Source organism: Apteryx mantelli, chromosome 1, assembly GCF_036417845.1.
Source record: "Apteryx mantelli isolate bAptMan1 chromosome 1, bAptMan1.hap1, whole genome shotgun sequence".
Lineage (NCBI taxonomy): Eukaryota > Metazoa > Chordata > Aves > Apterygiformes > Apterygidae > Apteryx > Apteryx mantelli.
In genome coordinates, this window is record NC_089978.1 from 101,223,743 (window position 1) to 101,452,872 (window position 229,130).

General features: G+C 40.9%; 6 protein-coding genes across 11 annotated transcripts; 2 read left to right on the top strand and 4 right to left on the bottom strand.

The window, feature by feature from the left end:
* Positions 1 to 655: 655 nt before the first annotated feature.
* Positions 656 to 48,683, bottom strand: PCP4 (Purkinje cell protein 4). Of its 2 annotated transcripts, none has more exons than XM_067289771.1 (3): positions 48,585 to 48,683; positions 33,977 to 34,028; positions 656 to 1,010 (listed from the first exon to the last, which is right to left on the bottom strand). In XM_067289771.1, exons 1-3 carry the CDS (start codon positions 48,654 to 48,656, stop codon positions 883 to 885), a joined length of 252 nt encoding a protein of 83 aa, XP_067145872.1. In that variant the 5' UTR covers positions 48,657 to 48,683; the 3' UTR covers positions 656 to 882. The 2 variants fall into 2 exon arrangements, with proteins under 2 accessions (XP_067145872.1, XP_067145871.1); XM_067289770.1 differs by having other exon boundaries at positions 48,547 to 48,654.
* Positions 48,684 to 64,292: 15,609 nt separating this feature from the next.
* On the bottom strand, positions 64,293 to 113,687 carry IGSF5 (immunoglobulin superfamily member 5). Of its 4 annotated transcripts, XM_013955378.2 has the most exons (10): positions 113,581 to 113,687; positions 109,968 to 110,046; positions 101,335 to 101,655; positions 99,986 to 100,294; positions 94,760 to 94,891; positions 94,214 to 94,238; positions 91,086 to 91,198; positions 89,224 to 89,300; positions 68,456 to 68,518; positions 64,293 to 64,483 (listed from the first exon to the last, which is right to left on the bottom strand). In XM_013955378.2, exons 2-9 carry the CDS (start codon positions 110,023 to 110,025, stop codon positions 68,483 to 68,485), a joined length of 1,071 nt encoding a protein of 356 aa, XP_013810832.2. In that variant the 5' UTR covers positions 110,026 to 110,046; positions 113,581 to 113,687; the 3' UTR covers positions 64,293 to 64,483; positions 68,456 to 68,482. The 4 variants fall into 4 exon arrangements, with proteins under 4 accessions (XP_013810832.2, XP_013810831.2, XP_013810834.2 ...); XM_013955377.2 differs by lacking the exons at positions 64,293 to 64,483; positions 68,456 to 68,518 and adding an exon at positions 78,189 to 79,539; XM_013955379.2 differs by lacking the exons at positions 64,293 to 64,483; positions 68,456 to 68,518 and adding an exon at positions 82,767 to 82,994.
* Positions 113,688 to 128,872: 15,185 nt separating this feature from the next.
* Positions 128,873 to 129,808, bottom strand: B3GALT5 (beta-1,3-galactosyltransferase 5). Its single transcript, XM_013955242.2, has one exon. It carries the CDS (start codon positions 129,806 to 129,808, stop codon positions 128,873 to 128,875), a length of 936 nt encoding a protein of 311 aa, XP_013810696.2.
* A 32,853-nt stretch (positions 129,809 to 162,661) lies between these two features.
* On the bottom strand, positions 162,662 to 221,044 carry LOC106494901 (SH3 domain-binding glutamic acid-rich protein). The gene is made up of 9 exons (XM_067298581.1): positions 220,694 to 221,044; positions 218,057 to 218,222; positions 216,456 to 216,523; positions 183,291 to 183,476; positions 176,466 to 176,546; positions 169,826 to 169,927; positions 165,195 to 165,224; positions 164,077 to 164,196; positions 162,662 to 162,783 (listed from the first exon to the last, which is right to left on the bottom strand). The coding sequence occupies exons 1-8, from the start codon at positions 220,781 to 220,783 to the stop codon at positions 164,119 to 164,121; spliced, it is 801 nt and encodes a 266-aa protein (XP_067154682.1). The 5' UTR covers positions 220,784 to 221,044; the 3' UTR covers positions 162,662 to 162,783; positions 164,077 to 164,118.
* Positions 194,655 to 220,011, top strand: LCA5L (lebercilin LCA5 like). The gene is made up of 8 exons (XM_067298573.1): positions 194,655 to 194,985; positions 195,922 to 196,289; positions 199,560 to 200,074; positions 200,836 to 200,973; positions 202,933 to 203,032; positions 206,863 to 206,972; positions 207,277 to 207,409; positions 219,969 to 220,011. Exons 2-8 carry the CDS (start codon positions 195,929 to 195,931, stop codon positions 219,983 to 219,985), a joined length of 1,374 nt encoding a protein of 457 aa, XP_067154674.1. The 5' UTR covers positions 194,655 to 194,985; positions 195,922 to 195,928; the 3' UTR covers positions 219,986 to 220,011.
* Positions 221,045 to 221,274: 230 nt separating the features above from the next.
* On the top strand, positions 221,275 to 228,341 carry HMGN1 (high mobility group nucleosome binding domain 1). 2 transcript variants are annotated; one of them, XM_067298545.1, is made up of 6 exons: positions 221,275 to 221,479; positions 221,928 to 221,960; positions 222,048 to 222,077; positions 222,176 to 222,226; positions 225,769 to 225,900; positions 227,846 to 228,341. In XM_067298545.1, the coding sequence occupies exons 1-6, from the start codon at positions 221,465 to 221,467 to the stop codon at positions 227,891 to 227,893; spliced, it is 309 nt and encodes a 102-aa protein (XP_067154646.1). In that variant the 5' UTR covers positions 221,275 to 221,464; the 3' UTR covers positions 227,894 to 228,341. The 2 variants fall into 2 exon arrangements, with proteins under 2 accessions (XP_067154646.1, XP_067154651.1); XM_067298550.1 differs by lacking the exon at positions 221,928 to 221,960 and having other exon boundaries at positions 221,276 to 221,479.
* The last annotated feature ends 789 nt before the right edge of the window (positions 228,342 to 229,130 follow it).

Consider the following 229,130-nt stretch of genomic DNA (forward strand, 5'->3'; position numbering starts at 1 on the left):
GGGATAGTGTATCTAGAGACAGAGAGTCTGTTACAATTTATTCAACCAATACTAAAAAATATAGGAAAAAAGAGAAAGGGGGTAGAAATATTTACTGATGATGTAGACAGTGAACAGTTTCATCAAAACAGAGAGTTTAGAGGGCCAATTTCTATTTCTAGAAATAAAAAACTTTTCCAAATGTTTCTGGAATTGGGTTTTGTATTTTGTGTCTGTTTTTTTCTTCTTCTTTTTTTTTTTCATAACAGTCAGTGCGGTCCTAGCTGTATAATTCTGAATTTTATCACCCAAAGGGGAAGGGCGAAGGCAATTTCCTCCCTTAAGCCATTTTATTGGCATAACTGGAAAACAAAAATAAACTGCTTGCTGCTTTCTACACCTCTTCCCCTCAAGCCAGCGCCTGTCTGCAACTTTTTACTTTCAGCTCATTATGGGAAAGTAATTTTATTGCCACATTTGACTGGCAGCTGGAATTCTCCAAATGAGGTAAGCAGGGCTGAGATGTGTGCTCTCCTCCCTCAGCAAAAACCTTGTAACATACGGTGCTGTTATGTCTCCAAGCTTTAAGTGAAGAGGAAAATAGGCATCTGGGCTGGGTTCATTTGTAACGCTGTGCTTGCTGGATTAATATGAAAAGACAGATGAAGGCAGACACTTTAATTACTTCATCCTAACTTTTTATTACAACATCAAGTAAAATGGTGAGTTACAGCAGTTAAGGGGTGTGAAACACCTGGGATGAAGTTAGCACAAGTTCACTGCTTAATATCTGCCAATGGGGTTTTAAATATTGAGAATTTCTGTACATGCATCTTCGTGTTATTTCTGATTTTCCTGATAAATCATTTCAGGATTACTTTGCTTTAAGGTGTGAGGTAGCTGCTAAGACTGGGACTCCGCTTTTTTCTTCTGGAATTTCCTGAACTGCGACTGTATTGCCACTGCCGCCCGTTCCGTCTCTGGCGCATCCATGTCTATGTCAAATTCCTCTTGAACTTTCTTCTGTCCATCTGCCCAGAGAAAATGAAACAAAACATCAATATGTTTTTCAAACAGTGATAATCACTGAACAGTACAGATGAAAAACCCTGCTCGTCTTTCTGTCACATAGTTGTGGGGATGGGAAGCGTATTCAGAAAAACCACTGGGACTGGTTTCAGCAGGCACGGCTGATCTCATCCCTTGCTTTCCTAAAGGCAGGGTCTGTAACAGCCAGTTTGTACCTAAGCACCGAGGAATGACATCCACGTGGTACTTGGCAGGCACAGAGCATCCCCCTGGAGCCTCAAGGAGAGGAGCCTGTCTGGTTAACGACACAGATCAGGGATCAAGTCAGAGGGCAGTGAGGGGCAGAAGGAGCCTCCTGTACAGCCCATCAGGTAGAAATTACTCACTTCCCTATATTTACACTATTCTAATAAAGGCCAAAAGAAAAAAATTTTAAAATCTATTAAAATCATGATAAAGACTTTTTTCCTACCCCACCTCTTGCATAAGAGGAAGAGATACTACTTCCTAAGGTAAATTCCCATCATTTTCACTTGTTTCTTGCCTTGTCCCCTTCAACACATACTGCCCTTCCTCTTTGACTCGTTTATGCTCCATCTCTGCTGTTTTGCTGCCTCTATGCTGCTTCCTACCCTGCTCTCCTGGCTCTGTTGTTCCTTTTCAGCTTTGATCCTTGGCTTGTGACCTTCCTTTAGTTCAGTCCTCAGTATTTAATCCAATTGCACTTGGCCTTCACACGGATGACCTGGCTAACTTTGCTGTATTTTGCTTCATCTATCTCCATGTTAGAAGTGCAGCCCTGGGGAAATGCCCACCCTTGCTGCAAAGGAAGCCTAATCTGGACTAGCAAGGAGAAACACACATTCACTCCACTGACCTACTCATATCACTGTGTTTCTGTTCTCTATAAACTTGTTTGTTAAACTGACTTATAATATGGTTATAGTCCAGTCCTGCAGAAAACATCATGCCAAAAGTCTGCAGACAGCTCCACTTAAAACAGCTGTAGGAATTCACCCATTTTGAACAACTTTCCTTTTTATTCTTGAGATTAATGCCTCCAGGATGCTCACCCCCCAAGTCGTGCTAATGAAAATCAAGGTAAATACTTCCAAATATATTATTAAAATGAAAAGGAACTTATTCCCTACTCTCTTTCTCCCTCCCACTAGAAAACAGGGATACCATCTCATGATTTCAGCATGAACACTGAAGCATTTCTTGCTTTTTCTTCTTCTTCTTGTTCAGAACTGATTTTTTTTTTGTCCATTTTCCATGATCATAGTCCACTCTAATCTAGGTGAATATTTGAAAGGCAAGGTTTTGGCATATTCCAGACTGATTTTACTTCAACTAAAATAACCTAATAAATGCAGTTAAAAAGTTAAAAGAAATGTTCACTTAATACTTCATTTTGATATATGTAAGAAGAAAGATAGAGTTTGGAGAGGAAGAACAATTTGAGAGCTTACAATAACTGATTATATGGTCTAATGCAAAGGTTAGTTACTCAAACTAAGACCTTATGGAACAAAATGAATCCTATTAATATCAGTCATACTTCCATAGCCATTACATTCAAGAATCTCTATACTTTGTGTAAATATTCATGGAAAACATGACTGCCTGAAGTACAGAAATACAGTTATCACCTTATTTTTCAGGGGGAAAGGGAGATGATCGTTGGAAGGGACTTGCTTGTGCTTTTAAGTCATTTGCACAGCCAAGGAGAAAACTGAACTGTCACATTAAAGCCATATTATAGACTGAAACTTATAGTTGCTTGTTACAGAAATGGGAATGTTGGTACCAGTTTCTAAAAAAAATAACTGTAACAGGACAACATATTTTGTGAAAATTTTCTGATTGCCAGATATGGTCTCCACACTGTGTGCATGTCAGGAAACAGAGATTCTGGAGAAACATTTTATTTTCTCATATCAAATTTCAAAATTACTTAGTATCATTGTGCTTGGTATTTTGAGAAGTTGATTTTGATTTGGTTTTGGGGGTAGTTAAAGGGGACTAAGACAAGAAATCACAGCATTTTATATGGAAACAAACCAAAAAGGACTTGCATCATCCTGTGAAAAACTATGACTTTTCAAGCAAAATATGCAAAAAACCACTATTCATTTGAACTTTTTTAAATTAAAAAAATCTGTGGTCTGATTAGCTCTAATAGTAACCACTTTTTGATATCAGTAATAAAAACTTCTGCTTGTCCACATGTCAGAATCTCTCCTCTATTAATAGGGTCCCATAAACTCAATGTTCTTCTAAGGAGAAGAATATCACTTCAGGAGAAATATTCTTATTCTTGATGTATTTTATCAAAATATTTATACTGGTTATGCAAGAAGTATTCAGTCAGCTCTGATATTGATTAATGTCATCTCCTTGCTGAATGCTTTTCATTTCTGTTGTAACACTCTGAGCTGCAGGTTACTCTCTAGCCTGTTACTAGACACACTTGTCAGTCTTAACATTAGAAAACAAAAGTGGAGCTTATGCATCACTTCTAGCTTTTCAGCATATAAACTACTTCCACTTAATAATGTCAGTAGTGAAAGCTAGATGGATGGATGAGTAGACGCAACTGGCTTCACACCTCACAAGGATATCTGGCTTGTATAATTCATTTCCTACAATGGCAAAATCTCAGTGGTAGGTTGGCTTGCAGTAGTTTGCAGTAGTGACTCAGCAATCTTATGTTAAGATTTTACAGATTTAAAAAATCCAGCAACTAGTATAATTTTTCTCAAAATTTCTATGCCAGTTAATCTTTGCCTGATGTGAATCAGCATTACTGCATTAAAGTCAATTGTACTACAGTAATTTACCATATCTAGAGATCTACCTGACTTTCTTTGATTTTTGAACACATTCTTGTTGAAATTGAAAACAAAATTCTTAATGAACTCTTTCTGCACTTCTCTTTTTCCAGTCATTAAGGAGATAGATGGTAGGATGAGAAGTTTCCAGCCAAGATTTAAACTCCTACAGTAAGAAATCAGATATTTTCAAAAGGGCTGAGACATTGTTATACAATACATATATCATTTATACATAACATATGACACGGCTGCAAGTGTTTTCCTCCCTTTCTATGTCCATCTTCCTCTTTCTGTATGCATGCATGTGTATATTTACACATTTGAATATATATAGAATATGTATGAATATATATAGAAATACACATACATATTTGTTTCAAAGGGTTGTAAGTCCTGTGATAAACTGAAAAGAGCTAGACAGGGTGTTCCATAAGTGTTGGGGGTGGATTTTCTTGCAGTTCTCCCTTAAACATTTCCTATTGATGACTGTCAAAACAAAGATACTTAACAGATGGATTGTCAATCTGTAGACAGAATCAAGTGGTGTATCTTCTTTGGCTTTGTCTATGCCAAGGGAAAAAGATACGCTTTTAACTTGAATTACTTTATTCAAATAGCCTACTGATGTAAAATATTTCACACCCCTGCTAACTATACTGCTTTGGTTTTACTGTTAGTTAGTTAACATGAGTTAAGAATTAACTCACTGAAGTACAGTGAAAACAGCCTGTACTCAGGACTTGTGTAGACTAGGATCACCTCATTACACCAATATGAGTGACAGAAAACCTTTCTGCACCCTTGCTACTACATAGACACCTATGCCACCCTAGTTTTTACTTGTCAACAGTGCGCATGCATCTCAAACATCCAGGCCATGAAGCCTTATCTGTTGGTTGAATGCTCAAATCATGATATTTATGCAGAAACTGAATTCAAGCCCAGACAAACATAATGCCTTCATTCACTGTCTCCCACTCCCAGCTTTTCTTTCATAAGGGATGGTTAGCTTTGACATTATCTGCAAATCCAGGGAATTTTCACTCTGAACAGGCCGGAACAGACACGTGCTCTTGCTCTGGGCTTGCTACTGGACTTGTTTTTTCATCCCTATCAGTGGAGGTCACCTATTCTGTTTGATAGGAGGCCACCTTTATCTAAGCCACCTTTCTGTAGCCATAAAAGTCAATCTGATTTCCCCCTCATACACACACACATGCACACGCGCGTGCGCGCACAGACACACACACACGCGCACTTTTGTTGGCATCTACACTTTCTAGTCTCATTTAGGTGTAGATTTTTCCACTTGTGGTTCCTGGATCCCTGAGGATCTCTGGCCTTCTTCCACAGGGCCACATGAGGCAACTAGTAGGAACAAGACTGTTGTCAGTAGACTTCAATTCACAGGCCAGGGACTGGCAATTCCACTGAAAATTTTTGAAGGGTCCAGAAATCAAAAAGGTTTGAAAAAGCACTGGCCTGCATCTTCCACTTCACAAGGGGATTTGGCTTCATTAGCACCTGAAAAAATAGAATTCCTAACCTCTCTCACTGAGGTTAGCTATGTCAAGGCCTTCCCTGAAAGATTTCTTCATGCTTAGTCCCAGTTCCCTCTCTTAGGTAACAACTCCCACCATCCCTACGTATGTGCCATGAAGAGACAGGGGAATCAGTAAGTGTCCCTGCTGGGTTCTACTCACTACCAACCAGGGAGGTGAACAGAACAGTCCTAGCCCTAGTCATGGGTTGGCCATGCAAAAAGTCTAGTATCTGATGAATTTTTCAAAATCGTGTGTTTAATGTGGATGGACTTTGAGCATGTGATGACTCAGGCAAATCTCAGCTCTGATGGAATGAACATCCAGGGGCAGAACAGCAACTTCTTGATGAGTCCCACCATGATAAGGAGCACCCTGTGCTCCAGCCTGGCTTTTCAGACTACTTTGCAGATCTAAAGATTGAGACAACTCGCACAGTGCAGATTTTACTTCAGCATGTGTAATAGACATCCCAGTAGGACAGCATGAAACAGCATCTAATTAGCTGTTTTCCAAATCTAACATCCTGAAAGTTCATTTCACTTTGTTGCAATTGAGAAAGATCTATTTATTCCATTTCCAGATGAAAGACCAGAATGTTTATCTCTGTAATCTACTACAGTGCCTGATAATCCTTTGCAAACACTGGATGGCTAATGAAACTCTGCCTGTAACATGGAAAACAATCAAATCGTACACACTGAAATCTACCCAGCAAACTCCAAAGAAATGGGGTGCAAGTGTAATTATTCATAAGTATGACTTCAGCTATTTCTTTGATTTACCTTTCAAGCACAAAATCACATGAATTATGACAACACTGGAAAATGAAAATACTGGTTATTCCCTATGGGCCAAGAATCTGAAGCAGTCTTTTGCTGCCTTAGAGCAAAGGGGTATGGAGTAGTCTTTCCTAAAAGTGTTCATGGAAGGGCAAAAGCTGGTGGGCTAGATGTGGGGGAAAAGAGGATTCACTCTTTATTCTCAGAATGTCTCCATCCTCCAGATGAAACAGAGATTGCTTGTCACCTTCGGGAAAAAACATTCAGCATGAAAAATTGCATGGGCTGGAGTCTCTAACTAGCGTTTCACACCTTAAGTGCTATCCTCCGCCCCTGCTCACCCGGCCCACATACAACAGAAATTAGAGGACTATACTGAAGATGGAATATACTCATAAAAATATGGAATATACTCACACTGCATTTTTCAAGGGCTAAACTGCAGCACTTGAAAAAAGACTAAATGAAATGTGACACAGAATCACTGTACTCCATAACATGCTGGAAGAGGTATTTTGCCTCAGGCAGGATCATTACCTCCCAAATGTCCTGTGTTCAAATGATTTCTCAAGCTGTGACAATCTCTATGCTACCCTGACCCCAAGCTATTACACCAGTCTGTCCAATGAGCCAGAACAGTCCCTAACTAAAGAAGAGCAAAACAGGGAGGAATGTCATGGGTGTTGACATTCATGTGGAGCACCATCTTCATCTTTATGTGATGGGAAGAGTTATTTCCACAGAGCCACCAGCCAGCAAGAAAAAACATATGGGTGCTTAGGTGTATGGATAATGTAGTACAAGGGCTGTATCTCAGTCCTTGCAACTGCCAGTTTGAAAAGTCAAGAGTTGATGTGGCCATTCTTCCACCTCTGGATTCAATTGATGGGTGAGGAAGTAAAAGACAGGGTCTGGTCTTTCCCTAGAAAGAAAGAAAGGAGAGGGGGGCTAGAGGGATCATCTTTGCCTTTTTCTTCTCAGGAGGATGAGGATAAATAACAGCAAAACTGACCTTATGGCTGAAGAAAGGAGATAGTCTACTTCACAACAAGAAAAAACTCTCCAGTCAGTTGCCAGGGCTGCACTACCTGATAGGTTGGCTTTTAGCCTTGCTTTAGGTCATCCTGGTACTCCCAAGGCAGGGTCTTAACTCACAAATCAGCTGAGAAAGATGGGATTGTTGGGGGAGTGGATGTTGCCCAAGCCCAGGAAAAGAGAGGAAGGTAACACTCTAACGGCATGGGGAGAAAAGCCTTAATCTGACTCCTTTTATTCTTATTTCCAAGCCTGTTCTTTTGCTGAGTAAAATGCCAAACAGAGGCCTCTGAGACCATCAGCTTGGCAACTGCAATTTGTTGCTTTCTGTGGTATTAGCAATTAAACACCTCTCAGAGCCTTGAGCACTGCACTGGTTTTGCTACCACACTAGCTTAGTGCATATGACTTGCTGCTGAGGTCTGGGCAGACAGGCTGATGTGAGGGCCTTGCCTTAGCACCCATCCAGTGATGAGATGATCCCAAAGGATTTGTTTCTGCAAGGTGTCTGCTGCAGCAAGGTAAATTGATGAAACCTCAGATTTCTGAAAGTCATTAGCACAGTAGCCTATGCATGTTGAGGGACAGACCTCCATGATAATACTGATGTGGTGCAATATTCCTGTTACCAAATACTACCTTACTGCACCAAGATCAGGATATAACTACCTCTTCTGAAGGACCAGGCTTCTGTCAGCTCTATCTGCTTCCAGAGTTAGTGTCTAGCACAAACCTCTTGGAGATTATTTATTTCACATGCGTGTTCCTATGATGTGAAGACACAAAACTCTATGAAACTGGGGTCAAACTTTCCTAGATTGCTGGAGTAATTTAAAGGCATTTGTTCTTGTGATATTTCTGGCTCATCTCCAGTTTTGTGGCCATATGTGAAAGACCAGAATCCCTAGTAGCCTTGGAGTTACATGCTTAACTAACATGCTAGCATAACATCAATGCAGTCCCAGGCCTCTGTCACACCCCAGTGTGACAGTCCTGTGGCCCTGTCATGTCCTCAGCCACAACAGGCACAAGCCCTTCTGTCCTCTGAACATAGTGACCATGGGACTATGCAAGAGAAGGCAGTTCTGCCTTCTTCCTCTTCCTCCCTGTATCTGCACAACTGACTGACTCTTATATATACAACCCAACCCAGATGTTCAGCTATTATGTGTTTAAGGACAGAAATTCCTCCTAATTAGCTCAGGAATAACACAATAATTTTTCTTCCTACTGATTAAAAATCCTGCAGAGTGAGATATTCATGTGGTGACAAGAACACTATGTTCATTCTTGATTCTTCACTTCATAATGAACTCAGACATTCAGGTGCTATCTTCAAAAGTCAAAAGCTGCCTGTTCTGTTTGACTGTGAGTACACAGGCACCCATGGTGTGTGTGTGGGAAAACGGGTTTATACAGGGGTGCTCATTTTTTCCATCGTCAGTTTTTCTGAAGGTGGTAGGTGCTGGAGAAGTGTAATGTCCCAAGTCATCTCTGAAACTAGAGAGCAAGCCCTGGAACTCAGAACTCTCCTGTGACTTCAAAAGCACAGTGTGAAGGGAAATAAAGGTTATCATTAGTGATGAGATTAAATGTAACAGCTATTTTTATCTGAACAGCGCCAACCAGCCCCTTAGTATCACTCAAAGCAAGCCAGCACAGAATTAACATCTTTCTATTAGACTGTACATTAGAGTTTGGTATAAAGAAGATGACTTCATTAGGCAACCAGAATCCTTTCTTTCTCAAATTGACCTTTACTTTTGTAATGCAGTGTTCTTATCTCAAATTTGAAAAATTAGTTTTGCTGTAGGAAATAGTGGTTGTTCTTTTATGAATTTAAAAATGTTATTTCAGCATGAGACTTTTGAAGTGTCTGATTAATCTTTTTTTCCTAGTTGTAATAATGTGGGAGAGCAGCAATATTATTTCTGACATAAGATAAACAAAGTAGCACAAAATTATGCATATTGTGTAAAATATAATGAGACAGAAGGAACAGTAATAAAATTCAATTTACAAAAATTATATTTTAAACTAATTCGTAGCCAACTACAGATGAATTTATTTTCCTCAACAATTAATACAGAGACAAATATTGTTTTGCTTTAAATGCTAATATTATTTAAGCAATCATTCCCTATCTCAGGAATAATTATATTAAAGTATCAATTATAGACTTTTAAAATGGCTTACAAATGCATAATTGATGCATCTATAGGTATGCAATTGTTAGTGCGAACCTAGGAGGTATTCTGGGCATGAAAATGGAGGCCATAATTCACATCCCCATGTGGAGACTGAACTTTGTGAAGGTTTAATTATGAACATGGCAAATTAAAATGGCCATCTCAGCTGTATAAGCTCATGTCTTATTAGCTAAAACTGCATCTGAGCAGTGCTAGGCTGCCTGGCAAATTCAAAGGAAATCTCAGGGAACTGAAAGGAAGCGGTGCTGGTGATCAACTGCCAGTGCCGTCTCTCCTCCATATCACTAGAGAGTGATGCTCCACCACTGGGGATAACACACTTAGCCAAGCCCCATCTTCAGGGACAGAGTGCCACGATCCTCCTCACAAGTGCAGTCCAACGTTCAGACAGTCTCTGCAACTGTATGAGCGTGTATCTTAATGTCCCAGTCAAGTTTCAAATGAGAATGGTTATGGTGTGTTTTTAATTTCCTGTGCAGTTTCCAGTTCTCATCTCAGAAAACACTGTGCCTTTAAAGAGCTTCACTGTTTTACCATGGAAAGAGCTGCATTTCAGCAATGCATGAAGCAAACCACCCTCTTGCCTCACTAGTCAACTGCTTGATTAATATATGATCAGCTTCTTTCCTATTATGGTAGCATTCAGGCGCTCCATGGCATAGATAGGAACCCTAATATGGTACACGCTTACAAATGCAGAAAAACATATTCTCCCCCCTTCACCTTCCCCCCCCACTACGACCTTTGCAAAAGTGTCTTCAGAATTAAATGTTTTAAACGATGAGGGCAGAGCCTCCTCGAGGCTGCCTCCCAGACTACGGCTAGGCCAGCAAACTACCCAGGGCCTCAGCACAGCTCAGGCACTGTCCCCAGCACCTCTGCACTGTGCCAGCTAGCCCTCTCCCAGGCTCACTCTCTATTGCGGTGGGATTGCGTGGCCAGGGGCTCTTCCTTGCGGGCAAGATGGATGAAAGCACCCTGCGTTTTTGAGGGAAAGAGAGTTTAGCCCTATTGAGTCAAGCCATGCTGTGCCACCCTGCATCAAAGTCAGAAAACAGTCTCTAGCCCATTTTATTTTCTAATGCAGAGGTAGCCTCCAGCACGTCAAGATACTGTGTAGCGCTAGACCAGTGGGAAATTGGTTCAAAATGAGTTGGTGTATGCTATTAATTGTGTGATGACCAATAGCATCTGAGAGTCCTTGCAAGGAAGAGGCGGAAGAGGGGTGTTCATCCTCAAATGTGATACTGCCTCCCTTGCATTGTGTAACAGCCTCACTTTCCAGGAATGCTTTTTTTTCCCCCTCTGTCTCTTTGCAATTTACAAAGGTAGCAAAGGGAATAAGCTCCAAGAATGGCAGTGATCACAACATGCCACACAGAAGCAGCAGAAAAGGGGGCTCAAATACATGTACTGCCAAAGTAAGATGAGCTGGAGAACATGGCACAGGTTACAGTGGAAAACCTGTCAATCCAAAAAAGGAGGGCAGTCAATCAAAAGAACTGTGGTAAGGAATCAGAAGGTGTTTCTGTTCACACACACAAAATGAAGAAAAAGGAAGAATGAAATTTTGCACTGCTCATCTTCAAAGTGAAAAATGAGGGCAGTTTCTAGGGATCATTGTATACCAGCAGAACTCTGTTAGCAACCAATGAGAGAGCTATTTTAAGTGTCCACAGTAACTTTTATAAAAACTGTTATAAGAGAGCCTGGGAAGTCACCGTGAGAAGATATTGTCCTCTTGTAAAATCCATCATTACGTTTTAATTATAAAGTGTTGAACCACATACTCATAAGTGGACAGTATTAGGTACAGGAACTCTGAGCTCTGCTATTTAACACTATACACTTATATGAAGGAGTCATTCCAGTACTTCCATACCTTCTATGTCTTATCACACGAGAACAAGAAATGCCTTCTAAATAAGATTATCTGTAAAAAGCACTTATTTTACTGCATAGATTAAATGCAAAAGAACCATCTTAAATTATATTCCAACACTGCAAGTTTTGTTGGATGAACATAGGCACTGTTGTGTGTTGATAATAGAATAATTACTTTGGCACTACTCTACCATGAAAAAGCCACTGCTTTAAGACAGGTATGTCCAGTGTTTCTTAACATCTTGCACTATATGCCAGCTTGGGGATTCCTGTGGAGGCAGCTGGGCCATTCTCAAAGTTTTAGGGATACAAGTGGAGCTTGCAAGGTTAAAGATGCTCAAGGAGGCATTTGGAGTCCTTTGGGGACACAACAAAATTGTCACTGGGTACCTGATCCAGCCCACAGGCTGAGAGCTGAATAATCTTGCTCTAAGAGATACTTTCGAGAGTGTATTTGCCAAACAAAGCTTTTCACCCCCTCCCCCTCTTAAAACCAAACACATCCCATCAGTAGAGCCTTAGAGGTACTATTAGATTGGCACAAGTGCGATGGATGTAAGCCCTAGTCTCCTGGAGCAGCTCCAAGTTAATTTGACCACAGTCTGAGTAAAGACTGGTGTTCTCTGATAGACATTGATTTATCTGTGCTAACCACCACTGCTACCTGCCAGTAAATCTTTCATGTTCCTGTGTCACATGGCTTTGTAACTTCTGCTCCAGCATCCAGATGAAGTGCTGGGTCGGTGCGACCTCACGAGAAGTAGTCTTTCTGAATGTACCGTATAGTGAAATTCTCTCACAAAGGTACAGAATTTTAATTTCTCTGACTCCTGAAAGCTGCTATCCCAACTGTAGCTTTCCACCCTACAGTAAAGAAATTCTGTTGCAGGAGAGTTCTAGGAAATTTCCACTGTTTTCTTTTGCTTGGGCTGTTATGTGAACAGAATCATTAGTTTATTTTGAGTTTGTCTTGTCTCCACCAAACACAGAAAGTCACATTATATGTTTATTTCCCCTGCAGGCTGGTTTGCTTAGGCAGAGAGGGGCACCTTGGGAGAATGCATGACAGCACTGATACAGAAGTTAGGGGGAGACGGATAGAGATCCTGTAGCAATATGGATCTGAAAGAGGACAAGAAGGATTTATACAACTGGAAGGTGTTGTCAGTGTATGCCAAGAGCCATTTGGAAAGCCTTGTTCTGTGTTGTGCAGAAGCTCATCAGGTCAAACATGTAAAAATTCAATTCTAGATAAAAAGCTCTGTCCAATTCCTGAGAAAAATTCATTTCACCAAACTTGCAAGTGTTTACATCTGAGCTAATCAGCAGCTCACTTTAGAAAGAAATCTACCACCCAATGGAGAAAAACAGGTACTCTGAGGGCGCAATTCATCTGATCTACTTTAGGCATCTGTTGTAGGGTAACATGAATCTCACCCTTGAATCCCCTTGCTATATTTGCTAGTTCTCCATTAGCTACGAAGGGAGCTCAAGGTAACTCGCTCAGATTTATATACTGATACTTAATCAAATGAATCACATTCCCGGAGTCTGAGTGGTGTTTGAACTACACATTGTGGAATTCCATATGGACAAATTTATCTGCTATTACATCCAAAAATCCTTCTCATCAAATAAATTATGTAGTCCTTATGAAAGGTACTATACTGAAAACTGTAGCAGCTAAGAAACCTTATTTGCTTCAGGAAGGAAAAGAATAAAATAAACAGAGCTAGTGCACGTCTCACACTACTCCATCTGTGAGCTTCCATCCCATTGCTAGTGTGGAGAGAACAACTCACCTTCAGTAGAGGGTCAAAATGAGCATTTGTTCCCTCTGCTGAGATTGCCACTGGAGCTGCCAGTTGTGTGGCTGATCTGGTTCCTTTCATGTTCCCTCAGGAGCTGACTGAACAGTCTGCATATATTTCTCTTTTTATAGACACATATAGTGAACAGACAAAAAAAGCTTGTATCAGCACCTCTTACTCTCCTTTCAATTTATTTCAAGCATAGTTAATTTTTGCTCGTGTATGTGTGTCTGGGTGTTATGGAGAGACTATTTCATGCACAAAAGCCATTTTTATTTTTTTTCAGTGTACATCAGCAAGACTTCTTATATTTCCCTAATAAGGGATTACAGTTAACACCACAACAAGCAATATCAAATACTTCATATGAACAAGCAGCCAAATGACAGTTGCTGTGAGAACTGTAGTTGAATTTGCAAGCTACTGCAAACACCAAATCTTTGCTCTGCTATTTAGCTAATAATGAGCCAAGTGATGGCTGCTGCCATTCTGCTGAAGAGTGGAGATGGCCAAAAGGAACTTTGCTGCACCTTGCATGTGTCAAAGGCAGCTATCACTTGACTGCAGGACTACATAAAGAAGAAATAAAATGCATGCTCCAGGTGGAGAGTCAGATGAGCTGGATGTGCTGGAGAAGAAGGGCATGTAGTGATGCTTTTTTTAAAGTTATCAATCGCAGTGCTTCTCACTGCTGATCTGAGCCAAGGAATCAAAGGAAGGCCCCGACTAAAAGACTATATCCCTGCATGGAGCACACACAAAGCCATAGTGACCACCTCCCAGTACGGCTCCCCCTACACAAATCCCCTCTCTTTCCTTCCAGGCTCCTGTGCAGCACCTGAGGGTGAGGAGAAGGCATGGCTTCTGCACAGAAATCTTAATTGATGTGCACTCAATCCGGAACACAGGTTTTACAGGAGAAGGATACAAATAGGTTTTTTAAATGCCAAAGCAGGTAAATTACTGCTTCATCATTCCTTAATGGAAGAAGTACACAAATCATTCACTGTTAACTTCTTTTTGTTGTTTTTTTTCTTCCAACTGTAGAAACTCATGCTAAAGCTAATAATACGACTAGTGGCTGTGTGACAAAATATGAGCATAGCTCTGCTCTTCCACAAATTTCCTCTTGCAGAGTAATAGAGAAGACCTTATTGGCACATAGGACAATTTAGTGTTTGTAAGAGGGAGTGAAAAATGGCAATGAATAGATTCTCTGAAAGAGTGGGGGATGAATCCAGAAGGACAAGGTGTCCTTCTCTGCAGCTTGTTCATTACTTACAGAGAGTTACCGTATTGTGAGGCAGAAGCCTGGAATTCTAACAAGTCAATACCAAAGCTCCGTGGGATTTCTTGTTCCTGACTTCAGTGTCTGTATTTATTGAGTGAGGACTGATTGTATAGGGTAATGTAATTTTCCAAGCCTTTTTAAAGTAGCAAAGATTAATGAGCAAGGTGAGGCACCAAAGGCACTAGGCAGTTCTTCAAAACCTGCTTCTACTCTTTTTTTCCTTTCCCCATCTCATAAAAAATAAAATTCCAAATCTTCCAGGTCCTGGGCACTGACTCAGCAACATCTTCTTTTGAACTTGATGTTACTTCAGATAAAGGATGGAGGGGTTGTTCTCCCATAGGAATCCAGTTATATGTTCTGACAAACATCTGACTAAAGCGTAGATCATTAAGGCTGGGCTGCAGTGGGCTTATTGTCAGGTTTGAAGCAAGAAGGAAAATCCACCTTTTTATAGCCCATGTATTGATTAATCATACCTACTTTCCTTTTTTTTTATGTTGGCAAAAGCAAGTATGGCTGTTCCATTAAGTCCCAGGGAAGGGAGAAGGTGGGCCCATATTCCCAGACCTTTATATTTATCAGGAAGCTGTGGAGCAGGGAGCGGGAAATGGTCTTGTTATCCTGACAGATGGTGCACTTTGCAAACCCACACAGTACGCTGAGGACACAAAGAAAGGTTGTATATGCTTGAAGCACAATGTGTTTCTGAGCTGCCAGTGAAAGCCAAGGTGGCTATGATGAACCACACTGCTCCACAACCTAAGCTGCTTTTCAGCCCCCAGAACTGTAACAAGAGACTTCTGTCATCTGGAGCATCCCCTGCCTCTTTCTTCACTGGATGGGACCAACCTCCCTTTTCCCCTCCCACCCCAGACCAGCAGCACCTCCTTCTGCCTGGCAGCCCCAGCCTACAGGGTTCAGGTATGACCCTCCTACAAGAGTGCCCTTAGTGCAGCCCCATTCACTCTTATCATAGATATACATGGACTTAAAATGGAGGAAGAGGAGAGTGAGACAGCAACAGCGATCTGTATGCGAAGCACTCCCCTGTATGTCTGTGACTGGTGTTGTCCCCCCTGCAGATCTCTCTGCCTTGTACTGAAAAGACTTGCAGTGACAGTAAGACAGTGACAGAAGGCATCAAGCTGTGTAGGGCTTTTGGAAGGTGGTGATTGCACATGTTCACTTACTTGTGCATTTTCTTTCTTAATAAAAGAAAATATTGTGTATTTAGAGCGTGGGTGGGAGGTTGATCTCCTATCCCATTCCTAAATTAAAAAAAAAAAAAAAAAAAACTTCCAGGCAATGAACTGGGAAGTGCTAGCACAGTAAACTGCAGAATGGTTCAAAGGAAACTCTTTCTTATAAATATATGGTCAATGTTTCATATCACTAGGTCACCCTGCTATTCAGAAGGTAATCGAGTGGTCTGCTTTTCAATGTAAAATGTTGTAAAGTAAAAAAAAAAAAAAAAAAGACAAAAAAAGCCCCAAGCTGTACCTTTGTTATAATGTTAGGCTGTCTAGAAGAAAAGGAGGGTTTCTATTCTGTCTTTGTTTTCACCTCACTAAGTTTTCACCTGATGCCTTTTAACAACCACTATTTAAAAATGATTTTATCAGGAAGGGTGGGCATTGATTTAGCAAAGTGCTGCAATTGCAATTAGAGAGTTATTAAACCCAATGCCAGCTAGTCTAATTAACATGAAAATCTAACTGAGGCCAGGGAATAAAGGTTTTCCTCCTGCTTAAGCTGTATGTTTATTACACACATAAAGTTACATTAAAAGAATACTAAGGTTGCAAAGTCAAGCATGCAAAAATTAGTAAATGACAAATTACAGTGATAACATCATGCAATTAATTCAGTTAATTTTGCAGAACAACTTTAATTCCAGAAAATTCCGTTTCAAATTCCTGACTCTGCAACCTTCATATTGTTAGGAGCATGTTTTATTTCCTAGATTTAAAGAAAAAAAAAAAATTCCTCTACAACATATGGACACCCACATGGTTCCTCAGCACGACTGCTTGGAACTGTTAGATCCACCACGCAGACCTCTCGTTTTAACAATTTAGCTGATAGCAGTAGTAGGCTGTTGTTCTCTACTTGAGTTGGTACAAAATGGGATGAGTTACATATTTTGCCAGTGGGTTTCATATGGCTGACAGAAAAGGAACAATGAAGCATGAAAGATATGGGGCTATGGGTTTCATTGCTCATAGGTATCTTCAGATCTGCTGGCCATTTCTCTTTCACCTCCTCTATATAAACTCAGGCCTAGTTCCATCTTTTCCCTAGTCTGTATCTTCATCATGGTTCCTAGCAGACTTCAACATGCTGTTTCTTTGTCCAGCTATTCCCAGTCCCCCCACCTCTACCAGGTTGGCCTTAATCTCAGAAGTTGACCTCAGCCCCTTCCCACACTAGATGGCTCCCAGCCTCCTCTGGTTCTCTTATCCCAATTCATGTTCCTCACTCCCAGTCCCAGTTTCCATTCACAAGAAATCCCAGTCTCTCCCTACTATTTTGGAGCTCTAATTTTCTGATGAGCCTTACTAACCCCCTCTGTCATTACATCGTTTGACTTCCCTTGGTCTAGCTTTTGTTGCCTCTTGATTCAAGCAAGGAGCTACATTTCCTCCTAACCAACTGGGCACACAGAAGGGACAACCTCTGCTCTCTCAGTTCCAGTCCTCAGCCAAGGTGTAGCCTATAGAACCTTGCAGCAGCAATTAAAAAAACCCTGTAATTTTCTCAAGCCCTGAGAGGACAGTGTTAGTTTAGTTGTCTTGGTGTTTAGCATTTGGCTCCATGATGTTGAGTCTTCATAATTTTGTTAACTGCTGAACCAAGACGCCACTGAATACGTGCAAACATGAGTCTTGTCTATCTAAATGTTTATAACTTGGCCAAGTTTGAAGATAGAAAAGTCACATACTGGATGGTATATCTTAAATTTCTGTTCAAAAAGACAAGGGCTCAGAAGAGCCCCCCAAAAAGGCCACCAGAAATTGTTTTTAATTGCTAGACATTCTACCCTTTTATTCAAGCCTCATTTTTGAAAACAGCTGGAATGACTTTGCTGAACCCTCTAAAATAATTCTGCTTCAGGCAGGCAGTCAATATGACAAATTTCAGTCTAAGCAATTGGATTTTGGCAAGGCTTTACAAAACTGAAAAGGGAGCTTTTAACCAGCAGAGTTCAGCAGCTCTGTTAATCGGCCTTGCCACCAGTCCAGACCATAACAAACAAAATACATGTGTATAATATGAATAGAAAAGCATAAACTAAATGAAATAAAGTTAAAACTTCTGGACAGCTGGAAAATCCTTAAAAGGAGTCAAAAAGGGAACGTGAGTGTTCTTGTGCTGGGGTTTTGAGAGTTGTAAATGATTTCTCAAAGTTTTAACCTCAGAAAAAAACATGAAATGGTTTTAGTCACTTAAAATGATGATACAGAAGACAAAAATTAATCAAGGTCTCCCCTATACATTCTGTGTTTGAGAATTTCTCTAGTGCTTACCTCTGCTGCTCATTTAAAACTTTTCTAGAAAACACTTGCTCCTGTGTGAATTTAAGCTTTGACAGATACTTTTTAAGTTCTGCTTGGATTTATAGATATGGCAGATTGTCAATAAAGCTGATCAGAAACAGCATCTTAGCTGACACACATGGTTGACCAACCTCAGGTCATTACTCCAGCGTATGTTTTTCTAATCTGTATAGACTCATTTTTCCTTCCCCTATTTCTGAGGATTACAAGCCCCATGAGCTTACAAGGTCAGCACCTAGAAGAAAGACTAGAAATTTCATGCCTTTCCTCTGCACAGAAAAACACAAGCTGGGCTAGTGTAATACAGGCCAGTGTACACAAACTAGCCTAATACAGGATTTAAGTCAGGACATAAATCACTACCTGACACCTGAAGCATTGGCATACACAGAATGTGCAGTATACGGCACATGCCAGAACTAGCCCCAGTTGCACTAACTAAAACCTATCCCTTTCTCCTCACTGCTCAAATATTAGACCTGAATGTAAACAGAAAAAAAATAATATTTTTTTCTTCTCTTTTCCTCCAGAAACCCAATGTTTACTCCCTCCTTCCTTCCCAAGCTGACAAGGAAGAACAGAAAGAACTTGAAAGCCTTCCTGTTTCCAATCCTGCTATTGTAAAGACTGCTTTGTCTCTTTCTTAAACGAGGCACTCTTCTTCCAGATATTTCTTTGTTGCTCCCTTACCTGGGCCTTTTCTAAATTTAGGGTAATGCTGCTGTCTGGGAAACAATAAATGTTTTGTGAGACTGCAGAGAAATGAGAGACTTGAGGTGAGGGTCAACCATGACTCCAAATTAGAGCATTAGTCAGTAACTCTCTTTTAGTGAATGTATATTCTTTATAAAGACACAGACAGGAACTTAGCTTGGGAAAATTAGACGGTTTGAGGGAGAAGAGGCACTTGACCTAACTGAGCTGAGGAGACATGAAATTCTGTGGAGGAGGAGAAGGAATGAGGAACAAGACAGAAACACAGCATGAGGGAGACAGTAAGAAAGCAAGCCAGAAAAGAAACTGCCTGTTGAAAAGACAAAAGGAAAACTTCAGCTTTTATGGACAAGGGAAGAAAGAAAGGAATAACTGATCTATCATAGCAGTCTGGCCTGCCTAGCAGAAAGGACCAGTAACTTGGAATCATCCCAGGGCATCCCACTTCATTGCATGCTTCATCCCATTCCCATGGGCGCATTCACTCATTGCTTCTGAGAATAAGGGGTCTCACTGGTGGAAAACTATCTACTTATCCAAGATAATGACTGGTAAATCCTTCAGTACAGGGAAAACCTCTAAGTCCTTGTGTAAATCAGCAGACACCACCAAAGCCAGCAGAGCTATGGCAATTTGCACCAATTGAGGATCTGATTCTCTGTTTCCTGTTGCCTACCTCAACATATGCAACCTCTTCCAACTGGCAATAACCAGAACAATTACATTTTTTTCACCAAATACAACTGACTTTCTCCTGAAGCAAGCCACTGTAAAAAAATAAAAAATAAAAAAACAACAGATGCTTTCTTGGACTGCCTGAACTGAAATTCTATGCTGTTTTTTTGTTTTGGTTTGTCGTTTTTTTTCTGGCATGCTTGGTCAAGTTTATCAACTGTTTTATCACATTCAGGCAGCATCACTTAAAACAACAAAAGGTATCCCTGACACTGGAAGAGGATGCTGGCAACTCTAGACTGAATCACTCACTAACTCAGCAGTTATACTGAAATGTTAAGTTGTGATGAACAAAAATGGAAGCTGTGCTCTCAACCTCTTGCTGCTTGGCCAGAAAACTCACAAATACACAGCTGAATAGAAGCAGCTGCTCTGTATCTCAGCTCAGGCTAAATTAGATGCTAGTTTCCACTCTGTAAGTTCAATTAAAAGAATTCCCCCTAAATATGCTTTATAGTACTATATAATCCTGGAGAACACTACTTACAAGCTTAGACAGTTATTGTGATCTTCTAAGAGTTTTGTGAAGCCTGAAACCAAGGTCAGATTTATTGTAGTTATAAAACCTTTCCATGCCAAGTTTTAAGTAAATTTGGATCTACTTATACTTTGGAGAGGAAAACAATCACTTCTTAGTGATCTTGCATAGTGCCAACTCCAAAAATCAAGGCAGTTGTGGATGAGTTTACATTTAGGTTTATTAAAACCTGAAACTTAGAACCAAATGGAGTGGGAGTTACAAGCTCACACAAACAGAGAAATAGGGGAGAAACTACAAAGAAGCACTAGTAACATGGTATCATCCCTTGATGTGGCTGTCTTCACCAATTTTTATGTACAGCATCTTCTACTGCAAAAAGAAAAAGAACAAATAAAAGGAAGAAAATAAATGTTCTTTTTCCAAATCACTCTGGACCACAACCAGTCCACTATGTAACAGAGAAAGTGCTAATGTTAGCAGCAATAATCTTCTTAAAGTGATGAATAAAGACCAAAATCTACACTAATTCTGCTGCATCTGAGAATAGCCTCCAGATTGCATTGCTCAGAAGGTCTGCCTGTGGCATGGGAGGAACAGAGAGAACAGCCAAAAATTAGAGTTTCTTTTTGAGGTTCTTCCATAATGGTGATGGCTCTTAGCTGAGAGACCCCAAAGGACTCCATTTTATGACACAGTCTCTTGCTTTTTATATATGTGGTGTATTGTTCAAAAACCATAAATACATAAAGAATGATTGTGTTGCTTTTCTCTAGCATAGGGTATGAGCCGCAGTTTGAAAGAAGTCCCATAGTCAATGTAGACTAGATCCATCAGAACAGCTCTAAATCATGACCAGTCTAGTCCCACTGTGCATATGACAAAGAGGCTTGTCTGCCTGTGGGCTGAGCGTATACAGTACTTTTAATAGATCCTTAATCTCCAGATTTCTTTGCACTGGAATCTGACAGAGCTATTTCTTTCACCTGAATTCAACAGAGAAAGGAACTTAAGCCAAGGGCTTAAGTTTGTCTGAGATAAGACAAACTGGTGCTGATTGATAGAATGATGCTCATGACTCATTGGCAAAGCCTGGGTCCATGAGGTCCACTGAGAGCAGCTGCCACCCATTAATAAAGGGGTCTGAAACCACATCTTCTATCTGTCTTCCTAGCTTCTTTGATAACAGAAGCCAGGAATGCTTTTTTCCAACTTCTTCTGGGTAGCAGAATATGTCTTTGCCTCCCAGAGGCAGACCTCCCAAGAGATATGCTAGCTTTAGTTACCAATAAATTTATTGTAAAGGTCACCCAGAAATTTTTGCTAGTGAAAAATACAGCTGTTTGCTTTATGAACAAAATCATTAGATGAGATCATAATACACCTGTGCTTTCCACTGTCTGCTAGTAATTAGTCTGCTGGCTGCTAGGCAAAGAGCAAGCTGCTTCAGGACGCCAAATGGCCTTGAATCCAGCTACCTCAGGCTGTCTCTAGACTTCCTCCCTGTTTGTGTTCTGAACCCTGGTCATCTGAGGTGAAGGGAAAGGGAGGAGATCTGGTTCTCATCTGGGCTATATAAACATTCATCTGTATAAACGAGGACATGGAGTAGTGTTGCGCAACTCCAACATATCTCAAAATGGAGCACAAAGTTAACTGGAACTCTGTATACTACATGTATACATCAGCACCAACACCTCATCTCAAAGTTATCAGAGCTGGTACTGTACATCATACTGAGTCTTTGCTCAGTGAAATCAGTATGAGGCCAGAATATTAAACCTATCTTCAAGCTGTATTAATCCCACCCCTCTTACACTGCTGCTTAGCTGTGCCACATGTGCAATAGAACAGAGAATCCAGTCCAGAATTTTCTACGTAGCTCATTCTTATTTCCTGCCCTGATCATGGTCATAAATTCTCTGAAGTGTCTATTGGGACCTCAGCCCCGAGGCCTTAAGGCTCATGTCTCTTTGCCTTAATGGTAAATATCAGTTTCAGAGCCTGTCATTTGGTTGAGTCTCAAAGCCTTTATTTTAACCTAAGACATACCCAGTGCAGTCTGCAGTGATATTATGCAGATATGGCAGTGATGGGTGCCATATTCAATGTACACATTGCCCTGATGGAAATGGGGTGAAGTTTTGGTGTAACTGCAATAGATGTGAGTGCCCTTTCCTTTCCACTTTGTTTCCCTCCCTATGGGAGTAGCATGATGGAGCAGAAGAAGCTTATGGACTGTGGCTAAAATGAGGCACACGCTGAAGTGTGTGGAGGAAAGAATGGAGGGGTGGGAGGAATGAACTAATGTCATCTTCACACCTCAGCAACTTTTGGCCTGAAGTAATTGTTTAAAATAATTAAATTGCTGAAGTCAGAAAAATATTATGCAAGGTGCTGCCAATTTTAATGGAAATGAAACTGCTTTACGAACAGCGAAATATAAAATTATTAGTGAAAATGATTTACATATGAGAGTGTAGTGTTGCTTAGCTGGAGAAAACAGTGCCTATGTAAAGCAAGTACAATTAACAGAACAATCCCTTAAAAACTACAAACATAAAGCAAATGAGTGATCAAAGATAGCCTAAGCCTCAAACTACAGAAGTCAAATGTCCATCAGAAGTTAATGCACTATTAACGTGCAGTAAAACTAAAGATGTTCAGGTGAGGGGCTCTGTCCTATATTTTGTGTCTGAAAGAGAGACTTTTTCTCTGAAACGTTCTCAGAGATACCTACAAAAGTAGAAATGACTTAGAGTACAAAGGTGATTAGAAATCCAAAAGGCTAATTCTTAGCTCTGTCTGGCTATCAGTATGAGATCTGAAACTTAGATTAGAAACTGTGGAGCCAGGATAGTTTCTTTTGAATGAGTACAGACATGTAATGAATTCCAAAATCCTACAATAATGCATTGTTTTTCTGGCAATTAGCCTGGATTTTAATTAGTTTGTACTAATGAATACATTTGTACATGTCCATTCTTTATTGGTAGCTTTTAGAGGAGCTGGTAAATTGGTCACTGTGGAGTGCCAGTGTTTCACTAACACCTAAGATAATTAATGCTTTCCATAGCTAGAGTCAACCAACAGTCTCGGGGGGCGGGGGGTAGGTATAAATTAGAATGAAAGATGAGATACTCAAAATACAGCTAGACTACTCATACATCAACCCACCGTTAAATAATGTTAATGTGAGACCCAAGATATGCTGAGAGCTGAGCTCCAGTCTCTGGACTACCCACAATATCTCCCAGGAGCTCCCAGAGCACCCTGCTCTATTTTCCACTGAGACTCTTGGAATGCCTTTTCCATATCTAGTCATATTCAAGTTTCTTCTTTTCTTGAAAATTCCTCCTTGGAAAATATGTATTTTTCTCAGTCCTTCCTATTCCTAATGTATTGCAGACTGGGGAAAAAATGAACTAATACTGAGTGCACTTGAACAAAGCAAATGCCCTCAGATCCAGTATTTTAGCTAACAAAGACCTCAAGCCAGCAAATATTTGGATGTGTTCACATGCAGGTTTTCATATAGAAAGTGGCCAGAAGACTGACACAAGGTGACCAAGATCAGCGAGATCTAAATAAGGATGGAAGTCCTTGAGATAGGATCAAGGTGGAATTAAATGCCCATGTCCAAAACTGACATTCTGAAAAATCCTGTTGAGCATCCACTTAACTCTGGAGACACAGAGGCGCTATAGGACTTTTATTCTAGTATTACCCACAAATTTCTCAGTCTTGACAGGGTTGAGCAAATCAGAAGCCATTATATACCTATAGCCTATTTATAGCCTCAGATTAGGTTGCAGAAACACCTAGCTCTCCAGTGAAGCTCACTCCAGTAAGTATCATATCACAAAAGAACCTATTTCTCTCTATTGACAATAAATGGAGCTTTAGGTCTCTCAGATATTGATGCATACAGCCAAGTAAGAGGAATTTAACCCCTAACCTAAGAGATGGAGTTTACCACTATAAATCCTAATAGCTCCTGCTCACCATAGGAACCCAAGATGTACGTGGGTTGAAGTGCCCCTTTGAGACACTTTTCTCTTGCACTGTGCAGGGAACCAAGGCACTTTACATAAGGTCCTGAAATCCATTCGGAAAGCCAGGCATTGAAAGTGAGGTGTTGCACTGGTTCATGTTGTAGTATCTCATTTCTTTTTGAAGTTTTAACTACTCTTTGTTTTGGTCACTAGCTCAGCTAAGGACCAAACTGTAATCATGTTTGTAACACTCCTGCTATTCTAAATTCTGGTGCCTGCTTGCACAGGGGAGCCTGATAATACCAAATTACAAGCTAAATTTCGAGCATCAAGCTAAGTGTATTAAGCCAGCTGTGTGCTATAAATTAAAATCTTAAAAACCTTCAGTAGAAAATGATTAACAGTTTATTGAATTACTAACAAGCAAGGAACTCATAAATAGAAAAGCATTTTCATTTAATTTACAAAACCAAGCCTGCTGGAAAAGAAAAAGAATAGAACAAAACAGAAGCTTATCACATGAAGTAAGGCAGTCAAAAAGAAAAGCAATGTTTATGCAACAGAAAATCGTAGTATCCAGTATTGTGCATTGATTGTGTTGCTCCTTCATTTTTCACTTCCACTGAATTTGAAAATATGCTGCTGAGCTGCAGTCACCTCTCGTAGCCTTTTAAACATCTACTAGAGTCTGGGGACACAGAGAGACAGATCTTTATGTGGTGCAGGTCAGTCCAGTTCCATGGACTTTTACTGGAAGTATGCTGGTTTACATATGCCATTGGCTCTAGTCCTGGTACTGCTTCCAAACCATTCTTAATGATGGCAGGACAGATTGATTTCAAAGGCAACATTATTGCTTTTACTGAGGTCACCTAGGGATTAATATGGGATCCTTCATATGGATTCATATGGGTTCCTATCAGCAGCAAAGTGAAACTACAAGTTCCCCTACTCAGAGCACTGATGACAGCATGGTTTCAAATGAGTGCACATTTGTAGAAGTAAGCCAGCACATGTCAGGTATGTGCCAGTCACAGAAAAGAGGTCTCATTCTCCATGGTGCAGTCAAGCAGCACATGAATAATTACAGACTGATTTCCAAAAGAAATATGGGACTTGTCAACAGCGTAATTTCAGTTCTGCCTTTCCTCATTAACACTTGATGGGAACTCCAGCATACATATGAGTCATCTAAGAGGCAAAAACCATCAGCCTCACCAAAGCTTTATTATTTTTTTCCTAATTTACAGCTGGCTTTTTTTCTAATGTCCTAGCCTGAACTTTACAAACCAGCTTCTTGGAAAGCATTAGGGCTCCTAGCACCTTTCAGGTGCCCAAGCACCCCCCTGAGATGTGAGAAGAATTAGGCACCTCCTAAGCACCAGATTCCCAAAAGCTGTGGGAAGCTGGGCCCAAGTCACGCTGTCATTGTAAGGACAAAGGAACTGAGGAAAAATCTCACCAAATAGGGAAGTGGTGGCAATCAGCTAAGGGAGGAAAACAGGAGTCCGAAAGGCCAAACCCAGAGTATAACAAGGCAATGGCAGTCTGCTCTAACATCCAAAAACCTCAAGGAGAAAGGAGCATGTCAACACCCTCGTGTAGGTATCCTGAAGAAGCTTGGGCCTGGGACTTAAATGACTTAAACTTTAGTTTTACTGCCAAGTGTTATTCTTCCAGGCAATTTCACTGCTCTTCCATGTCCTCACTGAGCCTGGTTTGTCTGGCAGCACTGTAAGCTTCTCTGAGGTATGTGTGCCACCTAACAATAGGGCCATGATCCTGCATTACTACTGAAACTAAATTACAAGTGAGCATAATTCATGATGATTTCCTTGGGCTGTCTCTCATCTCAGTGCTGCAGGATTGCTGCAGCTCTGCTGATCTTCACCTGCTGCAAATGTGCAAAGGAGCAGACCGCATTAGCGACCATACATATCTATATAAACATGTTCACTTCTCTTCCACATTTTCAGAAATGCAGCTGCATTTTTGGATGCACTCAGCTTGTGAACATCACATGTAAGCAGGCACACACACGAGTCTTTCAAGTTGTATGCAGGCACTGTGGGTGCAACAAAATTCCCATAAATTAATCAAGTTTTTCTTGTGGCAAGCTGGAAAGAAAGAGACCAAGGCAGAAACTGTTATTGTTATCTCTATTTTTAAATACTTGGAAGACACTCAGTTACTATGGTGGTGAGCACCATATAAGTACCTAGAGAGATATATTTGTACCAGGAGTGTTAAGCGTGAGGTTTTTCCATATCAAAGGTGCCAGCTTGCTGGAGATTCAGGGGGCCTCTAAGGAAAAAATGGTAGAAACATTTTGAAATCATGTCATTTTTAAGTCCTTTAAAAGAGAGTTTAAAAAGCTGAAACAGCTCTTATATGTTGTGTTGTTTTGCCACCCCCTCACAAGACTTCTGCATTTAATTTACTCTCCTGGCAATATTTCATCAGACAGGAAATCATTCTTTTCTTCTCCAGTACAGTTCTTTTAGAGGGGAAATGACACAAAATAATGTGCCAAAAAAAAGCTACATAATTAACACTATGCATCAACATACAAACACCCTTCATATGTATAATGCTATATTCTTTACATCAAGAGATGGACTTATTTGGTAGAATCACAACAGTAGTTACTAATGATACACAGAGTGAAAACTTGCAGAGAAGTCCAGAGGCAGGACACTGACCAGACTAGGAGTGCTGCTGGCTCTGCTAATTGATGAAACTTTTAATATGATGCTTGTTGAGATGCTTCTACTCAAACATTTAAAAATGGAAGCTCCTCTCATTACCAGATGAAATGCAGCAATAATACACAGTACCAAACCAGACATATCAGATAACAAAAAAATAAGACAGTATCTCCTCTATTGCAAGTATTATTCATTTAAGTTTAAATCAAGTGTATTCATTATTTTAAACTCCATCAGACAATCCTCACCAGGAAACCAGATGGCCAGTGTGCATACAGTCATGAGTGGGGGATATGTGAAGTTTCAGTGCAGAAGGCATCTATTTGATCTCAAGCAAACATAAGAAATTGTTGTTTTGAAAGCTTTTGTTGCTAGACAAACATCAAAAGTGGTTGATATGAAAATTTTTGTGACTGATCCTTGATTGTTATTACTCCCTCAAATAAATAAGCACACAGCATTCCTCTGGAGAGAGCTTACACACATCCCTAGCCTCAAGAAATGGAAATTCACCTAGGAGAGGAAATGAAGTTCATGCATAATTCCCTTCTCTTCCTTTCAGCATCCTCTCCAGGGAAAATCTGTGAACAGAGTGCCTTGTTATTAAAGGCTAAACCTGTCTTTAGCCAAGCCGTCAGCTGCCTGAGGGGATGACTGGATTCCTTAATACACTGATCAGTTCAGGGAATGGAAGAGGTATAGTCCAGGAGAGGACATGAAACATGTTTGGTCTGGTTCTGGGTAAACTAAGTGTGACAGTCCCCGAAAAAGTGTCTGAGCCTCAGCAGATAAGGCTGCCTGTTTCCCCCCAACCCCCCCACATAACTATGCCTTGCAACAGGATTAGTCTAGAACTGTTTGCTTTGAGTTTTTCTCCCTATTCTGACCTGAAACAGTCTGAGCTATAGACCATGGTGTTGAGCTCGCCCAGGATTTTTACACCTTTGTCCGAGCCCGAGCAATCCATACATGACCAAATACAACATAAATAACTATGCTAAGAGTTCAAACACTTCTGTAATCAGGCTTTGTGAAGGTGTTACATTATTTGACGGTTGCATGTACATCTAAGAATGTTGCTGAGACACAGACTTCCTATTTTAAGAGACATACAACAGTTAATTCTTGTCTCATGCTTCCTAAATCCCCACCGGTACTAGAGGGGTTGTACGAAATAGGACAGAATGTGGCTCTGGACATGCATGAGAAGAAATGGGAGAGAGACTGGGTAACTGACTGGGAGATCATTTGTAAAGCACCACTTCCAAGGGGCAAGCAAATATTAGCAGACCACTATGGTAAAAAGAGTCAAGAGGGCAAAGTCACTTGCTCCCAACACTCAACCTAATATTCAGGAAAACTTGGTGTTTAATTAGTTTCATGCAATGTCACCTTTCCTGACTTCTAAATGGTGCTGTGTGGTTGAAATGCCAAAGATAAGCAGTCTGGAAGGTTTTTTTTTTTTTTTTTTTTTTTAAAAAAAAACATTGATTCAGCAAGTGCTTACAAGGCCTCTTTCATATTTTGCCACACAAGCAATGTTTTGTGGGAAAGACAAGATGCATAAAGCATTGTGATGCTACAGCTCACTGTCCTCCCTTGTGACTAAAGAACATGATCTATAGACCTAGACAGATACAGCAAAATATGTTCCATGAGTTCATTTGAATATTTATACAAGTTAACTTCATGTGTGCTCCCCTTCTTTTTGAAATCTTTTTCCACAAATAAGTTTATTTGTAGGGCTGTTCCCCAAAACAGTACATTTTTACATGGTCATTGGAGAATCTTAGTGGAAAATTAATTTTGAGTTCTTACCACAAATATTTGTACTAAAGCATACTACAATAATGATCCTGGGCACTGGCCAGGAATTAAAGCTCTATTGAGCTAAGCACTCTGCATAAATAACTGAAGACGATTATTCAGTCTGCTGGACCTAGAAAGATTTTTATTCTTCTGAGTGCAGTGTGCACAGAGTGCAGAATTTCCCAGATTCCTTAAGCAGATAAAGTTGGTAAATGGACTGTTGACTACACTGCAAGATGTATATACCTCTACCAGGAAGCCTCACTGAAGAGATCACTGTTCTAACATACATGATGAATACAGCATGGCAATATTTTTACATTTACTGTAAGTGTTTTCTAGAAGCATTCAGATTTAAGCAAGTTCAGACTACTCCATTTTAGATGAAAAAGATGAGGATAAACAAACAATAGAGTTCATAAAGTACATTCTCATGTAAAGCTGTCCCATGGTGTACCCCATGGAGAGGAGAAATCCAGAGCATTTATTCATTTATACTTTCCTGACCACCCCAAAGCAGAGCTCATATACCTACAGGACAAACAGTCAAGAGTAGGGAGTAGAAACTGAAAGGAATGACTTCCCTTTTTAAGTACAACTGACAATTTTGTTTTTACTGGGTGGGCCTACTCCACCATGCCATGTAAGTTTATGCAAAGCCATTCATTTTAATTTCACATAGACCCAGAAACTTATAGAATTTGTCATATGAAAACACATACATTCTGCAAATATTCATAATGCTGAATGGTAGATCTGATATTCTGAGAGAATGATTCACAAACACATCAACTAATAATCACATACCTTATGTACTTTCAGAAGAAAGGAAAAAGGAAAAAGGATGCTTCTAAGTTTGAAAACAGAAATAATTGGTTCTGATGCAATTTCCCCTGCAAGATGTGCTAGGTTGTAAGGAGCTGGTTGTATGATACTAGCTTTTAAATTACTCAGGAAAACCGCAGGACAATATGAAACAGAATGAGAAGTGACAAGTGCTAACCTACAAAGAAATTTTGTGACATTGCCAAAATAGTAAGAATAGGAAGGGTATGCTCATGGAGAATAAGTAGCACTTCTTTGGCTCCTGCTTTTGCATAGGGTGCATTTGCAAACATGATGGGCCAGACTAATAAAAAACAGATGAGCAAAAGGGAAACAATACCTTCTTATCCCATACTGAATCCATGTGACCAAGTCAGATTCATATGAAGGGGGAGGGATGTGGAGATAGAAAATCCAAAGGGAACACAGCAATACTACCATAGAGAAGAGCATTATGTTATAGTAGAGATGCCATTAAAATTTTGAAGGAGACAACTGGGAGGACAGTACGAAACCATGCCTTTACCAGCTTCTCCTGTAATGCTCCCATTTAAATATGTCTCCCTCTGTCAGGTCTTTGCTAGGCTTCCCAAATTTCTTTCTGGCTGAGACAAGACTTGATTTGTATTTCCCCATTGCCAGTGCTGTGTGCATTACTTTAAACCACCACAAACAAGCTTACTATGGTTGATACTCAATGGATCACAACACAAATTACGTAAGATTGTTTTCTTGGTCAGTTTATCCTCACTTATTTTCTTCTTTGGGCAGACTGGGGGACCATATCTGTTGTGAAGAATTGTGAGAAATCAAAACTTGCTGATTTTTCAAGGAGCACAGGACTCTTAACAGAGGAAGTGACACTTTGGGGCATCCACTTCCAGTGTAAGTTGACAAATTATGTCCCTAATGGGACACCCAGGAAACTGACTTGTTCTGCAGGTAGACTGAAGTCCTTCAAGACCCCCTGAGGTCTTTGGCAGCTACAGTTACATAGCTACAAGCTGCTTTCATGCAGATGCTTCTGTATGGATAGCATTACTGCTAATTACAGTCTACTACAGTGATTTCTTTAACAGCCCTTTAACTAGTTTTCTCCCAGGAAAACCGATCTGTTTCTCCTACTCTGACAACAGAATGAAATTGCACAGACTTCCATGACAGCAATAGAGTACATATTGGATGGAAAAGCTACTCCATAATATACTGTGCCCACTAATGCTGTCAGGAGCTTTTCTATCAACTTCAGTAGCCTTTTCATCATGCAACTGATATATCATGATAGTGCATTTTAATGCAATAGTCCCTCTTCCTTAGGAAGACTTGAATCATCATCTGGTTTTGATCATAACCTGTAAAAGGACAAGCTACAGCTTGTTTAAAAGGTCAAGATAGAGAAATGTCATTTGGAGCTTGACCAGCATCCAGAGAGGTTACTGAGAACTTTGCTGTTAACTTCAATGTGACTGACTGACCTGGGTGATTGTTCAGTATAACACAGATACAGCTTCAAGAACTACTGGGCTTGCTTCTGCACAAAAACAAGAAGATACACTGGTGTATATTATATGAAGTATTCTGGAAGAGAATCCTGTCTGCTAATGCCCAGTGGTCTGAAAGAATAGAGGGAGTTTTCTCCCCCCACTCTCCCACCTACCAGTCTGGAAGAATATTGAAGAAAGTTGAAGGAAGGTATCCATTAATGAATAATGGTCCCATGTAGGTACAGTCTATTCATCTACATGATAACCAGTAGAATGTGTATGGGATTTTTTCCTCCCATCACAAGTTCTCACATTCTGGCTTATCACTGCTGTACATACATTATCTCAAGCTGCACATTGTGCCTAGTGCAGGACAGACTTTTCTGAAGCTCAGTCTCTCCCATTGCTCATCTCCTTGAGCCAATGAGCAAAGTACTAGGACAAGGCAATGCCAGTTCAAAAGAACTTGGGACTGTTCACACACTTGTGTAATAAAATCCTTCAGTAGAAGTGAGACTAAGAGGCCCCTGCTGCAGTGGTAACAGCTAAACAAGACTAAGGATATCATGTTGCTGTCTGATGAGGGTCAAAAAAGAACATGCCTTCATAAGTGTCTACTACCACCACCATAAGAGGAGTCTTCAGACTGAATTCCCCTGAATGCTTTACAGTGACAGCAGTGCCATACATGTCTTGAGGGAGAGGGCTGATTGTCATGGTCATAGTTTTGTTTTCTCCATTTTTTAGCCAGCTTAGAGGTGGGCCTAGAATTCCTTTTCTACAAACAATACACGAATACGACTTCATCTATAGCAGTGTCTCCACTGCACAAATCAAAAATCCTGAAAACAGAGCATCTTTATTCCAATTGTTATTAAGGTTCATTTTCAGCAGCTCTTCCCGATTTTATGACCAAGAGCAAGGGCAGTGACCAGATACAAAGCTTCCCTCTGCAAACTGTTTTCATAGCACCACTCCTTTTTCATACCAAAATGAAGTGGTTTTGGTTTGGGTTTTTCCTCCCCTTTCAGGAGGGGGAAAGCTTCAATTTGACAGGGACATAAACATTAGAATTTGCTGATAGTAACAACCACAATGGAAAATATAAGACATTGACATAATGTAGATTTCTTGCCAAAAACATGTTATGGAAAATCTATACTCCGTGTACGCAAATTTATAGCACACCCCACTTTCCAGAGGAATAAATCACTTTTTGCTTGAATTCTAGACACAGCTAATAAGGAAAGAGCTATGTTTTCCGCATCTTTGATTTAGAATTCAATCTCAGGTTGAAAGTTCTGACTGATACCCATAACTGACATTGGTTTGTCTACAGTGAAAAGGTATCCCTCTGTTTATAATAGAGATAGAAGTATGCCACAACTAACCAGAATCACATATTTGAATGATGCAGCCCTTTCTCAGTCAGAATTCCCTTTGAGGAAAGAAAGCAGAATGTCTCTAAAAAGGCTGCAGGATCAGTAAGTCTAAACTGAACTTGACAGGACAATTTTATTTGTGATGAGATTCAAGGTAAAATGAGCTCAGTTCATAATGTGCTCAAACAGTAAAGAGAAAAAAAATGCTTTTCAGCTGCCCAAAGAATGGGTGGCATAATTTTGCTTGCTTTCCTTTTTTGTTAACTTGAGGATTCAAATGGTTTTGCTGTCAGAGTACCTTTGTTCTTAATAATTTAAGACACTAACAAGCCAAAATATTTTTTTTCTACCCTTTGTGTTTTATATTACTAACATCTACTGATTTCATTTACTGTAACTTTATGTAAACAGCTCTGACGGGAACGTCACCTCTCTAATAGGAAAACTAAGCATAAAGATATCTCTTAATGTCTTAGGATGCATTGCCTCAGGGGGCCCAAAAATTCTGTTCAGACCAACACAAAAGTCAAAATGTTTATCCAGAACAACTGTTCAAATATCTCATCTCTGAAAAACCTGGCTCTGGACTTTTCAGAGAAAAGACTTGCATTTTCCTGCTTTTCACTAGAAAAGATGGACTACAAGACCAAGTTTTGATTAGAACAGTATATTTGCATAGTTCAATCCTTGTCCTGTTTATGAATGTCTACAAACTGATGCTGCCTCATATTCAGCTGGGTCTATAATTAAAGTTGATCAAAATGTTTTCCTTTGAAAACTGTTTCCCATGGTAATGGCATTTTAATCAAATTTTGATCATTTGTGTGTAAAATGTTTTTGCCTCCTATAGGAGGAAAATGAGATCTCAACTACAAAATTGCGATTGTCCCTGAAAGTTCAATTTGGCTTCTTTCTTTGGGGGGGAATAATGTTTTCTGATTCTAATTGGTTTATGCCATTCAAGGGGCAGAAATCGGTTCCTGCCTGCCACTTTGTTAGAGTCCATACTCCCTGACTAGATCAAGAAAAGCAATGACTCGCCCTTTAGAACACTGGAGTGTGAGTCCTGATTCACCCCACCTACACGGAGTGCCAAAGTTTGGAGCCTGTTTGACCCAGAATCTTTCCCTGGAAGCTGCTCCCAAACCAGAAACATTTGTACTCTGTCCATCAGAGAAAATGAATGGCACCAGAGTGAGGGCATCAACTGCACTTCCTGCCTTTGTCTTGCAACAAAAAGGAACAAGTATCCTGGGACATGGGCCATGTTCCTTATTTCTTCTGGAAAAAAGGCAGCAGGTCAGATTACATACATTTTACACATTTTTACCACTAGGAGTACTCTGTTTGAAACAACCATCTATTTATTCAGTGGGGGAAAGAAAGGGATCAGCCTGCCTGTCTCTACCAACTCTTGAAGGAACTCTATGCAAGTGACTCCTAACTTCGGTATCTCAGTTACGGGCCTAACATTAGGCAGGATGGATCAGGCCACAGAGACTATGTTTATGAGCAAGATCTTCGTAATTAGTTTACCTTTATTCACCTTCCCCATTCACATAGTAACTATACATGATCTTGCTCAAAATATTTAAGTCTTATGTTTTTTTTCTCATGCATTTCAAACTGTGTCTGTTCTAGCCTCATTTGCACCTGCATTGACTTCTGTAGAATTCTTCTGTTTACCTTAATATGAGCTCAGAATCAAGGTCTCTTAGTATGTGGTTTGAACACAAACTGAAGCCCTTCCTGTTTTTCAAATAGATACAGGAGGTAAGAGATCAAGCCAAGGCTCTTGCTGTCTGACAACTGTCATTAAAGATTATTTTGATAATGGAAAACAACTTAGATCCATATTCCCCAGCAAGAAATATAATCTGTCCTTACCATTCTCAGCAGATGTTTTGTCTTTTCCATTTGTAGCTCCGGTTCCTTGTCTCTGGGAGAAGAAAAAAGTGGTTAGAACAAACTTGGATGCACACTTTCCCCCTTAGAATTACTAGCAGTTACAGCCTCTCTTCAACCTTGGATAGTCATTCACCTTCATGAAAAATTGCTTTGAAACACTACCAGTCAGAATAGTAATGCTTAGCACCACCTAGGCATAGCTGTATAACTATGCACATACAATTATTATCTGTTAGTGATGGAGTAAGTGTATTCAAGTTTCCATCAGAGCAAGGGTACGAGCTACAGTAGTACATCTCTCCAGGTCTGTCATGAATCATTTCCATGATTCAGTTACTTTTTTGGTCAGAACACTCATCTTTCTGCCTTTGTCACAAGCAGAGAGAACTTTTCACTTCAGTTCAGTAAGTAAAATATAATTAAAAGATGCAGTAATGGAAAGTTGTTTTAACCAAGGAATAGCCTCATGGCTTTCCATGAAACAAATTGTAATTTAAGTCTCTTTACTAAGTGATAGGTGGTAAATGCCAGTGCAGTCCAAATATAAATATACACAGTGACAGAACTGTATTAGTGTGGTTACACTATTATGCAACTTATTAGCTTAGGAAAGGCCACTCAATGAAAATTATGCTGCATCCCCCAGAGACAGCATCTCACAGATGGAGATAAAGTACTTTAGTAAGCTAGTATGGTAAAACTTGCATTCCTTATGCAAAGTTATTCATACTTGTGTGTATTATTGAAATGGATTAAAGAATTTGGCCTCTAGGGTTTCCATCTGAAAAATTAGGAGTATTAAATTCAGTGAATAAATCCAACTGCATTGAGGCAGAGGAAGCACATCCTCACACATCAGGAAAGCTAACAGCTGCAGCAGCACTGCAAGCCAAATCCTTTGCACCATAATATGGATGGTCATGTCAATTTTCATATGAAAAATCATATAGGCATATATACCTTTAAGGATTTAGTCTTGAATGCTTGATTAAAACTCTACTGTCCCTTCATCTCCCACAGTGGTTGCATTTTCAGGGTATTCTGTGTATATGGAACTAATCATGACATTAGTACAAAACCTTCACATATACTCTTAATTCTTACTGTAGAAAGCTAGAGGGAAAAAGTTCTTCAGTCCCCTCAGAAGAATAGCAGGAGAGCTACATATGGTCTACAGAGCTTCCACATGCCTGTGGTGAGGTTTCTCATCTCCCTTGAGATAGCAAATGTTAGTGCATATCTCTGCTCCACTGGCTCTACCTTCTCTCACACTCTGTGGAATAAGACACAGAGCATCCCTACAGAAAAGAGTTCTGAGCCCATAACCACAGCTACTGTTTCCCTGTGCAATGGAAACATTTTTGTTTCTCCCTGGAGCCTCATTGCCTCAGACAGGAGAGAAAACTTTGCAAATAACATCAGAACAGAAGGGAGGTCTGACAGGATAAAGTTTTTATAAAAGCATAACTTACCAACAGCCAGAAATCAATAAACTCACCCAACAACCAGCTTGCCAAAGATATTAACCTTTATGCCTTTATTTAAACTTTGGTTAATATTTCAATGCTGGCTGGCTTGCAGGATTATTATTAGCAGCTGATTCCACATTTGAAATTAGATTTCAGTGCAAGTTTGCCAGGACCTCCTTAAAAAGGAAAATACAGGATTTTTCCTATCTAAAAACTGTAACCATATCACTTTTTCCTATTTATTATTAAATGTTTTTTTCCAGGTTGTTTTATTTCCTGAGGGTATCAGGATGTGCTGTTTAGCATTTATGAAAGCTTCTCTTTCCTCCCTAGGCTACACCTGTCAGGGTCAGCCTGCTGTTGATGGAGTGCTAGAATAGGGATGCACGCATTTATTTCATGTCTCAGGATTCAAGGCAGTAGGGGAAAGTTCTCAGACAATGAATAAAATCCTGGTGCCATTAAAGTCAATGAAAGTTTTACTATTCATAAAGCCAAGATTCTTCTGTACATCTGAAATCAGTCTAAAAGTGTTACAGCCATCTATTTGATTGGTGACCACTGAATATATAGAGAATGAAGCCTGAAAGTCTGCCAAATGAGCTTCTGACACCTTTCCTTCCATCATGTGTATATCTTTATCTAAAAGCACTGTGCTGTCTTCCCAGAGATTGCAGTAGATTTAGGCAAAAGTGAAAAATCAGTCTCTCCTTAACAAGGCATTGAAATTCTTGCGAAAAAGCCGTATACTATGTGATCATCCACCCACAAAGCCTTTAGCCTTTGATTTTAATTCACTCAGTGGACCTATTTTTTAAAATAGTTTAAGATGCTGGTAATACTAGCACCTGGAGCCTCTTGCTTCTTTCATTACCTTGCATGATGCTTCTACAGGCTGCAAGATAAGGCTTTGCTTTTTAATGCTTTATTCAAAGCATGGGAGGAATAAACACTGGGAGAAATTGGGGCTATTTTCAAGAAGTAATGGAATAAGACACTTGAAATGTTGCTAACAGATACTGTCCTCATACAACAGACCAAATTAAAATCAATGAAATAAAACATTAATTTCTGGGGTTTGTTTTTACACAAATAATCTACAGGTTGTTGACCACATTTAAAAGACAATAGTCCAACTCTTGTTTCTTATAACTTGTAGCCAGCTTCTCTTATTCATAGCTTCTAAAACTCCTCAGCATTTTCTAATGCAAGTACTACTGTCCATCAGAGGATAGAAACATTGAATAAGCTTTCAACTAGGCATCAAAGAAGAAATATTAGGGCCAAAATGAACACAAGTGCAAAACCATAATGATTATACAGTAAGATAGGATAAACAGTTTTGTTGCTATGTTGTGTAGGAGGAAACAGTTGACTGCTTGGGTTCATATTAATTTTTAACTCAGTGGTTTTGCAGAATAAAGGCACATCATTAAAAGAGTCTCCAAAAAAAAAATCAGAGTCACTCCAGATTTGTCAGAGGAAAGAAGGCTACTGCCATATGCCAAAAATCACAATAAGAGAAGAATAAGTTTATTTTCCTGCAAAATTCAGTGCTATACACAGCAGCTGTTGAATGTGGCATGAGAGACTGTACTAAATTAGTCCCCCTGGTGTACAAACTAAGGTCAGAAGTGAATTTTCAGCAGGAGGACTTTTAAGAATGTTAAATTACTGCAGTAAGCTTTTCTACTCCATTCCTCCAACCCCTCTTGCACCCCAAGCCTAATTTTTGCCTTTAATCTTACATTCTGTTCCTGTCTTGAGATTTCCTGACCTTTTCAATTATGCTCCCAGTTAGCACAGTGTTCAGGATTGTAGCCAGGTGTTGATTACAAAGGTTTTTTTTTTTTAAATGAGCCGCAGAAAGTCCAAAGCTAGGGAAGTGAAAGTGCCAGGAATCTCTAACAAATGGGCCCTTACAGTAATCACATTACTCTGCTTCATCTGAGTGTAGGGCCAGCCAGGTATAGCACGCTATATCCCAGTAAAGCAGCAGCTGCAGATTTGCAGAGGTGGAATGTTTCTACAAAGAACAAAGCAGCATCCAAGGGTAGAATTAAGAGAATAAAAACAGTAGAAGTTTTTTTGTAAAGTTCATATTGGAAACAGCTACTGTAAACTTGACTAGTCTGAGAATAAAAACCTAATTTTCACTAAGATGTTTTAGGATATTCTGTTCTCACTGACTGCAGAGGAACAGCAGTGAAATTTGTGCATATCCTAAGCTTTTCATAGACCTTGTTTTGCTTCAGGGTCCAACTCCAACAGAAAAGGCATGATGTGTATGACAAGGAAACATGTTGGTGCAATACAGCACAAAGAAAGGTCTGAGCCTTTGGTCAGCAAGCCAGCTGCATGCCAAGCCAGCCTTCTTCTGTGCAACCAGGAGTTCTCTAATTTGTTTGATAAAATTTATATACTTCAGAGAAAACTGTTTCATAAGTATCTAATTTTTTGTAGCCTTCTGCTTTGAGTTCAACTGCTCTAGCCTCAGAAGGAAGAGTACTGAAAAATGTTTTTACAAATTTAGATTATAACTTTTCTGCAGATAAAAATGTCACTATAAATATCTGCTTAAGGACTTTCCAAGGTTTCCAACTAAGGAAAGCTTGGAATTTCCCTAGTCTACAACATAGTGATAAGGAGATAAAAGCAATTTATACCTGTCTGTTTCTGTTCAGGACTAAATACTTCCTGTTCAGTGCCTCAAATTAGGACAGTCGTAGGGGATTTTATCTAGGAATGAAGAAGGAAACAGAACTCTTGCAGGCCTATTTTTATTTAGTGTTGGTTGATCTTTGAAGATACTGAGAGCTTTCAATTATTGAAACATGTCCCAGTTGAGGTTTATTAGACTATGGGCATAGGTAGATCCCAAAGTATACTTTTACCATAACTGCCTGAAGCATTATAGTGCATTTTTCATTTTCACCTAGGCAGAATTTTGATGATATTGCATTACCATGCTTACTATTTCATACACAGTGAAGACAATGAATTAGAAATAAATATGGAACAAACACAGAAGATCCTGTTCAGATGTGGGACTTCCATATTTCACACAGACTTTCCCCTGTAGTTTGTCCAGTATACTATACAACTCCCATGATGCTGAGAACCCAAAGAATCTCCCATGCTTTTTAGCACCAGATATCTTTCTGATTCTATTCAACAGCAAATTCATAACATATGCAATTTAATTGGGCATTGAGGGAAACATAGGGTGTTGATCAATCAATAGCCTATGTGTACATGCCATTTGAAGATAATTATGTGACAAGGTGATATCCTGAGCTGGCTGAAATCAATTTGCAATTGCTGTTCTTTCACACTCTAGAAGAGAACACAAGCCTTATGTCAGAAGTTAGATGAATATCCAAATTTAACTAAGAAGGGCAAAAACCAAGCAGCTATGACCTGAAACAAGTGAATATGTTCTGCAGAATTTGGTATTTCAAGGTTTTTGTATATTCAACTGGTATTCAATATGATTAACTTAAACTCTTTACTGGAGATTTCTTCTTGTTCACTGTGTTTAACAACCTCTAAGGTCACAGAATCACAGAATCACTGAGGTTGGAAGGGACCTCTGGAGATCATCTAGTCCAACCCCCCTGCTCAAGCAGGGTCACCTACAGCACATTGCACAGGATTGCATCCAGGCGGCTTTTGAATATCTCCAGAGAAGGAGACTCCACCACCTCTCGGGGCAACCTGTTCCAGTGCTCTGTCACCCTCACAGTGAAAAAGTTTTTCCTCATGTTCAGATGGAAGTGTCTGTGTTTCAGTTTGTGCCCATTGCCTCGCGTCCTGTCGCTCGGCACCACTGAAAAGAGTCTGGCCCCATCCTCTCGACACCCTCCCTTCAGATACTTGTACACATTGATAAGATCTCCTCTCAGCCTTCTCTTCTCCAAGCTAAACAGGCCAAGCTCTCTCAGCCTTTCCTCATAAGAGAGATGCTCCAGTGCCCTAATCATCTTTGTGGCCCTTCGCTGGACTTGCTCCAGTAGTGCCACATCCCTCTTGTACTGGGGAGCCCAGAACTGGACGCAGTACTCCAGATGTGGCCTCACCAGGGCTGAGTAGAGGGGGAGAATCACTTCCCTCGACCTGCTGGCAACACTCTTTCTGATGCAGCCCAGGATACCATTGGCCTTCTTGGCCACAAGGGCACATTGCTGCCTCATGCTTAACTTGGTGTCCACCAGCACTCCCAGGTCCTTCTCAGCAGAGCTGCTTTCCAGCAGGTCAACCCCCAACCTGTACTGCTGCATGGGGTTATTCCTCCCCAGGTGCAGGACCCTGCACTTCCCTTTGTTGAATTTCATGAGGTTCCTCTCTGCCCACCTCTCCAGCCTGTCCAAGTCTCTTTGAATGGCAGCACAGCCCTCTGGTGTATCAGCCACTCCTCCCAGTTTTGTATCATCAGCAAACTTGCTGAGTGTGCACTCTGTGCCTTCATCCAGGTCATTGATGAAGAAGTTGAACAAGACTGGACCCAGTCCTGACCCCTGGGGGACACCGCTAGCTACAGGCCTCCAACTAGACTGTGCCACTGATCACAACTCTCTGAGCTCTGCCATTCAGCCAGGTCTCAATCCACCTCACTGTCCACTCATCTAACCCACACTTCCTGAGCTTGTCTATGAGGATGCTATGGGAGACAGTGTCAAAAGCCTTGCTGAAGTCTAGGTAGACAACATCCACTGCTCTCCCCTCATCTACCCAGCCAGTCATTCCATCATAGAAGGCTATCAGATTGGTTAGGCATGATTTCCCCTTGGTGAAGCCATGCTGACTACTCCTGATCACCTTCTTTTCCTCCACATGCATGGAGATGGCTTCCAGGATGAGCTGCTCCATCACCTTTCCAGGGATGGAGGTGAGGCTGACTGGCCTGTAGTTCCCTGGGTCCTCCTTCTTGCCCTTTTTGAAGACTGCGGTGACATTGGCTTTCTTCCAGTCCTCAGGCACCTCTCCTGTTCTCCATGACCTTTCAAAGATGATGGAGAGTGGCTTAGCAATAACATCCGCCAGCTCCCTCAGCACTCATGGGTGCATCCCATCAGGGCCCATGGATTTGTGGGTGTCAAGTTTGCTTAAATGATCTCTAACCCACTCCTCCTCCACCAAGGGAAAGTCTTCCTCTCTCCAGACTTTCTCTCTTGCCTCCAGGGTCTGGGGCTCCTGAGGGCTGGCCTGACCAGTAAAGACTGAAGCAAAGGCAGCATTCAGTAACTCTGCCTTCTCTGCATCCTTTGTCACCAGGGCACCCACTCCATTCAGCAAAGGGCCCACATTTTCCCTAGTCTTCCTCTTGCTGCTGATGTATTTGAAGAAGCCCTTGTTGTCCTTGACATCTCTAGCCAGATTTAATTCCAAACGGGCCTTAGCCTTCCTCGTCGCATCCCTGCATACTCTGACAACATTCCTATATTCCTCCCAAGTGGCCTGTCCCCCTTTCCACTTTCTGTATACGTCCTTCTTCTGGTTGAGTTTTGCCAGGAGCTCCTTGCTCATCCATGCAGGTCTCCTACCTCCTTTGCTTGACTTCCTAGGTCATGTATTGAATTGAAGCTATAGCATTTCCACACAGGTGGAGAAAAAAATACTCTTCACCACTCAACCACAACCTGGTCAAGAATTCAATAAGGACCACAGATATTATATTTAAGATAGAAAGTTAACAGGAATAGCAATGATGCTGCAGAAAGATTCCTGTTTACTGAAGCTGCCAAGAGGGATACCTTGCCTTTAAATGATGAAAGCAGAATTTTAGTGCCATTGGGTTTTTTGGAATAACATATCAAAAAGTATGAAGATGAAGAGATGGGATGGATAAAGGGTGTACTTCTGGCAAGGCATGCACAAGCTCTGCTGTTTCACTCATTCTCTCCTATTAAAAGTCTTCTCAAAACTGGTCTGCAATAGAGCTAGATGTTAAATCCCAAACCAATTTCTGTAACATATAGCCTCATTCACATCAGTAACAGCGAGTCACCTAAAGAACATCTGCAGAAAAAAATGAAGAATCCTTTAGAAAAGCTTATATATAGTTACAAGAACTGTATTAGAAGGTACACAAGTAAGCTTTCCTCACTGCTGTTTTTGCTTCCTTTATAACTTCTTCCATACTACAGATGTGGTACTGAATATTAGTGAGATGAAAGCATCCTTCAAAAACCTACCTTTAAGGTAACAGCATGAAGTACGGAACATCTAGCCAGTATTTTGACTGAATGAAGGGCAAGTCTGGTAACATGTCTTGTTGATATCTATCTTACACACCAGCACAAGAAATCACAGATCACATCTGCTGACCAGCAGTAAGGAAAAATATTAACACATACTCTTCAGTACAAAGGTATCCACTTCCAGTTTTGACAAAAGTCACTTACATTTCTTGTATACAAGTGACTTTCTGGAGACTACCACTTTTCCTTCACTGTTCCTACCTTAGGATTTCCATTCTTTAGGATGTAGCTTCTACTCTTGCCTACGTGACACCCTTCCTGCATGTTCCTTTATACAATGGGAATTCTCTATAGCCATTTTTCTGCTGTCTTATGTTGCCAGGGCAGCATAATGTTGCCAGAGCAAAGGTGCCAGAATCCATCTTTAATTAGTAGGTGTCAAAATTAACTGCTCTCTGGCACTCTGACAATTTCCGTAATTATCTTCATCAGTCAAGTAGTGTTCTACTTGACTAGCTCTTGATTGTCCTTAATTTTATTAAGAATCTCCAATAACTATTTTTATAAATTAAAACTGCATAGGTGGGCTGAGATGTACTGAAGTGATTTAAACTGCAGTGGCTAAAAATTGGCACTGTGAGCCACGCTACTTGGCACTTTCATAGTCACTGAAAGCATATGAACATGCACATTGACAGACCAGTAACCAAAGTAACATTTTTCAGAAACTAACATGACTGTAGATAACTACAGCAGATTTTCCTTTTAGGCACTGTGGGTCACTGCCCGCCCTTGTATCACAAAGGCCTGGGCATGGTACAGTCTCCTGCTCTCCTTTTATTTCCCCAGTGGCACACCTAGCCTCACCAAATGACAAGTTGCAACATGGTGGAACCAGCTGCCAAAATACTACCTCTCCAATAACCATCTTCCTAAACAAGTTCCCTTTGTCTTTCTATAAAGGGCAGAATCTGGCCCTCAGCATTTCAGGTTAAATAGGCACCTAATGAAAGAAGGTGTCTACTGAATGCTGGAAACAGGCAGAGAAGAAGTCAGTCTGGGATGCAAGAATGGTTCCTCATAGTGTTGTTTTTAAATATTCTAATAGCACAGAGGAGAAACTTTCATTTTCTCCCACTTTTGCAAATGCTGTGCTGCAATTTATAAGTCAGCAGAGTGAGAACCTGCTGATTTTGTATTCAAGTTCAACATAATGTTCTAAGCAGAATATTTACACCGACACCAAACGTAATCAATGTAATTAGCAAAAACAGCTTGCTTAATGCTTAGGTTATTAGTATATTTTAAATTTAAGCATTATTAAGCAGATATTTCTCCAAAGACATTAATCAGAGTTTGAGGGAGGGATTAATGGAATCTTTGAAGTTAATTTTGAAAGCAACAGTAAGGATGTATTCCCCAAATCCTGTTAATTACTGTGCCAGGCATGACAAGTAATCCTTTTTCTGCAAGAAACAGGACTCAATCCTGCAAGAGTTATTTACAGAGGTAACTCATATGTGGACAAGTAGTTGTCTTTTACTTATGCAGATAACTAGTGCACTAAAGTTGGAACCACAGCATGGTACTGTGAAATTTAAGTTGCCTGTTAGGTTTCAGTTAGCGAAGGGCAAACAGGGTAAAAAACTACAGAATATGCCTTCTTACACCACTTGCCAAAAATTACCTCAGCTTTCATCTGGACACGGATGACACAGCCCATATCTTAATTACACCGAAAACTGATAAAGAGGAAACATCAAGATGACTCAAGAGGAATATTTCAATTATATAAAAATTGATTAAGCTAGGTGGCATAAATGAAAGTGACTGAGGTTAAGATAGTCTCCTTTTTTCCTTTCCTCTCTAATTTTTATCTATTTGTAGCATCAGACTTTGCAGTACAGTTCCAGAAAGGGCTGTTTTAAGCAGGAAATCTGCCTTAGAACTCATACTTCCCAGTCTAGCCTAATCTAGCCACACCTTCCCATCCCCAAGGTCTCAGCTGTTTGGATACAACTGTTTGCAAGGCCATACAGAAAAAAAGAGCACTAAAATTATTCAAGTTAAAAATAGCCCTTCAGCAGACCTGTGCTGAAAATAGAATCATTGAAATAATCCAGGTAAGAACTACAAAATTTGTTTCTTTGGATTATTTCAGTAAGATAGTTGCCATCTGATCCACAAACAGCTGCACAAGTCAAATGGAACAGCCAACACACTGCAAAATGGGGAGGAGGCACTGTAGTTCTGTTGTGGGAACCAAAGAGTCAAGTGAATGCTTGCTCTCCTGAAAACCAAGACATGCCATGCCTTGAAACATTCTACTTTTCCTTTTGTTTTTCCTTAAAAAGAGAGCAAGAACCATCATACACTCAAGGTTTGCCATTCCACAGGGAGTGCAGAAAATGCAATGTCCCTAACTCAAAAATAAAGTAAATCCAGAAGAAATTGTATTTCAGTCATAGAACCATGAAGTGCTGGTTGGAAGGGACCTCTGAAAGTCTCTAGTTCAACCTCCTCCTTGAGGGAGGAATATCACCAATTCTGGGTCAGATCAGCTCTGGTTTTGTTCAGCAAAGTCTTGCAAACCTCTAAGAATAGAGAATCCACATCCCCTCTGTGATATGTGCTAATTTGTTGCATCAAAGTGAGAAACAGCCTTGGGAACATCTTGTATTGTGGTATGTACTAATTTGTTACATCAGCGAGAAACAGCCTTGGGAACATCTGTGGGAACATCCTGTGGTGGGGGGCATGTACCTCACCTGAGATAACTGAGTTGAGCTAGCGAAGCAGCAATGTTAGTTTAGATAGCCTAATATGGCACACAATGCAGAGGAAGACTCCAGCCTTCATCCCCACGACCACCAGAGGGCTGAAGAAGACCCCCTAGCAACAGCCGGCGCAACCGCAGAAGTTACAGGAAGTGCCCTGTACACCCGGAACTGGAATCACATATAAGGAGACTGTGGGGGGGGTTGCGCACACCATTGGTGGAGCAGGAGACTCCCCGGCCGCCCAGCGCTGTTTTGCTTACTTGTGACTTGCTCAATTATTTTATAAATTGGAATTTATGCAACCCGGCCTGAGTGGTTGTCAATTTGTCGCGTTTACCTATAACACCCTCTGAGTGACCTCTTCTAGTATTGCACCATCATCCTGGTAGGAAAGTATTTCCTTATGTCTCATGAGGACATAAGAAAATGATTTCAGCAGTTGATTTTATACTAATTAGGACTCTCCCAAAGAGCTGAAATTGTAGATGGATAAAGTTCTGGACAAAAATGATCCGGAACCTATGAAATTGTAATGATACAATTTTATTTTAAACTAAGTAATTTGATACATCCAATTTGAAATATATTTTGTTTGAACAGACCCAAAGCAATTTTTCAAGTCAGTTCAACATGGATCTGCATCTCCCTATGATGTTGCATTGTCTACTAGCAGTCTTTACTCTTCAATGGAGCAAAGTGTAGAGCTGAATGGGTATCTGAAAGGGTACACCCACACAGTCAAGGACTACCTAAACAGTTCTTGGACAGAAGCAGTCTAGTCATGTTCAAACAGCATACCTAAATTACAAGCCTTGACCACTGGGGCAAACAATATGGACAAATAACAGCAACCAACAGTAGCATCGGATCAGGAGCAAAACAGCTTTGGGGGGGTTAGGAAAAATGTTTGGATACAGAGGGTATTCTGGGTCCTAGTATTAGGATCCCCAGGTAGGAAGAATGCTCTAAACCAATTAAGGGGTCAAGCTCCTTGCCCAGGCATAGTATAACTGATTACTGATAGTGTTTTCATAACAAATATTTACTTTATATTTCATTCTTCCAAACCCTTCTGAAAGCCAGGGTAATTTAATTTGCTGAGATATAAACCCAGTTGTAATCAAGTTAGAGGCTGCCTTCAAGGGACAGCTTGGTTATTAATGGCAGAAGTCCACACTGACAAATTGCTTCATATCTGATCATACTGACTATCATTAAGACAGACTGAGCTTCCTCCCAGACTGCAGAGCAAAAGAAGTTCTGGTGTTTTTGCTGTTGGGGTTTGTTATTTCCAGTTCTACAATTTAAATTTGTTTTCACTTCCTTACTGTTTTCCATACATATTCCAGAAACAAACAGAAAATATTGTAGTCAGTTACTTTTGTTAGACTTTGCTAGCAAGTGACCAGCCAGGATTTGTAGAGGTATTTGTTATGGCAGTTTCCAGTTACCATACAAGGTAACTTTCTGCCTTCACCCTGGGGCAAAGCCTTCTGAATCTCAGAACAAGGGCAAGACAAAGCCACAAGGCTGTTCATGCATCACTACTCCTCAAACCCTGGGCAGCCAGTCTGCTCAGAGAGCAATTCCAAGCAGCCTCAGAGCCATTTGCAGTTATGACAATAACTTCTTTAGGGCTATTCCAGTAGCAGGGGATCACTGGACTGAGAGCATACTGCAGCCTTGGCAACGCACCATGCCCAGGGGCTGCACAGAGGTGACAAATCTTCTATCTTTGGCTCTGTGCCATGAGGAGATTCATGCAAGGGGAATCCTGAACTGGCTGCTGAAGCTGCCTTTATACTGGGCCTCACTTGACAGGATTTATCTCATTGTTCAAGTCTGTATTGAAATGGACCTGCTGAGACTTGGGGAGCTGATATGCTTGAAGTCCTACACAGCTCAAAAAAAAGCTGTCTTGGCACTTGGAGCCTAAACAGCAGCCAAGCTGTTAGAAATAACCCCACCACATTAAAAAAGAAAATGGACAGGGTGATGCCAAAAGGTCACTTTGATTACCAAGCATCAGGGACTGCATTCTTATGTGCTCACATACAGAAAGCAAAAGAAAAGCCAGCTCACCAGCTTCATCTGAGATCTGTCCAAAAATAGGGATTTCCCACAAATCAGAAGCTCCCCAGACCCTGCAGCTGTTCAGTGAAATTGATGCTCCTGTCAGCTTTGTTAACAGCAGAGAAAATAAGAACGCAATTTTCACTGAGCTGTTCCCATGGTCACTGGCCCCAGGACAAACCCAAGTTCATCTGGCCTACAAGTAAATATTCTACAGCACATGTAGTGCCCTAGCCTTGGAATGAGCCCAGGGGAACTTGGTCAGAAAGATTCAGCATAAGTTCCCACACCACACTGGTTTTCAAACAATGCATCTACCTCCAAACTGTTTTCTAATGCAAATTTGGTGAAAATTTGCAAGTTTCTTTACTCTAAACAGTCATCCTTCACCACTCCTTCTGTCTTCACTGTCCCATTATGTATTGAGCTCCATTCTGCACTTTGTTCCTTGCATATGAAGTGAAAGAAAAATGTTATCCAACTAGACATTTTCACCTTATTCACACATGGACATGACAACCTGCTGTTAGAAATGGACCCTAACATTTTTCCAGAAAATAAAGTCAAGCATTCATTTAGTTAATATTCTAACAGCTAGATGTCTAATATCTAACAGCTGTGTCTAGATAGAAAATAGGTTCCTTGTAGAATTTTCCTGGAGAAAGCAGTTTAACACTCATTTCTTCCTTCTTATATCCAGCTGTGCTGTCTTGACACACTGCAGACAGACAACATCTACAAATTTAAAAGGTTTACATGACTGCAGAAGTTGTTGCTAGAATTCAGATTTGCAACTCCCATTATTTTTACCATTTGCAATATTAATGCTTGATCCTCAGTTCTGCATCTGCAGATCCATCCTGTAAGTCCAGTTACAGGATACAAGTGCACCAAGTTTTTAGACAAAGCAAGGAATAGCAAAGGCAGCATTCAGAACAAAAAGCCCTGTGAAACAGTGAGAGGGTCTCCTATAATCTTACCCAAGAGGCTCATTCAGCTTGGCTTGGATATTAGTACTGCCCCATGGCTTGTAAAATGAGCTGGATTAACTGAAGGAAGAGTGTGATAACCAGCCAGGTCTTTAACCAGAATGAAGTTGGCTAGCCTCAGGCATTTGGCTGCCCTGCATGAACTGCATGTGTGTGCTGGCACATGTATTTAAAGTTGCCAGCTACAGTGTTTGCTTTCTTTTCCAGTGGTGAGTGTACATCTCAGATCTAAGTGCAGTCGTGATGAGTACAAAGCAGCTATGAAGCTTCATGGCTTGGTTCCCCCCCACACCCCTCCCCATCATGTGGTCTGCAGGAAGCTGCCTACTCAGCCATCTCCAGCTGCCTAGTGCATTCTTCCTTCCCCTTTCTGTGAAGTTAATACTTGTAATTTGCAGCCCTTTCCATTATCTGTTTCCCTTCACCTCACATTTTACTAATACATGTTTGGAATTCAAGAAGCTGGCTTTCAGTGTTATTCAGGTTTCTACCCTGAACACTACAAAGCATCTCTTCCACAGATAAAAGGAGTTGCTGGAACAATTTCTGCTAATGTTGAAATCATACTAAAACCAGCATCCTGAATATTAAGTTGTTTTCAGTTTAAAATACTAAGTCATGAGGATTCAAAGGGAAAGTACATTTTTTACAAGACAAAGGACAGCAAGAGTCCCATTACTTGAAGCATTCAAAACTAGAGTGTAGAAAGCACTAAAACCCGAATTAAAGATCTGGGTGTGTCCCCCACCCCCACCACACACACTTTTAAGTGAGACTGTTCAGTCCCTGTACCCCCACCCCACTTGGGCTTGAACACTCAAATGTATTTGCATGTTTAGCTAGTCATTGCACTCTGGTTCACCTCAGGCAGGCCTCTCTCCCTCACCAGATGAATTATGTTGCATCTGTATTATGGTGTCTACACTTATCTTGTTTGGAATTGTTTGATCCCTTTTAAAGAAAAAGCACTTTGCACATCCAAAGGCCAACTCCCCCATCCCCAGTAGGAAAGGGGCACTTTCCTCCAATCAGCCCAACCTTGCCCTGTTGTTTGATGGCTTTGCTGAAACACATACAGCTTCTGAGATGCAAAGATACTGCAGTATGTGGGTAGTGGAACCAGTCAGGCATGACTCAGCTGAATGCATCTTGCTCAGAAACACCAGTTCACTGAAGCCAAACTCTGTGGGGGGAAAAAAAAGCTATGAAACCTGTAAAAGCATCCTCACAAGTCTTCCATCATATGGTCCCAAGTGTTATTAGGTCCAGTCTCACTAAAATCCTTAAGAAATCAAGATGTCATCAAGTCTATGCAGCTTTGCCTCATCTATCTAGTTATCAACTCAGCACCAATTTAGGAATTATCATGGTTTTGACAGACTTTTCCTTGAAACTTATCTTCTCCTTCAGTCAGTATGCCATCAGCTTCCACTTCAATGCCTGGGAGTCTCTCTAGTTTCAGGTTCATTTAGCATCTCCAGGGCAAGATGCCAAGGTACCCAGACCAGTAGCGTCAGCTGGGTAGCAAGGCTTATTTTGGACATCACAGAACACATGGAGATGCAGAGCAGTGCACCCTCAGGCATTAGCAGTGGGTAGCCTGTTTCCCAGTGCTCTGCTCAGTGATTTTGAACCTGGGCAGACCCCTAGCTTCCATGAAAATTCTTCCACCACATACAAAAATATGAGGCAGTTTCTGTGGATATAATGATGCCTCTCATCTAGGTCTACTGATTCCTACTAAAGATGCCAATTTAACAGGACTGTTTCAGCTGTCTCATTGATTTACTCAGGAAGGGCCTACTTCAACTCTTGTCAAGATTAGCTAGCTTTAACAAAGCAGTGCACTGAGAGGTCTGTTTCTGTTGATAGGCTCAGTCAACATTAGCTTGGGTATCTCTGAACTGTGCTGCATCACCCCCAGAAAAGATGCACCTAGAAACCCTAGAATACATCCAAAAATACGCACATACCTAGCTAGGATCCCTACAGGTCTTCCTTCTCCTTTGCTCTCAGAATACTCTGAAGTTATGCTGTGATTCAAAACAACTTTCCCCTGCTCAGGTACCCAGCAGGGCATGGTTCTTCCAAGTTTTAACTATTATAAACTGAGCATTTGGTTCTCATTTCTCCAGTTCCACTATTTCTGCTTTCTAGTCTTGCTGGCACTGTCTGGCCTGCTGGCTCCACAGAGCAGCTAGAATCAAACCAGCCATCCAAAGCACATAGTGATAAATAAAGCTGGTGACAGACCAGCTCTACCTCTCTGCACATTAGTTAACCTATAGCTCTCCTACATGATGACTCAGGGTAACCCTTCTCACCAGCGTGCTCTCTGATCAGGGAATCTTTAGAGTCCCCAGAGTCAGACGGAAGGATACTATCCTTCAACTTTATTTTCTTCTGTTTCTTACTCTTTGGTTCAAGAAAAAAACTAACATCATTCTGCCCATTGTCACACTAATCAGTATCAGCACAACCATGGTTTAGGATCCTGTTTCATGCACTACACACTAAAGGCAATAATGTAAGAACATTCATTGTCTGTAAAATAATGCTTGTGTCTTTGAACACTAGTTTAGCTGTAACTAGCCTTCAAGACATGTAGGCAAACAATTCTCATTTCTTCTTTCCTGAAATTTGTGTTTATTCCTCCAAGTTTCCTGCAGCTACTGCAAAAACAGGGCCAGATTCCACTTGATATAAATTCATAGATCATGAGCTATCACCAGCTGAAGACCTGGCATACAGAACAGTTGTCCAGCTTTATAAAAAGACCCGAGTAGAGTCTAGCCTGGTCTTAGAGGAGGCAGACATGGAGGATGGGGATAAATAGTGAACCCAAATGCTGTCATTAAGAGTTAAGTTTTAAAATCTTAACTTTTCTGCAGCTGCTTAGCTCTGAGCATATTCCATGAAGATGGCCATTCGTTTTCCTACTAAGTGGCCTATACAATCTGCCTTTTTCATCTCTATTTCCATGAGAAAAGAAAAAAGTCTTGCTGCTTTAGGAGGAGTCAAAGAAAGCAAAAAGGATTTTGTTATGTTTGCTTTAGCTTCTGCTTATCTGGCACATCTGTTTGTCAACCCAGTGTCCAAAGAACTAAGGAAAGATAAGCAGAGCTCTATTTCTTAGAAAAGAGAGACCACAGGTTATTCATCTTCCTTAAAAGAGCCTAGCTCTTGTAGAGAAAATGTTACATGGCTCAGACTGATTTTAAGCCTCTGCTGCAGCTGACAGGAAGAAGAAAGGCTATCTTCTCATGCACACAGCCTTCTCCCAATCCTCTTCAGCTGAGAAGTGGGTCTCATGATTTATGTATCCAGCCTCAAAGCCTAGGCACATTAAGACAAGATCTCTCATATCAAACAGTTACAGAAGAGGTAAAACATGTAAACAGAGACATGTTTTCCTGGTCATCCCTAAAAAAGGCAAGACCAACAATAGCAAGTGTTGGCCTAGAAAAAAATCAAATCAATATCAATTCAAATCAATAAACACCAAGCAACCTTTTATCAAAGTGCCTGTTCCCACTGAAGTTAACTGCAACTGTAGAACACATTTCAGCATATGAAGAATCTAGTCAGTGTTGAAACTGTTGGAAGATGACCCCTGCAAATTTGCCAATGCACTACAAGTTTAAGGACATTTAACTGGAAATTAATATGCCTTTTTGACCAGGTATAATACTCCATTAACCCTCTACTGCAGTGCAAGATAGAATCTTCCTGTTTTATAGACGCATCAGTTCTTGTTTTTTAAGTTCTTCTTTTATAGGGAAATATTAGTGTGCTGGGCTTCAGCTCTCAAAATTCTAACTGCCCTTTAAAAGTATTAAGTGTTGTTTGAATCTTTTGGCATTATATACATGCCAAGAAAACTAGTGTATTTCTTTCTAAACAGTACACCTGCCAGCTTCAAAATTAAGAAGCAATTCAATTCCAACCTAACTTTTAAGTGATATGTTATAAGATGCCTGATCCCACTGAAACCACACTGAGGGAAGGAGTAGGCAAAGTGACAGATCTAAAACTTATTGTTCTCCCTTCCTCCTTCCCTCCCTTTTGAGCTGCAATTTGCCACCCAGCTAATAAATACATGAGATAAAATTAAACTGATGCTCATGTGCCTTCTCTGTCCCACCCCCATCCTACAACAGATACAGAATTTCCTCCACCAACCTGCCATGCTCTTGCTGCACTATTCAGATTATACAGTTTTGTACTTATTGTGGGTATAAACTATTGGCTTCACTGAGGTTGACATTTGGGGGTCTGTCACAGCAGCACCTGAAAGATGCATACAAAACTGAGTCCCAAGAAGTCTAGCTGGCTCAGGAATCCCCTGGATCGCAAGCACCACACAAGAGAACACTAGCTCCTTTCAACAAATTTGGCATATTTCCCCCTACAAACACCTGCTCTTTGGTTTAGTGGTCTCAGGTTTATTTGTGTAGAGTCTCCACTTAAGTGTTTTAATACACCTAGTCCTAAGCATCAGTTCAGTGGAATATATTCAACTGAATTCAGAAGAGCAATCCAGGAAAAAATCCCACTTTTTCTATTTATCTACCTGAAATAGGTGAGGCAGCTTTGTTTTCAGACAGAAATTTCACTATATGCCTGTTCTACTCTTGGCCACGTTAAGACCTCCATCTTTGATAAGACTAAATAGCTGCTGTTCTGACTTGGATCATGGCACAAACTTGCTTGGCAAATGGATTGGCAGGGGTGGCTGGACCTTAAATGGTCTTCAGGAGATAGCTGGCTATGCCTTACATCACATCCCTCTCCTTCCATAATAGCATCCTGGTGAGAGGACTTGCGCAGAATGAAGCAGACACTCTGTTACTCTGCCAGCCTGGAGGCATCACCAAACCACTAGGCCATGTGGTATTAATAGTGCTGGAAACAGCCACAGCAGAAAATGCCTTAGTGATTAGTTCTGCCACCACTGCCCTCCCACCCTTTCTTCCACCCAAGGACTGGTGAAGCTCAGATGTCAAGAAAAAATCTTTGGCCCCTATATTAGGCCATGTCACATTCCCAGTGTAGCCCCCACCTTTGGTGAGTTGGCTGCCTGGATACCTTCCTCCCACTGAAAGTGATCTGAGCTCCAAGATAAGGACTCAGTACTTCAGGCTGCAGATGGGAGTGTTAGGTATGCCCCACAGGGTTTGAGGTGACAGCTCATCCCCCCAGGAGTGCTCTGCGCACCCCCATTACAGGTCAAGAACACCCTTCAGGATTGTTTAAGGTAGGCACAACATAGCAGTTGGTACAGGATTCAAGAGCCCCGAGGGAATATAAGTGAAAGGGAAAGAGCTTGCTGTAGCTCAAGGGAGAAGCAAGACCTAGGGTTCTTTGGATTCAAAGCCTGATGCAAAATATATTTATGCAGAAATCAAGCTCCCATCTCATCCTCCCCAATTAAGGGACTCTAAGAAATATTCCAGAGTATTAAGTAGAAAGTATTAATTACTAAGAATACTCCACAGAGTCAAGCACCTAGCTGCCCTCTTCTCCTATCCTCAGATTACATATTTCTGACCGCTTGATGCCTGTTCCAAAAGGAAAGCCAGAATGTTGTCTTGCTACTGTCCAGCAGCTAGGCTCCCCAAGCACATAAAAGCTGCTGGCTCAAACCCTGCTCTGACATCTTATGCAAATCAGGCCTGGGTAAAGCATTTCCTGTATCCAACTGCCTGCAGTGAGACACATCAGCGCCCTCAAACAGTATAGCACTTGGTATGGTTGTACAAGGTATTAAAGAAGTTCTCCCCTTAAATCACAGGTGCCTGAGGCATGTGGGTTAATTAGGTAGGTTTCCTGGATAGCTCTCCTGAAATTAAGCACCTAAATAACACTTTAGATATTGAAGGTGAACTCCTCCCCCACCCTAGCAATGCTACTCTGATTCTTATAATAAAAAGAAATAAATGCATCCAATGAGCTAATGCCATTCTGCACTGCTTCTTATGCATGTGCTTGGGCTAAATGCTTCATCCCTGAATCTGTGGAACAGCACCAGGGCTGCTGTTTCTGTGTCTGTAACAGCACACTGTTTACATGTATTCCTGCCCAAGCCCAGATCTGATTCTTAATGACAGCAGAATTATATTTAATACTGTAAACAAGTGTGGTCATAACTGTTGTAAAAAATGATTGTGTAATGAAATGTTTCTGTTGAACTTTCATGCCAGAGGAATAATGTCACCACAACCAGACATCAGCCAAAGTGTCACACAGTTCAATGACTGTTAAGATGACAGGATTCCCTGAGGTGGGTCAAGTTCATGCCAGTTTTGAGTCTAGAGGTTCACTGGTAGAACTACTGGTTGTGAATAATTTTGGCATTTTTTTAGGAAGCCATTATCCAGGATTACTTCCCCAAATTCACATTAGGAGACCAGAGATCATTAATGGAAGAAGGTCTGGAAATCTCAGAGGAGCTTACTGACAGTAGCTGATACTTTATGGCTTGGCCCTTCTCTCTAGGGTCACTGGAGCGAGAGGGAAAATACCTACTGATCCAGAGAAAGAGCTCTTTCAAACAATTATTCGAGGACAGATTTTCAAAGCTATTTCAACACCTAAAAAATGCATTTCAGTATACAGTGAGGTTTGAGACATTCCTGCGCAGCTGAAGTGAATTATCTCCTTCTAAAAACAAGGAGCATCAAGCACTAAGCAGGTTTGGACACTAGAAATACTTACTTGAGGTAAACTTATACCTCAAGTTCCTTGTAACTAGTTAGAGCCAGATTCTTCCCCTGGTAGACAGCTTCTTAAACATTTGCAGACATAAAGGAGAAAGTGTAGTTTCTTTGAAAAAACTTCTTCATCCTCCCTGCAAATAAGTTAGCCACTGGAAAAGAGAAGAGTAGTACAGTCAGACTGATGGCTACTTTCTATTATTCAACTTTCTCCACCAGGTTATTAGTAACCATTGCCATGAAGAGAAACTAAATAAATTTTGCTTGACACAGTAAAATAAGAATCCATGCACTTTCAAGCAAGTAACTTGAGGAATGTCAAAGCTCTCTTCAGAGGTTTCTACAGTGAATTAAGCTCCACGCAAATCTTGACAATTATAACAAAATAGAACTATAACCCCCCTTTTACTGTCCCAACACCATTCATTTAGAATAATCTCTCCATGGCTTTAAATGAGCCTCTTTTCAAATCACCCTGTTTGCAGATTTTCTGACAGATTAGGACAAAAAAAAATTTCAATTACAGTATTACAAGTGCAATTTACCAAGACCCCCATCCAGATACAGCAAACAAGTCTAAGGAGTTTGCATTTCGCAAGTCTTTTTTGCCATCAGTTTAACCAGTGTCTTTGCACTGAGGTGGTCTGGGGTGGTCCAGTTGCTTTTATCTAACTTTAGGAAAAAATATTTGGAGTAATAACAAAGAGGCAAGCAATAGAAAGTAGACTTTTGGAGCCATGGGTGATAAACTCTCCAGTATCATCTGCTCAATGACAGTAGCACTGAAAACACTGATTGTAGTGTTAAGTGACACATACGCAAAAAGCTGAGTATTGCACCAGAGAGAAGGACAGCCCCAGCTCTGAGGATTTGCAACGAAATACTGTGAGGCACATGGAAATTATGAATAGAGAATACCAATGCTGATAATAGTGATGTTCTTGATGTTCCCTGGGACTTTTAAGAGCCACAAATTTAAACTAAGGGGCAGTTACTGAGTGAACACAGCCTGGCACAGGACTGTAACAAAATAGTGCCTAGCACTGTTTCAACAGGTACAAGAGCATATCACTCCTCACTGGAGTTTTTTTCCATATGCTACCTTTAAGTAGAATACTATCGCTGCATCTCACAGAACCTTTCAGCTACTGTGGGTGGCAGAGGGACAGCTGATGTAGAAAAGCTACTGCATTAACTCTGTCCATCCAGTCCAAATGGAGACACTAAACAGCCAAAGAAGCCCTGGAGATTCTGGTGCATTAAGCCTTCACTGCCTGATCTCAGCAAGCAGCAGGAAAGCAGAATAAGGATTTCCTCTGCTTTCCTCATCCAGCCTGAACTGCTAACCGAAATCTAAGCATCACCTCACACACCCCTTCACCAGAGGCCATTCTACAACTGCTCTTTGCCTCAGGTTTATACTTAAGTCACTCATTTAAAATACAGCAGAGTGCAACTCCCACATGACAGCTATAGTCAGAACTTACTGTGGCTCTTAATTTTAGCCTGGCTGCCAAGAAAGAAATACCAATTTGTCAAAGAGGCAGCTGGTCTTTTATAACAGGAAATAACCTCCAGAAATAGGTGCTGGATAAGACAATTACAACTATCTTTACTGATTTGGGATGGAAGAGTCGCACTGCAGAATTTGGGATTCTGCTAACTGAACCTGCCTGACATTTGACTGCCTACATTTTCAAGTAGCAGTCTTACCTGACTACACTTAGAAATATTGGTTTTCCCCCCTGCAAACACTGCAGTGAAAGTTTTCAACTTATTCATAAGTACATGGTGATCCTTTCACAGTCAGTACTATTCACATTTTTCCCTTACTCATCATATGGGAGGCTGTAGCTATAGCTTTTCTCAGGATAATATTTCTGAAGTTTGTATCAACAGCCAGGCACAAACAGAGCATTTTTTCAAGTGAGTTTCAGTGTTTAACTTTCACACAGGTAAACTATCAAATCCTCTCTTCTGCATAGCAAGCCATTAAAAAAAGCATAATTTAAAGAGGCATTTAATAAATGCATTTCCACTGAGACACATTCTTCCTTCAAAGCATAAAATAAGCCAGTATTTCATGTTTCAAAGAAACACACACCTGTGGAGATGCATTTACTAAAACATAGTTAGAGAGTGTGTATTTCAGATTTCATGTTCAGCAAACAGCTGTCTCACAGATCCACAAGCTGAGCTAGGAAGTACAGCAGTCTCATCAGGTTCTCAATGCAGCCACAAAGGCAATAAGTGCTTGGACCTTTCCAGCTGCACTTACAAAAGTAAATATAATATTTAACACCAAGTATTTCTCATACTCAAAATCATCTGTTCCCATTAACTCCTAGAGTTAATTCAGTCAGTTACAAACAGCTGTGGCCCTCAGCTTTCACTCCTAAACAGGTTCCTAGGTATCCACTCTAACCCCCTGTGTCACTTTTTGGAGAAAAAACCGGCGGTGCCCCCTCGCACCGGTGGCGCCGCTCCCGGCGCGACCCCCGCCCTGCCCTGCCCCAACGGCCGCCCGCTCACCTCGCTCATGTCGCCCGGCAACGGCAGCCCCGCGTGCCCGCCCGCGCGCGCCCACCGCCCCAGCAGCCCGGCCGGCACAGCGCTCCCACCGCCCCGCACCGCCCTTTAAGAAGCGGCGCCCCGCGCCCAGCGTGGCCCGCGCGAGCCAATGAGCGCCGCGCCCGGGGCCGAGCCCCCGCGCCCCCACGCGAGGGGCCGCGGCGCCCCCTGGCGGCGGCGGCGGGGCGGCGCCCGCCTGTCCGCCCGCCCGCGGAGCCCCCAACGGCAGGGGCGAAATGGCGGCCCCGCGGCGGGGGGTCTGTGAGGGGTCGGGAGGCACCCCGGCGGTGGGTGGTTTCCATTTAGTGGGAGCTTCCCGGGGGGCACGGCAGTTGTCAGTTGCCAGGCTTGGAGGAGAGAGTACCAGGCCCTCCGCTGCCTGTGGTGGCTTTTCTCTGCAGCCTCCTCTCTGCCTGCTGCTAATAAAGGTTCAAAAAAAAAAATTTTTTTTTTTTTGACCAGATACGGGCCCTTCGCTGCTGCTGCTTTCTTTGGGGTTTGGTTTTAATTCTTCCCCATCAGCATACACAAATACTTCACAATCCCTGACATGTCTCCCCCAGAGCTCAACCTGTTGTCTTCGCTTTGTACTCGCAGCCTCCCGCCCTTGCTGTCAGCCACCTTGGCTTAGGCCACCTTGGTGACCTGGTCTCTGCCCCTTGCCTCCCCTCGTGCTCCCCTGCTTTGTCCTGCTTCAGTCTGCCTGCGGAAATCACAGAGGAGCTCAGCCCTCAGCCGGTCAGCCCGTGAGCCTCAGAAGGCACCTGCGTGCGGCTAAAGGCCTTCAAGCGCCATGTCACAGGCAGGGGCCTCCGAGTGGGGGAGACTGTGTTGTGTAAAAACCTGTAAATAGCTTCTTCCTGGCAAAGAAAGTGCCCAAAATACGTGGCTAATGATTCACGCCCTCCTGCTCATTTCCTCTCCGTCCCACTCAGTCTTGAATCCCCTTAACTGGAGGGAGAGCCGCCTCAGAGGGCAGGTGTTGCTCGCACGCCGAGGCGAGTGCCCCAAGCCCATCCTTGGGATCTGTTCAGGTGCACACTCTCCCTCAAAAAATAAGAGTTACAAATAAGAAGGCTGCTGCTTTATATATTAAAATATATTGTATTTCTTCATTAGTTGCTTCCACAGGTATATGGAGGAAGGGTCCTTTCGGTAAGTTTTTTGAACAAGTAATTAAAACAAAAGTTTGAAAGTTATGCAGTTATACTCCAGCATCCATCTTTTGTTGGAGCATGATTACTATATACAGAAATACACATTTGGATGCTCTGACTCATCTATCTGTGAAGAAATATAGATTCAATTTGCTCTGGGAATGCATTTCACTCCCTCAAATTTTTCGCAAATCAATAAAAAAGTTACGCATTATTTTGGAAAGCCTGAGAAGTTTGCCAGCCTTTCTACTTTCAGGGACTACCTTGTAATAGCTTCTTTTTTTTTTCAAAATCTGTATTCAGGGCCAGTGATAATAGAGGCAGTGCAAGAAACTTTGTGAGACCCTTCTGGAAACCCCCTTTCCCCTTCAAGTTATTGCCTGTCTGCAGATGCACAGACACTGCAGTACGACCCATCACTATACATACAGTGATGGAGGGGCACACAGAGCCAGGCCACTGCATTTACCACCGCCATGGCTTTCAGTCTGCTTCTGGGCAGGAATAAAATGCTAAATTGTGATTTATTCTTGCTCTGGAGGAACTTACTGGCTCTTGACAAAGTAAGTGATCACTGATGTGATTGCTAATCTAAGCCAGCCTTTGAGGCTTTCATGGTTTTGATTTTCAGTGGGAGTGTCTGGGATCCCAGTCTTGCAGATGCCTTCAGGAGAGTTAGAGAGGAAGGCACCATTAATGTGAACTCATACAGCACTGATCCAGCAGGGGGAGGAGGGCCTTCTTCAGCCCTTTTAAACACAGTGACATATTTGCAGTGTGTATAATTATCCAACTAGTATTTGATCTTCTTTCACCTGAACCAGTGCCATGTTTGCCTATGTGCATATATTATTAAAATATAGTTCACAACATGAGGTGTTGGGAGAAGAATCACCCCACCAAATGCATGGATGTGTAATTTTTAGGTTTAGTATGAGTCCTGCCGTTCACAACTTGGGATCACAAAGCTGCAGGGACACTGCTTTTTCTGAATTTGAAACCTGCATGGTGCTTTCTTTTTCTCAGGCTTCTCTGGATGACTGGTAGTAACAACAGAGGGGGAAGGTCCCATTTAAAATCTCATCTTCAGCCCTCTTTTATTATGGTAATATTCTCAGTACTTCCATGGGCAACTGGCAGTTTCTAAAATTCACATCAGTGGTCCCAGGTCTTCTTTTGAGCGGGCAAGTGAGCAATAAGCATGACAAGAGTTCATGTGTTGCAGTTTGTTCTACAGCTTCAGTACAGCACAACTTCAGTGTCAGTACAGCGTAAGGACCAAAACTGAGTATGATGAAGTTCAGCCCCTGAAGAAGCTTTTCATTAGGTGACAACATTTTTTCATGAAAAGTAGTTGTGGGTACATTGCAGCAGTATTCATATTCTGACAGGAGTGCCATTGGTCTGTGAGCTTATGGGTACAAGGCACAATGATAACACAGATTATTGAAGGGTTATTTCTTCCCAAAGGAATCATAATCACAAAGTAAGTTATATAAATAGCTGAGAGAAAATCTTTTTAGTTCCCACTGACACTGATAGGAGTCTTTCTATTAGTTTCAGGAGAATTCAGTTGGGTCTCAAATCCTCATGCTGTTGACCTCAATGAAAAAAAAGACATGCCAGGAGCATAACAGTGTCAGTTTTCATTCTGTGCACAAACAGAATCCGATAGTTTCTCCTGCATGCACTTCCTCAGCTAGTTCCATGAAAACAAACACAAGTACTGAGGAGAAATATGATAATAAGATGGGTCATATACATAAGCCACCACACATCCTCCCCAGGTACAGCAACTAGCTGCATCAGTTGCCAGTTAGCCAAATGGGTGGCAAAGAGTAGATGTTCATTTTGTAATTGCATGTATGGTGTATGTAGGCGATGTATGACATAAAAAAAGAATTTCTGTCTGAGAGCTGGTTGCTCTCTTCATCATCAAATGAATGTGACAAATGCAAGCAGAAACTCTAGTGGTGATATTTCAGGTTGTACTCTGCTGTGCACAGAGAAGCATGTTAATAGAGAAGGCTCTTTGCAATAAATTCACCAGGGGAGCATGTAACACTTTTTCTCTTGGATACCTTCTGACCTGTTTTGTGGAGTTTACAGCCTCCAAGAGAGGCACACTGGTGAGCACACTGAGCTGCATCTGGGAAAGCCCAGAGGCACCATGGCACCTGGCCCCGTGCCTTCAGAGCAGCACTCACATCTGAAGGAGGTCCCTGCGGTCCCAGGTCGGTACCTGAGACCAGGATCAACACAAGCTGGCATTTTGAGGAATGAGCTGCCTAGTAAGAGAAGTGGAGCAGGGTGGAAATCCCTCCCTTCTTTGTGTTAAGAAGAATCACCCCTGGCCCCATGTTAAATTAGAGTTCACAGACAGATGCTGGGTTTGCAACTTTCTAATACAGCATCAGGTGTAGTCTCTTCTAGAGCAATGACACTGGTGGTGACGGTAGTGTCCTCCTTGTAATAGCTTCCTGCTCTGAGGACAGCTTGCATACACTGCAGTATACAGTCAATGTGTAAAATGCATAAGCAACCTCAGAGTGAGCACAGGACTCCCTTCTCCCAGAGGAAAGCCCCTGACCACAGACTCACAGAGACACATGTCCTTTTGTTCTCTCTCTTCTCTTTCCATCCAAATAAATCTTGTTCCTTGCCTCCCAGATTTGCATAAGTTACATTGGAGGGGGGACTGGAGAAAACTTCCACAGCCACCCAAAACAGTCTCGGTAGATAGATATGCACTAGGGTTTGAAATATTATGTGTTTCTCCTGTTTCTTAATGTAGGGGTTACTGAACTTAATAGTTCTTGAACCTACACACACACACACACACACACACACACACACACACACACACACTTTGATCTGGGATGCAACCTGCATTCTGACATTTTCATCTATGACTCAGTTTAGTTTGAGTTATCTTGAGTTCTGGAAATGTAGCAGCAACTTGAACTTTTCAGAAGGCTCTTAGAATAAAAATGACCCTAAAATTAGTTTCGTTTTTATTCTACCATTTATGTTAGTGCGTGGGATCAGGTTTCAGTTTAGAGGTATTCTTTCTTTGGCAGCCTTTCTAACCTATGGAAAACTTTTACCTTAAAGGTGCCCCAAAGCTCAGCTTTTACTTGAGTGCACAGCTAAGTAGAAACACTTCTAAATTGAGAAAATGCTCTAAGCTGTTCTATTTTCAAGACCTGTTTTATTCTGAAAATTGACTATTAAAGTGCCACCTTTTTATTCATCATGTCTGCACTCGGTATGTGTTCAATCTTGTCTGCTAGCATATGACTACAGTTTTACTGCCTTTTACTCCCACTTACCTGAAAGAATCAATACAGAGAAGAGAATCTGAGCTGGATTCTGGAACAAGTGTTTACAGACTTCCAAGGAATTTCAACTGTACTGTAGGACTGGAGGCAACTCTTCTGTGCAAGTCTGAGTAATGCATAATTGGAGAACCATACATTGCATGTATGTAACAAAAGAACTAATTGTATGTTTAATCTTTATAATTGGCAATTCAACATAACTGCACAGTTTTGCTTCACTTTAAATACCACCGTTGAAGGTGTCTAGTAAGTGAAGTGGTTTTATTAGAATTGTGGTTAGTTACGAATCACTCTAGAGGAGACAGTAATGGAGTTTAGGGGAAGATAACTTCTTAGGCTGCTGGATTTTGCAATCAAAATTTGATTCAAATCAAAATTTAAAAAAATTGAAATGAAAATCTGATGGTGCCCTGAAAGGTGTTCCATATTCCATTTGTGTAAAGCTACCTTTTCTGTATAGATTTAAATTTTGATTGAGACCAAAAAAACTGAAGAGTTTCAAGGTCAAGCACAGTACTTGAGACTGGTATACTGAAATGAAACCTATACTTCTTTCTTTTTTTATACTCTGTGAATTTAAAAAAAAAGAGATTAAACAATTTCGCACAAACTTTCTGAAAAAAAGTCCGTGTAGCAACTGAAATCCAGAATGTTGATTTCAAATGGAAAGCTTTTGTTTCAGAAAGCTGTGTGCCTTTGAATACTGGAATATAGAAAGGGATATGGAACATGGCTTTAATTACAGAGAACATGCCAGAATTATAGACTTCAGTTTGCACTTTCATAGTAACAGTTTTAACAAGCATAGCCTGAAATACTGTATCATGTGTGACTGGTCATTCATACATATCAGCTAATTTGCCCAACTGAAAAAAAAAAATTTAGAAAAAAGGGACTTTCCAAAGGCTTAACTCCCATTAGTATGTCTTTTTACCTTTTAATTAAGAAGCTAATGGCTATGGGTAGCTAAACCACAAAATACCTTTGAAGATCTGAGCCGTAGGGCCTTTGTTGCAATCTAACCTTTGTTCCCATGCAAGAAGAATGAGTCAATGGTTCCAGCAAAATCTCATTGCTGTTGATGTCACAAAAATATCAAATATAATTTGGAAAATTTGAATCTTTTCTCCAGAGAGTTGCATGACATGACTTACTGTACAGCATGAGTCATCTCCTATCCTAAAAAAAACAAATATAAGTGTCAATTCTTAAGTCTGGCCAAAGAATTTTCAGGAATGTAATTAATAAATGAGTTGTTAAGTTTGGAATAAAGAAAGCCATTCCCAGTTTAAGTCAAATCCCATACGCCTTTCAAAGCCTGAAGAGTGCTGTGGGTTTCAACTCTTTGATTTGCTCTGTTATATAGAGGAAAGAGGATTTGAAAATGTATAGTATTCAGATGTTACCTGGCACTTACCCATGGCAGTTAACTTTTTAATTAAAAGGTAAAAAGATGTATTAATTATCGGTTAACAATTTTCAATCTCTCTACAGACAAGGGAATTAATGTCTTTAAAAAGATCCACAACAATTATAACTTGCAGTGTGGAGAGAGGAGGAAGCTTAAAGTATACGCCTTCCCTTACTTCACTTCAATGACTTTGGAAAAATTAAGGTTAAGGACAAGCTCTTAATGATCAGCATGTCTTTCTGTCCCTTTATATTAAAAAAAAAAAAAAGAAAAAAAAGAAATCAAACCCTTTCACCCCAATTCTCAGTAGCATCTTGCAGAAATGAAGAATTTATTTCCAGTAAGAGCTGAGAGCATTAGGTGCTTAGTTCCCTATGTTGAGGTGAAATAAAACATCTAGGACAAAGTCATCATGGTTGGCTCTTGACTGTTGCACAGGAGACAGGGTTCAGGGAGCCCTTTTCCCCTTCTGTCCTCCCTATATGTTTATTCTACTCAGCAAATGGATTTAGAAGGCTCCCAGCTTCAAAAGGGCTGCAGTATATTGCAGAGATAACATCACTGGCAGTATTTACCTCTGCATGAAACTCAGGGATCATAGTCTTCTCTCCTATTTGATCTGCAAGAAGCTGGTTTGACCAAGAATGAAAGGCAGTGATACAATATCCCTTCAGTTGTGCGCCACCCAGAGCTGTTAGTGTAATTGCTCTAGCGACTGGATTTCTTTTTCTTGGTCTCTGAAACACCATAATGGTGAAGTTTGGAAAAGTTTCTGTCCTGTTTGCTTTTCATCATTAGACAGAGCAGAGGCTTCAGAACAGCCTCTGCTGCTTGTGTTGTAGAACTCCCAAATTTTGTCAGACATTTTACAGGGCAAAAAGAGAAAGTCAAGCCATTCAAACCCTATCTTTCCACTTGTTCTAGGAAACTTTTAGTGCAGTATTGTCAGTAATTATACAAAAAATATTCCAGTAAAAGAAAGTTAACTTCGCCAGATCAAGTGCTCCATAATTAGCGGCTGCCAAAATGAGGATCCCAGTGCAACTCTGCTTCATCTTTGCTCTTCCCTCATGCAAATATATCTTGGGGTTCTTTACTTTCTCAGACCTTAGGGCCGTAGGATCCTGCTGTGCAGGATGGACCAGTTCATGGCATGAATGAAGACTGAGTAGTTAGCTGGAGAGGGAAATGCTTAAAAATGTCAGGACTCGCACATAGAAAGGTCCTTAAAAATAACAAGCATTTGTCTCTATTGTAAAACATCTTCCTTTTTAAAATATATTTATAGCTTGATAGCTGAAACTTTGGAGTTCTCAACCTCAGCTTCTGGTGCCTTTTGACCCTTACATGCCTAGTTTCAAAATGGAGCTAGTTAACATTAACGTTAACATTATATAAAAGATTGGCTGGAGGTGAGAAAAGAAATATGGATCTGATGCTCCAAGACATCACTTCTAGGCCTGTTTCCTACACTTAGCTTTTTCACAGGATGCAGTTTGTACTACTTATCAGGATAAAGGTATTTACTTACCTTTCAGAAATTATGCTGGTCAAAGGTAAGATCAGCACTTTTTAATTTCTGAGCCATGAAGCACAATAGCCTGAGACAGACTGTGCAGGTTTCTGGAAATATCCATTTAATAATGGGAATGCCTCAGATACCCAAAACCAAGCTCTTTAATGTCACCAGTTCTGTGTCACTGAGTTAAATCTCTCTTCATAGCAGTGGTTAGTTGTTGAGAGAAGTATGAGGTGTGGAGAAGGAAGGAGACAGGTAAGCTATGAGAGAAAAAAACATATTCAGCTATGCACATAATCTAAAGACCTAACCTCATAAATAGGTATAGCTGGTTTGGCTGAATTTTTTTTTTTTATGAAGTTATTTGGATTTTTTTGAAAAAAAGGATAAAATGAGGATGGAAATAAAAGCCACTACCACCTGACTAATGGGAATGGATGACTCCTCACTAAAAGCATTTCACTTTTAACACAGAAGAAATGCTTAGTTCTGTTTCCTTCATCCTTCTTCCATAATGTCTATGTTACCAATAATACCTCATTTAGCCATTTCCTATGAACTAATGGTGACATTTCAGTTTAATGGCTGATGACTTTTCTGTGGGCCTTGTCCACCTTCTGTCCCTGCTAGAAAGTGCTCTTTCTCTGACCCAGTATCTCCAATTCAGGTATTATTAAGTAAAGGTTCTTGTAAAGGTCAACATAACTCTGAAATAGATTCATACATACAAAAGAGACATGATTCTCTGTCCTGACTCACTACAATGCCACTTTATTCAGCACTGAGTTATCTTGGGTGGCATTTCCAAAGCACAGTAAGAAGAAAGAAGGCTAGCTTGGCCTGGAGGGGCTGGGCTCTCTCTGCAGACTGTGAAGGGACAAGTTTCTTTTAAGGGAAATTCAGGACGTAACTGATCACCCTGACTTGTGTCTTGGCAGGGTGTCTTTTTCACTCTCTCCTTTGACTTTCTAGTAAGCTGGGGAAAAAGAAGCCATCCTAAACTCTTGTTAACCTTTGTGGATATTCCTCTAAGGACTGGTCCAGAAACCCTTCCTCTAAGAGAAGATGATCTTCTCCAGATGGCAATGGGAGAGGATGAGCACAATGGTCAAGCCATGAGATCCCCCAGTTCCAACCTCACAGGCTGTGACTGACACTGTAGAGCTTTTACAAACTTTTCCTTGTATTTTCCTTCTCTGAAATGCAAACTAGATCATGCATAGCTTGTTTACCACTTGCTGCTGCACAGATATTAAAAATAGCTGCATCTTGTTACTTAGCACTAGAAAAAAAGCACGGTTAAATTTTAATGCATTCTTATGTAGTTAGACAGTTTGTCCTCATGCAGTTCCAGGGGGATAAAGCATAGAGGGGTTTAGCATTTACCCTGGTACACTATGATTTGACTAAAACAAAAGCCCCATATCCCCCAAAATAATCAGAAAAAATCATTTAGAGACAATTAAAGGTAGTTTTTCCTCTACAGTGGACCTGGAAGAGTAGTGGAGTATGGGCTATGGCCCATGAGGACTAGCTCTGATCTCAGCTGTAAAATTTGGTAATTGTCCTGTATTTGTATTTTTTCAGGGATTTTTTTATGAATAAGAAGTGGATTCATTTATATAAATTACTAGAAGGAGTTTGTGAAGGTCAGTGGAATTTAATCCCAGGTTCTCTTAAATATTTAGTTTATCATCTCTTTGTATTTAAAGTTTCAGAAGCTAAAACTTTAATGATGTTATGCAACTGTAAACAGATGAGTTCATCTGATATTGAGGAAGGGTATTAAATAACATACCTCTTAACCAGGAAAGGCCAATAACTTGCTAGCTGCTCTAACAGAGGACATTGCCATTTTGGTGAGCATTAATCTACCTTGTTGGGTGTTTCAAACAGGTTCATAGGATCAAAGAATAATTTATGTCAAAAGGGACCTTTGGGGGTCATCAGGTTCCCCAGCTTAGAGGAGAGCCAGCTTCAGTTCCATCCTTATGTTGCCCCATGAACAACTGTGAAATAGAGCTTTGGACATTGGCAATCCCACATAAGGAAACTTAGTGCAACTTTTTGATTTAGATTTCTGAACACCATATGCAAGGGATTCTGACCTAGAGCCTGAAGACTTTTTTTTTAATATTAGCTTTATCAATAATGCATTATCTTGTTGCCAGGTGGTGTGAAATGAGGTATGTAAAAAATACTTTTGTACAAATTTGAGGTAAGTGAAGAGAGCTTGCCTGTGTTCAATAAACTCTGTAGAGTTCCTAGCTCCAGCAATTTGTCTGTCTATGCAAGGACATCTCTGTGGTCCAAACACACATTACTAGGGTTTCTGCTGTCATCTGGTCACAAATTCTTTCTCAGATGAAGAACTGGCATGTGTAGTTATTCAGTTGTGGAGCTGTTGTCTGGTGAACATGGCTGTACTAGTCTTCCACTGGAAATGCTTCTTAGTGCTGTATCTCTAGAAGCCATGGCCCTTCTCAGGCTTTATAGTATGCCAGATAAAAATAACTGCTATTCCACTACTGCTAAAGCACAACTACCATGCTCTCTGCGTCTGGCAAGCTCTGGATCATGAAGATATCAGGAGAATACCATGGATGAGGGCACAAGTCTTTCTGTGGTGTGCTGCGCTCCCTGTCCATCTATCTAGGTTGAAGCACAGTATTGTCTATCTGGGAGCTGTTGTGTGGAAACACTCAAAAGACTCTCAGCAAAATTTAAGTTAACCCAAACTGAACCTGACTAAAGTTTTCTGCCTTTTTTTTTTAATCTGATAACTAGAAATGTTATGCATTAGAGGACATCTGCAATCTGTGAGCAGATTGTCTCATTTCTCTCCTTACTGGTCCATTTTTTTTCAGCTGTACTGATGTCTCTTACTAGCCCCTGTGCCATGCTGTAGCTGACCACATGTGGCTCCATTTCTAGGGGGCCTTGGAGGCAGAAAGCCTTTGAATCTGGGGCCTGAAGGCAAGGGCTGCATAATGTTGGACCTCTCTTACCCTAGCACAGCAGGAAAACCCTTTCAGTCCTGCACTAGTCTATAAGGGTGACTCAGTATCTTTAATGAATTATGAAGTTTTACTTCCTAAAGGGATTTTCTGTTGTTGTTGTTTGTTCTTGAGAGCTCGATTTCATGAGGCAGTGATCAGGACAAGGCCTGAGAAGTAGGTGAAATCATATTTTATACATATCCTCGAGCTCTTGGGTGATACCCACTAATACCTCATTAAGCAGGATATTTAATTGCACTTTCAGTTCTTCATCTGTAAACAGTTGCCTCTGATCCACTTAGACTATGTTTAAATTCAATATGAAACAAAGCAGTGACTATATACTATCACTAATCTATGTACCATGTATCAATGACTTATGGGGTTCAATGGGAAAAGGCAATTATGATTACTATAAAACTAAAAACAAGTAATGCATGATTTGACTCCTGGGAGAATAGGCCAGAATCTTGTCTCAGTCACTCCAGAGGATATTCAGAGTAGTGTCTTTAAACAAAATGCTTTCAAATGAATGAGGTTTGATTTACAACAGCAGAACAAACATGAGAGTCAGCTTGCTTCTACTGCTGCTGTTATACTATTTTCTGAAATGTACCTTTCCCTCTCCTTCCCTGTTTTCCTCTCTCCCTCACTGCCACAAAAGAGGTGGAACTATTTTGGATCGGAACTATTTTGGATTGCTACCAAAAGCTTTGCCAAAATATGTTTCTTGCTAGTTTCAATTGGTGTCATGCAAAAAGATGTGCAAGTGCATAAACATCCCAAGTCTAGCCCATTTCCCTAATAGATGTTTATTCCCTTGGTTCCATTATACATGTTTCTAATTTAACAAAGTACATGACTGATGCCTAGAGAACAAAGTAGCCAGTATGTCCTTTAGAGTTTTCGTATTATAAATTGCCCTGGCCTTAAAGTTCATCCAAAAATATACCTGACTGTTGAGAATCACTGCACTGAAATGCCAATTCTAACCCAGGGGAAGGAATCATTAATTGGGGTAATGAAATTGAAAGCGTGATAATAGATTTATTACTTAAAGTGTTGATTATGCCAATTGACCTTTCGGTTGGATCTTTAAACTTTCATAGAGGCCTCTTGCTCCTTGACAGGAAAAAAATCACAACCTTGTGCTAGCAGATATATTCATCTGACAACTGTTTGCAGAGCAGAAAACATAGCAAAAGAAGCAAACTGAGTTCAATGAACTCTTACCTATGAGGTCTCCAGAATAACATCAACTCAGGAAGAGTGAACTGAATACTCTGCACTGTACACCTATGGTAGGAAAAATAGTATAGTTACAGTCTAGCACTTACATGTAAATAGTTGCAATTATAGGCAATTTAGTTGATGCTTTGAATTAATGTGGCCAATGACCCACCAGAGTGTCTGAGGGCAGTGCTTCCCTAGAAGAGAAACACACAGAAAATGGAATATGGCATGCAGTGGTTGCTCACTGTGAACTTTTATCATTAAGCAGTTAAAAGGGGCACAAGGGATGTCTGGTGTCTGCTAGGAAAATCCTATCCAGCTGCAAAATTAACGAATACAAGCGAATGAGTGGCTTAAGTAATGTAACATGGGTAACCATAGCTCATGGCTCTTCTTACAGTTTCCACTTCAGAGCACCATCAATGACTTAATAATCGTCTGACATTAACTGTACCTACCCCTACCCTATCAAAAGGTATTAGCAGTTGAAATTAAGGAATCTAGGGCTTTTTAACTTATTAGCTATGAAGCTGCTGAGTGTAGCAATACAGCAAGAGAAGAAAGAAAACCTCCCTGAGTTTGGTGGATGATCTTCCCAATATCCATTAGAAAGTCTTCATTAATTATTTCTGATTGGGTTCATTGCAATAATTGAATAGCATCTGCAATGCAGGGCAAAATTTGTCAGCTGTCTGGCTATTGAGGGTAAAGGGATATAGACTTACTTTTTACTATTTCTGCAGTGCCATTGCGGCTGCTCACAGCCAAGTGAGGAGACAAGGCACCTGCTCTGAGGCATTTGGGTTCCTCATTAAACAAGTAAAGCTATGAGATGTGACAACAAACTGAGGGCAGTGGGGGAGAAAGGAAACATCTGCAAACAAGGGAAAAGAGAAAACATTTTGGAGAGAAATAAAACATCATTTGCAGTAGCGTGGCTAGGTATGCATAGTTCGGAGGTGAAGTTGCAGCAGCTGCTCAGCAGCAGAGCAGTTGAACTGTAGAGGTTTCCGGACACAGGAGCAGGTTTTTTTAGGCATCTGCTTGGGGGCTGTACCACAGTGAGATGGGAGTTAGTGGCTCCGGCCTTTCTGTACTGATACAAACTGGTTATTCAGGGAGCACAGGTTAATAAAGATAAATGGCTTGTTGCATTCTTCCTTGTATGACCGATTGGTGCTTCCATATTAAATGACAAAGTGAGCAGCTGCCCTGCTTCCCCATGTGGATAAGGACACTTTCACCTGCATCCAAAGAGTGATTCAGGGAAGTGGCAGCGTGCTGGTTGCTTCAGAAAGAGCCCTCATGGCAGGATCACTCCAGGGTCATGCAGTGCTTTGTGTCTCAGTGTGGGATTGCACTGAAATCTCCAAGTATTTCTGTTCCTGTATGGATGGAAGGGGGTTCTCTGTGGTAACATGCAACCAGTGGGAAACTACCGAAGATGTACTCGCTGCTTAGTAGCTGACTTCTGTAAAACAAGTTTTAAACCTGTCCTCAAAATAATCTTTCTTGCAACCTGAAGAATCCATACAACTAATGGGAGATCAGGGACTTCTTTGCAGCTGGAGTAACTACTGAAAAAGGGCCCAGCTGCAGCACACCATGCAGCAAGAGCAGGGCTGCTGCACAGGGCAGGCATGCTGGGAGCAGCCAGCGCCAGTGGGGCAGGCAGGGGCAGGCTTTTTGCCAACAAGGGGTTCCATGGGACCAAGAAAAGAAGAGCAGAGCAGCTCCAGTGACGATGACCAAGGTCAGCCAAAAGTCCAGATGACTGAACAGGTCTACAATGACAAGGCAGGTTCAATGTCAAGCCAAAAAGTCAAGTCAGGTTCAGGGTCAGCTGGGTGCAAGGCCCAGCACAGCATGCCTTCAGGGTAGGTAGCTGCAGCTCCCGAGCCATCAGAGAATCACACAGAATTGCTGAGGTTGGAAGGGACCTCTGGAGATCATCTAGTCCAACCCCCCTGCTCAAGCAGGGTCACCTAGAGCACATTGCACAGGATTGCGTCCAGGCGGGTTTTGAATATCTCCAGAGAAGGAGACTCCACAACCTCTCTGGGCAACCTGTTCCAGTGCTCTGACACCCTCACAGTGAAAAAGTATTTCCTCATGTTCAGATGGAATTGTCTGTGTTTCAGTTTGTGCCCGATGCCTTGCGTCCTGTCGCTCGGCACCACTGAAAAGAGTCTGGCTCCATCCTCTCAACACCCTCCCTTCAGATACTTGTACACATTGATAAGACCTCCTCTGAGCCTTCTCTTCTCCAAGCTAAACAGGCCAAGCTCTCTCAGTCTTTCCTCATAAGAGAGATGCTCCAGTCCCCTATTCATCTTTGTAGCCCTTCGCTGGACTTGCTCCAGTAGTGCCACATCCCTCTTGTACTGGGGAGCCCAGAACTGGATGCAGTACTCCAGATGTGGCCTCACCAGGGCTGAGTAGAGGGGGAGGATCACCTCCCTCGACCTGCTGGCAGCACTCTTCCTGATGCACCCCAGGATACCATTGGCCTTCTTGGCCACAAGGGCACATTGCTGCCTCATGCTTAACTTGGTGTCCACTAGGACTCCCAGGTCCTTCTCGGCAGAGCTGCTTTCCAGCAGGTCAACCCCCACCCTGTACTGGTGCATGGGGTTATTCCTCCCCAGGTGCAGGACCCTGCACTTCCCTTTGTTGAACTTCATGAGGTTCCTCTCCGCCCACCTCTTCAGCCTGTCCAGGTCTCTCTGAATGGCAGCACAGCCCTCTGGGGTATCAGCCACTCCTCCCAGTTTTGTATCATCATCAGCAAACTTGCTGAGGGTGCACTCTGTGCCTTCATCCAGGTCATTGATGAAGAAGTTGAACAAGACTGGACCCAGTACTGACCCCTGGGGGACACCGCTAGCTACAGGCCTCCATCTAGACTCTGCGCCGCTGATCACAACTCTCTGAGCTCTGCCATTCAGCCAGTTCTCAGTCCACCTCACTGTCCACTCATCTAGCCCACACTTCCTGAGCTTGTCTATGAGGATGTTATGGGAGACAGTGTGGAAAGCCTTGCTGAAGTCTAGGTAGACAACATCCACTGCTCTCCCCTCATCTACCTAGCCAGTCATTCCATCAGAGAAGGCTATCAGATTGGTTAGGCATGATTTCCCCTTGGTGAAGCCATGCTGACTACTCCTGATCACTTTCTTGTCCTCCACAGGCTTGGAGATGGCCTCCAGGATGAGCTGCTCCATCACCTTTCCAGGGATGGAGGTGAGGCTGACTGGCCTGTAGTTCCCTGGGTCATGAGCACAGGTGCACGAGTGGAGGCCTCAGATGGAGCTTCTCACTGCTCTTTCTCACAATTTAGCTTTTTCCACAGAAGTCTAATCTCAGGTTACAGAGCTTCACCATATCCGAGTTAGATGTGTCAGGGCAGCTAGAATCTGTTGATATGCTCAGGGCCGTGAAATGTTCCTTACGAATGCTGTCAAAATTGCATATGAAATTGAAGTCATTTCATTAGATCTTCCAAGACCTCAGATATTAAACAGTGAAAATGTATGTGGGCTGCCACATATATCATACCATATCCTCCTCCTCCACCTTGTACTCCCAATAGTCTCTCATCTTTAGTACATGTATGTTGTAAACATGTTTAATACACCTAATTAGTCTTTATATGTTAGAAAAAAATTGTAACAAATGGAAACCTTGGAAGGAATGTGTTTGTTTCTAACACTGGACAATTCTACCCCATAAGAAAATGTTTTTAATTTTAAAATAGTTACCCCACTGAAATCAGCAATGGTTTTGCATGAGAAAATGGAACAGAACCTTGATTTCTGATTTAATATGAAGTTATAAAATTTCCTCAGATTTGGTTGCACAATACAATATAGAACGTTACAATTCTTTTCAGGATCTTAAGGAGAAATGTAATCAATAAGATGCTCAAATTACTGACATTTTCAGTGCCTTACGCTCATGGGATGATTTTTTTATATGATCTTCACCAAAACACTATGAATTTGCTATTGTGGCTGCTCAGTGCCATAATAAAACCCTGCCTCGCACTTTTAAGCTTTGTGCAATTCAGCTATAGATAGCCCCTGTATACTAGAACCCATGATGTAAAGATCGTATACAATTTTTACAAGATGAAGGACTAATTTTATTTTAACCTATCTTGCAATGGCAGGTATTCTTCAAAACATATTGCTCTCTGTGTTCTGCTTGGGAAGAGTCACATGTGCCCTACTGCCAGGCACAAGGACATTTTGGTGATCAGCAGTCCCATCCTTGCCATCCCTCTGTTCTCCCCCTCTTCTGCGAATCTATAAAAGGACCAGGGAGAAGTAACTGTTCCTCTGCTAGCTCAGATGCATAGCCTATGAATTCTGATGGATCACTACAGACAGTGCATCTCTAAGAATGTCTGTTACTTCCTCTTTGAGTTGTTCATTTCACAGATGAAGACTAATGAAGCACTGATCAAATTAGAAGAATCTTTTCTGAGTTTGGACTGATGTACTGCCTCCTCAAAGACAGTTTTGAAAGGCTTGGCTGGTAACACAGAGCTTAATGAGCATGTCTCCAGAGGATCAGGGAGAAGCCTTGCAAATTTCCAAGAGGCAGATATCCACAAAAACGGCTGCTAAATTTGCTTATGCTCTAATAAGCAATCTCTGTTTTGCATGGTTTGAGTGTGGTTAACTGTTCAATAGGAAGGAGTAATGCAATCCAAAATCCATATGGCTGGTTTTCAGGTGGGAATTGCTGCCCCACAACTCTCTTGGTGTGGACTAGCAATCATCATGAAGATGACTGGATTCTGCATAAATACAAGAGAAGTGCTGAGACAAACCTAAAGTTCATAATGTTCTTTTTAACAAATTGTATGACTTTGGAATAAGACCTGGTAAATGTATTACGTCCTCAAGGGAGATTCATTGACTGTCCTTTGGAAGGACAGTAGGGTAAGATCTAAATAAAACTCTGTATCTGCAAGAAAACAGTATGAGGCAGTCCTAACATCTTCGTGTTGATTTTTTTCCAGCAAGCAGCTACTAATTTGGTCCTGGGATGGACAAGGGTCCTCAATCAGTAAATATTCTTGCTGCAGTCCTTTAGGAGTTTAGAATTAAGGTGGGGAATTTATGCTGATACAGGTGCAGTGATCTGGCTGCTGAAGTCACTTTCACTGAAGTTACAAATAGGCCTGATTTCTTTAAAAGAGGTAATACAGCCTGGTAGGAGTGGTAGTGATGGTTGTCAGAATCCTAAGCTCAGATCTTTTCATACCTTGCTACCATTTAAAGGATTAGCACCAAGAGCAGGGACCAGCCACCCATTTGTTGGTTGCTGAAAGCAGCAAATGAACAAGATCATCAAGGCAACAGGCCAACCCAAGGCCATATACTGGCACCCATGGCATCTCGAGGAAAGCATCTCCTGGGATGCACAGAGCTATGAGCTCTCCAAGGACTCAGAGCCACTGCCCTCCAGGGAGACGTGTATGGCAGCTCGTAGATTCTTTTGAATCCTCATTCAAGTGGGAAAGAGAAATACAGCCTGCCACCACCTTTGAAAGACTGCCAGCCCTGGGGCAGAAGGTCTGACTCCTGACTCCTCCCTTTGCCCTTTCACAGTAGGTCTAAAATGAGCAGTCACAGCACTGGTATTTGCAATGGAGAGCCCCATGGTGCAGGGACCAAGCAAGTGGAGCTGTGACCACAGCAGCAGTGTCCAACTGTAAAGTTATCAGGACTCAGGGGATCAATAGCACAAAGAGGTTGATCCAAGGTCACAGCAGCCCCTGGGCTTTTAGTGATGAGAAGTTAATGAGATGAGGCAGAGCTAAGATGGATCTGGTTGACTTGTCTAATAAAAGCATCTCAATATTTTTTTCCCCTGGATTTTGGCATTCTTTTCCCAAAACAAAAACAAACAATGTTTTTCTGGAACATGATCTGAGAAAAGGCACTTAGTATAGCCTTCATCTGAGAGAGTGATCATGCCACAGTAGAAAATAACCAATATAAATAACATCTTTGTGACGTGAGTTCTGCTATAAGATCTTATGCCGAATGGCACTGAAAGCTCCCAGAAACTAGTTCTCTGAACTAAAAAGGAATACCCTATTGTAATATTACTCTGAGCCATCAAGAATCCATATTCATCTAAATAAATATCTGTACTAATCTATCTTAAATAAACAGTGATTTCTAGAATAATGCAAAGGATTTATTACAAACCTGTACCTCCCAAAGAGTAGAGAGCAGGAAGAGAAAAGGGTGTAAGAAAACTTAATTCTCCATGGCAAAAGGACAGAAACTTTGTTTAGACTTGTTAGACAGACTATGGCAGTGCATAGTGTTAGCAAAGCCCATCTTTACAACAAAACAGGTAATTTTTCCATTAGCTGAAGTGATTTGATGCAGACATGTTAGTGTGGACCTGATGTGGTTTCTTTTTGTCCTGACTCCACAAATAGCATTTTGTTTAATTTCCTTTTTATTGACAAGCTTCACTTTCAAATGAGGTTAATATTAACATGTTCTTTCTCTAACTGGTTATATTTAAATACCTTGCACTTAGGGGGGAGGGGAAGGCTGAGTGACTGACTGTCTTTTGCCGTTACAATGGCAATTGCTCCCTTCTTCACATCTCAATTTTTTCCCAACAGCAATTCAGAAAGTCTGTATTAAATTTGCATAGTGTCCTCCTGAAGTCCTATGAGGTGAGATAATCAAAATATACAGGCATCAATGTGTGTAAGTAGGCAGGACAAAGTATACAGGTAGAGATAGTACTTTTTATTGGATCAACCGGTATGGCTGGAAAAATAAAACAAGCTTTCAGGCATGCAAGCCCCTCTTCAGGTCTGAAATAGAAGCAGCAATTTTCAAAGCTAAATACAAGCTGAGAGCCAATGCTCAGAGGTTAATTAAATATGTATCAATTAGTCCTTCATTGAAAGAAAAGGTATTTGGTAGCTGTGGAGAAGGGATGATAAAGAGGGAGGAGAGTGAGAGAGAGAGAGTTAAAGAGTGAGAGAGAGAGAGTTAAAGTTAAACTGAGCTACTTATCACCTAGGGGGAAAAAAGAGGCAGATAGTTTATAGCTTGGGGAACAAGAGTAGTTCGTGGTGAGTAGGAGGAGAGTCTAATCATAAAAGTCACATCTAGTGAGTGCGTGCTTCTTCATATCAATTGGCTTTATGACTTTCAGTTCTCAGCCTCATCTTTAGAAGGTGTTTTTGGAGGTTATTCTGAAAAGGAGGACTAAGATGCCAAAGGTATTTTGTGAGATGTGTTCCCCGTTTGGCAGCTGGGGGAATTTCCATTACAGCTTGCCCATAGGAGATCATTTTGGGGCAAAATAGTTGCTTAGTTTCACTTACACAGTTACCATGAGGGCACTGGGTAAATTTAATTGTATTTCTGGGAATGCAGGTGTAGGATCTAGAGAAATACAGGGAGGGAGGGTTGGGCCCCATTTTAAACTGTCAAGATCTATTCCTGTGGGTAGGGAGGGAAGTGGAATAAGATGAGTTATGAGCAACACTTCAAGAGGGCCATACTCTGGTTTTAGAGGAGTTTCTGTTGACGAAGCTTGTAAGAAGCAGTGTCCTTCCTGCCTCATACAAGATCCTTTTGAGAAAAGAGCGAGTGAGGCTGGTCAGCTAGTGACCAAAGACTCCCCATCTCTGGCACTGGGAGGCACAAATACTTGGTTGAGAATGGTATATTTTGGGTTAGCAACACTACATACTATATATTCTACCAAATAAATATTTGAAAATAGAGGTTCAGTTCAAGCAGATCAGTAAGAAACCAAATGTTTAGTCAATGCTGTGAGTACCCTTTGCTAACAGTGCATCTGTTGATTATGCTCAGCCCACAGAGACCTGAGGTGCTTTTTTATTGTAAAAAGAAACTTCTACATGAGTCCAGTGTTATTTTTAAGTGGCTTTGTCTTCAAGTAGCCTGAAATTTCTGTGAAATATAAAACTAATGGGACAAATTCAGGAAACTTTACTGTAGAATGAAATACTGGATATTTGTGATTTTTTTTCCACACGTACATGTATGGAATTCAAATTAGAGCATTTTGTAAAGAAACCTGGAAGGGTTTTATATTATCAAACTTTTCACAGTCTGTAAGCAGTAAAAGAACTAAATACTTCTAGTTGACTAAAATGTCTCTCAAGTCTTATTTATAAATCAGCATGCATGGGTACAAAAGATTGGTGTCTCCATAAAGTGCTTGAAATTCAATATTTTTTACTCTACTGTGTCTTCTGAAAGTGCCTGCATATTTTATATTCCCCGAGTGCTAAAAATTGTCTCTGTATTTTATGTATTGTTGTTTGTAGAGCTCTATTTGCAAACATAGCTAACTGTTAGTACTGGAGATGATATACAGACTGTATAACATGCCTGAAGAAAATAAATCTAGAAGCATAGGAATGCTCCCAACTATAAATTTCAAGGACTCTGTAAGCATTTCTTAACTTCATGCTAATTCTGTTAAGAATATACCATAGCTGTGTGGGATGCCTTCTTGTAGCTGGCAGGAAGGAAAATAGCTCCAGACTCTGGTTAACATGCACGTTTCCATGGTTGTGGTACCTCTTTGTGCAAAAAGCCTTCATTCATTCTAGTCAGTGGGATGTGCAATCAGTGGAGTATAATTCATATTGCTGCCGTGTGCTATCTACTGGCAAATGGTCCCCAAGGCAAGCATGGCACTCTGGAGCACCTCCAGCTCCCAGGCAAGGTGCAGAGCCGGAGGGTGACCTGGCTGCACGTGGCTGCTGGCCCGCTGCGGCAACCTGGATCTCACGTCAGCTCATTCATTCCACAGCAGTGCCAGGAGGTGCTTTTGCCTGATCACAGCCTAAAAAACAATTTGAGAAGCACTGCTGCTGCACTCAGAGGAGCCCCAAGCACCAGGTAGCATGGCGTGTAACTCTAAAAGAGGCCTCCCCAGAACAGGAGGCACCATATCATTGATAACAATGTCCCTCTTTTGATTTAGAGCATCTAGCCTCTTGCCCTCATCTTCAAAACAGTATTTTTTGATTAATGAGGAAGATTATAGCTTGACTGGAGAAAATGTTTTCTCTAGTTCTAGGTTCACTAGTATGATACAAATAATATCAAAATTAAGCTTGAAATCAAGGGCTTTGAGATTTACAACATGGAATAGTTTGATCTCTTTTCAAAGTATTTTCTACTGGGAAACAACTACCTTGATGCAATCTTCATTTCTGTAACACAGGGTTATTTTTCTGACAGAAGGAGGCTTGCTAACTTTGCATGTGTGCAGAAAGCCAAAGGTTCACGTTTTTTATACCTGAGATACAGACTAGTGTGGGCATTCCTCTAATAAAGTGGATTTTTGTTTGTTTTTAGGTTACAAATTTACACTGAGTTGTACTACTAACTAGCAGATGTTGGCAATATCAATACTTACACCAGAATAAGGCTGATCTTTCTCTCAGTGCATGGTTATTTTAAAGAAAGAACACAGGTATTCCACAGTATAAATTATTTGTATTTTCTCTGTATAACATTACTGTTATTTACATACCATATTGTTCAAGAGAATGCATTTCAAAACTCTGCTTTAACCAAACAAGACAGAAAGAGTGGAGACCGCCAGAATTTGAAACAACAATTGCACAGGATGTGAACTGGTTTCAGCGCTTGTCTTGCCAGTTGATAGACTGACAAAAAAAATGTGACCAACAGTGCAAAATCTGTCACTATTTAATGAGATCCCAAATGCTGAACATACAAAACAACTTTTTCCTGAGATCAGGGTTTGGATTTCTTATTTTCATTGCACAGAATGTCACTGAAGAAATAATTGTTTCTACTTCTTTCATCATTCAAAAAGCACATGCATGGGTTCATATGAAAGATTAATGTGCAAAACACTGGATAATTCAGAATGTTTTGAGTGGCTGGAAAGGAGAGTATACTGGAAAACAGCCTTCTTTGTGAAGGAAGTTTGCCTTTGTGTAAAAAATTAATAAGCTGAAATTTTTATGTGAAGTATAAAATTTCAGCCAAGACATTTCTGCTAGAAATCATTATTTTTAGTTTGGGAAGGCACATATAGGGTTCCATGTGCCAGATCTGCTCTACTGGCTAGGTTACCTAGCCAGGCTGTATTTCCCACAGTCACTGTCCACTCCATTCTTGACAAAACAACAGGGTGCAGCATGATATCACCAGCCACCATTCTCTGCGACACACATCACTTGGCTAACAAACTCAGCCTACAGATAAAACAGAGGCATAAAGCATTCAAGCAACAACTCTTACAAGTCAGGAGTTTCAAATCCACATTTTTCAACTTAAGATTTTTGCCTTTCAATCAGAACAGGGCTTTTTGGTGTATGGGTGATTGCTTTTTACTTAACACTGGAACATTGTTTTAAAAAAATACTTTAACAAAAGAATGTATTGAAATGAAAAAAACTTATTTCTGATCCACAGATTGTTTTGTTAGAAATTTTGAAAGAACCCTGATGAAAATTTCCCTTGATTTTATTACAGAACAGAAATTGAAAAGTGTTCTTGTGAGCTTAAGATGATCAGTTGTACATAAAGTAAATTTTAAAAATGCAGTAGGTACTGTATTAACCAGTATTATTATTAACCAGCTTTTCCGAACTAATAAATCTCTAACAGTGACAGTCCTTGACCTTGCTGTGGATGACCAAAGATGTCTGCCCAATAAGGAGTTTTGCTGGCTTCCCTGAGACCCAAAGCATGGATTCCTGTTCTTCTAGAGTCTCATGGAATTCATTGCCTCTGAATTTAAGGTTGTCATTCATGTCCATTATTTTGCTGAGATATTGTATGCTACATGGTGAAGGTTGCAATTGTATTCCATTATCAAAAAAATAAACAAAAAATAACCTGTAGCTTAAACTGACAGAAGAGGTGATGACCTTTCTTTGTTGTAGGAAGTCATCCAAACGTGTAACATGCAGCTGACAGAGGACTTTCCTGGAAAAGTACATCCTAAACATGTGTCACGTTTCTAATTTTCTTTGGGCTGATCGGACCATCAGTATGTCTTTGAGGTCGCACCTGGGGGAGAATAGAAGCAGTTACAGAACTAAAAAAAATCCTAGGAAAGTAGGGCTGCAAGGGATCTCAGGAGGTTACCTGCCAACCCCTCACCTCAAAGCATTATACTAAAATTAAATCTATCATTAGCAACCCACTCAAAATCCAAATACAAAGAGGAACAGCAAAAAAAAAAGAAAAAGAAAACACTTATATAAGCTTCACGTGCAACATGCCGATGGCAATTCTGGGAATTCATTAATTGGTTATATGCTGTCTGAGAAATGCTTGGGTACTCCGCAGTCTGTATTCTTTAAAGCAAAAGACAATGTTGGACATTCCTCCTCTGTTTTTCTTAACAAAACTACCTGATAAGCTATAATAAAAACTAAACAACTGATGTTGCCTTCTGAATATATTAAGAACATCAACAATAAGTATGCCAATATTTCATGTATCTCAAAGACAGTTTTCAACATCTCAGTGTTTATTTAAAGCAGGCTTTTTTTTTAAGTTCCGATAATTAGCCTGGTCCTACTTGAACCCACAGCAAAGAGGGTTTTCAAACTGACCTCAGTGAGATCAGATTAGGGGAAATATCCAGCAGATTTGAAAACCTTATTCTCATTTGCATTCAGTGCAATGGATTTCCAGTCCTAATTACTTATGCACTTTTACAAAGTATAACTGCAGAGGAAAGAACAAAGAAAAATTCATTCTCAGATGCATCCAAGAAACATATGCTTTGGATATTTAAACCTGATAGCGGGACCTCATGTAGGTAATTACAAAGTAGCTCCAAGAAAATGAAAATTACCTCCAAAGCTATAATCCTGTGTCTTCACATAGCTTCCTAAATGAAACACTATTGTCAAACAGCTTGCTGTGGCTGGCCCAAATGCTGATTTTTGTCTTCCTCCAAGTACAGGCTATCTGCTGGCTGCTGTGTTCCTCACAACTTCCCCACCTTGTCCCAAGCCCTTTGATATTAATGGAAATCTCACCATCCTTCCCAGTGGAAATTTTTATCAAGCCCAAGCTAAGATTTGGTTCCCAGCTATTGACCAAACTTCCTGTATTTTGTTTCTCAAGCATTAATCATGTACAGTCTGTATTGCTTTGGTATTCTTCCAGTTTTTAACATCTTAAATAATGCATCTGGTACATATACATTATTGAATAAGCCATAGAGGAAAATGTTAGATAACACATGTGGACAATACTTCTCCAGTATTTAGTGGGTCCCAGCACCTCAAGGAAAACCATGAGATAAATATAACTATCCTAGTAACATTTCATAAGACAGATGCTTTCTGTTTTAAACACAACTCTTTTTTTTTTTCTTTTCCCTGTTTTGTTGCTAAAACATCCTGCTGTTTTCTAAATTTACCCTTATTTATCATTTCTTTCGGCAGAGAGGAGTGGTGCTCTGGGAATTAACAAGATTGCCTGTCTCTGCTTGAGACCTTTTCCAAGATCTCTCCGCTGCTCTCTGCTGCTTTTAATTTCTTGCAGTTCAGCAATAGCCCAAAGACCTTGCTGGTGCTCAACAGAGTTATCACTCCTTCATTTCCAGAGCACATGAGAAGTTTCCCAGGAGATTAATATCTGATGAGATTTGCTCCATTAATGCGGAACAGTTGTTTTTATTTCCTGATCCTTCAATTATAGGTCTGTTAAGGCAAGCTTTCTCACTAGGGCAGAGGTTTTGAGATACTTGCAACTTCTGCTACCTTCAGAAAATAACAGATTTACCAAAAAAAAAGGAAAAAAGTTGGAAAAAGCTGAAGGCAAGTGTTATGTTTGTAGAAAGCATGTGTTCCCACATACTCTGGACTGTCCTTTGAGTATAAACCACACTGAACTGGTTAGCATACTGAGTAGCCAGAAAGTTTCAGAAGGAGTTCAAGAGCACCTCATTGAACACTCCCTCTGAAATTTCCTGACATATGTAAATACTTGAATCCCATGTTTACCAAAATATTGGCGTAGGAATATTTCCAAGAATTTGTTGCACAAAAATATTGTATTGCACCCAGATTTACTGAAGGAAAAGACGCTCAATAGAAAGTGCATCAAATAATGCTGTCATAAGAAGCAGTGTTTATGACTGTTAGTAGTCAATACTTGGTTTGGGTTTGCATATGATTTTGAGTAAGGGTTGCTGGCAGACTCTCACACCAGCTGGGTCTAGATTGCACCACTCTTCCCTACCTGACAGTACTGGGGTGGCTGTAATCCAAGCAAGCTTGTTTTGCCTTAAAAATCTCATCTGCAAGAAGAAGCCATCATAGCCCCTGCCCTGTGATGCCCTTTCTCCTCACCACCAAAGGAGGAACTGAGCAGCACTTGCTCCTGTTACAGGCCTGAGGCGCAGATTGTGCCCATAATTGACCAGGTTCACCTTGGCCCTGCATCTTTTACGGTTATTTGCTTTAGCACAAATGTCCTGGGTTAGTCGTATTTTATTCTCACTGTGCTCTGATATCAGTTAATGAATAATTTCATGAATTTCAATCAATTCATGCTGTGTATTGGCCCATTTTCTGTGGAGCTTTCTCTGAAGTAGCATAGCCTCACTGAGGTTACAGTTGGCTTAGTGACCTGGAATTCATTTTATCTTGCTACCGAAGATGCCAAATTCAAGGCAGTTACAAATACAAAATGCAGAGGAGCAGAATCACAACAGCCATTTCATATTTAAACCTTGATATGCTACTACTGCCAGAGCCTCTGCTTGGTTTTGATTTCAAAGTTGCTTCTTCTTCAGATTAATTCAGTGCCCTACTAGTCCTGTCAGTCCTAGTCTGAAAAAGTGGTTTCATTATTCACTACATCTTACATGTTGAAGGCAAAGACAGCTCTAATGGTTCGTGCAGAGCCCAACACTACAGAAGCAAGTTTCTAAGATGATCACCTCAGTCAGGAAGAAATACCATCAGCATCTCTTTACATAGTTTTAAGTCTCTTTGTGTGCTCAGCTAACCATAGATATTTAAGTTACATATTTCAAAAGCTTTCTGTTGACTTACATCTGCCCTGGATGATGTTTTAAATGGATTAGTATAAAGGGATTATTATGCTGGCCAAAGCTTTGCATGGTTTGTTGGGTTTGCTTGGGGAAAGATGCCCTATCTTTCCATCTCTTTCATCTCTTTAGCCCCACAAAAAGAGAACTAGCAATACACAGACAAATCAGAAGGTAAAATAATATGTTTATCAGACAATTTCAGGGTTGAATCCTTCAGTAAAGTTTTGGATACTGATTTTCAGTCAATGAAAGAGAGAATTCTGCTATTACAAGGATGTTGTAGTCACTTTTGCATCCTATATGACATCAGTGATATGAATGATGAACACACATCTGGCATTGTGAAACAGAGTTCTGATCTTCAAATTGATTTGACAGATGGCAGCTCCTCAGACACTGATGCTACGGAAATGTGTGATAAGCTGAAGGCTTAGTCCAGGGCTAACTGTGTTAGAACAAATTGCTGAAATTAATGTAGGAGTACTTCCAAATATGTCTGCATGCATCACACATTTTGCTAACTGTTATAACAAAAAAATCATGGAAGCACAGCTGTATTCTGTTTTACAAGGTTATTTTTTCCCCTTCTCTCAATTTTTATTTCTCTCTCCAAATTCATTTCACTGACAGGAAAACACCCACCCAAAAGCTCTGGGTACCCTCAAACTCATTCAGATGCGTCATTGCTTCAAATAGCAAACCAGTTCCTGCCTATAAACTTTTCAGTATATTCAGCATATTTTCCTATCTATCAATAGATACACAAACTTGCAGTTCCTTTTCTTTACACACACAGGCATTCATGCACACACACACAGAGGTTAATCCCACCCACACAACTTCATTCCTCCCCTTTTTCCACAGACACTTGGAAAGATTATGCTTCAGTCTGTAAACTACACCTGCCTTTTCTACATTTGTATCATCAATATTTATTACTCTCTTATTCAAGATTTGCTGACCAACGACTATCATAACATGACATATTCTATAGTACATTTCATCAGTAAGTGTAAAATTATTTGCTGTCATTGGTTTATATTTCTATTTTATTGGCCTTTTAATTTGATTTTGATAGCTTAATTTTTCTTTTTAAACAATCCACAGAGTCAGTGCAGTTATATACAGTGCAATAAATGTAGCTACAATTAGTCACTCATTTTCTCCCCAGTATAAAACCACAACCACAACTAAATAATATTTCCAGTTTATAGAGTGCCATTTAGAGTAGTTAAGAAAAAAAATAGATCTGTCCCCATTAATGGAGCCATGACTCACTTCAGACTGAAGAGGAAGAGTGTGGCTGTGGTGGCAAATCCAAGCCTCATGTAGCTCTGCTAAAGTCAGCTGAATTACACCAGGGATGAATCTGGCCCACTATAAATGATCACTCCCTTTTAAGAAATGATCATCTGATTTATCATAAAGACATTTATGGCATATTAAATGGACTAATTACCAGGCTTGTGTAGGAGACTGTCCAGTCCTGCAAGATGCTTAGTACTTAGAGCTCCTTTTGTACCAGTAGGACTTAAAAAAATAATGCAGTTCCTCACAGATGGTCCTCAGGACCTGGCAGAACTGGCCCTATGGTCCTTGCTCAGGCTTAGTTGTGTGTGAGACTGACCCAAAATCTGCTAGAGTCAGGGGAAGGATCACATTCAGTGCACTTGGGTTTTGGAAGAAGCTCTGCGTAATGGGTCAGAGCATAAGAAACAGCCCCTGGATGGGACCTTAGTCCCTAACAACCGTTTGGCCTGCAGTTCAGCCCTCAGACTAGGAGCAAGGATTGCTACCCTGCCATTGCCGATGGTAACAAAATATGCAATTAAGCAGAAGCCTGTAACTCTACTCTCCATTTGACCTTTTCTTGGTTAATGTAATCAGAGTGAAGACCTTCCAGCACCCCCTGACTGATGCTCCTGGCCTCCTCTTCCACTGGCTGGTAATTTTTTCCTCAGCTCAATAATTTAGTTCGATATTCATCATTTTTTAAATGTCTTGCACATCTTTTTTTTTCCCCCTTCTTCTTGGCTGAGGCACTAATTTTCCCTAAGGTGATTTGCCAAATCTTTTGTTCATGGTAGGAATTGATTGGTGCAATTGCTGGGCAACATTTATCTTCTGTGAATGTTTTGCATTAGTTTCTGATTCAATGAGGTTCGATGGTGAATAGCTGACCTAAGTGGTTTTCCATTGTCATCTTTTACAATGAGACCCAGCAGATATCTCAGGGCTTTGTACCAGGTTGGATCAATGGGCAAGGACTTCTGAGGAAACAAAATCTTTGATACAAAAACTTCCTTAATATTTCAAATCATTTAAGATTGTACCTTTTTACATGTGGAACAGAAGGTACCAAATTTGAAGCTGATACCCTCAGAGACCCTAGAGAGATGTCCTAATACCTGCAGCCTATGCTTGCTAACCTTCTAGATGCTGAAATTTTCAATCTCTTTTTCTCCTGGAAGTGGAGTGATGTGCTGTGTGGTAGGTACATTCACCTCCGTCCAACCAAAATGCCAAGTTGGAAAATCTTCATTCACTGTGACTGCTCTGCTTTCAATCTTCTCCCCACATGCATGAACTTGTTCTGATTTTAAGCTCCCCATTAAAATGTTGCTCACTTTGGACCTGTTTTCTGACATGTTGCTGTGGTTAATCCTTCTTGCTGATCCCATATGGTGTCAAGGAAGCCAAGCACAGAAATCTTAAGTTCTTTGACCTTGCAGAGGTGGAGAGACTAGGATTTAAGTCTTCAGTCTGTCTGACTCTTTCCATCAGTAAGCCAGGCTCCTCATTCCCTCCCCAGCCTGCTGCTGAGGGAGGACCTTCACTCCTTCTGCCTCCATGTAAGCACCATGAAGAAGTTTGCTTATTTTTCCTGCTTATCCATGGAGAGAGAGGCAATTTGCTGGCGTCCACCCCTTTATGACCTCCCTGACTGTGGAAAAAAAATCTCTGGGTAACTCCTCTCCCTTTTGATTTTTTCCCCCCATTTATCATTAAAAAAATCAGAAGAATAAACAAGAAAAACCCTTGGGAATGTTTCTACCAGGCAGGGAGAACCAACTGAGAAACACAACATTCTTTGCCCAGAAAATGCAGTGGCAGGAAGGCAGGTAGTTTCTGAACAAGTCATTTGATTCAGTACTAATCAGCAAACAGTTAAATGGCTTGCCATCTGATTTCTCTTACTTGACAAGAAATATATTATCACAAAAGAGCACCACGGTGTTTATTATACAATTTATTGGCAACAATGGTGACTGAACTTTATTAAATTGCATCCAGTAACACAACTCTTTGTCAGGAAACTTCTATTATGCAGTTACTGGGGAAGGTTATGAATGTAAAAGAAAAACACTTTTTGTCTGGAAAATATTTCACTATGTTTGTATATAATCCTATAAACTTAAATCACAGACTGCAAATCCACAATCTTTTAAGGTAAACCTTTCTCAAGCAATATTAGCAGTTCCCTTACCAGCTTCTGTATATACAAAATGGGGGCACCACAACATACTAAGAAGCCCTGTTCAAACTGAGAATTAATTTCTCCTCACAAGCCATTTTTAGATTGCTAAATATTCCTCCAACATGTTGAAAAATTATAAACAATTTTTACCTGTAGATTATCTCTTGATATTTTTTAAAATCGTGCACACTGTTACTGATGCAGCTAGAATCCATCTTATCAGACTTGTACTAAACATTGTTTGGAGACACCTGGTTTAACAGAAATAGTCTTTGCTGTGTACTTCTGATGGATTTCACTGTTTCCATAGCCACCAGGCTGCAAGAGACCGCCTAGGCCATCTGTGACAGTGTGCTCCTTTCCCCCCCCCACTGATGTGCTCTCTCCCCCTCAACCTGACCTCCCTGTAAACAGCACGTATGTAGGGGCTAGTTGAGCATGCACCAACTAAGGCCCGTCTAGCATGCAAATATGACTATGAGTCAATCATCTCCCCCCATAAATAGGGGGCAGCCCAGAGCCCATTGAGCTCTCCTGCACAGCAGCGGGCTGCACTGCAGAACCTCCCCTTGAGCAGGGATGCCTCTCAAGGTTACTCCTCGAGGTTGAGAGATTCCTTACCCACAACAGATCCTCGGTAGAGATTAACAGCAGGCTGAACTTTTGTGAACTTCACAAAACTTTGCTGAGTTATATCTCTGACTAATTGCGCGCATAATCCCTTAGACATAAACCGTTGACCAAGTCTGAGACTAGGACTGGATCCAGCCACATCTAGGCTCCTCTCCGAAGGAGTTTAGAAAGCAAGGGGATCCAGTCTGAACCTCGTGACTCAATGGGAGGGTCTCCTTCGCACACACTCCTTTAGACATAAACCATTGACCAAGTCTGGGACTAGGACTGGATTCAGCCGCACCCAGGCTCCTCTCCAAAGGAGTTTAGAAAGCAAGGGGGTCCAGTCTGAACCTCGTGACTCAACGGAGGGTCTCTGTTGTGTGTGCATCTGACCCTGTCCTTCATGCAGTAAATAACTGAGTGAACCTTGCCAATCAAAACTCATTAAATCGTTCTTATTTACAACTGAACTTCAGTAAGTCGCTTACTGCAATAAACATAGTGCTGCTTGCCTCTTACGAGTGAAGTGCATCACTCCTTTCGCAACACCATCTAATATAGCATTCGACATGAAGGGCTGCACCTACATTTGTGTTTCAGCTCAAATCAGGAGCATGCTTTTGAACCCAGACTCCTGATGGTCCCCTCTCACAACACTTTGGATCTCCCTCTAGAGCCACTTGACAGTGCCCAAAGTGAATCCATTTCAGATGAAACCAAACTGCACGATGCCCTCCAGGAGCACATCCAGTGCACATCAATCGTTAATGAGCACCCAGTCTGAGGGAGAAGACTACAACTAATTGAAGCTATCGTCTCCCCTTGAAATGTGTGCAGTGCGGATGCCTCGTCCTCAACACCCACTGATTTGCTCTTCTGAGCTGATCATAAAGTGCCACACTCCATGTGAATGTAGATGTAGCCAGTGCCATATAAACATATCAAACTCTGTCTAAAACTGTTGTGCATGGTTAGGGAGTCACACCGAAACTGCCTGGTGATTTTAGGAATGTTTGAACCCTCAGCTGTTTTGTGTATGCTTTTCAGCTTTGCGTTAATACTACTTTGTTTAACAAGTAATTAGTGTCAAACATAATAACTACCAGCCATAGATACATCATTACCATTGCTATTTTTACTGTTATTATTTTGATCATTATTTTAATCATTGATTGAATACTTTCTAAATTTCATTGTGTGCCAAAAGAACTAGACACACTCTGTTATGATTTACATGCAATGTCATCACAAGACAGATCTCTGCACTGTACATGTTGAAACAGCTCTTCAAAAATAAATGAGATATCACTGTGTTGAGCTGGAGAACTCAGTGCCACATTGCTGATGCTTTCTCAAGGGAATATTGGCAAAAACCATCACAGAGATGCTAAAACTATTTTACAAATGTATGGCATAAATTAGGATCCACATTGCTGTTGTGCTAGAAGCTGTGAGTCCAATGTCACACTTCAAAATGGAGGTAGCTGAGAATAGAACAAGTCGGGGAATAAATGCTGAACTCTGCTTCTTTATGCTTTAGTCATGTGGAAAGGGGACAAAACTCTAGAGTGGGTGTTAGCTTTGTGCTTTCCCTTCCATCATTTACTGCTGAGATATCAAAGGTCTCTAAGATCGTCGGGAAGTTCCTGACGGAAGGCACTTTTATAATGTGGAAGTTCAATTTGAGAATACAATCATGAAATGATCCAGGGAAAATGCACACTTGTTTACTGTGTTTGCAGTAAATGTGCACTGGATTGCTGTGGTTGCCAAGGAACCCAAAGCCCCACCTTCAGCAGTGACTCCATCTCATACCCACATCTCCTCCAGTCTGGCAGCTGGGGAGAACAACAAAACATTGCAGAGCTCCACTGTGGCGAAGGCCCCTATGTAACAGCTGCCCAGAATTATTACAGTCCCAGAGCAAAGCAAACCTCCACATTTATAATGGGTTGTATAATACACACAGAGGTGAATTCTCAAGAGCTGAGCCAGAATTATTCTGGCTGGCAAGGCTAGAAGGTTTAAGTAATGATAACAAGAGGGCTGGGGAGGGAGGAGGTGATGTTTCAATCGTAGGAATGATAAAAAAACAATTGCCTTTATTTATGGCAAGTCTGTCCCAGCCAGGGCTATCCACCACACTTGGAGAAAGACTTAGCTGACATTTGGAGGAGGAAAGATATGAAATGGATAGTAAAGAGCAGGCACAGACTGAGGAAGAGAAGCCTGCAACTTGGGCAACTTTAGCCTAGATGAGGGGGGGAAGACATAGCAGGGAGTTGAGGGAAACAGGTCTGTGGCGAAAGCTTTATTAAATCTTTTATCCAAATATTCTTTCCCCCTTCGCCCCCACCAAAAATCAATTTAAATGTGAGACTAACACCCGGTGGTCTTATCCTTATAAACAGAAGGTCCAGGAATGCTGAAAGGATCATTCCACTTATCCAGTTAGACCTGTAATCGTCTTTTAAATGTCCACGTGCACTCCAAATCTATGTTTATAATCTGTGTATAGTACAATACACACTGAGGTTGACACACTGTGTGAAAAATGTCAAGATCTCCACATTACAGTTACCTTTGATACGGAACTGGCATATGAATCTGGATCAGGGACAGTAAACTTGGAAGTCATTGGGGGAAGAGAGACAATTCCTGTAACAAAAATATACAAGATTATTGTTATTCAGTGTCCACCACGACATGAACCACAGGCCATTCAGGAATGCAACTAAATATGATTTAATACTAGAAATGCCTTGTGAGCCCAGTTCTATCTAATGAATATGCAAGGAGCCCATCTAGGACCAGTAGAATCAATTTATCCATGTTTATTTTAGTTTTCTTTTTCTTTAACTGTGTTAAGCTTTACAAATACCCCTTGCTCTTGAAATCCTTCCACTGCACTTATTTCGTCACAATTTATTTGTTAGAGAGAAAGGGGTGTATGCCTGGATTATAGACTCTGCACAGTAATTTTATGCCATAAAGTGTTTGATTTAGTGCTTTGAAAATAATGTGGTTACACATGCAAGTGGTGGGCCAAGATTTGGTGGAGATTTACATTTGCTATAGAACAAGCCTTGTGCTTAAAGACTAGAATTTATAATGCCTTAGTCATTTATCAGTAAAATCATAATTCACTAATATATTTTTACAAATGCAGTCAGCAATGAGGAGAAAAGCACTGCAAAGGACAGTTGCTCAGCCATGTTCTCCTGTGGAAAATACAAGCTGCTTAAAAACTAGGCTTTTTCCAACCCCTGCCCCTCCAGTTACTTACATATTCTACCTTGTCACTGCTTGCAGTCATTATGCAGTTCATCACCACTGATGAATAAAATTCATAAGAGTCATTGCTGTAAATGTAAGCCCAGTTTCTTAAGGAAATGAAGAATATCTGCTTAAGCTCAATGTGGGTGTGCATCTCTACCTACTTCAGCAACATTTGAACTTGTTGAACAGTTTCAGAAAGTCTGACATATTCAAAATGTTTCATGAGAACAGGTGAGACTTTGGAAACCAGGCTTTATTGCTTCTGTTTTTCATGGAATTATTTGGATTGGAGGCAGAGGAAAGGAGAGGGAGGGAAGCTGTGTATAAAGATCTCCTTCCTCAATTATGTGTCATGTTATGGAATAACTGATGGAGACAATATTCAGTGACATTCAGCAGAACACATGGGTACGATTTTTCTCACCCATGGCTCTGTCTTCCCCCAAAATATGCAAATAGTCTCTGAGATAGGAAACCAAAGAATTGCCTGCAGTGCCTGAAACGTTATGTGGATACTGATATACCATCCTGAAATATCATTACCAAAGGGAGTACTTTTTATGATAATGTTGCACAAATGAACATGGCAACAACTTATTGCACAAAAATATGGTTATTGTTCAGTTACATGGGTAGCAAAAAACTAGTAAGAAAAAAAAAAAGATGATGGATGAGCTTGAAACTTTCACAGATTCAGCTGAAGTTTGAGAAGCAGCATAAGTCCCAGGAGTTAACCAAAGAAAAAGAACTTCTTCAAAAGTGCACATATGATGTCTCCCGTGTTTCCTGTGGACTCTTTTGCTGTTTTTCTTTTCTTTTCTTTTTTTTTTTTTTGCAGTCCAACTGCAAAATACTGCCTAAATAGCCTTTCATATGGGAATCCAGTACTCTTACCCTCTGGTCCAGGGAATTTGGAACAAAGGCATTAAAAAGAAAAAAAAAAACACTAACATTAAATTCAACTGCAAAGAGCTTTGAAGTTTTCTCAGCAGTTTTGAAAGACCATGTTGTAAAAGATCCAAAATTCTCTGAAGAGGTTCAAGCCAGGCACAAGTACACCACAACGTGCTGTGAAATCTCATAATTTAATTGCTTGACATATTGTCTATAACGCTTGTGTTGAGAAGCAGTTCAATGCTATGTGATTCCCTGACTTAGACTCACTTGGGATGTGTTCTGTGTACTTTGGTTCCTCTGGAATGTATCCATGATTTTCATTACCATTTCTTTGGCTGTTTTGCAAATGTCCACTATTTTTCTTCTTAGCCGAAACTTTTCTAGAAATAAAAGTACCTATCATTAGAACTTCATTATAGGAGAACTCTTGAGTGACAGCAGAGAAAAACAGAGAAAAAGGGATATGTCTTACTCCTGAAGAAATAGATGCAAAATATTTCTGGGCTTTCCAAGTATTTATCTGTTGCAAATTCTGTCCTGTATAAATATTATCTATTCAGTTCTGCTTAGAAAGTTTCCATCACCTGCTTTATCAGAGAGCAGGAAAATAAAATGAGAAATCTGCTAAGACTTGAAGTCTCTGGTCCAGATCATAGGTTTTGTAGGAAATGAACTTTGATCTCAGATTCTGAATTACAGGATAGTCAGCGGCCCAGTAAGGGAACACCAGTCGGGTCACCTGCAATAACCCATCATCTTTGTAAATTGAGCTCACCCAATTGCAAAACAAAGCATATTAACTCACATCACCACAGTTCACGCCCAAATGATTTATCTGTACACTCTGAAGTTAATCTTTTACTTTGGAATTTCCTTTACACATGAACATAGTCACAGTGAAGTTAATAGAACTTCCTTGGTTAAAGCTACACATCTCTGGATTTGCGGAAGTGACCTGCGTAACTAGACACTAAAAAGAGTGTATTTGTTACTCATGACTGTTATGCTACAAGAGATGTTACTATTCACCTGTTCCTACCACGAACTTCTCCCCAGTATAGGCCCAGATCCATCTTTGTCTAGGTTTTTGGGGTGGCAAGTACAAACTGATGGCAGGATTGTGGCAGTGCAGGAATTTGTAGGTGAACAGTGAAATATTTTTGGTTACCAGTATTTGTGAAAACTGCTGCATTTACTTTTTATGTTTAGCATAAAGATGCATAAAGCTTCAGATGGGCATCATTAATGCACAGGTAGATATGATGGGCCAGCTACGATAAGTGGGGTCTTTTTTGTTTTGTTTTTTTAGGAGATAAACATGTTAAATACCACTAAGAAACCTGTTAAGGTTATTGAAAGATAAGAGCAGTTGTTTAGGAATACCACCTCCGCATCTTAGATGATACTGTACAGCCTACTTTATCTGATTCTTAGATTTCAGCAAACTCAGTGTAGCAGCCAAATCCAAAGCAGTTACAAAAAAGCGCAGGAGGTACAAAAAGCTGGTTAGATAAGTTAAAGGTAAACGTGGCGGGGAGTAAAACAATACATCTTTGGTCTCACTTTTTCTTTCTCCTAGTACACGGTGGCATCTGAAATCCAGAGAATCTTCATTCTTTTTACTTCAGATATGTTCCCTCCACCCTCCGTCCCCCCCCAAAAAAGCACTACACCTACAAGACCTGGAAGTAACTGTAACTAGTTTCTGTGATTTCAGCAGCATTATTTACACATGCTGAAACTTTGCAGAATGGTCAACACTGAGTTCCTGAATCCAAGCTAAACCCTAGAGCCTGGACTCATCCCAGTGCTTAAGCATTTGCTTAACATTAAGAGTGCAAGTAACCTTTCTGAAGGCAGTAGGACAACCCATGTTTAAAGTTAACGGGCAAATAAGAGCTTTACTGATTCCAGATCTAAAAAACACACATTATGTCATGAAGATATAATTTTATTTACCCCAGACCAGATTCAAAGAATATGGAGAAAGTAATGTTAGGGCCTGTTCTGGACCTGTTGGTGCTGCCTGACAGGAAACACTGTGCAGACCTTCTGAAGGCAGCAACAGTGCGCAGGACCCCCAGGAAGGACATGGACTTGACCATACCAGTCCCTGCTGCTGGGCAGATGCTTCTCCACACGTTCAGTTGGTTCTGCCATAGCAGGACTGATCCTTGCAGCAGGCTTTTGGCAGAAACAAGTTAGAATACAAGTGAAAATGCTTTGTAGTGCTTCATTTATACCAAAACCAATAGGCAAGTGGTACTTGCTTTTGGCCTCCAGTTCCCAGCTGACTTAGTTCTGCCTATTTATATAGCTGCACTTGGTAACCTGATCGATTAAACCTCACAAAATAAGAAATCACCTAGAAGTTTACTGGTATGGCACAGTATAATTAACATCATTTCCTCAGGAGAAAATAGGGCTTCTTTAATTTCCTTATTTTCCTTTGTATCAATAAAGTACAGTATAAATGGAAATCTGTCAACAGGCCTTTACAAAAGTTCCCCGAGAGGCCATTAATGAAGCTAGGTATTACTGAAGTGAGAGGCAAAGTGTTGCATGGGATTGCAAACCCGTTAGATTAAGAAGTTAAACACCCCATAAGCTGTGTATGAATTTACAATGCTCCCTAAAAACTTAGAAAAAATAGCATCACATAATGAATAGGATCTTAATACTGATGACTGTGGAGTGGTGTTTTTTCACATGTCCCTGCCTGCAATAATGTACAGACAGCTTCGTTTGCAAGCGAGGCTGGTACTCACTTGAAGTTTTGATACTCATCACCGGGGTGGCTTTTTTTGTTGCATTTTCTTTTTTGTTTGTTTTTTTTACCGTGGGACACTAATGAATTTCCAAGAGCCGGGCACGGCGGAGCTGCTCGCCAGCCCCTCCCGGGGCCAGCTGGTGCCGGCGCGGCCCCGCGGCAGCCCGGGGCGAGCCGCTGGCTCACAGTGACCCCCTGTGGGCACTGCTGCAAACACCCGGCGCCCGAAAACCTCCCGCAAAGAGCCGGGTTTTAAGGATTTGCTTTGCCCATCGGCTTCAGAGAGGAGGGGGGAGTGCTTGCCCGCTTGTAGTGCTTGTAGAATCAGGGGTGTCGTCGTTACGCGATTTGGGTTTTTTTCACCCAGGTTATTGTGGGAACAGAAGTCGCAATCCGCTGCGGACGGTGGCCCTTGCTCTTCGCCCCTCGGGCCTGTCCCCATCCCTGCACACAGGCAGCCCTCTCCCAGGCTGTGCATGCCAAAATGTGCCAGGTCGCACAGCAGGGCTGACCCAAAGGTCAGCAAATATGAGGCGATGGAAGCTGGCACATCCCTTTCACCATCCTGCGGCAGCCTGAAAGAATCTAGTTAAAAGAAAAAAAAATCCCACCTTATTCAGCTTACCTTATCTCATTTTGATATGTGGAGCCTGAAAGAAAAAATGGATCTGTTTAAAATGCAGGAAAATTAAATATGCCCTACTAGAGAGCTCCTCTTAGAGCATGCATTGTGGTCCAGTTACCACAGGATCATCTCTCCTCCTTGTTTACAAAATTGTACAATATCCCTTTAGAATAGTTTACACAAAAATTGGAAATTAGGAAAGTATCTGACAAATACAGTATTGAAGGTATGCTTCAACAAAGAACCTCAGCACGGGAACTAAATGTCACTGAAAGTTAATGTTCCTCTGAAAAATACTACCCCCGTGTAGTTAATATGCATGGCAAACCTAGTGGGCCACTGATTACTTTGAAAGCAAGTTATATGAAAAACAACAAGGTGAAAGTAAGAAGCATCTTCAGGTCACTGGTCAAGAGCATGATCTATCTGCTCAAATTGTCACTTACAGGTCTTTGAACCACACCAGAACTTAGTAGTAGCTTTACGTCTAATTTAAGATTTTTTCTTTTTTTTTAATGCACAGAGCAGCTGTCAAGATCCACTTACCTTTCTTCTTTTGGCAGAAGCAGCGTATGACAACCCCAATGATAAAGATCAGAAGAATAAAACCAACAAGTGACAATACGACTGCAAGTACAATAACCCATGTGCTTGTGCCATCTTCACTGTAATCACTTTCTGTTAAATTAAATGGAGAAACATTGTACTGTCAGAGCCTGGAAACATCCTTTTTCACAATATTTACCTTTTCTGTGAGAAGCTTTTAACTGCTTGTTATTATTTAACAAGGAGGCTGTGTTTTTCCAAATGACAGGATTCTGTATATATGGATGGTGCCCAAAAATTTAAAATTTTTCCAAATGCTAATTACTTATTGCAGTTGTAACTTTCCCCATAGTTACTTCTCTTTCTGAAAAATACAGAGGTGTAATCTTCCTACCTAAACTTTATTTTGTAGATATTCTGAGTCTCCCAGCATCGTTTAGAGACCTTTGGGGTTGGCGAGAGGGGTTAAGATTCAATTTAGATGTCTATATTGTATTACTGTACTGTACTATTTCTGTACTATATTAAGCATCTTGCCTAGTTGTTCTAGAGAAAATAGGTGTTTTGAATTATAATGCATTTGCCCAAATGTGTATGTCTCCCCTTGGATAAGACGAACAGCTCTCAAGAAGTGTCCATTTCTCCCCACTGGCTACAATGATAGCCTTAGGTGACTAGGGCAGATGGAGATCTCTATCCAGTAGATATGATCTTCTGATGAATCCCATACTGGGATTTCTCACTGATTTCAGCAGGTGTTTGATTTTGGAATATACTTTGTAGGTCATCTGTTATCCACTGTAAAGAGCAGTGAAGAACAAAAACTGTAGGGTAACACAGTTTGGGGTGTTGCAGCTACTAAGCTCTCTTCACTCCTGGTGTTTTCACAACATTAAAATATTCCTTTGTCTTTGCTGTAATCTACAGTATTAAATGAGGTGATTTCAAAATAATTCAATGTCTTGCTGAAACTGGTTGCTATGAATAAATGGTTTTGCTGACAGAGCTGCCAGATGCAGGGAATTTAAAAAAATACCCTATATTCCTTACGCAGCTGGACGCATAAAGAAAATGTCAATTTTGATTGTCATATCACCCTGCCCATTGGTTTTGACCAAATATTTCAGGAGCACTTCTAACTTGGCTACCCTTTGAAAAGCCGCCCAAAAATCACTTTGGCAGTTGCTTAGAAACAAACTTCCAATCTGAACTACAGGTGTGAGACACATACAAACTTGACAATTCCCATTCTGTCATGCTGGGTTTATGCATGTCACGTCCTTGCTAGAGGTCTCAATTAAAAACTGCAAGGCAACATTTACCTGACAGCCTCTGGGAAAGGTACAGCAGCAACACAGATGATTAGTAGCTGCACAGTGTCACAGCTATTCCCCTGATGTGTGACCCAGAGTATCTGCTGCTCTGCTAACGACAGGGGATAGAGAAGAAAATCTGTTCTATCTACAAATTTGCACAGTTTTATATGCTTGGGGTTTGGAGGCTTTGGACTGCAGAGCCTCTGGCAAGCTAGGACCTGTGTTAGGATTCTGAATTCTCCAAAGCTCAGGTCTTTATGATTAAGCAATTCGTTCCAGTCTTTTTCTAATCCTAACACACAATCAGCAGGTTTTAAATTTCTTGTGACAATTAGGGAAAACAAGCACTCAGTAACCTGCAGACTAGTAGTTAATTCTGTAGGCTATAATCAATTGTGATTACAATTGTTTATAAACTTGTTCATAAGATTTTCATCCAGAAGTACTGCAACAAGTACCTATAGTTTATTATATGTTGTTCTGTAAAGCATAGGAATTTCAAGATAGTTAAAATATGAAAAACACAGCTCTCTTAGCTATAGGGGGTAGTTTAGCCCCAGCATGAAAGAAGAAGCCAAATGCTCCTTCTGCACTGGACCACACCTCCAGGCTGGCTGCCAGACCAAGGTATTTTGCTCCCCATCAGGCTCAGGTTACCTACCAAAAGAGACTCTACAGAGCAGAAGCAAGAGGGACAGGATACAACACAAATACCCCCAGGCTGTTCTGCACTGTAATTTTTATCCAATTTTGGGATATCCAGAAAGAAACTGGGGATGTGACCAGCAGGTATGAACGCATTGGCCACCAGCTCAACATGTAAGTTAGGGCACAAGAGAGGGACTCTGAGAGATGAAGGAATTAAACCCCTTTTAGCTCCACTTGTAAATCCACACTGAGTTACATCAGGTGCTAAATGTGGATGAAGCCACTTTCTCATACTATATGGCCCATTCTCTGCTGCTATCCTAACATTTAGCTTCTCCCAAAGCTGCTTAAGAATTTACTAGAGCAAAGAATCTCTAGAAAATGGAATTTTCTCTGAGACATGCTGGTGACCAAGGAGAATGAGACTGAAACAAAGCTGCACCCCACTTCTTGGACACTTTGGAGCTTTGTGGCTAAGATAAAAGCAAAGGAAGATCAGGCTTCTGGCTGATTCTCTAGTCTTCAGCTCCTGCAGTGCAAAGGACACATGAAGTCAACACTGAAGCCACAAAAAGCTTAAGCTCAACTAAGGGACTCTGCCAAGGACCTCATGTCCCAGTAACAGCTCTGTGACTGCTTCTGCTGTGATAACTCGATAGGAGTTCCCAAATTTGGGGCTCAGCCAAACTGAATTGTGAATGAGGAACCTCTGGAGAGAGGAGTGACCAACACAAAAATGCATCACGTTGCTAACTGTAAGAAGAGGCCTGAGATTAAGACTGATCTAGATGTGCAGGAAGGCAGGACATTCACCTGCCAGGTGATGTTGGTTTATCAGTTAGTGACTGTGGAAGAAGGCTTATAAGTTTTTTGGTTACAATGCTTTTGGCTAGACAAGGACTGCTCGTGAGGAATGTGGAGAAGTGAACTAGATGATTTCTCAAGCTTTTAAGTGAGGGCTGAAATCGATATTACTATAGTTTTGGGAAAGATTCCTTTGATGTTTGAAGCTAGCCTTCTTCATTCCTGACAACATCCAGCTAAGGGTGAGTCTGTATATGAAAAGTCAGAGAAGTTCTGAGATTTAAAGTATGATATATGTTAGGTACCTTCCTCTGTTGCAAATGTCACATCTTTATTTCATTCTCATAGTTTAGAGATTTCCTTTTCTCCTATCCTGACAAATTTTGAGTGTCTGCTGCTGCACAATGATTTTTCCAAAGAGAAATGAATGATGGACCTATACAATCACTAATTATACACTAATTGTGCTTCATGACATCTGTTTTTCTCCTCCTCTAATTTACAGTGAGTAGCTATGGAAACTGAGGGTGGATACCTCTGTAGTTCACAAACGAGTAGGCAGGGGAATTTATTAATTTCCTCAGGATAGCTCTATTTTGCTTAGTCAGTAATTAGGAGCATCTGACTACAAAAAAGTCATATTAAAAATGATGAAATGACCTTTTTCAATTGCATTACAAAGCATGTACTTCTGAAAGGACTTGCTAATAATGACTAATATGTAAAATAAAAGGTTACTCAACCTCTTCAGTTGTTTATATGTAGAAACTTCTATACCATACTGATCATCAATCTACTATAAGAATGTCTTCATACATGGTGTATTCACCCATTACAGAACAAGAATCAGTTCATCAAGAAAAGCTGTCAGCATGATTATTGAAGTTCTCAACGCTCAGCACTTCAAAAAAAGGAGTGTAGATTTAAGGTCCTACTCTGCACAGAAGATACCTGGGGAGCCACTGTAAAAACCTCCATATAAATGCATTTTCCATACCACAGCGTATGGCTGATAAGAAGGATGCCATTATAAGATAGGCTGTGCCACCATAGCTGGCAGTGCACCCATAACCAGCAACCTCAGCTCCTGGGACAGGCTCCCGACCATATGATTAGTGGTGCAAGCTCAGCTTGCCCTGAGACTCTTCTACCTTATGACTGAGACTCTTGGCCAGTCCCACCAGAGAAAAGCTGTGAAGGACAAGGTGGTATCATCTCCTCATCTGCATTAAACACTGCTAACCCACAGGGAAAAATTTTCTCTTACTTATTCTTATTGTATTATGGTTTCAAAAAGAAAAGCATTTTTCATAGGATTCTGTTAGATTATGAGGTAGATCTTTATTCATAGTCCCACTTGCTTTGTTTCACACTGACAACATAAAGCAGATAAAAGTCATGCTTTGCCTGATGAGTGTCCTAATACTGTGAATGTGTTAATCTGTGGAATTTTTTGTAGGATGTCAAAGATTAGCCAAATCTTGTGTAGGAGGCCAAAGATTAGCAGCGTTACAAAAAATTGCTGACAGCATTAGCAAAACTATTTAAGGTTATCAAGGGTCTTGGTAATAGTTCTTGAAAGATTTATTTGACATTTATGCTTGGATTAAAGCCACCTCAAATTTCCTTAAATATAAGGAAACAAAAGGCAACCTAATACGCTGTCCAAAGAATTTCATATATGTTATTGCATATATCCATATTCTTCTAGGATGTGAAAGAGACTGTATCAGGAAGAAGAGAGCAGGCCAAATGGCTCTTGGATCTACATAAACCTTGGGATACAGCATATGACTAGAATACTACCCAGCCCCACTTGGGTGTCAAGCTCGGTGCAGCTTGGGGTTGTTACCAGCAAATTACAACAGCTCCATCACATCTGCTCAGTGCTCATAGGGAGAACTTTCTGCTTGCATTTGGAGAGCTAATGCAGAATCTCTTTTGGGTTATGTGTAGAAACTAGGCGTGAAATCCAAGGTTTTTTGAAGTCAGTGGTAAAGCTGGTATTGAATATAACAGAGCACAGTTTCACCTGAGGGTTTGGCCTTGAGCAACTGAGGTCTAAAACTTTATTTTCGTATGTGGGACATGCCATAATCATGATTTAGATGTTTCACATCTAAATTCATTAGATGATTTCTTGTACAAGGAACCGAGGCCAGTACTGTTAGCAATGAATCCATAGTAGGAATCAGTGGCAGATCTTTTGCTTCATTCATTCATTTTGTTCAGATTGGTCCTAGGTAGGACTTTCTGGTTCATAGGACTTGTATCAGTCCTCTCACAGTAGTGAATTTAACCCTACCTATGTATGAAGTTGTGACAACCAGGTCTTAATTCTATCACCTCTGCACATCTTATAGTATTTGGTTTGCAAATAAAAGATTTTTCAAAACAAAACAAAAAAGCATAGTTCTGAGAAAGTAGCATAGACAAAGTATAACAAACATCCACTTACCTGTAGTAGAGTTGAGAAAAAAAACAGTTACAGTTGCATTCTGAGGGCTAGGGAGTGCTTCTATATCAGCTAAACAAGTCAAAATCTCAGTGTCCGTTGGAGTCAAAGTTAAGATGCTCATGGCATTGTGAAGGCCATTAGATCCTTGACTTTGCTTGGTAACATACCTCGACTTATCTATGAAAGAGTCATTTGTCATCCAGGTAATGTCTGGAGCTGGAGCCCATCCTAAGGCTTCGCAAACAATTTCAACTGTTTTGTTCTCTTTTACTGTAAAGGTGCTATTTTTGATGAATAAAGATCCATTAACTGTAGGAGGGAAAAGATATTTTGTTCCTTCAGAATACTTGTATGCATTGCTTTCCTACTGATAATTTCAAATCTTACCTTGCTACCCAAAATTAGCCATGCCTTGAGTTATGAATTTAAAACCAATTATTATTAACACTGATGTACCATATGCATGACATAAAAGTGCAGCTATTGCAGCTTCAAGAACACGTTATTGCCTAGTATCTGTAAAACACTAGACTCAGCCTTCAGTGCCTTTTCAATAAAAAGCAGTAAATTATACTTTTTAGTCATACTGATATATTTCCAGCTGAAGGACAACATAATGTAATAACTGTGTTTCTCTGTAAATTTTAAGCATGCTTTTGGGGTTTATCAGGAAAAGTTTACAAGTAGATGATGAGGTCTTCTTGCTGTATGAAGCAACTCTGACAAATGGACAGTGTCTGGTGGTTAGATTCTGCTTTGCTAGATGCATTGTGTCACTAATGATGTTTGAGGAGGAAGAGGTCTCATACACAGGGGCTTCATGCACAGGAGCTTTTTGTTGCTTGGAAAAGGTAGCTTACAGCAGCAATCAATGAGTATCATCTTGTGTCTCAGAGGCTTTACCTCTACACTCCATTAAATCAAACTCAAATAAGCTGGCTTTAGGACTGTGTCCTAAATCAGAAAGTAGAAGGGAGATCTGCGCTAAAAAGAGCAGAATATTGATGAAAGATGTTTGTATGGGGTAGTGCATACTCTCCCTAGCCAAAAGATCATGTTTGACTGACTGCTAGTGGGCCTGATATAGCCTTCAGGCACTTTTACGAAATCCAATAAAGATTAAGGGGACTCAATGGGAAAAAACAAGGGCAGTTCAATCCTCCTTTAATGGCACTCTGAGGGTGACTCTGAAACCTGCTGTGACAGTAAAATTAAGTCAAGGAGGACAGGAGACAAAGAATGTTAAATAGAAGCACATACTCCTTCATAGACATAATTTGGACAATCCATCAGAGGATTTCTTTAAGCACACTGTAATAAAATAGCTTTCCGTTGGTGGCTATACTCACCTTGAACGGAAAGAAACGCAAAGGTACTCTCGTTAGCTTGCTGGGTGCTGCACTCTATTTTACCAGAGTCACTCAGCCGTGTGTTGTGGATGATCAGCTCTGAGGTAAACCCATCACTGCTGGTGTAATTTTGAGATGTGAAGCGGTCTGATGTTACAATAGCTCCTTGAGGATTAACCACAGTGAGGACAGGACTTCCATTTGACAACCAGATGAGAATTACCCATCTTAACGACAAGGTACAATTAAACCGGGCTTCTGAACCAGCAAGGACTGTCACATTAGTAGGGCCAGTTATAATAGAAGAACAAAAGCCAAGACCTGGAAGAAAGAAGAAAACACGCAATCTGTAACTACATAAACACCAACATCAGCTAAGGCCTTTGGCTTAATTTTTATGGTCAGCAATGTAAGGGGATAAAAAGCAAGAACATCTGGTTCAAATGACATTATTCCCTGGGAGCAGTGGGATATTAAGCACTTAGTTATGTATCAGGAAAGGCTGTTGATTCAACTATGCTGGCACTTTCCCTCTGACTTTTCCTTCAGTACTTGATCCTTTCAGAAGGAGATTCATATCTCATTTTCAACAATGCCTCACAGTAAATGGTTAAAAGTTATCTATGGTAAAATGAAACTGCAGCTGAGCAGTGTTAAGCACACAGCAGTAAGTTGTGGGCAAATGCTACACAGGCTTGTTATAATGGATCCCCAAGCCAATCTTTGTCAACCCAAGAAATATAGGCTTGTATAAATTTAAAAATCTTAACGTATTTAGAGATGGAAATGTACAAACAATCTAATCTTTCAGCTAACCTCCAGATGAGATTTTTTTTTAAATGCATTAGATTTTTTGTCTCTCTGCCTCCCATTCCCAAATCACTTAATTTTCTCTTTTCACAGAGTCACTAAAGGCCAGACTTATCATTACTGCTCAAGGAAAATGCTTTCACCCTTAAAAAGGAAAAATACATGAGTTTTCTAGACTTGAAGTACATAACAGAGTATGTAGCAGATCCCTTAACTATGTTTTCCTTCCCCATACCTCAGATTGCCAGTGATTCTTTTCTACCCCCTTCCATATGCTTTCCCCTCCTCCCTGCTTTTCTTACGCATGATTCAAAATACATTCTCCCCTGTCTTCTCTGGCTTTCTATTAACCAGATCTGCTGTAATTCATGAGTTTTTCTCTTTAAAGGTACTGTTCATTTGGTTAATATTTTTCAGAATTCAGAGCTCAGCTCTAATGAAGGCATTTTGTTTTCTTTCCCTCCTCAGCATACCCAGGGCCTCCCATTGCCCTCAGTGGAAGGAAAGCACAGCCATTGCCCAGGCAGAGGGTGGTCCCCTGTACGTGCAGAAGCACTTGCTTCCAACAAGCAGAAAGTGAAAGAAAGACAAAGGCAGAGATCATCTTTTCAAGACAGCAGCTGTGACTTCAGTCTGTGAAATAGCCAAGGGAAATAGGTGCCATTTTGAAAGTGAGCAATTCTTAAAGCATTTCTCAGAAAGAGGGCTTCATATATCCTTGTCTTCCCTGAGGGACAAACCTTCAAACATGAAGAATGATCTAGGTTACTGGCTTGGCATCTTAGGAATAGTGTTTGAGAGCAGCACTGTGTGAAATTAGGAACCTGCTTCCCTGGATCTTCATACTTTGTGACCTCCCTGTGGATTTTGGCTCAGTTCCCCTGAACACGCTATGTCTATGTGCAGTAGAGCAAAGGCAGAGGTACTATCAATAGTTTTCAAGGAGGAGAAGTTACTGACCAACTGGTCATAGGATCACAGGATAATTCAGGTTGGAAGGGACCTCAGGAGGTCTCCAGTCCAATCCCCTGCTCAGAGCAGGGTCAGGTCTGAGTCAGATCAGGTTCTTGAAAACCTCCAAGGATGGAGCCTGCACAGGCTCTCAGGGCAACCTGCTCCACTGCCTTATTATCCTTATTTTGAATAAGTTTCTCCTCATATCCAGTCTGAATCTCTTCTGTTTCAACTTATGCCCATCGTCTCTTGTCCTCCTGCCATGTATGGCTGTGAAGAGCCTGGCTCCATCTTCTTGATAACCTCCTTGCAGGTCCTGGCAGGCTGCTCTTAGGTCCCCCGCAGCCGTCTCTTCTCGAGGCTGAACAAACCCCAGTCCCTCAGCCTCTCCTCACAGGGCAAGTTCTCCAGTCCCTGACCATCATTCTGGCCCTCCACTGTCCTCGCTCCAGTTTATTGATGTCTTTCTCATATTACCACAATGGTAAGTTATTGTAAGCTGGTCATTCTCACTAAGGTGCTGCAGCCCACAACCCTGCCAGCTGCAGGTGGAGCAGAGAGGGAGGGACACAGTTGCTGAAATCAGAAAACTGCTGATGCTCTGTATCTCACGGGTGCAGCTCTTTCACCCTTCTATCCCAGGGCTGCTGCCGCCTCTTCACCTCCCTCTCAGCCCAGGTCTGCTCCCTCTCAGCCTTGTGCAGGGTCAGGGCAGGGGTAACCAAGCTGGCACACCAAAGGCAGGCAGAGGTCCCCTGTACCTCGCTGTGACATGGTTACACTTTGACAGGAACACAGAAAGATTTTGGTGGGAAGGGACCTCTGGAAATCTCTAACCCAACACCATGTTCCAGGCAGGGCTAACTTTAAAGTTAGGTCATTTGCGCAGGACCTCATCCAGCCAAATTTTGAGTATCTCTGAGGACATAGATTTCACAAGCTCTCTGCAGACCAACCAGACCTGCTGGAGAGGTCTACCTCATCAGTAAGTCTTTCTTTCCTTACTGGGAAATGTTCATCCAGAGGAAGCACAGGGACTGCCAGTGTTACCCTGATGATTCAGGCTATAGTCTGCATAAGTACAGCAATTACATACTACAGTGCATGGTAGTGTAATTAAAACCCTGTGTCTGCAAATTTAGCCTGAGCATAAGCGTTCAATTATTTTCTAGGAGAGAGAAAGTCTGAAATGGCTGTTATTCCCTTGCTAAGACTATTGAGAACAATGAAGTGCTTTTTAAAGGACCCAGGTTTTGTTCATTTTAGGTAGTTTATTCATTAATGGATTAATTTACAAATTACTGCAAAATTCGTATTTCATTCAGTCATTAGCTGGCATGAGCAGGAGAGGATATGTTTTATTGTTTCACACAAAAGAGATGTTTAATACTTGTATAAATGCAACCAGACCCCAATCTCAGTTATGATGTTGCAACCAGAACCTCCATACACACACCCAAGGCATATGGCCCATAATCTCATTGTTCCGCTGTCAACATCATTTTCTAATTTCCAGCTCACATTTAATCCTAGGCAGTTTATATCTACTCAGGTTTGTGCCAAGAATTGTTCTGTAATATAAATAGCTACCCTCTTTCCTCCCACCCTCTGCATTTATTTACAAATGAGAATCTTCTCATTCTTTGTTTTGCTGGTTTATACAAGCCTAGCCCTCCTTGTCTCCTTGTATGATTGACTCTGAGTTCTGCCATGCTTACAAAAAGCTTTAAAAAATGTTTTTCACCTTTCTGGGTTTGTTATCTTTACCACGCACAGCATTCTTGTAAGCATATCTGTGTGTGAGCAATAAAACATTAAATCAAAAGCAAACTCTGCTTCTACTGATAATTAATAAAGCCAGACGATATAAGATAAAGCATATTTCAGTTCAACTTCAATGGCTCATTTTTTCCATTAAGTTATTCAAAGCTCTCTTGAGACTTGTAAAGGTGAACTGTAATGCTTTAAAACGTGCAACAGCTTGAAGATTACCTCAGCAATCAAATCTATATACATAGCTTAATGCATTGCTTTATAAACAGTTAATCCAGAAAAACAGCTAAAACCCATTTCCTCTTTTCTATTTGTCACTTTCTGAATGACAGGGATTCCCCACATGTCTGTGGATGGCATCATTTCCAGAACTACAAGTTTTCTAATTCTCATCGCATTGAGAATTACACTGAGAGCTCATTGATGAGGTGCATTCCAATGAGACCATTCTTCATTTAGTATGATCCTTTTCCTGGTATTCAAAATTAAATAATCGTGATTTCTATTCCTAAATGATATTACTGAGGTTGAGACACTGTCCTAAATTCAAATGAGTCTTTGAATTATCTATTTTTTCTTGAATCTAATTGTAACCAGCCTTTACAATACTACTCCCTGTACGTCCCATGGGGTCTGTAACATGTTGACATAGTGAACTTTTTGATTTTCACAGCTTGTTTGAATTCTTCCTGACTGGTTGAAGCTGACATAAACAGCTATCATGATGAGAGACAGAGCCATACACAACCCTTCTTAGAATTAACACCAAATTGTATTTAGCTGCCCATGAACCAGGAGCTGCATAGCAAAGCATGACAGTATTCATTCACACTGTTCCTATTAATGAAAACTGATCCCTATGCATTTGTATTTTATTTCTTAGCTTGTGTAAACATTTTACTTTCTTAAGGAGACTAATGGCTTGCTATGACTCTGAATAGATGATGTGACTTTCAGTACACTGCCTGCTGTTAATCTGTCTTTTGCTATGAGATCATGTCTGTGAGTTCCATTATAGTCCTCAAATTTAGACCTAAACATGAATAATCAGTGATCATCTACCATAAAAATACATGACTCATATTGTATTTGTCTTGTTCAGCCAGTCAAGACAGTACAGGCAAGTAGGTATGAATTATTCCTTCATTTATCTAACATAGTGATTTTTAACAGTGCACAGGTATGGTAAGATCTACATTTTCTTCCACCAACTACATCTGCTAGGAGCAATGGACAGCCTTCCACTGACTTCTCTGAGCTACAGAAGAGACCCATGAGCTTTGGAGGGATCCTATGGGGCAGGAGGATTGAGGAGTGGGAAGCAGCTCAACCTGGCCTCCCTTTGGACCTCTCCAAAACACCAGCACAGCCGAAAAAGGAGCCAAGATCTGGACAAGGTTGAGGAAGGGCTGTGCTAGGCTCAGCAGTCTCTATTTGTAGTCCTATGTTGTCTCTGCTGTAACTGCAAGCTGACCTCCTTAGACAGAAAATTCTGAGAAAAAAATGCTCTAAGTACCCCAGCTCTCTCATCGCTCTGAGCGCCTGCTGCCTTGCTGGCACACCCTGGTACAGAGTGGTTTATTTCGCGTTCCCTTCTGTTAGTTTGGAGCTGCCTGGCTTCATGAGTCTTCTCCTCCACCTGCTGCCCACACATTTCCAGTGGTTGTAACCTTGCCTCTTTATCTTTTTGCTTTTATTTTTTATCTTGCAATAGCACACAGAGTCCCAAACCAACAGCAGGTCCCATTGTCCAACACCCATACAAACACCGATAAAGTAACTTGTGTAAGGTCAAAGAGGACATACATGACAGAATGGGGACCTAGGGCCAGTTGCTTTCACCCAGCGCTATAATTCCTCTCTTCTGGGCCTTGCTTCTCATGCAAAGGAGTAAATTTCAGTGCTAATTTCATTTACATGCTGCTTGAAAAATATCTTGCAGCTAGTTGCTTTTAGACAAATTGAGGCCTCAGGCTAGATTTTCATTGCACTCTGCAGGAATTATGTGTTCAGCTCTTAACAGCTGTTTTAACATCTGCTTCCACACACACAACCAGTAAGAAATCCCATCCAGACAAATATCTCCCCTGATGCCTTTACAATAAGGGAAACTTTAGGCTGTCTACACGATCCTGCATTATACCTTTACTTTTGAAGAACAAAGCTGAGTTAAGACACCTTTCCTGTGGCATGTCATTAAATGTTTACGAAGGAATAACTACTGGCCAAAATTTATTTAATTGAAAGGTGTTTATGGTGTTTCAGTTGTTCAGCCTTTCCCAACAGCATCCAGAATGTACATCAGCTCTTTTATGAACTGTTTGTTCCCTCCTCTGTCACAAAAATTCACTGTCATGGCCATCACAGTGGGTTTTGAAGAAACAAAAGCGCTTCTCATTTACTGTTTTCAGGGCTCTGGTGGATGATGCCTGTACTGAGAGAACCTCATTTGCCAAAGAACCACACTTTGTCACCAGCATTTTCCCTTCCCTGTCTGAACTAACTCTCACTAAGGGACCACTTTTTCCTGCTGAAAGTACAGCAGCAAGGGATTTGAGGCTACCTTTGCCTCCCCTGCTCTCCTCAGCTGACTCTGTCTTTCCTGCTTTCATATGTGACCAGTTTGGATGAAACACAGTGAAAAACAGGATGGGCTTATCCTTTTGTCCTAATGATACCTTTTTCAGCCTCATTATAGTATTTCAAAATACTCTCCTCCTCTATATCCTTATCTCCCTTCCATAAATTGTGCCTTTTTATTTTATCCTTCACTCTCTGTGTCTAGTCTCTGTCCTTCTCCCTTCCTCCTCTGCTCCTTCTGTTTAGATTTCTACATTTTTTTCCTTCCAGTCTGCTTTAAATTTCTTTTTCTTTTTACTCCTTTTTCAGTCCCTGTTTCACACACCCCCTTGTTTTATGCCTTCCCTGCCTCATCGCTTTCCCATTTTTTCTCCCACTGCTTCAGCAAGGACTCTGCAATAAATTGTTTTGGATTTAGCAAGATTTTTCTTCAGCACATCTCAAGTTTATTTCAAAAACCAACAGCCCTGAAGCTAAGCTTTTTGAAAACCAAAATAGGTTTGAGCTGGGTTGTCAAAGTCTGCAGAGAAAGACTGGTTTGTTTGCTTATGTTAACAAGCCTTTTAAAAAGCTTATAGGATGTTTCTGTCAAGTAGTACCAATCCACTGGTACTCCGCGACTCATGATCCCACCCACCTGTACACAAACCTCCTCTCCACAGCCCATAAACGTATTTTCCCATCTCTTCTCTGATTCATTGTCTAACAACTGTCCATTGCAGCCCCCCCCAGGCCTGCTGCCAGACTTGTCCTCTTCCTCCTCCTGCCGCGCTGTCTCTTGTCTTCTGTCATGGGGTCCTCGGGCCAGGAGCACCCCATTGCCACCAGCAATATCCCAGGGGCAAGGTGGGGCAATATAACACCCACTTCAGTTGTACTTGATTAAAAGCACTAGTGAAGGGTAATAGAAATCCTCCAATCCTGCCCTGCTGCGGATGCTTAGGAAGGCAATGTAAGAAGCAGAGCAGGTAAAAACTGAGGCTTCCCTGTTATAACTTCCCATTGTCCAAAACTGGGAGATTTAGGGACTGCCTGAGCCAGTGATTGCATCTGCACCACTGGATTTATCCTCCATGAATTTGTCTAATATGTTTTTCAGCCCATTTATAATTTGGTATCCCCCATATCAGGTGACCATGAGCTTCACTATTTAATTACATTCTGTGAGGAAAAACACATCTTTTGGTTTGCCTTAAACCTTCTTTCTGACAGTTTTACTCATTGTCCCTCCTTCTTTTTGTTATGAGAATTTGTGAATATGTATTCTACCATTCACCTCTATATAATTAATTATTTTAATAAACCTTTACTATTTCTTCTTTTTCCCAAGCTGAAAAAAATCTCTCTAGTGAAGCTTCTCATCATAACTTTGATTACCCTTTTCGCACTTTATACCTTTCTCAGGCCTAATTTGTTCTTTTTGAAATAGAATGGCTAACACAACATCCAGTATTCAAGATATAAGCTTTCTGTAGATTTATATAATGCCAGGTTTCATTACATTTCCCTTGCTGAAGACACTAAGCAGTGAAATTTTCTCTCTTTTTCAGCGTGTTGTTCACAGTCTCCAAGATGTCTATTCTTTTCCCCACTAGACATCTTTAGTTAAGTGATGCTTTGCATTGAATTTTTTCCACTCCTTTAATACTTATTCACTGGGCATCGTGACATTTTCTTGCAAATCTTCATAGTCTCTTTTTGGATTTGGCTGCCCAGAGTAATTCTCTACCACCTGCAAAGTCTGCCACCTCACATTTCACTCCTCTTCACTGGGCTGTTTAAGAATTTGTTGAAACCACAGATCTGTGCACAGCTCCACTGGGAATACCACTCTGTGCTGAAAACTCACCGTTTATCTCTGCATTGTGTTTCTTTTCACCAGTTATTAAGCCACGACAATACCTTCCCTCTTATCCCACTGCCGCTCTTTTCTTTCAGAGCCTGTTAAAAACTCAGCTATGCTATAACAAACAAGTGAGCCCCGTCTCCATTACCCAACTACTTTACTTTATATTCACATTTTCTTTAAAGCTCTCTCACTAAGATGTCTTTTATGTGGATTCACTTTGAAATTCAGGCATGTGGAATGCAAATTGGAGGCAAATGAGCAAAACGATAATTTGCACATATTGCTGGAAGCAAAATCAGCTACTAATACTGAACTCTCATGCAGCGGCCCCCTCAAGACCCATCCTAAAGCAGACAGGAGGAGGATGAGCATAAGGAGAGGGAGGAATAAGCAGGACATCCCTTCTCATTGGAAGTGAGAGGGCAGGTTCCCCATCACCTCCCCACCCCATCCACTGCTCATTCCTGCTTACTCTAGCCCACTCAAAGCCATGAGATCATTCAAGCTTGAAATGCAAAGTTATCCATTTTAAACACTTTAAATGATTCCCCTTTGGGACTTACTGTTCAATATGATATTGCCAGTAACTGCCATTTACATGGCTTTAAAATCAGTTCACACATTTTGTCCAAGGTGGCTCATTTCACAGATTATGAATGTGTCCTACCTGTTAGCGAGGCAGTTAAGATGAAAGGAAGTAAAATGAATTTCTGGAACCTCTCCATGGGAGCATTCTCTCCTGGTCCCTAAGACAGAAAGTCACCAGCAGTCATTGCATGCTTAAAAAGAAGCTGAAGGACATAACCTATTGAGAAGCTCAGTAATGACCTGCTGCTTTGCATTTTATGATAAAATGTGACTTTGTGTGACCTGTATTACAAACAAGTGGGGATGATTAAGCAAGGCAGGGTTTGGAGGGAAAGTGGTATCTTTTATCAGAACAGCTGTTTGGAAGGAAGTAGATGAGTTTCAGTACACAGACCTTTCTTCAGCAGAGTACCCTCCCCCTACAGACCTCGCATCTCTCACGTCCTTAGTTCATTCTGGCTATTACAATGCTACTGCTTCAGGATTAACTATGTCAAGGGAAACCCATCTACATCATTAAATTTAATCACAAACAGCTGGGAAAATAATTCTCTTGGATGCCCACAATTGCACACGTAGTGCGGGGACACTTTCCACACTGCCAGCAGCATCCTGGCCAACTAATGAGCCCTGGGCTCCATCACTTACTGTCATACAGAGCAACTGCACTAGGCGCGAGCCGCTCCTGTGGGGCCGGAGGGCAGCAGACCTCCCTATGGAGGAGGGGTTGTTACCCCTTCCCAGAAACTGGCACTGAAGCAAGGCCTCCCACACCAGGCAGCTTGCTTTCTGGCCACAACAGAGGAGGGAGAGGAAGTGGGAATATATCCCAGTGCATCGCTACACCCCAAAAAAGTTGTTTTGCAATTTCTTCTAAGCATTTAATTGTAAAACTAGAATGCCTATCTGTACAACCCAGGAGACTCCCTCCAGCTTGCACAAGGCACTGCTGATGGAGGGACTAATTGCTCCATTTGTAAAGGGCAAGCTGATGCCCAGCCCTGTGCAAGAGACCCTGCAAGGGGAGAGAGACCAGCCCTGACCTCTTCTGGACCATGAGTTAGGGAGTAACAGCTGCAATTATTTACCTGTGCCACGTCTCCTCACCCCTGGGAGGGACCATTACCATCATCGCTGCTGCTGTGGGCAGCATCACTACCCAGCCAGGAGAAATGACTCCTGCCATCCCACCTTGCTCAGAGCAAGGGTGAGAAACACCAAACCTCCTCCCATACACCTGGCCTGAGCCATCAGATTTAGAAAGGCTGCTAGTGCAGCAGAGGGGTCCCAGGACTATTGCTCTGAACCTGACTCAAATCCCAGAGAGTTTATTGCACCCCCAAATGAAATACCAGCAGCTTTCAAAAGCGGACAGAGATAAGGGATAGAGATTGGGTGGGAGCCATCACTTTACTTCTGCATTTTTTGTTTTTCCAGTGTTTGTGATTCACTTCTGTGCTATTATTCTCCTCCCCCTCAAAATATGTGGGAGACAGCTTCACTGTGTTGCTTGGTTTACAAACTTCTTGGCTGGGAAATTAAGATTTGTGTTCATGAAAGGCACACAGGCCAAAGGATGCCATTTCCTGGCGCAGGCCAAATTTCTTGTCAGGTAAGTGTTTTTGTTTTCAGAGGTATCCTTTGTAGGTAGCTCTGTGATATGCATAAATATGAGTATCACCACAGAGACACTATGAGTTTCCTGCAACAAGTGTATTTTTTAAATCTCCCTTTTGCTAAAACCAAAACTGCATTAAGGAACAAAACACAAAAGCACTAACCCAGCTGTTTTGCTGCCCTTGAGCAAGCAATCTTTTGCCCCCTTTCGCACTATGATCCTGCATTAATTTCCAGTGGTATTTTTGCGAGAGCAGTGGGAGGACGGGATGGCCGATTTTTGTAGTGAAGGGGTAGGTAGCTCGCAGTAAGAGGAGGCCCCTTACAGGAAGGCCCAGGGCGGCGCGCCGGCCGCATGCAGGCAGAGCCGCGCGCTGCAGCCGGCCCCGGCAGGCCACACAACAAAAACGCCTTTGTTGCCTTTCCGAAAGCATCCAGTTGTTGTGTCAAACTGTCCTGCAGTTCTGCTCGCTAATCAGGGTTTGAGGCAGGGCGTCTCTCCGAGTTAGGTGGGGAAGCTGTTAGTGGCCACCTGGCAGGTTGTTTTGCGCTTTCTGTTTCGCAAGCTTTCCGTTCACCTGCAAAACCTAAAGGGCAGCCCTGCTAATCAATCGGCATTTTAAGCAGAGTCCAGGCACTGATTTTTGTGTGCGTGTCAGGCGAGGGAGGGTTAGTTTGTAAGCTGATTTAGTTTTGCTTGATGTGTTTTGAAAGATTCCATTATTTCCTTGTCTCGCTTTCACATTTTGTGTGCTAAGGAGCTTTTGTACGGGCAGCCAAAAGGGGAGTGCTGCAGTGCGGAGCTGAAAGGGATTGCTCCTTCCTCTCTCACTGCATTAGCCTGAGCACATACACAAACCAGCCAGTGGTATTTATGTGTTATTATTACCTATTGCTTTAACAGAAACAGCATAAGCAGATCACCAGGAAACAAATCCAAGGTCCATGTCCTGTCCTTTCCTAGGAGGGTACAACCGCAGGCATGCGGGTCTAGAGAGGACCCCTTGAGCCAGTACTTCACCAAAACTGGCAACCATGGTCTGTAATCCCATTTATTGATCCAGCTGCACGAGTATCAGTTGAGCTGGAGGAGTTTTTGTGGAGAAGAATAAACTCGCCTAAACCTGCAGCTGTGGGTAGGACAGAGCCCATGCCCAAATTCAGTCCAAAATCAGTAAATAATTTGGGGAAAAGTTAAATGAGAAGGGAAAAGAGCATAGAGCCCCCATAGGAGCAAACTTCACATGACACTGACCTGAAAAATATAACTTTTTAGTTTACTTTTTACATTTCAAAAATGACTTTCAAAGGGCAGGGAAACATCCAGTTCCCAAATGAAACAGAATATTGTGCTTTACGATGAATTAAATACCTGGGGTTTGGCTTGAGCTGCTTTTTTTGTTATTCGATTATTTTCTACTTCTCCGCACGTTAATGTGCGATTTGTGTAAGGAACATCTAGTACCAGTATAAATTCTGCTCATAAGCTCTTGCCCTCAATCTGAGCCTTTTCCTTCTCTTTTTATCACTGGGAGCAACGAGACAAGATTGCCCAAAGCTGTTTGAGATGCTCCTTTCCTGGGGGGGACCAATTTGGTGCCCAGGGTGCTCGGGGTATTGCCTGAAATCTGATTTTTCTTTCCAGCAGGCTTCGTGCTGCAGGCTTCGTATGAGGGATGGAGTCGCCAGGGAAAGCTGTGCGGGTGGGAGGCCGGGGCCGGCAGGTGCCCGCACTGAAGCCGAGGTGCTGAAGGAGGGGGCCGGCGCCATCCCACTCCCCCGTCCTGCTTCCCCATGGCCGCCCAGAGCTGGCCGCCGCGGGGAGGCAGGGGTAGGGGAGAGGGTTAAATACTGTTTCAACTGTGGCTCCTCATGCCAGGAAATGTGGTAATTACTCCAGAGCAGTTACCTGGATCACCTTCCCAAAGGCTCCCTCTAACCACGAAAATGATTTTCAAAACCTCCCTTGTTTTTCGGATTCAGAGTGATCCTGTTCGTGCTATTCGCTCTGTGAACGCAGGGTGAAATTAACAGCATTTAAAATAATTTAAAACCCCGCCGGGGTTTAGCCTTACCTTTTCACCTGGAGGAAATCTTTTCCTGCAGCGCAGGGTTCACCCCGGGTGTGTTCGTGTGAGCAAATACCTACTTTCTCTGGCAAGGAACTCCTCCCGCGGACGCGGGCGTGCGCTCGCTGAGTGACGCTCCGCTCGGGAGTGGTGATACCGCTCAGCCAGGACGTCTCAAGGAAATTAGGCGGGCGAGTTTCGCTCGCCCTGACTTCGCAGCACGGCTTCACAGTGACATTGCGGAGGCGATAAGATAAGGTTCTATTTCCGCCCCAAACATGCATATTCCTGTGTTAATATTTAACCTGGCCTGTAGAAAGAATCACAGCTTGCCAGTGACATGCTCATAGGAGCAAACTTCACATGACACTGACCTGAGAATCTGGATGGGTGAGGACACCTAATGTCTTAACGAAGGACTGCTGCGCTGCGTCACTGGGACTTGAAACGGCCTACAGCGCCAGCCACAGCACTGATTTTATTTGTTTTATGACTATGAAGTTAGTGCATTGATAATGCATGCTAAGGGTCAAGCTCACCTTGCTGTTATAAATGCACAGGCAGCACAGGGGTGAGCAAGGCTGAGGCCATCCGGGGGTCTGGTCAGGAGCAGAAGGACACGGGTTTGGTGGCAGGGCTGGGGACAAGGCTACAGCACAGAAACAAATCCCTCCGGGAGACAGGGCCATGGTGGGGCTGGGCACACACTGCAGCACTGCTGGGCAGGGACCGATGGCCCCTTTTTCTGCCACTTTGATAATAATCTGTGTTCACCAAAGCTGCTGTACCACCTTGTGAGAGATGTTCCTCCGATGGCTGTCGCCTTTATCTTCCCCTGAGAGCTGAGCTACATCTTCTCGTTACGTCATGATTGGTCAGCAAGAGAACTAATGGGTTACATCCGGAGACTTTTATAATGAGTCCATCTGCTGGGAAGCTTCAGCTGTGAAGAAGGAACATATGAGTTTCCTGAACTAGGCATGGTAACAGTTCTAACAAGTAGAAATTAATGTCACCCTGACTCAAAATGAAAAGCTGCAATTCAGCAAAGGGAAATGTGACATTTTGTTTGGGGGATTTTGATTCATTTCCAAAATGAAATTTCAAAAACTTTCTGTTTTATTAGAAGAAAATGTCACCCTGACTTGTTAAAAGAAAAACAGTGAAACCTGCAGGAAGTTTTTTAGACCAACTATAATTTTTTCTTTTTACTTCCTTGCTTTTCCAAACATTTATTTTTTTTAAGTCTAAAATCTCACACTCTTGCTCAGCCAGTAAATCTACTTTCATAATAGTATTCTTAAAATAACTTCTATGGATAGTTTGATTTTCATCCATACCAGACTAGAGGAAGAACAGGGAAAAGGTCTAATAAGCAGATGCCATCTCTGGTTGCCCAAGTAGGAAAAGTGCAGAAGGTTTAAACAGTTTGACTGGATCTTCAGTAAGGTTTCAGGGAGGCATTTTGAATTCATAAAATAGCTTCAGAAATGGTAGTAGGTGCTTTTAAAGCTTCTACAAAACTGTTAAGAATTTCATATAATCAGTTTTGATCCATTTCTTCATCTAATTCCCTTCTCTATTTTTCTCATTTTCCTCATGGAATTAAATCTGGCAAGAGATGTCAAGGACAACAAGAAGGACTTCTTCAAATACATCAGTAGCAAGAGGAAGACTAGGGAAAATGTGGGCCCTTTGCTGAATGGGGTGGGTGCCCTGGTGACGAAGGATGCAGAGAAGGCAGAGTTACTGAATGCCACCTTTGCTTCAGTCTTTACTGCTCAGGCCAGCCCTCAGGAACCCCAGAGCCTGGAGGCAAGAGAGAAAGTCTGGAGAAAGGAAGACTTTCCCTTGGTGGAAGAGGATCAGGTTAGAGATCATTTAAGCAAACTTGACACCCACAACTCCAGGGGCCCTGATGGGATGCACCCACGAGTGCTGAGGGAGCTGGCGGACGTTATTGCTAGGCCACTCTCCATCATCTTTGAAAGGTCATGGAGGACAGGAGAGGTGCCTGAAGACTGGAAGAAAGCCAGTGTCACCCCAGTCTTCAAAAAGGGCAAGAAGGAGGACCCAGGGAACTACAGGCCAGTCAGCCTCACCTCCATCCCTGGAAAGGTGATGGAGCAGCTCATCCTGGAAGCCATCTCCACGCATGTGGAGGAAAAGAAGGTGATCAGGAGTAGTCAGCATGGCTTCACCAAGGGGAAATCATGCCTAACCAATCTGATAGCCTTCTCTGATGGAATGACTGGCTGGGTAGATGAGGGGAGAGCAGTGGATGTTGTCTACCTTGACTTCAGCAGGGCTTTCCACACTGTCTCCCATAACATCCTCATAGACAAGCTCAGGAAGTGTGGGCTAGATGAGTGGACAGTGAGGTGGATTGAGAACTGGCTGAATGGCAGAGCTCAGAGAGTTGTGATCAGTGGCACAGAGTCTAGTTGGAGGCCTGTAGCTAGCGGTGTCCCCCAGGGGTCAGTACTGGGTCCAGTCTTGTTCAACTTCTTCATCAATGACCTGGATGAAGGGACAGAGTGCACCCTCAGCAAGTTTGCTGACGATACAAAACTGGGAGGAGTGGCTGATACACCAGAGGGCTGTGCTGCCATTCAGAGAGACCTGGACAGGCTGGAGAGGTGGGCGGAGAGGAACCTCATGAAGTTCAACAAAGGCAAGTGCAGGGTCCTGCATCTAGGGAGGAATAAGCCCCGGCACCAGTACAGGTTGGGGGTTGACCTGCTGGAAAGCAGCTCTGCCGAGAAGGACCTGGGAGTGCTGGTGGACACCAAGTTAAGCATGAGGCAGCAATGTGCCCTTGTGGCCAAGAAGGCCAATGGTATCCTGGGGTGCATCAGGAAGAGTGTTGCCAGCAGGTCGAGGGAGGTGATCCTCCCCCTCTACTCAGCCCTGGTGAGGCCACTTCTGGAGTACTGTGTCCAGTTCTGGGCTTCCCAGTACAAGAGGGATGTGGCAGTATTGGAGAGAGTCCAGCGAAGGGCTACGAAGATGATTAGGGGACTGGAGCATCTCTCTTATGAGAAAAGCTGAGAGAGCTGGGCCTGTTTAGCTTGGAGAAGAGAAGGCTGAGAGGAGATCTTATCAGTGTGTACCAAGTATCTGAAGGGAGGGTGTCGAGAGGATGGAGCCAGACTCTTTTCAGTGGTGCCCAGCGACAGGACGCAAGGCAACGGGTACAAACTGAAACACAGGCAGTTCCATCTGAACATGAGGAAATACTTTTTCACTGTGAGGGTGACAGAGCACTGGAACAGGTTGGCCAGAGAGGTTGTGGAGTCTCCTTCTCTGGAGATATTCAAAACACGCCTGGACATGATCCTGTACAACATGCTCTGGGTGACCCTGCTTGAGCAGGGGGGTTGGACTAGATGATCTCCAGAGGTCCCTTCCAACCTCAACCATTCTGTGATTCTGTGATTCATTTTCCTGTTTCTGCTTCCTGTGCTACATGAAATACGGGTCTGTGTCCCTGTGTCCGAGCCCTCCAATGGCACACCTTCGCTCTGCTGTGGGATGCAGAATGACCCGTCCATGCCCTGCTGTGCTGCTCAGGTAGATTTTGCAGCCTTCACAGGCACCACAGCAGTGTTGGTTGGGGGGCACCTGTGGAGGCCACTAGTCCAACCTCTCACTCAGAACAGGACGATCACGGCAGCTCTGTCCAGCCAAGTCTTGTGAAGCTCCAGATATGGAGGATCCCACTCTCCTTAAGTGATCTGTCCCAAGGCACCACCTTCCTGGAGGAGGGATTGGCTCTGTCATCTTTCTAATTGCCCTTCAGGTAGATTTAAACTGCTATTAGATCACCCCTTAACTTCTTCTATACCAAATTAAACAAGCCCTGCCCCTCAGTATCTCCTCACAGGTCCTGCACTCTAGGCCCCTGGCCACTTGGCCTCCTGCTACTGAACCCTCTCTAGCTTCTCCACATCCCTCTTGAACTGAGGGGCACAAAAGCGCGCACAGGTTTCCAGTTCTGGCTAGTAGAGGAGGAGAATAATGTCTCTGAATTTGCTGGCAACGCTTCCCTGAAAGTAACCTAGTATGTGATATATTTGCAATGAGAAAGCAGTGCATATTCAACCTGGTGTTCACTTCACCCTGGTCACTTCATCAGGATTTCTACCCTCTGTCATTTTCCAGCTGGTACCACTGCAGCCTGTACCTTGGGCCTGTTGCACCCGATGTGCAGAACTTTGTGCTTCTTCACATCGGATTTCATGATGTTTCTGTTGGCTCAGTCCTCATATTTATCAAGGCCCTTCTGGACCTCATGTTGCTGCCTCTATGCTACAGCTGGGATTACAACACTAGCTATTCACAGATTAATCAGCTATCTCTTTACCACACTGCAGTCTATCATGCTCCATAGTTCAGCCATATCCTTAAACTTGTACGTGCACTAAGCTGGACACAATACCCATTATGATTTCCATGAAAGCCAGGGTATTACCTCACATTGAAAGAGGAGGAAACTTGTCAACTAAGTGATTTTGAAAATTCAAATGGGACTATGATCCATAAAGGGATGCTTAATTGTCACTCCATTAGCTACATCCAACATAGGGTCCTCAGAATCCCTGTTTAGCAGATAACAAACATTGCAAGTCTCTGCAGGCCTAAAGCTCCTTGGTGCTGATATTTCTGTTGGTGAGCAACAAGGCCATGGATCATGCATAAACATTGGGGAGGCTTTTTAAAAAAAGGCATTCTCCCAGCTTCTTTTTTTGAGGGGAAGGTCCCTGACTGGTTGGACCTCAGAAAACAGCCACAACTGCACAGACTGGTATTTTGCTGTGCTCTGGCCCACCTTTGACAGGAAGAGTTGAGCAGTGGTCCCCAGTCTATCCTTACTGGTCCTTATTGGAGAGGTATGAATGATTTATAAATTAGTAATTACCAGCTGATGTGCCTTATCACATAAGGCTGGCTGGGCCATATTGGCTTCAAGCACAGATAGCTTGGAGATGCATCTCCATCAGAGTCCATCATTCTTCTCAAATCAGGAGAACTGGCAAATGCAAAACAGACAAATTTGAATATCTGTGGGCAGTCTCCTCTGAGTCTGGCCACCAGGGCGAGCACAGGAGGTGAAGATAAAATGGTTGGCAGCCATCCTGGAAGAGTAGGAGTCGGGGAAGGGAGAGGATCTGGCCTCAGGACTCTGAGCATTGCTAGGTTTCTCAAATCAAGCTCCCCTGCTGCATGTTGGGGCACCATTGGGCTGGGAGGAGGTTTTTTCATCCTGAAGACCAGTAGCACCTTGGTGAGGGATTGTCCTGAAAAGTTGGGACTATGAGTTAAAAGCTCCTTGGGTTACAGTGGTCTGAATACTCGCATTTCCCACCTTGTGAGAAAATAGCCTAACCACTGCAATGCGGAATACACAACAGCATGTTCAGAGTAAGCAGTTTTTAGCTGTGAATCTGTTTCACAGAGGCACCTCTATCTGGAGAAGAGATAACGCTTCCTGTGAGAACCTCTCTTTGGTACCTCACTGGTTTTGCTGTCCCCGCAGGCAGCCTGCTGGCCCCAGCCATAGGCATTTCATTCCCAAAACTCAATGTAGAGAGGACTGCTGTGCCTAAATCAGCACTGTGAAGCCCGCGGAGGGAACTGGGTGTATTGCAGCCTCATCCACTGTGCTTACATCTTGTTCTGGATCCGATCCGAGCACTAAGGCAGTTAGGGAGTTGTCAGGAGAGCACCTGTCACCTCCACCCACACACTAGCTGACTTGGTTTCATCGGCTGAAATCCTCCTGGATGAATGTGATGCACAGAGGCTGGATTCAAATGTCCATTTTTTCCCCTGGGGGCTGCTTAGACAACCAATAAATATATTAATATTTTATTAATTACTTCTCACTGCCCTGGTTAGTTCCTTCCTTACTTTGACTTTCATAATGAGCCTCTTTTTGTGATGAATGCAACCACTGGCATCAGTAGGATGTGCTTGGGATAAGACATTACCCAGCATGGGTAAGGAGTCTGAATCCCCAAACACTGAGAACAACGTGCACATACAAAATTACCCATGTGTATGAGTGTTTGAAAGATCAGGTCCTAAGTTTGCAAGCCTGATGCAAATGGAAAATGATTTTGTGAGTCATCAGCCTGACTACCAGGCAGATTCCAACCTCCCACTCTGGTTTCTCTAGACTCTTCTTTCCAATTCTCCCTTTTTCTTCTGCCTATAAGTAGGAGGATTTTTCCCTGTTTTTCTTTTTGTTTCTGGAACCCTTTCAAAGTCCTTTTTGTGCACCATATAGGTGCACAAAAACCTATCTTCTATAGGTACCAAACTTGAAAGCTGCTGGAGCAGCCCTCGACATTTTTTGTTCTTGGATGTATAAGTCTGAAACATATGTCTGTATAGCTGTCCCTCCAAGCCCACACTGTAAGACTCTGACTGAAATGGACTTTTTGAGAGTCACTTAATGCAGGCTTCTAACATTGCTGCCATAAATGTAATTTTTTTCCTGGAAGAATCAGACAAATTGTCATGGTGGAAACTGAAATGCATTTAGACACCTTTGTTTGTAAATCACTTCTAATGAGTGAGAATGCAGCAGGGGAGATAACCAGTCACTACACTTCCATGCTGTACATTCGTTTATTTAGCTGAGTCAAAGAAAATAAGATCAGAGGAGGCAAGTGATGAAATAGCGGAGAACAGGTGCTTCCCCCTCCAAATTGGAGTCATAACTCACAAATACACCATTAAAGCTACTTTGAGCTCAGTGCTAGAAGCAGGAATAAAATTCTTTATTTTCCCAAGGAAATTGGCTTGAAAAATTACAAAGATTTTGAGAAATGACTCCATATTAAGAAGTAAATATCCTATTGTCCAGTGGAGAATAGAAGATTGGAAATATCTAAAAACGGCCGAGGTAAGAGACAAGCTGACCTGGTGACTGAACTAACTGTCTCTGCCGTGATGCCACCCTACTTTCTAGCAGCTGATCAGGCTAAAGAGGTGCTAAAGGCATTACTGGCTCTTTATTTTGACTGCAGAGGGATCTGAAAGACTGGCTTAGACTAGACGTGCTGTTTTAGATTGCAAAAATTGACTGAGACCAGTCCTACCAATAGTTCTTGTTCCTCTGAAGTATTAAGATGCTCAAGTCCCATTTATCTGACAATCTGGGCGGGCTATCATACCTGTTTTTATCCCCTTCCCAGGAAGGCAGGTCATCTTTGTCTTGATCTAAAGATTCATGGAGTGATGCTACTGGCTTTTCTTCCAGCTCCCAGGCTGGCCTTGCGCAGACCACTCGACAGCAAGTCTTCACATAAATCTTCTCCTCCTTCAATCTGGAATCCTCAAGTAGAAATGTCTGTGGCCTGATTTTTCACAGGACATGTTGAAAATCGTCTCACTGAAACCAGCCAGAGCAGTAGCTCCTCAGCACAGCTGAAATAGTGGGTAATTCTAAATGGGGCACCTGTAATGAAATTCCACGGATTTTTAGGCAACTAATGATCTTTTGGTGTCAGGCCTGAGGAAATCCTCAAAAACCTTATAACACTGGTATAGCTCATCTGATTTCTTCATTCAGATTTTTTTCCTCAGTGTTCTCTTGCTTGTTATTATAAAGCCACAACTCTATGAAGAATTACTGTGGGTCCTTGATCAGGTTGGCTTTGGAAATAATCTTATCCCAGACTTTCACACAGGAGGCCGTGGGATTAAATACTTTATAGCACATTTGAATGAATATCCTTGTAGTTTTTATTTGGCCTTAATAAATCTGCACTTCTAGAATGTAGTTCTCTGGTACTTCCCTGCCAAGACTCTTTCTCAGCTGCATTCCATGTTTCCCCTTTGGCAGATGCATTCTTCCTCACCAGCACTGAAATCAGTGATGAGTTTTTGCTGGTAAATGGAAAAATGTCATAATTCAGGGAATGCAGATGAAATAGTTCAGCATGGAGCCCGGACAACAATAGGTAAGCAAGAAAGTTTATCACAGAATGAAGGAAGACACAGCTTTGGTGCTCTTAGGAGGAGTGTAAATCTAAGAAGGAAATTTTTAGTGCTCTCTAATATATCGGTTCCCCTAGCAACATTTTCTTTTGCTTTAGAAATGTTTTGTCTCTGGTCCAAACAGTTAGCTTAATTGCTTTGGTCATCATTCAGTTTATGGAGAGGAACTTTTCAATGTATTATAGTGTGCCAAGAAAATGTAAACATCATTCTGTATGCTCATTATATGCACTATTACATTTTTCATTATTGCTTAGGGTCGTGATTTTTGACTCCCTCCTGAGCTTTGTACACACAGCCAGATTCTTCAGGGAGTTCAGGCAAAGTGCAAATGTATCCAGAGCTCCTTTAAAACTGGTGTGCTCAAAACCCGTCGAGCCATGCACAGTAAGTCCAGCTCTGGACATCTCAGACAAATTGCGCACAAGTCTTGCCAGTGATCTGCGCACACAGGTGCTATCCCCAGGGCTTCCAAATCCCACAGGACATCCTTAAGAGCAGCATCAGGAAAACTGCCATGGGAATATGAAATTATATCCTTTCTTTCTTTGCTGGTGATTTTGCAAACTTGCCAGTTATGAGAAACATGAATACTTACGCCCCTGAAAATAGAGTATTAATGAATATTCCCTAAGTGGACTGCAGGCGTGATCCAGGCTGACACGGCAATGACAAGATGGTGGATTATCACCACGAGAGTAGACATTATATTGGAAGAGCCTTTTCATGAAATACATTCCTATGACTGACAGCTTACTGCTGCCTTTGGGCATTCAGTTAAGATCACAGAGTAGAAATGGCAGGTGTTTTTGCTTCGAAATATGTCTCCTAGGCACTATATCTGTGATATGGCCTGTGACTGAAAGATGCCCTTTTGCAAGGAGTTAACCCAACTCCTTGACAGAGGTAGTTTCCCACAAGGCATGCAGGCCCTGGCTGCGGCATAAGGGCACCTGGTCCCCAAAAGGTGCCGGGGACCTGGCAAGTGAGGAGGAGTGAGGAGGTGCTCGCACCCCCTTGCCCTTTGGCACAGAGCTCGCGCTGCGAGTGCCAAGCACTGCCATTCTGTTTTTTCTGTTTTTCTGCCACCTCCTTGCCCCCTGCAAGAGTAAGCTGCATTGCTCGCTGACGCCGTGGCTGGCTCCCACTCCTGCCTTGTGGCTCAGTTCACTCTTCCTTTTAATTCCCTTGTCGAAACTTTACTAACAGAAGCACGTGTAAGAGCTGCAGGTCCCTTTATGTACTAGAGTCAAACATTTACTTACAGCTGCTGTTCCAGCAATAACAATTAAATTAAACATGAAGGGAACATAGCTGCCTTGGCGATTTACAAGCTGGCGGTGTAAATCACAACACGTAACTAATTGATGACATTCTGCGCCTACAGCTGTACGCCGACGTTCTGTAAGTGCAAGGGATGCAGTGATTCCTAAGTGCTTGTGATGACGAAAGAATAGGCAGCAGATTACCCAGGCTGCTATCCCTGCATCCAAAGTCATAAAGGTCAGGTTAGGTTTCAGTAGCCGAACACAGGGGATAATGTTTAAATAGCTCAGTTTGAGAGATTCTAGGATGGGACTAAGATTACACCCCTCCCCCCCAAAAAAATGTATTTTTGAATTCACGAAACATAAGGCAACAACAAGGCTATTTCTAAACCACTGAAATTGTTCAATTACATTCTTCATTTGAAATGTGCTTCAGTGAACTTTTTGAAAGCATAGCCTTAAAATCGCTGTAATATTAGGCTTTGAAAAAAATCTCTGCTTGCTCAACCAGAACATGTGCAAAATTCAAGTCCGTTCTTTCAGATTGGATCTCCTGTGTCCTGCGTATCTTTAAGTCTTATGACTCTGATCCTTTCCCTCTGCCAGTGCTGTACTATTTGTAGATACTTTTGGCAATGTATTTGTGGAATGAATATTCCACAAACAACAAACGAACAAGCAAAATATGCCAGAAAGGTAAGTCAGGAAAAAAGATGAAACAGAAAGTAAAAGCAGAAAGAGAGAGGTTTTCTAGTTACAATTTTTGATTCATCTCTGCTCATGTTTGACGAACAATCCAACCATCTCTATTTATTTGGCATTTCTCTTCTGAGTGCAAGTAGAGCAGTGCGGTGCTTTCAGCTCTGAAGGAGCATGCCAAACGACAACACTCAAACAGTGCTGGCTGTTGTGACACAAGCAAACTACTTCAGGCCTTAGATTTACATTATTTCGGGAACTTGATCTTCCAAAGGTATAAATTATCATTAAAACTGCCTTTTTTTATCCACTTATTTGCTATGGTTATTAATAATATTATTCTTGACATTCTTGTCATTTTGAAAAAAAAAATTTGTTTCGGATCACAGTCTATTTAGCAGGTTTTGTTCTATTTTATTTTATGCTGCCTTTGACTTAAAGTGTACCATGTGTGGACCATTAATGACAGCCCTGGCTAATGTAACAGGAGTGCAGATTTAATATTTGTGAAAGCGTTCCAGTTCTTGATCACTTCGTCTTTCACGGAAATTATGTATTTGTTTAAGGAAGAGGAACCAACTACTCTTATTTTAGAATGTGTACACTACAGCATTTTAGAGAAGAGAAGAAAATTCATTTTAACTGGAAAAAAAGTAAATCTCCTTTTACTTGACTAAGTCCCAAAATGTTAATTACACTCACAACTGAAAAAATAAGGGAACACACAGAACTGTGATAACAAAATATTTTACTAAAATACCATACATTCGATAATTAGCTCAACATTCCCATGTTCTATGCAAATAATGCAAACATTGTCACACATTTTTTGTTAATATTATATAGTATTCTGCACAAATTCAAGAATAGCAGCACTCCTGGCAGATACATTATGCACAGTTAGCCCTTTTGTTCCATTCAGCTTTTACATAAGGCAAATGTTTGATTATAAAAATCTACTCTGTATTCTCAAAAGAGCCTGGAGGGTCTACACTTGTTCAGTAATATTGAATCAGATAGGATTTGATCACACATCTTTCATGGATATTGTTGAAAATCCTAACCTAAATTAAGAATATGTTAGTTGATGAGTTAGGATTGTGAAAATGTGTTCATTTTTCTGTATTCAAAAACTGATCTTGTGTGATGAAATACACATTAATCAGGTCTGTTGATTTTTACACTCCTAGCTGATAAATGAGAAGCACTAGAGTAACTTTCAGAGTAACTTTCCAAAGCTGTTTAGAAAAACCTGATTTAATGATCTTCTGACCCATGAAGCATAAAAATGCTAGGAAATGGTACCGCTTCTGCAGAAAAACTGCCAAAACATTGTGTCTGGATTATTTTATTAGCCTACAAATTTGAAAAAATATATGTGTATGTACACACACAACACTGCAGGATTGTGTTTACAGTCCTAGATATATTTCCAACCTTTCTATGATCGTCACTGGTAGGAAAATATACATAATTTGGCAAAAGGCCACTAATGTACAGTTGTGATTGTGTTAGAAGTCATGATCCATGGCCTAAGCAGCAAAAGCTAACTTCATTAGCTGATACATTTAAAATGACTAGCATAGTGGCTTTGTTTAAATAAATGAGTTGGTCTTATGTGCAATCAGCTACTTTTCTTTTATCACCTTTTCCAGCAGTATAATCTTATATTTTAAGTAATTAATTATTCATTTACTATATTCTTTTTCAGGGCAGCCTACTGGATGGAGAGAATTAAGAAATCCGTTTCTAATTTATATAAGAACAAAGAAAATCATGTATCCAGGAAAATAATGTACAGTAGTCTAAACCATTCACTTGGGGAACTAACTAGCCAAAGGACAGGCACAAGATTTGTGAATCCATAACGTTTCAACCTGTACTCATTTGCTGCTTATTGGATGTTTAGTGATAATTGAAGTGATTCAGATAAGCAGACCACTAGATGCTTAACAACATATATTCAGTAGGAATGACATACTTTGAATGAGGTAATAAATGGATAAATGGCAATCTTCCACAGGTCACTAGAATTACAAGTACGCTCCCTGGAAACATCCAGACTGGGATGGTTTGTTACAAGATCCCTGAGAACCTTGTTCCCAGTGACGGAGTAGCTATGAATTTAGCATGGCCTTCTGCCTCAAAAACATCAGGGCAGCTTCTGCAAATGTGATTAACAGAGAATAGCACATCCTCCCCATTAGTAGCTGTTTTCAAGTAGGTGGGAACACTCCTGAACCAAAATAAAACCCACAGTCAAGAAGGCTAGCAGAACCTGGCTCTCAAAGGTGACTTTTGTATGATGATAGAAGGCCACAAACAGCTCAGCCAAGGCATATTTTAATGCCATTCAAGAACAGCCATCCTTTGGGGTAGCAATACAAAACTCTCTCCCTTCAAGCAGAGACTTGACCCTTTGGCCACATACTCAGCCTGGCAGAAGACCAGCAGCTGCACCATCCCCAAAGCCAAGTGCCACCAGACCTCTTGGATCTCAACGCCTGATGGAGGTGGGCAAGTTAACACATCTATAGGTAAATAAGTAATTATTCTGCCAAGATGCAGGCTCTCTGCAACTGCACCATTGAACTGGTGCTGCTGGCAGGTGTAATGCTGGCACCAGGCACAGAAGTGGAAGTGTAGCATCCTCTATGGTGTGCAGAGGGAGGAGAGACCCATGAGGGGCCGTGGGAGTATTTCTCTCAGTACAAGAAGAGGCCAAGATGAATATTAGGCCACTCGGTGCTGTCCCAGCTCACAGACCCTTACAAGGGCAGGTGCTAGGAGAGGCCAGAAAGCATTCCCTTACTGCTTAGCGTTTTGCTATAAATTTAAGAGGTTGTTAGCTTGTACCTTGGCTACAACAACAATGAATGGCAAAAAAAACACTTCTGCAGGTTACATGGAAAGAAAAGTGATTAAAATGCTGTCACTAGGCTTTATAAGTCTGACCGTTCTTGCCTGCTGAAGGCAGCAGCAAAAGTAGATGTGCTACAGCAGGGCTTTGAGGCCAAGGGCAGATGCACCTACAAATTGGGATGGGAGGCAGTGAGATGCTGTTCAACCTGGAGCAGGGCTCCCCACCTCATGGCACAGGGTACACGCTAGGGGAAGGGCAAACACCTCCTTCACCCACCCACCTGACCACCCGGATAAGCCATGTCCCTGCAAACACTATACACATAGCTATTTCCTCAGTGGGAAACTTACTTAAAATAAAGCAGAACATTCTTCTGCCAGACAAACAAAAATGATTTATTTCATCATCAGTTGTCAAAAATAAGTGCATGAGCTCAGGTTGTTCTACATCAGAAGGAAATATACAGCATATTTTTACTGTTATGAAACACTTCTTAGGTTGGGGTGTATTCCTGCTGAAAACAATTATCCTGCTCTTCAGATACAAGCAAGTAAAAAGGGATACTTGGCCAGTACTTACTAAGTTCAATAAAAAGAAACAATAAGAATAAATAAACCCAAAATAATAAAATACCTTCTCCTATATCAAAAAATAAGTCAATGAAAACCTCAGAAGACTGCAATATCTACATCACTCTCTGCTCTTTTCTGTGCTGGATCTTTCCATGTGACCCCCTCAGAAAAGACTCAGGAAATACTGACCATACTGAACTTTTTCAGCCATCCTAAGTATATCTACCTTTATTCATATTATCCTTCCTGCAGCTGGAGGCGTGGGTCGTGCTCATGTCCCAGCTCCGCAGGCCTCAGGGAGGCGAGAGGTGGCCAGGACCAGCACCTGGGGCCAGGAGACCTAGGTGCGCACTGCAGCCCCTCCTGGGTTGTGCAGCATGCCTGCACCACCCTGCAGGCATGGCTAACGAGAGTACAGGGGGCTTAAATAGTGTATAGACCTCAGTGTCAAACAGAGGTCCCTGTGCAGCACACTGCTCTTTAACTTTTCATATGTTACCTCCATGCTTTTTACTGCATCCAGTGTATATACAGTATATATTTGACTGACAACATATGTGAAAGTAGTATACATCTCCTGGGTTTGACTAGTCAGGGCAACCCATCAAATAAAATTCTATATAAAATTTCAAATTAATTTTCATAAAAAAATATTTCATACATAGTATAGGCATTCAATACTTATTTGCTACTAAAACAGACCTTTTGTTTGCCTGGAAAGTAAATCAAAAGAAAAATAATAATAAAAAAAAAGTGCTGGAGAGTACTTCATAAGCCATGATTGTATGAACTTCCTCCTCCATCCTCATATACCAGATGTACTTTCCACAGTATTTACTGTAAAGACTCAATTCCACATCCCTTGAACCCACAAACATCACGCTGATTTCATGAGTCTTTGGTTGCTAGTGAAACAAGAAATGAGGCTCCCAGTCTTCATTACAGGAGAAGAAATCCTCCTGTCTTCTCCCCTATGTACACCCTGTTCCTGATAGGAAAACATCTAAACCAGATGTACTGTCTAGCTCATTGTAAGAGACTCTAGTTTAGCTTTGATAAACCATTTACAGCAGCTTTCAAGCATTCAAAATGAGCCACAAATGTGAAGGGTGTCACCGGGGTGTAATCTAAGGCAATAGAAAGGAACAGTACACTCTCCACCAAGCTTGGATCCAGCTCTACCATGTATCATTTGCAGAGGGAGACGTGCCTAGGGAAACAAACGCAGCAGCCTTACCCATTCACAGGGTGGCCTGCAATACCTAAGGTCACCCATGGTGGTCCCAAGGGTGTTGCATGGGCCAATTCTTCTGCCTGTGCAAACAAGCCCTATGGATTTGAGGAGGAACCTATGCCTCTACACCATCCTGCTTGCCCAAAGCTCCCTGCAAGGGCAGGGCTACATTTTTCTACAACAGCAAGGAAGAGTCCTGACAGCTACAAACACCTTTTCTTAAATGCCTGCACAGATGTGTGCAAACACAGTAATATGCCAAGGGGAACAGGGAAGAGGGTGCAAATTTTTCCTCTGAGTGGAAGTACCTTGACTTTTAGTTTGGCACTACAGAAATAATCTCATTTCTGGAGTGGCAAGATTTGGAGAGTTGGTCCATGCTGAGGGCTGTTCTGTGGGCCTGCATCTTTCAGAAAAAAGAAATTTTTAAGTTATGTAGAAAAGGGATGCAAGGAGGCAGGAGCGAATGGGTGAGAAAGACATTTGCATGTTCTTAGGCAGAAGTGGAGGTTAAAATAATCATTAAAAAAATCTGTAACATAATGGGTCTAGAGTTGAGAGCTTTGCTGAAGTAAAGAGCAGCCCTGTTAATTCTGAGCATTTCAATTTGTAATTTCAAGCAAGTAAGGTGCTAGAGCACTCCATGGCTTTTTTATGCCACTAAGTCATTCCAATAGCTCAACTGCTCAGATGGCTTTACTTCATGGCACATCACGATTTTCTTAAAGCGAGAAACAGAGAACTGAATCCGTTCTGGAAAAAACGTCTGCTCTGAATGAAGCTCCTCCAGCTGAATTTTTAATTTGGCAAGGCACAGTCCTATGAATACATCCTCCAGTTTAATAAACGGGATGCTCTCTGAAATGTTATAGATCTCACTAGCAACGTCAGTGGACAAAACATAGCCTGTCCCTGAACAAAATGGCGGGTAGGTGCCTCCTGGATATTCTTCATTACTCACATACCACTTGCTCCCTGTTTTCCGTATAGGGTACTCATGCAGTTTTAAAAAGCCTGTGAAGAACCTAGTGCTCCTCTTTTTTCTTAAAAGAAGCTCAGTGAGGTAAAACACATTGACAAACACATCTGTGTCAGTTTTCATCACAAAGCCGGACTGATAACAAAATTTGTGAATCCATTCAATTCCCATCATGGTCTTTAAAGTCAAATTGTAATACGTGTCTGTAAAATTCTTTTGAATGACATCTTTGTATTTTTGGCTTTCAGCAACAATATCAGCCTGCTCGCTGTGATTCACAGTGGTTCCCAGGAGGAAATACGTTACAATGCGTTTGCCGGCGACTATTCTCTCCTTGCCCCAGGTTTGCCGGATGGCCATCCTGGCATCGACATGGGAGCCCGAGGATGTCACAAGCAGGACGAGGAAAGGGGGATTCTTATGGCAGACTGTATCTGGGAGCAGCGAGAAGTTTTCACCACTTCTCCTAAAAGTCCGTAGGGGGAATATATGATTTTGACTCTTTTCACAGAATATACACAACTCAGTCAAACTGACGTACAAAAACCATAAGCTGGCACAGCTGAGCCCCATGAGGCAAACAAACATATTGAATTTCTTGAAATCCATCTGAAAGAGACAAGAAGGAATGGCATATTAAAAAAAAAAAAAAAAAGGTTCCTTTCAGTGCTGTATATCAAACTCCCTGCTACTGCACAGGGACTTAAAGCCAGGTCATCTCTGATTGAAAGCTGCCTCGTTCGGGGCATTCACCCACACATATACCCTTGAAAATCCACACGAGAGGGGCCGCTGATGCCAAGTTGCTCTGGCCGATGCTGCCGGCTTCCTCACCATTTTCAGCGTGTTACAAACCATGACTTTGACCCACCGGCATCCTCACAAGCCAAATAGCGGAGAAACAGCTGATACATGCCCTGGCTAGATGTGTGAGGGTAACAGTAATGGTTTGAAATACCTTATTTCTCCATTCATTTGAAAAGCAGCTGGTCCCGGAGCCAGCAAGCCCTGGCCGATTGCCAGACCAAACCGGACCCCTAAGTTCTTCCCATCTTCACCTTCTTCATGCCCAGCGGGGCTCCTGCACTGACCCAAAAAACTCTCCTGGCCTTTCTGCTGAAGGAGCCATAAGTCACCTCTCTGAGGTCAGGTCAGCTGCTTGGAGAAAAAAAACAAAACAAAACAATAGGTCAAATTAGGTTGTTGTTTCCTCTTCTGCTGAGTTTAGGTGACTCATTAGAGCGTGCTGAGGTGAAAGAGGGGGCCTTACCCCCCACACCCCTTCTTAGGTGAAAGAGGTGGTCAATTCGTTTTGTAACAGATGAATGTGCTGGGTAACTGGTCACAAATCTAATATAAAATTTGAGAGAGAGAAAAATGATCAAAGTAAATCCAAAAAAAACCCCGCAGTACCAGAAAAATTACACATCTTCATAAATTAACTTGGTGAGAAAAGTATAATGTTTAATTTACTCATTCCATAACCCCACGGGCCCAACAACTCCTTTTTTTGAGTACTAGGACGGGGGAATCTTACTAGGGAGAAGCACATTCCCTTCCACTTCTCCTGCTTCTTGATGGATCTGGTTTCCCATCCAAATACTATAGCAAACCAAGTTTACAAGTCTCAGAGCTGTAGGTTTCATGGAAATTTGATCTCTTCAAATCTTCCAACCAGGAATGTTCTGCCTGGACTCCCCAAAACCATGTTAGTGTCCTTCTGTTGCTCAAATTCAGACATAGACCCACAACTTCTTCCCTTTCCATGCAATGAAAAGGTTTTGCATGACAGGCATAAATGCATTTTAAAGTCCAAGCAGCAGTTCCTGGGACCAAATCCAGCTCACTTTGCCCATAAGAATAGTCCTATTAACTACAGTAAGTATTCTCATAAGCATTAATCGAGTAGAACTGAAGCACTGGTTTACTGTAGTTCATCCCACAGTGAAATGTATTTTTGTAATGATTCACTAATCAGTTTTGAGAATATATATAATTTTCACGTCTTCTGCCCCTTATGTTTAACTTAGCCTATTTTTAGATTGAATATTCTTCTTCAGATCTGTTTTTTCATGTATGCATAGCTCATAGTAGTGTTTGGAGATTAGCTTAAAATTGTTTTAATTATATAGAGATATGAAATTTTGTGTGTGTGTGTATAAATATATGCATATACATACATGTATACATATGTATATATGATAGTATACCAAAATCTGCTCTGCAACTGTTCTTGCTTTCTTCAGTGGCTGGGAGGAGCGTATGAATATACCAAAAATGGTATTTTCAGAAAAGGATAAGGCTCTGAGGTTGACAGCAAAGCTGCAGAAAGGATTCACTCCTGTCATCTGCTCTCGTGAGACTACTCAAGGGACTCACATCTCAGCAGCTGAAATTGTGGAATACTCCCAAGCAAAAGCTTTTGAAATAACTAAGAAAACAGTTGAGAACAATTTCCAATGTAAACCTGTTGAGACTTTTTCAGCAACACTCAAGAGCAAAAAACCATAACATAATGTACTCATTTTACCTGATTTCTTCAGCAGTATCAGACTAATGTGACTTCACTATAGTTACTTCTGACTTTTTTCCAGGTTCAGTAACTGCTAAGGGATCTAAGCAAGCAGAGGCCATGTCCCAGCAGTGAGGTGCTCCTGCAGCCCTGGAGCATGGCCTGAAAGCACCTTGGCACCGCTCCTGCGCAAGACCTGGGCACCCACCATGTTCCTTGTCTCCCTGATACCCTGACAGTGGTGGGGAGGGCGTCAGCCGAGCACACAGCCCAAACAGCACCCACGGCATCCTCCAGAGAGGTCCCTCATCTAGGCGACTGGGAAGGGACCAGTCTCCCAAAGGACATCCTGGCAAGTACTCACCACACTGTCTCTCAATAGCCAGTATCTTCCTTTTTCAGTCCATATATGAGGAAGTATACCTTACACAAACAGATAACCACACACAAAGACACGTACCCACACACCTCAACCAGTACCTTCACCATGTCATCACTTTCCTTTGATACTGGCAATGCAAATGTTAGTAAATTTGTGTAAATTGTAATGTGCAATTGTAAATTTTGCAAATTGCACATACAGCAGGCCCCCGTCTATAGTTAAAGTTGAATTCTACCTTCTGTTGTAACATTTCTATTTCCCTTGTTTTCAGTTCACTTTCTTGACAAAATTCCTTTTGTTTTGCAATGTTTCCCAGCTGATTTACAATTAAAAAAAGTGATTTGTTAAATTAGTGAGTTCAGCCATTCTTGAGTAATTCTGCCATGAAATAATTCGAAACTTTGCACTCTGGCTGATTGTTAATAGCAAAGTCTATACAAAGTTTCAAGCACTCATCTCAGATGATGCACAAGCACAAAGAAAATCCTTTTCAGGATGTACTCTGCAGATTTTACTTTGTAAGTACCCTGCTGATTTATTTGGCAATTGCTGTACAGTGAGGAAAAGATGTCAGGATCCTGAATTTTCAGTTTTTATTCTGTTCTTTCTGAAATTAAAATTCACAATCCGGCTAGAAAAGTGGAGAGATTCAGCCTTGTGTTGCTGAACAGACACAGAGACATCGAAGTCATTTTGGGCAACATGTTCACTAACACGAATAAAGAAATTAGTAGAAGGGGTTTTGTGAGAAAACAGAGCCCATTTTGGGGATGGGGGGGATGACCCACTCCATTTAATCTTGCTGCCACCCCCCTGCACCACAGACCCTGACCAGCAGCTCACGCAACACCAGTTCCCATTTCTTCCCCTGTTATAGCTCTGGTTCCCCTCTCCAGATGAATTTTGTAAGCACCTCAGGTGTGGGCGGGAGCGAATGCGGGGGTCTGACCTTGTGGCCCCGTCTTTCATCTTTCCCCTTTGGCTCTCAAGGGCAGGGGTGCCCCAGACCCTGCCGGAGGCCAGCGGGCGTATTGGTGTCTCAAGCACCCAAATTTGGCTCTGTTGTACAAGGTAGGCCTTTGCTGAAAGATTGCCCATAGAGGGGGTGACAGAGAGAAGACCAGCTTCTTCTGTCTGAGGCCACTTTTAAAACCACCACCTTCCTTCTTGCTGTCAGGTGAGCAGGGAAGATTTAATCCATCAGAATTAATCTGACGCCTCCTTTAGGTCTGTTAATGAGTACAATTATTTAAACAGATCAAGACTACGTGGCACCAGAAAAAGCAATCTGGTCCAAGGGGGAGAGAGGTAAGTAGGTCTAGAATCCTCCTGAGAACAACAACAACAAAAAAGCATTTAAAATATCAATTTAAAGAAATAAAGTTTTCTTAATTATTCTGGGGCAAAGCTATGATCATGCTACCGAGTTCAATGGACTTTCAATCCTGACTTTGCCTTGACATCAGACAGCGAATGACCCAAAGAGCAGACACCCAAAATGATTTTGGCCTGCTGCAAGAATCGCCGCTTGGTAAAACAGAGAAGCAAGCAGCTGTTCCAAGGCAGGCACAAAAAGCAGAGTCAGAACCTCAAATATCACACATTTAAAGTCAGCAGGGATATTCTGATTTTCCTGTCCTAATGATCAAAGGTAGCGTGCGCCCTGGCATGAGTGCTAATGACACCTGCTAAGCTTTGATTTTCTTTGTAAACAAAGCCCCAAAATTGCTTTCTGAGAGGCTCAGCAGGACACAAAGAAGGATTAAACATGCATAGGTAATAAGAAAACGTCAAGTACAGCAGGAAACATTTTTCTCCCCCAAGTTCAAGTGCTTTGGAAGAGCAGGGACCAGCCTGCAGCTCTAAGCTCTCACGGTCCGCGTCTCTGGCAAGGCAGTGAGTTCGGCAGCGGATGGGTCACCCTTGACGCGGGGAGGGGGACACAGTCACTCCTTGAGGAGGCGGCCGGGTCTCCCCATTAAGCCAAGGCAGGGAGAGCCGCAGCTGGCGCGCAGACGAGGCGCTGCCCGAGCCACGGGCACCGCTTCCGACTTAAAGGACTGAACGCAAAGAGCCACGGAAGACCAGTGATAAGGCTGGATGTCCCCTGCGCGACACTGGGAAAAGTCTTGCTTTTCACTTCGGAGGGGACTCTCATGGCCACACGTATTAACAGTGTCCTCATCCAAACTGAAACTCAAGGGTGGCAAGCAAGAATGACGGAAAACTAGAAAGGGTAAAGGATGGGGGGAAAACGTCTGTCTTTGTCCTTACTATTAGATCAAAGAAAACCCCTTTCCCTCCTGCTGCCTCTCACCAACCTCTGATACTGGTATTTTCTCTCCTTGCCAGTCTGTGGGTGAGTCAAAGCAAGACATTGTTCCTGTGCTTCGTACATGCCAGTTTCTGTCATTTAAGCATCGAGTTGCTAGGCACTTTATTTACAGCCAAATCCTTTCCCTCTCTTTTCCCCATGAGCAATAGTATTTGATTCCACAAGCAGCAATTGTAATGGGATTGCCACCAGGAGAAGATATTACTCATGTGAACAAGAGCAGTTGATTACGCCCCCCGCCCCCACAAAAGAATGCCTTTTTTTTTTTTTTTTTAATAGAAATTCAAAGAAGATTTCTGTTTTTCCATTTGGGCAGATGCAGTTGCAGACTAAATAATCTGAGGGAGAGCGGGAAGGAGAGAGCGGGCAGTCGCAAACGCTTTCTATGTGGTAGGAGCACATGCCAACCCCACAGGTGCTACCAAGGGCACTTCAGCTCTCCTGTCTCTTCCCTGCTGTCTCTGTGCTAACCCAGCCCTGCCATAACGATGTGTACAGGGGGTGGGGGGGTCCAGAGGGGTGCGCCTTTAATATTTTTAAGGTAAGCCTTGGGCTCTCCTGAAGGGTCAAAATGTTTTACAGAGGGGGCAATGACTCCGTGGGGCGGTTGAGTGATTAACCCATCATCACAGAATGAACCAGTGGCGGAGCCAAGAAAAAAATCCAGGTCTCCTGCCTCCCCCGGTGAGGTCCTAACTAGGGCACCCAGTTACGTGACTGCCGAGAGAAAGGAGACCTGGGCAAAGCGCTCAGGGAAGAGCTGTGTTGGTAGCTGCTGCCAAAGCCTAATCCTTCAGATGGTTACATGTTTACAACTTTATATATACGAATAGTTCTCTGTTGATGGAAGTGATTAGTTAGACAGTAGATATAAAAGGGGTGTTACTTATTTGACACAAATCCTATTGCGTCACCTGGTTTATGCTCTAACATGATGAAACTGATGTCCATGTAGCTGATTGACCCTGTAATTTTAACAGCAAATTGTATTGCCTTTGCATAAGGTTGCACTGACTTTACTACTTTGTATTTTAATAAGAACAGAAAACAAATATATATTTTTTAATATGGAAAATAGAATCAAGCCAAGTTTTTAATTAAATAGTGCTAGAAAATATAGATTAGAGCAATACGTTAAATTCTAACTTGGTCACACATAGCATATGATAGCACATAGCATAAATACTGGTACAGTTATAACAAGCAAGGAAACGTTTCTCCCAGCTACCAAAGAAAAACAATTACAAAAAAAGGACTGTAAAATATAAAATTGGTTAAAATTAAATAACAATTGGTGTTTCAGTCTCTAAAAATTCCTCTTACTTGCCTTGAATCTCACCATGCTCATACTATGACACGGATGGTTTTAGAATAGCCACCTACCTAGTGTAACTCTTTTAATCTTGTTATCACTGCAAAGAAAAGTTTTCACCATTTCTTCCTCTAAATAATGTTTTCTGTATTACACAAGGTAATATGTTGGTGGTTAACTACAGCTGTACCATTGCTGAAGAGCAAGCATATGTATATAAACATAACCTTAACACCACAGCTCTCTCAAAGGTAACACAGAGGCATACAAACTGTTTAGCAGGTACTATTCACGTGTTGAAAGGTTGCACCTCCACTATTACAAAGGACAGAACAAAAGTTCAAGTTCTCATCCGCTTAAATATTCAGTCTTGCCAGCTCAGATATAAACTTTTTAATTGTTTTTTTTAAGATTGCTTATAATGAAATATATATTGATATCAATAGGATGTATGAATGTCTGTATTGTCCAGGATGAAGCAATATGATTATTACCATGTGTAAACAGTGGGGTCAAATCGCACAGAAAAGACTGTGGATGATTAAACTCATGTACACAGTGTTTGAAGGTGTAGTACAGTGCACCATAAAACTAAGACTATTGTAACGTCCAGAACTATGTGATTTTTTTCTTTTGTTCAGTGCCGTGCCTGCTGCAACTAGAGAGACCCAAAAGTCCCTAGAGAGCCCTGCCTATGTGTTTCTGTGGGGCGTCAGATGGGAACCACAGTCCTGTGGTTGAGATTTCCATTACAGGAAGGGCTGCAATGGCCCAGGCCAGAGGCCACGTGGTCACTGGGCTCTGCCTCTGACAATATCTGGGCAGCCGATGCCTAAAGAAGAATAAAAAACAGGACAAGAGGCACAGGGACCTTTGAATCAGAGACTGCATCCTTGTCTTTATTAAAATATTCACCAAGAGCCATTAGCTCTTGATGTACCTTGAGCTCCTCTATCCAACCATGATGTTCATTTGAAAAGTGAAAAGTGAAAAGTTAGACAACATCCTCAGAGCAAAAGACACTTTTGCTCTCAAGAACAGCAAGAAGACTGGCAGGAAGCAGAATTGCTTCCATAATGTCACAGGAAAGAAATGCTTCATCTGAAGAGTTAAAAGAAATATATTTCCAGGAAGTTTAGCCAAGTGAAGAAAGCTAACTTTCATTTTAAAATATCATTGTGTTTTTCCAAGTTTTTTCCAAAATTCTCTTGGTGAAATCCTAGCTCTAATAAAGCCTGCTGAAAAATCAGTCTGGATATTTAACAGGGCTAGATTCCTTTTTCAGGATGGAGAGAAGTTTTACAGTAAAGGTTGCCACATAAGCCGTTAGCCATCCTGTTGCAGAGTTTGGAAGAAAGGTATAAAAGTTGTTGTGAGTTGAATTTCGCTTCTGTTCAGTGCAATGAACCCACATTGGTTTATGCTGGACAAGGCTGCTCTGATTCATCCTGTCCTAGACAATCAGTTATCTACGGTGTGATCAGGAGTTTGAAATACAGCAACCAAAACAGTAATGGTGTTAATGATTCATGAGGCAAAATTTTTAAAAAGTTAAATATGCTTGTTAACATCAGTTAGTGGATAAGATAAGCGGAGGATAAGGGCATTATAGGAAGAGAGGTGGGAGCATTATAAGGAGAGAGTCTATTAGCATTAGCTAAAAAGACATGTACGTCTTCATAAAGAAAAAAAGCAAAGAAAAAAACCTTCATTTAAGCTCTTGCTGTCAGTACTCCAAGAGCCTGGCTCTCTGAGCTATAGAAGCACTGTGTTTCAAAAACTATATGTATGTGCTTGCCTCCTCCCAAAACAAATTATTTATTGCACCTTCATTTACATGTAAGTGCTACAAGTTGGATTGTTCATTGTAATGAAAGAGAAAAACCTGAATATGGGAATATTCAGGATAAGGGTCTTGCCCTTCTTCCTCAGCAACTATCTGAAGATAGATAAGCAAGAAGGAAAAAGCAATGCAGAGAAGAGAGCTCCGCAGATTGTACAAACATTGTGCAAAACAGGAAAAATTAAAATTAATAAGGAAATTCCATTGTCACTCTTAAATCCTTCATAAACAAACTCATCCTCAGCCCTGCCAACACTACCATGGGATCAGGACTTGTCAGGGCATTATCTTTCAGATGGTTTATTTCCTTGTTTTAACCCAAGGCAACCCTTGCACCGAACAGGTGAGCCTGGCCCTTGCACCATTCGATACCCTTCCCCTTTCCTTCTTGGCACTGTGCTTTCTTAGCATTTGGAGCTGTATTTTTCCCCTATCGATAAAACAGCTTAACTAAGGCTTTGAATGTGCATGTCTGTGAAAGAGACAGTCTGGTACTTTTGAAGGATAACATTCCTGGGCATCATTCCGCTTTCAGGCGGAGCAAAGACAGCCCAGGGATAGCAATTCGGGCTCTTCGCACTGCCTCAGCCCCGTGCCAAACGCTAACCTGAAGGGCTGCATCCAGCTCCCCTGTTTGATTAGCAGGGCAAAGGCACAGTGCAGCCGAACAGAAATCCCACTGCGGGGGACTGGCACTGGCAAATCCTTTGCAAATAGCTGGTTGGCTTTAAAAGTGCTGACCATACATGTCAACATTTGCAGGATCAGGCCCAGCTTTCTTAATTGTTTATCTATATCTCACAGATTTTCTTGTTTTTAAGCATTTCTTCCAAGTTCAGGATAAGCAAGGAAGAAAACATTGCTCTGCGCTTGTCCTAACTGAGCCTGCTTTTTAGGTTGGAGACAGTTACAGATACCAAAAGGAATCTCAGCTTTAAAATACACACTAAATCCTCTGAAAAACAAGATTACTTATTAACAGTTTCATGCCGTTGAATCAGCATATTCCTTGTGCCAATTAGTCAGTGCAAAGTATCTACTTGCCTGTTCTACTACGGGATGGTAGGTGCAATCCTGAGCCTCCAGAGAAACTCCAAGCCGCGCTAGGGCCAAATGCCACTCAGCTGGGCTGCCTTCATGGCGAGTGACATCCCTGAACAGGGAGGTCTGGACTTTGATCCAGATCTTGTTTCCTCAAAAGAAGCCTCGCCAGAGACTTCAGGCAAAGCGGGCTCGCACCTGCGGTCTTTTTATTCCTTGTCAAAAAGAGCCCCATGTACCAGCGTGGGTGACTCTCCTAACAGGAGGATGGAGATGGGTGAGTTTCCAAAATCAGTAACGTAGGTTCAAGCGGGCGTATGCGCATGACCGGACTCACCCGCACGCAGTCCTACCTGCCCTTGGAGGCATTTGCACGTCGGAAAGAGCCTGCACCTCCTTCACTCACATTTCTGCAGTGCATCCTCCAGCTTGGTGAGCCATGTTGCACAGGAGCTGCAGCGAGTGGGCTACAACCGCCGCCGGCAGGCGCAGGCTGCAGTTGCTTAACTCTTCTCCGATCCCCACAGGGTCGAGTGAGGCGGTCCGTGGTAATCCGTGTCTCCTCGTGGACAAGGAGCAAGGGAAAGCACCAATGCGAGATGCGATGGTGGTAAACTGAGCCCTGTGCCCGCCTGGCTCTCTCTCCCTCCCTCCTCCCTCTGCCTCACTCCCTCGCTCATAGGTAACAGGCTAGCAGTACCACTGCGGCATGATTGGCAGGGAAAGGAAAGTTAGGAACTGTCTACAAATGTTTTTATTTTGCATTCGGGGAGGGAGGGGGAGACAACGATCTCCCCGGCGCTGCGATTAGTACAGCCGGAGCTAAAAATCGTGTCTGAGCAGAGCTAACCCTTCGTGGCGTGCAGAGCTGGGAAAGTTCAGCTCCACGCTCTTAATTAAAAGCGATACTGAAAGCCTTGATTTTCACAGCAGGAGAGAAATCTCCTCTGCTAAAAAGGCAGTATGAAAGCACCCTCTGGGTCATGGGTTTTTATCTTAGGAGGAATTGCAACCTGCTGAAAAGGGCAAATGGGAACAAATATCACTCCTCTCCCAGGGACGAAAACAGGCATCGTGGGGGCACCCCTTCCCAGTCTGTATTCCCCACTTTTCCCCCGTCACTTCCTCTCTTCTCTCCTAGGATCCTCAGGGGCTGTCTGAGCCCTCTGACAGTTTACTGTTTCAGCACTAGGTCAGGGAAACCTGCTTATTCTGTCCAGGGCTCAACCCTGGGCAAAGGTAAGCCTGCGCCTTGGGGTTGTTCTCAGTCTGGGCGAGATGCTAGATCCGTTTCCAGGACCATGAGCTGTATTTCTTGGTGCAGGCTGACAACTGTAGTATTTTTATCTTCATGTATAGGCAAGGTGTCTTCAAGTGATGGCAATTAATGACAGAAAGTTTCACATGGCAACATTTACTAAAGCAAATAACTTCAAGCAAATACATTTCTTTCCTAAGGGCAGCAAGCTCAAGCAGAAATGAATACTTGAAAATAAATGTTATGGATTAAGCAGCCTATTTAATGTTCCCACTAACAAGCCTGGGATTTTGAATTTCTAGTGAGAAATATTTCCTTTGATTCATCATTGTCATTTTGAAGACAGTTTGTTCTAGTGTGGCATAAAAACCAAGAGACAAATCAATCACTATGGGCTGCTGGCAGCTCCCTTTCTCCTCCCCCTCCATTCCAAAGATATAGATAGATGGATATAATGAAGCAGACATACAAAATGCTGTTTACTTGTTCTACTTTGCAGGGGAAATAACAAAGGAGAAGTTCAAAAACCCTTCCAGATTTGCTGCACAATGGACTTCTAGAAATGTGGGGTTTTGCTTTTTTTGTTTCTTTAAGGCAAAAAACAAACCCAGATAGTCTCACTTTCCTATAAAGAGGAAGCACTAGTTGAGTCATCCAAAATGCCTTTATCTTTCTCTGCATGCATGACTACTCTCTCTGCTGTGTTCAAAGTTCCTCAACTCCTACAAAAATCCAAGAGAAACCAGACACATGAGTTTCCGCAAGCAAATTTCATGCCCTCCTCCTGGAAGTGGGTAGGATCAGTGGAAAAGAGGAAACCAGCAGAGCGCTGGGACTCATTTCTCTCCCTGCATAGCTCCTTTGCCTGAAAGAAAGTCGCATACTTGGACACCCTTGGGGCAGTCCTAGCCAAGGAGTGTAAAGACAGGGGAATTCATTGCAGTTTCACATCAAACCTGTTTCTGCTCCCTTCAGCTATCCCAGGAAGAGGTTAGTACTCCCAGGCTGCCACGTGAATTTTAGCAGTTTGTCTCTCCGCAGCCTTTAATCTACCCAGCTGTCATTAATGCCAAAGGGACTTGAGGGCATTCAGTCGCTGTTAGGACTGCACACGGGAAAACACACTTCAGTTGGAGATTATACAGGCTAGTATCTGGGAGGGGGAAGAGAAGAAGGGGAAAATCTGAAGAATCTAGCCTAAACAAACCTACTTTCATATATCTCCAACTCAGGATTGCACTTATTGCTCAAGTCCATCCCTATGTCAGCAAAGCATTTAAGTACAGTAATATAAATATGCGCCTATGTTTTATTAGCAGTCAATCTAAGGCAACATATGTCTACATGAAGCCAGTCCTCAAAGAGTGAGTCAGGGCCTAAATCAGTATTGTAACTGAACTAAAATAATTTAAGTCTTCTCTAAAAGCACATAGCTTTAACCTGTCACATCAAATGAAAATTATATACTTAAACTATAATCTTCCCATTCCCTTAGTAATCAAAAGCAGCTAGATGAAATTAAAAAAAAAGAGCATGGATGCTGCCCAGCTGGCTAAGGGGCAGATGGAGCTCTCAGAGCCAGACATTTGCCTTGAACCAAGGAGTGTTTCTGCCTTCCAAACGCAAGTCACCCACTGAAGTCAGGTGTCCCGATCCCCCCCACCCACATGCCTCCTTCCTCCTTCGAACAGGAAACTTGCAGCTGGGAATGCCAACACTGTCGGTGGCTGATATTGGCACCTGCTCTGACGAGTAATGCTGGTTGGATGTGGCCTTGCTAAGTGACAATTAATAGTTGCACGTATGAGCTTGCTGCAGCATAAGGCAGGCAGACATAATGTCAGACTGCAAATACTCATCAGAGATGCCATTGTTTTGTTTGGGTTTGTTGTGTTTGTTGTACGCTTTTTTTTTTAACATCAGGAAAAAAATGAGTGGGAGCTCTCTCCTTGGGTTATTCTGGGTGCATGTGCTGATACAACAGCTGTGGGTGAAGGAAGAGAAGTACTTGCAGCTGAAGAGAGTAACTGATGTACAGGCTGGGTGCAGGGTACTGGGTGTTTTAACAGCTTTATTATTTGATTGCAGTGGCAGTTTGCAGACTTTACACCTTAATGCAAAATTAAATTCAGTTTTTCATGTGGAAGTTTTTCAAGATCAAGGACTTTTCTACATCTAATCTATGCACAGATTTTCTTTCACTCAGGGCTAGGACTTTTGCTGAAATAACAGCATCACTTCTTCAATGGGCACAGTTCACGTTATAAAGATACCAACAGCAGCACAGATTATTCTCATATGAGGAGAATCAGTACCAATAAAGCCCACTTGTACAGTAGTAAAATGGTTTCCACCATAATATTTATAGGAGTATAATTTTACTGGTTCAAAATCACATCTTTGGCAGATGGCTATTATCAGCATGAACTCTATTTGTAAACTGGGCACATCTGTTATCCCACTACACATGTAGTTTTATCTATATAACAGCATCTGCGCTGGGTAGAAGAGGGAAGGTGGGGGTTGTGTGGGGGTTTAATCATATCAAAATCATTAAAGCACTGCAATTACTTGTGCAAACAAGGCCTTAAATACCTATCAAGCTGATAATATAAAGGGGTAGCCAGTGTTATAAGTTATGTACTATTGTCCGCAGCTGGCTCCTGTACAGATCAGTGCTCCTAGGGCATCTACTGAGAATAGCTGAAGCTATGGTAATGTCTTGTAATGATGCAAGCGGAAACACATGCTCATAAAAAGTCCCTGAGTTGTTTCTTTCATAAATATTTAACACTGAGGGGTTGGCTGCTGGCCATGTGCAATGGAGAGTACTGGGAGCCCAGGGCAGAGACTCCTGGGCTGGTGCGAGCTCAGGGCCGTGCTTGCAGCTGGCACAGCCCAGCCCCAGCAGCTGAGCAGACCAGGAAGCAGCGCAGCCAGGCCCAGACAACTGGCGACTCTCTGCAATTCTGTGTTTAATTACAGGAACATAGATTCATCGACTGCCAGGCCAGCAGGCATATTACAAACTCCTTGCAGGATCTCTTGGATAACACGTGCCAGAGAGCACCACCCCACGACTCTTGCATGAACTCGGTGGTGTTTGGCTGAACTACAGTTTACCTTTCAGAGAGGAATTCCAGCTTCATTTAAAGACTGGGAGTAACAGAAAAACCTCTGCTTCTAGTGATAAGCTGCCCAAGCAGTTAACCATCCATGCTGTTATTTTTTTTGCCTCATTTCTTGCTATGCTTTTGTCTGCTGGAGATTATGTCCTGTTCAAGGGAGCTCTATTATCCCTATATAAGTAAAAATAGACTGTGATCAAGCTGCCTTTTGATTTTCTTTTGAATAAACTTGCAAAAAAATTCCCCATAGTCTCCCTAAATTGCAGGTGGGTCAAGACAAGGACTGCACACATTCTGTGTCCTCACAGCATAGGAGGCTGTGTGATCCTGACTGTGGTTTGGGGGCTTATGGTAACAGAGACTTCCTCACTGTTACCATGAGGACATGTTATCCAGCACTCCAGTAATGCCTGCAGTTCCCTCCTGAGCTCTTTCCAACATGCTTAGATTTTTCCTGAAGATGCTAAAACTGTATGCTGTTTGCCAGTACTGGTCTCACTGACATGAATGCTAAGTTTACGCCACCTCCATTTTGCTCTTCGTATTCCGCAAGATGATGCCCAGATGTTCGTCATGGTGTCGTGGAGTTTGGCCGCTTGCCACTGTGACCCCTCAGACGCCGTCAGAGTCACAGCTGGCTGGGACTCAATGGTTTGTCCTACAAATGTGTCCTATATACAGCACTCAGATCACTCTGTCCTCAGTCTTCTCTTTGATAGGCTGAATGATCTGAGCAGAATACATGTCACATTTGCTGGCCTGTTTTCCAGAGTCCAGATCCTTTTAACTTCCTATCCCTTCCACATCCCTCTTGGAGAGACCAGGGTCCTACTAAGTATCCTGCAGGTGCTCTGCCCTGAGGCAAGACAACATCCCCACATTCTTCCTCATATAGCGGCTGGAAGTTGGAGTTGGACCCATTAAGCCTTTAAATAAGACATGGTTTCCTAATAGTGCAGGTTATGAAACGTTGGAACCATCTAAAAGATACAAAACAACCTCTTCCTTGCCACCCAGGGTGTTTCAGGTTGCTTCTGGAAAGAGCCCTGCAGCACATCTCCGTGGGGAGCAGGCAGGAGGTGCAGGGGACCATAAGAGGCTGGAGGTCATCCTGTCTGCCCTGGGAGCCTGTGACCCTCTGAATCCTCCGTAAATGTCCTTTTTCATGGTAGGTAGGCTCGCAGCAGGCTCTGAACACTGCTTTAGGACAATGACGATAATCAAATCATATGCTCCAGGGCCTCAAACTGCAGGAAGGAGGAAAGCATTTTTTTTTTTACCTCTGCCCCCTGCACAAGTAGCTGGAAGTAGGGCTTAGAGGGTTTTGTTCATTTCTCTTTGCCTTGCCTGTTGGCTTGAAGCATAAAAAAACCCCAAAACATCAAAAAATTAGGCACAATTAGGTGCCAGACACTGGGCCAGAACAGTCTCAAAGCTGCAAGATGTGGGCCTTGCTCATATGCCCTGCTTTCTGCTGTTCACTAGGTGGTCAAGAAGGGATTTCTGCTCCCAAACCAAATGCCTGACTGGGGGTCAGGGAACAGATGGGGCAGACATAAAGGCTTTATTTTTATTCTGCATCAGAGGTTATGACTCAGTCGCCACATCTTCCCCGCATCAATCACCTGTCTTCTGGCCACTTCCTGAACTGTCCCACCCCAAAGAGCTGGTTATTCCACTTCTGCCAGCCTAAACTAGCATCCAAAAGCTAAACAGGGCACTAGCTTCCTGCAGGACATTAATCTCCTAATGAATGTTATCAGAAAGGTGAGCCCAGAGCATCTCTAAGACACACTAAAAGAGCACTGATTCAGCATGAAACACAAGCTATGGCTCCTCTCCTGCACAGCAGTGCTGGTGCCAGTGCCTACCTTGCATACAGCAGTCCAGTGGCTGGGTGCTGCTTCAGAAGCTGAGAAACCTAAATGCTATGTCCTCAGAGAAATCAACAGAGACATTTCCCCATCTTCCTTTTCCCAGGAAAGGGCAAGGGACATGGTCAGTATTTAAAGACATGAACTGGCCTTGGGGCTGGAATACATCCAGAAGCAAAAGCTGTGGATAGGGGAGTCTCACAAGTAAAAACACGGTATAGTTACACAACAAAATGAATGATAGCTTGGAAGGCACATTCACCCTAAGGAAAAATCCTGAGCCTTGCAGAAAGTAGGTACACAGACTGGATACTTCAGTCTTTCTTTGTCTCCCTTTATGGCACCATATTATTTCGTACCTGTCAGTAGTGAAGCATTAATGAAAAACTCCAAAGATTCACAGTAGCCAGCGTGGAGCTGTGCTGGTCAGAGGAGTGATAAACATTAGTCAAAGTGGACCCCTGCCTTTGGGATGCTGGTTTTAGGCTCAACGTCTGGCAGCTTGTGCTTGGAAGTCCTCACTGTTTTGAGACTGTCCGTCACCTCCCCACGCAGCCCGGGAGGACATGACAAAGAGCAGGAAAACCGGAGCAGAGCTAACAAATCTTTGCCCGCTGAACGAATGCTGCCACCTGGACAGTAATGCAGTCCCAGGGAAATAATGATTGAAAACCAGGTTTAATATAACTCCTTCTCCTTTCCCTCCAACCTATCTGCCTGCAAACATTTTCTCAGCACTGACTGATCTCAGCTCCATTATCTGGTACATAGCACGAGGTGAAGGTTTTGATGGAACTTGATTGCAGTGCCAGAAAACTAGTCATTCAGTTATGGCTCTGAGAAATGGATCCCTCTGAGCTGCTGGGTTTGTTTGTTTATTTGTTTGTTTGTTTGTTTATTAGCAGCATGACCCTTTACTGGGGTGGTAAAAGAACAAATGCCAAGAGAAAGGTATCCAAACAGCATATTTTTGATCTGACTCAAAATGAGGGTTGTCGACAGGAAAGTTTCAGTTCGTTTGGGTTAAAACCAAGCACACCAAAGCCTTCATATTTTAAAAACAGAGTATTATTATCTGGGTTTTTTTGTCTCTTCTCTGTATTTTAAAGAAACACCAATATTTCTCAGAGGGAAAATAGTTCATGTTAAAAAACACCTTTCCAGAAAGCTTGCAGAATGATTTTTCCCAAAGCATCAGCAGAGGTGAGAGCTAGAGACACAGAAACAAATTTACAAGCAAGCACTTGCTCTAAATATCACCTTTGGTTCACCGAAGTGCCAGGAGGACCAGGAGAAGAGACAGCAAAGTGCCGCCATGCGTGTGAGCATACCAGGTGTCCACGTCTCCGCCGGCACTGGGGCAGACGGGCAGGAGCTGGCTGTGCTGGGTGACCCATCCCTGGGACCTTGTGTGGCGGGAGCTGGTCTTGCAGCCTCGCCGCTGGGAGCACCAGGAGGGCCGGCTCGCCAGTGCGGCTTTTGGGCCACCATTTGCAAGGCGAGATAAACATACCTTGGAAGCAATTGCCGCTCTGCTCTGCGCATGTCCTAATGAGGGCTACGTACAGCCAAGCAAAGGCGTAGCGTGTTGTTTGACAAGTTTAAAATTAGGGAGCTTGTCCTAATGAATTGAGTGCACCTTAGCAGGTGGTTTTGGCACAAGCCGCAGGTTGCTCATTGTCGTTAGGACGGATGGCCTGATTTCACCAGCCTACATTAGAGCAGACCTGCCAGCAGAATTGCACAAATGTGACAGAAATCAAAATCGGGCCCAGTTCAAGTCTTCACACTTTTCACCTGTTTTTCAGCTGGCACTGAAGGCAACAGAGCTATATCATTACAAGTGCATCAAGATTTATACAGGCTGTGGCACCAGCCCTTATCCTTGATTAAAAAAAAAAAAGGGGGGGTACTAGAACATCAGCAAAAAAGGCTCCTACACATTTTTGCTTCCAGAGCAGAATGCTCCAGCCCCAAGTGAATGCAACAGGCTAATTTGCTGTCAGACACAGCCTTGGTATAAAGTGGGACACAAGGGAAATCTGACACAATATTACCTTCAAAAAGACTGAAAACTCAAAAAAGATCTCCAAAAAGCTCAACAGAAATGAAATCATTTTTGACATCACTCCTCTCTGAAATATTTCAGCTTGATTTAAAAGTAAGAATTCCAAGAAGTGAAACCTGTTTGCCACAAGAGAAGACCATTCAGTGAACTTCCTTAAAACCCTCCTACTGATTTTATAAAGCATGGCTGGGTAAGCGCCTGAAATAAAATGATAACTACTGCACTTACATTTTTAGGTAAACCTTGTTTGTATACAGCCATCAATCCATCTGTTTACAAAAGTCTGCTCTCCTACACTGTCAGACTTTTTCTGTTACCTGGGAGGTATTGGTTGCAGTGATTTAGTAAATTGAGCAAAACCACTGGCTCCACTAGTATTTATCAATGTCTTTTAAATATTAATACTTAAAGAACTGTGCAGTTTTTTCCCATGTTGTTGTTTTCTTTTATCCGTAGTTGCTTTTTTCAGATGAATGACACTGAATATTGGTAGCCAGATATCCATCTTCCCTGTAATTTCCTGGGTATGTAACCCATGCCTTACTTTTTCTAGAGCAATGGCTTCCTATTTTTTTTTCTTTTTTTGTCTGAATGCCTTATACAGTACATGGGGGGATGAATTCAGTGATGAGGAAGAACCCCCCAAGCCCCTGGCATGCACAGCAGGGAGATGAGACCCTTATTGACAATAAGAGACCTGCAAGCACCAAAGCGCAGAAGCTTCCCTTGGACACCGGTAGGTTTGGTCTGTACTTCACATGCCAGTAAAACACTCCTTGCTCTTAAGATATGTCTCCCTGGGGCAGGGATTTCCCTGTTTGTATATGATTAGCTAGTGTTTGCAGCGCTTGCCTTAGATACCGGAAACCCCAAGTTCATTTAAGAGCTATTGAATAAAATAAGTAAATAGTCACTGGGCCAGGACTGGACCTTGCTCTCCTCTTTGCCTCATCCAAGTAAGAAGCTCGAGCACTAAGCCTCCTTGTCGCGGTTTTTCTCTTCAGCACTTTGGCTCTTCTCTGCATAATGGCAGCTCCGTGAGCCTAGGTCTCTCCAGAGCTGAGATTTGCAGGAATATTTGTTTATATTCAGCCCTTTTTCAACTCTGACCCACAAAAGACTCACTTGGAGATACCGATACCATGGGAGTGTATACAGTATTCAGTTAAATATTTACATATTTATTTCTTGTTGCTCACTTGCCAGATATCTCTTTATGAAAGACGCTGTTTTATCATTAAAAAAATTTTCAAAATTCTGGCAGACGTTTTCAACTTGCTCTATTTATAAGCTTTTTAGCCTATCTTTAATTTATATTTGCCCTCTCAAACCCCCTTTTTCCAGAAGAACAAACCCATGATCAGCCCCAGGTCAGGGCGTGTTGTGCCTCCGAAGGCATTCCCACAAAAGGAGGTATCAGCACCCCCACAAGCTCCCGCCGAGACACTGCTTTGGGTGGTCAGAGCAGGAAAGTCTCTGCGTGCGAGCTCACCCATCTGCCACATAAAGGCCTCTGCTAAGAAAGCTTATTAATCTTTAGCACAGTATAATGAAGCATATATGAGTAAAAAACATATCCGCTCCTTGCTTTCTATTGACCACTTAATCAGCTCTCTGCTTTTTCCCCTTCAGTGGAATTCAGGAAATGGAATTGTAATTAAGAACAAAACAAGCTTCTTATTTGGACGCAGCCCTCATATTAACAACTGCAAAACATATTCCATAACATTTACCTCAATAAATTACTATTTCATGGTCAATTCAGCAGGTTCGACACGCACGGCTCAATAAAATGAGCTTTGGCTCAGAGCTTTGCCTAACAAGGGCATTCAGATACGTACAGATACTAAAGACACAAACTCCTTCTGCTAATATTATTTAAGAGTTTTAGAGTAATTAAGTATGTCAAACTCACATTTTCCCTCTCTGGTCCTTGGTCTCAAAAATGTGTCAATGCTAATATTACAAGCAGCCTCCTTTTCAGTGCCCGCTTGAGCACAGAAAAGCTTTTGTTGTGCAGATTAAACCGCGGTCAGAGGCCGCTTGGACTGTGAGAGCCCCTGCACTTATGGCCATGGAATACCCATAGCAACCTCACTGCTTCAGCATGCTGGAGGTCTACTTAGCAACTGCATAATTCTATAGGAGAACTGAAGATAAATAAAACACAACAAAAACATATGGTGATGTAGCAGTGCATAATGAATGCCTTAGAGAAATGTAAATCCAAAGCATCAGTATTGAACTTATTAAGTATAAGTAAATATATTAATAATTATATAAAATAATCATATAAATATATATTAATAATATATATTAGATATAGATAAATTTACAAAACCATCCAATCTTTAAGCAGTTAAAGACTGCAGTGTCTCTAGCTCAGTTATCTTACGGGTTCCTCTTAAAGCATCAAATTTGAATGCCTGTATTTCCAGCCTCCCCAAAATTTTGTAAGTACATAGTGTTGCACAAGCATGTATATTCTGGGTGATAGGAAGGTGATCATGAACCCATGCTACTAGTTATCACAGAAAAAGGCATTAGGGGGGGAAAAAAAAAAAGCTGATGCGCTTGCTTAGATGTCTAAAAAGATCCTTAATGACAGAACTTTTCAAAACTATATAGGTCAGCAACTTCAGATCTAGCAAGTCTAGATCTGTCTTCTTTGGTATGGGTGGATGACTGACAGGTTATATTTTTAAACTGATGATAATTTAATGCCCTCAAAAAAAAAAAAAAAGGCGAGAAAGAGTGAGAAGAACTGAGAAGCCACTGAAATTTCAAGACACTGCAGATTATTTCCCAGGAAAATACCCCATGGACTTCTTGAAAGCCAGAGACCGAATGCTGCGCGCAGCCAGAAATGCCAGCATGTCCCCTCAGACACATCCATAAGCTCCCGCCAGATTTTCTGGCACTTGCATGCCCGTGTTTCACAGGAGGATTTTGGGGCCCTGCAGAGTGGCGGCTCTGCCACCTCCAGGCATGGCAGGGGCTGGCCATCCTGGTTTGCAGGGAGCTGGAGCCTGATGGCCCCAGGCAAGGCACTGACTCCCCCACCTGCAGGGGCTCAATGGAAAGCCAAAAATCCTGCCCAGCCCCACAGCCCTGCATGCTTTGGCTGGTCCCATGTGCCTGCCAAGCCTGGGACCGCAGTGGCCGTCCCAAGGCTGCTCCTAGGCACCCTGCAACCAGCACTGTATTTTTCTGGCCTTTCCTCTTCTCCTTTTTCTTAATTGAAATGTTGCAAAAAAGGTGAACTGTTGAGGTTAGAATAAGCTAGGGGACAATGTTTCCCAAACAAAAACCACTTGACATTTAGCAAAATTATATTTCTAAAAGCAACTTCTCCTGACATCTCTGAGTGTTTGGGTATATATGTACAGTTACATACTGCATTTTTCCACTGTATTTTGAACATTAACCCATACGCTCTTCAATGAACCTACTACACAGCAAATTAGTATGAAATGACTATTTCAGGATCATCTATCAAAAAGTCTACCACTTTCCACCCTACTTTACAAGTCAGCTGCTCCACCGTCAAGTCCATTACTACCCTAAGGAAAACAAAACCATCCATCTACGTTCTCATTTCCCTCGACACCAGAATATTTTCACACATTGCCCAGTAAGCTTTCATGCCATTATTGTAAGCCACAACAACAAGACAGACAAAATAGTCATTGGACTAATGCTCTCTTCTTTATGAGGAGTAGGAAACAACAATAATTTTCTTGTACACCAACTGACATGAGCCTAGGAACTAAACAGTTTGTCTCTTTACTACCCTTATCATTTGCCAGGAGATGTGTGGAGGCTGCAGAGCACTCATGCTTGGGAACTAACTGCTAGTCCCTTCACTTAGGAGCAGAAGGATGCACAACAAATAGAGCTGGCTCAAAAATATAACACTCTAATTGAAATAAAATTGTTTCAGCCTACTGGAAAATGTTTGGGGTCTTAAAAGAGGAAATTGAAATAAATGCATTATTTCTGGCTTTCTTTTGAATGTTTTCCTTTGGTTTTGCTGTTTTAAAAAAAGGTCTGTTAAATGCTGATTTAAAAGAAAGTAGCTGTTTTTATAAAATTTCGTAAAATTTGAAAAGGTCATTAATCTTTGCTTTTGTGAAACGTTTTATTTTCAGTAAAACTTCTTTAAAAGGAATGACTTATACAAAAGATTTTAAATGACTAATCAAAAAAGAGTCACTGAGGTCATTATTTTTGCCCAAATGGTCTCTGGGATTTTTTCTGCAAGCCAGCTTTGTCACTTAAAGTTAAGAGCTTCACTCCAAACTAATGCTTCTGTTCTGCTCCCCTTTCCATTCACATTTTCCCTCTGATAACTCCATTTACAAACAAGTTCTTCTGACCAATTCCAGTGCTTCAGTTTTCTGCCATCCTTGATTGCAGTGTAATTGGCATATCAGTATTTTTTTTTATATGTCAACAAGTATAACGCTCTCTTGGATTTGTCTTTACTTGTCTCCTCTAGGTTAGGGCGAATTTACCAGGCACGTACAGTTCAGGAGTGATTTTCCATTCACCTAATTTGAGACATTAGTAACTGCTAATTGATAACACTGTAATTTGATCAGAATTTGGTTATTGTAACCCTTCCCTGCTGTTTTCTGGAGTGTAACAGCGAGCGTTATCTTGCAGCCACATTCTGCAGAATCTCCTTGCTTGACTAAGGCTTAATCAAACACAAATGACAAGTCAACGTTCAGGAGTTAAACCAGCTGTTCAATAATTAATCTCTTAATGCAGCGTTTGCAACAGTGCTTTCGAGGCTGCTTTCTTCCGTGTGCCTGTTTACGATGACTTCTAATTCGTGCGCTGGGTCTGGGCCAAACAGCAGACAACCTTGCAGCGCCTGGCACAGCTCCTCCACCCCAGGTGAGGCAGAGGCACTCCCTGGGTTTCCACCTCAGGCTTCGCGGCTAATTCAGAAAAGAAAAATGCCACCTGAAACACCCTCCTTTAAAAGTTGCTGACCTTCGTCTAAGGTATGTCAAAAAACCCTGCCGCCAGCTTTTGCAGCCCCATCAGGCTCTGAGTGCAACTGTTAGATGGGCCTGTCTGTAACCCAAATGCCCCTTCACGAGGGGATTACATCAGCACACATTTCGGAATCCCACCTGCTGACACTGGCGGGGATCAAGTGTCTGCGAGGCTCTCGTGCTGTTTGAACATCAGAGGCAAGACCTCAGCACGCTCCTTTAAGACATTGTGCACCAAAATACCTATGTTTTCAGTGTGAGTCACTTGAGGAAAGATGTTGGTGCCGATGTTAGGAATAGTAACAGTCAAGTTAAGATCGCTAGAGGGGAAAAATATGTTTGTAACAGCAGTATTGCAGAATACACCACTAAGGATATGTAGCATTGGTTGAATTCACTCTCTTAAGCTATCTCTATAAAATGGTAATACTCCAGACAGCCCTAGATAACAGATTTCCATCAGTGAAACCCTGGTTGCTAATAGCAGCAAGTTTCTCAAGGGAAGCTCCCAGCTACCTTGCAAAGTCCTGCAAAGCATCGTCTGCATTGCTACACAGAAAACCCATTCAGTGGCGTAAAGGAAACCTATCATTCCCAGTGTCTTGCAAGCTGCCTCCTCTGTTCAGGTTATAAACATTTTCAGATTCTTCTGGAAATACATGTGCTGAGATTCCGTTTTTCAGTATGCCAAACAACCTGTTCTGTACATTCAGGATACATTGTCTTACTGTCAGTCACTTCTCCTTGCTTTATTTTGCATGCAATTCCTCATAGCCTGTAATGCATGATGCACAGTCTACATCTGCCAAACCATCGTATTTCCGCTTCCTCTAGATTAAGTTTCTTCTCCAACTTTACTTCACGTTTTCTCTGACCCTGATTAAGAATCAACTGTATCAATATTCACCCATTTTGCTCGGCTAAACAAACCAAGGTCCTGTAGCCTCCTCTTGTAAATTAGACAGTCTAAGCCCAGATATCTGTAATAGCTTTTCCCTGATCTCACAGTGCGAATTCATCCTTTTTGGAAGAGGGGGTCAAACATTATGTAGTATCCTAAATGAGGTGCCACTACAGTGTTATGCAACATTACTTGGTATTCCCTTTGCTTCTGAAAATAGCTCCTCTAATACGTGTAGTGATCACATTTCTCTTTGCCACTGTTGCATAGCATTACAGTTTCATGTCCATTTAAGATGAACCAGTGTGCACAAGCCTTTCTCCTCCTATATCATTCCCAAGAGACAAGCTCCCAGCTTACAGCAGAAATCCTTCTTTGTCCCAAAGCGCATGATGTGGGTATGCTGAACTCTTGAACTGCAGCTCATTTCTGTTCTTCGAGGCCTTTCGGCCCAACCTGCTGCTCTCCTGCCCCCCTTCCCACCACTTACTCCTCTCACAGTTTTAGGCATGAACATACAGGGCTTGTGGCTGAAGGATCTTTAACACCTCTACCACTGCCTGGTGGGGCACATTGCCCACATGCCAGCATACAGCATGGGGGTCACTGCCCCATCGAGCCAGAAGCTGCCAGCCCTGCACTCCTGGCAGGCTCCTCTCTTCCAGCTTCTCCTGGGATTTCCCATGGGCCACGCCAGCTGCCTTGCTGAAACCAGCCTGAAGGCCAGCTAGAAGTCAAATATCATTTCCCTTTACTTCCTCTAGCTTTCAGCAAATTCTTATTAGAAGCACATGGACGCCTGTACCAGACCCATTTAGGTTGACTACGGCCAATATTAATGCAGCACATCATGTCATTAAAATCCAGCAATACTATAGTCCTTACAGAAGAGTACTGCAGCATACAGAAAGCCCAAATCCTCTAGCACCCAGTGCTCCACCTCTGACTCCCGGGCATCACTCACATACAGTGACTCCAGCAGCTGCCTCTTAGCCCAAAGCGAGTTTGCCTCTGCTTACTTCCTTGCTTTTCTTGCTTATTCTTCCCTCTGCTCCAGACCAGGTAGGAAACAGCAGTAAGTTAGTGTCGAGCTTTCACATCTGAGGTGCTGCTGCTGAATTAGCTAGGTGGGCTGGGACGGCTTCCCTCTGTGGGAGTGCCTGGATGCAATCCTGTGCAACGTGCTCTAGGTGACCCTGCTTGAGCAGGGGGGTTGGACTAGATGATCTCCAGAGGTCCCTTCCAACCTCAGCGATTCTGTGATTCTGTGATTCTGTGATTCTGTGAGCCCTGGAGAAGCAGCCCTCAGCAGCCCAGCTCTTTCCAGCAGGCCACCCGACTGCCCCACACATGGCCCTGCTTTTCTCTGTGTCCATCACATGAGCTGGAGCTCCAGTCGGGGGGATGCTGGAAGAGGATGCATCTGCTTTATTTGCTTGTTTGGAGCTTATTGTGCAGACAATTTGCTTTTGTTATAAAGAAAAAGAGAGAAAGAGAGAGACACCCAGGGGGGATAGAGGCTGGGCAGCAGGGAGGAAGGCAGCTGGTGTCCTCATGCTGCCCAGTGGCCGGGCAAGCCCAAGAGCCACTGAGCTCATCCATGGCGCAGCGGGGAGAGGCCACCAGCGGGGGCCTGAAACTGCTAAATGTTGCTGCCCTCCAGCTGTAGAGCTGGGGCAGTCTCCGACCTGCAAGCATGCAGTATTAGTTACTGAGTTTCGGCATATTTAGCCTTCTCACTGTCAGAACTGGCCCTTTCCTATTTAGAGATTACACCCTTTTGGGCTGGGTATTTGTATGCTCTTATCAGCCCAGGCCTAGACAGGAGGAGCCTGGCACTGACTTTTGGCACACTTGCTTTAAAGAAAAAGACACATTCTAGCTAATTTTGGCCCCACCAAGGAGCCACCACAGCAAAGAGCCAGAGGTTTTCTGCAGGAGGTGACTCCAGCCATGCTGGGGACCAAGGATCTTGGTTTGCCCTCAAATTTTATTACTGAGGGATTCTGCACTAGGAGCACTGACTGAGACTGATTACTTTATCAGGGTAACATGATTTTAAGGCTAAGGCACGGCAATAGCAGAGGTGTCCAGCTGCTTGGCATGCTGCTTTGGTCTGCCCTCCTACGAGCTTGTAGGCACTGGAGGGGGATTTTGTCACACACCTGCACACAGATGTTCCTCAGGCATGATAAGACACTATGGAGAAAAGTCAACGGATTTTCTTCTAGCCTTACCTCTCAAATGTTGTAAAGCTTCAAGGTCAGAAAGAATAAAAAAATTCCTTGGAAAGCTAGAAATGGGGATGGGCAGAAAAAATGGAATTCATCCAGTATCCCACCTTTAAAGTCAGTGGAGCTGAAGCAACCATGCTTTGCTAGCAACTGCATAGAAATAGCTCTGTGCGGACAGTCAGCTGGGAATCAGGTGCTCTGGCTTTGACAACTGTCACAGCTATGTTTACACATTCCCAACTCCCTTGTATTTCAGTATTTATAATGTAAATTATCTCCTGTGCTCACTGGGACTCTCCTATTAACATGATCCCTCAGAGCCTACTATTGGCATCTCCCCCTGGATATCATTATAAGCTCAAGCATAGCAGGCAGCAATCCTTGATGACTGAAGAGGAAACCCACTCTGAATATTACTGAACTGCAAACACCCAAGAAAGATAATTCAGTCTGTCTTTTCAAATGAGATTTTCTTAGCTGACTTTTTTCGCTACATATTTGTTTGTTTGTTTGGGATGCTGTGGTGAGAAGATAGATAGATTTGATTGCTACCCTATGCTTGGTGATGCCTGTGCACAGCTGAGTACTGACTAGATGAGAAGCTGAATGCAGTCAATGTGCAAGTGACTGGGAAATGTTGGAGATATTTCTCTCTCTTCACAGCAAGTTACAATGAAAATGGAGAAGGGTGAACACTTTTTATAGAAATCTCCCATTGAATTTTTTTTATTTTAAGAAAGAAAAATTAAAATAAAAACCCTGGAACTCTAAAATGCCATCCTAATAGCACATATATTTCCCTCTTATTGGTCAGGCTCCCTGATCATCTTCTGGCTGTACCTTGGCTTTCCCTGCAGGTAAGGAAAGGCAGAGTGTGATTACAGCTGGGTGGCCTCAGTGCAGCAGGAGAAATGAAGTTCCTCTGGTCAAAAAATGAGAATCAGCCTTGAGTGTTCAACTTGTACCACTATAATGTCAGCTTAAAGTACAAAACATCACTATTGTGAGCTGTTGTACAGAAAGGTTTCATTGTAACAGTGGTTTTGGATACAATATCAGACACCAAGACCAGCAGGTTAAAGCTAACTAGTTTACTTGAATTTACAGAATAATAATAAAGGCAAACAAATATCATCACGATTCCAGTAAAACAGCAATAAACCCAGTTATCCAGTAATACCAAGCTAGGGTTAATATCTAGGCATGCAAGTACTTACAGAACCACGGACACTTGGAAAGCTTTCTGGAACAAGACCATGGTGTCTGTGGGCGAGTGACTCAGACCAGCCGATGGGCTCGGGGAATTCCAAATTCCCGGGTCAGTCGGATCAGTTCCGTCCATTCACAGAGTCGCAGCAGCACTATCTGGACTTACCAGCCCATTATCACTTTATCATATCCTTCAGGGTGTTTTTTCCTCGTGGGGTTTTGCAGCTCTTTGTGCATACAGTCCTTTGTCAGATTTTGGTTATATCAGGACTGTGCATATTTTGGTTATTGGGGGGTTGCCTGGCATGTGATTACAGCATGCGGTAATATTAGCCTAGAGTTGCATTATAGCTGTTTATAGTAGCAACAAGATAATTTTTATTTTAAATCTAAAAGAAATGGGCTTCACCAGCTTCCAATTTCTAGTATCTGTGCTCAGAGAAACTTTCTTTCCGACTCCTCTGCAGCTCGTGATATCATTCAGATGTCTGACTGGGACCAAGGAAGTCTGACCTGACCAGGAATCCCACCCTGCTGTGTCAGAGGGGAATACAGCTGACTCAGCAGGTGCACAGGAATCTGCTCATCCCCAGGAGACAGATGCCAAGCTGGATGAGGTGAAAGCAGGAGGAACGCATAAACACGCAGCCGTGGGTTTCTATAGGAAAGTGTATGTGAGTGTTAGATGGATCATTGATGGGCCCAGGGAGACAACAAACCATCCCAGACAAGGTTTCTGTTTTGTCTTTGATCTGCCAACACCATTTGGGTGCTAAGCAGTTAAGAAAAAGTTCTTCTAGATTCTGGCATTGTTTTCTGCCTCTAGGCTTCATTTTCTTGACTCACATTTTTCTTAAGGATTACATTTCTGAAAAATTAGAGATGATAATGCCCTTTTTAGGATTTTCACACCTATCACCAAAATCACAGCTAGCTAGTGGGGTGCAGTGGGGGCATTTTATGTGACATCCTTTTCTCTCAGTTAGTTACATAACAAAGAATTAGCTTCTGCAATTTCAGAAACACATTAACTTTTTCAATAAACTTTCTTTATCTAGGAACCCCAGAAAAGTTCTCTTCATCTTCAAAATATATTGCTTAGTAAATGTGTAAGCTCTATGAACCTGTCTTTGATCGAATGAATATAAACATGCATGTGCTTTAGAGGAGACCTTGTGACATACATGTGTGTAGATACATGCTTAAGTTCTGAGAGGAAGGGGATGCTGACCCAGTTGGTATCCCCAAACAGACTTTTTTCAACCCTGATTCTGATCTAGACCTGTGAACAACACAGGGGGAAAGTGTCCATTTTCTCAGCCATTTATTCTGTAGGCTGCATAGCAGTAGAGTTAGGTGAAGAAATATTTGGAAAGCAGTAGAGACATGATGTAAAGGAGAAGGCAGTTATGATAGCTAACAGGTAACAATAATCCAGAAAAATGTAGAAATTAACATTTTTGCCTATGTGGAATCAATTGCTCAGAAGCACATAACTTTATCAAAGAAAGAGGATGCAGTTTTACTTTCATCTTTTGACCAAAGAATTACACAATTAGCCAAGGGTAAGCAGAGGACATTCTGTTGATACTTTGATTTTATTCCCATAAATTTTGTATCATGAGTATTTTATCACTTTCACGGGGAAAGTAAGGTGCAAAGGAGTTAACTGAATAGTCTACAGTCAAAAATGGTTTTGGCCAAGCTGGCATCAGAACCCAGCTTCTCTTAAACCTGTTTATTGTAAAGACAACTTTATTCCTTGCAAAACGTATACCCTGAAAGGGAAAGATATTGTTCCTCAAAGAAGCTGTGATTACTGTAAAGCAGTTCCAGGTAGTCTCAGAAATTCATTCCTAGTTCCTCTGAGATAAGGACTCTCGAGGTCTCTCCCACTTTTAGTGACAGAAAGTCTGATCCACATGCAAAACCATCGGTGACATGCTCTGAAGCAGGGGAATACACTTCAGGAGTCTGACATCTAATTTGTATTCTAATATCCTTGACCTGTGGTTTTAAGCATGCCATTCAACTTCCACACCTTATTTCCTCAAGAGCAAAATCAAGATAGTAATTCATTAGGAATGAGAGTCTCATCTGAGAGTTGCTGTTTCCTCTATTCACCATATGCATGGCAATGACTTTGTAACTGGAGGAACAGCAAGCATTCTTTGAGATATTTGACATCAATCCCTAAACTTTCTATTTGTCTTCTTAAGAAATCATTATCTTGAGTTTTCAGCTTCCCAAACCATTTGTCAATGTAGTTCCAGTCTTCTGAAGTTTTCAAAGCGCGCAGATAAATAGTCTTAGCTCCTTTAACACTGATAGTCTCACAGTAAACAGAAGACTGTTAGCAAGTCTTATTATTTGGAAGGCAGGTGGAAAGATGTGGTGGCTGGAAAGGTGACCAGAAATGCAGACTGAGGGCTAGTGCTGTATTGTCAAAACTACCTTATAATTTCTCTCCTTTCCAGTGAATTAATTCTTCTTTGAGTTTTCTTAGAAGAAAACCTCTTAAGTTGGCTCAAAAGTGCTCTCCTGCAAGCGACAGCATGGCACAGACTGCCTTCTGGACCTGTTATTCAAATCCCTTTATGGCTAGCAACGGACTGAAACCTTTTCCATCACAAGCGAGGCAGTCTTGTATCCATATTCCAGCCACACAGAGTATTAGAGACACCAGCAGGGAATGTGGCAGGAGTTTTTTCCTTTTTCTGATTTCTCTTGTTCTTCATGTTGTGACCAACTGCTTTGCTGTTGTTCAACATTCACCTTTTCTTTTGTACAGTTTAAAAAAACAACTGCTCTAACCCCCAAATTTGCATTGGGCATATCCTCCTGTGCCAGAACCACTGTGAACCTTTACATATTGTCTGGACCTTATCCCAGAGCCAGCTATGCTCACCTGTGGTCTGACAATTTCCATGCCTGCCTTGTACTTTTGTTAACTAAAAGCTGTGCTCTTAATACTTATTTTCCTAGAAAACAACCCATTGACCTAGCTACTTAGTTACTTCGTGATGGTACTTGCAGTCACTTCTTTTAAATCTAAGTAGTCTGTTACATTTCATAATCAATTGTCTTAAGGTGTAAACAGCCACCATCCTATGTCATGTATGGGTCTGTAGGAAGCGTAGCTTGAAACCTTCCTTCTCTTAGCTTATTTCATTATACTAGAAGTTTCCAGCATCAAGCATCCGAGGAAAATATTTTACATATTTAAGTGTCAGAAGAGGTAAAATGCTGTTTTGTATTTAACTGTGGTGCACCAGAACAATTTTGCATCTAGTTTCCTGAAACACATGAAATGCAGTTTACCAGACATTCCCTGTTTACTGAATGTAGTTTTCACCCAGTAGAAAACAAATGATAAAACAATAGAGACAGTATGCTTTTAAAAAGCACTTAAGTCAGTAGCTCAGGTATTTGTGCTACTGATTTTCATTTCAGCTGTAGTCAGAAGAGATTTCATTCTTTTACTAGTTGCGCTAAATCACTACAGAAAGTGTTAAGCTTATGTAAGCAGAATTAGCATTCGTTATGGCTATAATCACAGGGCATTCTTACAGAGCAGCAGTTAGCTTTCAGTTTATCCTCTGCATACTCACAGCCTCCTTTCATCGGGCAGAAAAGATGATCAGCAAATGCAGAAAAGTATTCCCCCAAGGAATGTGCCAAAAGATCTATTTCACAAGTGTGACATTCATAACATCAGCTATCCCATTTGCATATATTTCTCTCCACACTTAGACTATCTTACGTCACCAGTGAAAGACCGGTTCAGTACGTCACTTTGGTATTTGAGATTTAGCATTCCTAACATTCCCTTGCGAGCTTTCCAGATTATGCCCTCTCGAGAACATGGTTGCCATATTTCTCCCTTAACAAGTAATACCAGAATATGCAAGGCGCGGTGCTTCTGTTTCAAGTCTAACGCCTTTGGGCCTGCCTGATTAACCAAGTATGCTCAGGCTCTTTGGTCTGTACATCAGCAAGGGGAAAAGCAGAGCCTACGGTACCTTGGCGCTACTAAGCCCAGACAGCTCAAGAGCATATCAGGGCTACTATGAACATGCAGACTAACACGCAACACATGCTCAGTGTGTTGGATTTATTGCATTTCCAAAGTGATTAACAGTTTGGCTTTCCTGTTATCTTTCTTGTCCCTGAAAGTCCAGCCTTTCACTCAGGATTATTGTGGCTGTGACTGCCACCCCAGTTTGGCTGCCAGTGAGATAAGGAACATTTGCCCAGGGAGGAATATCACCTACAGAAACATAAGAAATGGGTCAGACCAATGGCTCACCTAGTCCATTACTGTGTCTTTGAAAATGGCAATAGGCAATGCTATTCATGGACAACACATGGGTCTGTCCACTATATTCAATTTCTTCTGCTCATAATCCCCAACATCCACAATCATTGGATTAGGAATGTTAGTGGCCACATCCCAGGCTTTCATATCAGTTTATGAGCCTCTTGCTCCTAAAATTGTCTAATACCTTTCTGAGCCTGCTGACATTGTCAGTCTCCACGACCTCCTGTGGCGACAAATTCCAGAACTTCACTACCCACAGTGTAAAAAAAGTATTCTTTCACCTCTTTTAAACTGACCTACTAATTTGATCGTGTGTCCTCATTTTAGTATTGCAGGATTTTTTGACAGTTCTCATTCCTCTTCTCCACTGCCTTCATGATTTTTGTAAATTCTTTGGCTTCCTCTCCAAACTGAAGAGTGCCAGCCTTTTTAGTTTCCTCATAAGGCAGTTGTTTCATCCACTGGAACTAGTTAGCTGTTTTCTTTGTACCATTTCTTATACCACTACACTTTCCTTGAGATGCAGAGACCAGACTGCACACAGTGCTCAAGATGTGGCCTCAGCAGGGCTTCATAAACCAGCAAAATCACACTATCTTTGTGATGGTTCCCAACACTTTGCTGATTTTTGGCTGCTGCTGCACATTGAGCTGATGATTTCAGAGAGCTGTCAGTGATGACTCCAAAGTCCCTTTCCTCAGCTGCAGCTACCAGTTCTGAGCTCAGCATCATCTGCAAGTATAGCAACAGGGTAGACAGCACTGATTCCTCATCCATCCCTTCCCAACAATCTGCAACTTAAGATGTATCCTGAACAAAAAATGTACCCACGTGTTCAGTAAACTTCCACAAATTTTTCTTCCATTTAATTTGCCGTTATTGTCCAAACTCATAGTATAGGAAATCTAAACTTGAGAATCCAGTCTCTTTTTGAGCAGGGTTAAATATAACTTGCTGTTCCTTTGGAGATTGTTTCATCTATGAAGCTACAAGCTATTCTGGCAATGAGCATTTCTCATCCTCTCCCTTCCCCTATAAGCAATTATATATCTCTTAACAAGCAATTGGCCAAGATACTGAAATCCAAGCTCCATCCTCCTTGGTGAACTTCTAGCCAACAGCTAGCGCATGAACATGGATTAATTTTCCCCATCTCCCTGGCCCTGTGAATACAAATGTATCCATGAATACTGAAATAGCTGCAGTTGAAGGGACTGTGATATCTCTTTCCTTCAGCAAACATTGTGTATCTTGGCAGTGCAGGGTCTTCTGTAGACAGACTGGAGATGGTCGATGCAGGAGGCAGATATGGGATAAGCAACTATGCTTTCCATGTTTGAAATGAATGTGTTAACCCTGGACCTATAGCGTAAAAGGGGAGAAAAGGCTTTATTTTCTCTTCTCATTTTGTGTGAGCTTCTGATCATGCCTGATCTGATTGTGCCTCACTGATGAGAAAAGAGTGTGCTCATGTATCTTGTACGTCTTGTAGGACGTAAGCAAATGCACAGAAAACAGCAAAAACTTCAGCAGGAATGCAAGACAGGCTGAAGGACTTTGTATAACCTACAACTGTAATGATGGAGAAAACTTAACTTTACAGATGTTAGCATAACTTGCTGGGGTTAAATGAATGCTTTTGCAAACCAAGAACAGATGTGACACAAAATGCATTTATTTAAACTGCTGTACAGTGGAAATCTCAATCATTTTCAAAAGCCAGCTGAGGGAGAATTAACTCACAAAGCTTGTATACAGGAAGCATCTTTGCAGTTTTCAGTGCTGAATTTCTTTTTCTCTGCATACAACTTCACTGAAGTGTAGTTATATGCTGAGTGGCAGCAACACGCTTGGCAGTATACAAACATGGAGAAAGACATGGTTCCTGCCCTGAGGAGCTTACAATCTAAAATTTGACATGGACAATACTATTCCAACATATAACAATCAACTGAAATATCGTCAGATAGAAGAGGACCCAGTTTAACAAGCAATTGTAATACCAAATATATATATAAAGGCCAAAGGTAGGACTGAGTGGTGTCTTTGTTCTGCTATATTTAAATCCTCATACGTGTGCAGGCATGAAAGAAAATGACAGTTTATTTGAGAGGGTGATTTTATTTTCTCTGGTGGTACTGCTCCAGCTTGTGCTTCCTGAAAAGAAAAAGAGAAAATAAATCAGAATTTAGCACTCCTTGCATGACTTTGCATGTCTGAACATCAGACAGCTTTATGCTGAATTAACTCCCAACAACAACAGAGGAACCCTGATTTGGGAGAGGCAGCATGGAAGAAACGACAGCTTTTCTATCCTACTGAGGCACTGGGTATTCACATTAGCATCTGTATGGTTGCTGAAACCTATGGCCATTTACCCCAGAGGTAGAATTAGCTGGGAATTTGTCTAGTTCTAGGAAGAATATATCACACCATGTGTCTGCAACTGGGAGAGAGTCATACCACCCAAGGGATAATCTGCTGGAAATTCCAGGTTTCTTGCAGGTAAACAATTTTTTCATATTAAGTGATTGTTTGATCTCTATTTCCATGCGGAGGAGAAGAGACAGTAGCTGGGAGAAGAAAACCTGAAAACTAAATTTAAAAACACATGCTGACAAAACTTTAGTAATGCTGGATGCTCATACATCTGGACAGGCACAAATTCTGCCCCCCAGATGTTTCCTGTTCTGTGGTTTTACAGTCACTTTAGGCCTAGTTTCTAAGGCAATCAGAGTAATAAATCATAGTGTGTCATGCTGCTTCTTGGTCTCCTCTCCCTTCCCCCGTAATTTTTTTTTTATTTTTTTTTTGAATGTTGGCCAATTTCAACCAAATTTGAGAGAGGACTTCATTTCAGACATGAAGCTCCTAAAAATTTCAGAGAAATTAGTAGCTGAGTAAGAGGGTGAAGAGGTGAATTCTTACCCCAAATGAAGGTGAAGCTGCAACATGAGTCTCACAACTAATGGCTTTTTTTGGCCCGTCAGGTGGGCAATTAGCGCATATTTACTGACCATTCAAGCAGTACACATATACTGCATGCTGCTGTGGCCATACTTAGGGGACATAACAGGGAGCTGGGGATGTTAAGGAACAGGCCTGAAGCAAAGGTCAGAAGTCTGGCAGGGAGATGAAGGTTGTAAGAGCTGCGAGGAATTGATCAAGGAGTCTGCAGTGGTGGATATTAGGGATCACAGACACAATGGTGTAGGAAACTTTTCTTCATTCATTCTAGGGAAATGGGGAAAACTAACAGACTCTTTAAGGGGAATAGTTATGACTAACCACTATGTGTCAAATACATAAAACTTCCTTTTTTGGGATTTGGTAAGTTCTTTCCATGCTTGTCCTCACAGTTACTGCATAAAACAACAATATGTACAAAATTTTCAAGTTGATGTTTCTTTAAGAACATTTAGAAACTGTGCTGGATACCTTAATAGTTACCTGAAAACCTTTTCAAGAAAGAATGTGTCATAAGAAAGTGTACTAAGACTCTTCTTGCTCCTCTGTCTCCTCCATCTCTTCCTTTTCTTCTCCCTCTTCCTGCTTTTCTTCTTCTTCCTCCTTTTTTACAGAAAATATTTCAGTAGGTCATGTAAGAACTGAGGAAAAACTGAACAGTCCTCTTCTTTTGCAACTGTTATGTTTCTAGCAAATGTCAATTTTATTAGAGCATAAAACAAAAGTAGAACAGAGGAGTAATGTATACAGTTTTTATTCTTAACATGACAAGGCTCTAGCCTCATGGAGTTAGCAGGCTGGTGTTGGAATATAAAGATACCTTTCTTAGATAATTTAGAAGAAGGTAGATGGTTAAGCGGTAAACAGATGTTCAAGATCAAAATGAGAATATAAAAATATGTGTAAATATGACACAGAACTCAATATTTGGAATTAGATGCTTTCTTTGAGCAGTAAGCAAGTCAAGATTCATGCCACAGGAACTAGACTCTTGACAGATCATTGAGAGTCAGAAGATAAGGCTATGTTTCTGTTTCAAAAGTTCTTATTTGTCATAAAGGAGAAATGGCACAGTTTAAAGCTTAAAGCCCCTGCCTTCAGCCAACCAAATAATTTTAATGAAAACACTGGAGAAATATTCAAGGCATAAATTTGCAAGCCCCGGCAAAGGAGAAAAGTATATAAGAATTTGCACCTGGATCTTACAAATCTTGGCAGGGAAAATATATCCTTCACCTAATTACCTAATTTGTTAAAATGGCTCTTACACATTCAGAACACTGAAAATGTAATCAGCATGGTGTCAGTTAGTGATTTTCAAAGGTATACGTGTCTTGGGAGCTCTTGGCAAATTTTATTAAAGAATCTGTGAAAGACAATTGCTCTTCCATTTACAGTTTTAAATAATTAAAGGCCTATCTTTGTTCCAAAACAATAGAACTGTGATATGACCAATAATTATCGTAGCAGAATATAGTACTAGTATATTCAGCATCATGAATAAGAATTTGCTAACTTTTGAGTGAAGAGATGAGACTGAAGAGGAACTACATGCACACAAACAAAAGCTGAAAGCAAAATGTCCAGACAGTATACTATACCCCTGCTGCTGCATGTTCTTCCTTGTTTTCCTACATGAAAGAACATATAAAAGAAAATGGTTAAAAGACAGATCAAAGAAATAATATCAGAGGTCATATAGGTAAAACACAGCAGAGATTAAAATGCTGAATTTAGGAAAATTATGTGGATTTCAGTGGATTTACTTTGGGCTACTGTCCTCCAGAATAACTCACAAAGCACATTTAAGCCAAGCTTCTACTTTGCAAAAGGGCTATAAAGTCATGGAGTACAATCCCCTTTTCCTCAATTACTTCCAATCAAATCTGCTTCATTTACAAGCAAAGTATTAGGGCTTGGGTTCTGATTGGCTTTTCAGTTTTTTTTTTTTTTTCCTAATTATGTGGCCCTCAAAATCAAAGTTAAGTCAGTATTATACAGAGTCCTAACTGTGTTGTAAGTCACTACTCAGAACCTGGCTTGCTATTCTGTTGATGATTTATAGGCTGGAACAGATGCCTTGGCTCAACACTACTAGGGAATAAGAAATAAGGCAAACTGACTTTAGACTATAGATTGAGCAAAAGTGATAAAGTGGGATAAAAGAGAGAAAATATAAATGTACAGTGCAATAGAATTCAATGTCAAATACCAAACTGCTTATTGGAGGGAAGAGCTAATCTTACACAGGAACTCAAAGAGAAAGGGCAGAAGGAATGGTACCACACAGAAGGCTATTAGGAATTTGCATAGAATGAGGTGGGATAGGGAAGTGAGCTGCAGTGCCAGAGTTGATATATGGCCTGGAGAATTGCTGAGCTAGGATATAGACTTGCATTACAATATGATTTTTGAAGACAGTTCTAAAATAATTTGGCCCTGTTCTCAAAGTGAGCTTAATCTGTACTGGAAACTAATTTAACTGGGACACCACTTAAATAAGTTTCTACACCCAAGCTAAAATCTAAAGTTAAAAATGGATAGTATGAAGAAAGCAAATATATTGCCGTCACATCCAGCGACCAGCAGAATCAGAGCCCCTGCTGTGCCAGCTTTGTAGAAGGTCACAGTCTCTTCCTCAAAAACCTCAGAAATGAAAGGACAGACAAAGCAAGAGAAAGGGACACTATATCCAAGCAAAATGGCCCCCCAATCTTCTCCTCCAGAAGATGGGGATTAGAGTTGAAAAAGAATTAGGAGGAAGTGAAGGATGAGCCTGATGAAGCGATTAGGGGAGGAAGGTTTAAGGTAAGTAAAAAATTCATGAAGAAATTTTAGTGCAGCTGTCCCTGCTGACACAGGCTGAAAACTATTCCTGTTACTGCAGCATCTGTGACTTTCTATTTGAACACTTGCTCTGGGCTTTCCTGCATGTACGTGTGAATGAGGGGCTAGAGCTGCTGAGTCCAGGGCAGCCTGAAATGCTGTTGACAGATCTAATGGGAAGGGCGTGAAGAACAACCCGTCACACCGTGCGCTTATCCCTGATGCTTCCAGGAGACAGCTGCTGGCTTAAAAGATTTGTTTTTCAGAGGGTTGGGGTCTCTTGCTGGCTTCCTCAGGGTCATACCAGCTTGAGACAAAAGCCTGGAGCTTCTGGACTTCTGCATCTCCAAGCAAGTGCAGGAGGAAGCAGCAGAGAAGGGCTGCAGCCTCTGCACATACCTACATTGGCCATTGGCTGCCATTCCTGCTCCTGAGACATGGGAGGAGCCTCCTGAAATTGGGGCCCCTCCATGCAGCTCCACAATTGAGACTGTCACAGTTTATTTTCTCATCTGTCATATGCTCATTGGCAAACACTGAGATATCTTTACCTTGCCAAGATTCTTCTAGAATTGCTCCACAGGGCGTGCATTTTTCTTGCAGAGTCAGTGGAGAAAAAGCAGGCTGGATTACACCCTACATCGGAGAGTCAGTTTCAAGTTTGTTTGAAACCAAGTGCTAAGTAAGGCCAAATTGCCAATGCTTGATTCACCTTAGTATATTAATTCAGGAGCAGAATGTAAAACTGTGATGTGTAAATTACGGCATTCTGATTTGAGAGTTTGTCAAAAGAGTTGACAATCCAAATAGGACCTGACTAGAGTTCAAAAGATGCAACAGTTTTGCTGCAAACCACAGAGGGCCAATGATAAAAAGGCCACCCTTTCAGAACACAATAGGCACAGACCAGCTCTTAATAAGCTAGAAGAAAAAAAGACACGAGTGAGGAATAACACCCTGAAAACAACTATTCAAGGTGGTCAAGCAGCCAAACAAGATAATTCTGCTGGGCTGCAGAATTAAAGAGAGGGAAATACTGAAAATCTTATGTTGATGCTACATGTATCCTTTAGAGCCTAACATCCAAAGAAGGTACTTCAATGGCAACCTCACAACCTTTAAATGTATAAATTCATAAAATCTTGGCCAGGTAAGGAAAAGTTATTCTAGCTTTCTTTTATAGGGGGAAAAATGAGATACAGACACAAAAGGCAGAATTCATCTCACTTTAGCTGTCTCAAAGTAATTCATCTCATCTAAATTAGTCCTCTGCATGCTCTCTGTAGTGAATGAAGATACCAGAATTTCTAAAGAATGATTCATGTCATCCCAAGAGAAGTGACAATTGGCATTAACTGTGGCAAGGCAGACAGATGCCACATCACTGAAGTGATTTGTCCTCTGTGACATGGGAAGTGGGTGGTAGAACAGGAAGAAAAATGTTTTTTGCAAGTCCCCAGGAGCAACCTTGCTGGTACCTCACTGCCTGCAGTCGTGAGTACCCTCTCTGAGTGGGACAGAAACAGAAACAGTATTTTTTCCTCCCTCTAGGAGCTATTATACATCTTGTGGCATAAAGAAGGTGGGTATCAGAGCTAGATGATTTCAGGAAGACTTTTTCTCCCCCTTAAACAAGAACACTTGTAAGACTACATTTCAACACTGCCGAAACTGTGCAGGTGAAAGGGGAGGATTCATAAGACTAATCAAGTTTTATGCCTTAATAACCATACAAAGTTTTGTTCAAGCACACTGTCTTGCCTGGCTTCCCTTCCTCTGCCATAAAACTAAAAGACAATATATTTTCCACTTACAGATCCAACCTACTCTCTGTGAAATGGATCAAGGTGCTTGTTGTATAGGAATGGTATTGCATTATGTCATTACAAAGCCTCTCATACACAGCTGCTTGACACATTTGCAGACATGTTCCAGCACTCTGTTCTCATTTGAAAAACATTAGAATAGACTGCCAGCCAGAATGGCATGTAACCTAATCCAGCCAGAGAATGCAGTGCAGTTTTATCCAGAGCTTCTCTTAAGTTTTGAGCAAAAAGGCACTTGATGGCATTCATGAGCTGGTGAAATTTATAGACACATTGAAAGGGCTTGGAAACTATTTAAGGATAAATTTCAGTTCCCACTGACGGCCAAGGGCAGTGTCTCTCCTCATTGCCACACAGGATCAACTTTGAAATTTTAAATGGTACTTTCCCTGATGCCTGAGACTTGCATGAAGCTATATGAAAGAATGCATTTCCAGCCTAATGCTTCGCTAATTGTTAAAATGGGAATCGGAAAAGGCTTACAGAGGGAGGTGCTTCTTCTGGAAGAACTTTGTAGCCAGATGAAAAAAGCAAAACAAAACAAAACATGTTTGTTGTGGTCATTAGCGAAACAGATGCTGCATTTGTGACAAATATTTCACAGAGAGAGTCTGAGCTCCAAACCACAGCAGAAAAGAACAAGTGTAAGTAAGTGCTTGATTCAGTAGCAGGCCTGCCTCTTTGGGAGGAGAGTCACTTGATACTGCAACATCAAAACAAGCCCATTCTTAAATGCCAAACTGGCAGAGCATCAGGAGACATAAAGCAGCCAGATCCCTGTCTCCAGATATAGGGTCCATTTCTACTCAGTCTCTAATGGGGCTAGAACCTGGCTAGTAATATAAATACCTCACTGCAGAAGAAACCTGTACACAACAGCATTGGCCCTTTTTGCAGGCTCCAGCTACGCTTCCATATACCACAAGTACTTTACTGATGTTAGCTCAGTGCAGGAGAATGTGAATGGTATATTTTGTAGATATTACACCAGGGAGTTGATGAAGCAACTCAGATGTTTTCTTCCAAGAACCTTTCACACTGCAGTCTGAGATCTGCCCATGTGGGCAGAAAGGGTAACAGTGGTCTTCATTTCTGCACTGGCCAGAGGTTCCTTCATGGCCTGGAGAAGACACTGTCAGGTCTGGCTTGCTGTGATAGCAGTCAATGCCAGTACATGATGTGTGCTTAACAAATAGATTTATGAGCACTACACATGCTGGTCATTGATAGCAGCAATTTTTCCATACAGATAGGACTCAGATGTCTAGTTCTCAATTCTTCTCCATAACTAGAGTGCAGCTCCAAGTGAGCATTAAAAAAAAGCATTCAGTAAAAAGCAGAAAAGAAAACTGTTAAATAAAGACAACCGTTGTGATTCAAGGTCCAGAACAAAGTTTCCTGGAGTTTTATCTGGGTTTCACATCACCATGATATCAAATAAATGCATCCAAAAGACAGATGAGGCCACTCTGTATTCAGTCTTCCCACCCTGCGGTACACAAGGAGGACTTGTGGGTTTATGTTTCATTAGCTTACCACAGGTAAAACCCTCATGTCACAGATGGAAAAGGGAAAATTACCTGTTGATCTTCTGATGGTGACTGAGCAGACTGAGCCTCTTCATCTGCTTTGGCTTCTGCATGTGCCTCATTTACTTCAGTGGCATCAGACTTTTCAGTCTCCTGGCAGCAAAGAAAAAGTCATTGTTAGCCTCAGGACACGTGATCAACAATTTCTTTCTATACAGTCTTTTGATTGCATGATTTTGGGAGGTGTTTTTCTAATTTTGCTTCAGCACTTAAATGAAAATATTCCCTTTTGGACATTTTCCTGTCAAAGGACCACTGGTTGGTATATGTAAAGCATGAATTCAAGCCCCTTATTTTCTTTTCGGAGCAGAGTAGATTCCCTAACTTTTCTGTGGAAAGTTTAATAGAAACTGATGCTCACCCTGATGGCACATTCGGGCTTCAGGGAAAAAAGTCTTTTTCACCAGCATGCATTCCAATTAAACTTCATCAGGAAGCTACAGGGAAACAGATGTAATAAAGGATTTCATATACAGACTCTTAACTTTCTTGTTTAAAATTATCATGTAACTATTCCTCAGTTCACATACCAATCCAGCAGATCTATTTCTCCCAGCAACATGAACAAGCAACTCCTAGAAGCTCTTCATTTTAAGTCATCTTGTACTTTCAGTTAGGTAGCTGTGAAAGGTCACACTGGACCACACACTGTGTCAGATAAAAGGAGACCTAAATGGCCTTGAGTGGAATAATAGGAACGGGATGAAATGCAATAGCATGACGTTTAAAGTCACGTTATTAGGGACAGGTAGTTCTGGGACAGATATTAGAAACAGATATTTCTGCTGTAATTTGGGACCTCTTTAGTTGGAGATGATCAAAGAAGAAAAAGATGGTTGAATTTTAATTAATCACAGAATAGCTGAGCCATCAGTGTGATGCAACAGTGAAAAAGCTAATAAATGTGATCCTCAGATGTATCAGGTGAGGTATATCTGATGGAGCTAAAAGCAAACATTAATGTCAGTGTATGAGCAAAGGCAAAACCTTCTCAGGATCATTCTGTACCATTCTTGTCACCCAGGCTCAAGAAAGAGAAATTCAGATGGGAACAGGTGCAGAGGGGTGTTACAGGAATATCTGAGGGAGTAGAGAGTCTGTCTTATGAAAGAGTGACAAAAAAAGCTTCACTAGTTAAATCAGGTGAATGTAAGGCTGTGAGGGGATATGATGTCTCTCTAAAAATAGATCAGAGTAAACATCAGGGAGGCACAGGATAAGGAAGAGATTGAAGTAGATATAAAATGGGTACAAATCAGCTGTAAATAAAAATAAGCTGAAAATCAGAAAGAAGATTCTAAACATCAGCAGTGTGCAATTTTAGAAGAGCTTTCTTGTAGAAGAACTGGAGGTAAAAGACCTAATTCATTAAAGGGGAGCCCAACCATCTCTGAAAGGCACTACCCGGCGTGGTTGCCTCCAGCATCACAGAATTGGGCTCCAGTGTCTGTGCCCTCCCAAGCCCTACATCCTATGGGCAGAGTGGCATGTCCCTGAACACAAGAGGAGCTCCTTTCTCATCCCTGAGACTGAGTCCTTACAATTCATCCACCTGGAAGGTTTGGGTTGTTCTGCTTTTCCATAATTTCATCTCTGCCTCTGCAGTCATACAAAAGCCCTCAGTCAAGATCCTCTGTTCTTTAAGCTTCACAAGTCCCCCTCCTACATCATGTGTGTCCTACATCATGTATGATTCCTCAGCTGGTATACTTATCCTGCAGAAGCATCACACCGGCATAGCTATCTGGCTTATAGCCCTCAAGCAGACTTGGTCAGTGCTGGCTCTGTGATCTTTGCCCCACAGTTTGCCATGCAATACAAGACGTTCTCCTACGGAGATGTTCTGCTAGACTGGGGAAAAAATGGTAGAAACAAGGACAGGAATGTTTGGAAGCAGGTATCATGGTAGGGCAAAGATAGACAAAATACTTCCATGGTTTTGTTTTGTAAGGTTTGGTGCCTCTTTGGCAGTTTTCTCCTGAATCAAGGAAAACATGCTTTTTATGTAAGAATCTTGTTAAAAGAGATTTTAACAGGCTCATAAGGCTCATAAACTCCCCTTCCCCTCCCCAGGGGATAACAAAAAATAATAAAGAACACTATTAGCAAAAAGTGTCAGAGAAGCGAGTCAGGCCCTCCCAGGAGTCCTTCACAGTGCTGCACTGCCCCTTCCCCTGCTATCAGCAAAAGCTTCTGCAGGGTTGCATGGTGAACTGTAGCAGGGGACTGATCTAGATTAAAGCTTTAAAAAGAAAAACAGTTCTATCTCTGGCAGCTTGCACACTCCACAGCTGCACAAACGTTTTTGCTAGCACTTGGAGGATGCTTGAGGAGGGGAAAGAGCAGCTGCGAGTAAGGGGAGGGATCAGGAGGAAGGTGGGTCTATTTCTTTACCTGGCAACCCTGTGTTGTTTCAAGTGTACATGAAACTGCAGGCTCACTGCACTCTTATGCTGGTAGCATTGTTATTAAAACTAGATCTACAGAGACATTTGTTTGGTTTAACTTATCTTTTACCTTTGCCCCACGAGCTAGCAAAGAATTTGAAGATAAGAATATGTAGTAATACAGAAATATATTGAAACTCTCTTGTGCAACATTGTGTTTATACATTGTATGCTTAAGCAAATTATAATTTCCTTACAGATGCTTTCTCTGTAGCAGTTCCTAAAATGAATAGTGTTCATGAAGACTAGATTGGTTGGATATTTATTTTCAATATATATCCTAACATTTAAAATCCCAGTTCTCAATATTTTTGGCTAAAAATACACAAAGAGTGATGATGGCATTTTAACTAAAATTTACCATCATGTAAAACTGTCTGAGATGAATCATAAACTTACTCAGAAGATAAGGCAAATAAAATTCATGGCTGAAAGAGTTAAACTCTAGAAGCAGCATGTTATCAGCCAGCACACAGACACATACACACACACACAGAGTTTTCACTGATTATATGGACAGTTGTGATATTTGGAATATCAGCATTATACTATACTGAGAACAGTCTCAGACTGAGCATAAAAGTGATGGGGCCCTAAGAAGAAACGTACCCAGCTTTAAACCACATTGTGGCATCTGAGACTGATGTTCATTAGCCTAGATTTAAGAAGTACATTGATTATAACTCAGTCCTGTACCTGTATACTCTTGGCACATCGTTGTTCATGCCACTAATCCAAGATTAACCAAAATCATTCAGAAATCCATCACTAACTTGAGTGATCTTTGGGTCAGGCATAAAGTATAGTTGCCCTCTAAATCCCAGTCTGACATGAAACTTTTTGTTTATTTAGAAGTTAGAATTAAATAGAAGTATTTAAGACCAGGTATTCCTTCAAGTGAGAAGGTATTCCATAGTAATAGAATAAAGAACTTATTAACACAAACACTATGCCTGCTTGTCCTCTTGGGGGTATAAAACTGTGGTGCTCATTGCTGCTAAATGATGCTGAGGGAAATACGATAACCAGTGTGATGGGGAGGCTCCAGGAGAGAGAGAAGGGGGTGAGCTAATTGACTCTTCCTGAAACACCAAAAATATTGCATTGATTTCTTACAGTGTCACTAATTTTTATGGCCAAAAAGCACCCTGATAATAATAATAATAAAAAAATAATAATAATGTATTTGGTATATAGGAAGAAAAGTGTGAAGAACTCTGCCTGATTCCCACAGTGACCTAAGCAAGGACTCAGCATTCGGAGCTTAAGCCTTTTCACCAAGAGCTACAGCACTTTTCACATGCCACTCATGCATCTAAATACTTTATTGGATTGGGACCAGGAAAACAGTGGTCAACACAGTAACTCATTATTTGTACTACAGTGCGTACCTTAGCATAGGTCACAGTAAGGCTGACTGTCGGGAGAAGTGCCTACTTAGGGAGCTGCCTCCAGCCTGTTTTCCAGCCAGCCTGGTTAACTTTGACGTTGACTTGCTGGTTCCTATTGAAACAATTAAAGCTTTTTTTTAAGTAAGAGGATACTGTGCACAAAGACTAATTTGCATGTGTGCTGCATATCTGGTAAGGATCTCCTCTATATCCATGTGTACTCAGAGCTTCTTTGCATGTGTCTGTCAGTCTGCACCTTGGTGGCAATTCTGATGTGTCCTGGACAAATCAGACTTACTGCTTAGCTTGGACAAATCAGATTTACTGCTTAGCTTGTACTTGCACATTAGGACTGACAGCTCCTGGAGCCATCAGAGCTCCACATACCTAGCAGTGGTGTCCAGTGTAGGTACCTTTCTTAATGAGGTCTGGTGGCAAATTGTAGCCACCTATGCCAGAGAGAAGTCAGGGCTACAAAAATGAGAATCTGCAAAAATGAAACATGTATTGTGCACTTAGCAGACTGATGTGGCAGTTAATTTAATTCTCCAACAACTATTTTGTTAGAAAGTTAGAATTTGTTGAAGGAATGGCAAAAGGTTCCTCTGCTTGTTCTGGGAAATAGGCTAAAAACAGTGCTGGATCAGGATCCTAGTAGGCTGTGCAAAGAAACAGCATCATGATCATTAAAGAGTGTACCTACTGCTGGCACAATAAGATTCAAAAGATGGATGGAGAAGGGAAGAGAATCTTCTGAGGCAGGAGCGGTCAGTATAAAAAGCACACCAGCTTCATATTAATCTTTATAATGCCTCAGTGAGGTAAAAACACCTATAAGGCAAAAGCTTACTGACTTGTTGTGTTTTCATACTTTAGAGTTTGCTTCTTTTGTAAATTATCACCATATTCCAGGAAAAAAAAAAAGATTTAAGAAGGGATTAGTAGGAAACTCTGTCATATCTGTCATCATCAGCATCTCTTCCACACCTGACATACTTTCGCAGATTCATGCTGCTGGCAATGTCATGAACCACCCTTTGTACTTCATGCTAAGGTTGAATTGACAGCCTAATGAAAAGAAAACAGAAGCACCGCAGCAAGGTCACTTGTATGACAAAGCACAGCCAGACTGGTATGCAGTCAAGATGCCGAGAAACACCTCTGCAATAAAAAATGCTAAAACACTTAATATTTCTCTCTCAAATTCAGGAACAGATTCTGTAACGGGCAGGATGTAAATATACTTCCATTCTTTACACATATTCTTTAAAAGCACTCTTATTTATTCTATTTTCTGGACTGAAACAATCCCCAACACTGCCAATGCAGCAGTTAATCAGCATAAACCATTCTTGTTTGCTACCAACAGCACGAGAAGTTATCTGCCTGGCAGATTGTTCTGAACTTATTATTTTCAACATTTACAAAGTTGTCACAAGTTAGAAACTGTAATAGCCTCTGCTGTCAGGTAGGAATGATTGAATTCTAAAAAATTGCTACTTTGCTTCACAGACATACTACCTAACAGAACCTTGCATGAAGGAGCAGATAATATATGAAGTGAAAAGGTGGAAAAATGCAATTTTCGTTATCTCACTGATTCTCCACATATCTTTTATAATGATTATAATATGTAATACTTGTAGGTCCTTTAAGACTTTCATGGCTTTGTGGATGTTAATTAAATGAATCCTCACAAGACCCTTGTGAAGCAGGCAAGCAATTTTAATTTCCCTTGGTGGGAGATGGGACAGCTAAAGTAGAAAGTTCAAATCACTTGCTCCTTATCACACAGGGACATGGTGTCAAAGACAACATTTACAGCAACAGCGGATCTCCCCTGGGTATCTCTGCATCAGTAGATCTCAGGGCACTTAGCAAAGGCTCATTTGCTCATTTTTCTCTCTGCTTTTACAGAAGAGGAAAAACAGAGGCATTTACAATGGTGTTTTACTCTACGCTGCTCCACAGTTGGTGGCAGAATTAGACTAGAAAGCAAATCTCATGCTCCAGAGCAGTTCTTTAGCCATGTCACACAATACAGCTATCAGTCTGACTCACCACTCTCTTGATTAATTTTGTTGGTTGAATCACCCATGTTAAAGATGGAAACATTTGATTATGATCTGACATGATCTCAGGATAAGAGTTATAAAATTTCTAAGTAATAACAACTGTGTTAAAGAAAAAATACATTGCTTTCAGTAAAGGAGAAAGCCAAAAAAGAAACACCTCTTTCTTTTGCTAGAAATATGTTAGAACATTGTCAAAATACAGTGGATGGAGAAGAATGGGTAGACTAGCCAAAGGGATTTCATGAAGTCTTGGGTAAGGCCTTAACTTATCTCCTCAAGGCAGAGCGTATGAACCCCAGAACAGCAGCCTGGGCATACTCAGGTTGGACTAGGTCCAGCATCCCTCTGTTGGCAGGCAATACAAACCCTATTTGCTCAAGGTTTGATGCAGCTAAGGAGAAGTGAATGTCTCCTGTAATTAATACACCCTATAAATTTCATTACATTGAAAGCTGCACATGAAAAAATACTGCTTTGTGTTCAATAAAAAATCCTCAGCTGAACACATGGCAACAAGCCTGTGCTGAAAGAAGGGAAGAGAGAAATACTTCCTAGTACTAAACCAGCCACTGTTTTGTTTTCTTACGAACACTTTGCTGCGATAGCATCTAAAGTAGTACTTGGCACTGTCCCTTATTTGACATGCTGAGTCAGTGCCTACCTTCATCTTTTATTAAAATCAAATAAATGGCCCCCATGGAAGGATAGCAGTGCATACCTCTGTGCCTGGAGGAGGAGCAAGACCCAGGAACGAATAAATAATATTTTCTTCTTTAGCAGAGAAAAAGGATTCAAAGTCCTAAAAAAGGAACAAACAAACAACAGATAATCAGTAACAAAAATCAAACAAAAAACACACAAAGAAAAAACTAGTTCAGGCAAAGCTTTCTTACACTGATGAAAATGACTATGCATTTGTGCAAGTGCTTGCATTATCCAAGCCCCAGAAAGAATATTCAGGTAAAGGGAGTTTCATGCTGGTTGGCAAAATGAATAAATAGGCAAATCTCTCCAGAGATTTACACTTTAATTATATCACACCTATGTTAGAATCATATAAAATTAAACATCTCATTTTAATGTGCCTCAGCGGTACACACCAAAGCTAAGACATTTCCACTTAAATGTTATAACAAATCTTGTTTTGAGTAAGAACCCAAATTAGGCCCTGAAAACCCTGGGCAGCTTTATGGCAAATGAAAGGCAACAATCAGCGTAATAGCACAAGTGAAATGGCAATGAGGAAACTGTTTATTTTATAGGAAGGCACTCTAGTTAGAAAATGCAATATCATTTCAGACAAACTTAACCAAGGGCTGTGTCGTTCCCTCTGACATGTATATATGAGGCAAAACATCTTGTCCATATGTGAACTGCAGTTATAAATCACATGTTATAAAAAACATAAATGCCCATTTTCTCTTCAGTGCTAAAATAACTGAAAAGATGGGATGAATGTGTCCTATCCTGGTACCTAGAGCTTGCATGGTCTTTACTGTACTCATCCTTTCAACTTTCCTATCAAACAGGGAAGCTCTGCTATCGCTAGTTTGCTGCTGGGCAGTTCACGACCCATATCTTACTCCGGTGAGAATCAACATGCATTTAAGAAGTCAGCTGAAATTCTGGTGGTAAGTGACCATCCCAGGATCACACAGCAGCTCTGTGTAGGACAGGGAATGAATGCAGGTCTGCTGAATCCTAGACTACTGCCTTGACATCTTTATCATCTTTTCTCTCATCCCAAATAACTCCAAAAATAGAAGCCTATAAATAGTAAGGTGCTGAATTATCCCTGAGACTTGTTTGTAAAGCTGAGCTAGGACTTGAATTGTTTTATTGGGCTGTTGTAGCATTTCCAAAGAATAAACGGTTGGAGAATGGTAATCCTAGGAACAGGCTGCAGTGGATGGTTCAGAAGCCACCTTAATATCAACAAGGCTGGAATAAATGGCTTTTCAGTCCAGTTTGGAAGGGGCATACATAGCTTAACAGATTTATCTGTGGAACAGATTGGTTTTCACAGACATAGACCTAGTTACAGGAGCTGGGGGCTGCCCTGGCTGGGGGAAGCCCGAGAACACATTTTGGCCTGAACAGGCAGAACATCCCCTGGTGCTTCAGCCACTCTGGAAACCATCCATTTGCTGCTTTCATTTTGCCCTGTGGTTTTCCTTTTTATCTAAACCAAGTCTGCCTTAAGTATTTAAGAAAGCCAGTGTCTGAAGTTTAACCCATAAACTTTGGAGGACTACAGCAAACAAGAGCACAAAGATTTTCTGCAATTCGAAAGGCAAGGTCTGGAATTTGACACGGGCCTTTGACAGGCCACACAAACACCAGGAACTCTTGTGTCCTCCTGCGCACTGCCTACTCGTATAACAGACTAAGCAAACTGTGGCAGAGTATATCAATAGCTGGGAAACAAGGACAGGATCATAACAATGAAGGGTCAAGAACTGGGCTTACTATTGTATATGTCTTGTTAGTTCCTCTCTAGAGGAAAAGCAACAGGCTGCAAGTTGTCCCAAAAATCTCCAGAGGCACATAGCCATGCAGGTAACCAAACCTGAGGTCACAAGCAAGACGTGTGAACGAGCAGATGAACTTCTTTTCAAAGGATAAGCTTGGATGTAAGCTTCCAGCATATCAGGTACTCCTTGGCAACAGACAGTGCACACTGATATCCCACAGTAAATGTGTGATATCACACTAAATAAAAGGTCATTTACCCTACTTACACTGAGGTGAGCTATTTTATCATTTACCTGGGGTAAAAGCATGCTTACAGTGACCATGGAATAGTTATGCATTGTAGATTTGCACTCTTGCTTTCCTTATGATGACTTGTTCAAATCTCCACTCACTGAATCACTGGTTAATCGAAAAGAGTTCCCAGGACAGGCAGTAAGAGAAAAAAGGAATAACAATGTATTTCTGGTAAGCAATAATATTATACGTATATGAGAAGACGGAAACACTAAATGCAGAGGGTGGTGGTGTCATTTGCCTTTGGAACTAGTCTATGAAAAATGTAGCAAAAATATTTGCAAAAAATACACACAGGAGTTTTTCTTTATGATACCAGTGCATATATACATATACAGTATATGTATCATCCTTTGTATGACCACTGGGGAAATGCCAGACTGTAAATTTCAATTGGACATTAAGAAAAAATTCTTCCCAACCTAACTAGTGCAGCGCCAGATCAGACTGAACAGAGAGGCTGTCGAAACACCATCCTTGGAGATTTTCAGAACTTGCCTGGCCAAAGCTTCAAACATCTTCATCTAACTTTAAAGTTAGCCCTCCTTTAAGCAGGAGATTGGACTAGAGACCTCCAGAGGTCCCTGTGATTTCTGTATATTTGACTTCAGCAGTTACACGAAGCATCAGGTAAAGATTACATTTAATAATTCAGAGATTCTTTAAAATAAGATGTACATGGGTAGTTGATTCTATAGATTTCAGCTCCCAGAGAAAACCAGAAGTTTACATTCTGTTCCTTTCCTAGTTTTCTAATTTCCTTTGCTAAGCAAAAGCAAAGACAGGAGATTAACAGAGTGCTCAATATATTTAGGAAGTGACACAGACACAGACTTCTGTCTAGACACGAGCAAAGAAGCAGCTTAAGAAAAAGATCAAATATGAACATAATTGCCAACGTTGATGGTTTAGAACAGATACTTGAAACTGGTAGTATAGCCACGCATAAAAAATGATTCCATTTCTAATCTGTGTCTACAAGTGACAATACTAAAGATCCAAAAGAAAAACAAGATTCATGCTATTTATAAAACAGCTTTAAGCTTCTCTGACCCCATGGAAAAGCAGCTGATGGAGTATTTTCATAAACGCATCCATAAGAAACCTCCATTTTACAGTACAAGGCAATAAGCAAAGCAGCTCTTCCGTGTCAGACAGGAGATGCAGACGCTTTTATAATATCAGCAGAAAAGGAGATTTTCAGCAAGGCTGTACTTACCTACTCATTATGTCAATCTATTCCAGCACAAAAAGTAAGTCTCTTTGCCCAGTATCTCTCCCCCACAAACTTTCACTGAAGTGGAGAAGAGAGGATCAAGGACCATCTCAAAGGACCACTTTTCCAAGCCAGGAATGACTATACCATTCCTGACTGATGTTTTTCCAATCCATTGCTAAGGATCTTTAATGACATAATGAAAAAATCTCCCTAATAACCTGTTCCAGTGCTTTGTTATTTTTCTCATTAGAACAGATTTTTTTCTGATGTCTGACCTAAACCTCCTTTGCTGCATTTTATGCCTATCACATCTTGTTCCAGCCCCAGTGGGCAAGGACCAGAACATATTTTACAAAATCATAGAACCAAAAGATAATTAAGGTGAGAAGAGACTTCAGAAGGCCATCTAGTCCAAACTCCTCCTCAAAGTGGGGTCAAAATTGAATTCATATCATAATGAACTCCTCTTTGCTGAAATGTTTTAAATACTTGAAGGTTGTCATGTATCCCTTCCTTAGGCATAGGAAGGAGATCTTTTATCCTGCATTTTCCTCCCCAAGGTCAATGCTCCCAGGCCAGCACACTGCTACCGTGTATATACATGCACATGTGTGAATGGGAACTGAACATATAGGAGGATCAGTGGGAAGTGAGGTGAGGGAAAGGAGAGATCTCAGAAGAAAGAATGGGCAGAAATGAAACATAACAAGTCCTGATCTAAAAACAAAGGACTACTTGGGAATGAGGAAAGAAAGGATTTGGTAGGAAGGAGAATGAAAGAAAGAAAATGTGTCATAGAAAAAAGAGGCATAAGGCGCTTGACTTGTTTAGCATAGCAAAATGAAGATTAAAAGAAGACATGATTCCCATCTACAAATACATTGGGCTAGAGCTGTTTAAGCTAAAGGGCAATTTTGTCATACAAGGAAATGGGTAAAAACTGGTTGCCTATATCCAGGCTGGAAATTCTAAGGAGGTTTCCAGCCGCCAAGAGAATGAGACCCTTGAAGAGTATACTATCAAGAGTAACACATTTTAATGGGACTTTCATGACCTCAGGATACAGGACTGAAATCCACTACCCAGGAAAATCTTTGCTATTTTTCTAATGTGGCTGAAGGCAACAAAAGTGGGACACAGAGGAAGAGTTAATATATATTGAAAGCTTTCAAGTAGGGATAAGCAGTGCGTCCAATTACTAGCACAATAACTGACGGTTTCGGGTTATCCTTTCTAAATCAGTAATTGCATTATTTCGGGCTATCCTTTCTGAATCAATAACTGATGATTTTGGGCTATCCTTTTTCAGGCTATCCTTTCTAAATTAGTAATCACATTATTTTAATGGATGTTACTAATCTAAGAGCTTGTGTGAGGAAGTAAATGTAGTTTTTTTATTATGTTACTGTCTCAGTCGTTACTATCAAACCTTCGTAGCGTGACATATATCATGTAAACCTGAAACAGTGTTAAACAGCCCTGGTTTTCAGAGTGACTGGCCTGTTGTACCTATGCAGGTTACGCAGGGAAGTAGGATGCAGATCCCCAGCTTTATTCCACAGACACTCTGTGGAAGACGTCACATCCCTCCAAGGAATTTTGCACTGGTCTGCGAGCCAGTGGCCATGTTCTCAATGAGCCCACATAATCCCACTTCACATTCATTGTGCAGCTCCCTCAAGGCACCAGTATACCAGGGAGAAGGGTAAGGATCATGTATTGATATGCATCTCCCTACCTCGTTTATCTGGAGAGTGTTCTGAGATGACAAGCCTCATGCTAAAAATGAATTTTTGCTACGCACCCACTGGGATCCTTAGATATGAGCTTTGAGAGCTGGGCACATTAGAACTCCAGAGACTTTCAGGCTAATTTCAAATTTGCTTTAGTTTCAAACCAGTAGCTTTCTCAACAGCTTTCTCAACTCCCTTCCACACTGAGGTGTCTTTGCAAATGATACTTTTTAAATAAAATTTATATTAACATGGAGATTATTTGGCTTCCTGAAATAGTTTCACACATTGAGTAAGAACTGTATATTTATCATTTATTGGCAAGGCAGACCAGCCACAATGCTTTGTAAGGCAGCTGCTCTTTAATTCACTAGCTAACCGCTCCAGGGAATCTCAGAAATATTTATTGCCACATTGGTTGCCAGGAAATCCAGAACAAGATATATCAAGTGATACTCTTTACTGGTCCGGATTAGATGTTAAAATGCACATGAACTCTAACCTGCCAATTTCTCTTTTAAGATTCACATGAGAAAATGAGAAAACATTTTTACTCTGTTACTCATATACTAATAACTTTTGCTCTCAGAACAGTGAAGTTAATTCTGAAAACTTAGTGGCATGTAAATCCCTTCTCTCCCAAAACAATCTATGCAATAGTTCACACTGGATTTGTGGAGTAACACAACTGGACACACTATGTGATACGCATTTCAGAGTACTTTACGAGTTCATTTCAGAGATCATATTAGAGTACTTTCCAGTTTGTATTTTCATCCAGACTACGAGCAGAAAATTACCTCAGAAATCTCTTTTGATTCTTGATCCTGATATTTGTGTTGTTACAGTGTTATCTTCCACTGATTTGTACAAAATCTCTGCAGAGAGATAATGTGCCTGTTACCAGCTATGTGTACTGTAAATATAAAAGCACCTGATGGAGTTTACAATTTGTTATGAAGCTGGATATTTCCTGAATAAGCAACACAAATTCAGTAATTCAAAAGCCATACACTGGAACTATTCCAGTCAACTATATCTACTATTTATTTATATTTGTAACACAGTGTAAAAGGAAAATGCCTACTCATGGTCCTTGGTGCCTCAGACATTCACTTGACTTCCTAGCAGCCCGGAGGACTCTGTGTGAAACAGAGCAACACACACCATGCAAAATTAGCTGAAAGTTCAGGAAAGGAAGTGCAATCCAGCTAGAGAGAGCAGATCAACCTTGCTGTGAACCCCACTAGTCTTGAGTAGCTCAGTATTGTCAGACCACAAACGGAGCACTTAAAACTGCAAGTGCAATTGAGCCAATTTCATATTCTACACTTCGTTATCCTGTGATACTGTGCAAAGAAGCCATAGTATCACTTAGACAATACTGGTTTTGGTCTTCAGGAGCTGAAATGAGGGTGTAGGCAGAGAGTCAACAGCAGGCTAAGTTGTGAGTGAGCTACACAGCAGGAGGTGGGAGAATGTGAGACAGAAAACAGGGAGCTCCTCAAAGGCAGCAAACTAAATACCCCATGCCTTGCAGTGAGCGCACAGGCCCTGGATCTTCAGGGGATAACCCATGCAGCCTCTTAAGCAGAGTTTCTCCAGTTAGTTTTCCCTCCATGTGTATTCTTCTACTAAAAAAGGATAATTTTGTTTCATCTCCTTTCTGTGCCTAAGAAACACTTTCTAAGAATTGTTCTTTCAAAGTAAATCTCGCATTGTCTTAAGGAGTTTGTTTGAGGACACTTCCTACTAATGGAAAAGAGGCACTTGCTATGAAAGAATAGTCTCTAAAGTTATTTGTTTCCGAACAGCTTCTTACCCCACAGTACCGCTCCTCATTGAAGATCTGTGGAGGAAGAGGGATTCCATTCTGAGGCTTTTTTTCACCTGGGACATTCTCTCTCATCCATTTCCTGTTGTCCTCATCACCTGCTATGTCCATTTGCTGAAAGTCAATCTTGTTGGCCTCTAAAAAGCCCACTACTTCTTGCTGTTTCTTTTTGATCTGTTTAGGAAAGATGAAAAACAAAATTGCTTCTTTAAAAAAAGAAATTGTTTTCTAAAAGGAATGACTATTGCAAACAGAACCAATGCAGGTATGTCGAGTTGGATCCCTCAAACTTTTTGAAGGTGAGACTCAGCACTGCTTTTCAGCAGCCAGACCACTGCCATTACTTTTTTACCCCCTCCCTCTCCCCACTTCCTTCTTTCCTCCCAGGAAGCAATGGTACCTCCATCTTCCCTAAGAAAAGAGGCGCAGCAGGAACCTTTCTACTCTGTTCGCAGCTTTGAGTATGGTGTACAGATACTTAAGCTAATCCTGCCTGAAGTCAGCATAGGTCTGAGAATTTATATTCTTCCCAATATGTAACATTGTCATTTATCCTGCTCATTGCACAGAACAGTTAGTTTTCCATGAGCTTCTCTGGCAGCTAAAATTCATGGCCCTTATTCCCTTTGATGCTAGTACTGTATACACTTAGAATCCAGGCACCAAACCTACAGCTTGTCCCCTTATTTTGAAGATACAATTCTCATTATACCTCTTCACTAAAAGGATGCTATTTCTAAGCAACATTTAAATAATTTCCCCATTTTGTATATGTCTATTCTAACAGCTGCTAGGCCAAACTTTAGCTCTACAAGGACTATGGCATTTGAAGCAAGCACTGTTTTGACCGAAGAGTACAAATTTTCTCACACTGCTCTGCTGGTCACACACAACTAAATTACTGTCTAGCACAATCATCTTCCAGGCATGCCTTTCTTTTCCTCCCAGTTGTGCTATACCACACAGCAATTTAATGTCATATATAAACGGTAACTGGAATGATAGCACCAAGGTAATTTTTGCATATGAGCCATCATATGACTGGAAGACAGGTCTTCCACAAATCAGACATCTGAACACCAGAATGGAGACAGGAAATGAGACAAGAAATAACGCATGGATTATGTATTTCTATAATTTACTAAGCCTGAAAAACTGAAAAGCTACACAACTGTGTTTGCTTTAAAAACAAATCAACATCCAGAAAATACTGTACATTTTTAAGACAACAACAGAAGTTTACAGTGAGGTAAAAAAGCAAATCATTTTGGATGGAAGCACAATTCCAAAGTGTTCACAAGCCACACAGTTGAACATGCAGTTGACAGTTCTCAGAGGTGATTATTTTTATTTTTATTTTCACTTTTTAAACAGAGGTAACTTTTGTAATAGCTGTTTAGCTACACAATTATTTAGAGAACACATTCAGACGGCAGAAAGGATTGCATGAGGAATACATAGGAGCACTTCATCAGAGGAAGTGGCAGGATAATGTTTGTATAAATGGTTAATAAAATCTGCATGCAACAGTGCTAAGAGTTTCACCAAATGCTCTGAAAGCCAGTGTATTCAAGTGCTGACAGATGCTATTTCAGCATCAGCTTTTCTCTTTGGATCTGGACATTGAAGTAGATGTGGCTCCTGGAATAGCTAGTGCCCTAAAAGTCCTACAGGGAGGTAATGAAAACTGAGCTACAGATTCTGTGCTCCCTTGCTTATGGTTGCAACTAGAACGCTTAGAATTAAAGCTGAGTACACGGTTTTTCCCCAGTTTCAGGTTCATAAAATACAGGAGACTCAGAACACCTGCTCAGACAGCACCAGGATAAAAGAAAAAAAAAAAAAAGAAAACACCACAACAAAAGCAAAAAGAAGGGGGGAGGGTGGCCGCGTGAAAAAAATGGATGCTGAGGAAACAAGAAGACAGCAGGAGGAGAAAGGCAAAGAAATGAATAAACACTACAGTATATGTTGAACTAACTAGTGCCAGCATCCTTAGTGGGAGAGAGGGAAGCAATGGTAGTTGGTGTGGATTTTCTTCAGTATCTAATCCAGGACATAGGCTTTGTTATTTTATTTCATCACCTCTTACTAGAGACATTGCAATAAACACTGTCATGCTGCCTAGTGCTCACACAGTGCTGGCAGAAAAGACTGGCTATCTTGCAATAGATCAGTAGATTATGTGGCGGTCAGTGGACCTCAGGAGATTACTTTTAAGGAGTATGAAAAAAGGTGACTATGAAAAGTCAGCTACTGGTGAAGGGCTTATATTTGGGACTCACAAAGGGGCATCTCCCTTGGAAATTTTTCAGAGGACCACAGACTGGAAAAGGTTGCGGATTCCTCTCCTAAGTGTCACTTGGCCTTAAAATTAATTCTTCCTCCTCACCACATTTCTCCTCTAAAATCCTTAATCTCTGCTGCTAAGCGTGAATTTTGTTGGGGTAGGTGGGAGAGGGGGCCTTTAATGTATAATCACTCTTGTTAAATCTCAGGGTTCTACAGCGAGCTTCCTAATTCCTGCCATTTCTCTTTCTTGCTTTTTAAAGTGGTTTGACTAGGTCAGAATCTTAGCTTATGCTTATAACAAGTGAACAGAAAGAGAAGTTCCTAGCCCTCATTGGTTCAGAAATCAAGCAGCAAGCTGAGAAAGCCCTAAATGTACTTTTTTAATGTCTCGTAATTAAAGGCAGCCTCATGCTTTTCTGGGGTTTTAATTAAAGGTTAAGGACTACTAGATGTTGCCAGATGTTAACTTTACAGAAAAACAGAAATTTGTTCAGATATTAAATGAGAACTGTAGAGATTTCCGGTATTAAACAACTGACATAAGTTTATCATGGCTTGTCCCAAACATTTTTTAGTAAAACCTTTTCTGAATGGTTAGTAGTAACAATCATGCTTGAACTGGTTTATAAGAATTGCAATAATTTATGTCATGTTGATGAACAGAACATGAAAAAAAGAGCTTTTCTTTCATCTCTACCATATACTTACTATGAATTATCTATATTGCAGTAGTATTTAAATGCTCCAGCCAGGACCTTCACACTGCTGAGTATTACCCTGTAGATAACAAAATGGAAGCTCTTGCCCCTGAGACCTTTACTTTCTCTAAATTGAGTTTCCTGATCATTCTTAGCTTTTAGCTAAGTGAGGATTGTAAATATGATTGTCCTGATGTTTGGTGCAACAGACACGCAGAATGCGTGCCGTTGACAAGTGGCAATATGCTAGCATCTCCAAAATTCTTGCTCCACATAAAAAATATCTGTTTTCTTCTCATGCAGAACATGATAATGGGTGAATGAGATCAGGTGAAAGGACTATTTACCCAGGATTCTGTCTGGACAATATTTTCAGAAAATCAACACTCTTTTGGTTGGTGTGCATACTAAGGCACAGTGTAGAGGTACCAACGCTAATTCTAAACAAGCTAGTTTGGGTACCAGAAAAAGTTTAGCTGTGGTAAATAAGTCCATGCAGAGTCCATGTTGTTGCAATTAGATTGCTTCTGACACAAAAAGCTATTTAGTTTACAACTATGTCCACTACCTCTATACTGTTCTGAAGTGTGGAGTGCAAACATACACCTAGAAAAAGCATTATACATTGTGAAGTTCAGGACAAATTCTAACTGCTATTTCTTTTTTACTGAATGTTACATGCAATTATGCCTGGATAAGGCAATATATGAGTGCAAGATGTTTCTCATAATGATAACCACAATAAACTAGGCAAAAGATGTACGGTGTCTTAAGGCTTACAATACTGGGGTTTAGTCAGAGCAAAAGATTTTGGTACCTGGGACACACACTAAGGACAAAACCATAAAGCAAGTCTTTGCTATGGCTGGCACTGGGTAACCAAAAGAACCTCTCCAGCAAACTGTCTTCAGAGAAGGAAATCTTTCAGGACTTAACAACACAGAGGACATGCAAAGAGTTTCCCAAAATGGATGAGGATTGCAGAAGTTTGTTTGTGCCCTAACATGTGTCTGTTGGCACAGGAGGAATTCAGATTACTTGGGCATAGATTCCCTGGAAAGTGGTGGTGATCAGGATATTATTTTTCCCTTTCAACAAAGCTTAAGGTCCACCATGCCTGGCTGCTACCATGTCCTTTAAATTAAACAAAACCTGTTCTATTTTAAATAAATATTATCTGGAATGTAAGAACTACAGATAATATTAGCTTCACCTGATGCAGAATTAATATTTTCATCTATATCCTTGCCATCCAGAGCATACCCTTTGACTGCTTGCCTATGTCAGAAGCAGATGATATCTAGTCAACAATTATAGCAGTAGGAGCATTAATGTCAGCAGGCAGAGTTGCTGCAGCTTTCAGCTCTAACGCTGCACGGATAACATTATCCTGACTCTGTTTGAACAGAGAATTATTCTTATTTATTAAATTACAACTTCTGTTGTGGCTGTGTACTCTATGAGGTGTTACCCTCTTTATTGATTTGAAATCTGAGTTCAGGTTTGCTTATGGTCAGATTCACAATCACAGATGTCAAACCTCTACCCTGTATTTCAGAGGAGATAATACAGATGATAGTCTACATTTTGCTCAGTCTTTTTGAAGTGATTGTGTTATATTAAAACTGACATCTACAGATTCAAAGGCGGGCAAGTTCATAAAATGTCTGCAAAAACGCTGGGAATAAGACTTTAGAGGTGACCTAACCACAAGCAGCAGTTTCCAAGACTTTGGAAGACTTCCTCTGCATAAGACATAAACGTCCATTCTCCCGTGATTTATGGTACACTAGAACTTTGTAAGATATTAACCACTTCTAAACACTTTTGTGGCTAGTTACAAAAATACGTTAGTTTTTACTGCTTGTTTCAAAACAGCCATTCAGTATATTTTTATTCTGTACATGTCTTCACTTCGAATTGCCTTAATAGTTTGACATCAACTACATGTTTGGAGTAGAAGGACAATAAAGCTAAAGCTATTCAAAATAAATTTCTGAATTGTTGAGGGGAAAATACAGACAGCGGATTTTGCTCCAGAAATGCACTGAATTATGTCATTAAGCATCTGCTCTAGAACACCAGAAGGTTACTGAGTTCACTGTATTCATTCTGGAAAAGTATTTACTAATGTGATAACCAGTTGCAATTATTGGTATGGTTGTATAATACATAGAATAGAAATGCTCTTTTTTTTTTTTTTACCAATTAAACTTTGTTGATCTACACTGAAGGAGGTCAGACCCACCATATTCTGAAATTCAAAAAGAACAATATGCATTTGATGGAGATCAGCCACACTGGAGAGAGCATCAGTGCTACTAGGACAATTTAGGCTTCCATTTAAGCTCTGCAGAGATGAAATTCATTCTTCTCAAGGAAGAGTTGTACAAGGCAGATACAAAAATAGTTTTTAGTAGGATTTTAGTGATATATTTAGGTTTGTGCTGGCTTCTTGCATGAGTGACTTTTATTTTATAGATATCAAAACTCATTCAAGGTTCATTGAAAGGATACCTTTCATCCATTTTAGCCAGTAAACCTGGAAAACTACTCCAGCTGAACATCTTGTTTAGCTGAAACTGCAATTATGCATCTGTAACCTGAACACATACTGCCTTCTGAGACTGCAGCGGCTAAAAATACACAAAATACACAAGAAAGGAGGAAATGCAGTATACTGCTATGTAAAAATGCCATATCCTTCCTTCCAGTATGCATCCAGGATATCACTGACAGCTTTTGTGGGCTGCTAACAAATAGTGGAGATTGGCATTAATAAGCTTAAAACCTATTACAGCTCACTGGCCTTATTTATCTTTCTTAGCAGTAGTAACCTGCATTAGCAATGTTTAACAGCTGAAAATGACTGGATAAAGCTTGTATGTTGCCCAGTATTGGGTGTAGCATATGCATCCCTTCATTGCAATCCAAGAAGAAAGGAGTCAGAGAGCTGCTAGTTGGGAGGGATGAAGGAGGGATGCACAGAGCAGAGGAAAGCTTTTGGTTCAGATAGTCCTAAACACATGATATGCTTAGTTTTAATTGTGTAAGTGATCTCCTAAATGTCAGTGTTTAATCAAAGCACTCATACAAGTGCTCTGCTGAACTACAGCCCAAGTCCTGTAGCTGGAATGGCAACAATTCATGCCTTAGTTGCACAAAATCAGTCTCTAAGGAGGACCAAAATGATGGCCATGACATACACATATAGAAAGTCTGCAGATGGATTTCAGTCATGGTCACAACTTTTCCCTGAAGACAGATGATTGTCAAAAGAGGTAGGTATGAGTCTTCTTTGGTAACCAAACAGGAGATAAAAAAGACTGTCAGTGCACAATGTGTAGTAATTTATAAAGCTACTCAAGCAGTAACTGCTAGATTACAAATTACCAGACCTGCAATTTCCAGTCTCCTCTTTTTTCTGCCTTAAAAATGGTAAAATGTCAATATTAAATTTAGAGCCTCAAGCTTAGAAACAGGCTGGCAAAAAAAGCTGAAGAGAGACCTGCAAACTTCCTTAGCCGTATTCCAGTTTAAACTTCAGTGCATCTCCCCCAGCTCATTTTCTAGAGATGGTGACCCTGTAAACAGGGGGTGCTTTTTGAGCTTTTCAACTCTGGAAGCTTCTTAAGGACGTGGAGCTCGTGTCAGACAGATAGAGATGCAGTTACAGCTACGTGCAAGCACCAGCCAATTTGTTTAGCCATGTCACTGGGAATGAGTGACTGCCAAAGGAAAGCTGCAATCTGAGCTCATCTGGGAACTGGATATAAAAGGAAACAGTCCTTTCCCGGTTCCCACCTCCCACAGACTTCCAGCCTCTCTACTATTCACATGCCCTTCCCTTCAGCTGATATACTATGCTGACAACTACAGCAGTAGACATCAAAACCAAAAATCATCAGTATAACATTTCAAAAGACACCAAAAAAAAAAAGAGAAAAAAACATGAAAACCTAGGGAAAGGGAAGGGCACGAGGAAGACATTTTTTCTGCAGTTTTATTCACTCACTTTGGCTCCAGAGTCTTTCTTAAACACAGTTCCCCTTCAGCAGGGGGACTGCCTAAACTGTCCTAAAGTCTCTTTCAAAAACAAATTCATTAATTTCTAATGTAAACAATATACCTTATTTTGTGCAAATACAATATCCACTTTTTCCTTCTTCAGCGCACATACATTGCATACTTTTTCAAATAGATAAAATTATATTAATTGACATATTTTAGATGCAAACGTTATACATGTAGTAAAAACTGGCATGCAAGCAAGCCAATATCAACAGGAAATCTCTGTATCTTGAGTTGCTTTTAAGAATAAGGTGGTCAACACAGCCTAGAAGAAATTCAGTGCTTCTTTTTCACACAGTCAAACTCAGGCTGTCCTGGGCTCTTCATCTGGACATCGGCTAACTTACCAAACTGGTCCTAGCAGAAAGAGGCACTCGTTAAATGAGACACCTACCGCTGTCGACCCCGAGGATGTGGCTACAAAGACTTTGATCACCATCTTGACAGCGATAAAAGTGAATCAGCAGAATGCGCCTGCTATCGACAAGTCACCGGAGTCCGGGGAGGAATCCAGGCACCAGCAGTGCCTGGGCTAACCCGGATCCTAAATGATTCCCCCCGCAGCTATCTGCCAGCTTTGGCCTCTCCCGCTCACCGGGGTCCCAGGTTTCCCCACTCCATTGGCTCTTAGGTATTTCGGGACCAGGGGCCAGGAGAGGATTGGTCAGTAAGAGGATCCCTAGCAGGGGACTTGCACCTGCCCCTGGCCTTATTGCATTAGATTGACAGGGTGGCAGTCCATAAAAGGCAAAGGAGAGTAGTGCACCAATGAGACGGGGCTGGAGAAATGTTTGGGAGAGGGGGAAGGGAGAAGGGAGGCTGGAGAGGTGACTCAGGGCTGGGGGACATCAAAAACTGCAGGGTAATGTTTAAAGTCCTGTTGATGCTTTCAGGGCTACCGCCTGTGTACAAGGGCTCACGCCCTTTCCCTGACCACAGTAAGGTGGCTTCAGAGCTGTAGCTGCAAGTTTTACTTTAGCAAGTGTGTTGGGGGGTAATATGTGGCATATGTGCAGAAGCGGTGATAACACAGATCGTATTGAAATAATCCTCAGTTACAAACGCTGGCAGCTTTCAAAAGCTCAGATCATGATCCAAACTGCATAGCTCAGGCACTTCTCTGAAATATGTGTCGGGACATTTTCTACTACTAGGGAGGGTGATTTGGCTGATTCCATGTGTCTGGAAACTAATATTGGACTTTCTCTCTCTTTCTGCATGACCAGCGAAAATTCCCAGGGCACGTGGTATAGGAGGGGGTTCAGAATTCTTGGTAAAAATTATTCCATTCCTCTGTGTCATCAGGGATGCTTTTTCCATCTGGCTGTTGCCTTCTGTTCCAGAGACGGTCACAATTCAGTGCCTGCATGCGCGTATTTGTTTAAGGAGCTCTTTGAGCATGAGAGGTATTTTTAAAATGTTAACTGTTATCAGAATTGCTTTCAAATTTTAAGAGCCAAGTTCACTTCTGTTATAAGTGAGCAACATGCCACAGAGTTCAGCAAAACTGAGCCTATATCAGAACTGAAATTGGCCTAGGCTCTGCCAAGTGTTTACACACATACTAAATGTAAAGACTAAACATCACAGTGTCCAGTCCTGAAAATACTTAAACTGGAAGGTAGTGCCTTCTAAGATCAACCAGATAGGGCTGAATGTACAACAGTAATGCTGATCTTGATAATAAGCTTTTTGTCTGTTTGAACTATTATACGAAGCTGGAAATGTGGTATTCAGTGTTCTGAACAGAGATCCTGAAAAACCTCACTGAAAACTAAAACCAACAGTAGGCATACTTTGCACAGTTTACTATGGCTCACCATCTGTCACTTCTTCTTTTGCAAGGCAATGGGAGGTCCAGCAAAAAGAAGTCAGATAAAATCATATATTTTCACCAAATATTTTCCTGTAAAATGAAATAAATTAGTCTGAAAACATAAATTCATGCCAAAATTTATTCTGTATGCTTGTTTCTCAGGAGAATTTGTATATAAGTACATACTACTAAATTCAACAAAAATGACTAGCCATTTAGAAAATACTATTTCCAAATTAGTTGATTTGTATACCAACGCTCTGTAGAATTAAAAGCAAAAGATCTGGCAGTCATTTACTTCAAAGCATACTGATAATTGTTGCAAGTATAGCAACACTAACAATTAACACGTGGAGTGGTAAATATTTTCACAGCCAAACCCTTATGGTCGGCACTGGCACAAAATTGCCAAACAATACTTTTTCCTGTTCTGTTTTACACCTGAAATTCCTACTTAGTATGTAGGGTGAAAACAAGATGTGGCTCCAAGCTCTGTCCACATAAAACTTTGCAAAGGTAAGGATTTTAGAGCACTATTCTTGATGTGACTAGCCTTGAAGAAAAATAGTGTTTTGGCTTTATTATTTCTTTGGGATTTTTCCTCTTAGAACTTTTTTTGCCCAGTATAAAATGCTTCATGCAAATCTGCACAACTAATCCTCCGCCTCCTGAATTTGGCCTTTGCTCGCTCTGGGTCTCTCCACAACAGTGAGGGGATCCCAAGGCCTCAGATCCATCACGCAGATCTAGTGCAAAATGAAGAAGCAGTGGGACCTGCCACTTAGCTGTGGCACAACCGCGTTCGGGGTGGCGCCCCCTGCCCCAGTGGGGTACAGAAATGGCGGGGGGGGGGGGAGACAAGTAGTGTTTTGTTGTTAAAAATAAAATAAGATGTATATATACGTAACCCAATAGGTTTGGGGCGGGGGGAGGGAAGGCGGAAGTGGGAGTGACGCCACGCCGGGGGCGACTACAACTCCCAGGGTGCCCCGCGGCAGCGGCCTGTCCCCATGGCAACTGCGGCACGCCCGCGCCCTGCCGGCTGAGGAGGCCGGTAATGGCGGCGGCGTCTTCCTAGGGGAGGGGGCAAAGGCGAGGATCCCTGCCTGTGCCTTGGGGGTGCCCAGCGGCGAGGGGCGGCCGGCGCTGTCCTGCTCTGCCTGCGGAGGGGCACAGGGCGGGGAGAGCCCCGCGGGGGCGGCGGGGGGCCGGCTGCTGGGGCGTCAAGGGGTCTGTCAGGGTGTTGAGGTGGCTCGGAGGGCGTGAGGCCGGCCATCAGGGTGGCTGCCAGGGCCTCAGGGCAGCACGTCTTCCCCCGGAGAAGGGCAGCCCACTCTGGGGCGGTTGGGGAGAGGAAGGTGGTGGTTGAGACCCGATGGGTGCCCTGGGGATGGGGCAGGAGAGCAAGGAGAGAGGCTGGGAGCTGAGGTGTGGGGCAGCCCTGCGCTTGCGAGAGAGAGGCGTGGGAGCTCTTGACTTGTGCAGAGCAGCTGTTTGGGCCTGTTGGCGGAGCCCGGAGGCCGGTAGGAGGGCCCTGGCTTCCCCATCACCCTTTCTGCATGCAAGGTGGTCGCTGAGGCCTGGCCCGTCCTGGCCCCTTCAGCGCCCTGCGGTGCCTGGGCTCAGGCCTGGGTTGTGGGGCTGAGGGACAGATGCACCCTCCCTGCCAGGGAAGTCACAGCTGTGTTCTCCCACCATGATCCCCCCTTCCTACTTACTCTCTTACTGCTTTCCAACTGTAATTAATTCTTCCCCATGGCAGTTTTGCTGGTTTGGGATGCTTGAAATGGTGTTTTCATCTTTGACAGATAGATTTGGCCCTATTTTTTTTTTCTGCATCTGTTTCCTCAACGCACATTCTCCCAATTTTGAGTTTAATTTCCCCTTCAGCTTCTGCTTCTTTTTTCTTCATTTCTACAGTAATATCTTTTGTCTCATTTTCCTGTTTCTTGTCTTTCTTTCTCTTCTTCTGGTTTGCTGTCTCTTCTTGTCCTTTTCCATTACATTTTTTTCTCACCCTCTGCTTTTGAAGCTAAATAGTGAGGCTCAGCGCACACTTCTCATTGAAATGAATGAAAGCAGTCGTTTTAAGTTTAATTTAAGCTATAATTTGATTTAAACACAATTTGGCCAGAAAATGATGACAGTGCCAGATCACATTTAAACAGAAATAGAAGTCTATGTACCAGGCTGGCTGTTGCCTTATTCTCATTTTGAAACATGAGTTCCCATCTCTTATGGATTCCTGCACTGGCTCAAATTTACTAGGACCCGGGCACTTCTTACTTTTCCACTAAGGACAGTTGTTCATATGAGGGAATGAAGAGGAAGAAAATTATTTTGATTTGACTTGAAACGTTTTGTGCAAACCTAAATTGCACTTCGTCATTTTCTTTGGGAGTTAGTGATTCTTTCCCCTTTAATAAACTTAAGTTAATTTAAAATTAAATGCTATCACAGGGCAAAAATGTTATCAAAATAATTAAATATTCTAAAAAATTTTCTTTTTTAGCTTAAGCTACTTTTTAAATTATACCTGAATTCAAGAATCATTTTGACCCCCCTCGTATTCCTTTTGCATACTTGCTATTCCGCCCCCAAACAAAAAAGAATAGAAAATACTTAAGCATTTTGTTATAAATATATGTTCTTTTTTTAAAAGTTTAACGATTAGGATTGTTCATTTTGTTTGATAATTAGACCACCAAGAGAAGACATTTCCAAGGAAAGCAGCAATGTTGCTTGGAAGCTGATCAAACAAAGATCATCACCAAACCACATCTCTGACAACAACAATACATTACAGGTGATGTTTTCAGAGTTTTGTGGGTGCCTGAAGATGTAGATAAGTATCTTATGTCATTTTCAAAGGAAACATATATTAAGTATAGCTAGACTGTGAAGAAATTTATATCATTAAGAAAACCACTGAAATTTTCCCTAATGTTTCTTCCGAAAGTGTGCAGAGACACTTTTATTACACTGTTTTTTTTATTTAGTGGGCTTGTTTTCACAAATGATTCTGATTTGAAAATAAATAAAATAACATCCCAAAAGATTAAGAAAACTTTTATTTTAATCTCTAAAATAGATGTTATGTTGTGCAGCTTTAGTTGCTGGAATATACTCTGCCTATAATGTTAATGTAACAGTTAAGATTGTTTTATTTTAATGTACAGCTTAAGTTTCTGGTCTAATTTGTGATCTAAATATTGAAAAATATGGCTAAATTGATTTTTTTGTTACATAAATAGACTGTTAAAATTATATAAGAACACAATTCTAATTATCAGTTAAGTCTATTTCCAGACAGCATCTAGGGACTTGTCAAACATTTGTAAGTATTTTTTAATATTGCAAAGCATTTTTTAACTATTAAGCAAAAATACAGTTGCACCTCTCCCCTGTTATGTTAATCATGGGCAAAATATATACATTACAAACTATGGTATCTATTTGCATTGAAATAGTAGCATCTTGTAAATCTTTAGAAAATATATGCCAGTATTATAGTAAATTCTGAGATAAAAGATATTTCATATTGCAATTCTTTCTGGAAACAGACTTACCCACTTATTATAGACCACATAATTATTTTCAGTGGATTAAAGAGTAATGACTGTACTTTTTGAAGGGTAACTTCGTAATTTTTAGTATTGTTTAGTATAGTTTAGTACTGTTCAGTATTGCTTATGTTAAGTTTTTTATGTGATCAACTCACTAACATTCTGATTCCTGGTAGGTTATGGATGTCAATTTTTAAGTCTTCTACGAGCAACATAATGATGAATTCAGATCATTGTTTCCTCCATATTTTAGTGCAAGAAGATAATAAGTCAGGAAGTGGCACAAAAAGCAGGGACGCTAATGATTCTCCGAAGTCAAATAAAAGTATTAAAAGCAGCATCTGTGGCAAAAGTAATGATTGTAGGCAATACGGTAGAGAAAATGAAAGTGAAAATTCTCATGCTAACTATTCTGAGGACTTCGTCAGTGACTGCTCAGAAACAGCTAGAAGGAGCAATAATTTAAAACTATCAGGAACTGAAGAGAAGAAATCGCAGAAGAAGAAAAAAAAGAAAAAAGGGCAGCATATCGTCCCCCCAAAAGGTAAAAAGGTAATTTGTTTTCTGGTTGTAGTAAAGTGAGACTCTCCTGAGAAATACAGCTGTTGTCTTTCTTTGGCTTTTTCTTTCGGTGATTAGAAAGGTTTGGGAAACAGTTTTTTAGTGCAGAAAAAATGAACAATAATTCATATTTCAAAAACAGGAGAGTGGAGAGAAGAGAGGTAGAGATTCCCTATGTGTTATCCCACAGTACTCAGTGATTCAGGAGGCAGGATATTCACCTGTGATGCACAAACACCTTTGCAATCCTTATTCCTCATTATTGAATCTGGGGACTTGAAAATAGCACTCCCACATATACTGTAAGTTTTCTGGTTTTGACCATGCATTGCAGGATGAGTCTGAGAAGCCTTTCCGAAGGAAAAGTTACTCAAAAATGATATGTTTGCACAAAAGTGTCAGTTTTGACAAAAAAGCCATATATTTTGGCCAGCTTAGTCATGCTATAATATATAAAGTTAAATTTATGCTTCAATGGAGTGGCCATATAGGACAAATATATTCCCTTTATGTAAATGCTAGCAGTGAAGAATCCTTTAATTTATGCATTTTTTTCATATCTAGACATATACTTTCTTAAATCCCACCATCCCAAGTCAAAAAATGACTATAAAACCAGTGACTCATTTCCTCCTAAGCTTCACAATTTCACCTAGATCTGCAAAATCTAAAAGACACAAATCTACCAAAAAAAGAGAAAGTAAACACTGATTCTCTGTTCTATTACATAAGTTTTATGCCAGTGTCAAGAAGTTATCCTGGCGTGAAACCACAGGACCAGAAAGAGTGACCAAATATTTTTATCTGTTTAGCAGAAAACATCATTATTAGCTACTAGCTTTGTTGGGTACTCTAAATGGTTGGTTTTGGTTGTTCAGGGCAACTTGACATGATCAGTCTCCCAGGAACAAACTTACAACCAGAATTTTCATCCTGTATGATGTGGTACTAGATTTTACAATATTTTGTCAGCTTTTGCAGGAAGGTGTTTTTCCATTTAATTCACATCCTGTTGTTCTGTTGTGGCAAAAAATAAATTAGTAATATAACCATTGTTCTCATTTTGCAAATATTTGCATGACCAGATTCATGTTCATATTGTAGTCTTTCTGAAGTGGAAATGAATTCTACAATTTGTATTACAGAGAATATGCAGGCAGGATATTTGCTTCATTTTTTTTACATCTGATCAGTTTTTTTTTCACAGCACCTGTTAATTTTCTTCACTCTGGAAGGACTTGATTATCTCTGACCTTGATTAATGGCTAGAATTTCTTCTCTGTTTACCTGAATCTCTACAATATTTCTCCTTAATTCATTTAAAGCATAGCTAAAAAAAATTAACTACTCTGCCCAAATCAGTTTCTCCTCCTCCTCATTCCTGATCTCAGGTTCTTTCTGGCCTTTCCTTTGCTATCACCCTGAATTTGATAACCCTATTCTCCCCTTACAGCTTTGTATGAATTAAGTGCTATCTACTTGCCCACACTTTGTCTTCTGTCAGTATGGTTGTCAGAACAAAGACCATCAGGTTTGTATCCTGAAACAGCAGAATATATCAGATATTTAGGGAATAAGAACAAAGGATAGATGGGGTGAGTGTTCCCCTGCATGGTTTCCAAACTTCTTTCCATTATCATGTCTACTTTATTCTGCCTGACCACCATCGCAATTTCCTCATCATCCCCTTTTCTTTAGGCCTTATTCCATGCAGTCCTATGGCTTAAGGCTTCACAGCTTTGTCAAGTAAGCAGCTTTGACATTTGCTGCCTCAAAAATAAGGTATCAGTGCCAGGGCCAAGGCAGGAACACCAAGCCCTGTCCTGGCAAGGGGAGGAGAAGACCTGGACAGAAAGCTGTGGAGAATAGGAAGGCTGGTCCAGCTGACACCAGCAGGAAAGGGAAAAGGTAGGAAAAGGTACTGCTGCAGAGGGGAGCCATTTGCTTTGCAGAAGCCACTGCCCCACTCATCTTTCCATAGCTTTCCAGCATCCTAGCATCGGTAGTGGAAGCAGTGAGGCCATGGCTTTATGCTGCCTTCAGCAGTCTCCTACTTTTCCTTTTCTTGCCACTGATTTGATGTTGCTTCTCTTCTGCAATTGTGTTTCCTAGTTAGGGCCTGCTTTTGTCAGTAGTTCATATGCAGATTACCCATTGAATTCAACAGAAGTGCTTAAAAAGATCTGCCTCTTATCTTTGTTTTTTTTTTCCTGTTTAGAACCTTGCCTGGTTTATTATTAAAATGCTATGTGATGTATAAATAATCATAATAATCTTCTAGCAAAATGCTGCCTGAAATGCCTTGAGAGCTATTGTGAAATTATTTGCCTGGAAAGGGGGAAAACGCTCAGATAAACGGTCTTGACTATTTTCAAATTCTAATTAAATTTCAGGAAAGGGAAATGAGAGTAATGCACTTAGAATGCTGGGCCTTAAAGATTTTTTTTTTTAATTACTGTATAAAAACAGTGTAGACAATTGTGCAACTATTCTGTAGTCATAAGCAGATATAAAAAGGTAAAAAACTTAGTTCAATTCAAAGATGACTTGGAAGTTCTAGAAAGCTGATAAGAATTCCAAGCTGCAGAGAAATTTAAGCATGTACTATTGTGATCACTTTGTTTTTTGAGTTCTTATAGGTCTATAGATTACTGGTTTTTTTCTTCCAGTGAATTTCCCTATTTAAGATCCACGTCCTTCTTTGCTGAAGCCTGTGGGAATCTTTCCAGATGGGATAATTTGCTTCATCAATCCCCAATTCACAGATGTATTAGTGACCTGAATGATTTACAGAGAGAAAATTTGTTTCACTTGATATTGGACTAATTGTTTTAAATAAGCCTGCTTTACTAAATTATTCACAGAGTGTTACTGCTATTTGCCTCAGAAGACAGCACGTACTTAGCTACCCTTGCTCATGGAGTATGAGCATGATGGTTGTTTAGAATGAAAATGAAGAATGAGAGAATGAGAGAATGAAAGCAGGGAATCTTGACCTCCTAAAGACCTAGTTAATTATGGCCCAGGGTAGCCACATGTATGTATATACACACAGAGATACAAAATCTGTATGAATTTATCTGTGAAATATTTGAATATTGGAGTCTTAGTATAGATTGTTGGCATTTTGTCAAATACAGCACATTTAAGTAGCTTGGATGAGCAGTGTTTGAGCTTATATGAACAATAAAAATACATAGTGATTTTGCTGTCTCAGATGACATGGTATCGTTTTGCTTTGGTCTGAATGCAGGAGGGAAGAAATTGCCAGCTAAGAAGATGCAACATAAGAATACTTCATTTTTAAGCCTGCAGAATAATATGATTACCCAGAGAAAAAATGGAGTGGCTCAGCGAATATCATCAGCAAAACTTCAGAAAATTAGAGAGCTGAAAAATGAACTATTTGATTTACAGCACAAGCTAGAAGCATCAAACTTAGAAAACCAGATTTTGAAAGAGCTTCAGTGTCGGCACTTGAAAGCAATAGGTATATATGAAAATTCAGAAAATAACTTGCCTGATCTTTTGGCAAGACATTATACTGAGGTAAGAACTTTAAGGAAACTCCTGAGGATGTCTCAGGAGGAAGAACGAAATACATCCAGGAAGCTCAGAAAAGTTGAAGCAGAGCTGCTAAAAAATAAAGATGCTTTGCAGGCATTGCATAAACTTTCAGAAGACAAGGTTCTTGCAGAGAGAGATGAACTTAATCACAGATTATCAGTCCTTACAGAAAAAATGGAAGTCAGTAATAAGAGAATACAGGTAATATGTGCATACCATTGTATTTGAAAACAATAAGAGAGCTTCTGTGCAAGAATAGTGGAAAGTTTTTAGCTGTTTCTTGTCAAATTAATGCTTCTGATTCAACCCTGTAACACTGAACATTCTTTTCAATCCACTGCTGTCCAGAACATCTGAACAGCTAGGTCAGAAGCGCATATACCTGTTCTTAGATGAAAAAAAAAAGGAAATACAAACAGCTGAATTTAGACTCTCTTTTGAAAACTTTCTATTTAAAGAGGTCCCAGTGAGAAGCTGTAAAAAGCTTGCAAGATTGGATGCCCAACTTATAATTTTAGTAACTATAAATTCAGTGCACGGTATAATATTTTCTGGGTTCTAATGATAAAGTACTTGCTAACGTACCTAGTATTCATTCATGCTAAGCCTCCTTATGCCACCACAGTTAATAGATCTCTGTATGAATAGAAATGATGTCTTAAAATTTCTCCAAGATTGTATTCATTAATCCATCAGAAATGTAATGTACACTTATTTTTCTTGTTTAAATGCTAAATATACTTTATTTTTTGTTTAGTAAAATTAGGTTTGAAACTAGTTTTTGTTCATTTTTAGAGTAAACTTAGGAATACTTCATTATAATGTCATACATTTCAGAGGAATATAATTATTAGAATCTTTTTATTGTTTAGCATGCTTATTTTTTAAATCTGATAAGAACTGAAATTCTTGAATAGTCATACTGAGTACATCCACATTTTAAAGTATGTAATTTTTTTAAGGTCCTTGAAAAGCAGCTGAAGTTGAACAATAGCACCTTTAGCCGTCAGTTGGCAGATGAGAATAAAAAAGCTGTTGAAGCTGGAATAATTACAAAACACTTGCAAATGGAAATTAATTCTCTTCACCAAAAAATTAAGGTATTCAAGATTTTAAATAGGTTTCTGTTCTTACAAGACAGTTCAAGTATTTCATGTATTTAACCGTATCTATTCCTTTTCCCTCATTTATATTATTTAGTATTGGAACATTTGGTTCCTAGCTGAGTTTGTAGTCTACAAAAAAGTCAGAAAGTAAAATGATGAAATTATTGTAGGGTCTATTTGTCAAAAGCTAATGTTGTTCAATAACTAATCAAAATGGAGATTACTCCATAGCAATTTGAACAAGTAATCCCCACCAACTTGTTATCATTTTGATATATATAGGTCAATATATTCATCTGTTAACTTTTTATGAGCTCCCTTTCAAGAACATGTTCAAATCAAAATGAGCCAAATATTACAGTCTGCAAAACTAAACTTTAATTAAAAAAAACTTAGGTAAATGTTTCAATAGTTGTTTTTTTTTTAATCCCAGCATGGTTTTTAGACATAAATATTTTTTCAAGTTCATTTTTTACTGTAATATTTGTAAACCAAACATAGCATTATACTACTAAATGAAAAGCCAGAAGTGACACCGAATAGGAATAAAAAGCAAAACTGGCTCAGCCGTTATATCATACAAGTAATTAATAAGAAAAACAGTACACATTCCAGAAAACATGAAAATTCTTGCATTTTTTAAAAATCTAAGCTGTATTTGTAACACAGTTAAAATACACTTTTTTTATTTCAGTATGAAGTGACTGATCCATCTGTTGATCCCTCTATGGAACTTCTGCTTCTTAGTGGGATCAAGTGAGGATGTTATTGTGGGGAGTCTTTCCAGTCATTGTCAAGGGTAGAATGGGCAACTCCTGAGGATGCATGGAGATTTGCATTTCTATAGGGAGGCACTGTTTATCCCTCTTAGCTCCCTGTCTGGGGCAGAAACTTTCCTCCTGATCTTTGGCAGCATCACTGCAAACAAGGATTGCCCAGCTGCAAAATCCCTGTGAACTGCTGGGCAAGGAAAAAGGTACAGCAGTCCGCCCAGGCCCTGTGTCAGAGACTCTTAAACAGCACTTGCAGTACTAATCCCAGCCGCACAGTTTGACCTCCTACATGAGCAGATCTGGGAAAGGGGAATAATTAAAGTCCCAGGAACACTAATGTAAAACTGTTTTGAAATGAGAATTATTAAAGTATAGTTCTCACCTTAACACTTGTCTGAGATATTTCCATTATTTCATATGTTTTCCACACTTTTTCTGTGTGTCCCATTCTCTTAATGTTATCTTTAGATTCACAAAACGTTCAATTTTTTACCGCAAACAAGAGCAGACATACTTACTAACCCTATTTCTATGCCAGGACAGAGTTTATTCTTATACATACATATTTTGGGGCACCCAGCTATTCAGCCCCTTCAAGGTATTCAGAACCCCATTGAAATCAACCTGTATCTCTAATTTAAATGCAGGTCCTATTTTCCACACTAAGAAGAATCGATACAGTGAGAGTGTAATTGAAATCCTTCTTCTGTGTTTAAGATGCATTTCAGTATGGAAACAGAAGGCTTGCAAAATGGATTTGTAAAGTGTGCCCCTGAAATTTGTCACCTACCAAGTAGTAGGTTGTAAACCAGAACAGTGTATGTAGTGAACAGTCGCTTAGTAAAACAAACCATGGAAGTGAAGCCAAAAATACTCTGAACAAAACAATAAAGAACAACAAATGAAAAAATCGTTAAGAGAAGGCTTCCTCTTCTGAACACCATGCCATGAAAAAGATCTTGCAGGTGTTCAGGTGTGCTCTTAGCCTTAAAAGAGGGAGATTCTGAGCTGACCCATGAAAGATGATGATTGATGCCCATTGATGTAAATGGCAAAGTCACCACATGGCCTAACACAAAGCAAAATTGCTAATGGTTGTCTCCCAGCGTGGGAAAATTAAGTTGGTAGAAAGTAATTCTTAATGCATATTAGAAGTTTAATATTGTTTATTTATTCCTAGGAAAAGGAACGAGAACTGTGTATAAGAAATATATATGCAAATCGGATGCTTAAAATTCCAAAGGACAAAGGTGATTCAGTACCTCATGAAAAAAGTACATGTATGTTCATTTTCTTTTGTTGCTTAGTTATGTGAAACTTGCATTGTTTTATAACTGTGGTACGTATTCCAAAATAAAAGCTAAAATGGCACTTTTATATGGGCTAGAAATATTCTGGCACATACATTTTAAAGACAAGTGCTTGTTTCTTTGCTCATTTATTTTACAAATACAAATACCTAGCCCGTTTTCAATATTTAACTCAACTTTCAGCATGAATAGCATTTAGTATACATATGGTTTTAGTATAATAATGACACTGAAGTAGTGTTGCTATTTTAAGTATCTATTTGCATCAAGAGCTGTTTGCTGATTTGATTTTGACAGGGCAAAGTTATCAGTCCACGTAACTTTTGTAGACTAATTTTTGTCCAGCTTGTTCCCCTTGACTTGGCCAGCAGAAGTGGCTGTCCTAGGAGGGGAATTCCCACAATAGGACTTACTAAATCAAAGCACCTCCCAAACAACCCTACTGTAGCAAGTTATCAGTTTTAGTACAGCTTTTTTATATGAACAAAAATAATGAATTTGGTTGGGTCTTTAAAAGCTGTTTTCCCATCTTTAAAATTGTTAGACCCTCTAACTTATAAATAGCAGAAATGCTTAAGTGTCCATTACTGAAGCTTCTGCAACTTTTATTTTGTTGAGGGAAAAGGAGAGGAGGTGTTTTCAGATAGTTTTAAAGTTTTAAGGCCAGTCTGATGATCCTACTGTCAGCTTGTCTGAGAGAAGAGAGTACTTATCCTTTGTAGTCATTTGGTTACATGGGGCAAGTAACTTCAAATGGGCAACCAGAGATTATAATAATTATTGCACATCTTCTCAATTATTTCTATCAATGGAATTTATGTTATTTAGAATAATGTGGTAGAATAATAGAATAGAATAACAGAATAGAGTAACAGAACAGAATAATAGAAAGTTAATTCTATCAACAGGAAGAAAGAGCTCTTTAGTAGAGAGTATTTCTTTCACATGGATGCTCAGACAGGTATCAGGGAAAAATGTTTATCACATGTAATCTTGTCTGTCAACCACTCCAAGAGTAAATATCTTGTGTGGGATTCAGTTGCCTAATTATAGGCATCCAGTGCCCTTTGAGATGTCCTAGCATATTCTGCCTGGTTCAGTAGTTGTTGTTGCAGAAGGACACTGGTGTCCCAAAGGTCCTGTGTTATATTGGCCAGCCTTATGTGGATACCTTGAATACTGTACAGCATCTCAAATAGCATTAGGCGCCTGTGTTCAGACAAGTGAATCCCACCCCTTGAGACTGAGAGAACAACAGCTAAAAACAATTACAAATCATACAACACAACAGCTGTTATGCTGTCCATATGCTCACTATACTCATCAGGGACAAAATGTAGAAGAATATAATTTTCTTGAAGCATTTATAAACTTCTAATAGATTGTCATATGCCTCAGATGTTATATCTAGATTTTACTAATAAAGGTGTTTTATACAGAAACTGATAAATAAATTTCAAGTACTTTACCAACCCAAAAGTAACATTTTGCCTCCTACATTGGAACACAGCCATTCTGTCGACAGTCCAAAAAAAGAAAAAAAAAGTTATATCCCTTAATTTTGGATGATGATCTGAATATTCACTTTCCTGAGTTAAGCTCCTCTTTAAAATACTGGTCAAATATTCCTGCTTCTGAACTGAAGGAGAAATTGGCACTTTCTTCATATGGAACAGAAGAGCACTTACTGGCAAACAGAACTTCTGAAAATATTGTACCTGCCCACAGAATTCTTAGCGATATCATATCAGTACAAAGTCTTCCTGTAGTCAGTTGTTTACTTCTTTCTTAATACATTGCCTTTGCAAATCCATTGGTCTGCATTTACAGGAGAAAAGGTAATAATTAAAGTTGCAAGATTTAAAAAATTCCTACACCTCATTCAGAGTCAGACTTTTTTTTACAAAGCACTGTTAGTTACTTCATATCACCAGCTGTGTTTTTTTTAAATTTTACTCAGGTGTGGATTTGTACAATATTGCTATTTAAATTACAGTATTTAAATCACTGATTATTATTTAAGTTTATCTTTTCTTTAAGCAAGATAAAGGAGCTCAGCTGGAGAGAGACTTGATATATTCTGTAATGTGAAAAGGTTACTGGCAAAGTTCTCTGATCTTTTGGTATTGTTGGCCAATAAAGGTTTCATTCTCTGCCAGTTTATGGAAACAGATGATTTAGAAATCTAGAACTGGATTTTTTTTCCCCCCCTTTCACCTACTGACTTGAATTTTCCTATAACAGAAAGAGCTACTTTCCTTAAAAAGTAGCTATTTTCCGTTCTGCATTTGCAAACATTTTTACCCAGCAGGAAAGAAAAAAAGAATTGTGGTGTTGCATTTTTTATCACCCCGATGATAAACAGCTGAAGGTAGGCTTAGTGTATGTGAAACATACGTACATAAATAAAATGAATTTCTTGAGCAAGTCCAAGAAATGAATTTCATAAACTCTCCTTTGGAGGAAAGCTTGCTCTGTTGTGGGAAGGTTAGACCACACTGGCTCATCTAAAGGTACAGCTCCCCCTAGTTCTGAATCTAAGGAATGCTCAACAGATTTCTGTTGAAAAGGCATCTGAAGCAACTTGTTAACTGGTTCAAAAAGACGACTAATTTCCTCCACATCATCAGCGCCATTCCAAATCTAGTTATCAACATCCTTATTACTACCAAGCAGCAAACACTTGAAGATCATCGTTTAGTGGATAGTCTTCCTCTGATTTCAGAGAACAAAATTGGGAACAAGTTTGAAGCTTGATGTAGGTAAGATCACATTTTTGCTTCTGTGTTAGCAACTTTCTTAAAATAATTTTGACATAAATACGGTAGCTAACAGGATAAAAGAACAATGTACTATTCTTCTGCTCCCCCTTCCATCTCCATGCAGGCATTTCTTTTAAAGTCCCATTCAGCCACTCACTTGGAATCTTTCAAATAGCCTAAATATTTCAAATAGTGTTAAATGTTTCTTCTGAAGAGTCGGGTTCTGCAAAGCCTTACATAAATGCTTAACTTTGAGCAAGCTTCCTAATCAAGTCAGAAGGCATAAAAGCAAGCATACTTATTATCCTTTGCAGGATCAGAATTTAGGAACCTGAAAGCTGAGGCCCCATACCAGACCTCTCTAGGGCAAGTCTGGATTAAAATGTTACCATGCAAATTAAGCAAATATGGGCTGTAGGGTATAGATGCCTTTGTCTGACTTCACATGTTATATCTGCACTGGACTTCTTTGTAGATCTGACTAAGACATTCAGGATTTACTGATGAAAATGCTCAGAACTGCAGGTAGCTGAATTCACACCCTTTATTAATAAAAAGTCCAAAAATGCTTAGACAATCAAGTTTTAATGTGTCTTTGGACAGGACAGTCACAACACATCTGTCTCAAACTCAGCAATGTTTTGTTTGTTAGTTATTTCCCTGATTTTCTTTATTAGCTGAGATACTCCTGCGTTAAAGACAATGATACATTATTTAGAATGTGGGGTGCATTATAGGACTATCATTCACTGATATATACTTAAACCTAAGTTTAAGTGTCATAACCTAAGGCATTAACTAACACAACCTGAAGATGGAATCTTACTATGCTTATGTTCCAGTTTCAGCATTTATCAGCCAGACAGAATTTCTTTATTAAAGTGCATTATGACATGCAGCAAAAAGATAGGCTTAAATCCTAGACCAAAGGCTAGTATTAGTTTATTAGTTTAGATATCTTTTGTTTCTACCAACAATATAGTTCCAGAAACTACTCTATGCAGTGTAGGTACTGTAATGATTGTCTTTTTTCAACAGGTCTTAGTTTAAACAAATCAGTACAAGTAGACAAACAGAGTTTTAGATCACTACTGCTGTCACAATACCAAAACAAGGAAACAGAAAAAAGTTCTGCTCACCTATCAAAGGTATGAAAGATCTAGATTCAATCTCTTGTTAAACTTTCAACTAAGTTGTATGTTATTCTGTAAGTTTCAATACTATACCTAATAGCCCGATTTGTCATCTTAGCTTTCTATGATTTGCATTTTTTTGAATATAATTATTGTAAATATTACAGAAAGTATGTAGGACAAAAGTTGCCATACAAAATAAGAACATAATAGTAATAGAAATGAGTAATCTTTTTACTAGTATTCCACTGATTATGTACTTTTAAAAGTTACTAAACAAATATTTTTCCTTTACTTTTATCTTTAATTGTCAATTAAGGAGGAAAAGTGTTCAGAAGATAAAAATCAAAAAGTTAAAGCCAACGAAGCACACAGAGATGCCCAATGTAAAATAAAAAGGCAACCAACCAAGAAAATCCCAAAGCTGGAAACATTTAATAGGACATGTAGAGGTATATTTTAACATTTTTTCTCAGAAACTCATTTGATCTTGTGAAAAGTTGAATGAACTGCTGATATTGATAATTTATATGGGTCTGAGGGCCATTAACTGGCATCTGACAGACAGTAACTAGTTCAACAACAAAATAATATATTAAGAATCACTGAAATCCAGCTGCTGGTGGTGCTGCTGCACTGCCAGCAGACAAGCTCCACAGTATCAGGCATCTTTATACTGCTGTACTGCTAAAAGCAGTTTTAAAATATGTTCCAGTTATGTTGGTAAAATTCAGTGCTTTATCGAAAAGTACACTTTAGTTAATGGTTACTCTGTGAATCCCACACTAATCAAATAGGGCTCAATTATTGGTTGTGAATCTTCATCATACTAATTATCATTGGACGTTTCTGTCTAGGGTTTGGGTTTGATTAGGCGTGCCCAGAGGCTGGTCTAGATCTGTCTTTTCTCTTTATCTGTAAGACTTAGATCTTCTCAACCATATATGCCCTCAAACCTTTTATACCCTAAAGGTGCTGCAGAATTTAATTATGCTCTGTCAACAATACCATTGCTTTACTCTCTGAAGGGATGTACCTAGCAACACACATACAACAAATTGAACTGTTGGGCAAAGTAAGTGTACAAAAACTGTTGTGGGACCCCACAGCAAGACCAGGTGTTTTAGCTAAGCCCCTGGCTGTTGAATTTTCTGGCTAAGAAAGTGAAGGTCTTAAATCTGTTGCTGAGAAAGGAAAAGGAGTTCTTCAGGGGCTGGAAGTATCTCCTCATTACAGTAAGCCCTGTAAATATACTTTCTGTAAACCTTAGCCATTGACTGTGTTCTCTTGTAAAGGTTATATACAAGAAACTTGTCTATTAAAAGCTATATTTTGAAGAGATTCTGTACAACAGAAGTAAGAAGTAGCCAATGTACCTATTCCTTTAAGCAGAGTTTTGTCTTTCTAAAAATATTATTATTTTCATTACAGTAAGGTTACATATTCAACCAAGATCCAAATGCCATCATGCTAAATACTTCACATATGAGAGGAGACTTTACGTGACCTAAAGGTCACACATTCAATTTAGACAAAGGCAGAAAAGGAGACACAGAGGTGAAGCAGGTCGTTAAGGTCACTTGTTAGATCAGTAACAGAGCTAGGAATCTGGAATGTGTTAACTTCTCTATTTTGTACTCCATCTTCTCAGCCTGCAGCCTTTCCAGAGCCCATCCTTTAACCCCTCCAGATAACTGAAGTCACCATTTGTCTTTGAAATCCCCTTTTAAAACTGACAGGAAACACAGGTGTTCTGATTCTGCTTGTGGAACTCTCTCCTCAGTTCTGTTTGCCAGATTCTCTTCAGGCTTTCTCCAGTTACTGCTATCAGACTTACTTAATGAAGTCTTATTTAGTTATTTTCATTATTGTGACTTCATACTTATCCTTTAATTTGGGATTTTTTCTCATTTTGGAGGTACTCTGATTCTCTTCAAAACACAGAAACCCATTACAGTTTTTCCCCTGCAGTAGACAAATGTATTTACTGTAAGCATTGAGTATACATATACCTTTTTCTTAAAAAGCAAAACCAACTCACTAATAGGTTAGAGAGCTGTAATATATTCTGCCCCATGCAACAATCAAGTGATTTGTCAATTTAGGGAAAGAAAATCATAGCTATGTTTAAGTTTCATTTAAAAGCAAAAAGGTGACAATTAGAGTTTTGATCTGATGTGATTTGCCTATTACTTTACACATGACTTTTCTGGCCTTATATTTAGTCTTTAAGATACTGTGAGGTATTCATTACTGATTATAAACAATATTTGCATGTTTATTCACTTAGTAAAACTAAACATCATGAAAAGATCAAAATAAAGATATCTACTTAGATTCAATGGCACAATGCTCATGTTTAAATCTTGGCCCATCCAGCTATATTTATTAGTAAATAGCACAGTCATAACCCTCAAGACTGAAGAGCCATCAACAACAACTTAGCTGAGAAATAAGAAAGTAAAACTTTCTTTCACTAATGCTTCATGATTGTCTAGGTTCCTAGACAATATAAAAAGTTCCTAAAACCCACAATATTTGATTTTAGAATTTTTAAGGGAAGGCAAACCAGTGACGGAAGAACACACACGTTTGGAATACATGAAACAAGATGAAAAAAAGAGGGAAGAGCAAAAAAGGAAAGCTGAATTGCTTAAACAGGAGCTGAAAAAACTGATGAAAACTGAACAAACTCCTCTAAATGACATTCTAAAAAAGAACAATCAAGAAGGAGATGCAGTGGAAGAATATGAAAAAGAACAAAAGCCAGACAAACAGTTAAATAATAGTGGGAAGGAAGACAGTAAATGTGTAGCTCCTATTCAAAGAAACAAAACACCCATTAGACTGAAAAAACAATACATATTCTCAGAAGCCACTGAAAATTTGCATCACGGGCTTCCTGCATCAGGTACAAAATCCGGAACAGGCAGCCTTTGCAACCATAGACATGCACTTCAGGACTGCAGTGAAACAGCTGAATCAAAAGTGAAAAATTCATTTGGACTATATGAACCATCTTTTGGTAAGGTTACCAAAGCAAGGCAGAAGGACAGTTTCATTGAAGTGGAAGGCTGCACTCATGTGACATTCACTGAAAGGAAAAACAGTCTTATGAAAGAACTCTTTGGACCACGCTGTGTTTTAAAAGACAACCATTCAAATTATATCATGAGAGAAGTAGAGAAAGAGGAGTGAAAGGATGCACGGTTACACAAGCCAAACTTCAAAACACCGCTAGCTTATGATATGGACAGTCTAACACCAATGAAATCATTATGAACAACCTCACAAGAACACAAAAAATAATGATTTCACTCAATATTCAAGTATATTAACTTGAATATAACTTATCTTTAATCTTTTGAAATACAGAGCATTTTCAACACTTACTGAAACATGTTTTACCTACTAATGTTTTTACCTTCATAAAACACATTAAATGTTACACATACTGAGAATTTTTTTCAATGATTCTTCAAATATGATAGGTCATCAAATCAGTTGTCACAGAACATTTTTGGGAGGACCATAATGCATCTTATGAACTAAGAGCACCTTAACAGTTATGACATTTTAAGCTGTTATCCAGGGGCGTCCAAGGTAGTCCTTTTGGGGTAATTTTCAGTTTTGGAATCCTCTCTGCAGTTGAATTTTGATTATTTGCCAGCTCCTTGTGGAGAGATACCTGATTTCACAATGTTCATTATTTGATTAGTACCCAAAATGCACTAAATAAAATTATTCTTCATTCCTGCAATAGCTTCCAGAATTCACACAGAATAAAAATAATTTGGCATTACATTGTTTTCACTAGCATTATAAAACTCTGAAGCTTCATTCTTTTCCACTGTTAGAACTGATCAAAGCAATTTGCCTGGTAACTTCCACAGCTGACATCCAAAGATGCATGCGCAAATGCAAACTATTGTTTTGGAGAATTCAGGCATAACCAGTTCTCAAAAAGACTTTAAAACATCCTGTGTTTAAGGTTGTGTTAGCGAGGGTAGGATTACTTGTTTTGTGCCTCACAGTAATTCATGAAACATCAAATATTTATTAAAAAGCAGAGTTAAGAAAAACTATGCTTATTTTTATTAAATTTAAAGAGGTAACAGTTAAAGAACAGCTTCAAAAAAGTATTCCCTAGAAGATTTAAAGACTATTAAGATATTTTGATCTGAACCTACTTGCAATGTATTTCTCTTCAAAATCTTAAAGATTTTTTTCCTTGAGGTAGTGATTAAGCTGTAGAATGGACAGATTTCAAAGAGGAATAATTTGGTGCAATCAGAAGAGCAGGTATTTTCCCCTCTGTGAACTATTAATACTTCCACAATGTATTTACTGATGTCCCCAAGTTCAGAGCAAACAAATATAAATAATTGAACACTCCTGTCTGTACTGACTATATGACCAAAAGCCTCTTTGCCCTTACTCACCCAAATGTTTGACTAGAGCAGCCAACAGACCACATATTTGATTACCCCATGCTAAGGGTGGCTAAATAGTGAATAACATTCTGAAGGTTTTAAGCAATACTGCTTTTCTTGACCTCTCCATGTTAAACTCTTTAACAAATTAAGTGGCAGTATCATTAGCCACATCTTAAAATTCAAAATTATATCAATGTTGTAGTTAAATAATCCATCCTGAATACTTCAAAAATTATAATAAAAAAATCTAAATATGAGGTCTGTTGATTCCAACTGTATCTCCTTAGGCAAAAACATAGGTTTCTTTAGGAAAACTGTAATTAACCTTTAAAAAAACATGGATTAGAAAAACTGAAATGGGTTGAAAACTTTTATTTCATGAATAAAAACACAATTATACATAGCAGACTCAATCCCTACATTTTTTTCTTGTTGATACTTAATGCATTCATTTTTATGTTGGCTAAATGTAATCCCTAATATAAAAACAAATTTTAGTCTTTTTTTTTAAATTAACATTTAAGAAAAAACATTTCATGCATATATATACACCCACAGAGTAAACATATCATGACCTTTTGAATTAATTTCTAAAGGTAACGTTAATTATGGAGGGGCCCTGGTCCATCCCTGCAGGAACACAAAGGACCTGAATATAACAGAACTAATATGTTCCACTGTACAGAGTGGGAAGCCCCAAAGCCCAGCAGAAAATGGAAGGGTGCCCACCATAAGAGCTTTGTTCAGGCTCATGTCAAAAAAAAAGAAAAAAAGAAAAAAAAAAGTTGTGGATTTGTGGATCAAGATCTTTACAAAACCACTGGTTTGTCTTATGGGACAACAGTGATATGAGTTGCAGATACCACTGTACCATGGAAGATGCACTGTTCAATAGGCACAGTACTAGGTAGAATTTTGTCCTCCTTTAAACTCAAAATAATCGTGGCTGTTTCCTGTAGTTAAATATAGCAAGAAAGATGTACTTCAAAATGGATCGTTTTCCCCTCTCTTCCTGTTTGTACAACTGCTACCACCTCTTACTACTTTAGATATTTAAATTGCTAATTTGCCTTTTCTCATTATACACTCTTCTGAGCTATCCGGAACTGTCATTAATATATATATATTGCAACCATAGGAATGTATTTTCTGAAGGAACAGCAGTCTTCTACTTTATTCTTCTTAACATGAAATTTAAGAAGGCTGGTCAGACCTTTCCTCCCAAAACGTGGAAGGAACCAGTGTCAGTGATATTCACTCAGTTTGGGAAGCAGAAAAAAAAAAATCACAGAAGGAAAGGTCAGTTTTCGATAAGAGCAGGAAAAATTTAAGTGTTCAATGAATTTTAAAAGACAGGGCAGAAAAAGTAATCAGCCATCCCGTATCTGGCAACTGACAGAATCTCAAGAGGCAACAAGCTGATTCTACATATTGTATCAATTGTGCATTTTCTAAGATAGTCCAAGAATACCCCAAATTCTGGTGTAAAAAAGCAAGGAGGTAATTCATTCTGTTTTACGCTAAGCCAATCAAACTACCTACCTCTAGTCCCATCTGCCACCAAATACAATCCCACCTTTGGGTGAAATTGCCATAATATACAGCAAAGAAGCAACAAAGCTCCCAAAACAATTCCTAATGCCAGTGCATTTCCAACTTAAAGGTATAAAAATCCAGCATTTTTAGATCTTGGTGAATATGCCATGACAAAGTTTTAAGGTCATGCCATGAATCACTTGTCAAAATAGGCAGAAAATGTGGTTTTATAGACAGCAATGCTGTTGTTCAAAAACTGATTATGAAACTGAAAAACAAACTAAGGAAAGATAATATAAATGAAAAAGAATACTGACAGATATCCAACTGAAGTAACAGAAATTAGCTCAGATTTAGTCTTTCACAAAAGACACCTGTTCCCCATTTTTTGACAGTGATAATGAAAACATAGTTTAGGACTCCATGGATTACTGAGATTCCTTCAGCTGAAAGGGTGAAGCATGATAGCTACAACTTTATTGCAAACCACAAGCCAACACGTAATTCCAACACCACCTGAAAGAGACATAAAACACAATGTAAGCATGGCATCAACAGCCCTAAAGTATACCAGCTTTTGAAAACAACTTTGGAAGTTTCAAAAACAAAACTTAGAGTTACAAAGTCAAGGAGAACAAAATATCTTTCTTTCTAGACACAAATATCTTTCTTCAAGGGATGACAGTTAAGCCCATGGTGGTTCTGAGAAAGTTTTAAGATTATCTGGGGAAGAGAGTACTGAACAACAGGAATATGAGCCAGTGTGTGGCATTCAACCTACAACTTCTAAAAACGTTCACCTAACGAAAAATGCTAGGGTTGCTAAAGTTAAAGGTATGGCAAGTAACAAAATAATGTGGTAAAACCTAAATTCAGAGATTCAAGAGAAGTACAGAGGAAGTCTTCCTCAAAAATTTAAAGCAGTGTTTTAAGACTATTAAATCTGTACCTTCCTTTCCCCTTGTTCTGCATACAGCTGTATGTAAAAGCCCTAGAGACCTTCATTACTAATCCAATCCCTGGTACTGCTGTTTTAAATGCTCCTGTCATTCAAACCAGCAGTGTAGTAATTTGTATCTGTATGATAGAATATAGGGTGTGTCCTGACTGCAATACAGCAGGAAAGCTGAGGTACAATGAAGAAATGATCAAGAAAAATGCAATAAATCTTTAAAGAGCACTGTTTGCAAGTTCATGTCCTATTAATGGAAGTTAGGAACGAAATCCATAAGTTATCAGGAATAGTTACCCATTTGCTTTAAAAGGGGGGTTTGCTTGTCAGTTATAAGGACCATGAAGGACCATAAGGACCAGTGTCTTTTAGACACTGAGCTGTCATTTAGATTGACCATGCAAAACAGGAAATAAAAAGAGATCAAAACTTAAGATTTCTGTTTTATGCTTATGCCAGGTATAGTTACACTCTTTTAAAAAAATAACACAACAAAAAATATCCACAGCATAGAGGTGAAGAAACCATGGTGATTTGGTGATTTTTCAATGTTTTTCTGTTCTCAACTTCATTACCTAGAAGAATTTTCAAAAGCAGTCGCTTTAATGTGTTTATCAACAAAGGCAATAAAGGAGATTTGAAGGCAAAGAGGGATGTGAAGTATTTTAAAGTCATTAAAATGCTATTTAAATAAATGTTTTGCAAGGACTGTTCCCTTACCCCACACAGAAATGGTTTTGTCTTAGCCAGTAATCACACTGGATAGGAACCATTTTTTAGATAGCTAATAAAATGGTAAGACAGCAACATATTTTAGAATTCCTTCTAAGGGAGCAGGGACTTGGAAGTCTAATATGAAGATTTACCAGCTGTGTTACAGCCTGACAATAAATTTCAATGCTACACTGTCCTGTCATTCTGCCTGTCTACTTATCCCATTAGCATACAGCCATCACACCTTTCACTCAGAAACATGTATCTGAAACCTGTGATAAACCTTTTGATTGCTAGTTTGTTAAACTGCCCAAAAGAAAAGGATTTAATTAGGTAAAAACACAACAGAAGCATGATGGGAAAAAGAGTGGGAAGAGACAGAACAAACTGCAGCCAGCGAAGAGCATACCTAAGTCATTCTGGAATTATGTTCCTATGAAACCTGAGCAGTTTATAAGAAACACATGTAAGCGATACAGCCAGTGAAGTACTTGCCCATTTTTAAACCTAATTCTACTATTTTCAGTGGTTTTCTTAATATAAAAATATTTTTGATTTGAAATCTTCTCCAGGGTGTATTCTATATTAAGACAAAGTTGCTCTGTTCGAAAACAAAACCTGTATACATAGAAAAGCTAATCAAATGTTTGAAGCTTCCAATGTTGTTATTAAGAAATGTATGGAAGTATTGTTTTTAATCATTATTATTATGCTTTTTATCATTATGTATGATGTATATACCATCGTATATATGATATATATATGTTTTCTATCATTATATTATATAATTATATATTATCTATATATATTTATCATTATATTATATTAGCATCAGGTTTGGGGTGATGGAAATGTATTTTTCCACTGTACAGTTCTTACCTGCCACCCCTGTAGGAAAGGCTACCAGGCGCTCCAGTGGAGCAAGCCATTTGCTTGGAAGCACTGTAACTGGCTCAGAATAGTACTTCCAAATTAGTGAGATCATCAGGGCAGCCTAGGATGGAAATTTTTATTAGTTTGTATAACAATATGCAAAGTACATTTCCCTTGCTATTCTGAAGCAGCAAATCACAAATTCTAATTAAAGACAATAGTTTATTATTTACATTGTTCTCAAACAACTTCTGAACATTTTAAAGCCCTTGGTATGATCTTAACCTCACACACAATATTAAGAGGTAGAAGCGAGGCTTTGGAAAATACTGCATTCTTCTGAGACACTGGTTCAAATGTAGCATAGGTAAAAATAGTAATACAAATTGTTACATTCTGATGACTGTTTTTAGCCATAATCCTAGCCAGCTAGTAATTCAACCAGCTTTCACATTACCCAAAAGATATCCTCATGTTAAGCACTGTCATCCTTACTAGCAGAAAATTCGTGGAATTCTATGGCATCAAGTCTGAACTACAGAGACAATCTGGTGAGGCACTGTGGGGAAATGTGTGGCAGCTGTAAGTGGAGACTTGCATCCTAAGCAAAAGCATGATATTTTATGTATTCCAAAACATAAGCAAAACATATGTATCAGAAGTTTCCTGTGTCCAGTGCCATATATAAATGAAAAAAGAGTAATGGAAGAGTTAAGGCAAACTCATACCTTGTCATCTCAAACACAGAAAAATAAGAGTTTAATTTAAATGTAAAACCCCTTTTATCCACAACTACCAGACCCTATCAGTAACATCTCTTCTCCTTTCTGTGTCTAAGAAACAGTTTCAGCTTGGCATGCTTTGTGTCATCAGAATGTCAAGTAGCTGTGTGATTGATCATTGGTTAATAAATGCAGGAGAGTAGAAATGTAACACTAGTGAGGATTTGTTTTAGTAATCTGTATTCATAATAAAATATTTACTTACTTGTAAGATGTAGAATACAATATTTATAACCCACTTTATTTTGGCTAATTGAGCAGTTCGTGCTTTTACTGTTAAAAGAAAAAAATATTACTCTGCATTACTTATAACAGTAAATTATACTTACATAAAACTAATAATTTATTAATATATCACTCTTGAAATCAGAACATTACACTTAAGCATCATACGCATGGTTAAAATCTGTTTTAAAATGATTCACAGGTATATCAGAAGTATCCCTCTGCAAGGAAGTGCTAGGTCCGTATCCCATAGTAGTTTATTAATTAATGCTACGGTGAAAAGTTTGAAACACTGATATCCTAGACAGAGAAATGTCACATATAATCAAGAACCCTGTTCCCAAATGAGAACAGTCTCTGGCTACTAATTCAAGAACCTGCTATAGACAAAGCATAAAATAAGATTTTCCCCTTCCCAAAAGGGGAGAATGACTGCTGTAGCAGATGCACTTTTTGCTTTATTTCATCCAGAAAGATGGTTGAAGCTAATCACAAGACTATCCCTTCATTGAGTCAGTCTTGGTCAGATTCAATACTAAGAAGTCTCTTCGCAATATCTGTTCTAGTACAGCACCTCAGACTAGTATAAAGACACCCTCTGAAGACAACACATCTGCAAATAAAACTGTGGCCAAAAGTTTTACAAAACAGCGTTACTGATTGCTAAGTAAGCTACTCACATCTAGTTTAATTGAAATTACTGGTTAATATTAATATTTCTGAAAACAATCCAAAACATCAAATACTGTCTTTTATCCAAGCAAGGGAGAAGCGTATAAACATCCACATCCATTCTGCACAGAGAAGGCAGACAAAGCAAGTATTCTCCTTATCTTGTTAAAATCAGTTAGTGAGTTTGGACAAAGACAACAATGGAAGCTCTGGTGCCAAAGGTTTACTACCTGTGTTTTCTACCATGAGATGATGGATTATACCACTGCAAAATCCCGATGGAGACAAAGCACTAGCTTTATCATAACAGCAACTGGATAAGGTCAAACAGAGTTGCAAAACAATAGCAAAGATTTCATCTGGTTACCTTGTAGATCAACACTTTCTCTCTAGCCTCTTGTAGCACAACCAAATAGCCCCAGCCAAACAAAGCACCCTTTCTGCAGTGAAGATATACAACTTTAATGTATTTTTTCTTTTCCTAATGGCAGAGAACTTCCTCGACTTACTCAAAATATCTAGATGTACTGAGTAGACTGGAATACCTACCAAGAAACATAGAATGAAAACTTGCATTTTCCACAATTCCTGATGAGCATCATAAGAAACAGTTAATATGTTAAACAGTGAAGCCCAGGAAAATCCTTGTAAAAAGAATTTCATATCAAAGATTGCACCCTTACTAGTGTATGCAGAAACATGTGCAACTGAAAGATTAAAAAAAAAAAAAGCCCTCTAAAATGGGGAAAAAAAATCAAAAAAGGGGGGGGGGACAGTGAAAAGGGATAAAAGGGGGAGGAAAAAGTGAAAGGCTATAGAGATAAGGAGAAATATACTTAAAATTGAAAACATCCTTAGAAAAAATTTTTTTTTCAGAAACTTGACAGGGGAGTAAACATTGCACTCTACCATGAGTTTTAAGCTTGTCAGTCATTTTGTTAATCTTTCTTTCCAGACGGGCATATCTAGCAAACTCATCCATCATACTAATGGTTGAGAGTTCTTGCTTCATGTTCTGAATTTCAGCTCTCATTTGGGATTCCTGTTCTGCATCCTTTTGTAACAGTCTGGATATCTAAGAAGTAAAGAAATAATATCAGTTATTTAACCAAAATTAAGTTTATTTTCTTTGATATGTATAAAGCATGGTTTTCTGTTTACATACTCAAAAATCTCCCATAAAACAAGAACCTTTCATGAGGACCAGGGAAAACCTTGATTTCACATGTTCTGCAACGTGTTCTAGAAGTCAGAGAATTCTTATTCTCATGGTTTGACTGAGAAATAAGCCAAGAAGGGTCAAAGCAAAATTCTTCCTGTAGACAGGTGATTTTCAACCTTTGTAATTAAGGTTAAATGCCTTTCCCTTCCCTACTTCTGCCTTCCTCTCCTTGTTTCCCACTCTCAATGATGTTGCCTTCTGAGACCTTTCAAACCTCCCAGACCCCAATACTGCATCCCGAGCCAAACTGCTGGCCCCCCTCCCTGCAGTTCTTATCATGCACTCCTTGGATCACAAACAACTGGTACTGCTCCCCTGGTCCTTCCTCTCTTGCAAGCCCTTTTCATCACTGCTCTTTAAAGTTTCAGCAGTTCTCCTTATTCATGATTCCTGTTTCCAGCTCCAAGCCTCAGCAAGGGTCTAAACTAATTAACGTGGAAAACTTTATTCACTTGAGCCTAATTTTAGACTTCATCAATAATGCATGGCTCACCAGTTGGGAACACCTCTCCTGTAGATTACAGATTGCCTAGTTTGGGCTGCTAGAAACACAAGAACTGGCATACTTGATTAGAGCTGTATCTTATATCTTATTATACTCTATTAGAGTATCTTATTGCCATCTCAAAACCAGAACCACAAATTTGCATTAGTTTTGTTTCTTACATCTTATCTATGCATTTAAATGCAGTTTTCTCATAACCTCTTACTGGTTTCTTGGTGTCAATGATTTAGCAAGCATTTTGCCCCCTTGTCTTACTTTCCCACTTTCTTTTCATGAGATATCATGTATTTGTTGGTTCAACAAATTCATGAAATTCAATTCATGAAATCCTTTACCTTAGAAAGGAAGATATAAAAGACATAATAAAAGTCTTTTCACTTGCTCTTCCTTAGAAATCTTCCCAGCTTTCTCATTGCTTTTCTCTGACCCCCAAGACAGCTATGCAATTTTTTCCACAAATGATTTTACCAGTACTCTAGTCTATAAGAACATTATATTACTTTGGTGTGAACCACAGCAGAACACAGAGCAAGATTTCTATTAGTCATTTACTGTAACACCAAGTTCTGCTTTACCAAATTGCTGTAACTTATACAAGAATTTTATGCATTAGTCCAACAGCGTGCACTGTTCTGTGTGACAGTGAAGTTATTTATGTGAAAGCACAGTATGATAGAAAATTGTCTGGTTTCTCACATACAGGCTTATTTGCCACAGAGTTTATTGGCCCCTACTTCTGTTGTCCACACCTAGGTCGCTTCCATAGGAAGGCTTAAGAACAGACCAAGGGGTGTATTCCTTAGTGTTTGTGACTTAAAAATAACATTTTCCCCTGTTATTTATAACTCCTCAATCTTTATATCCACTTATCTCCATTTCCAGAAACGGGCATGCCCATCTGTTAAAAAGGTAAAAGATGAAGCAAAGCTATCTTTTCTATTCCCTGCAACGTTTTTGATCTTTCTTGATTCTCTTTAAACCTTTAATAGCCTAAAGATATATTGATTCTTCTGCAGGTTTCCTATTTCTGCTATTATTGAAGGACTTTTCTTCTTTTATATCTTTAACCATTTACTCTTCAAAATCTGTTCTAGTGCGAGACTGGCAATAGCATGGTTGCTATCATAAGGATAGGCAAACATCACTTCCTGAATTAACTCCTGTACAACACAAAATGATAACATCATCTCCCTTAAGATGCTGTAAGACAAACAGGTCAGTGCCTCAGGAACCATTATTTAATACACTTTGTTTCAAAGGCCAGTTTATATCAAGGCTACTGAAATCACCTATTATCATGATACTACATTTCAATATCTCTACTTTTTTCCATTATTAATCTCTCGAGTTGCTCCTCTTCTAAAATGAAGATGTAGAGCCCTGCTAATTGAGACGTGTTACGGGTACTTCCAGCTACGCTGTGCACTGGAAGATGCCGCCTGGAGTCCTTTTGAAACGGCACCGCTCCTCCACACCTCATCATTTTTCAGCCTTAAAACGGAGGTAACGACGCAACTTCCGCCAAACACAGAGGTCGGAGAATGCTCCTTAAGAAGGACGCAGGGACACGCCTCCTCCCCGACCCCATAACCCCTTCCTCAGCTACCGGCCAAAGCCCAGCGCCCCTCCCCCGGAACCGCTTTGTTCCGGCGGCAGGCGATGGCACAGGCGCGGGCAGGCGAGCCGCGGCCCCCTCCCCCAGCGCCACTGCCGGCGGGAGGCGAAGGGCGCGCAGTCACGGCCCCCGCTGGCCAACGTCCGCCGCCCCCTCCCCGCGGCCCGCGGGGCGGGGCGGGGCGGGCGCGGTGACGTCACTCACGATGGAGGAGCAGGAGGGCAGGAGGATCTTGAGCGCGTTGCAGAGGAACACCGAGCTCAGCACCAGCAGCCAGGCGCCGCTCTCCGCCATGCCCCGCTCTCGCCCCGGCGCCGCCCCCCTGCGTCTGCCCGGCGCGCGCGCCAGCGCCGCCCCGCGCTTACGCACGCGCACACGGCCCCCTCCCCCCACTAACGATCCTCCCGGCCTGGCGGCATCACGTCAGAGAGGCTCGCCCCACGCACCGCCAGGCGCCGGCACGCTGCGGCGTGGTGCGCGCGCGCGCACGTGGGCGGTGTGTGTGGGGGGGGGGAGGTGCGGCCACGTGACGGAGTGGGGCCTGACCAATCAAGAGGCGTGACACCGCCTCCCGGCAGGGGGAGGCAGCGGTTAGGTGAGAGATCCCGCCTCGCGCGAGGCGGGGCCGGGCCGGGCCGGGCCGCCCCGCGGCCCGTCTCCTGGCGGCGCCCCCTGGGAAGGCAGGCTTAACGCCACGGGGGGCGGCGCTGGCTGCGCGCGGCCGCTGGCGAGCGGGGAGCGTCCCCGTGCCGTCGCCCCCTCCCCACCCCCCCCTCCAATCCGGCTGGATCCTGTTGCGGTGCCGCTGGCGCTGCTGGGATGGGGGGGAGGGGGGCCGGTTTCCCTGCGCAGCGAGAATCGCTCGCAGGCAGCCACAGCGGCTCGCCGTGAGGGACCGAGCGCGCGCAGGAGCCAGGCGGCAGCCGCTGTAGCTCCGGGGGGTGGTGGCAGCTCGGAGCCGCCGTGCGTTGCGCCATGCCGAAGAGAAAGGTGAAGCGGGAGGCGGGCGGCACGGAGCCGCGGCCGGGGGACCGCACTTTCCAGGGCGACCCTCGCAGACGCGTCTCGGGGCCGGGGGGACGCGGAGAGTGGGCTGACACCGCAGGGGACGTGCGGGGAAGGAAGGCGCTGCGGGAGGCGGCCGCTCCGCGGGTACCGCTGCGGCGGCTGCTGCGGGGCGGGCGCCCTCCCCTCGGCGCAGCGAGCCCCCGCGCCCGCCCTGGCGGGGCCCCGCGGGCCGGCGGTGTCTGGAAGGTTCGGCGGGGGCTCGCGGGGCGCCGCGCCTCCGCGGCGCTCGAAATCCGAAAGCAGCGGCGGGAAGGGGCGGGCGGGCCGCGGCGTCACGTGCCCGGGAGCCCCGCCCCCTCCGCGCGCGCGCGGGGGCGCGCGGCGCCTTCCGCACAGGCGCCGCCTGACCTGCGCGCGTTTGTGTTGGCAGGTGACGGCGGCAGAGGCGGAGACCGGTGAGGAGGTAGGTGTGAGGGGAGGGCGGCGGCGACGGCGGCCCGGCGCCGCACGCTCACGCTATGTCTCTCTCTCTTTTTTTTCTCGTCTTTAGCCGAAGAGGAGATCCGCGCGGCTCTCCGCTGTAAGTACAGGAGGTGTTTCTTGCACGCCGGGGGATTCTGTAGCGAAAAGGGGGGTAATGAGGGCTGAAGCTCTCCCTGACTTGTTCTTTCTCCTCAGAAGCCACCTCCTGCCAAAGCAGAGCCGAAGCCAAAAAAGTCAACGGCAAAGGTGAGAGTCACTGGGAGGAGGGAAGGGAGAGCAGGTGGTTGAGTTTGTTGGGCAACTGCCTAGCTACTTCCCACTTGATGTCATGGATGTGTGGTCTCTGAATGCTTTTATGTCAGAATTAGCCCTCACTTGTTCCTTATGGGAACACTTAGTTAGCTCAAAGATCCTTTTCAGATGCTCATACCAGCATCTCTAGGTGCACCACAGAGAGTTCCAGTCTGCCACTCTTTCACCAGATCTATGTTAAGCTTTTCTAAGGCTGGATAGAAATGCGAGCATTGATTTAGGGATGTTGGATGGTATTTTAGTACTGATCATAGCTACTTGGAGGTTCAAGCAACTGTACATGGGATTGCATTTCATTTCTCTCTAATGAAAGAGACTAGAATATGTTTGCAATTTAAAGCAATGTATTAGGACAGTAAAATATTTTTGAAGTATTTAGGCAGATATTGAAATATATATGAGTTTCCATTCATGTGCTTTAGCTTCCTTATTGTTGTGCACATGCACAAATAAGTGTTTTAATTTATTTATTTCTCTAAGTAAGTGTAACTTTTTAGTATAGCTTGAGTGTTGCAATAGCTGACTTGTAACATTTTTTGTTTCTTGGGGAAATAAAAGTGGCTATGTGTCTGTTACCATGTTGGTATATGCATATTTTTTAATGTACCCTTAAGATAATAAGCTTTTTAAAATGCATGGCTTAAGAGCATTTTAAAGAAGCTAATACAGAACTCTCCCTTGCAATTTTTTTTATATTTTCACTTTAATAATCCTACTGAACGATTGTTTCTCAGTAATGAATCTTCGTTCCAATGGTTTGAGATCAATGTACTTCTATTCTCCAAGTTTTAGGCCTGAAGAATTTAGGAAGTTTTCCAGATTTACTTGAATTGAGTAGTTTTTATTTATTTTTTGGGGGGGAGGGGACATCTAAATCTTCACAGTGCCAGTGAATGCCTGATATGTGTGATATTGATCTGCTGCCTGTAGCTACTTTAGTTCTAAAAAGTAATATTTAGAACTTTAGTTCTAAAAAGTAGCTGGGAACATATTCCTTGACTGAGTTGTAGATAGTGAAGGCATTATATAAAACAAGTACATCACAAACCACTGTTATTTTATGATATTGAGTATAACATTAGCACAATGCACCCATGAAATGTTGTTATAATGTGAACAATTTTTTTCTGATCCTTATTATTGTTGGCAGCTCAAATAAATGCATAATTTGTTTTACATTTGATCTTATTCTTTGTTCTAAAATCCATGCTGTCACTAAAACCTTTTATTATGTCATCTGGAAACTACTTTTTCACACTGTTAATGTAAAAATCAGTTCTCTTCTGATTGTGTTTTGCTTCACCAGCATCTGTTTTTTCTCTTTTTCATTTTAGCTGTCTCTGGACTATCTAAAATGGATTGCAAAACTATTATTTCATGGTTGCATACTGATCTAATTTTTTTTTCTTCTGTATTTATTACATCAACAGATGCTTCCTTGCATCAACTCATAACTTCTCAAAACCTCTCCTGACAATATTTTCACTGGTTTGAACAAGTTTGCATGTTATGGAATTGCATGTTTTTTACCTATATTAATGGAGGAAAAACACATTTTGAAAATCAAAATGCAGAAGTTTACATGTTGTGGAATTTTGTCTGTTAGCTGAATTTGTAATACTTTCTGAATTGCTAGCCTTTATAACTTTGTAAAGGGATTTTATTTCACCATCAGTATGTTTTTCTCTGTGGTCTTGATGACAGGCAAATACATCTCTTCTAAAACTGGGACCAAAGCATTTCTCAGGTTTTGTGGGACATTGAAGATATAACTAGCTGACATTTTTCAGCATTGATTTTTACTTGTTTAAATTGCATGTTAGAAAGATTTGGGCAAGGGCCATAAGACCAAACCTAAGCCTTCTGGTAAAATATCCTGGAATACTGAATATCTGTATAGAGTAGAAAGGCTCAATATTTGGATAAGTGTATGCTGATTCTAGATGCGATATTTTCAGCTATTCAGATCACACAAGGAAGGAATAATATAACTGTTAATAAAATGAACAGTAAGATTTGAAGTGAGGATTTTATTGAGAATACATACTAATTTATTTATGGATATCAGTAGACAGAGTATTCCCCATAAAATAAGGAAGTAAATGAACTTGTAGAGCATCCTCTCTTTCAGTGTTGGCTGTTAATATGTGGTTTTATCTTTTGTAGATGTGATGTAGCTTTTTGCATGTTTGTATCCTGTGACAGAAAACATTCTGAACTTTTGTTTTATAATTGCAGTCATTTGACAAAATTGTATCTTTCACGAAGAAAATACTTTACATTTGCATTCATTTGGAATAGGAAATGTATTTGAGTAGCTATAAAAAAAAGCTGAATGTGTACAGTGGGCTTTTTGTAAAGAAGAATCCTTGCAGTGAAAACATGAAGTACAGAATACTTCTGACCAAATGGTTTGTAATAGTAATCTGAGATACACATTTCCACACACAATGGGCAAAATGAGAACTTCATTCCTCAGAGTGAATTTTAGGTCAGAGACAATAAATCGGAATGTAGATTCTTCTCCTTAGAGATATAAAGGTATTACATTCTCTTGTCACTTACCCAGATTCTAGCTGTTCAGAGAAAGTGTTATGGTTTGTCATTTATTTAAAATTGTTAGTGTCATTAAGTAATATGGCTAACGTTTGACAGGTGGTGTCAAAAACTGTACTTGTATGTAGTTCTGAATTGAAATAAATATTTTGTAAGTATGAGGATCAGCTGGAGGACTGGCAAACTTTGTAGCATTTGATTGCTGAATGGAATGTCTGGAAGGGTATATTGCATATTTTCAGGAAAAAAAAGCTCTTGGGCAAATATTTTTCCCTGCCCATGTAACAATAGTAATGCAGATACAAAGGATGTGCCTAAGATACTAGCAAAGCACCACTGAAAGTGAAAACTTCAAATGATGCATTTATTTAAGATAAGTTACTGAAATTCACCCATCATAAATAAGAAGGCTGAACATTTGAAGTGTTTTGTATTTATGAAGTGGAAGGACCGCACTGCTGTTTTATCTGCCACAAGAGGTGGCAAATAAATCATGTATTACAAATTTTGCTTGTTTTGCCACTGAAATTCAATACCATTGTTTTTCCCTGTGATAGTTTTTTCAGATGGGTTTGCATCAGACTAAGCAGTGCTTTTAGTTATTTTACAGTTTAGTGATTCTAGATTCTATGAGCTGTTCTGTAAACTGTGGTGTTCAGTGTTGGGGGGGAAGAGGGGAAAAAAAAGGGGTTTATCTTCTGATTCCAATTATTTTCCTGACTGTTTGAACCAGTGATCATTGGTCTACATACAGTTTTGAAAGCACTTTTTTTAACAGTTAAGCTGTGTATTAGCTCATTGGTTGTTGGTGGCAGCTGTTGCTGCTTACAGCAAGTTCATCTTGTTTATTGTTTATTATTTTCAAGGTTTACCTACTAGATCATATACATTTACTTACTGGAATTTTTATTTCATTGCAGGATAAATCTGAGCACAAGAAAGCTCAATCAAAAGGGAAAAAAGGGCCTAAAGGAAAACAGACAGAAGAGACAAACCAAGAACAGACAAAGGACAACTTCCCTGCAGAAAATGGAGAAACGAAAAGTGAGGAGGTAAAGTTGTCAATGTTCTTTGGTTGCAAAGCAACTGAAGTACTCGCTGTACTGATTTATGTAATCATCTGACAGATGCGTTGCAGCTTATGTATGCAGTACTTATATTAGAATCTATTTCTACCAAAAGAAAGGTGTAGATTATGAAAAAATCAATAGATATGCCAGGAAAATTCTAGCTCCTTCAAAAAGGGTGGAAATAAAGTTGCAGTGATGTGATACAGTCCCTGAAATGAAGGAAAAAGGTGAGAATTTTACCCGAGTTTGAATACAGGACAATGTCCTTCTAAGAAGAGCTGTTTTGCCTGCTGGTAGGTTTTGGCAAAATAATACATACAAGGTTGCTGTATGTGTTTTGGAGGATGGGGGTGGTTGTTTGGAGCGCTTTTTGTTTTCTGTTTTTTCAGTTTTGAGTGCAAATTGTGAATCTGGCTATACCATTCTTGGAAGAGAGTTTCCCTCTCCCTAAAAAAATTTTTTTGACAAACACACCATTTATTTTCTACACTGGAAGCAGTTTTCACTGTTTCAAAGTTTTGAAAATTTGAAGTTGAAATGGTTTGACCAAAACCACTTTTTTTTTCTTTTTAATAAGAGTCTTATAGACACCTTTGCTGGTAGAAGGGAAAGAATGGTGTCGGGATGGAAAAGAAGGGACAAGGACTATTTTATAGTTACTGCTGAAGAAATGAATGTGTCAGTTCAGACTTGGCTGTAATGCTGTGTTAAAATGGCTGTGGTGTTTATGTTTTTGGTTTTAGTGATCATCTAACTTAAACAACTTCTATACTATATTCCTTTTTTGCTATGGATGGGCCCATAATTTGATTTTAAATTTAGAAGAACAACAACATTTGTTGGGAGAGGCAGTGTCTCTTATTAGGGCAACTGTTATAATTGCATAAAACATGCAAGTTTTCATGTAGTAGGCTTAGAAGAGTTAGTCTCAGGTTTCTGCAGTGTTGACTGCTTTACTCATTTCAATTATTTTAGTTGAGTTTAATGATCAGATGATTTGTTAATTTAAATGTGTGAGTCATGCTTCTTGTCTGGTGGTTGCATTGAACAAATATATCTTCAAGTAGGGGAAAACAGTATTTGATTTTTAGGTGAATGGTGGGTTTTAGTGGGTGAGGAGGGTACAGAATGATATTTAAGTGTACAGGACAACTTAGTTTGGGGTAACAGTTTTTCATTTGCAAACTTACTGTGTGATCTTTGTGAGAAGCTGTGCTATAAATAGGAATTAAGTTGGTTTAATTTTGTATATGGTTCTAGCTCTGTATTATCATCACATAAATCAGTCTTTTTACTTTAAATATGTGCACATGGTATTTCAGCAATACCAGTGAAAGTTAAATTTGGCAATATTTCTCAACTGTGGTCTCTTTTAATTGCTGGTGTAGAAAAGGTGTAAATTTAAGGAATGGATAATGACTTTTGGGGCATACGGTCATACTGGTCTCATGGTGGTCACACTAGCCGAAATTTCTAAATTAATAAATACTTAAGTCTGGAAGAGGCAGAGGTATAATCTGTCCCATTTCATATTATTTAGACACTACTGTTTTCAACCAGTACAATAGTATCAGTGAACTATTGTGAAAGGCCAATGAACTCTTCTGGTAACACTAAAATTCACACAGAATAATGCCTGTGCATGGAAGTGGCTATTGTACTTGATTCTTGAAAAGCTTCCCCCAGAAGCGGGTAAAGACACGTTAACAGGTGTTATGGTTTCTGTTTGGGCAGTACTATGACTAAACGTTCTATTCTGCTGGTGGTACTAGAAAGATCTGGAATAACTAAGTATAGTTTTTATGTTAATATATATGCTACATTCTGGTTTTACTTAATGTTGCAAATGCAGTGAGTTTTCCAATCTAAATGGAGTTGCAATTTTAATCAGTTAAGTTTGTATGAACTTACTTTCTTTTCTTTTCAGACCTCAGCATCTGATGCAGCAGTAGAGAAGGAAGCTAAGTCTGAATAACATCTTGTACCAACTCTTTAATTGGTGGTCCTTATACCTTTCTTCTTGTACAATTCAGAGGATTATTTTTATCGACTATTTTGTAAATGCAAGTTTTTTAGTAGTTCTAGAAAACACATTTTTAAAAAGGAAAGAATCCCAACTCAACCCCTTTTTTTACATATTTAGATAAGTGTAAATGCTTTTTTAAAGTGGTAAAATCATGTACTGGTTGTCTTTTTTCTATGAAACCAGAAATTAATGGAATGTTGAGGACTTCGAAGTCTTGATTAAGCTTCACGTTCCATAGACAGTGAGGGACAGTTTTTCTATCCTATTAAACGAAGCATAACAGATCAAACTTTGGAATTCATGATGTGTTGAAAATGTCTTAACATTGTAGTTATTTATCTATGATTGTACCATCAGTAGAATTGCTTACCTAATAAAACTGCTCCCTAGTGTTGGATTTCTTGCCGAGTCGTGTATTATCTGTGACAAAGTTATTTTTGGTAAGTGCAGTTTTATTTTTTTTCCAACAGCTTTGTAACTGCTGTGAAAGATTAAAAACCTTTATTATATCTTTAAATACTGAATAGGTAAAAGTTTCTGCTTGGCAGATGTAACAACCTATCATGTCAGTATTCAAGATACTGGTACTTCATGTCCAGTTTTAAAGGACAGCTTGTCTACAAAGATGGGATGAAGAATAATTGGAATAGGCTTCCTAAAAAATTAAATTGTGTTTTTTAGAATAAAAAAAAACTATACGAGTAAAAACAATTCTAGAAATGTTCATAGTGTCTGTAATCACCAAGCAAAAACCAAATAAATCTTGATTATGAAAGGAAGCTTCTGTAGCCCCTGCATTAACTATGACAACTCAGAGTATAACTGGTGTGGTTATCAAGCTTGCTGTGTTTTTGCTGGAAAACAATAAATAGAAGTCCCTTCTGTTTTTTATACTTAACCATATTAACATTTTCAAGAGGTAGGTGAAAGCAGGGAGTGAGCAGCATTTAAAAAACTAAGCGCTTCCTGCCCCCCAACTTCTAAGGTAGTTGCAGTCTTATCTGGACTTTCAGTTTGAAAACTGATAGCCTAGTGCTGTTTCTGTCATGTTAAAAAAACAAAAAAACCTTTCAGTAATTACTAAGCATCAGGTCTTTTTGCCTGTCTTGGATCTAAGTGTTTGCATTTGCACGTGTGTGTAAATAACTGCTTTAATGAATACGCACAAAGCAGTCCTCTAGAGTGC

Bases quoted from the DNA above. Each gene is read 5' to 3' on its own strand.
- PCP4 (XM_067289770.1), bottom strand. From the start codon at position 48,639: ATGCCTGACTGGTTCCACTACCCACATACTGCAGTATCTTTGCATCTC. The intron at 34,029-48,546 runs GTTGGGCTGATT...TTCTTCTCCCAG, and splicing joins CCATCAAACAACAGGGCAAG to AGACAAGGAACCGGAGCTAC. The intron at 1,011-33,976 runs GTAAGGACAGAT...TTCTCTGGGCAG, and splicing joins CAAAACATCTGCTGAGAATG to ATGGACAGAAGAAAGTTCAA.
- IGSF5 (XM_013955377.2), bottom strand. From the start codon at position 110,025: ATGGAGAGGTTCCAGAAATTCATTTTACTTCCTTTCATCTTAACTGCC. The intron at 101,656-109,967 runs GTAGGACACATT...TCTTTCTTCCAG, and splicing joins CTTAACTGCCTCGCTAACAG to GTCTTGGCTTTTGTTCTTCT. The intron at 89,301-91,085 runs GTGAGTCTAAGT...TTTTTGTTACAG, and splicing joins GTACACAGAACACATCCCAA to GAATTGTCTCTCTTCCCCCA.
- B3GALT5 (XM_013955242.2), bottom strand. From the start codon at position 129,808: ATGGATTTCAAGAAATTCAATATGTTTGTTTGCCTCATGGGGCTCAGC.
- LCA5L (XM_067298573.1), top strand. From the start codon at position 195,929: ATGTCAATTTTTAAGTCTTCTACGAGCAACATAATGATGAATTCAGAT. The intron at 200,075-200,835 runs GTAATATGTGCA...AATTTTTTTAAG, and splicing joins TCAGTAATAAGAGAATACAG to GTCCTTGAAAAGCAGCTGAA. The intron at 203,033-206,862 runs GTATGTTCATTT...TTTTTTCAACAG, and splicing joins ACCTCATGAAAAAAGTACAT to GTCTTAGTTTAAACAAATCA.
- LOC106494901 (XM_067298581.1), bottom strand. From the start codon at position 220,783: ATGGCGGAGAGCGGCGCCTGGCTGCTGGTGCTGAGCTCGGTGTTCCTC. The intron at 216,524-218,056 runs GTAGAGTGCAAT...TTCTTTTAACAG, and splicing joins TGACAAGCTTAAAACTCATG to TAAAAGCACGAACTGCTCAA. The intron at 169,928-176,465 runs GTATGCACTGCT...CTTTGCTGCCAG, and splicing joins CTCCTCCTCCAGGCACAGAG to GAGACTGAAAAGTCTGATGC.
- HMGN1 (XM_067298545.1), top strand. The intron at 221,961-222,047 runs GTAGGTGTGAGG...TCTCGTCTTTAG, and splicing joins AGGCGGAGACCGGTGAGGAG to CCGAAGAGGAGATCCGCGCG. The intron at 225,901-227,845 runs GTAAAGTTGTCA...TTTTCTTTTCAG, and splicing joins GAGAAACGAAAAGTGAGGAG to ACCTCAGCATCTGATGCAGC.